At 33.6% G+C, this 288,358-nt stretch overlaps 19 protein-coding genes across 31 annotated transcripts in view; 9 read left to right on the forward strand and 10 right to left on the reverse strand.

Annotated features, from left to right (window-relative positions):
• Window positions 1-8,557: 8,557 nt before the first annotated feature.
• Window positions 8,558-56,060, forward strand: LOC105343747 (protein mono-ADP-ribosyltransferase PARP14). Its single transcript, XM_066068959.1, has 26 exons — window positions 8,558-8,812; window positions 11,939-12,163; window positions 15,026-15,170; window positions 15,316-16,593; window positions 16,713-16,783; window positions 21,974-22,139; window positions 22,262-22,495; window positions 23,227-24,849; window positions 25,047-25,180; window positions 25,356-25,580; window positions 26,412-26,633; window positions 26,983-27,043; window positions 27,520-27,596; window positions 28,088-28,321; window positions 28,576-28,797; window positions 29,310-29,367; window positions 29,687-29,754; window positions 29,924-30,157; window positions 30,356-30,577; window positions 34,383-34,470; window positions 34,723-34,904; window positions 35,113-35,373; window positions 36,198-36,405; window positions 36,535-36,743; window positions 49,528-49,705; window positions 54,204-56,060. The coding sequence occupies exons 2-26, from the start codon at window positions 11,957-11,959 to the stop codon at window positions 54,488-54,490; spliced, it is 6,894 nt and encodes a 2,297-aa protein (XP_065925031.1). The 5' UTR covers window positions 8,558-8,812; window positions 11,939-11,956; the 3' UTR covers window positions 54,491-56,060.
• A 7,371-nt stretch (window positions 56,061-63,431) lies between these two features.
• LOC105343750 (regulator of G-protein signaling 12) lies at window positions 63,432-110,574 on the reverse strand. 5 transcript variants are annotated; one of them, XM_066068270.1, is made up of 14 exons: window positions 110,416-110,574; window positions 103,909-106,238; window positions 82,257-82,310; window positions 78,568-78,675; window positions 71,082-71,273; window positions 70,419-70,652; window positions 69,645-69,876; window positions 69,267-69,466; window positions 68,880-69,065; window positions 68,504-68,701; window positions 67,875-67,971; window positions 66,522-66,724; window positions 65,016-65,190; window positions 63,432-64,913 (listed from the first exon to the last, which is right to left on the reverse strand). In XM_066068270.1, the coding sequence occupies exons 2-14, from the start codon at window positions 106,228-106,230 to the stop codon at window positions 63,919-63,921; spliced, it is 5,196 nt and encodes a 1,731-aa protein (XP_065924342.1). In that variant the 5' UTR covers window positions 106,231-106,238; window positions 110,416-110,574; the 3' UTR covers window positions 63,432-63,918. The 5 variants fall into 5 exon arrangements, with proteins under 5 accessions (XP_065924342.1, XP_065924345.1, XP_065924344.1 ...); XM_066068273.1 differs by lacking the exons at window positions 66,522-66,724; window positions 110,416-110,574 and adding exons at window positions 65,693-65,712; window positions 106,607-106,640; XM_066068272.1 differs by lacking the exon at window positions 110,416-110,574 and adding an exon at window positions 106,607-106,640 and having other exon boundaries at window positions 66,522-66,541.
• A 2,898-nt stretch (window positions 110,575-113,472) lies between these two features.
• LOC105343751 (metal cation symporter ZIP14) lies at window positions 113,473-118,378 on the reverse strand. The gene is made up of 7 exons (XM_011451221.4): window positions 118,071-118,378; window positions 117,637-117,811; window positions 115,413-115,582; window positions 115,167-115,295; window positions 114,728-115,016; window positions 114,162-114,349; window positions 113,473-113,850 (listed from the first exon to the last, which is right to left on the reverse strand). Exons 1-7 carry the CDS (start codon window positions 118,329-118,331, stop codon window positions 113,701-113,703), a joined length of 1,362 nt encoding a protein of 453 aa, XP_011449523.3. The 5' UTR covers window positions 118,332-118,378; the 3' UTR covers window positions 113,473-113,700.
• A 7,451-nt stretch (window positions 118,379-125,829) lies between these two features.
• Window positions 125,830-128,541, forward strand: LOC105343752 (ribonuclease H2 subunit A). Its single transcript, XM_011451222.4, has 7 exons — window positions 125,830-126,053; window positions 126,174-126,245; window positions 126,523-126,649; window positions 126,848-127,073; window positions 127,817-127,904; window positions 128,052-128,175; window positions 128,373-128,541. The coding sequence occupies exons 1-7, from the start codon at window positions 125,927-125,929 to the stop codon at window positions 128,506-128,508; spliced, it is 900 nt and encodes a 299-aa protein (XP_011449524.3). The 5' UTR covers window positions 125,830-125,926; the 3' UTR covers window positions 128,509-128,541.
• Window positions 128,542-131,856: 3,315 nt separating this feature from the next.
• LOC136270502 (ribonuclease H2 subunit A-like) lies at window positions 131,857-134,578 on the forward strand. The gene is made up of 7 exons (XM_066068076.1): window positions 131,857-132,076; window positions 132,197-132,268; window positions 132,546-132,672; window positions 132,871-133,096; window positions 133,854-133,941; window positions 134,089-134,212; window positions 134,410-134,578. Exons 1-7 carry the CDS (start codon window positions 131,950-131,952, stop codon window positions 134,543-134,545), a joined length of 900 nt encoding a protein of 299 aa, XP_065924148.1. The 5' UTR covers window positions 131,857-131,949; the 3' UTR covers window positions 134,546-134,578.
• A 2,314-nt stretch (window positions 134,579-136,892) lies between these two features.
• LOC105343753 (leucine-rich repeat protein soc-2 homolog) lies at window positions 136,893-138,500 on the reverse strand. Its single transcript, XM_011451223.4, has 3 exons — window positions 138,381-138,500; window positions 137,398-138,147; window positions 136,893-137,248 (listed from the first exon to the last, which is right to left on the reverse strand). Exons 2-3 carry the CDS (start codon window positions 138,127-138,129, stop codon window positions 137,111-137,113), a joined length of 870 nt encoding a protein of 289 aa, XP_011449525.2. The 5' UTR covers window positions 138,130-138,147; window positions 138,381-138,500; the 3' UTR covers window positions 136,893-137,110.
• Window positions 138,501-138,626: 126 nt separating this feature from the next.
• Window positions 138,627-145,260, forward strand: LOC105343754 (uncharacterized). Of its 2 annotated transcripts, XM_034462258.2 has the most exons (12): window positions 138,651-138,781; window positions 139,747-139,818; window positions 140,562-140,644; window positions 140,986-141,072; window positions 141,375-141,821; window positions 141,924-142,046; window positions 142,584-142,702; window positions 142,894-142,969; window positions 143,797-143,942; window positions 144,298-144,424; window positions 144,765-144,844; window positions 145,030-145,260. In XM_034462258.2, exons 1-12 carry the CDS (start codon window positions 138,709-138,711, stop codon window positions 145,076-145,078), a joined length of 1,482 nt encoding a protein of 493 aa, XP_034318149.2. In that variant the 5' UTR covers window positions 138,651-138,708; the 3' UTR covers window positions 145,079-145,260. The 2 variants fall into 2 exon arrangements, with proteins under 2 accessions (XP_034318150.2, XP_034318149.2); XM_034462259.2 differs by lacking the exon at window positions 139,747-139,818 and having other exon boundaries at window positions 138,627-138,781.
• Window positions 145,261-146,850: 1,590 nt separating this feature from the next.
• LOC105343755 (uncharacterized) lies at window positions 146,851-161,291 on the reverse strand. 2 transcript variants are annotated; one of them, XM_066068077.1, is made up of 5 exons: window positions 160,827-161,291; window positions 148,991-149,941; window positions 147,867-148,627; window positions 147,492-147,709; window positions 146,851-147,264 (listed from the first exon to the last, which is right to left on the reverse strand). In XM_066068077.1, the coding sequence occupies exons 1-5, from the start codon at window positions 161,242-161,244 to the stop codon at window positions 147,189-147,191; spliced, it is 2,424 nt and encodes an 807-aa protein (XP_065924149.1). In that variant the 5' UTR covers window positions 161,245-161,291; the 3' UTR covers window positions 146,851-147,188. The 2 variants fall into 2 exon arrangements, with proteins under 2 accessions (XP_065924149.1, XP_034318147.2); XM_034462256.2 differs by lacking the exon at window positions 160,827-161,291 and adding an exon at window positions 151,143-151,615 and having other exon boundaries at window positions 146,854-147,264.
• A 3,496-nt stretch (window positions 161,292-164,787) lies between these two features.
• On the reverse strand, window positions 164,788-174,918 carry LOC105337511 (uncharacterized). 2 transcript variants are annotated; one of them, XM_066068941.1, is made up of 8 exons: window positions 174,761-174,918; window positions 174,475-174,606; window positions 170,442-170,479; window positions 168,825-169,782; window positions 167,934-168,722; window positions 167,051-167,844; window positions 166,755-166,972; window positions 164,788-165,404 (listed from the first exon to the last, which is right to left on the reverse strand). In XM_066068941.1, exons 2-8 carry the CDS (start codon window positions 174,590-174,592, stop codon window positions 165,329-165,331), a joined length of 2,991 nt encoding a protein of 996 aa, XP_065925013.1. In that variant the 5' UTR covers window positions 174,593-174,606; window positions 174,761-174,918; the 3' UTR covers window positions 164,788-165,328. The 2 variants fall into 2 exon arrangements, with proteins under 2 accessions (XP_065925013.1, XP_065925014.1); XM_066068942.1 differs by lacking the exon at window positions 170,442-170,479.
• Window positions 174,919-184,691: 9,773 nt separating this feature from the next.
• On the reverse strand, window positions 184,692-185,983 carry LOC136270650 (probable E3 ubiquitin-protein ligase DTX3). The gene is made up of 3 exons (XM_066068960.1): window positions 185,819-185,983; window positions 185,500-185,717; window positions 184,692-184,767 (listed from the first exon to the last, which is right to left on the reverse strand). The coding sequence occupies exons 1-3, from the start codon at window positions 185,981-185,983 to the stop codon at window positions 184,692-184,694; spliced, it is 459 nt and encodes a 152-aa protein (XP_065925032.1).
• A 1,092-nt stretch (window positions 185,984-187,075) lies between these two features.
• LOC105318157 (uncharacterized) lies at window positions 187,076-192,329 on the reverse strand. The gene is made up of 4 exons (XM_066068961.1): window positions 192,083-192,329; window positions 189,564-189,823; window positions 187,393-188,538; window positions 187,076-187,206 (listed from the first exon to the last, which is right to left on the reverse strand). Exons 3-4 carry the CDS (start codon window positions 188,504-188,506, stop codon window positions 187,076-187,078), a joined length of 1,245 nt encoding a protein of 414 aa, XP_065925033.1. The 5' UTR covers window positions 188,507-188,538; window positions 189,564-189,823; window positions 192,083-192,329.
• A 3,765-nt stretch (window positions 192,330-196,094) lies between these two features.
• Window positions 196,095-202,457, reverse strand: LOC105318158 (protein mono-ADP-ribosyltransferase PARP14). 4 transcript variants are annotated; one of them, XM_066068310.1, is made up of 7 exons: window positions 202,379-202,457; window positions 200,720-200,815; window positions 199,459-200,479; window positions 198,528-199,262; window positions 197,204-197,814; window positions 196,904-197,121; window positions 196,095-196,826 (listed from the first exon to the last, which is right to left on the reverse strand). In XM_066068310.1, exons 1-7 carry the CDS (start codon window positions 202,379-202,381, stop codon window positions 196,718-196,720), a joined length of 2,793 nt encoding a protein of 930 aa, XP_065924382.1. In that variant the 5' UTR covers window positions 202,382-202,457; the 3' UTR covers window positions 196,095-196,717. The 4 variants fall into 4 exon arrangements, with proteins under 4 accessions (XP_065924382.1, XP_065924381.1, XP_065924384.1 ...); XM_066068309.1 differs by having other exon boundaries at window positions 199,459-200,482; XM_066068312.1 differs by having other exon boundaries at window positions 202,317-202,457.
• LOC105325172 (uncharacterized) lies at window positions 202,430-230,798 on the forward strand. Its single transcript, XM_066068962.1, has 10 exons — window positions 202,430-202,523; window positions 204,302-204,406; window positions 204,754-204,770; window positions 205,110-206,100; window positions 207,599-207,864; window positions 212,094-212,523; window positions 213,571-214,401; window positions 217,607-218,562; window positions 218,849-219,066; window positions 225,058-230,798. The coding sequence occupies exons 2-10, from the start codon at window positions 204,334-204,336 to the stop codon at window positions 225,128-225,130; spliced, it is 3,855 nt and encodes a 1,284-aa protein (XP_065925034.1). The 5' UTR covers window positions 202,430-202,523; window positions 204,302-204,333; the 3' UTR covers window positions 225,131-230,798.
• Window positions 230,799-233,953: 3,155 nt separating this feature from the next.
• Window positions 233,954-243,855, reverse strand: LOC105325170 (uncharacterized). 3 transcript variants are annotated; one of them, XM_066070341.1, is made up of 5 exons: window positions 243,677-243,855; window positions 238,916-239,462; window positions 236,654-238,360; window positions 236,139-236,366; window positions 233,954-236,078 (listed from the first exon to the last, which is right to left on the reverse strand). In XM_066070341.1, the coding sequence occupies exons 1-4, from the start codon at window positions 243,767-243,769 to the stop codon at window positions 236,170-236,172; spliced, it is 2,544 nt and encodes an 847-aa protein (XP_065926413.1). In that variant the 5' UTR covers window positions 243,770-243,855; the 3' UTR covers window positions 233,954-236,078; window positions 236,139-236,169. The 3 variants fall into 3 exon arrangements, with proteins under 3 accessions (XP_065926413.1, XP_011422899.3, XP_034318139.2); XM_011424597.4 differs by having other exon boundaries at window positions 233,954-236,366; XM_034462248.2 differs by lacking the exon at window positions 243,677-243,855 and adding an exon at window positions 239,598-239,990 and having other exon boundaries at window positions 233,954-236,366.
• A 1,220-nt stretch (window positions 243,856-245,075) lies between these two features.
• On the reverse strand, window positions 245,076-265,648 carry LOC105325169 (glycerol-3-phosphate acyltransferase 3). Its single transcript, XM_011424596.4, has 15 exons — window positions 265,230-265,648; window positions 263,810-263,924; window positions 261,691-261,836; window positions 260,755-260,797; window positions 259,786-259,840; window positions 258,222-258,284; window positions 257,174-257,248; window positions 256,573-256,662; window positions 255,967-256,057; window positions 253,653-253,768; window positions 253,212-253,267; window positions 252,548-252,633; window positions 248,720-248,848; window positions 248,388-248,467; window positions 245,076-247,756 (listed from the first exon to the last, which is right to left on the reverse strand). Exons 1-15 carry the CDS (start codon window positions 265,374-265,376, stop codon window positions 247,669-247,671), a joined length of 1,380 nt encoding a protein of 459 aa, XP_011422898.3. The 5' UTR covers window positions 265,377-265,648; the 3' UTR covers window positions 245,076-247,668.
• Window positions 265,649-268,455: 2,807 nt separating this feature from the next.
• On the forward strand, window positions 268,456-273,364 carry LOC105317248 (uncharacterized). The gene is made up of 4 exons (XM_034462239.2): window positions 268,456-268,616; window positions 271,822-271,876; window positions 272,662-272,763; window positions 273,198-273,364. Exons 1-4 carry the CDS (start codon window positions 268,566-268,568, stop codon window positions 273,293-273,295), a joined length of 306 nt encoding a protein of 101 aa, XP_034318130.2. The 5' UTR covers window positions 268,456-268,565; the 3' UTR covers window positions 273,296-273,364.
• A 1,422-nt stretch (window positions 273,365-274,786) lies between these two features.
• LOC136269534 (XK-related protein 6-like) lies at window positions 274,787-279,697 on the forward strand. Its single transcript, XM_066067990.1, has 3 exons — window positions 274,787-275,708; window positions 276,546-276,763; window positions 277,239-279,697. The coding sequence occupies exons 1-3, from the start codon at window positions 275,146-275,148 to the stop codon at window positions 277,382-277,384; spliced, it is 927 nt and encodes a 308-aa protein (XP_065924062.1). The 5' UTR covers window positions 274,787-275,145; the 3' UTR covers window positions 277,385-279,697.
• Window positions 279,698-280,213: 516 nt separating this feature from the next.
• LOC105317239 (XK-related protein 9) lies at window positions 280,214-283,603 on the forward strand. Its single transcript, XM_066067989.1, has 3 exons — window positions 280,214-281,234; window positions 281,359-281,561; window positions 282,106-283,603. Exons 1-3 carry the CDS (start codon window positions 280,693-280,695, stop codon window positions 282,720-282,722), a joined length of 1,362 nt encoding a protein of 453 aa, XP_065924061.1. The 5' UTR covers window positions 280,214-280,692; the 3' UTR covers window positions 282,723-283,603.
• Window positions 283,604-285,847: 2,244 nt separating this feature from the next.
• Window positions 285,848-288,358, forward strand: part of LOC117686702 (XK-related protein 6) — a 3,112-nt gene continuing 601 nt past the window's right edge. The window contains exons 1-2 of the mRNA XM_066067991.1: window positions 285,848-286,858; window positions 287,677-287,894. Coding sequence (XP_065924063.1) covers window positions 286,218-286,858; window positions 287,677-287,894 — 859 coding nt within the window. The 5' untranslated portion in view covers window positions 285,848-286,217. The remainder of the gene's footprint in view (window positions 286,859-287,676; window positions 287,895-288,358) is intronic.

The raw sequence follows: 288,358 nt of genomic DNA on the forward strand, positions 1-288,358 counted from the left end.
TGTTCCCAGTTCTACAACATCATAGCCAGATCTTAAACGCTATATTCTGTAGTTTGGTCCGATTAAGTGAAAAAAAAAACGTCTAACGGCAAATAATTACATGTATTATTTGGTCCAGCATGGTTTTTAACCTAATTTGGGTATGCTAATTCCGAAAAAATATGCTGGCCATCTTGAAAATGGCGTTAAATAGGTCAAAATGGCGATTCATTTGACAGCTAGAATTATGTGAATAATTCCTTCTTAAAGTTTCTTTGATGGGTACAAATTAATCATAACTAATTATTATTTGGTCCAGCATTAATATTTGTCATTATTGGAGTGTTCTGCGTCCGAAAAAATGTACTGTCTCTCATAAAAAAGGCGTTAATAAGGTCAAAATGGCGATTCAAAATGGGAGACAGCCAGATTACATGACTCTTTCATTAAATATCTTTGAAAAATAAAAAAATAACGATTAACAATCATTATTCGATCAAACATAGTTTTTTGTCATAATTGGAGTGTAATGAGTCTAAAAATATATGCTGAACCTAACAAAATGGTCGTACAATTAGGTCAAAATGGCAATCAAAAATGGCGGACAGTCAGATTTTTATTATTTTTTCTTTAAGTAATTTTGATTGGTAAAATAAATAAAGACAAACATTCATTATCTGATGAAGGATAGTATTTTGTCATAATTGGAGTGAGCTAAGTCCGAAGACACATGCTGGACCTGATACAAATGGCGTTAAGTAGGTCAAAATGGCGGATAGCCAGATTTGTCCTAATTAAGGTATCTTTGATGGAAAAAATGCTTGGGTATCAGTTACAACAAATTAAACACTGTAAAAATTAAAACAATACCACTCCTACCCACCGCATAAATACATGTACGAATTATCTTTGTTCTGTTTTTAACTATATGTATTATTTCTACATTCATCTCTGTTCATGGTTTTGCATTTGCAAAGGTCCATACACTGTATTTGGGCACGTTTGCATCCACACCTTAAAGTTCTACAACCTGTGACGCAGTTACAAGCTATCAAATCCAAGCAAGCTTCCGGGATTACTCAATTTCCACCCCATCTCTGTTGGGCATGGTAATGTTGGCCTACATATATTTGCCTGTCTCCATATCAGTGCCTGGTAGTGTGCTCTCTTTATATGCAAAAGTAAGGCATCGCTTGTCGGGGGCATATTTTCGGGGCTCTTTGATTTTCCAAATAAAGCAGACCGAACTGTGTCAGTAGATATTAAGGTGTCATGGTTATATAACTTACAGACAAACTTTTCACAGTCTTTTATCATCTGATCAGTTAAATCTCCCTCACCCAAACCTTCGAAAAGCTCATGGTTGTCTCTGTACACTTTGAGGGCCGATTTCTTTGATATGCCATAGAAAAAAGGTGTTGTGTCACACCCTGTCAGTGCGTGAAAGGCAACCAAATGCTTTCGAAGGTCTAGAGAGGGAAAATTTTTCTCCCTAACAGCATGGTCAGGGATGTTTTTCGGCTTTGAAGAGGTTCCAGCAACCATCCACAAGCGTCTGTTTATTTCTGAGTAGAATGAAACAAGTAGCAGTAAGACGGCGGTATCAGAAGCTGATATGACAATAGAGGTACAAGCGGATACTTGGGAACAGTGTATGGCATGCAGGACTATTCTAGTGTCTGCCTCTTCATGTGACGCCTTTAGACCAGATAAATCTATCTTATCATTATTGCATTTAACACCATCTTCATCTGCAACCCCCCAGCGGTAACAATGGTTTTCCCAGTAGGTGCTTGAAGAACTATTTCCTCAGATAACAAGGCAGCAAGATCATTTTTGTTTTCGTTCAAAGACAAAAAAGCAGACAAGTTAGTTGGTAGAGGCACTTCTTTATTTTCTATAACCCTTCTTACTGGCTGTTTGCCTTTTGACCTACGAGTACGAGTTCCTGATTTTATTGACAGGTCCCTGTAACGATCAAACAAGACATCAATTCTAGAATAAGCGTTACCTTTTCTGAAAACAGTTGAATCGAACTCGTCTGCAAAGTCACCAAATGTTTTCATACCATGTGTTTTAAAGCTCTGAACCAAAGCCTGTCCATCTATAATCAAGCACATCATCCAATATAACAGCTTTGTTTCCAGATTTCAATGAACCGCTTGTGTCAGCTTTTTCTATAGGCACTGGGAGAAGCTCATGTTTTAAAATTCTCCCCAAATCAACATCCCATCCAGATTTATATGCAATCACAAGTCTTTGCAATATGTTTCTATCAGCCTTGAGAATTTTGCTTTTTTTAACAGCTTTAATGGCAGTTTTAACCTTGTATGAAGAATCAAATTTCAATGGACAATTCTTTTTTAGAACATGTTGCAACGGAACATTAAAGGCACCTGGGTCTTTGTTTTGGATTAATCGATCTTTTGCAAAGTTCTTTAAATGTGCTTGGCCCAGATGTGCTGAGGAAAGTAAAGAATCTTTGATTAGTTAGATGATCTCTTTCGTAAGAAGGGTAAAAAATTCTAAACTTTTTCAGAACACCAGCAAGTGAATCCTCAAACTGTGCATCAAGGGCTTGCCGACTCTTTGATGCATCCTTATGGATGAGTATATCATCTGGATTCACATCATACATATTTCTGGTAAGATGACTAATGTGCGATCTTAAATTGAAGGAAAGAGACCACCTACTGAGGGCGGAAGGAGTCCTTGTGATTCCTACTATGCCGCCACCTTTCTTACCCGTAGCATTTAGCCATTCTTGACTCTGGTCTGGATCAACTTGATTGAAGGTCCCACCACTTCTCTTAACTTGCTGAAACTCTGCAAGAACTTCAGGAGGTAACTGATGACAATCAGCAAGATACACACTACCCCACCCGGCATAGTTTGTATGATCGTATCGAAAGAACCATGGGAGCATTGAACGGAATTTAGATATAGATCCCACAGTCCATTTCTTTCCGATTTTGTAAATGACAAAAGAATGGATACCAAGTCTAAATATGACCACCAAAATAGTATACTTGGATTCTCAGTTTCCTTTCTAAAACTTGACAAATATTCCTTGAAAACGGGATTCTGCAGATCCTCTTTACTTGACTGAATGTCTATTCGTTCGTTCATAATATCATTCAATGTTTGCGAATGATCCACATTTTTGTTGGCTTCGAATGTTAAAAAGTTGGGAAGCAAAATCTTCCAAATAGCTTGGGCACTGATTTTATGGGCTCTTATACCACGACTATAATGCTTTCCTCCTAAAACATTTTGAGCAGCAATTGGTCCTAGCAACTCGCATTCCATCCAAAGTTCGTACAAACTGGAACCACTCATATGATCTCCTATACATTTCATAAAGTTCATAGCTATATGTAGGCCACCCATTCGTGGCACAAGTATGTCTCTTTACTCTGGAACTGGCCATTTTAAATCCATCAGCTTGAAGAACAGAGCTTGGTCGACTGTTATAACAGTATGACGTTGTCCAAGACGGTTTTAAATGTACATGCATTTCTGGACAACTGTGTTAAGCGTATCTATTTCATGAGCAGGAGCCTGTACGATAGGCATGTAACCAACGACAGTGAGATCAGGGTTTATGCTGCTAATCGACTGATTAAACGCGGACCAGGTTACTGGGACTTCTTGTTTGTGTCTTTTCAAATGAAACGCCAGCTTCTCAGCAAATCCATTATAGCTGGAGAGGTTTCCTATTTCATCAGAAGGTTTAAAAATATCTAAGGTAACTGCTTTTGGAAATAACGGCTGTGATTTTCCTTCCATAATTGTGGTTTCAACAATCCTGTCCCTCTGAGGAGGTACCTTCAAAGTCTCATTCGTCGATGAGAATATGTGTTGAAGGTCAACGTCATTTCCTCCTCCACGTGGCCAACAAGCTATTTGAGTTGCATGAAATGTTTCTTTGCCGTCCAGTGTCTAATCACTAATGTCTATAGTATCAGCAGTGAAATGTTTGAAAACATCCGGTTTTAAATTCAGTGGAAGAAAATAACCACTTACCTCATCCATAGACTGGAGGCTTTTTTCTGCTAGACCAGTGTCGATACGCAGCACGTCTTTATAACTGAGCGTATGACCGGCACTATTGAATAAGTTTAAAAGCTGTTTTGATATTGTCATTTGGTGTAAGGTACAAGCAAGGCCGATGTGTTCTGGAATCCATTTCTTTCCATCGCTTACTCCATACACAATATCTTGAGCAACGCTCATTACTTTCTTTTGTCTAGAGCCTCCCGGACGTTCTGCATCAACGGCACTTTCAAAAACCTCTTGCCCACCGTAAAGAAGACTCAGAAACATGAGAACACTATCTGGAACACAGTTTATGGCATTCTCCTCACTTACATTTAAACCTTTACGTCCACTTTTCTCTTGCAGATCTGACCTTAGTCTCAATGCAACATGTACAAGTTCGTGGAAAGAGTTGTGTAGAGGTTTATAACATGGCATAGTTAGAAATTCGTCATCTACAATATCTTGCCCTTCATGTAGTATTTCTCCAAAGTGAGATTCAGACCAAATATGTGGCACTAAAAGTGTTTCACGTTCAGACACTGTTCTGTTGAGGGGACGAAGAAACTGAAAGATATTTTGCAGTTTTAATTGTAGATTTTCTTTGAATGTGGATCTTCGAGTAATGTAAGACTTGGGCATCTCAGATTCTATTTCTTCAACCAATCCACAATATCTGTTCCAAATATCAGAGAGCTGTACAATTTGGTGCTTTTTTGCTGCATAATCTAGTTCAGGAACAAGAAATAGCATGGCTAGATCTTCACATTTGGACGCTTTCTCTGTTTTCTGCGTTTCCTATTTGAAGGTATTTATGCACTTTAGATGGTACTTACCTTCTGCAGCAATCAAGTCGCATACATTTCCTAATTTAACACGAAGTGTATTATCATATTTTGCATTCTTTAGGATCAGGTCACTAACAGAAAATGTTGTTATATTAAAAAGTTTCTGTCGATTCTGTTCTTGACAAAATAAATATAAATCCCAATCTACAGGTTTAAATAAATTCCGTGAACATCGGGTTGTTGACGATGTAACGTTGGAGGCTGTAGAAGAGGATGGCATTTCATGTTTATTTACATTTGAGTTGTGTTCAAGAAAATAGGCTTTCTTTTCCATTACTCTTATAGATTTTGGATATATAAAATCACTGTGACATTTCCTGTGACACAGAACTCTATCTGATGTATTCAATTGCTCTATTCTATCAATAGCCTCATAGTATTTTGCATCTTTAATTTTTTTACGACGAGATGCCCTATCCAATAATGTCCTTATTGAATGTTCGCTTTTAAGCTCTAAAATGTCCGACTTTTTGTCCTGGCATATTATACACATATCAATATTGTGCTCATGTTTTCTTTTTCGTGTTAATGATTTATCATTCATAGTGAACTCTTATCAATGACTTGCTCATATGACGTACTGAACATCTATACTGAACTGATTTTTTTTTCACCGTAATCAGAATTTGTTAACTCGAACCACGATATTGTCGTTTGCGCTTTTTTATGTATTATGGTGCATTATAATAATCATCATTCATTTTTATAGAGTTAACATTAAAATATATAATTATAGCTCGCATAATTAGAAACAAGGTCATAGAAAGTAATTGTTTAAGGCCCTCGAATCATTTTGTCAAAAGCGGCCCTAATTAAGAAACTTGTGTAATTTAATTGATTATTCAGTTATCTAAACATTAACCATCGAACAACAAAACAAAACGTTATTCATTTTTGCATATTCAGTTTCTTTATTTGATTTATTTACCGCAATTCGACTCAGAATTTAGCAGCATGACAAATTTGCGAAAATTCGAGTCCGCCATTTTGAATCGCCATTTTGACCTATTTAACGTCATTTTCAAGATGACCAGCATATTTTTTCGGTATCAGCATACCCAAATTATGTTAAAAAACCATGCTGGACCAAATAATAATTATTTGCCGTTAAAACGTATTTCTAGAGCTTTTTTTAAAAATCGGGACCAGACTATGAGGATTGTACAATATCTGACATTTTGAGGCTTAAAACTTACTTTGAATAAATATTGTGTCTTTCATTGCTTATAAACACTTTTTACGATCGATCTGCTTTATTTCATACACATGGCACATTCAGTTGACAATTAGGCCAAAATAAATCATCATTTTAATTTGGGCTTGGATATATGATGGTAAGAGTTAAAATACTTTCCAATATGAAAAAGAATGTAAGAAAAACTATAGCATTTAGACATACAACTGAGAGAAAAGTCAGAAAAGAGTTATTTCCCCTTTGCATAGATAAAATATATAAAAATTTGGAAATTTAGTATAAAATTAAGTGCAAAAATATCTTTAACCTACCAATAATTCTAATTACATCCATATGATTATATTCACATAAAATAAATAAAACTATCTTGCACAATTTTCAAAGAATTCAAAGTTTTACAAAAAAGTGTGACGTCACAGAACACTGGATCTACTTTAAATAAACAAAACGTTTTGTTTTGGTCCTATCAATCCGCAATGCGTCATAAAATAAGCATTACAAAGGTGAAATAGGTTCAATTTTAGGTAAAGAATGGCGTGATTTTGTAATTTGATATCATCCTGACCCAAGTCCTTCTACATCACATCATCCTACATATAAGTACATTCCATCCTGAACCCAGTCCTAAAAAATAAAACCATTCTGTCACAAGTCCTTCAACATCATTTAATCCTGTGCCTAGTCCTACGACCTAACATCATCCTGAACCTGCACTTCATTAGATATTTACTACATCACCCTATACCAAGTCCTTTAACTAAAGCCCATCCTGTCCCAAAACCTTCTACATCCTTTCATCCCGCCCCCTGTCCTACAACATCTTCAGGGGCGGATCCAGAATTTGAAGTTAAAGGGGCGCCAGTTTTAGGCAAAGGGTCTGGGCAGCCAAGGGGACGATTTTTTAATTTTTGAACGTTTGTAAATAAAAGACCTGAAAAATCCCAGCAAAACACTCCGCCATGCAAGAATATATAAGAAACATTTCTGTTTACGTTTATCTTATAAATGGATGTAAATTAATCAGTTAAAAAAATCAAGTTCAATGCGGCGATGTTTACGAAAATGAAATAAAAAATAAAAAAAAAGATAACCATGCCAGCTTGTATTGTAAAATAAACATTAAAGAGTCGTTTTAAACCCTACCTTGTATATCAAATTACTTAAAGTCGAATGACTGGTCACATTTGAACCCAAGGAGATTGTAATTAAAATGGGCTTTCTATGTACGTTACACACGGGTATTTATATTTTATACTTCACCGTTGAAATCAGTCTAATGTAGAGAAATCCCATGAGTTTCCAAAAAGTTCATGTTTAAGACTCGCAAGTTGTACATTTTCTTTGATCGAAGGAGTTATAAGTTAACTTTATTTTGACAATTTTAGAGGGGCGCACGCCGGGTGCGCCCCCCTCTGAATCCGTCACTGATCTTATCATCTTGTCCCAAGTCTACAACATCACATCATCTTGTCCCCAGTCCTACAATATCTTATCATCTTGTCCCCAGTCCTACAACATCACATCATCTTGTCCCCAGTCCTACAACATCACATCATCTTGTCCCCAGTCCTACAACAACACATCATCTTGTCCCCAGTCCTACAACATCACATCATCTTGTCCCCAGTCCTACAACATCACATCATCTTGTCCCCAGTCCTACAACAACACATCATCTTGTCCCCAGTCCTACGACATCTTATCATCTTGTCCCCAGTCCTACAACATCACATTATCGTGTCCCCAGTCTACAACATCACATCATCTTGTCCCCAGTCTTACAACATCACATCATCTTGTCCCCAGTCTTACATCTTATCATCCTGTCCCCAGTCCTTCAGCATAACATCATCCTATACACAATCATTCAACTACTCTCCATGCTATCCCTAATCATTCAACATAATATCACCGTTTCGCATTGTCCCAAGTCCATTGACATTATATTATTCTGCCCCTACAACATAACATCTTCCTATACCCAATCCTAAAACCCAGTCCTCCAGCATAATACCATCCTGTCCCCAGTTCTATAATCATCAAGCCATCTGATCCTAAATCCCCAAACTCAATATTATTCCGTCTTCAGTCTTACACCATATCATCCTATCCAAAGTGTTGAGACCGCATAACCTACACAATAATCATACCGTCCATTTAGCCCTGTACAACGTTCATTAAAATGAATATTTCCCAAGCAAACACCTTAAAATCTCGAAAGTATACATCATAGTTTATTCAGCAATTCTATATCATTATCAACTCTAATATATTCTTATAGTTAACCCTAATTGCTAACACTACTCGATATACATTGAATTTCCTATATGGAACAGCTTCCCTAGGGCTGAAAGTACATGTATTTCACAGGAACAAAAGCTACATAAATATAGTGATATGCTGAAGTGGCCAAAAGAAGGGGAAGAAGTTAAATTAACACTAACTAAGGAATTTATCAATTGACTTTGTGAAGTTGTTACACAGGCCACATCGTTGGGTTTTCCCGCCGTAGTTCACTCGCAAAACGAAAGTGCAAAACACGCATGTAACGTTATATATGGACCTGGGGATTTCTGTTGCGTGATTGATCGTTTACAAGGTGTATATTTTTCCTTATTCTAATATGATATCGATATCAAGACGCACAGTTCAAGCAGAATAACCCGAAAATAATTTTGGCCCAGCAGTACAACAGTGTATCGAACTGACGAAGGAAAGTTAAGAGAGTTGGGTGAAGTTTCTTTCAGTTCAGGTATACGTAAATTTTGTACATTTTACTCAGTTATGAAAACGAAATGTGTATTTATAGATAGAATACACCAGTATTAAACGACAGGGCATATAAATTTAAGTATTGAAATGCTATAAAGATGAATATTAGTTAAAAAATATTTCTACTTTCGGTTTCGTTTTTTTCGCTGAATTGAGATGTCATATGACGCAGATAAAGAGAAGGTGTTGCAAAAAAGAGGAGCACGATGTTGACATTTCATTAATGGGTAAAGATGGATTCACGGAAGAAATTTAGGCATCTGTAGATAACTTTATTAGATAAAATTGGTGGACGTATGCATTGTCAACGAAATAGGAGCCCTTCAAATTCTTGTATTCGTTAATTTCCTAGAAATCCTGGGGTGGAATGTTATCAAAATTTTTACATGTAACTGAGTAATGGGTTTGTATTATAGGAAACATGATTTTTATGCCCCCCCCCCCCCCCTTCAAAGAAGGGAGGGCATATTGCTTTGCTGCTGTCTGTCAGTCGGTCTGTCGGTCGGTCGGTCAGTCCACAAATAGTTTCCATTCATTTTCTTCGCAGAGGATAAACATATTGAAATGAAATTTGGTATACAGGTTTGTCATGATAATATCTAGGTCAAATTCGATAATGGGTATGATCGAGCAATTTTCGACAGAGTTATGGCCCTTGGACGTAGAAAAATTCCAGTTATTTGCAGTTTCTGCTCATTTTCTTCGCAGAGGATGAACACATTGGAATGAAATTTGGTATACAGGTTTATCATGAAAATATCTAGGTCAAGTTCGATATTGGGTATGATCGAGCAATTTTCGACAGAATTATAGCCCTTGGACATAAAAATTCCAGTTATCTGGGGTTCAGCTCATTTTCTTCGCAGAGTATGAACATATTTGAAATGAAATTTGGTATACAGGTTTATCTTGATAATATCTAGGTCAAGTTTGATAATGGGTATGATCGAGCAATGTTCGACAGAGTTATGGCCCTTGGACATAGAAAAATTCCAGTTATTTGCAGTTTCTGCTCATTTTCTTTACAGAGGGAGCACATATTGATATGAAATTTCGTATACAGGTTTACCTAAAAAATATCTAGGTCAAGTTTGATTTTGGGTATGATAGAGCAATTTTCGACAGCGTTATACCCCTTGGACTTAGAAAAATTCCAGTTATTTGCAGTTAATGTTCATTTTCTCTGTGGATGTTTCCAAGGGAGGGGGGCATTAGTGTTTCACAAACATCTCTTGTTTTTTATTAAATTGATTGCAAAAATACAGATCGAGTTTTAAAGGATCACCTTGGTTTCAATTGGTTTGATTTGTCCAGGTGGAATCTTAGATTATGATGAGAAAACTTAAATTGCAGGTGTAGGAAATTTCTGAAGACAATGATGCTATGTATATACAAGGAAAAAATGGTCAATGGCTCAATATGCCAGTGTATTTTTAGTTTCTTCCTTGAAAAAAAGTTATATATAATATATGAAGTACTTTCCCTTTTAGTTGTTAAAATCTGTCCAAGGTAATGGTTTCCATCATTTTTCAATACTTTTAATGAAAAAACACATACATATCCTTGTCAAAGATGTACAATTCAAAATGATACATATATAATATATATAAATATATAAAGGCGATATAATTCAAGTTTTTTTTCATTGACATCTCATCAATTAATTTTTATCCAAGCCAGATAAGTCCACACCAAACAAACTTACATGAAAAGAGATTTATATTGAGAAAACATGACATTTCTTATAATTCTGAAGTTACTCGGAACACCTCATACAATTTTTTAACATTATTATCTGGGTATTCATGTTGCTTGCAATGCAAAATCCCCAGAGACTTTAATATCTTCAGCTGTGTTTTGAAATTGGACACACTGGGGGGTGGGGGTTTAAAGGAGAATTCTTGGGATTTTTTTGTAGCATTGAATAAACATTGTATGAACCCTAAGGAATTTAATTATGAATATTGAATAATTTAAAAAATATGCTGCATAAATATCTTGGAACAGAAAATAACTGATCCACAATTATTCTTTTCCAAATATTAAATTATTGATCAACTTGTACATTATAGTGCTTAAAGAAGATGTGTCAATCTATTAGCAGCTAGATTTAGTTTAAGGTTTTACATTTTCAATTATCAACTGGTCAACAATTTAAAGCTTTCAACTTTTTTAAAATTTGGTAAATCTGGAAACCTAATATAGCTTTCTGGAAACATAAAAATTGTAAATGAATTATTGTAAATAAAGCATGCAGATCAATCAATGTCTGATGTGGATTTTTTAATTAATTTTTTTCCATTATTTATAATTGTTTTGATCAATTTGGACCATTGGCATCCTGTTAAGTCCAACACCCAACTTTTACACAAAGATCATTAGTTAGTTGGTCATGGTGTGTGACTAAATTAAGTTTGTTGAAAATTTAGATACATGTAGTTGATTTATTGTAAATTAATGCATAGAAGTGCTGCTATTCTTTGAGAGAGAGAGAGAGAGAGGGGGAGAGAGAGAGAGTGTGTGTATATTATTAAGTGTCTATATATTTAAAGATTATGATCGATCTTTAAGAAAGTAATTTATATAGTAGTAATTAAATGTTTAGGGTCTATACTTATTGTTAAATAAATAAACTTTTGCAAAACTTTCTAAGAAAGGATTTCAAATTGATGATTTAAGAAAAGCTTTATGAATTATGAGCAAGAATTATGACCAACTATTGTCAATGCACTTTTTTTTTTTTTTTTTTTACAAATTATAAGTCATGATATCTATTTATAAAATAAGAAGTGTTTGTTAAAATTTTTCCACTTCTGTAAGCTTGAAGTTATACTCCAAAGATCAATTAATGCATAAACCATTGCCTTCTCTTAGATTGCTATTTTATTTTAACTTCTTACAGTATCAAAACTATGATCAAAGAAATCATTTTGAAAATTTTCTTTATATATAAATTGAAATTGAGTCATAGGGAAGCTAATAATTGTAATTTTAATATCAATATTACAGCATCATAACTAGAATAGACTAGCTTTTCTTTATATTAAATCATTTAGATTAGATGATTTTTACCTGATTAAAGCGTTGACAATCACCTGGTTAACAGATATCTAGACAAGAGAACATGTCTGAAAACCAAGGACAGAAGCCACCAGAGGCTTTAAGTATCCAGGAAAAAATTAAGGCCTTTGAGACAAAAATACCAACCCACTCTAAACCTCCCCCAGAAGTACCACCTAAACTTCCCCCTAGACCCGCGCCGAAAGTTCCCCCTCGGCCTGCACCCAGGGTAATGGCTACCCACACAACTACGTCATTGGTCCAGAAGCAGGTATTGTGTGTTCTCTGGAACTCAATATATCTATATGTATCCGAGGTTCAAATATAGCTTGAATTATGTTTATATATATTAGGCCTGGGTAAATGAATAGTGTGTTCCCTACTCCAGCCTGAAAAATAGGGTTGGTTTAATATGTCGAGTCAGATGACCTCTTCATCTCATGAAACATAATTATCTATATTTACATGGATTACTGATTTTTTGAATCCGACTAAAATGATGTGAGCTGTTTCTTAAATGCGCGCAGATCCAGTCCAACGAATTTAGAATTGGCTCCTATATATTCGTCTGAGAGTCAAAAACACTGTATTCATATATCTAGGCCTAACCCTAAGCACCACAGCAGATATTATGGGTTCTCTGGAATTTAATTTAATCTACCTGAGTGTATACTGTACTCAAATAGCTTTAATAAACTGTCAGAGTATATATATATATATATATATGTATATGATAAATATATCTCTTTCTCTGACCTAAATAAGTCAAAAAAATTTGAACAGCCATTGACTGCTGCACCGCTCTGTTCTCTTTTTATCAGCTGCAGCCTTTTAGTTTCTTCCAGTTATTATATGTGTGGGTCTTGCTTTGGTTTACAAACATTAACCGCTGATAACATATCACTGGAGTGGACTTTACACTTCACTTGCAAATACTTTTATTTTCAGGGAAGTTGAATTGTAAATGAAAAATTTGACTGGTTCTGCATATTCACTGCATTGGTATTGAAATCAAACCATTGTAGTTGGCTATTAGAATGAATGGACAATATTTAAAACTATAATTTCCATAGTTTTAATGCTCTCCTGTGCCCCCCCTTCCCAAAAAGACCCCTCGCCAACCAACCCTTAAAAAAAAGACCAAAAAACGGTTAACCTCTCAGTCCATATAATTTACATGTACTTTAAAAAAGTCTGCTTCAATAGCTTAGTCCTTGTATGTATGGGCAGTATAGGTATTTATTTTTTTTTAGTACCATTACCTTTATGCTAGATCACAATGTTATTTTTTTTCATAAATAGGTTTGTTCAGTGTGTTTGCCATATAAAAAGACTACATCATTGTACTGACACATAGAACACGGTCTTATTGACTAACTAGATTGAGCCTTATAAAAATCAGGATCGAATTCATTAGCGAAGTCTAGGTGAAATGTAGCTTATTTCCTAATAAATTCTATGGAGGTACTTTATATAAACTAAACAATCAACTTGTGGAATACTGTATGCAGGTTATTTTCACCCATTTTCACTTGCTAATAGTTTTGCCCAGACACTGTTATGTTTATAGAAAAATAATTTGAGAATTGGAATTTGCCCAGTCGTCTTAAATTTGCTTGTTGACAATGAGGGGTAAAGGAGTAAAAATAAAACAGGCACATATTTTCTTGTATGCAGTATTACTTAAAGCAGTTTAGCTCACTGTATTGATAACATAGCGCAGCTTCATAATGTATCACATATTTTCAGTATACACAGTTAAGTGATTGTGATGTCATACAAGTAGTTTACTTAAAGGACTGTCATTGTTCTCTAAAATAAATAAAAATTTGTGTTTCCAGTATGTTGATGGATTACATTTTTTTTTGGTTACAGATATAGTCAAGTTAATATAAATAGTGCCTGTTTGGGAGGGTAACAGTTGAAATTGACACCCTGAGCACACCATTGTCAACCGACGCAAAGCGGAGGTTGACAATGGTTTTCGAGGGGTGTCAAATTTAACTGTTACCCTCTCAAACAGGCACTATTTATTTTATTATACTGAATGTCTTAATTCTAGAGAAAATTTTACTGCTTTATTTAGAAATAATGTGAATTTTACGGCGAACCGTACGCGCATAATTTACGCACATGTAACAATTCGTTGTGTTACCCGTTGCCAAGTGTGTTGCTAACGCTAAGGGTAATAGAACGAATTATCAACTGCATCTTGACCAACCATTTTACCAAACATTAGCATTTAGATTCTGAGAATGGCATTAAAAATTACAATACAGTAGAAAATAACAATCAGTATCTAAGAAATATAAAATTATTAAAACAAAACTTAGATATTCATTTGGATATACTTCATCTATGATAAACTACTTGTCACAAAAGCATGGTTTATACAGTAGTTATCAAAATTAAATAATAGGCCTACTGAATTCTATACTATCTTTATATTTCTTTATTATACTCTTCATTTGTTCAGTTTTGAAACAGATTGTAAGGAAACTCGGTGAAACAAAGGTTTTTAAAGTTCTATTCATTAAATTTTACGTAACTTTAGAATAGATCTATAATCTACTGAACTGAAAAAAGAAAATAAAGTAAAACCAAAAATTACTGAACCAACCAAATCTTGAAAATTTTTTGGAATCATGACTGTCCTACAGACAAATGATAATCAGCTTTTTATATTCAAATATTTTATATATAGTATGTAATCATTATCATATTTTTTATTGTGACGTATAGCAAGATATACACAGTTTCTTTTGAACTTAATAAAAAAAATTAGTGAGCATTTCTTACATGTTTTAATGGTAGCAATAGGTGAGTGATTTCTATGCACCTGCAGTAGATAGAAAATGTACATTACAATGTAGCTTCCATTCCACTGTCGTCTTTTGATTATTACATACTAATAATTCTTAATAACGTCAGTGTACAAATTTTTTTTTTATCATTTATTGAACTTTTATTAATGTTGATTCACAGGAAAAATTGCTTTTTGTTTAATTATATCTGATTCAGTTAGTACCCCGAAAATTTACACAAAGTTAACAGTGATCCAGCTAAATGCGTTTTAGTACTTTGATTCTAAATGAAAATCGGTATAGAATTTGTGTTGTGAAATTTTTTATAGGATCAGGAAGAAGGAACTTCAGTTGATCCTAAAATGTCAGGGAGTCAAGGGGCAGTAAATATCCTGCAGGATTCAAGCTCAGAGGAAGAAGAGGAGGGGCCATTTGAGGATGCTCACTCACCAGAGGAAATGAGCGAATACAAAGGTAAGGTGTTATATAGATATGATAGATATATTTTGAATACATTCTCACAACAGCATCTTGATATGCCGAGATTGTAGAATGGTGAGTCTTACTTTTGCTATAAATTATTCAAGATAACCCCCAAATCTTTTTTCTTTATCACCAGAACATGAAAAATTAACCCTGAATATAGAAGCTACAGAGCAAGCAGATGAACAAGAATCGGATGAATATGAGAGTCCAGACAGCCCGGAACCTATATGGAGTCCACCAGCAATCAATCCACCCATACCAAACAGCCCCCCACAATCCGAGCAAATTACCTCCCAAACTCCCGGGGAAACGTTTGAAGGAACAGTGTATCAGAATGTTAATCCTGGTGGCGTGCCAACAGTTGGTCCTGATAATCAGTGTCTGTCTGGTGTAAAGGACAAGGTATCCATAGATAGAACACTGTATCAGAATTGGGATCCAGACGATGCTAGAACAGAAGATCCTGGTAATGTGTGCCAAGCCAGTGCTGAAGGTCAGACATTGACAAGTCAAACAGTGTATCAGAATGTTGGCTCTGATGGCATGCAAACAGAAGGCCTAATAGAAGACAATGAGGGCCAAGCAGGTGTAAAAGGCCAGGCATTAAGAAGCGAGATGGTGAATCAGAATTCTGATGATTCCAAGACAGGCGGCCCTGATAATCAATGCCAGGCCAAAGCAGAAGAATCAGAGGAGCAAATTTGGGACCCTGAGCAGGTTAAAAATTCCCAAGCATTTGATACACAAAGTCAACCTGATCAGCATGACCAATGGTCAAGTGGTTCGAAAGAAGATCAAACCCCCGAGGATGCCCCTCCCCCTGTTCCAGCAAGAACATATGTTAAACCCCAGCTACCCCCTAGGGTCTCTAAAAACCTGCATCCTAGCAGTGATTCAACCAATATGGGAAGTGACTATGTTGATCCTAGAAGCTCTGCTCAAAGGGAAGCAACCAAGCCTGTGAAGTCTTCAGATTTTCCACCTAGTTATACACCACAACAAAATATTCCACATAGCAACCCGCAGAATTACCCCCCTAGTTCTTCAGCCCAACCAAATGTAAGCAATCCTAATGTACCCAACCCTGATATGATGTATGGAAACCCATATACTAGCATGCCATTTCCTAGTTTTTCAAACATGGCACCAGGACAGTTTTCTTTCCCTGGGGGTGAAAATGAGTTTGCCCAGCAGATGATGCAGTTACAGTATTATTATAGCCTACTGGAACAAAATAAAAAAACCCAAACTCAAACATCTCAAAATGCTAACAATTCCAATAAAGGGAATGAGACTTTGGCTTCTAATCTAGATGAATCAATATCTAAGTCTTCAGATCAAGATACATCTTTGCCGACAAATAATCCCAACTCGGATCAAAAGCATCCAAAGAAAAAGAAAGCCAAAAAAGGTACGATCTGTTTAATTTATTAAACGTAATACATGTATACCAAAGTTTATACTCTCAAAGGTTTTAAGGGAAAAGTGTTTTCATCATACATGTATATTAATTTCTTTTTCTATGATCAGAACCAAAACACCATAGCAAGCCACAGCACGAAAAAGACCAGTCTGAAGCTACAGCCAAGGCAACAGAAGAGGTAAACGAGTGTTGAATTAACCACAGTATATACTGTGTACAGGGAAGTATTCAACCTCATTTTATTTTCGCCCCTTTCACCCTCGTTGTCAGCGGGCGAATTTAAGACTGGGCAAATTATAATGTTCCAAGCTATTTCTTAAGTACACAAGCGAGTCAGGGCGAATTTAAGACAGGGCAAAACCATTTGCAAGTGTAGAATGGCAAAAATAACATGGGGCAAAAATAACCCTACATACAGTATATTTCATTTACAGATGTAGGATATATTTCCAGCAGCAAAAACAACAAACCCAACTCTGCCACCCCCCCCCCCCCACCCCAATGAATAAAAGCAAAATAAAAGAATAATCATGTGATTTATAAAAATTTACTTTTAAGGGAAAAAATATAGGGCTTGATTTCATGGTGTGCCTTTGGGAATAAGTTAGGGGAATGAACATTATGCAGTGCCAGATACTTTGTATGCCATCCCAATGGCCTTGTTCAAGGAGTGGGACAAAACAAATCATTATACCCGCACTTTCTAAAGAAAGTTCGGGTATATTGTTGTTACCCTGTTCCGTCCGCCCGTCTGTCCGTCCGTCTGTCATGTTTTACTTTCTCAAACTGCTATTACATCTAACAAACCAGCAATCTGAACTCTTAGAGTTTGATTTGGGGTGTCATGTGTTTTGTAAAAAGGTTTCAAAAATTCTCTGGTTGTCCTGGGGGTCAAATAATTGGTAAAAAATGATGTTTTTTTCACAGAAAACCTTCTTCCTCGAACTCCTCCTACATTTTCAACAGTAGACAAATCATCTCTTGGAATATATTTTGGGGTATCCTATAGATGCGCTATAAGGTTTCGGAATTTTCAATTTTGTCCTGGGGGTCAATTAATTGCTAAAAAATGTCGTATTTTTACAAAAAAACTGGTTTCAAAAACGTCATTTTCTTTTTGCAGTAGCCAAATGATCTTCTAGAATATGATTGGGGGTGTCATATTGAAGTGTGATCAGGTTCCAGAATTTTTTTTTTTATTAAGGGGATCAGTGGGCAACAAAAAATGACGTTTTTTTGCAAAAAAAGTATGGTTCCCAGAACTCCTCTTACAACTTTTGGGGTAGCTACGTCATCTCTTGGGATATAATTGGGGCTGTCCTATAGATGTGCAATAAGATTTTAAAAATCTAAATTTCATCCAGGGAGTCAAATAGTAGCAGAAAATTGACGTTTATCACTAAAAAAAAAAACCCATAGATCCCAGCTAGAACTCCTCTTATGATTTAATGGATAGACACATCATATCTTGGGATATGATAGGGACTGTTCTATAGATGTGCAGTAAGGTTTTAAAAATTTAAATTTCATCCAGGGAGTCAAAAAGTAGCAGAAAATTGACGTTTATCACTTAAAAAAAACATAGATCCTAGAACTCCTTTTATGATTTAATGGATAGACACATCATATCTTGGGATATGATAGGAACTGTTCCATAGATCAATGTAGATGTGCATTACGGTTTTGAAAAATTAAATTTAACCCTGAGGCCCATTACCTACATATCTTTTGATGCCCTTTAAGGATCAAGAATATATATGGTTAAGGGGTGGGGATCTCAACCGTTTTCGAGATATTCGTGTACTTCCTGTTCGAGGGGGGGTCATGACCACCCCCGGGGCCAATGACCTACATACCTTTTGATGCCCCTTGACACAAGGAACAAGAATATATATGGTTTTAGGGTGGGGATCTCAACTGTTTTGAAGATATTAAGGGACTTGCTGTTTGAGGGGGTCAGGACCACCCACAGGGCCCATGACCTACATAATATTTGATGCCCCTTGACATCAGAAACATGAATATATATGGTTTAGGGGTCATGATTATAACAGTTGCTGAGATATATGGTAATTTCAAATTCCTGGGGGGTGGGGATGACCCCAGGGGTCAGATCTAATAAACCCTATATATTGCCAGTAACAGTCAATATATGATTATGAAAACCCTCTATTATTATCTTTGTCCGTTTTCAAGTTACCATTTAAAATAGAGTCTACGATTCTTCCTACAAGGTTCAATGTTAGACCCCACACCCTTTTGACACCCGTAAGGGTCATGACTTACATGCCATAATGATCTGATGCACCATGACCTAAGGAGGAATAATATCTTTGGATTAAGGTGGGGATCTCAATGGTTTTTATGATATTTGATAATTTCAGGAAGAGCACTTGGGATCATGACCTACATACCATCTGAAATGCCTTGAACAAAGAAACAATAATAAAATATGTACATGATATATGATTCAATTTAAGAACTCAGATATAGATCAATCATCTATGTTTTGTAATACTTCCTATGTATATATACATGTATTAGTTGTGTTTTGTTCTATACTATTCATGTTCATGACTGTAGTATGGCGTAGTCTTACATGTACATTAAAAAATTGTCAAATATATGACTTGGAACCCCCACCCCCAAACAAGCTCAAATATAAACCGGCCCTCCCCCCCCCCCTTTATTGTCGAATGATCTATTAAATCAAAATATAATTTGGGTGTCTAAAAACTTTTATAAACTGGTAAAAAATGTTTTTCTTAACAAAAATTACATTACACCTTGCATAATTGACAAATGATCTATTGAGATATGATCAGAGGTCATATTTCTACTTTGGGATCAATAACTAGTATTCATTGACAAGTTAAAATTAATAACAATAAATGATTCAAATTATAAATGTTTATACTCCACATTCACCCCCCCCCCCCCCCCCAATCTAACCTGGTTCTTAAGATTCAGTCTTCTTAATACATTCTTACATGTGTGCAGTAGCAAATTTTAAATCATTTCTTGATTGCTTTTTCTCTCCTGATGCACATTAACATTTTTAAATTGCTTAATTCAATTTTTAAGATTTATAAACAAAATGTTATATGCATGTGTATTTGCCTATTTGGGGCAATTGTAAAGTCTCCTAAACATAGCAGTGACATCATTAGGCTAGGAATTACCCACATGGATCAAACACTACTGTAACATATGAATAAGATAAAATACTTTATTGGGAGTTGATTTTAATCAACTCTCCTATGCACTTACTCGGGCAAAGCGAGTTAAAGACAACACCTTGGGGTCATTAATGTACTTTACACCATTTGATGCATCATAATGACATTAGAAGATATTTTGTATTTTCCTGTTTCGTGGGGTCATAACAGCTAGTCCCATAAGGTCATGACCTACATTGTATTTGATGCATTATAATACATTAAGAAAGAAATACTCCTTCCTTCCTATTATAAGTTTATAACTCATATAAAAATGATAATTAAGGTTTAGTACTCGTACTTACATGTAATACACAAATTTAATAAAAAATTGTTTATACAGGGTCAAGATGGGGTCAACTCAATAGTGCAAGTCTGACAAATGAAAAAAAATAACTTTTGCAACTAAAATGACAGAAACTTTACAAATGCGATAGGATAGGTAACGATGATAAGCTTATTTGAATATTAAAAGATGATGATACAGTATGCTGTCAAAGGGGGATCACATTTAGAAAGTGAAAGTAGAACTTAATATGTATGCTGGCATCTCATTATATTGTGCTACTGCTACTACATGTATTATGCTTACCTATATTGGTCAGCATCATAATGATAATCCAATTAAAACACAATAATGAATTCCTTTAGCTGATCTTAACTTATCCTTTTCTGCATATGGAAAACACAGACATGTATGTATACACGCGAACCCATCTAATCGAAGAGCTGGGTAAAACTAGTACCAGCTAATGAGACCTGAAGACCTGTGTTGTGCATGTATTTTTATGACCTATTCTTCAAATCCACCTGCACCACTTTATTAGGTAAATAACAGCTTTAAGGTGGTGCAGGACACCTGCATATTGTAATGTATACTTCCTATTGAGATAAACAATAAAGTATATTAAATATTAATCAAATATTTACCCCCCAAATAATGTTACCTAACATTGAAGCGCAGTTGGTTAGAGCGTTTACATGTCTTTAAGAGCATTGGGGTCTAAGGTGTATTTTTGGTAATTTTACAATTGATATAAATGAATTTTCATGGGGGGGGGGGGGGGGTCTGGACCCCTCACTCCCACCCCTTCTCTAAATCTGTGCACAATATGATGTACATATGTATGCACACAGAAGCAAATCTAAAACCGGCAACCGCCACAGGGAGGGGGCATAATTTAATTTTTGATTTTGTTTGTAATAATTATATAGACTGTTATACTTTCTATGACATGAAATGTTAAGATAATTGATTAACTGAAAATTCACTGCAAACAGTTCAACCCCAAATTGCACATAAAGTGCTACTCATGTGTATTATCATATGGGAAGGGATCTCATCCATCAGTTATGAAAATTATAATTTTTAAATGTATTACCGCAGCTTGCATGTGGCCTTCTTTTTTAATTAAACTGGTCCAAAACAGTGTTATTTAGGGGCAAACACTTGGTGCGGGTTTTACTGTCTAATGACAGCATCTAGTTTCAATTTACTAACCATGAATATTTGTAATTGTATTTACTCACATTGAAATCCTCATCAAATGTTAATACATGTACATGTATCTTGCGTAAGCTTAATCACCAAATTTATTGGAGCAGTTTATGTAATGGATGTATGTTGAAACAGTTCTGTTAAAAAAAATATCAGAGTTTCAAGGCACGCTACAGCCAAGAAATGTCTGATATTTTTTCATATAGAAGTGTTGAGGCATATATCATACTTAAAACACTGCCTTTGAATTTCATTGTTGATTTACCTGAGACAGTCCGATTTTGAAGGATATCAGTACTCAAACCACTGGTAACTGTCTGATATTAAGATCACTTATGTCGGACTGTCACAGGCACAATTTTAGACTGCTGGAACAAAGAAATAACATCACAGCAGTGTTTTGATTTTAAATACAACATGATTTTGTTCATGCATTGTTGAACTGTCACACATTTCTTTCCCCAACTTTAGTAACCAATATTCAATCTACTAAATACGTATTTAACGTTGACTTATGTACCAAGAAAATAAGTAAATCATTGAACGCTGTCAATAACCCAAAAATGACAATCCCAAGCAGCTATATGAAGAACTACATGTACATTGATCTTGCAGCCGTTCTTGTTTTGATGTGCAACATTTTTCACTTCAGACTGCTAAAGATTTGTTTGTGTGCGTGAACAACATAAATCCTGAGACTGATGAGGAGACCTTTTCAAACTTCTTGGAGGGGAGAGCAGGCGGAGACGCAGAAGTTATTTGTGTGGTGTACACTGAGGACAAGAGCACCGCCGTGGTGGAGTTTAGTACTCCTGTCGGTAAGTTATCTTACTGACCAATCAAATCAAAGCTGACAATTTAATCTTAGTGTTAGAGTAACACAGTATGGCAGATTTTGTTAATTTCAGACCAAATATGCACATTGCTGTTTTCTTTGCAGATATCACAGAAATTCAAAACAAGTGCAAAAAGAAGCCTTTGAAAGGGAAATATTTAGAAGTGGGTTCCGTAGATCCATTGAGGTATATTGTTGTCTCGGCTGAGGGAGATGATGTGTCAGGAGACGATCTGAAAAAATATTTTGAGAACAAAGCTCAAAGCGACGGAGGAAATGTACATAGGGTGTCTTCTAAAGGCGATGGATGTTTCACCGTCAAATTTAAGCAGGAGGAGGGTGAGTCTTAGAGAGATAAATACTCAGGATATATTTATTGCCCCTTATTTTCAATGAGTGTGTCTGTAGGCATCTGTTTAGCATTTTTGGTGAACCTTTTTCAAACCAATTACAAATTAATGGTCCTCCACACACTTGGGGAGAGTTCTGCTTACAAGCCCATTCTTCTAAATTACTCAAAGATATAAATTTATAGCATGTGCATGATGTGCTCGACTTAAAAATGACCCCAAAAATTTCACTTTTGGGGGAAAAAATCAACTTTTTAAATTTAACCGCTGTTCATGAAAATAAAAATCCCTGCAGTATTTGAACTCAGGACCTGTGGGTTGGTAGACTGAGGCAACACTCACTGCGCTACAGAGATAGACAATAAAGTTTGGTGGTATAAACGCTTAAATCGCTATGTTGTGATGTACTGTCATAAAAAGTAGAAGTAACGAGGTGTAGAGGATCCTTAATAAATCTTGTACCATTCTAAGTATGCTTCGGATAGTTCCTCTTGTGTGCATCCAATGCCTAAAATATACTTGATGATATAAAATTCTCCATGGACTTATGAAAAAAGAACTGTTCTTTTCTCGACATGCGTAATAGATTTAAAAAATGCCACAATTAAGAATGTTAAATTTTAGTATGATTATTATAAAATTGATAGTGAAATCTAATATTGCAGTGTGTAAACATAAAGCTTTGTTACTGTACTAGCGTCTCTCTTTCTCTTTGTTTAGATGCCTTGAGAGTTTGTAGGAAGTCCTGCCATGTGGTATCTGACACGACCCTTATTGTGACGCCCTTGTTTTTTCCTGAACTAGGAGATAATTGTAATGGTATTTATGATGTCTCAAAACACACTGTGCCTCTTCCCAGTGTGCTTATTATAGAAAATGTGGATGTTCAAATCGAAGAATTCTTAAAGCAATCCAACCCTGTTGTTGAGCAGCTTAACTTGGAACTTAAAAAAAAACATGCAAAGGTCGTATGCCATGAAAAGACACAAGTGGAGTGTCTTCTGGATCAGAAAACGCCCGATGTAAGAGAGCTGGTCAAATCTTGGGAAACCGAGGCCAGAGAAAGCTTTTTTGAGACTGTAAATGAGATGATTCATAAGGCGGAGATAGAGGTGATGAAGGAAGCTTGGAGTGAGGTACAGTGCTCTGCCACCAAAATAACAGAGATTCACAGCTCGGATCACCTTCTGGCTGTCTATGAGGAAAATACCAGCAAAATTTTATTTGTTGGGAAAAAAATGATAGTTCACAATGTGCACACAGAAATCAGTAAGCAGCATAGAGAAATAGAGAAGAAGATTCAAAGAAAGAAACAAATTATATCTGAAGAAAAGTCTTTCCCTGTCCCAAACATCAGGCTAATGAAAAGAAGTGGCATTTTTGAGGAGTTGGAAATGATAAGTGAAGATTTTAAGGTAGAAGTAGATTATCAAAATGGAAAAATCATTTTCACAGGGGTCAAAGATGATATTATGAAAGCAACAGTCCAGATTTTTGAGCACATTTCTGATTTTGAGAATTGGATAATATCCGTCTCAGAAAAATTGTCTAAACATCAGCTTGAATTACTGGCAGGAGAGCCAGCCAAATCTTTGGTGGAGGAAAAGTTTCAAGAAAATGGACTGACAGTTGAGATTGAATTTCATGATGATGCTGTAAAAGTTTACACAATTAACAGCAATGAAAGAAGTCCAGCTGAGTCTATCATCCTTAACATGACAAAAGAATCGGAGATTCCTCTGGATGAAACATCCAGAAATGTTCTGTTAACACGTGAGTGGAGGATGGAAATTGAGGCTCTGTGCTCTGAGCATGAAAATAAAGTTAAAGTTTTCCCTGAAGGTCAAGCCAAAATCCTAATTACCACAACAAGGGATCTTCATGATTATGTTAAACAAAGACTAGAAAACTTTATCAGAGAAAATTCCATATTCGAAGATTCTGTAGTAATAGAAGATGCCGGGATCATGAAATTTATTTCAAAGTATTGTGGTACGCAGGTAAAAGAAATTGAAGAGAAATATAGAGATTATTTTGTGAAACTTGCCCTCGAGGAAAAAAGGATAATTATGTCGGGTAACAAAGAAGGACTGTCGATGGCCAAGCCAGAAATTCAGGCAATGATCAAGAAAATCCGCTATGAGGAGAAGACGTACAGCCAGCCAGGGATGAGCAAAATCCTGACCCAGGACAAGCTTCCAGTGACGGACATAGAGGACGGTTGTCGCTCAGTGATAATGTTCACGGGTCCTAGGAACGCTGGGGCCAGCCCTGGGAGTGATGATGTCCGGCCCAAACAGAGATTTATACCAGTACCTAGCCATAGAATGCTACGGGAAGAAGGCAAGTATTTATTGTAAACACATACATAACACAAATCTTTGAAGAATTTTTATAATGATTTGATAAATTAATGACAGTGTTAGCTTGGGTAGTAATAGGGAAGATACATATAGAAGCAGCAAGTTAATGCAAATTTAATTCCTTTCTCTTTCATCATTTCTTCTGTCAGTATATGACCACATATCTCAATTAAGCAGTACACATTACAGAGCTGCTGTGTGGATCCACTCTCTCAATGTCCCCACCCCCACAGGTCAAGACGGGGCCCTACATCTGTGCGGAGAACAACATTAAGATAGAACTGATCCGAGGAGATCTTGCCAGTGAAAAGGTGTGTAAGAAATAAGTGTAAACATTGTCACTGTGTGTGCAGGGTTATCCCATTCTATGTTAAATTCGCTCCAACAAAGTTACTGTTTACTGTTGCAGGGAGAAGTTTTGGGTTACTTTTGTAGGGGATGTTATCAATAACTGTTGTAGGAAGATGTAATTATTTACTATTCTAGGGAGATGTTATTGTATGCTCTGTGGCACAGGATTTGCATCTCAACAGAGGAAAGTCCAGCAAGACTCTGCTGGACAAGGGAGGTCAAGGACTTATGGCTGAAATTGAGACAAAGTATCCAAGTGGGAGCCAAGCAGGAGAGTTAGCCACCATCAGTGGAGGGAGTCTGGGCTGTCAGGAGCTGTACCTCGGATATCTACCAGACTGGAAAAGCAGCAAGGGCAAGGTTAGCTGAAAGAATGAGAAGGGATACAATTTTTTTCTGTAAAAGCAGTTATTTTCATGTAGAATTTAGTCAATAATGTATATTAGTTAAGTTAGGATGAGCTAATGCAAACTTTTTTGGTGGATTCTCTCTCAGGTTACAATGAACCAACTTTTATTTGCGTCCAGTTTATTGTACGATTTACTATTAAGGATACATAGTTATGTATTAGGAAAATCGTCAAAAGTGAGAGAAATAAAATCAGGGAAAGAGTAAAATATGATTTCCTTGTACATACTGTATAATATAGTCTAAACAAAGCAGGAGTAATTAATATATGCAATTGAAATAGAGAGCCTCTGTATACAAAGTAAAAAGTCCTTGTTATTTGTATTGTTTATTTATTGCAGTAGCATTAAATAAGGAAAAGACTAAAAAATTTCAAACATGATTTAAGATTTTTTATAGGAAATAATTTGAAGGTGAAAAGAGCTTAAGTTAAACAAAATGCATCATAAATATTGTAATGAACTTAGACTTGCTTTCAAAGACAAAACTCATTCAGTCAGTAGTTTACATTGCATTTCAAACTTACCGCTGCAGCTTTTGCAGTCTCTTAATTTGGATAATTACTCAGCAGGGTAAAAAAAAAAAACCTGCCTCTTTAAGAGTTGTTGGTAAGCAGGTAATGACATATGAAATTTTACAAATGTATAATTTTATATTAAAGTGCTCTGCAGTTGGTATTATTTTGATTTGTTAAGTATCCTATTAACAGTCTTCAATCAGAATAATTTAAATATGATACTGACAATAAAAAATATGTTGTTGATCAATCTGAATTTCCAATAGGTTCTAACTGAGTTTATGAGAAAATGTTTGGAAGCGGCCAATGATTCGTCATATACAACCCTGGTGTTCCCAGCCATGGGGACGGGACAGCTAGGATACCCCAGGGACCAGGTGGCTGAAATGATGTACCAGGCCGTCATTGACTTTGACCGCAAATCTGCTGGACCAAACTTGAAGCACATTAAATTTATCTGTTTCCCTGGTGATTTGGAAACCTGTGAGGTAAAATGAAATCCTATAATTTTGTTGTACGGTTTTTCATAGCAGAAGATTATCTGCTCTTTCTTACCTGTATAAATTGAGCACATTTATTCACACACAAACACTCACAAGATTCCTGTCAATGGTTGTGTTTAGGAATTACCAGTATGACAAAAAGATAAATTCCTTGATACCACATAAAACTTTCAAATCAGTATAAATGTATTTCATTAAAAAATCTTTGAATTAACTAAATGTGCATGTAGCTCTGTTGTGATAATACACTTTATTATATTAATGGGAGGAGTTAATTACCTAGTAATATGTTTATTGCTGCAAAGTTCATTTGGGTTCCCTGATTTCTTTTCAGGCTTTTGAGGCGGAGGAGAAACATCGCCTCAATCCTCACCTCCCAAAACAGCAGGTCAGAGGTAAGAGGCTTCAACTATAAAATAGTACATGTGCCTTGTTAAAATCAAAGCTTTTCTGTGAGCTGACTCTAGACTAAGGTTTTCAGCTAAATAGTAAAAAGTCATTGGGGAAAAACAACATCAACAAGACCAAAGTTATTGTAATTAAAATTGCAAAAACTATTGTAAGACCCCCTACTGATAGACTGAATAATTCAAGTTTAACAAAAATACACACCACTGATAAAGCTTAAACTGTAAAAATAATTGACATATACACACTTTAAAAGTAAGAGGCCTTAACAACAATAAAATGAGAAATCTTGCTATCCACAAGTAGAAATGGAAAACAAAAACCCAACATGGAAAAATACAATTTCTTTAGTCTGATATTGAAAAATTTAAATGCCATGCAGTTGATTTAAAAATTCAATATACGACATGTATGTGTATCAGTGATATGCAGACTAGAAGATGACAATTTTTTCAATTTATAGATTCCAGAAAAGGACCATATATCACAAGAAATAAAGTGACAATTTCCATTGAAAAGGCTGAAATTAGTAAATTCTCTGTAAGTAATTCTGTACTTTCACAGATCAACAGGTTACTGGTAACTTGTGTCTAATTCCTCATTGATTAAGGATTTCTTAATTTACATGTGTTATCATACTTCAATGATAACTCATTGTATGTGCATATTATACAAAAATGATAACCAAAACAGTGTTTGGGGTTATCTGTATATGTAATGAAAATTATTTACTAGTACTATAAACTTTATTATGAATGATATATTATTTAATTGATATTTTCTTCTTTATAATAGGGATATCAAATGCAGTATCAGCAATCTAAGAATATTTTGCATATATGATATCTTTTACACAACAGAAGTGTATATTTATTTACAACCAAATTAAATGATACTATTTGTTCTCCTTAACATTAAAAAGACTAAAAAAAAAATATATATAAATTGTTGTAAATATATATACGATTAGTACCTTCCAATGTATTTATCTGAGAGAATTAATGACTTTAACTGAATTTTGTATCTGTTAGGCTGATGTGCTGGTAGTTGCCTGTGATAAATCCCTGATTTTGACCAAATCAGGAAAAGCTGCCCAGTCTTTGTATGATGCAGGAGGAGATCTTTTTCAAAAAGGGGCAAAGGTTAAGTACCCTAACGGTATTGCCAATTTTGGGGACTTTGCATGCATTCCAGGAAATGTACTTAAAAACTGCACGGAAGTATATCTAACCTCCATTCCTGAGTCAGAACAGAAATCCCAAACAGTGAGTTAATCGTTATTCAGTTGTGTCTGAGGTTGTGCTCAGATTTTATCATATCGCCACCCATTTTAGATCTAAACTGAATCACTTGACTGGTAGTCATTTTAAGAAATAATGACTTATAGCAAAGAAGATAAAATTAATGAAATTCATTAGAAGATAAAATTAATGAAATTCATTAGATATGTCAGTGAATTTTACAATATAATATCTGATGAAGTATGAAATGTTTACACGTAAAGAAATATGAATTGTAGGTGCTGTGTAAATTTGTCGCGGAATGCATGGAACATGCCGACCAATCAGGATACAAGTCTATAGCCTTTGCTGCCATGGGAACTGGAGGCATGAAATATCCTGCTCCTATGGTCGCCAAAAACATGTACAGTGAAGTGCGGAAGTATTCCAGAGGACACCCCAACTGTAGCGTCAGGAACGTGCACTTTGTTCTTTATCCGAAGGACAAGGAAACCATCAAGGTACACTGTGATTTTAATTAAATTGCAATTTAGATTCATTTAAATTTAAAATGAAAACAATTTCAGGTACCAGGTAATTATAAAAGAAATAAAAAACCTGTGATATAATCATTAAAATTTATTAGAAGAAAGGTTTTTTAAGATGTTGTGATTATTTGTTACGGTCAGTGGTCTGACCATGTGTTATGATATATGAATGGTTGAAATATTATCATGAATGCATGCATATAAAAAATTTGAATGGGCAAGTCCTTATTTTAGTTAAAATATTCATCATGTTAACATGATTTAATTGAGTAAAGTACAGTATTATTTTCCCTCTAAAAAAAATCAGATGAATTTTTATAAAGTAAGATTAAATCCAAATTCAAATATCTAGAGGATAAACAGAAAGTTGATGTAAATGTATCATATAATTACACATATCTTTTCAGTCTCAGAAGGCTATTTTAGAGGACAACAATGTATTTCATTTATTATACATTAACATCAATTTTTTTTTTAATTTTAAGGCCTTTGAAGACTGTGAAAAGGAGCTACTGAATGAAAGGAAATACTCCAGTGGTAAATGTATAAGAATTGTATGATACTTTGCATGCAGGATAATTTATTCACTAGTAGATCAATAGATCAATAATGAAATCCCTCTAACTGCATGGTCATTGTTATGCTACCCACGAATATCACGAAAATTGAGCCATCATGAATTCTTAGATTACACAGTAAATATATCTTTTTATTAAAGGTTAATTACAAAAAGAGTAGGAAAATGAAATGTTGCTTCATGGAGATTTGTTTTAAGAATCACATTGTATTCATAGATGCATACACTGTTATAATTGGGAAATCAATCTTTATTTATGGATATATTTTGTGTGTGTAAATTTAGATGCCTATAAAACGCCCAACCAAGGAATAGTGGTAACTGTGAAGACAGCCTCCATTACCAAGCTAAAGGTCAGATAGAAATGACTTTGTATAATGATCAAAAGGTTTACAAGTTTCTCTATTTTTTACAAAGTTTCACCTTTAATTATTTAGTTCTAACAGATTTTTAACATTTTGAAAGTTGATTGTAGCCCAATTGGTTTATTAAAGCCAAAATGTGATTTATTTACTTGTGTAGGATGATGTCATTGTGGTGACGGCTAAGAATGACCTTGACCTTGGCCAGACAGCAGTAACTAAGGCAATAATGAAGGAAGGAGGAGACAGCATCCAGGCAGAAATCAGGACTAACTATCCTAATGGAATCACCGCCGGAAACCTCGCCATTGTTGGTTCAGGAAAACTAGATTGTAAAGAGATATACATAGGCACATTGCCAATATACAAGGAGGATGCAAATGCTGCAGCAAAAGTATGTTTGACATTTAATCAATGGTATCAACTTAGAAAATGTTTGTTCTTGTAAAAAGATTTTAAAAATGCAGATTTTGAATTGTCATATGTTTGCAAATCAAATTTAATTGAACACTCCTTAGAAGAGAGTAATATATGACTAGGTATTTTTTATCCTGTTTTATGGATTACAGCTGTATATATTACATATTTTTAGATTCTTAAAGATATGGTTGTGAAGTGTTTGACTATAGCAAACCAGAAGGGACACAACTCCATTTCCTTCCCCTGCCTTGGGAGTGGGTATAATGGGTACCCACACATTGAGGTAGCTGCCCTGATGTTTGAAGCGGTCACTGAGTACGACAAGTCAGTGTCCTCTACCAATGTCCAGAAGGTCAACTTTGTGGCCTTGAGCAATGACAGGAAATCTATGGGGGTGGGTAGGATTTTAGTTCGTGATGATAACAAACATTTGCCAGTTTTAGGGGATCTGTTTTTAGCTCACCTGAACCGAAGGTTCAAGTGAGCTTTTCTGATCACCCGTTGTCCGTCGTCCGTCCGTCCGTCTGTCTGTCCGTCCGTCTGTAAACTTTTCACATTTTCAACTTCTTCTCAAAAACCACTGGGCCAAATTTAACCAAATTTGGTACAAAGCATCCTTATGGAAAGGGGGTTAAAAATTGTTAAAAGAAAGGGCACAGCCCTTTTCAAAAGGGAGATAATTGCGAAACAGTAAGTATAGGGTGCATGTCTTTAAAAATCTTCTTCTCAAGAACCACTGCACCAGAAATGCCAATATTTACACAAAAGCTTGTATATATAGTGAAGATTCTAAATTGTAAAAATCCTGACCCTCGGACCAAAACTGGGGCCCCAGGCGGGGTTCAAAGTTAAACATAGAAATACATAGGAAAATGTTTAAAAAATCTTCTTCTCAAGAACCACTGCACCAGAAATGCCAATATTTACACAAAAGCTTGTATATATAGTGAAGATTCTAAATTGTAAAAATCGTGACCCTTGGACCAAAACTGGGGCCCCAGGCGGGGTTGAAAGTTTAACATAGAAATACATAGGAAAATTTTTAAAAAATCTTCTTCTCAAGAAACACTGCACTAGAAATGCCAATATTTACACAAAAACTTGTATATATAGTGAAGATTCTAAATTGTAAAAATCGTGACCCTCGGACCAAAACTGGGGCCCTAGGCGGGGTTGAAAGTTTAACATAGAAATACATAGGAAAATTTTTTAAAAATCTTCTTCTCAAGAAACACTGCACTAGAAATGCCAATATTTACACAAAAACTTGTATATATAGTGAAGATTCTAAATTGTAAAAATCGTGACCCTCGGACCAAAACTGGGGCCCCAGGCGGGGTTGAAAGTTTAACATAGAAATACATAGGAAAATTTTTAAAAAATCTTCTTCTCAAGAACCACTGCACCAGAAATGCCAATATTTACACAAAAGCTTGTATACATAGTGAAGATTCTAAATTGTAAAAATCGTGACCCTCGGACCGAAACTGGGGCCCCAGGCGGGGTTCAAGGTTTAACATAGAAATACATAGGGAAATGTTTAAAAAATCTTCTCAAGAACCACTGCACCAGAAATGCCAATATTTACACAAAAGCTTTAATATATACTGGCACTGTACCAGTTATCGGCTAAATTTTAACGTTTTCTTTTCGTAATTCCTTATTTCTCGATATTTTTGGATAAAACTTGACATACTTTAAAAAGTGAACTCCTTATTTATCAATCTGTTAGTTTATATCATTATTTAGAACCCAAAACATCTTTTTTTGTGCTTTTTAGCACGCCCCGAATTTGCCGAGTTTTCACGATTTACTGTACCAGTTATCGGCTTCGTGATAATAACATAGTAAAATCCATGTTCATGTCGATTTTAAACTCTGCTAAATGTAGTTTGAATTATGCCCCTTGTGGGGTCAGACGAAAGTAGTCGGGGTCATGATATTATAAACAAATCTCTAAAATTAGTCGTTTATTATCAGACGGTAATACACCAAATCGTAGACTATTCAAAGCATAATTATGCAATCAGGCGTTCAATTGCGCTACGAATCTGTCGAAAATTTGTGAATTCCTTTTGTTTATACATGTTAAATGTATTGATTTTAATTGTGAAATCAAAGAAGGGATATAATAACGTATCACAAAGAGGTAATATTCTATTTTTAACTTATTACGTCACTTTCCCCACTGCTGAAAGAGCAAAGATGTAAACTCAGCGGTAAACAATGATCGTTTAAGCTCATGTATAAAACATATTCAAGAAAATTTTCAAGCAAACTTACTTTTCTTTATTCGAAAAAGACGACTGAATTAAAAAATCTTGGATTGTTGCGTGCTTTAAACCCGAACTCTCAGTTTAGCCGATAACTGGTCTTAGCCGATAACTGGTACAGTACCAGTAGTGAAGATTCTAAATTGTAAAAATCGTGACCCTCGGACCAAAACTGGGGCCCCAGGCGAGGTTCAAAGTTTAACAAAGAAATACATAGGAAAATGTTTAAAAAATCTTCTTCTCAAGAACCACTGCACCAGAAATGCCAAAATTTACACAAAAGCTTTAATATATAGTGAAGATTCTAAATTGTAAAAATCGTGACCCTCGGACCAAAACTGGGGCCCCAGGCGGGGTTCAAAGTTTAACATAGAACTACATATGAAAAATGTTTAAAAATTTTCTTCTCAAGAACCACTTCACCAAAAATGCCAATACATACACAAAAGGTTGTATATATAGTGAAGATTGTAAAAATTGTGACCCCCCGAACAAAAAGTGGGGCCCCAGTAGGGGTTTAGATTTTAACATATATAGGAAAATGTTTTAAAATCTTCTTCTCAAGAACTATAGTGCAACTGTTTGGGATATTACTATGCATACATGTACATCCTTAAATAATGTAGATTCAAAAAATTGTAACTCCCGGACAATTGATGGGCACCAAGAGGAGTTCAAAATTTAAACATTTTAAAAGACATAAAGGAAAAGTTTAAAAATTTTCTTCTCAAGAAATACAATGTTTTAGTTTGTGGAATTTCTATGCATGCATCCTTCGCTTATGTAGATTCCTAATTGGTAAAATCGTGACCCCCGGACCAATACTGGGGCCCCAAGATGGGGTCAAAGTTTATTATAGAAATATAAAGGTAACATGTTAAAAAATCTTCTTCTCGAGAACTACAATGCTTCAATTTGTGAGATTACTATCATGCATACAACCTTGGATAATGAAGGTTCGACAGTTTTAAAATAGTGACCCCTGGACTAATACTAGGGACCCAAGATGGGTTTAAAGTTAAATGTAGAAGTACCGGTATATATGGAAAATGTTTAAAAATCTTCTTTTCGAGAACTACAATGCATCAATTTGTCAGATAACTACGTAAGCACCCTCAAATAGTGTAGATTTGAAATTATAAAAGCCGTGACCTCAATCTAATACTGGGGCCCCAAGAGGTGTTCAAAGTTTAGCATAGAAATATAGAGGGAAAATGTTGAAATAACTTTTTCTAGGGAACTAAAATGCTTCAGCTTGTGAGATAACTATGCAAGCATCCTTAAATAATGTAGATTCCAAATAATTAAAACTTTAGCACTGGACTAATACTGTAGCCCCAAGAGGGGTTCAAAGTTTAACATAGAAAGATATATTGAAAATGTTTTTAAAAAGTTTTTCTCGAGAACTATAATGCTACAGTTTGTGAGATTACTATGCAAGGATCCTCAAATTGTGTAAACTCTAATGTAGTGGAACCAAGAGTTATCTTTCTTGATGTTCTGTACAGTCTGAGAGTTATTCCTTTTGAAGTGGAACTCTTCTACGTTCAGTTTTTCAGGTTGTGTACGTGCGGTCCCACCGCAGTGCTACACATTTTCATTCCTATGTTACTATTTATGTTGTTCAAGCCAACCATAAACCTAGGACCATAACTTGGTCCCCAGAAAGGGGTTCAATGTTTAAAATAGAAAAAGCATATGCTACGAAATGTAATGTTACAAGGAACTGCTGTTCAGGTGAGCGATGTGGCCCATGGGCCTCTTGTTTTATGCTTATACCAAATGATAATGCAGATATGCCTTCAATAAGATGTTACATTGATATATAAGTTTACTTGTTATGATTCAAGAATGATTTATATACTTAGCATTGTCATTTGATAATTATAAAGATTTAAACAATATTGAGTGTGAGTTTGTATTTAGGCTTTTGAGAGTGAAGAGAAAAAGTACATTCCTAAACAAGCTGGGCTTTCTGTGACCCAGCCTTCTTTTCTGATGACCTCAAGACCAGGTACAGAATCCATTCCTATAGTAATTTAAACCCAACCACATACAGCATCAATAAAAATAATTTATAGAAAACAAAACTTTAAGCACAACAAATGGTGCTTTAATGATAAAATTAAAAATGAGATCCATCATGTAGCTCATGTTTATGAAATTTTAATAACTATTTTAAAAGATTTTGTTTGATGATTTATCAATTTCAAAAAATGATTCATGGTGTATTTAAAATATGTTTCTGTATGATGAAATTTTGCAGAACCAGTCAGTGTGGTACATCCCAGGACAAGGCGGTCTTTCCCGGCGGTGACTCTGTGGGTCTATGCAGACAAACAGGATGATATTAAAGACACATTTCGGGAAATATCCAAAATTATCCAGTCCAAGGCTCCAAAGCAAGAAGTAACAGACTCACAGATACCAAACCTGACCCCTAATGAGGCAAGAAAATATCAAAGATCATAATCCCAGTTTATTTGTGATATATGTTGTGATTTGGTGATTTGTATAAATTTTATTTCTAGTTTTTATTTTATGATGATCATTATGATCATCTGTACATGTATTATGTTTCTTATATATGATACCAGATGTCTAGGTCTTTTTTAATTTTTACTGATATATGTATTTTTACTTGTACATTCTGGAGATGAGAATTGAATTTCAAAGGATTCAACAGTGTTTATTTTTTTATCTTACACAGTTTAACCAGTTTCATGATATACCTGAGCAGTGTGAAATTGAAATGACCATCGACAAACAGAGTGGAAAAATTACCATGGAGGGTCTTAAAGAGGAATTGGACAAAGCCAAGGACAAGATCTTTGATCTACTGAGAAAGTTCCAGAAAGAGAGATGGCTGGATGAGGAGGCAAAGCTTGTAGCTGATACAGTGCAGTGGAGCATGATGGTGTGTAAATACTGTCATTGTCCAAAACCTTTCATCTTAAATTCTAGTCTGGCCCAATTTTTCCTATATCATTACAGTAAATTCCTTATTTTACGTGAGTACTTTATTCAGCGATTCGGCTGTTTGTATCAAATTGTGATATTATAAAATCGCAATCACCAAGTTTTTGTTATAATATCCTATAGTTCAAAATTGTTTAAAAAATAAAAGTGAGATTTTGAATTTGCAAGGATTGCTTCTCACGATTTTACGCAGAAATTAATTCCTTGCATTTAATTAGGTATCTACAGTATACATGTATCGTAAATGCTCTCATGTGTCTCTTGTTGTACATCACACATCAATCATTGGTAGGAATATTTAACTTTTAAATTTATTTTTATTTTGTTTTATATTTGTTGTTTTTATTGACAATATGACAAATCCTATGTAATGGGGAAAGATATTGAATGTTTGATCAAGAACATGTAAAAAATGTGCTGACCAGTATTTCTTTAATGCCTTCAAATATCTTCAGAAATATTTATTGCTTTTCAACTTTTGACAACAGTATTGGGCAGTTTTGGGCAGAAACAAGCCAGTTCAAGAAATGTTTACATTTTTATTCTCAATTGTACAAGATGGCCGCACATCCCCCTAAAGTGAGACCTTTTGAGGTGGTCACCATCTCAACAATGCCTAGTTAAAATGAAAAAGAGATAAAAAATTGTCAGGAAATTTGAAGATATTAAATATAAAAAATGTTAACATTTCATGATACAGAAAGAATGACAGTGGAGATATTTTCATATAAGTACCGGTATTTATGATATTATTTATTACAGAGTGATGATCCAATGGTTCCTGCTATCAAAAAACTACAAGATTTTCCGCAGCGCGAAAACATGTATATTGAGAATGCCTATAGAAAGAATGAAAGTGAAGTCAGGTTAAGAGATACTGGTATGGTTGTTGATCTAACAACCATGAAGATATACCCAGAAAATCAACCAACCAAACAGGAGAATGTTGTCAGGAAGGAAAAGTTCAAAGGTCAGTCTGCTATACTTGATGATATAGCAATGGTTTATACATTACAAATAGACTGTAAAGTCTATATATGTTTGCACTAGCATTTAATTACTTGAGTTTTCTTTCATATTGAATACTATTTCCATGCAGGAAGTAAAATAGAGTTACCAGCCAACTGGGTTCCTATGAAGGATGGAGAAACTATTAAGGTTGTAACACTGGACAAGGCTTCTGCAGAATATAAAGATCTCGAAAACAAGTTTCTGTTATCTGTAAAGAATGGCATTTATAACACAGGCAAAGCTCCCAATCCAGCAAATAATCCAGTCGGACAATTCAACAATATCCAAGTCAACAAGGTAAACTCATTTTAATACAAATGTCATTACAGTGCTATTGATTTTATCTTTCATTAGATATAAACACAACAGGCTAAATGTAATGGTAATGCATTGCAATGCATTTCAAGGTAATGCTAGTAAAGTGTAATGCCACAATTTTAGCATCACAAGTAATGGTAATGTAATGCATTACTTCCAAAAATCTAGTGTAATGCTGGCATGACATGGCATTACTCTGCATTACTATGCTTTTGTATGCACGTTCATTTGTAAAATCGTAATGAATTGAATAACAAAAATTGTATTTGATTAAAAATTGTTTTAAAGAAGAAAAATAATTCTTGAGATAAAAATTTTTAGTTGTATGATTAAGCATGTTAAATAAAAATTTAAAATCCATTCTTAAATTGTCAATATAACTGGCTATATCAACACAATTTCATAACATTTTAAAAGTGTTGTTATTAAGAATTTCAAATCATTTGAAAAATGTACTCCAATTAGTTGTGCATTCAATGAATTCTTTACTGTGAAGAATGTGTCAACAACACACACTGCCCCCAGGATAATCAAAGTATCAAAACAATTTATTGTTTTAAGAGGTGCTAAACACCCCAATCCCCACCCTTCTATTGGCTGTGTTCCATTAGAATAGAGAACAGACATACACTCAAAAAAGCAAAAATGAATGCACTAAAAAGAATGCACTATCCAACCATGATCTCTTGAAGCTAAAAAATAACTTCCAGTATTATAACCCATTTGAAAATAATTTTACACACACACTCTCTCTCTTTGTTGTATACATGTATTAAGTACAATAGTTTGGACTGATAGAAAATACAAGATTCATGTATTTTTTCTATTATTACCTGAACACTTATATATCTTAGATTTTCACACCCCGACAGGATGCAGTTAAAAGATAAAACCTATGAAACTTTGATGATCATAAAGTGCAACAGCAATCTTGTATACGTCATTAAATTTGTACCTGGTAGTGAACATGAACCTGTAAATATGTTTAAGCATGTTTTATTTATGAAAAATTGATAAAAACTCTTTATTTAGCTTTTAAATTACTTTTTTAAAACTTATTGACTTTTCACAAAGTAATGGTAATGGTAATGCATTACTTTACTCATGTTATGGTAATGTAATGCATTACTTAAAAAAAAATTAAGTAATGGTAATTTAATGCCCAAATTCATGAAGTAATGGTAATGTAATTGTGCATTTTTATAACAAAGATATACCATATGTTTGAAATGGTTTTGAGCGAATAAATGAACTTGAACTTGAATGCATTACTTTACAATGTAATTCGCCCCAAGCCTGAAACACAATGATTTCATAATTTGTGGTCACAAAGAAGTGTAAAATCGTAATTAAAAATATCTAAAATTCAGTTTTTAAATATCAAAGGGATAAAAGTTTATTGGGCAGAAAACATTGGATTGAAACTGTAGTTATAGGAAGTGTATTTTCGATCCACATCAGCATTTCTAACTTGCTATATAAGTTAAATCAATCGGAAAAGCTTTAATTTAGTATCAGCAAAGCGATTGATAAAGATTTTTTATCATCAATAAGTACCCGGGTATATATATATAATCAGAAGATATAGGAAGATCCAAATTTGGGGATATTATACACAAAGCAAAGCTGTGTCCGATGACTTCAAAGAATCAATCGTAATAAGTATGAAATCAAGTGGGGCCATTGTTGAAACGGGTTTTATTCCCAAAGGAGAATTTAATTTCAGATTGAATAAATTAAAATTATACCCAATTAAAAATTGTCTTTTTTAAGGTCTTCCGTTTCCAACGGAAGACCTTTCTATTATTGTGCTGGTTAAGATTATTCTTATTTTTCTTTTTTTCTTCCTAGCTCTTTTCCCCTTAGAGGTTTATATCCTTTAACTTTTAATGACACGTTTTGACGACCCTGGCCATATCCTTAATGACGACTTTTGATGCACCCTTTATACAGCTCTTAGACCCCTCAACACCTGTTGTTTATTATAAACATTGACTGGTATACACCTGGCCATGTATACGAATGGTTGTTCACTTATTCTAAATAAAGGTATCACGTGATTTACCTGTGTCTGGTGGCGTGATGCATTACTACAATAAACAAAGATGGCGGACTACGATGTAGACATCGCACATGTTTTCAATTTTTGTTTATAATCAAGTTTAGAGGCAGAATTTTCTAGATTTATTTGTAGTGAGATTGAATCATGAAAGCCAGATGCCAAATTCATGCAAAGTTTTGTGGAAAAATCTGTGTAGTTACAGAAAACGGAACACAAGGTGTGCATAACCTGCAACCCTTAAATACACGTATACCAGTAAATTTATATTTTTTCAAAAAGTTGACACACTTATTTTGTTAACATGTTAGATTTATCAAATCCTCTTACACATTTATTGAAAAAAAATCGTAAATATAAGTCTGAAAACGATAGACATGAATGGAAAAGTCAGCCACAGGTACATTTAATTATTTACGATCAAAAAACGAATTCCAGGATGATAATGAAATCTTTCCATAAAAATTATTAAATAATTATTCGTAATACATACAGTTTTAAATATGTTTATCAAGTATCTGTTGTGAAATTGCTCTTAATAAAGATTTAATGTAGAACACTCAATTTTATTTTCATATACCTGTTAGCACCTGTACTGTATTGTTTTATTAGTGACTTAAATAAATATTTTTTCAATGAATATTGAAATTTTAATTCAATACAAATCCATTGATATATAATATTCTATGTGTTTAATTTGCTAAGACCTGTAATAAGTCTATTTAAAAACCCACACCAGTTGTTTTCAGTTCATCTGAAAACAGTCTAAGGGTAGCCCAGGGTAGAGTGTTAAGGATATGGCCTATGCGTCAAAAGGTTGCATTAAGGGGTAAAGAGCTAGATGCGAACTTTGAGGCTTCATATCTTGCTCATTTGTGAACGGTTTTTGCTCAAATTTTCAGGGCTAATGGACTTTACAAAACACTATCTTCATCAATTCATAAAAATTAGAATTCCCTTTCCGTTAAAGAGTTATTCTCCTTTTAAAATTTTTTAGGGCCTTTGGTTTCCAGACAAAGGCTCCGAGACCGTAATAGCAGGGAATGGGAATCTTGAACGAATTTGAATTACAGCAACATTGTAGTTGTGCACATCGGTTTTTGTTTTTAGATTACGCTTTTTATTTAGAAAAAGGTAGGGAGTCAAAAAACAGGATTCCAAAAAGTGTGAAAATTTTGACACATTTTCCTTTATATCTTTTAAATGCAAAATATTTTGTTGAGACATGTAGAATAAAAGTTGTGTAGAATATCAAGGGCTTTCATTTGACACCAATTGGCCAAAAAGGGCTGGCCCCTTTAATAAAGGGCCAATAGCCCCGAAAAGTTTTTGCTTAATAACTCAAAAACGGTTAGGATTTTGATATGGCTGTCGCTGGAAAAGTTGTTTGTTGGGATCTCATAAAGGTCGTTACAATGGTATTTTGTAACTGATTTGTGTAGTATGAGTGTAAAAAGCATTACATGTTAACGTGTACCTGTTTTCATTTGACAAGTTAACGAAAGACTTTGTGAATTCAACTGGCATAAAGTTACCGCAGAAAGTATGCTGGTTTATACAGGAGGCATTAATTCATAAGAATTTTTTTTTTGGATACATGCTTTTTTTTTTAAGAGTTTGTTAAGTTCTTATAGTGCACAATCCTTATTAATTTCTTATCTATCAGGATACCATAGCAGTATAAACAATAAAAGACCAGTTTGGGCAAATAACAATGATTTATTAGGCACATATGGTAAATGAAGAAAAGCATTAGAATCATGGTAAATCTCATTTCTAACTACATTGACAATAGACAAACAAAAGTACACAAAAGAACACACACACACACACACACACAAAATACATATCGTCACAAAATCACAATAACAATGGCAAACTGAAGTTAAAAGCCTTGAAAGCAGTAGAATAAATTGGTGTGGCTTTGCCTTTGGCAAACTGAAGTTAAAAGCCTTGAAAGCAGTAGAATAAATTGGCGTGGCTTTGCTTTTAGCGTAAATTTTGAAAGTGATGCTCAACAAAGATACAAGAAAGTAAAAGGGGGCCCTGACAAATTTCATTGGCTGATAGAAGTTGTTATCTTATAATAAGAGAAATGATTGGATAATTGAAATTGTTATTATTTAAAATTATAAATTAGCAAATTTTTATTGACTGAGGGATACCCCCGCTAGGTGGCGTTAGCAATAGGGACCTAGGGGGATATCCCTATTGCTGGTCGAAGGTCAAAACAATGGGCTAATTTAATTGGTCAATTACTAAGAATTATTAAATAACTTATGCCAGGTACGGGGCCACAAAACAAAACCCAAAGAGAAGATGAGGGGCCACAATAAAAATCCAAGATGCATATGAACGTGTTTGAGTTAATATAGCCATAAATACAAGAACTGTTCTAATTTTATGTTATAAAAGTTTGTCCATCTTGTATTTATTAAATTAAACATTTGAGTGTAAATGAATCTTAATGAACGATAACTCCAAATCGGAAACATCGTCAGACATAAATTAATGGTTGGTTTGTTTACCTATAATATTTAAAAAAACTGTACAAATAATGTTCGAAATCACCCCCCCCCCCCCAAAAAAAAAATATTACAGATCATCCCTTGCACATGGCTGAGGAGATCCGGCGCGAGTGGACAAGTGATCCGCGGTCGGTTAGTGTTCTTCTACATGAACCTTATCACGCGTTCATGTTTCATATTTTGCATGGACACAACTATATTTTATAATGTTTTGAACTATTATATTGGTGTAAGATGAAAAGATAAATTTATTTTACATGTACAGTTAATTAAGCATTGATTTATACGATAACGTACAAGGAAGTTTAAAAATCAAATCAAATTATAATCAAAGTTCCGTGTGCTAGGTGCTAGCACGATAAAAGAATGTCCTGAATTGAGGCATTCAATGATTATTTTGAAGAATATTCACATGAGTTTAAACAACCTTAGATTAGATTCAATTGGTCACATATTAATCACTTCTGTAGTTTTTCTACATGGTCGTTCGTTTCAGTGTGGAAGCGAACTCATTGCTGCGTCCCCCTCCCTCCTCTCGCCCCGCTGACAGGTGCTCACGCTTGTTTTTTTTTTAATTGGCAAAAAGATATCCAGATCTGGTAATCATTTTTTTGGTGACTTCTTCTTATGTGTAACATTTTGTTTCACTTTCCCACCTGTTTGTTTATTCGGTCAGTCTGTGTTAAATTCAATCGCCACGTGCGACCGAGAACCTTGTGTCGCTTCAGCGCACACAGCTCAGAACATATATCGCCCCAGGTCATCAATTGTTATGTAATTGAATAACAGTTGGAAGGGTGCTTTTACTACGTAAAATAATAAAATCATCCAGAAAAAAAGTTACCGTAACTCAAAAGTCGATACCAAAAATAAAATCCATATGATGACAAACTGAAATCGGTTTTTCAGTATTCGGCGGGATTTGATTATTTTTATTCGTTTCAGAGAATACAATGTAAAAATACAAACAGTAAATAAACCTGATATTATTTACATTGATATTATTGAAAAATATTAAAAATTAAATTAGTCACATTTGTTAGAAAAAAATGTTATACAAACAACTGATTATTTTTTTTCATATGTCGTATCATTCGCGTAAATAAATATGTTCTGTACATATTCATGTAAGTCAGAAAAAAAATCAAATGATTAAACAAAAAAAGAAAATTGTAATTACTATTTCGGATTTTTTTTTCTCAAAGTTATTTAACATTGAATGAAAAGAAAAAGAAATAAAAATGATTTTAATTTTTGACTCATTATTCGTATATATTACCGGTGCTCCGTATAACGGCGTTCAGTGTATAGATTATCATAATCTATTTGAAATAAGTACCATGCGTATAGATTCCCATGATAATTAATTGCATGACTGTGTACATTGTAGACAAATCACTGTGTGTTAATTACTTCTAAGACTTCTTGTTTTCCGTTAACAGTGATTTAAATAATTAAAATAATTACTTGTAAAAATATCTATAATCAGAATTCCAAAGAACTTACTTCCCGCAATTCATAGAAATGAACAGTATATTTTCTTTCTATGTTAACATTTAATTTTGTTCAAATAATTAATAAATTTTCTATCATTTAAAGTGTGTGCTTCATCAAATACTGATTCTGATTACCTTAATTCATTAATTTTCCATTGGCTATTGACAATAAAAGAGACGCTTGACCATCCAATGAAAATAAATACACAGAGCTTGATTGACAGGTTCAGCCAGGTGCAGATCTCACCCGATGTCCGAGGTTATGTGTGCTGCTTGTACACAGCCGAATGGTCTCAGTTAGAGTTATCAATGTAAATAATTAGATAAAAAAAAATACATGCTTATCAAAACATGATCGTGTAAGTAAAAGTTGATTTAGGTTTGTTCCAATAGAAATCATGTTTTGCTAACTGTATTTAATATTTTTTATGTATAGCGAATTTTAATATTGTACCAGTACGGAAACATCGTATAAAAACGTTACATATACATGTACTTTGTAACTAGTCAAATTTTTTATACATATACCTTTCTTTTGTTTGTTAAAAATTAATTCAATTTCGTAAAAAGATAAGTATATCATTTCTTCTAGATTTTTTTCATGAAAATACCTACAAAAGAGTTTTGCCAATCACAAACAGTTTAAAGTAATGTAAAACATGGACGCCATTTTGAAACAATTGAAGACCGAGAAAATAAGCACCGCCTTCAAATTTACCTGGTCCGTGTGCCCCTGTCAATCAATTGAATTGAGGCCCAAGATTGGATGTTAGAAAATGATTGACGTTCGTTTACTCATCCTGTGTATACCATATCTAGCGCTCGCTAGATACCGTAACAATGAAACGCCATGTCTTTATAATCAAAAGAAACTACTGTTGACAGTGATTAAATTAAATTTTCTGCTCTTGAAAAATGTGAAAGATATGAATTAAAAATTTACTTGTACTTGGTTTATGTACCAAACGCGCTAATCACCTGCAGTCTGTCAAAATCATGTGGCGCCGATCATCTATGAGAACTTTCTTTATTGTTTGTGAATAATTAAGAATACAGAATCAAATTAAATCAAATATTGCGTCCACGGTTTATAAATTTAGTTATCATATTTTTTTGAGAATTTTCACGAGCAGAAACTGGAAAAGAAATAAGTACAGAAAACTCTGGAACATGTGTAGCAGATAGAATCATGAGCACTTTAGCAGCTGATTGGAGAAGTAATACAAACATGCGTATATTGTATAAATGTTGCATTAGTATTTGAGTACCGTACGATGATAACATATTAATATTGCATAAAACATTGTGATAAACTCTCACTAGATCCCGTCAGAAACTTGTTTAAACAAACAAAAGATGTTGGCCATGTCGCACGAGGTTATTTCATGCTTTTATATTCATCTCAACGATCGACAATCTGCTTTTCCAAGTTCATATATAATTACGATAATTTTCTAGATCATCGAAAAAACTCTGTTTTTTCGTGTATATTGACATGTACACACAAGAAAGTGTGTTTCCCTCGAGGCTTCACACCTTTATCGATATAGGCTCCACCCCCACCTGAACTTACCTCAGGTAAACCACCCGGTTAAAAACCCTGGCCTTTAAATCATCAGAGTTCTGAATAAAATCTGATGAACGTTTCACACGGTTCTTGCACGCTTTGCTCGAAACAATTTACACGCTTTGCCCGAAACTCTGCACGCTTTGCCCGAAACGCTAAACGGTTTACACGAAACGCTTCACGATTCACATGAAACGCTAAACGGTTTACATGAAACATTTCTCGCACGTAAGTCGCACGCTTTTTAGCTCACCTGAGCTGAAATCTCAAAATTCTGAAAATTCTGATCACATTTTGTCTGTCGTCCATCTGTCCGTCTGTCTGTCCGTAAACTTTTCACATTAGGCAAAGAGGATTCAAAGTTGTGAAAATTAAGGGCAACACCCATTTTCAAGGGGAGATAATTAGAAATTAATGAAAAATTTCAAGAAATTTTCAAAAATCTTTTTCTCAAGAACTATAGAGCCAGGAAAGCTTAAACTTGTGTGGAAGCATCCTCAGGTAGTGTAGATTCAAAGTTGTGAAATTCATGACCCCCAGGTTTAGGGTGGGGCCACAATGGGGGTCCAAGTTTTACATAGGAATATATAGAGTAAATCTTTAAAAATCTTCTTCTCAGAAACTAATCAGCCAGGAAAGCTGAAACTTGTGTGGGAGTATCCTCAGGTAGTGTAGATTCAAAGTTGTGAAAATCATGATCCCTGGGGATAGGGTGGGGCCACATTGGGGGGGGGGGGTGTTAAAGTTTTACATAGGAATATATAGAGTAAATCTTTTAAAATCTTCTCAGAAACTAATCAGCCAGATGATTCTTTATAATTGTTAAGACTTTGGCTCCAGGACAACTTCGGCCTCACAAGAAGGTTCAGAGTTTGATGTAGCTTTATATCCCATATGTAAACAATTATTAAGGATCTTTTTGAGAACTGCAATACTCATAATGTGATATGACTGTTAGAAAAGGGACTAATGATTATAAACATAAGAATATCCAGGGGGAAAAATGGATTTTATTTATACAGGATCTACATATATTATTGTGCATTGTCCAGATAGTTTGTATCATGACTCCATTAAGCTGATTTTATCATACCTATTGTTCCTCAGGTGATTGATGTGGCCCATGGGCCTCTTGTTTGGTGTAGTAGTACGTTTCAGGGTCTGTAAATATTGTCAGCACGCAACAATTCTAAACTTGCTCATAGTCTTCAAAAATTTAGAAAGATTTTAATATAGAAATTATCTTAGAGAAAAGGTTACGTGTTTTGTAGGCGGGTATTGTTTTGAAAAAAAATTACAATTCCTGACATGAATCATGAGTACATACTGTTTATAACAAAATAAAATTTAACTGGCCATTAAACATCACATTTTTTAAAGAATTTTTTAAATGATTACCTAAACTGTGTCCGACAAATAGTTTTCCTAAAACATTTTCTTCCTTTTTTTTTCACGACACGTTTTATATACAGGCTTTCAATCACAACATGTTTTTATAACAGAAGCAGAACTGAAAGTTTAGTCATTATAATCGTTTGACAACATATCACATATATTTTCAACTCGCAGCAACAACGGAAGACCTACTCGTGGCTTTGCCACGAGCTCTGCTCTAGTTGCTAAGTAAATTTGTACAAATAGATATGTGCGTTAATTGTTTATCTAACTATACATAAACTTGTGACGACTTATATTCTGATGTCATCGGACAATGCTTTGCCTCGCGTGTAATCTCTCCCAAATTGGCATTTTCTCACGCTTGCTGAATATTAACTTATTGATGATACTTATTGATGATAAAGAAAGTTTATAAATCTTTTTGCTAATACTAATAAAATGTTTTCGATCGCTTCAATTCATATAGCCAAGCAAGTTAAAATGCTATTAGAAATTAATGAAAAATTTCAAGAAATTTTCAAAAATCTTTTTCTCAAGAACTATAAAGCCAGGAAAGCTTAAACTTGTGTGGAAGCATCCTCAGGTAGTGTAGATTCAAAGTTGTGAAATTCATGACCCCCAGGTTTAGGGTGGGGCCACAATGGGGGTCCAAGTTTTACATTGGAATATATAGAGTAAATCTTTAAAAATCTTCTTCTCAGAAACTAATCAGCCAGGAAAGCTGAAACTTGTGTGGGAGTATCCTCAGGTAGTGTAGATTCAAAGTTGTGAAAATCATGATCCCTGGGGATAGGGTGGGGCCACATTGGGGGGGAGGGGGTGTTAAAGTTTTACATAGGAATATATAGAGTAAATCTTTTAAAATCTTCTCAGAAACTAATCAGCCAGATGATTCTTTATGATTGGTAAGACTTTGGCTCCAGGACAACTTCGGCCTCACAAGAAGGTTCAGAGTTTGATGTAGCTTTATATCCCATATATAAACAATTATTAAGGATCTTTTTGAGAACTGCAATACTCATAATGTGATATGACTATAAAATCAGCCTGTTAGAAAAGGGACTAATGATTATAAACATAAGAATATCCAGGGGGAAAAATGGATTTATTTATACAGGATCTACATGTATTATTGTGCATTGTCCAGATAGTTTGTATCATGACTCCATTAAGCTGATTTTATCATACCTATTGTTCCTCAGGTGAGTGATGTGGCCCATGGGCCTCTTGTTTGGTGTAGTAGTACGTTTCAGGGTCTGTAAATATTGTTAGCACGCAACAATTCTAAACTTGCTCATAGTCTTCAAAAATTTAGAAAGATTTTAATATAGAAATTATCTTAGAGAAAAGGTAACGTGTTTTGTTGGCGGGTTCTGTTTTGAAAAAAAATTACAATTCCTGACATGAATCATGAGTACATACTGTTTATAACAAAATAAAATTTAACTGGCCATTAAACATCTCATTTTTTAAAGAATTTTTTAAATGATTACCTAAACTGTGTCCGACAAATAGTTTTCCTATAACATTTTCTTCCTTTTTTTTTCACGACACGTTTTATATACAGGCTTTCAATCACAACACGTTTTTATAACAAAAGCAGAACTGAAAGTTTAGTCATTATAATCGTTTGACAACATATCACATATATTTTCAACTCGCAGCAACAACGGAAGACCTACTCGTGGCTTTGCCATGAGCTCTGCTCTAGTTGCTAAGTAAATTTGTACAAATAGATATGTGCGTTAATTGTTTATCTAACTATGCATAAACTTGTGACGACTTATATTCTGATGTCATCGGACAATGCTTTGCCTCGCGTGTAATCTCTCCCAAATTGGCATTTTCTCACGCTTGCTGAATATTAACTTATTGATGATACTTATTGATGATAAAGAAAGTTTATAAATCTTTTTGCTAATACTAATAAAATGTTTTCGATCGCTTCAATTCATATAGCCAAGCAAGTTAAAATGCTATTAGAAATTAATGAAAAATTTCAAGAAATTTTCAAAAATCTTTTTCTCAAGAACTATAAAGCCAGGAAAGCTTAAACTTGTGTGGAAGCATCCTCAGGTAGTGTAGATTCAAAGTTGTGAAATTCATGACCCCCAGGTTTAGGGTGGGGCCACAATGGGGGTCCAAGTTTTACATTGGAATATATAGAGTAAATCTTTAAAAATCTTCTTCTCAGAAACTAATCAGCCAGGAAAGCTGAAACTTGTGTGGGAGTATCCTCAGGTAGTGTAGATTCAAAGTTGTGAAAATCATGATCCCTGGGGATAGGGTGGGGCCACATTGGGGGGGAGGGGGTGTTAAAGTTTTACATAGGAATATATAGAGTAAATCTTTTAAAATCTTCTCAGAAACTAATCAGCCAGATGATTCTTTATAATTGTTAAGACTTTGGCTCCAGGACAACTTCGGCCTCACAAGAAGGTTCAGAGTTTGATGTAGCTTTATATCCCATATATAAACAATTATTAAGGATCTTTTTGAGAACTGCAATACTCATAATGTGATATGACTATAAAATCAGCCTGTTAGAAAAGGGACTAATGATTATAAACATAAGAATATCCAGGGGGAAAAATGGATTTATTTATACAGGATCTACATGTATTATTGTGCATTGTCCAGATAGTTTGTATCATGACTCCATTAAGCTGATTTTATCATACCTATTGTTCCTCAGGTGAGTGATGTGGCCCATGGGCCTCTTGTTTGGTGTAGTAGTACGTTTCAGGGTCTGTAAATATTGTCAGCACGCAACAATTCTAAACTTGCTCATAGTCTTCAAAAATTTAGAAAGATTTTAATATAGAAATTATCTTAGAGAAAAGGTTACGTGTTTTGTAGGCGGGTATTGTTTTGAAAAAAAATTACAATTCCTGACATGAATCATGAGTACATACTGTTTATAACAAAATAAAATTTAACTGGCCATTAAACATCTCATTTTTTAAAGAATTTTTTAAATGATTACCTAAACTGTGTCCGACAAATAGTTTTCCTAAAACATTTTCTTCCTTTTTTTTTCACGACACGTTTTATATACAGGCTTTCAATCACAACACGTTTTTATAACAGAAGCAGAACTGAAAGTTTAGTCATTATAATCGTTTGACAACATATCACATATATTTTCAACTCGCAGCAACAACGGAAGACCTACTCGTAGCTTTGCCACGAGCTCTGCTCTAGTTGCTAAGTAAATTTGTACAAATAGATATGTGCGTTAATTGTTTATCTAACTATACATAAACTTGTGACGACTTATATTCTGATGTCATCGGACAATGCTTTGCCTCGCGTGTAATCTCTCCCAAATTGGCATTTTCTCACGCTTGCTGAATATTAACTTATTGATGATACTTATTGATGATAAAGAAAGTTTATAAATCTTTTTGCTAATACTAATAAAATGTTTTCGATCGCTTCAATTCATATAGCCAAGCAAGTTAAAATGCTGGGGTGGGTTGAAAATACAACTGTAGTTTCAATCCAATGTTTTCTTTAACATCCGCGTTAATTTGTTCCCGCCCATTTAAAATGTTTTGACTGTAACGGGTAAAATTGACTTAAACTAAATCTAGCCAGTTAATGTTTCGCGGGCTTTATGAATTTTTATGTTAATTCTTGTTTTGTAATGGAAAGATTGGTTGTTCCCAAATCTGTTGGTAAGACAGAAGACTACAATGTTTTCAATTTACAGATTGAAAGAATTCAGAACCCATCTCTGTACCAGCAATATGCAGCCAAGAAAGCTCATATAGAGAAGCATGTAGACCAAAACACAACCTTAGAGATGGAACTGTGGCATGGTGCCGGACCTGCGGCCATTGTTAGCATTAATTATTATGGGTTTAACAGAAGTTACTGTGGGAATAATGGTAAGGACTTTTGATATTCTTTATATATAAATATGAAAGATATATTGAAAATTATAAAAAAAAAATTATGCTATAATTTAATGAAAAATGAAGGTACCATATTCTGTTGGTTACTCAGGTGACCTATTGAAGATGGTCTTAGTCCTTCGTCGTGCGTCGTGTCATCTATTAACAATTTTACATTTTCTACTTCTTCTTGAAAATTACCAGGCCAATTGTTACCATTTTTATTATGAAGCATCTCTATCATAAGAGGAATATAAATTGTAATATTCTTGGATCGGCCACCCCTGGGGTGTCATAGTTGGGGCCAAATATGCCCCCCAAAACGCCAAATTTTCTTTTGAGTCCCGCACATGTGGGGGAAAACTGAATGCATGGTTTTTATATCCATGAAGCTCTTACCAAAATTGTTAAATCCATGGCTCCTGGGTCAGGGATTTAAAGCCTTGGGTGGGGCCAAAATGGCCATATAGTAAAAATGTATCGAACCTCAAAAAATCTTCTTTTCTACTATTATAGATATTTGTGTGAATTTTAATGCATCATTATGATGTTCATGAATCCTCTGCATAAATTATGAAATTCATGACCCCTGGTACAGGGGTTCATACCCTAAGGTGGAGCCAAAATAACCATTCAGTGAAAATGAATTACATCTTCTGTGGGGAAAAAACTGAATGCATGGCGATGATGTCCACTAACTCGTCAACTTCATGGCCTCAGGGGTTAAGGCGGTATGGCGGCCCAATATGGCCATATAGTGTTAATGCATTTAATGTTTAAAAATCTTCTTTTTTACTCTCATGCATCTGTAAGGAAAACTGAATTCATAACTTTGTAGACCAGGAAGCCCTCAACAAAAATTTCATGTTTCCCAATTGAGGGAATTTGAATCTAGAGCGGGGCCAAAACAGTCATATAGTTTATAGGGTAGTCACGTTCTACTACAGGAATTGGCCAAAGCGGCCATGTAGTGTTAATGTTTATAATGTTAAAAAATGTCAACTAACACAAAATAGAAACTGACTTTATATATATTAAGAAGAATTACTAAGCTGTCATCTTTATTAAATTTCATGACACCTGAATTTGAGGCAAGGGTTATGGCTGTTATGGTTGGGGAGGGGGAGAGTGTATATTAGTCATTATTATTAGTTCACCTGAGCTGAAAGCTCAAGTGAGCTTTTCTGACCACTTTTTGTCTGGCGTCCGTCCATCAGTCTGTAAACTTTTTACATTTTCGACTTCTTCTGCAGAACCACTTGACCAATTTTAATGAAACTTGGCACAAAGCATCATTGGGTGAAGGGGATTCAAGTTTGTAAAAATAAAGGGCCACACCTTCTTTCAAGGGGAGATAATAAGAATTTATTGAAAATTTGTTGATATTTTTCAAAAATCTTTTTCTTAGAATTCATTTGGCCATAAAAGCTGAAACTTGTGTGGAAGCATCCTCAGAGGGTCCCCAGAGGTAGGGTGGGGCCACAATGGGGGGGGGGGGGTGAAGTTTTACATAGAATATATAGAGTAAATCTTTAAAAATCTTCTTTTCAGAAACCAATCAGCCAGGAAAGCTGAAATTTGTGTGGAAGCATCCTTATGTAGTGTAGATTTAAAGAATTATATATATGATACAAGTTAAATTTGGCCCCCATAATTCGCCATTTTTTAAGTGTTTCAGGTACAATAAAATGTTAACTAATTTTTTAGAAGAGTTGATATAAAATATTTTTTTCATCTATTTATTTGATTTATTTGCACTCACTGGCAGTATATGATGTCAGAAGTGACACCATTTCTATAATTCAATCAAAATCAGCCAAATATAGAGCGCATGCTTGAACAAGGAAAATTCTTTTGTCACTTATTAGTCTTGGCTAGATACATCTCTAATTAAAGTATTCTGTTTGTTCAAGAATGCGCTCTATGTTTTCGGAAGGAAAAACTGCTTGAAAACAAGCTGTTTTACGCTAAAAATGCAAAAATGGCGGGAAAAGGTTGTCTTTACAATGTCATATTTCTAAATTGTGGGCACTTGAACCAAAATGAATATTATGTAAACACATCACATACATATCTGTACTAAGAAAACAAAGAATGATAGTAAAATGATGATGTTCATTTTATGGGGCCATTTTAGGCCCTTATCATAGATAGTCCTTTGTGAAAATCATAACCCAATGGGGTAGGTTGGGTAGGTTGGGGCCACAATGGGGGGGGGGGGTGTCATACTTTTACATAGTGTAAATCTTTTAAAATTTTCTTCTCAAAAAACCATTTGGCCAGAAAAGCTGAAACTTGTGTGGAAGCATCCTCAAAGGGTGTAAATTCAAGTTTGTTCAAATCATGGTCCCCGGGGGAAAAGATGTGGCCACAATGGGGGGGGGGGGGGGGGGGGTCAAAGTTTTACATAGAATATATAGAGTAAATCTTTTCAGAAACCAATCAGCCAGGAAAGATAAAACTTTTGTGGAAGCTTCCTCATGTAGTGTAGATTTAAAATTGTGAAAATCATGACCCCCCATGGGTAGGGTGGGGCCACAATGGGGGTCAAAGTTTTACATTGGAATATATAGAGTAAATCTTTTTCTCTCAGAACTAATCAGCCAGGAAAGCTGAAACTTGCATCCTTATGTAGTGTAAATACAAATTTGTGAAGAACCGGGGGTAGGGTGGAGTTACAATGGTGGGTTGAACTTTTACATAGGAATATATAGAGTAAATCTTTTAAAATCCTCTCAGAAATTAATCAGCCAGGAAAGCTGAAACTTGTGTGAAATCATCCTCAGGTAGGGTAGATTCAAGTTTTTTCAAATTATGGTCCCCATTTGGGGGGGGGGGCAAAAATGTACATTAAGGAATATAAATATAGCTCTAAAATATCTTTTCTAAAAAGTAGTACCCTAGAAAAGCTGTAATTTTACTGAAAGCAACCTAAGATAATGTAGATTTAAATTCTATCAAATCAAAATCTTGTTTAGTAGGGTGGGGCCACATTGGGATTCCAATTCTACAAAGGAAAATATTTTAATTATTCACAAACAATGATATGTTTTGATAAAGTAAAACTTGTAATAAGCATTCACCTGCAGGAGGCACCCAAAGTGACCTTTTAACAGAGGTGTCCTTTGAATAAAGACTTGTGAATTTGCCAACATCAAATACCTTATTAAAACAATTATCACAATAAAACAATAATGTATTAAAGTAATAGATAAAGTAATTGAATTAATGTTTTTTATAGTATCTATTATATTTACAAATAAGTACAAATATATAACAATGCGTTGTGCATGCGATTTTTGTATTTTTTTAAATTCCTGAAAAAAATCATTATGTGGTAAAACCCTTATAACACTAATTATTTTCATGAGTACCATATATATAGAAAACAAACACTTTTAATACAAATCAACAATAAAGATTTTAACCGACTTTATCTGAACTCAAAATCATATTATTAAATCACTCATTTTTCTCTTGCCTCGCCGCAGACATTTTTGACACCTATTTCATTCATGTTTATAAAACAAACATTGTTAATATGTTTAAACAATTCACTTGATTCCAATTAATACATCGATTAATTTGGTCTCTCTCGCCTCAAGCATATAATTATTGACAATGTTTACATTTATTACCCGACATTCGGAAGCCATGTTTAAAATCCCCGGGTGTAAATCATGTGACCAACCAAAATGGCCGCCTAATGCATGTCAACTGTACAGTTTTGGATCAAAATAGGATGACGGCTGACCGCGTTAGACAGGTAACCGCTCTTTAGAGGGCAATTATATAGGATTTTTTTATCGGGAGGAAATAAAATGACCGCATACGAAAGGTGACTGCTTAATAGGGGTGGCCGCTGCGGCAGTTTTGACTGTATATGGTTTTACTTAAATGCAAGCATTTTGACATATTGCTGATTCTTTCAAATTGTTTAGACTTTGGCCCCTGGACTACCCTTGGTCCTCACAAGGGGTTCAGAGTTTGAGATAGGTGTATATCCCATATATAAAAAAATGTTTAGAATCTTTTTGAGAACTACAATGCTCAACAGGTGATATGACTATAAAATCACCCTTTTAGAAAAGGGACTTGATTATAGATATAAGAATATGCAGGGTAAAAAATGGACTTTAATTTATACAGGGTCTACATGTATTTAATTTATACTACATTGTCCAGATTGTTTGAATTATGACTCTGTTAAGCTGATATCATTATACCTATTGTTGCTTAGGTGAGCGATGTGGCCCATGGGCCTCTTGTTCTATATAGTATATACATGTATTATTATATATTAGTCAATTTTATTCTGTTTAGGAATTTTAATTAAAGGAATGAGTAAATGCACATTCTTCAAAAGGGGAGTTTATAACAGTTAATGGACTTATCTTTTCTTGCTTTTTCATATTTAGTGATTAATCATTGAAATTAATGTAATCAATGCAATACATTTTTTTATTTACATAATCTCTTTGATATTATTTAGCTGGAGAGCCATGGTTTGGCCGTGGAGTTTATTTTGCTACAGACGCATCCTATTCAGCTAGAGATTGGGTATCTGCTCCAGACGTTAGTAAAAGAAAAAAGATGTATCAGGCCAAAGTCATCACAGGACATTTCTGTCTTGGCAAACCAGGCATGAGATACCTAGAAGAGAGGTTGACAGGTATCAACTACGACTGTGCTGTCAACAACATGACTAATCCCACAGAGTTTGTCATATTTAATGACACACAGGCCTACCCAGAGTATTGCATCGAGTTTACAATTTGATGAGAAACTTGGACTTAATGAAAACAATCAGTGATTTAATTTTTGATACAAATAATATTTGTACACACAGCATTAATGGTGGATTGTGAAACAACAATATTTTTTGTTGATGCATGGAAACTTTATGTTAGTAGGTGTTTAAATGGATACTTGAACTAGTAGTAGCTTTAGATTAACAATGATATTTGAAATATATAACACTTAAAATGATGGAAGTCAGTGCTCCCATGTCTGCAGGTGTTTGCAAAGCAGTCTCTTAATTCCAATCTTCAATGTCTCAATGAACTCTAAATCACAGTACACCTTGAATCTGTTTCAAAGATTTAAAAACATTGTAATGCAGATTAGATTTATTCATAGTTCACAAATGTGCCATATTTAGATTGGTGGATTATTATTAGGAGAACTGAGGTCAGTTTACATCAAAAGATTATTATAATGCGTGCCGATGCCCAATAAATTTTCATATTTATACATGTAGAACCATTTTATCAAGACCTTGGACTTTCATTAGGACTTAGCTATCTATTTCTTGCATCAAAACAAGTTAAAAATGACGCAGTTTCAAGCGAAATATACACCGATTGCGTAGTCTTAGCTTAAAAGCCTGACAAATCTCGTTGATTTCAAAGAGCCATGGCTGAGTGGCCAACAGTGAAATAGACAGGCCTACGTCACATTGCTGTTTGACACAACTACCGAAAGTCCAAGCTCTTGTTAAAATGGTTCTAATACAGTGAATGACAAGTGTGAACCATCCAAGTGCACCTGGTTTGTTAAGTTTAACAAAATGTTCTATTCTGGGGCATTGATAAATTTTTACAAAGAAATATTGTTCTATCAATCTTAAAATATATGTATTTTCTTTTGTGGAGTGTGAACTTTTGAGATAAGAATATATTTGATGAAAGTACACATAGGATTATAAGGACTATCAAAATAAATAATCTATTGCCATAAAATAATTAATAGGGTGGTAAAAATGCAAAACCTGTTTCTGTGATATGGCTGTTTTTACTGCTTAATTGAGATTTCAAGATCTTTATTTATATAACATTGTGATTCATAAAAATTTCAATATTATCAAATCAAGTAAATTTTAGCAACTAAGAATCGGCGCTTTCATTTGCTTCCTCTGCATCATTGTCATGGCTAAAATTTTACTTATAATTTGTAATACATGTACATGTATGATCAAAACTAAAATTAGCTCACCTTGAGAAATCCAGTGTTGGTCATTTTAAAGCATTTGATACTTTGAACAATATTGAATTGAAATCATTCTATCCCTTTTATTCAAGTGTATCCACAATTCATAATGTGATATGTAACAATGAAGGTATCTTCATACCATTAGGATAATGCTAGTCTCTAGCGCTAGAGCAGTCTCTTGTTTGCTCTTTTTACACATGCATTTTGTACATTCTTCGTTAATAATTTTACAATCTTTGTCAATAATGCATAGAGTTTGGTGGGATGTGTTGTAACTTTGCTATTCTGTGGACCATTGATGTTTATAATGAAAGTCTTTCATAGCTCTCATCCTGAATATTAAAGCTTTTTGTTTTGATTGAGACTTGTTGTGACAAATGAACGATAATTAAATTGTGTAAATGAAATTAAAAGGGGCATTTCCAAAAAAATAAATGATGACAAATAATGGTATATGAAATTCCTGAAGTAGTACCTCTAGAGTTAGGGGCATAGAGTAAAGAAGTACTTCTCACTATATTACCTGACGCCAACGGACAATTCGAAGCTTTTCTTGCATCTATCTGTAAATGACATAGATATTGCCTTGGCTGGGATTTGAACCTGGTCTCTGAAGCTTACAAATCAAGCTCTCTCCCAGTCAAGCAGAAGGAAAACCATGCAGCAGCAACATGCAACGGAAAACAAAATAAGATGCTATATGATTTGAAATATAGGATTATATAAAACTTATTTAGTTTTATGTATTTTATCTTTTAAACACTGAAAAGATACTGCAGGACTAATAAAACCAACTTTTATTCGCGTGCAAGAAATTTTTGCAAGGTTAGCAAGAGCCTCATTGTCGCGAATATTTCTCGCCGCAAACCAGCCCTTTTCGTGTGGTTGTTATAACAACATGAGTCTAGGTAAGGATTGGTCATGAAAATTAGTTATAATCAACCAGTTTATAGGCGAAATTAAGTCGCCGCAAATAAAAGTAGGCTTAAAGTATGTGCTAAATTGGAAGTACCGTTTTCTGTAAACCCTGTTTTTATTTCATCGTGTAATTTTTACACTATACGTGCAAGTGAGGTATCAGTTCTGTGACTGCTGAGCTATTTGCTTTCACAGGGAATCTGACTGGAACAATTAAAAAGTCTTCATTAAGGTGGTATGGGACACCTAAATATTGTGACGCACTTCCGATCGAAATAAACAATAAAACCAAGATATTATGTATGATTTTATGTACTTTTTACTTGAAACTATTAATTAATTAAAATTTTTACCTTTCCAAAAATGTAATGGATATTATGGTAAAATATGGTAAAATTTTAAAATTTTAAAACTGAAAGTATTTTAATTATAATGTACTAGTATTTTTATCCAAAATATTATCGACAGGTGTCCTATACCACCTTAATGAATTTAGAATTGATGTTGATATTTACTGTGATACAATTACAGTCGTTTTACCGGTAACGAATCGGTATGCGGTTTAGTTGTGGATGTGATATGATATTCTAGCATGTTTACAATTTTAAGAAAATCAGAAACTAAATTGTAGCCATTTGGGGAAAACATGATTAAAAAAAATGTTATTCACTGGTAGCCACGTAGTAGATAAAAAAATAATCATCCAATGCAATAGGCATACTCTAAAACCTTGCCTGGCTCCATTGGCCTGGCCTGGCCTCAAAGTTGTCCTGGCCTCACTTTTGGCCTCAAAATTGGCCAGGCCCCTAATTTGGCCTCTTCAAAAAATTTTGGCCTCTAAATTTAAAATTTTTCTTTTTCTTATATTTAGATTGAATTTTTATTGATTTCTTTAAGAAATTGAAAATTCAGTGCTTTTTTATGTTTAAAGAATAATCATATGAAAAAATATATACGAAAAGTGACCGATTTTTCAAGATTGATTAATTTATTCCATGTTTAAACACACAGACAATTCCTAAGACATGCATGTATAGCACTGCTATTACTATTGTTAAGGAATAGATTATGCCATTACCAAAGCGATTTACTTAAAAACTAAGAGTCGCCACCCCCCTCCCCCTCCCATTTAAAAGTCAAACATCATTTTAAGAGACAGACCTGATTGATATCCAAAACATTTGTAAACTGGTTCATAGCATTATATTGTTGTCACTGTGTAATGCACTTTAAAATTTGCAGTTTGTTTACATTACCTGTCAACACCGATCAAGCTCAAACCCCCCCCCCCCCCCCCCCCCAGCAGAAATTCAATATCAATATTTTCTGTCGATAATCTGCTACATTGAGGTCAGATTCATTGCCTATCCTGTCATTTAACATTTCACACGGTCTAATTTAATTAATGGCATTTGTGAACAACTGCAACATTGCATCCTCCGATACCTTGACTCAGCAATGGTCATTAATCATCACCTCCAGGTTAGAGTAGAGTTTCATGCATGTGTTGCTTGTATATTTAGGAAACAATGGGGAATTGTCATTATCAGAATTTGAACAAAGCAAAACATTTTGTGACCTTTGGTGTTGGTTAAAACAAATATTGGCCTCTTCCAATATTTTTTTCTCAAACAAGTCTTTGGTTAAAGATGAGTTACATAGATATTGTCCAGTCCTGAGAGCAGTTTGATCTAAATACATAGCAAAAACATGCCATGGTTATACAATGGCAGGGCAAAAATCACATTCTTAAGTTCTTTAGAATTTCAAACAGGCTGATTGCTGCTGAATAAAAATCAATTAGAATGGATTACTCGCCATACCTTTGGTCATAAATATACATTATAAGTACTATATTTTCAATTGTACTTATTGTTTTTAAAAGACTATCACAATAAGACACTAAAGCCACCAAGTAAGATGTTTAATATGGATTAAAAATAAATCCAAAAAAAATCAATAAAAATCATCAAATATGTAAAGAAAATAGAAAAATAAATTTGAGTCCAAACATGTTTGCAGAAGTCAAATTTGAGGCCATGCCAATTTTTGAGGCCAGGCCAAAATTTGGGGCCAAGTCATTTTTTGAGGCCAAAAGTGAGGCCAAACCAGACCAGGCCAGGTTTTAGAGTATGCCAATGCAATATCGCCATGTTGTGATTTAGTTGTTATTAAAAGTGTGAGTGACGGTGATGGAGGAAACTTAATTCAATGATGCATTAACATTTAAGACAATTAAGGGATATGAAGCATGATTAACCCTTTTCTCTGTTTCTTGTAGGGGGCGTGTTCTATACGAATCTCTGAGTCATGAGTTGGAACCCTGCTTGGTGTTTAGAAGTTTTTTAAATTTTACAGTTCCAATTTTTTTTAAAAACATATCTTTTTGGTCAAATACTTTGGAAAATTCTAACCGGTGGGGAAATTTTGATTATTGTTTACTTTTATCCACATTAGTATCGATAGTTTTCAAGCACATGATTCCCCGTTTTCTCAAGTAAATTGATTGTAATTCATATAGTTCTGAAGGAACTGACAGGACTGAAATCTACACGCCCCATTTATCGATTGGTTAAAACCTTCAGCAGCCTAAGAAAATCACGGACTGCACGAAATAATTATTGTGATGTCAGACTCAAATTCTAATGATATAAACAATAGAATGGTTTTTTTTATGATTCATGCGGGTTATGAAGGTAGCAGTCATCGCAGAAAAAATATATATAACCGGCTAACGCGGGTTATGAATTTTTTTCTGCAATGTCGCCACATTCATATCCCGCATGAATCACCAACGAAAGCATTTTATTGTTTAAATCATTCAAATGATGATGGGAATCAAAATCCCATTTTTCATTCTCAATAGAATTTGTGCATCATTACACCACACCTGCTTTTCACAGATGCATAAGAAACATGCAGTTGGGTGATAGTGTGTTGTCCCAAAGAATTAAAAAGTCCATAAATATAAGATTCTTCTTGTATTCCGAATAGGATCCTGTGTATGGAACAAGGATTAAGACGATATGATATCTGAATAGGGTACTCCCTAATATATCAGTTTGGGGGTAAAAATTGAATAATCTAAGATATTTATTCATGAAGTAACAACAAAGGCCCCTGCGGGATTCGAACTCGGGATGAACGGATCACAAGTCCGACACTTTATCCACTCGTCTATGGAGTAAGTTACATATTTCAGTCCATAAAATCTTGTTAATAAAACAAAATGTCGTTTCGATCAGCGGTCAGCCATTTTGTGATGATGTGTTATTCCACCTTAATTGCTTATTGTTGAAAATAAGTCACTCTCGTAAAAAGCTGATTCTTGGTCTGTCACAAAGGCAACTCAGTTAAGGTAGCTCACTACACCGTAAAATTATTTTCTCAAATCAGCAGAAATTTACTTGATTATGATAGATATCATAATGGATAAGAAGTATTTAAGTCTAATATGCAAAAATTGGATGAAAAATTACATTTTCAAAAATTGAATTAAGTTAACATGAACAAAAACTCCAGGTGGATTCGAAGTCATGATCTGCGGTTCAGAATCCCAATACTTTAACCAACGAGTGGGAAAAGGTGACACCCCTCGAAAACCATTGTCAACCTCCGCTTCACGTCGGTTGACAATGGTTGTCTCGGGGTGTCAATTTCAACAGTTACCCTCCCAAACAGGCACTATTTATATAGTGCAACACCTCTTGTCGCATAGACAATAGCATCTGTCTTATCAATTGCAAGGTTTGCTCTGACGTCGCGCACGGTGTTGGTGTTAATTTCGGTAACGTAAGAAAACGTCAAAAACGTCATTTTCACTCGTCATTATCATAACGTAATGATACATTTCATTAACCAACACAAACAAATAAATTAAAAAATAAGACCTTTAAATTGATTGTTTTTCCACATGCAAGAGATTTTATATTTCAAAACTGTTATATAAATAAATATTTGTAAGAAATATCAATGTTCAAAAGCATGTGATTCGCTCACAGCTTTCAATTCTTATTCCTAAATTCTTAAATGAACTTCCTCTGAAATTAGTCATATATTATAAAGAATAGCTCTTGATTAAAAAATGATATACAAAACTCCTTCATTCCCGAGTCTGTTCTACCCTTCTATGTTTCCTTTTTTCTTCATTAATGTTAATTCGTAGTGTAGCAGTAAAAGATCCCGTTGAATTAATCAAAATACATGTTCATCGTCACATTACGTTTAACGTCATTGCGTCATTTTACATGTACCAATGTCGCCTATATCTTTTTCGTAAAAATAAATTGATTCGACCCGTTAAGTTCAGATATTTATCATCAATTTTGTCTTCAAGTTATTATTCCTATATTTTATTATTATTATTTTTATACTTTCGTACCTTCTCCACAAAATAATTTGTAGTTATTTATAATTTTCTCTAGAACTGTTTTTATGAAGGAAAAAACCCCGCACACATACTGCATGCCGTAACGTTTAAGTCCTTGCGTCATTTTACGTACGACGTGACATATAATGTTGACATCATTTTTTTCTAAAAATCAATTATTTTTATTCGCAATGCTTGTATATTTGGCATCAAATTGTTTGGGAGAAAAAGCACATTTCTAACTGCGATTCATTTTTGTGAATTTTCTGCGCGACTTTTTAAAAGAAGTGTCTAAGTTACTTTCTCTTTCATTGCTTATGTAGTTTAATGTGTTTTTATGAAAGTGTGACATTTCATGTTGACATTCTAAAATGTTTCTATTAAGAAATTTTGCGGACACATTTGCTTCTTTTTAATGGCTATACAACCTATGAAAATGCACATTCTAAAATGATTTCTATTATTATGAAATATAGCCAACATTTTTTTTAATGGGCATGATACTTGTGATCGCCATGCTACGCATAACGTTCGACTGTGAAATGTATCTCTTGTGACACGTGTCTTGAATAAACTCCAGCATAACGATTTTTTTTTATCATTGAAAATTAAATTATTATAAAATATATATTACGAAAATTTTACACAGAAACAATTTCTCTTTATTAAAAAAGTCATATATTTTAAAAAAAACTTCAATAGATCATTGCAAGTTCCTGAATCACAATTTATAATTTGGCAATTAACTCATCTTGCCCTGGCCATTTTCGAGGATTTTTTACGCATCTACAACTCCATTCTGGGAATTCTTTGATCCGGCGTCGATTCCTGGCATTGATTACGTCAAAAACGTTATGACGTATATCTGTTACATTATCTAAATAATTAGTCCACCAAAAATTTCCCTCCCAAAATGAAAGTTCATCGAGATAATGTAGTTTATTTGAGATATGTACCCAAAAAGTGTTACCTATCTACATGCCATTTCTAGAAAAATTTTCAGGTTTTAACACCGATTTATGAAATATAAAAAAAAATCCTACATTTTATTACATGTTTTGTTGAAGTCTGTATACATTCGAACAGATCGGTATATAAAATTACATATGTCCAAATTTTTGTTTTTAAAAATACTCAAATACTGTGCGCGCACCCGGAAAGGACATTTTAACACCAACACCGTGCGCGACGTCTCTATGCTATACATTGGGGAAACAGGTGACCTCCGCAGAAGAATCAACAACCAACGTTCTACCATAAAGACAAAAAAATCAAGGACCCGTCCGGCCGTCAGGAAACATAGCAATCTCAGTGGTCAAAAATGGGAAGACATGACAGTAAAGGTTATTGTTCTTAATCCGCATTGGACGAATATTGTACTCTAAGTTAGTTAAATCGTCGTATTGACTTTAAAAACGGCAATAATTGTATATTAGTCTGGAAAACATTTGGGAAAACTATTATTTGTAAGGCACGTATTTCTACCTATGTCTTGGTGAGGTCTAGTCAATCTCCAGAATAATGGATGCTGTGACAGAGTATGACAACACAACTTTGTTTTGTAAATGATTCTGTACGTCGTTGAAATTTAATATAATCCATATAGATACACTTATATGCATAAGTATCCAATACATGTAAGTATATCCCGAACTTGAAATGTACAATAGACCCCCCTCCCCCAATTCTCATTTGATTTCCTCGTGATTTACAAAATAACCTTACCCAAACATTTTCTACAGTAAAGTTAGAGTATTTTCTCATATTAATTTTAAAAGGCAATTTCAAAAGTAATTGTGCACACGTATTTTGAATTCTTTGCATTTTATTTCTTTGCTCATTTCTCCTTGTGCTGTTCCAGATAAAATGACGTTGCAATAATGCAAATGAGAAATGGCTAAGGATAAGGAAAGACTAAAATTTCAGTTGTTTCTTCTGTTAAATACTTTCGATTACATTTGATCCTCTGATGTTTTAGCATAGGTGTGCGGCATTTTTTTTGTTGATATGTTCTTTGAAATATGTTTTCATCTAAAATCGCACATAAATATCGTGTGCATTTTTCAGATTTCATTTCATTTTTCATAATGTTTAATGTCTTCGTAATACATTTTTCTAATTGCCTTTTACCTCCAAAAAGAGTGAATTCTGTTTTATCATGAATTCATTTTAAGCGTGTTTGTGTTCATCAAGTTGTTAATAATTACTACATAGTCCTCAAGCTTGCAAAAAGCAATGGTTTCACCGTATATTGATGATGGATTGAATAGGTTGTATGCAGTATGGTCATCTGCAAATCTGTAAACTGATTTACAGGCAAAGGCAAACAAGGCAGATAACTCCAACTGTAATAGAAGGATAATGTTTCAACTGTTCGTACTACTTTTTACAAGGAAACCGACTGACTGGGTGTATAGTATTTGAAACACTTAAAACAACACATTTTATTGGTCAAGTATATTTTAATACTTTGAAAGTTTTTTTTCATTTTATAAATGAATATTTGTGTCTTTTTGCTGTTAGTTATTAAAAGAAGACAAAACACAAAACATGTACAGACTCTGCCAGACTCCAATATGTACACACACTTACACAAATATACATGTAGTTACAAAATGACAGTGTAGCACCATAATACACATACACAGAAATGGCAGTTGTCTAAAACCTTTCACAGACTTGTTTCATTTATACATCCAGATATTTAAACCTGTCTTCTTTTTCATCACAAATTTCACACATGGTAAGTTTCTCAGATACAGAGAAATTTCACTTAAAATTCATATTAACATTTTTTACTCTGTTAAATTGTTTAAAAATAAATCAGTAAAAAAGTACTTCATAAGTAACAGCACATTGAAAAATAAGTAGCACTAACTCAGAAAAGTAAGTACCTGAAATGAAAAGCAATAAATCTCATTGAGAGCATCTACACAAAAGTGACATTTTCATCCGAACTTCCCATGTCTATAATCATAGCTTTCTGAGACTCGTTGAGATCACCTGACATGTCTGCTGCTACTGGTGACTCCACCGTCCCCGCCCCGGGGGCACGGAACGCTGACTTGTGATTAGAATAACGGGAGGTAGCGGGGTCTGTCTTTGGAGTTGAATGACTAACAGAATTTTCACCCACAGAGTTCCTCATGTAAATTCCAAATGGACGCGAAGACATGACTGGCGAAAAAGACGTCCTTGGTGAGTTCCGGTCCAGAGCTGGAGGGAGGGAAGCAGGTCTCCCTTCCAAGGGAGATCTCACTAACGTTTTGTCCATGTCTTTACTACTGTCCATCATGGAAGTCTCATCAAAGGAAAACCTGTCAACTGTGGCCATTGGAGGTTTATTTGGAGTACCCTTGCTTTGATGTCTAGGAGAGGAAAGCCCTGTCGGTCGATGACGGGAGTAGCCCCAGGCCTTGGCCTGATACATATTGTAACTGTAGTCAAAACCAAGGTCGCGTAATCCTTTCTCCGCAAGCCGAGGATCGTCAAAGTCGGCACTGTCTGGATCAGTAGTCTGGAAGTACACTTCCGCTTCACTAGACGAAGGAATAACACCATCGGCACTGAAGCTCTGATCCTCGTGAGATATCTGACTTTCATCGACAGAATCAAATCCCCGTGATGAAGAATGATCCAGAAAAGAATCTGCTGGAACTGATGATGGCCTTGTTGCTACCTGACCTCTAGTATACGAAGCAAAATACTTGTTATCGTTTTGCACATAATTTTCAGGTGTTCCTATCACTCCTTCTCGTTTTGAAGAGTCCTGTTTTAAAATTGGAGGAGCACTTTCTCGTCCAGATGGGTATTCCATTTTGCTCCGTAAAAACTCTGGAATCTCCGATGTTGAGGTTCCTAGTCCCCGTTGATCGTCCATGCGGCTACTCTGAGCACGAGATAACAGCTCCAGGAATTTCTCTTCTGCAAAAAATAGGGGAATTATAAATTGCAACCAGTTTTTAAGTAGGTCTTTTCCGCCCACTGAGGAATGCTTAAGCGAGACAAACAGCCTGACTGACTTACCATCTTGGTCCTTTGAGGCCTTGCGTGTTTGATTCTTCTGTAGGTTAAATGTAACTTTGAGCTTGGTCTTCGACTTTGCTTGCTCCGACACCTGTTTTCCGTACGCTGAGTCTTTTCTCAGCAGACCAAACAAACCCAAAGATGGACGATCTTCTGCTGTTCCTTTCAAGGCTTCCTATTAATTAAAAGAATTGTACATTACACATACTGAAACAAAACTATGCAAAAACAATTCTATTTACATCAAAAAATTACCTGCAGATTTTTTTTTTCCACTAAATATAAATATATTTTTTATATCAATTATTTAAAAAATGACTCTTACTCTTTCTATTAGAAATTATCAAATGAAATTACTGATTTGTCCACATATAAATGTATAGGTATCATTAATTGAAGGAAAAAAAGAAGAGTAGTAAAAAATATTTAGAAAAAAAAAGCTATAAGCCAATCAGAAATCCTGAAAATTTACAAATGCGCAGAAAGTTTTCTGAGTGTTAATGAAACATTAGCCCTGTATGCAAGATTTGGTGGTTTACATTACAGTGTATCTACACACATCAGAAGGTTTCCTCAAAAGCTTGGTACAGACAGTGTTAGAGTGTGGCTACACTATACACGTAATACAAGGTAAATAGTCTACAAACAGACAGACACACATAAAGCCATATACTTACAGTATGCCACAATAGTTCATCTTTTTTACACACAAAAAAAGCAAATTAATATTCAAAGGAGTAAGCACACATTCTTTTGCGTTTTTATTAGAATTTGCAAAAAAAAAAATGAAAATCATGATGACACCACTTTGCATTAAACTTTGAGATATTGAGGGAGATGGTCACTTTAACTGGTACAAGACATACATGTGCACTGTGTTAGCCATTTTAAGTTCCTAAGTCAGATTCACACCATTCCTGCATGCTTACTTAATTGTCTAGATCTCCAAGAACAGAATAAAGATTGCTTCTGTAAGCTTAACAGGGAAGCCAGGATCGAGAGAGGGACAAGATACACAGGACGGTATCACAGAAAATAACCACAACTTACGCTGATCTCTCACAGGCCCACAGCTCAAGGCGCCGTCACCGAGTGCCCATCACCGAACATTACCCAAATACCAAGGACTTGAAATGGCTCTTCACATGCTTTTCATACATGTATTTTAAATAAAAATCAGGTCAGAACTACTTTGATCACAGATTTAGTGTCGTATCTCCAGATGTTTTGTCAAAATAGAACTGAAACGGTTCTCAAAGTTTAATGCAGTCTTTGTGATGTTCCTCCAAGCGTCCGAGAAAGAGTATGAGCATAACAAACAGCACAAAAAAAGTTATAAAAAAATAAATTTAAAAAATCACAACACAAGTGATAGCTAAATGCACACACGCGTTCTTCAAAACTCAGGTCTACACAGATGTGAAGGTGTTAGTGTTATATCTAGGCAGACAAGCTAGACGATTCACTGTCCGAATCACTGCACGAAACGGAAGCCTGTCTAGTTACCTTCTCCCGAGATTCCAAATCTAAAATTCCAAGTTCGTCAAAATTATGAGCCATCTTGGATTTTCCTTTCATTAAATCCTCAAAGATACGATTGGTGATTGCATCGAGCGAGATAGAGCTGCTCTGAGAGTTGATGTGGAAATCGGGGGGATATTTTACGGCCATTGGCGAGAGACTAGATGTGGAGCCCTCACTAGTACTAGCTGTTAGCAAAATGAATAAATGCATGCCCAGGTGAGTAGTGATTAGTGGATTAGATTATTGGATTAGCTACTCAATGTTATATTGAGATTTGTTCTCTGAAAACTCTTGTTTTTTTTTTTTTAATCAAAACATTAACTGTTTTCTATTTTCAGAGAACAAACTCAATGCATTATAATGAAAGTAAAACAATATGAGTAAATATAAACTCACGTGTATCAATTACATGTATTAATATAAACAAAATTTTTTCAATTATATTTCTTTGTTAAATAAAATGTGCTGTAACATAATCTGTGCTCAGGTTATTAATCTTTTTTATAATATCATTATTTAAAAGTGTTCATTTACTGTAGTTATAATTAAATTTGAACAGCTGTGCTCTACAAATTATGTGAAGTTGCATTAAAATTGGCGATATAATACATGTTTATATAAATAGTCCACTTCTAACTAATTACATACATTTGTGAATGTTTCTAACTAGTGCCCAGGAAATGGAACAGAGAGCCTCTCTTGTTCCGATTCCTCATTCTCCTGACATTAAATACAGAATGGCAGGAAGTGCTTCCACATCAAACCACACAACGCCTTCATTATTATTAATAAATCAATTAACATTTCAAAACCCCACCCTTTTAATTTTTGATGGCGAGTTGTTGTGGCTTGATGAGGTAAAATGCAAGGTGATGAAAAACATGCAGGTTACAATCTCCCTCCACCAGCTGCCCTAAACAATGCTGCTTCACCCCACATCTCTAAAGTCAGTCCCAATGTTCGCCCACAATTTTCTCAGGGTTATCTCCCTTACATCATAAAACTCTTACTGCGTACAACTTATATTTTCATTTTGAATGACAGTAATGTTCAATGATAAATGAAGATGAACGATGAATAGGAAGGAGCATGAAATTAAAAAAATATTCAAGCTTCCTGTCTGAAATTTGCTTTTTGATGTCTTTAAAAGAAAAAGTTTTCATTTATAATCTTTCCGATTTTGATGAATTTCTCACTGATGTTAGTAGCTTATATGCAAGAGTAATGGGGGGGAGTAAATGGATACATTCAACAATGAATACATGAACAAAATGAACTATGCTAACATGACATGGCAGAGTGACTGATGATGAATACAACAGAGACGGCTCGTACCTTGAGATCCAGAGTTTTCAATGGTGGAGATCACAACCCGCTGATTATCTATGGTGGACACCTGCTCGTCAATGTCCACGTACCCCGTCTGTCCCGACTGTGGCGAAATAAAAAGAATCACTTAGCCATGCATTCTGAGCTCTGACAATTTCTAAGATGAAAAAAAATTCTTAGAAAGTTATTTAAGAGATCGGTTTTTCCTTTAATGAAGATTAAAAAAGGAATGTACAAATGTACCTGTGCCGGGTGGGGTTTGTACTTTGTCTGTGGGAGGATTCTTTTGGTTTAATACTGGATTTCTTTTGCAACAAATTCCTCTTTCATAGAGTCAGTTGTCGCAAGACAAATCTGTACATTTGTGTATTAGCTCTAGATGTCTGCTCTCATGAGACATTTTGGTAATTATATTTACAGAATGTGGTTCAGAAACTGTACATAGGGGAGGGAAGGGGTTCACTAGGTTCTACAATACAGTTCTTTTTCTCTCTTTTTTTCTAAGTTTTCCTCTCTGTTTACACAAATCGCAACATCAAAGTCGCAAACATTTTGTCCAATAAACTGGTTTCTCCTCACAACTGTCACATCCCCCACTTTCACTTTCTCTTTGCACCCACTTCTGTTCAACCTACCAATTGCACAGTAATGTTATCCAGTTTAAAGCCATATTTATTGAGGATTGGTTTGAACACATCGCGGACTGTACGATTAGGCTTGGCTTTCACTCCTATTGACTTCCTGTGAGGTAGATCCATCCTAAACAGGACGCGCCTCTCTATCATCACCTCTTTTGACCCCAGAGATGAAATGTCTTCCCCCATATCAAGAGGCTAAAAAATAATTCAAACCATAAGATATTCTTTCTAAAATTAAGAGGCAAAAAAATATCTTTTACAATTCGTTAAAAATTCATAACATTACACAAAATTTTTCTCTAGAAGAACAAAATTTGGATAAATGTATTCAATCTATGCTTAATTTGGGATTTGGGTTTTTTCTATTTCGAACCTTGTCTGAACCAAGCAAGAAGACGTCCACTGCTGCTATGGAGAGACCTCTTTTCTCACAGAGTCGCCCGAGCACAGTGCGGATATTCTGTCCCGGTTTCGTGCAGACTACTGTGGTGGAACCATCAGGGAGGATGACCCGACAAAACTTCATGTTTTTCTCCTCTGTCCCATCCTTATCTTTTGTCTGAGCAATAAAGTGAAAGAAAATTCTTAACTCATTTATAAACATATTGTCCAAATCCTAACAAAATTTACAGATACAAATGAAAATTGAAGCAAACAGATATAAAAATCAATGGGAAACATCTCTGATATATAGAGACTATAGGTTTTCTGGAGACGGCTACAATCAATATGAGGGAGCACTCCTAGCTTGGCCACTGACCTCTTTGGTGTTCGCCTGGACTTCTTTCCTCATGGTGCTCAGGTCTATACCTGGACCTGAAGCAGGCTTTCGCTGTGACGTGGTGTTGTTGTTCACTTCCTTTGTAATGGAAGAGGAGGACACTGACATCTTCTCCTTTTCCTTGCTCTGTTTTTTCAGGTCTGTTTCTGACGATGCTTTGAGGCTCTGTTTACTGGTTTCTAAACATGATAAAAAGAAACAAATCAATACATGTACTTTGTATCACCTTTTTGTACTAGTCCTTTTTTCCGCAATTTTTCTTTAACTGTTATGCATGAAATTGCACTAAGAGGGTACACTTGTAATCAGATTTCAAGGATGATAATACAAGTGAATTTGATGCGAGAGTGGGCCTACTTTTGTTCCAGGGGAGGGGCAGCAGTGACCTGCGCCTCTTCTCCTTGTCTTTCTCCTCTGCCTCCCTGTCTTTCGACTTCTTCTTGTCTTTCTTTCCTTTGCCCGTCTGCTCTTCCTCCTCTGACTTGGGCAGCTGTAATGGCTTGCCCTCCATCTCCCTCATCAGGTACACCTTGTACAGCTCCGATTTAATGAACCGCGGGTAGCTGTCTTGTTTCATGAGCTTAAAAATCTATGGGCAGAAACAGAAACCAGTGTTAAAATGATGATTAATCATTGCCATATATTTTGTACATGTTTCCTCAGTGTAAAATTCTTTAATTCGATATTTTATGTCAATGCACTTTGCAGTGAACTTCCTGATGTCAACAAATGATTACAAATTAGGAGTGATATTGATATTGACTTTAGTAAAACAAGCTTCCTCCTCACCCCGAGACCAAACTGACAGCACAGAAATAGCCGTTGTAAACGATATTTCACAGCATTCTGAAATGTTCTGAACCATAAACTCATCTTTACTTCCAATTGCACAGTTTCTGCACCGAGTATCATGTATAAGTCTAACTGCAATAATGCTACCCTCTTTTTAAATATTTTTTAGGGATAGAAAACTTCAGATGAAAAAAAAATCAGCAAAGGGTACATAACGGCAGCTACTGTAAGCTTGGTTTGGGATTTAAGAATGAGGTAGTGATGTGAGAGAGATGATGAGGATGCTGTTATGTGGGAATTTCTCCAGGCAGTTCTTGAACCGTGTTTCTGCAATGTTACCTCTTGCTGTGGCCTTTCAAAAGTACTGATGCTTGGGCTGTCCAGTTGTTTCTCCACTTGCTGCCTTGCATTCTGTTCAATGTTAATTGGATCTGTCGCTTTAACAGACACATGCTTCATAAATATTTCTTTGGCTTTAGCTTTGCGTTTGTCAGCTTCTATTATCTTCTTGTACTGTTCAACGGCCTTCCAGAAAATAATGTTCTCCTGACTGAATTCTTTCTTTAAAAACTCCTGATAAAAAAAAAAATCGACAGATCAATGAGTGGGTATTTCTATCAACACTTGCTATTTACAAACTACATTGAGGAAGAAATTAAATTTGAAAAATCATTTCAACATTCTCTATATTAATCAATTTATTTTATTTCATCCTCTATGAATTTGATTTTGCAAATTAATAGATCTTTGAATATAAAAGTGGTTGCTGACAACTAAACTGTAACTTGGTATAATCACATTTCTCATTTAAAAATCACCATTTAAAATTGCTTTTAAAAAAAATCAAAGGTGAAAGTATTTCAAAATTTTCAATACTTATTCCATAATACACTTAATGTGGTTAAATACATCTGATAGAATAAAAACATTAAATGAATGATTTATGTATGTCATTGATTTTTAAAACGTAATTATGTTTCCCTGAAAGTTTAACAATCTTACAGTGAACACAACTAGGCCCGATCCGTCCTTCAGCAGTTTCTCAAAATTTACGGCCCAGCCTGCGACCCTGCCGATTTCTTCTTCCTTCTGGTCTTCATCATCGTCGTCGCTGTTCCGAGCGTTGATGTTGTTGACGCTTCCTGCCAGCGACATTCGCTGACCTTGGTGGTCATGTTCCAAGGCAATCAGTGACTGAAACAGAAGGTCAACATTGTGAGAATGTCATCAACAGTGCAGGATGCTTGCTCTTTAACAATGTGAGGCACTGTTGACAGACAAGCTAGATCTCCTTAGTACTCACCATTACATTCATGTTTAGAATATCCTCCTCGCTAGAAAATTCTAACCCCAGATCAAACAGGAGGCCTGATTTAACCTCCAAGAAATGCATTTTCCCCTATTAAAGCTAGGCAAATAAGGTTCTTAAAAAGCAATTTTGGTACACGTTGAATTGATAGCTTCCGATTAAAATCGTTTTTTACCGCTAATCAATTCAGAAATAACATTACATACATAACCAGAAAAACACTTTCTACATCCTTTCACAGGCTCAGTCAGCCAATGTTATATAAACTTGGCTGGTTCTAAGTGTTTTTAATGCAGAGTTCTACATATATAATCATCAAGTTTAAACAAGCATAAATGTAATTCATCACTGCTACAATTAGGCATGCTGATCAAGTAGTCTCCCCTACAGACATATTACAGTCTTGTCTTTGTACAACTTTTACATGTATACACCTCTATTTTTCTCAGCTGTGATTTCCAAATCTTATCATTAGCAATTTGAAGTGTTATATCCCCCCAGGGCTGTACTTTCTCGTTCTTTTCTCACCCCCATCTGAACTGGAGAATCGTGTACAATCCACAGCCACACAGTTAATCATCTGATTGGAAACAAAGGTTTTATCACCCCAAATATCAAACAAAAATCAAAGTCAACCACAACTGAATTAGAGTGGAACAAAGACCCCAGCAGCTATTGTCAGATCACAGTTCTTAGCCTGAATGAGTGGAGTATAAAATTATGGAGTTTTACATGCACCCGTCACATAGGTTATTGTACAACTATCTCTGGGGCTATTGTTGTATTCTGTAGGGTCATCAAATTATCAATCAATGAATTAATTGAAACAAATGATTGATAACTGGGCTATTTCAAAGCCTTAAATAAAATGCTAACAGGCAAACTAAAAATGCCTTTTAAACATATCAAGTAAACAATTCAGGAATGATTGTTGGGTCCATCAATCAATACACCTTACCCTTCTCCTCAAGTATCTCCCATGTGTTCCAATAGAAATGTCATCCTGTGGCAGAAAAAAGCTCTCCGATTTCCCCATAAACATCTTCAGACAATTTTTGTTTCACATACTCCTCACACAATAAGCATGATAAGTGTTGCTTTATCCTTAGTCACACCATCAGCCACATATTTAATTCAAAGCACATTGTTTTTTAATTTTAGCTTGTTATCTTCTTCTATATCTGACTTAGGTGCTAGAGAGGCCAGAAAATATAACTTTCTTTATCGTTTTACTTCCTCCTAATAAAAAAATCCAACTTCCTGTAAGCTCAGTTTCACGATAGAAAAAACAAAAATAAACAAAAAGACGAGCTCTGTTACAGGAGTTTGCTATACCACTGTGTACTATGTGAGTGGATGTCCTTAATTTCTGATGCACAAAAAAAGGTCTCCAGATGTGTGAAATAGAATTCCATCAACGGATCACTGCATTATCTCCAAACAAACTATGCAAATTTATACAATCTTTTTCCCATGTAAACTAAAACGGAATCAACATAAAATTCTGATTTGTCATTATATAATCACTTTGTAATGTATATATATATTCATTGTTAGATGGGAAGGGTAGTACACCTGTTTCAACAAGTTTCTAAAGAATTAAAACTATCAATACTTGTCATAGTGTCTTAATAGTTTACCTAAGAAGATCAATCCTAATCATAGGTAATGGCACTAAACCTAATTATTCCCAATTCAATGGATATTTAACTTTTGGTTAATACTGAAGAAAATATCATCTCTTCTTTGGAGTTATGGCTATTTTAAACAGAAATTTCCAGAATTTAAATAGACATATATGTTTATTTTTTTTTACATGAGCAATTACATACATATACATGTATTTACATACACACATATTACTTAGAAATAATCTTTTCCTACAAATATGATAAACCTCAAATTAAGTGTTTTGAAATTAACAAATTCAATAAAACTTACAGCATTGAGTTTTCCTATAACACAAGATCTATTCAGTCTCTTTGACAGTCTCCTGATGCTAAAGGACTTGTCCAAGTTCTCTCCCTTTTGTTTCCTCCTTCTAGTGCTTTTATACAATTTCTCATATTGCTGCTGTTTTTCAACACTAGCTCTTTTGATAGTTATGTCCAAATACATATTTTTTTTTATACCTATGTTTTTTTTTTTTTTTACAATAGATGTTAACTGGCAGAGAAATTTCACACTAATACTTAGTTTCAAACTCTGGCCCAACCTTTTATCAAATTCTAAGAAGGCAGTGTTCAATTAAAATGTGACATAGAGATTCTTATCAAAACAAATTGATTGATTAGATTATGCTCCTGTTCAATATGTAATTCCATGTTTTCACACCTTAATTAGCTTGACCAGTGAAGTAGAAATAAGTGTTTGCCACTCTGACCAATCAGGCAACACCTTGTCCACTAGACAGTTGTAATTGACCAATCAGAGCTGAGATTGCAGTGATAGGTGACAATTATTCTGAGTAGTTTACCAGTCAGACCAGATTGGGCTCCCTGCAGTCTGAGATTAGTCAGGGACTCTGACACTCTGACCTTAAGTTGTACAATGGTGTCAAAAATATGTTCAATTAATTAAACCTTGAATAAACAAAAATCAACCACTACTTATGGATTATTGTGCAGACCCCATCTGAAGCTTATAGACTTAGGGTCTGGACTGACTGCTATCTTCTTTGTTACATGTAACTGTACACATGTGGGCTTAGTAAACAACATGAAAGCTCATTACAAAAACTTCCTATCCTCTTAAGTCTTTCCCTACCTATACATGGTTAAATATGTTGACATAACTGATGATGCAAGGTTGTGTACAGCACTTCAGATTATCACATAACAGTATCCTATCCCAACTTTAATTATATTACATGACAGAGCTTCCTCCCTTATAATTACTGCCTCCCAAGTCTTTATTAACTAGCTTCAGATTTCTGTGTTTTATGTAGGTGGACATATAGTGAAAAATAATTATTGATGATTTACTGCTCACATAATGGAAATGCATGATGCTTGGGAAATTCATCATATCTCCTGTATTTATCAAAATTTCTTTTGAAATATGATAAAATATCAGTCAAATCTGTATATATCAAAATATTTTTTGATATGTGATAAAATTTCGGATCAAAACATATTATAGTAACTGGCAATTTTGCAAAGTATATTTTTTTGTCCAACTTGAAACATGCTAATATAATGCTTTAAAATTCATGTACAGAATTATACACAACATTAGAAAAATGAAGTGTTCAACTTCAACATAGAGACTTAATTTGAGACCTCAATTATCAGTTTGTTGATACTTCCGCAAGAGCAGGCCAATATCATAAGACATCCTAATTTACAAGACTTCAAAATACCAGCAGAATGTCACCTTCTTCATCATTAGTCATATCTTGAAGATTCATGCTTATTTTCAATATGTTAATTGTTTAATTGGCTTTCTTAAGTTCACCAAGATCATGACCTTTAAGCTTTAGCTGTACTTTTTTGTCGCTACAGAGTTTACTTCAAGATAAAATACAACATTCCTTACAATTATTCAGGATTTTCACCTGAAGCATCCTTTCTAATTATTGAAATTTAAGGTCTATATTTACTGCTCAAATAATTCAATTTTCAATATCTTTCACTCATATATCCTGTTTTTCTCTTAGAAACTCTCTAGGCTGTTTTTCTCTTAGAAATTTTCTAGGATAGTGACTAAGCAATGTGACAACCAATGAAAACTTGACTTCAAAACATTTTAATTAATTAGATTTATTCTCTATCTATTTGCTGTCAATAAGTGGTAAATGTTTATAGATTAGAAATGTTTTCAATAATGAGAAATCTAAGCAGTCACTTGAAATACATGTATGTCCATTATGACAGACCACAGGCATAGATCCAGAGAGCAAATTGAACATAAAATACAAATTTGAGTTGAAATACACTTGAATGTCTGCACTGCTATCATTTCTACTCATTAATTAATGAAAAATTCAATCCATAAATAATGGAAAACAGTTTCTTAGTACTAATAAATATGTACAATTCTGATACAAAGTTGATAATTTCAAAGAATACATTTTCTATACTTTTTTTAATTAAGCACATTTCTTCATAAATGACCAGCTTCAAAACAGTTTTCAAAACAGAAATATTTATAGATTCTCAAAGGATGTTGTGTCAAGTGTTTAAAAATATCTCTAGTTGTGTTTTAATAATGTTCAAGCTGAAAATAGTATCTGTATGCATGTTTTTCCTGTACACTTAAAACTTCACTGATCTACCAATGCAGTATAGTTCAATATAAATCAGAGCGGCAAGACACCTCCGTCAAATATAGAGTGCCATCAAACCCAATGACTCGACTTCCCATTCAGATACCAGTGCTTTGATGGTGTGAGTAAGTACAGGACCTCCATTATAAGAGGAATACAATTGAGTTGTCTAAAATAGCTGGGATAGGTTGAGCAACACACTGCTTCTCAAATGACTGTGTGGAAATCTATATGTCCCTTTTCTTCACTTTATTTTGGAAATGGAATAACTTCATTTACCGTAAGATGCTGACTAATGGCTAATAGCACTAGAGCAGTGGATAGGTTTTAAAAATGGACATAGAATCAGAAAACATTTTTTCTGGTATAGAACATTTATTCGTTAATTTAACACTGACCTAAATTGGTTGAACTTTTAAAATATTCAGACATTCATTTGATTATCTGAATGCCAGAAACATACATACTCCATTAATGGATATGTAATAATCTCTCATGATTTACATGTATACGAACAGGAGAAAATAAGTGGTTTTCCTCTCAAGTATGTCTTTTCAAATCTGTCCAGAAATAAAAGCTAATGGTACCCTAAGAATAACACCATAAATCCAGACACATAATGGAAGTGACATTTTCAAAAGACCAGTCTATTTTTCTGGTAATTTTTTGGTAAATACAGAAATGGTATCCAATCGATAATTAAAGGCAGCCAAGAGCAGAAAAGCATTCATCAATTTGCAAATCATAAAGCCTAACTTTCTGAAATTGAAACCTCTTCATATAAATCTACTGAACATTTAAAAAATCCTTGAAGTTCTTATCTGTGGAAGTGCCTTGAGAGTCACGCACATTCTTTATCTGTATGATATTTTCCTTGGTCAGATCATGCAAAGTTAATACCAATTCTAAGTAAACAGGGATTGCTATAAGGGTGGATAATGAATACTTGGTCTCCTTTTCTTGGTGTGGGTGCACATGTAAATCTGCAGCGTGACAGCCCCTGTACAAGAATGACCATAATACTGTGTTAGATTATTATCCTATCTACACTATACCCCTGGTATCCTGACCCTGTATTACGCACACTTAACGGCCCGCTTCAAATTGTTCCAAGTCAAAATCCTCTTACCCTGTTTCTTTTAAAGCTCTCTCCTACATAATGGGGCAATGATTTGCTTTTTGTGGGTGGAAATAGATTTAGACGTTTTACTTCAGTTTTAAATTATGGCAAAAGTGGACCATGCATGCGGAATTACAACTGCAAAGAAATGCCCAAACCACATACTCCGCCATATGAAATGGTGAACAACTCCACTTGGTACTCATACTCTGAGGAACATCACAGAACTTTTACGGAGGTAATATGGTCCAAATATCTTGAGGACAGAAACAAAGTCATTCCATAGAATGGAAATGTTTGATCAAGCCCTAAACCCTGTTTACTTTTTGTTATCAATAGATATTTGTTTATTGAACAACTATCTCATAGTTTTGATTTCAGCCAGTTATATACATAATAGCAAATAGGAGTTTAAATGCCGTTCACTCTTAAATCACAATTTCTTTGACTATTTTAGTTCTCTCTCATTACCACGATCTAACCAGTGTTTTATATCTGACATCTTAATTCAAACATTCAATTTACATGAAATTGAAATTAAATTTACATAAAAAATCAAGTCATCTTCCGAATTTTCAAAAATCAATAACCTAATTGGGGGAGGGGGAATTTGGCCAAGCACATAGCTGTAGCATTAAATATGATAAATGAATCTCTTACCAACACAAAATCCCGAGCTATTTTCCTGTAAACTGGTACAACTGCTGGCACCAGACCTCCTTTGGTACAAAATACACCAAAGATATCCAGCATGACTTAACAGATTAACGGACAAACTAAACCTTTAATAAAATGTAGTTGACTCAATCCCCCATAATAACTGGTCTGCTTTGACTTCTTCCTATTGCATTTATATATATATATATACTTATTTCCAGTGTGAACCAACCTCGGTACAAAGTGTTTCCCACACTGCAACACTGACCACAAGCCATGCACGAGCCTTGAGAATGTGTAGGCTGACAACATACCTTCAACATTTTAGTCAAGAAATGCAAACTATTTTGTTGCCCTCACGTCAATTTTTCTCACACCATCCTTGCACAGAAACTCATTTCATTCTTGATCACACAAAATAAAACCATGTGACATCCTCCCTACCTCTCCGTACTAGTTTCCCAAGCCACCAGACCAAAGTACTAACATTACCAGCTTATCTGCTTATTTCTCCGTAATGTTGACTTTTTCCATTAAAACAAAAATTGATATCTATAGTTTTAAATAATGCAAGTCAATGATTTATCTCACCTGTTTTACTTTTAAAACAAGAAAAAAAAACCCACAAAAATCAGATAACATTTGCAATTTCTGAGAATCACTTCCTTTTCAGCTAAAATCAATTGCGTTTGATATGTGTTAAAGTAAAATAAAAGATATTAATATATAAAGATTTTCAATTAATTTTTCTGCATTTGTTGTGCTGCATATTATATTTCCCCCATATCATTAAATGGACCAACCGCTAAAATAATATGCAAATACTGAAACTGTTTTTGTAGAATTTTGGAAATCTTTTGCAAAAGCCATAGTAAGCAAACTCATAAAATAAGCAAACTCCTAAAATAAAGCAAACTCCTCAAAGTACATAGGGAAACAAAAAGCATTTTTCACTTGTTGCAATGTCTTATCTGAAATCTATTTACACTACAGCCATAAATGACCATTCAGCTCCTTGCCTTATCAATATTGGGACCCCATCCACAAGAACAACAAGTGCTTGGTTTTTTGTCACAGGACCAACATTTTATGGCCAGTACTTGGGTACAGCAGGTAACCTGTATTTGTGACCTACCTCGTGAGAATGACTGAGGGGCGCCTGAAGCCGAGATGCTCGTCGATGTCGCACTGTGTTTGGCTTTAGCCATTTGTCTCCATCTTCTGGAGTTCTGTCTTTATCTCTCTGGAAAAAATAAAACATCTTTAAGAGCAGAAGTCCATTATTGGCTCATATATACAAGTGTGCACGATTATTGATCACTGCAGAAAAGTCATTCAATGACAAAAATATTTCAAGTAATTGTTGTTTTATGAGCGTTAAGAGATTTGTATTTTGAAATGATAAAAGCACAGTCTTATTGTACATTTACTACAATTCAAATCACCTGAAAATGTAATAAAATGTCAGGCATCAAAATACCTTGCAAAAAAAAAATCAATAAGAAAAGCACTCTTGCACTTCAAGAAATCAAAACATTTAACGTTTTTTTTAATATAATGTCCTAAGAGTTTAAATGAGACACGTATCATAAAGTCAATAAAGACATATATTAAATGCACTACAAAATTAAATACAAACCCATTTAAACTTTAGAAAGATGGCCATCTCAAAGTGTATGAAATAAGACAGAGCTGCGACTGATTCGTAGAACACAACATTTAGGGGTCACTATCGCGGTGCACTTACCCTAAAGAAGTCAGTAAAATCCCTATAGGAAAAAGTTAAAGCCAGTTTGCGCATATCCTTTTTTCGCTTTGGTCGAAAGCTGAGATTATCTGGAGTTAAAGCTCTTAAATACATATTGTTTTTCCCCAATTCCATGATTGTGTGGTAAGTTAAATGCTCCCGTTACAACATTTTAATATTCACTGATCCAGTTACATGCTAGCTATGACAACGTCTTTTTACCCTGAGTAAATATCTGTCAGTCACAGAATCCTGGACAAAGTCGCTAGACAAATCCCAAGAAATTACTGCTCTATCACCAATATTGTGGCATTTATAATCAGTCAATTGAAGCTGTACTCAACACCTACAAGATTTCCCGTAGTAAGTCCAATAATGAACATTGGTATCGTAAGTACATATATGGTTGTCTTGAACACACAACTGATAGTCTGCCTGAAGACGACTATAACAAGCCTATTTTACCTCCAATCAGGATTCAGTTTTTAATTAGTTTTAACGTCTTGTGATCAACAGGTCTTGATGCTATATTATGGTTGCATGTCTTATGTTATTTTTAAAGATATTCACTAAAGATAATCCCAAGACATTTATCATTGGGAACATTCCATTATTTTCTACACTCACTGATAAGAAAACAACCCCAAAGAAATTTTGGCAATCTAATAAACCTTCAATATCATAACTCCAAAAGAATCAAAAAACTTCTAAAGGAATTCAATAAAACAAAAACTGGCATTAATATCGCAGGTCTTCAAAGACAAAGGCTGAGATATAAAGTAGCAGGGGTCAGGAAAATGGCCGATGTGTTTCAGACACGGAGAGATGCCATTCTGAATGGATAAGATCCAACGAAATGTTAGATGACTTTTACTCACACACGGCTGTTTATGACACATAGAGGTTTGAATCCTTATTTTGATGCCTTCCTAGCCTAAGACTAAGCCATACTTTCATTAAAAAATCTCGCACCAACAGTGAAAAATATATATCGCAGATATGAATCAACCAAAAATGGCATAAGGGTGCCCCTTCTCTGTAATGAGTTGAGTTAGTATTTCACAGAACAATCCAGTCTAATTTTCTGCATTATGAACAGGGGACATTTTAATGGTCATACAAGTTTGTCACCACAAGAAATGGCTGCTTGTCGGTAGCAGATATAACCTTCAGGTCCACTGAGCCACCACTGGTCCGACAGATCAATAGATCTCTGTGTATCCTGTTGAATCCTCATTAATTTCCATTCAACACAGAATTTCCATCTAGTAGCTCACAAATGTACATCAACCTCCCCGAACCTTCTTTATCATATTTAAAAACCACCACAAATCAAATTAAGCTTCTGACTTGTTTTCTTAAACTCCTCTAACTCGAGTTATCTCCGAGCTCTTCTGTATAACTGTCTCAACTATCCCCTATCAAAAGTTGGTTGATAGGAACTAAAGTCTAAATAAAGTAGTTATGTTTCCCAGGTAAATATACTTAAAGAGCAATCACAAATTCAAAAAAGCGAAATCTTCCGACAGTCAGGGTATGTTTAAAGGGACACCAGTCTGGGACGTGTAGATACATTTTCTATGATTTAGAGCTTTATATCCCTCTTCCAAACACACCATTGCATGACATTCTTCACAGATAAATGTCTTCTCGGTGACCATTTAAAGGTATTCTCCCAAAATTAACACATTGGAACCAAGCCACAGGCTAAATATTTAGAAGGTCAGGTTTCTAAAGAGTCAATATTTTTTGTTGAATCAATTACTAAGGTATATTTTTTCATGGCTTTTACGGTAAATATATTATTGCAAAATGGACACCATGAAAGCAATGATCACCAAGTACTTAGAGTAGAAGATTTTAGAAAAATTGTTTTTGAACTTTTATTTAATTGTTTACCACCACCAAAATTGAAAACTACCAATAATACATGAACAGGAAAACTGCATTTATTATTTTCCCTAGAAAATATTTGTTAGATATAATTTACAATGTTGATCATAAATGGCTTTGTAAACTGTAAACAATTACTACAAAAGGTTTCTCCCAATCAAAAGCACTTTGTAACAGCCAATACTTTGCTATGTCATCTCAATGATATGATTTTGTTTCATTTGTTGTAATATTGATATATAATGTTTAAATATTGTAAAGGCTGGCCAGAAAAAAGTAAATACACTACGCTATCTGCATATAACATGTGGGGATTAAGAAGGTGTGGAAAATTCAAACTTATTTTCTTAGTACGGTATTTGATTTAATATAGAACAGTTACAAAAAATTGGCCTTTTTAAGTGAATATGTATTAATAGAAGAAATGAACTCTAACCAAATTCATACATTATATCCTTTAACATTCCAAGCTTTAAGAAAAATGACAAGTGAAAAATGTCACTTAAATGCAAGCATTCAATTTTGATCCAAAAATATATATGCAGTACGTATGATAAAAATCCCTTTACATAGTATGGAGGCTATATAAGATCATCTTACTGATTAGGGCAATTTTTTCAATGGTTTGCTTTGAGTAATATGGTAATTTTTTTCATTATCTGATCCTACATCTGCAGTATCGGGATCATTATGTATGCTCTATAACATTCAATACTGAAGACATCCATACACAGCCATCAAACCTTTGAGACAAAAATTTACATTTGAAAAATGAAAAGATTTAATTTTGAGTCTTACTGATAAACTAGTGAATTCCAACACCTGTTTGAATGACATTATCTGCCTGATAATCTAAAAACAAAACTTCTACATTGATGTGTACTGCTGTTTCTTTTAAGTATTTTATTTTACTCTACCAACATTCTACATATTTCTATCATGTCAGCTAAGGCATAGTTATCAGTTCATATATAGAATGAACAATCAAGGAAGACCGTTTTTATTTGAATATAAATATATAAGTAATAAGATTTAGGTCAGAAACACTTATTCTCATCCGTAAATACTAAAAGTTTGAATAAAATACACTGTTGTTCAAAAAATTTCTACAAACTGAAGATGCATGTGAACAAAAGATTCAAGAATCATGCAAAATTTGGCTGTAAAAATGCTGAAATACTCACCCAGTACAATACTTTATTCCCCTTTTGCATATCGGAATTACAGTTCTGCATGATCTAAAATGTTATGAATTATCTTTAAAGGTGATCAAAGCACCCATTTTACATGATGTTTTTTTTTTATACAAAGCTCTGCGGCTACTTTAATTATTGTTTAATAACAAGAATTCTTTTTAACAATCCAATCACACATTAAGTGACATGACTGAGTGTACAATTCAACTTGTTAGATCCTATGAAGTATCACCTGATTATTAAGTGGATTGTTTATTGACATTATTTGACTTTTTATTGACCTTTATTAGTTATAATAATAATTCTCAAGTGCAAATGTAAAATAAATTAAAAAAAAAAATTAAAAGGACACCCTAAATATTTGACATGAGGATCAGATCAGGAAATGTCATTTCAAAATTGAGGGGTATTTTTGATTTTGAGTGCAATTTGAACGATTAAACTAAATGTACAAATTGCAACACCATAATTCTGGGGCCTAGCTAGTACACAAAATTAGTGACAAAAACCCACCAGGTTATCATAATTTCATAGCTACTCAAACATTTCTGTACATAAAGAGTTTTTATCAGTAAAATTTTTTGTTTCACAAATTTCCCCAATAACAAAGCCTAGTAACTGTTAGTACCGATAACATTGTGTGTGATTGGGAGGAAACTTTACAGGAATAATGTCGAGGAAGCAGTAAACCTGAACAATCCCAGGGAAACAATCGGTTGTGGGACCAAATTAATAACACCAAGAAGGAAAGAAATCAAATCAAAAAACATGCAGCTTGCAATGCACAGAATGTTGGAGCCAGTCAAACTCTGACACAATTCCAACACACTAAAATTGTCTAAATTCAAAATGTTCAAACTCATTCCTTTACTTCAGAAATAAAAAATATTGTCTGTAATGATTTCTGCTATTACAGATTTATAACAGAAAATTACAATTTTAAAATATTTCAGCATCAAAGGTCTTGCATATTTAGAGGCTAAGGTTGTTTTTTTTTAAATCACAATCAGAATTTTAATAGTATTTCCAATTCATCTTACCAGAAATTATTGTAATTATCAAAATAAATAAGAAAACTCAAAAGACTAAAAATAAATTCCCCCAACTTTTCCATGTTATATTTTGAAAAAATAGTATAAAAAGTAAACAGTGTTTAAAATGCCAAGTACACATTTTGAATGACAAGACCAGAAGTCCAATAACACTAAGACGTCAACTCAGAATCTACAAGCTTACCTTCCTAAGGTCACGATACGATGACGACAGAACGCCACGGGGAAAATTCATTGCAACAAAATGATATTCTTCGAACAGATAAATGATCCACCACAAGATAATGTTTACAAATCCAACAGAGCTCTGGAATAACCTTGGACAGAGCTGGTTGTGGGCACCCCTAACTCTGTAGCTATTCGCTAGTGTCCATGTACTGGTGCTGGCAGGAGAAGAAAATCAGCATCATGGATCAATAGCAATAATACAATCTCTCAAGTTTAACAGGAAATTAATCTTCCCGTCAGTGAAACCCAAACGCAGCGATAAAGGGGAAGGAATTCATGATGGTATAATTTGATTGACTTCTTCACTGTGGAGGTCAGGACTGCATGTCTTTGTATCCAGTGTTCCTCATCTTTACCTTCATACACCTATAACTGACCAAACAGATGCTTGCTGCATGAGGCACACAGGAGAATTCTGAGGACCTGAGAAATGACAGGCATTGCGATTACCTGGTCAAACCTGCGACTTCCCACACAGGTAACACCCTTGATCAGTGGATGGGATGGACAGGTAAGGTCAAGTCGAACCAGGAAGTCAAGCCGTGTCTCACTGTGGTCCAGCGTTATGTCAGACTTACACCATTAAACACGACAACAGATGAAATGGGCTCAAACCTGTATGGCTATATTTTCAATATTAGCCTTCCATTACAAAAAAATATGAATGTTTGGTGAGTGCCTACAAGAGTGAAGACAGAATATACCGATAGAAGACCTGAAACAAAATCTCTAGACTTTATCAAATAATTTATAAAAGTGATATGTATCATAATCAATAATCCCTTCTTTACATTACATGTGTGAACTACTTATTGGATGTAAGTGATAGACACATAAAAATCTTGTAGATATTGAATCTATGTAACCCTTTTCATCAATGGCAAATGATCAGAGGGCAGGAAAAATCAGGAAGAGATTATAGTACACAAAATGTAAAGGGAAAAGGGAGGCAACTCCTATTAAACCACAATAATCACAGATACACAGAAATTATAAAATCAAAACAACAACCAAATTCCTTGTCAGTTATATGTTGTGTTTGCAAGTAACAGACACTGGCAGATTGAAAATTATATTGGAAATTCATATAGACTGTTCATAACCTTTTTTAAATCAATTTACACTACATATATAAAAATAAATGAACCAGTACATGTATTTACCTGCAGTACATGAGATTTGGGGTATTTTTAATGAAAACTCGTACCTTTTTTATGAATTTGGAGACATAATCAAATGCAGCAGTGACCGGTATCACTGGGGTGAAAGGTCGAAAATGTGTAGCGTGTATGGTGGCATACGGATCAAATACTTCAGTGACAGGGGTAAAACTCCGCTGTCGTCCATTAAAAGTAGAAAATTTGATTTTAGATTTCCAACCAATTAGTTCAGCCATCCCCAGTCGAATACATCAAATCAGTTTGACATAAAATATCACACAGATGTCTTTCCCAACACTCACTCAATTTGCATGAAAACATTAAATAATCATTTTATACGGGCTGTTTTTTCCCTTTTAATTCAGTTCTCTGTTAAATGAAGTAGCACTCCATTGAATTTCCTCTTTTTTATCCTCTTCATATGTCATTATAATTCTTGGCTACACTCTCAGAAGACACCACAATAGGCATGTCAAAAACATCAAAGCAAACATAAAATCAATATCCAATTCAAACATGCATCTTCAATTTACCAGCACAGGAGAAAAAAATCTGTTTGCACATTCTCAGTGTTCATTAAATGAATAACTTCCATATACACTCTAGATAATTCCTCTTTCATAGCAGCCTTGAATGTGGAGGCATCTTAGGTTGCTAGATGAGCTAGTACATGAAGTTTTTCTGCCTTTCAGTGAATAAATCATATCTACATTCACATCATCAGTTTTACTGTGATTTGGGTATTAAAATCCATCCCACGGCGAAACATTATCAGCTTTTTTATTCCCCTTTACAGCCTGCTGTGTCACAAATAGAGGCACAATCACACAATTTCAAAGCCATAAAAGTTACTCATTTGTATTAATGACCTTCTCTGTAGTAGTGTCCCTGGGTTAAAACTTGGGCGATTCCGACAACATAGACTTATTCTGCTGCACTAATCCTCGGCTATACACAGACTTTAAGTAAATCCAATTTACAAAGCATTGGTGTACATATTAGACCACAGATTAGCCTAATGACATTCAACTGGTCACATGGTGCAATGACATTTACATTTAACTTTGATACTCGTGTTTGTTCCTTGATTTGAAAGCTCTTCAACTATCGCCAATATTTCACTTCGCAAACATCAAAATTGGAAAACCTTCAAGCACACATTATCGCTTCTTCTAATATAAACTTTAGGTAAGTTTAAGTTATTTGGCAAAACAAAATCCTTAAAAGTACCATTCTAGCAATAAGTTGTGTCTGAGGCAATGAACTGTGCCCAGGTAAATAGAACCCTGTCGTGAAAAGTTCGACAACTGTACATTTAAAAGACAAAAGCCATGCTCGGATGGTATGACACTTCTATTCTTCAAGCCCGATTGATCTCGGGTTAATAAGATATCGTAAATTAATTTGTGTCTACATGATATTTTATTGGACACAGTATCTATGTGTACCTTACACATTATCCAATCAGCATTACCATGATGATATAAACAATATGTAATATCTGGACACAACAAAGATTTGCATTTTTTGTTAAATGGCATGCCTTGAGTTATTTGCAATTAGCAGTAACCGTATTGATATAGAGAAATATGTGGTGCCGTACCATGATTTTGAATGTATTAATATATAGACTGCAATTTTGTTTTCATTATATATATATATATTCAATATACATAAAGTGTCATGTATCTGTTGAAAATATTCATAAAGCATGAAATGCAAGTAAATGTTCTGAAGATAGAAATGATTTGAATAATGCAACGACAAAAAATACTGAGTCTTCTCCAGATTCAATATTGGATATTCATGAAAACTGCCAGATAGCATACTGTTATTCAAATCCTTCTCAAGCACACAGTGAAATTCAATATTCCTTTTCCTTTATATATCAATTGACTTACATTAGCGATAGCTTTCAGGGGGGGTTTATGTTTGATATATAAATTCTCTAGTTTCCATGTTCTGTCTTCATACCAGGGAAAATATCATTTTCACCTGTCAAGATTTGATTTGTATTGAGAGTACTGGCTATAGATCACTTCTGTAAAATCACAGATATGAATCCTTTAGAAAAGAATTTTTAATTCTATTCTAGAATATATCTGAATTTGGATTTGAATTTGTTTTTTTTAGTCCACACCATTGTGCCTCTTATTTACATTAGATTATTGTAATTCTATGTTCCAAAGTTTACTTAATCTTCATAAAAAATACATAAAAGACACTCTATTACTTAGAATGCAAAATTAAATTCCCTTACAAATTCTACCATTGTATGATTGTGACAATTTTTTTTCAGTGTAGTTCTGATGTGCCTTACTGAAGTATTGAACCAAGTCAGAGAGACTTGTACCAAAGATTTTGAAAATACCAATTCTGACCTGATGACCATATATATATATATTAATAATATAGTACAGTTTAATGTTTCCTTAATTTTTCTAACATGAAGTATTATGGAACATTAAATGAAAAATTGTATGTTTGCAGTAATGAAAGTACATATACTTATGAAGAGGTCCCTGTTGATTTTGATGAAATTGATTTTCACTTAAAAATGTGTTTAAACCCTATTTAATTTTTCATTTTAAACCTTCATTATTTATCACTGTCAGTATTTTTCACTATCAATGTTTGCTCTCCTAATTTCAAAACTACCGGTAATGTCTTCCTCATCACAAAAATGTTACATCCTGAAAGAGCAGCTGTCTTTTTATGAAACTAAAACATGCTTATACAGACCTGTCAAAGGGGATGAAGTCCGAAATCAAAGGCTTCAGAAAAATTTACATCATGATAATACATGTACACTTTATACATGAATACAAATCATATAAATGGTTAAAGACTTTTCAGTTTGCAAAGAGCCATTGACCAATGAACATCAAAAGATCTTGAAGTGAATGGAAACCTTAGCAAGTGGGCCAAGTGGCAAATGGCTACTTGCTTGAAAACTCTAGGACATACCGTAAGTATTAGCCTCATCTCTGTTCTGTGATTGTTTAATAGAGGAAAAAGATTTCTTCTCATAGAAATACTTCACAATTCATTTGCTACTAAATAATTTTTAAATTTAGGACAATACTTCTAGAGCCTACAAAAGAAACAGGACTGCCGCAATATATGTATTACAGTAATATTGACGATAAGATAGCATACCTGCTGAGAGGAGCTGCGACGATAGTGACGATACCTGCGAATAAGTCTTGACATATCTAAGTGTTCTCCTTGCTATCATTTCCTGTCACTTACTCCCTAAGATTTTTTTTCGTGCTCCACAAACTTATACACGAATACTCCCTTTGCTTCCACCAACATTTGCAGTTTCATTGCTTTAGACATACCGACAGTTCTTTCTTCATTACACATGCAACGGTGTTCAGTTTCTCACTAAGCATCTAATTAAAAATTAAATCACCAAATTTCAAAATGAGGGTCTTCTGAATTATCAAACACCAAGAGCATACAACCAAGAACTAAGACGGGCTCCCTCAAGGAATGGCTATAGTCCCGCGGTGTCTTAATACACACGGAATACAGAACCAACATAGGTTTGCCGAGTTTGGTTTGCCGATTAGACCAGCAGCCTGTCTTTCACAACAATTTGAATCTTATCAAGATAACAATCATAAGGTAAGCATAAGCCTGCTAACGCAGAGTCTAAAATTACATCACCAAGATTCTTTCACACCGTGCCATATAATTCCAGAACATGTAAATGTATTGGAAAATTGAGTCCTATTTTATCAGTAACTTTAATAGCATCTTTGGTTAAACTATTTTAAAAGGCAGTTATGTCAATGATAAAAAAAAATTCAATGAAGAAGAAAAAAATCAATTAAATTCTTATAGTAAACATTACACTCCACATGAATCAATACCGAAAAAACAAATTAGCACCCCTGATGATGTGATCAAGAGATTTAACTGGTTTTTGGTTTAAACCCAAGGGAAATCTTTATATTGAAAGGGGCAAAGGCATAACAGTGGTAGGTACAGGGGTATCATTGTTAGAGAACACTGGAGTTATGCAATGAAATATACATATTTGATTTACGAATTTTGAGATGGTATAGATTTCAGATCATATTTCTGATTATCAGACAATTCCTTTTCCAAAACTGTGCAAACCAAACTGTATTTTGAAAATTAAATCCATCAATGCAATTCAACGTAATTTTTAAATCTAAAAAATTACATAACTTCCAAGGACACAACTGCTAATGTCCAAATCAAAATCAATGTTATATAACTCCGTACTATTAGCAACAGTTGTATCTGTAACATGAAACCTATAATTCAGCCTTTTAACAATCAATACTTAATTACACATAATACCGTACCTTTTTCTTTAAAAAAAAAAATAGTAAAATAACTGATTACCACCCCAAATTTCTTTCTCTGAAAAAGATTTACACTCAATTCAGATCACAATAAGAAAAAAAAAAATGCCCAGCTTTTAGGGAAACCTGATGATACAAAAAAGAAGAAATATTAACGTCAATCAATTCATATTAACGTACCAGGTTCGTTGACAAGACGATGCGAGCACACTGGAGAGAGCCCTGTCTTCTCCTGACGCGGGCCGACTTCGCCCGCTGCAAGATGGCTGCCTTGTTAGGATTGAAGGCCATATTGTCACATTGAAAATGATATCATGAACGATGAAATAAAAGCTTTCCTTACAGTCACCACCACTAAGATCTTCACCACACCTCTGTGCATTGAGTACACGATAGATCCGATTACACGAGAGGATCCTGAACTGTTACATTCATTCATCTTTATCAACGTATGAAGCTATTTCTGTTGTGTCCTGTATCCACAACAAGGGATGATATTTATAAATATGTTGTAACGAGTTATACACAGTTTGAAAGCCTCCTCACAAATTACGTGACAAAATATCAAACTGTTTGTAAAAGTACAACGAGTCAACATGGGGCTACATTCCCTTGCATGTTCAGCAAACCCTTAAACTTCTTCACTTAAGACAATTGCTTCTTGCTTATAAATAAACAAAACATTTCACTAGGATTTATGCGAAATATGGATATGATATCTGAACCTTTATATAAGTGACTTCACTGTAAGCTAACTCACAAATTTCTCCTCACTCTACAAAAAATGAGCAAGCTCACATATCCAACTCTCCCACATCAGGGGGTTTCCTGGCTGATATCTGGGTCCATTTTTCAGATCCATTTCAAACCAACAAAATGATCAAATCATCAATATCTTCCTATTTCAAGATCCTTTTTTTCCCAATCCAGGGTCCATAGTTTAACAATGCTACACGTAATGAATAGCAAAGTACTAGCTGGTACATGCATAAATGGAAAAAAAGAGACATAACTCTAAAAAAAATTTATTTCAGAATTCCCAGCCAACATGCAAGAAAAATGACTGAATATTTACATGATCATTAGTGTCATCCACAGGTGCTTGAGGACAGGATCGACCCCCCTCCCCAGATTATACACCCCCGGGACTTAATTTTTTTTTTATCAAATTATCTTTTTATGATATATTACTAATCTAATTTATACATTCATCGCCCAAAATTACATAAAACAAACATTTTTGAAAAAAAATCAGACCCTCTGTACATATAATACAAGAAGGTTGCTAACTTCGTCCATCTAGAACCAACGGAAGTAAAGGTTTATCGCAAGGAAGATAACTCGTAACAGAATTAATTTTTTTTCTCTTTTATGTCTTCCATTGTAATACACTCAGTATGAGTGCCTTCTTTTTGATTTTCCAGTTCCCAAGACGATAAAAAAGTTTTCTCGGCTTGATTAGAATTCATATTTCTTATGAATTGTACTTTTTTCGAGTTTGCCATGCAATTTCATAAATCTCTCGGAGTTGTCTTCCTTGCGATAAAACCTCACTTCCGTTGGTTCTAGATGAATCGGTTCAAAACTTCCAAATTGTCGGTGAAAATTGTCCTAATTACCTAATAAATGTATTTACACGGGCATGGCATGCAGATATTCAGTGAAGGGAATTATCAGGCTACGACATGAGGTCACCTTTTTTACTGGTAGATGATCTAGTTTGATAGTACATTTTAACAAATATTCATCGGCAGTGCCTCTCGGCTCGCAGACGAAGTTAGCAACCTTCTTGTATTATATGTCTGATTTTTTTTTAAAAATGTTTGTTTTATGTAATTTTGGGCTATAGATGAATAAATTTGATTAGAAATATGTCATAAATGGATAATTTTAAAAAAAGAAAAATAAAGTCCCGGGGGTCTATATATTGGGGTGGGGGGTGGGGGGGGGGGGGGGGGGGGGGTGGAAGGTCGATTCTGTCCTCAAGCACCTGTGGTGTCATCTATTAATAATATCCAAATCAACTAAATAGTTTCAAGAGGTTCTATTCAGAAGTTTAAGATGAGTTGTGCTGACAAACTGTTTCAGTAGAATCAGGGTTGGCATGGAAATGCCAGTGCTGGGAATTACCGGTGGTAAATACCAGTATTTCCCGTCCCGGTATTTACATGTACTACTGATTTTCACTAAACTGGGCAATACTGGGAAATACAAATTTTTAATCTTAATTTCTTTAATTTGTTCAAAGTAAAACGTATGTTTAGGATATAAGATATTAACAAAAAGCATCAAAACTCAATTTAGCATACTTTGCCATTTCACTGTCAGTTTATGAATCTTAAATTCACCAGATCACCTATTCCCAAAGACTTCTATAGCTGCTAGTGTACAAATTTTAGTCCAGCTTTTTGAACCCCAAGTTTTGTGTTTTACAGATTTATAATTCAAAGCACAAAATAAACTGTTATAATTACTGTAGGTATTACAAGTAACAATTAAATAATCATACATTTTGTTAAATGAATAATGACTCCTGACAGTTTTGTGCTCCTGTTTTGGGGAGATATATACTATTATTGTGATTAATTGGCTTTTTCTTCGGTGTGTTGCATACTGAGGTAGTGACACAGTCACACTTTAATTTTCATAATTTTCTTCACCCATTTTCACATACATCAAATAACTAGAAAACAGAACTTTTGATATCATGTATATGATAACTTATAGATGCACCTATACATGTACCTGACTTACGTACCTTAAAAACAAATAACAATGGTGTATGAATGAACCATGTTTGGAGTATTCATGTAAGAAGATAACCAATGCATTACTGGCTATTTAAAACTTGTTAAAATCAAAGACAATTATAAAATGTCATTGCTGACAAAGTGTACTGTTGTCTACATCCCTAAAGATTTGATTTAGACTGAGTATGAAGTACTTTAATATGTAGTTGTACTTTATTTCCCAGTATTTCCCGGGTATAAATAATTACCAGTATTTCCCACCGTCCTGGGAAATATGAGTATTTCCCGCTTTTTTGCCAACCCTAAACTGTAGAATTGAAAAATCAGGGAAAAAGAATTTCCTGCTAATTTGTACAACTATACATTATGTTTTAATTAATTACAAAGTTTAATGAAATTCTTTCCATCCTTTTAAGAAGAGTTGTGCTGATAAAAAAAAGGATCGATGGACAGACTTTCTGACAAAAATGGTTAAAAACATTATACCTCTTGTAATTTGTTGTGTCTGATATGACTCTTTTTCACAATCCTACCAGAAAGTGTCAAAATGTGCATTTTTCTTAAAATTTCCTCTTGGGAATATAAAGAACAAGCTTTAAAAAAGTCAATTTTTCATAATGAAATAGGTTTGGACAGTTGCATCTTTATTCTTTAAAGAAAAAGTAACGGTTGTATACATAAGCCTATTTTCTATGTTTCCTTGTGAAAAGCTTAAAAATAAAACAATTCTTAAAAATGCTTAATTGGCAGGAAAAGGTTAATTAGACTAAAACAGCTGTGATCTATTATAAAACAGAACCAACAAGGAAGGTCCATAGTTTGCGTGAATGTTTGCGAAGGCATTCTCAAACTATTAGCGTTAATCCTGCGATTATGAAAAGACCACCATACTGTTGATTCCTTACTTTACACGAGTACTTAATTCTGCGATTCAACAATTTTGCATCAAATCGCGAGAATATAAAATCGTGAACACCGAATTTTCATCATAATTTCAAATAGATTTTACCTGTCCATAAAATAAAAGCGAGATTTTAAAATCCGCGAGGTGTGCTTCTCGCAGTTTTACGCTGATAAGAATTCCTCGAGTATATAATTAGGAATTTACAGTAAGTATTTTCTATCCATGGATGTGTAGGCTTGGCAATAACAATTTCTTTGCCAATAAAACAACATAAAAATTGTGATAAAAGAAGCATCCTACTCAAGTTATAATTTCTGCAGATATCTGCACTGATTAGTTTCTCTCATAACACCAAACAAACATGGATGCCTGCATTTACTTCCATGCATTAATAAACATAAAAAAACAAACTTCAAACATTTCCTCAATCTCTTACAAAAATGACATCTAAATACTGAAACTTGAATAAAAAATATTGGAAGACCAAGCAAAAAAAAGCGCAGTAATAATTAATTAATCCAAAAAAACTTACTCCGTCTCTATAGATGGATAAAAGCAACACATCAGCGGACTGCCGGCTGTCCATTTTTCTGTCTGTGACGGGGTAGAAGTCCCCACTAACTCGGAACCTAGTCATCACCACTTAACAGAATCTCACATCATTAACGTGCTTGAGATATTCTCGGGCTCGTAACCCACTGAGGACTAGGGGTGCTGGTACAGAGAAACTCACAGGCGAGCGTGCAATACAGGAAAACCACTTCCCTACTGCTCAAGTGCTACAAACATTACCCCTCTGTCTGTCAAATGTTTTCCCACTAAGTGTATCTTGTACATAAAATAATTCATTATACTTAGACTTACATATTTTACTTGACTTTGAAACAAATGTTTATGTGTAAATCTACATATAGTGAAGTAATAGTTGTGTGCAGAAAATCTTCTAATATATTTTATTTCTGTAACTTCCCGTAGAAAACCCATCATTTTGGTTTGGCAGATGTTTGCCACATAAAAAGCAAATTTCCTACATTTTTTATGACTTTATACTAGCTAGCCATGTAAAGAAAGATAACTCCTTTAATGAAATCAGTCAGATTTTTTGTGAATAAGTTATTTAAGATTTATATAATATTGATAGTTAAAAAGCTAATATATTATCATATAAGATCATATAACACATACCATCTTTTAAATATCTTAAAATCCAGATATATAAAACATACCGATATTGAATTAAAAAGGTGTTAATTCTATTATCAATGCAGCTTCTTTCCTCTTGATATCAGTATAATAATGTCAGATTTCATTAACACTAATATATAATTATCAGATAATTATACCCGCACTTTCTAAAGAAAGTTCGGGTATATTGTTGTTACCCTGTTCCGTCCGTCTGTCCGTCTGTCCGTCCGTCCGTCCGTCTGTCACGTTTTACTTTCTCAAACTGCTCTTACATCTTATAAACCAGCAAACTGAACTCTTGGAGTTTGATTTGGGGTATCATGTTGTTTTGTAAAAAGGTTTCAAAAATTCTCTGTTAGTCCTGGGGGTCAAATAATTGGTAAAAAATGACGTTTTTTCACAAAAAACCTTCTTCCTCGAACTCCTCCTACATTTTCAAAAGTAGACAAATCATCTTTTGGAATATGTTTTAGGGTATCCTATAGATGCGCAATAAGGTTTCGGAATTTTCAATTTTGTCCTGGGGGTCATTTAATGGCTAAAAAATGACGTTTTTTTACAAAAAAACTGGTTTAAAAAACGTCATTTTTTTAAAGCAGTAGCCAAATGATCTTCTAGAATATGATTGGGGGTGTTATATTGAGGCATGATCAGGTTCCAGAATTTTTTTTTTAATTAAGGGGATCAGTGGGCAACAAAAAATGACGTTTTTTGGCAATAAAAAAATGGTTCCCAGAACTCCTCTTACAACTTTTGGAGTAGCTACGTCATCTCTTGGGATATAATGGGGGCTGTCCTATAGATGTGCAATAAGGTTTTAAAAATTTAAATTTCATCCTGGGAGTCAAATAGTAGCAGAAAATTGACGTTTATCACTAAAAAAACAAACATTGATCCAAGAGCTCCTCTTATGATTTAATGGATAGACAATCATATCTTGGGATATGATAGGGACTGCTCTATAGATGTGCAGTAAGGTTTTCAAAATTTAAATTTCATCCAGGGAGTCAAAATGTACTAATTAATTAATTAGCAGAATATTGACGTTTATCACTTAAAAAAAAACATAGATCCTAGAACTCCTTTTATGATTTAATGGATAGACATATCATATCTTGGGATATGAAAGGAACTGTTCCATAGATGTGCATTACGGTTTTGAAAAATTAAATTTAACCCTGAGGCCCATTACCTACCGGTACATACCTTTTGATGCCCTTTAAGGATCAAGAATATATATGGTTAAGGGGTGGGGATCTCAACCGTTTTCGAGATATTCGTGCACTTCCTGTTCAAGGGGGGTCATGACCACCCCCGGGGCCCATGACCTACATACCGTTTGATGCCCCTTGACACAAGGAACAAGAATATATAAGGTTTAAGGGTGGGGATCTCAACTGTTTTGAAGATATTAAGGGACTTGCTGTTTGAGGGCGTCAGGACCACCCACAGGGCCCATGACCTACATAACATTTGATGCCCCTTGACATCAGAAACATGAATATATATGGTTTAGGGGTCATGATTATAACAGTTTCTGAGATATATGGTAATTTCAAATTCCTGGGGGGTGGGGATGACCCCAGGGGTCAGATCTAACTAGAACTGTCCTAATGGGACTAATACCCCCGCTAGGCTAATTTCAAATGGGACAAATAATTGAATTGAATAATAAAGGTTTGGAACACATACAAAAAAAAATTTCTAGAATTGTAAAAAAAAAAAAAAAAATTAGTTAACAAAGAAAAATTAGAATCAAAATTGTCAGAATTTCACTGTAAATACATATCTATAACAGTAATACATTTACAAATGTATGTATTTGATGATATATTTTTTTTATTTAATTGATTTAAAGAAAAACCAACAAAATGACAATAACCCCTCCCTTTGCAGTGAATAGAAATACCGGTAGCCAAGCAATGCTCTTCTGTTGATAAAACTTTCAATATCTTTCTAATAAGAGTCTTGACAGATGCAATTAGTTGTTTCAAATTTTCCTCACTTTCTCCTATGACACAATGGAACTCCATATCAGAAAATTGATCCCATAGGACTATGATTTTCTTTGATGAACTTGTTAAATTTAATAAACTCCCAAAACATTACCATAATTACCATACTATGTAAAAATATGTAATAAAAAAAAGAAAATTTAATATTACAAACAATTTTAAAATTGCCAAAACACTACAATCATATCAGTAATTTTAAATTTCATTTAAATTAATGCCCAATAGGGTCTCTTCATCAATTTACTTGACAAATAAATTTAAACAACCACTAAAAATAGTTTAACTTCTTTATTAATAATTATATTATTTGTTTCCTTCTAATGATAGACCTTTAGGTTTACAAGAAACAGTTTTAAAATAGCCCCAAAACCATCACCCATTTTACAGATTATCAATTTCCCCTAAACACATGCTCCATCTGAACCATGGCTCAGATAATGGCTCCCTTGGGACAAATGAATTCAGCCACACTTGTCTTTGATGTTCTTATTAGCTCCTAAGAATTTACCATTGATAAACAAAAACTTTGCATTGTCAGTTGATAGAATACTAAAAAAAATAATTTTTTTTTTAATTAATTAAGACATAAAGACAAAAAACTCCATCTGGATGTATTTATATAAATATATTTTAGAGTGTTTTCTATTAATTAATTAATAAAATCTGTAAGGATTACCTCCCTTACTTTTCAACATTAGTGTTCAATATATAGAATAAGGAAAATAAAAACTGTCATAAAATCATTAAATCCTGTCTGATCTTAAAAAAAATTGCAGGTGCACATCTTCAGATGGTGTTCAACATATGTACAAATTTTCAAACTGTTCCATGCAGTAATAAAAAATTCTATAGGGGGGACAAAGTTGCGTCTACAGACAGACGGACAGACGGACAGACGGACAGACGGACGGACAGACAGACGGACAGGGTGAAACCAATATACCCCCCTAAACTTCGTTTGCGGGGGTATAATAAACCCTATATATTGCCAGTAATAGCCAATATATGATTATGAAAACCCTATATTATTATCTTTGTCCGTTTTCAAGTTACCATTTACAATAGAGTCTATGATTCTTCCTACAAGGTTCAATGTTAGACCCCACACCCTTTTGACCCCCCCCCCTCCTCCCCCGAAAAGTGGTTGTCTAACCCAAAATGAGAAAAATCAAACCAGGGTGCACAACTAGATTTGCAGGCCTATCATATCCTAGAGTTTTGTACAATTATGTTCAGCCATCTCTGAGAAACAAGTTCAGAGCTGGAAAGAAGAAAAAGAAGATGAAGAATATATACATGTATTAAGAACCGTACAAAAACAATAAGTCTCCAAACTTCATTCAGGAGACTTAATAATTAATAAAGATTAAATAGAGATAGGATCATCAAACATCAATAATTTAAAGATAATTGACAATTTCTGATTCTAAGGGGGTCAGGATGACCCCTTAGGGTCATGACTTACATGCCATAATGATCTGATGCGCCTGCATGACCTAAGGAGGAATAATATCTTTGGATTAAGGTGGGGATCTCAATGGTTTTTATGATATTTGATAATTTCAGGAAGAGCACTTGGGATCATGACCTACATACCATCTTAAATGCCTTGAACAAAGAAACAATAATATAATATGTACATGATATATGATTCAATTTAAGGTGGAATGTCCCTCTGATAAGAGAGATAACTTCTATAGAAAATAAAATCACTTTGTTTCTGTTAACTCACAATTATTAATGCATGTAACAACAAGGGAAGTGGTGCATGGTCCCAATTTATGTTGGAAGGCGATACACTTATTTGAATTCAAGGATAGAAAAAGAAAATTAGAAATGAACCCCATGGCTCTTTTGAAGCAGGGGGGCAAAAAAGTAAAGAAAACTTTTACAAAATATTACAAGAAATGTATCATAATGATAAAGTATTTATGAGGCAATATCTACATGACTATGTTTGATGTTTTAGGCCGGAAAATATTTCGATTGAATATTTTTATTTCTCTATCTAAAGCTCGTTCACAGAGCTGAAAGAATTATAATTGGGAAAATGTGACCAAGACAATTACAAATTCTAGACTTAGTTGAAATCGTTTAATTAAAACTTATAACATTTCAAATGTTTAAAATTGAATAAAGCTTTTCTATTCTGAGGGAGCAGATATGGGAAAACAAATTGAAAAAAAAAACCTAATATCTCAGCTCATTTGATTCAAGACAGTATATCCCTGTATTGATATCATATCAATTACTGGAAGATTATTCACTTGATCCCCGTTTTGTGTTACATAACAAAATGCTCTGGTTTACATTTTTAGGAGTTCTTAAATATATATATCCATTTACTATTATCTTATCCAAATTTAAAAAAGATAACCTTTTCTGAAATTTAAGAAACTGTGGCAATTTTACTTGCACTGTATGTAAAACATGTATGTAAAACCTTCAATAGTCTATGATAAAGAAAGATAACTCTTGCTGATTGAAGCAATTTTTGTTGCAAACCTATACACCAAAGTGCTATATTCTGAACTAAAACGCAGCGCTTCATTATGTTTTCTAATATGAATTGAAGATGTATATAACTATACATTATTTTCATATACATTTTGGATTTTTAATTTTATGCTGCGATGGTAAAATTTGGTTTTTTCTAATCCCTATGTCTAGTTTTCTTCATATCATGATTAGACATTTTATCAATTTTTGAAAAATCTAGCAGCGCTTCATCACGTAAAATTTGTTTCATGTGAATCGATTGATATTGACTTTGATGAAAATCAATATGAAATATTTTTAAAAATTTATGGCAAAATTAATAGCAGAGGGATATTACACCTTAAGAACCAAGATATAGATCAATCATCTGTTTTGTAATACTTCCTATGTATATATACATGTACATGTATTAGTTTGTGTTTTGTTCTATACTATTCATGTTCATGACTGTAGTATGGCTTAGTCTTATTTTAAATTACATTAAAAAATTGTCAAATATATGACTTGGAACCCCCACTCCCAAACAAACTCAAATATAAACTGTTCTCTCCCCCCCCCCCCCTCCCTATGTCTAGTTTTAATTTTTTAATAGCAGAGGGATATTACACCTTAAGAACCAAGATATAGATCAATCATCTGTTTTGTAATACTTCCTATGTATATATACATGTACATGTATTAGTTTGTGTTTTGTTCTATACTATTCATGTTCATGACTGTAGTATGGCTTAGTCTTATTTTAAATTACATTAAAAAATTGTCAAATATATGACTTGGAACCCCCACTCCCAAACAAACTCAAATATAAACTGTTCTCTCCCCCCCCCCCCCTCCCCCCCCCCCACCCCCCTCCTTGTCGAATAATCTATTAAAATCAAAATATAATTTGGGTGTCTAAAAACTTTTATAAACTGGTAAAAAATGTTATTCTTAAAAAAAATTACATTACACCTTGCATAATTGACAAATGATCTATTGAGATACGATCAGAGGTCATATTTCTACCTTGGGATCAATAAGTAGTATTCATTGACAAGTTAAAATTAATTAATAACAATAAATGATTCAAATTATAAATGTTTATACTCCACATTCATCCCCCCTCCCCCCCCCCCCCCAATCTAACCTGCTTATAAAGATTCAGTCTTCTTAATACATTCTTACATGTGTACAGTAGCAAATTTTAAATCATTTCTTGATTGCTTTTTCTCTCGTGATTCACATTAACATTTTGGAAATTGCTTAATTCAATTTTTAAGATTTATAAACAAAATGTTATATGCATCACTGCCATGTGCATTCACCTATTTGGGGCAATTGTAAAGTCTCCTAAACAAAGCAGTGACATCATTAGGCTAGGAATTACCCACATGGATCAAACACTACTGTATAACATATGAATAAGATAAAATACATTATTATTTCTAGTTCTAAAATGTCAGGGTGTCTCCAAGGGGGCATAATCTTACAATACAATTTTACGCGCAATGACACAAAGAGCAAAAATAAATTAAACGGTTTAGGGATGAGGATCTCAGATCTCAGAAGTTAACAAAATATACAGTGTATCATATCATTTCCTATTTCATAAAGGCGGGGGGGGATGGGGGGGGGGGGGGGTTTAAAGACAACACCTGGGGGTCATTAATGTACTTTACACCAGTTGATGCATCATAATGACTTTAGAAGATATTTTGTATTTTCCTGTTTCGTGGGGTCAGAACAGTCCCATAAGGTCATGACCTACATCGTATTTGATGCATTATAATACATTAAGAAAGAAATACTCCTTCCTTCCTATTATTACTCATATAAAAAATATAAGTGTCTACACTTACTTACATATGTAATACACAAATTTAATAAGAAATTGTTTATACAGGGTCAATATGGGGTCAACTCAACAGTGCATGCAGTCTGACAAATGAAAAAATAACTTTTGCAACTAAAATGACAGAAACTTTACAAATGCGATAGGATAGGTAACGATGATAAGCTTATTTAAATATTAAAAGATGATGATACAGTATGCTGTCAAAGGGAGATTACATTTAGAAAGTGAAAGTAGAACTTATATATATACATGTGTATGTATGCTGGCAGGAATCCCATGCTGGCATCTTATTAGATTGTGCTACTGCTACTACATGTATTATGCTTACCTAAATTGGTCAACATCATAATGATAATCCAATTAAAACACAATAATGAATTCCTTTAGCTGATCTTAACTACCGTAATCCTTTTCTGCATACGGAAAACACAGACATGTATGGATGGGTGTTGCTAAAACGCGGAACGGAAAACGGAATGGAATGGAAAATATCATCACGTTTATCGCTTAAAAAGGGTATAGACTGGCCAGAAACGATTTACTTTGCCCTGTGTATCTTTTATTTATATCTAATGAATGATTATCAACATGTTGCTATCTTATTAATATTCATATGAATGTCTATCAATTATAGCATTGTATTCATTCTGCTTTAGTTGAGTACGAAACGGAAAAATCAAATGTATACGAATTGTGAAACATTAACATGATTAAACGAGCAAATTAGCTATAACTTTTTACTTATTTCTCTTATATGGTATTGCTGGCATATTAGCGTAACGTACGCAGTTAGTGAAAGCGTTTTATGCGTGTTTTGAGTATTTTTATATTATTTTCAAATATGATGTACATGTATATACTTACATCAAAATTGAATTTTCGGTGTTCTAGACGATCTTTTATCATACAGACGATACAGTATCATTGAGATGGAAGAAAAAAACTGTAGGACTGACGACATTAAAAAATTAAAATACAGTAAACATTAAAATACCCGGTAATTTGTGAAACTAGTCATTTGTGAAACTAGTATTTTTAGCAATGCAATTTTGTTTACGTTTGCATTACAAAGCATGCAGTTGTTTATTCCAGCAGCTATATACATATGATCCGAATAGAGAGCTCTAGACGTTGCCTGGTTTGATTTTCCGATTATATATTGGGACTATAGTCTGTCGATCCCAAAATATTCATGCAGCACATTTGGACGATTTATAATGGAAAATGTTGACATCTTTTCTCCATTTGGAAGTCACTCAGAAGACCTTGCACAATTTTTCAACACTATCATCCGGGTCTGTTAAAATGCAAAACCCCGTAGACTTCTTTATTTTTTGCCGTGTATTTATACCAGCTGATAAGCTAGAGAGGACTTTTTAAAGAAAGAATAATGAGAATGTTTAATGCTTCTAAAAGAGAATCGCTTGAACCCTGGGGTATATATAAATATACAGCAAAAAGTGAATCGAGGATATTTTGGGACAGAATATAGTGGTCAATGCATGTACTGTTAATTTTGAGGAAATAAATATTCTTGAATAAATAATCTAATATTGCTAATCTTTCAAACAAAATTAAAAAGGTACATAAAGTATATCGTTTTAGCATACTTAACAAATCTATGAGGAAAATAACATTAGATAAGATTTTCCGTTTTCCTTCCGTTCCGTTTTCCGTTCCGCGTTTTAGCAACACCCATGTATGTATAGATGTGAACCCATCTAATCGAAGAGCTGGGTAAAACTAGTACCCGCTAATGAGACATGCAAACCTGTGTTGTGTACGTAACTTCAGACAAAGATCAGTCATTTGTAACATGCATGTATTTTTATGACCTATTCTTCAAATCCACTTGCACTATTTTATTAGGTAAATAACAGCTTTAAGGTGGTGCAGGACACCTGCATATTGTGATGTACATGTATACTTCCTATTGAGATAAACAATAAAGTATGTTGAATATTGATTAAACATTTACCCCCCAAATAATCTTACCTAACATTGAAGCGCAATGGGTTAGAGCGTTTACATGTCTGTAAGAGCATTGGGGTCCAAGGTGTATTTTTGGTAATTTACGAATTTTCATGGGGAGGGGGGGTCTGGACCCCTCACTCCCACCCCTTCTCTAAATCTGTGCACACGATGATGTTCATGTAGGCACACAGAAGCAAATCTAAAACCGGCAACCGCCACGGGGAGGGGGCATACTTTAATTTTTAATTTTGTTTTAAATAATTATATAGACCATTATACTTCCTATGACATAAAATGTTAAGATTATTGATTAACTGAAAATTCACTGCAAACAGTTCTACCCCAAATTGCACATAAAGTGCTGCTCATGTCACGATGTGTATTATCATATGGGCAGGGATCTCATCCTTCAGTTATGAAAATTATAATTTTTAAATGTATTACCGGAGTTTGCATGTAGCCTTCATTTTTAATTAAACTGGTACAAAACAGTGTTGTTTAGGGGCAAACACATGGTGCGGGTATTACTGTCTAATGACAGCATCTAGTTATATTTTAGTGTAAATAATATCCAACAAAATACTATCTTTGTTAATGTACCATAGTTGAATTTCCTTGGAAGTGAAATAAACATTACATTAAAAATCCAAAACCATACTCCTTTAATCATTTTTGTACTTCTCTACATCTAAATCATATTTCATTTTTGCTACATCTGAATCATAATATTTCATTTACATTTAACATTTCATTCTCTATATCTAAGGAAAACTGTTTGAAATCCCTATAGAAATTGACAAGATTGACAAGGCTGAAATCATTTTGAAATGATTCAGTTCCTACACATTTTAAGTCAACTTTTCTGCAGATGAAAATACACTTTCCTTAATCTAACTGTTTTCAAATGTACAGTTTAGCTAATAAAACATCAATTTTAAATCAAAAAGCTATAAAAAAGAATAATGTTAACTTTGTTCCTTGATCATACCTTTTTTGTTCTTTTTCTTCTCATGGGTTATTTCTTAATGAATCAAAACATAAGCATTATTGAGAGTACTGAGTCCACTGACTAGCAAGGGCTGACCTCAGACTTACAATTAGTTGTAGTCACCAGGGCTACCTTCACATATATGGAAGAATTGGCTGTTCTGTCGGTGTAGCAAACTCAGTTATCTTGCTGATGAAGTTCAGAACCTCAAAGCTCACTATTTACCACCAAACTAAGCTAAATTCATCACCATTGATCATGCTAATGCACAAAACTAACTCCCTGGTTTACCATCGAACTAACTCCTTGATTTACCACCAAACAAACTCTCTGAACCACAAAACTAACTTGCAGATTCAACCATCATACTAGCTAGCAGAAACAATTGGCAAAAAACAAGCTTTAGACCTGATTCAGTTTCTGACATTATAAATACTGATGGAAATCATGGATCATTGAGATGTTTGCACGCTGAGTATATTATTATATATAATAAATTGATACTCTGTACATGTGAATATTGATGAAGTATTCAAATTCCATAAAACTGTCATCCTGAAGAAATCTTCTACAACTTACCTTGAAATGCACTTACCTTACAACACTGTAAATTGGAGGATGCACCAGGATTCTTGTTTAACAACAACTGAATTTCATTCTGCTGTTAAGCATAAGAGTGTTTCTGAAATAAAGATAAATTTCCCTCACCTTTGCAAGCAGAGAGTATCCCTCAGAGTAGCGTCTGGTCACATCAGCTGGAGAGGATATCCGCAGGGCATGGTCCTGTTCAAACCTCTCGATCAATCCTCCCATTCCACTGGTATTATGAGGAAAATCGAAGTCATCCGCATCAGACTCTGGATGATGGTTCACTACAGGTGGAGCTGATGGAGAGCGCAGAAGGTGGAAAGGTGGAAGATGAGCTCTGGGGCTCAGTTTCTTGTCATTCAGTTCGACTTTCTCCACTTTGCTGCTGTTGAATGGGGTTGTAAAACTATCTTCTGATGTTCTTGGCGGAACAGACACTGGTCTCTGTAGATCTGAATGGGAGAAAGATCGATACATTTCACTGTCTCTGGAAGTGTTGGATTCATGATCACTGTCATTGGTATGAAGAGAGTTGTTTCCTCGATTCAAGTGACCAGAATAAGATCTTGAGGTGTTCAATGGATCTGGCATGGCTCTGATGTTGAATTTATCCTTCCTCTTGTTTAAAGTGGAGCAATCATCACTACTGTTAGATCTATTCAATCTTCTGAACACACTAGAGGGAGCTGGCATCAGTTGAGAGTCACGCAGTGGTGTTGGCATGGTCTGCACCCCTGGAGAACAATGTTGGACTGGTCCCTCTTTCAGGGGGTAGCTCTGATTCTGCCATGCTGGCTGGGGAGGGGTGGGTGCTGGGTTATCTGGGGGTCTGGGAGGGGCAGCTGCTGCCTCTGCTCCATATACATGACCAGGGTCGTCCTTGCCGAAACCAAGACCACTATCACTATTGCTGCTGTTGCTGGCACTCCTTCTTGGTGCCCTCGAAGGATCTGCAAAGGCCTGAGATAAGGCCACTTCATTATCATTGGAGGTGCCACCTGGGCGGTCCTTGTAAAGATTGGTGATAGAGACAATAATAGGTGTGGCCGATCTTGGAAACTCCGAGCAATGGCTCCTCTCCTGGTGATGGCGGTCTGGAGCAGAGGTGCAGGTGATTCCAAAAGTCTTAGCTTTTTCAGCATGAATGTTGTGAGATTTCATCTCGGGGTTCACCATGAACACATGACATGACCCACTAGATGCGGGTTCATCTTCTTGACTAGCTGTTTCCTCATCACTCATCTCATCATCGTTCACACTATGAAGAGTCACGATTCCAAAGAACCTTTTATCATCAGGAGAGACCCCACTGAAGGACAATCTGTCTACAGGGTAATGGGCCACAGTGGTTCCCATGGCGTTAGTCAGCTTTACCCCTTCCTGCGAGACTTCCATCAAAACCAGTGTATGGATCTTCTGTTCCACCCTCAACCTCCTGACCGCATTGCGAATAGTCTGCAGGCGGATGTGTGGTTTGTTGGCATCCCTGGGCATTTCCAAGGAACCAACATATCCGACCACCACCCTCATGTCATGGAAGCTACAATTCAGCAAACTTTCCTCATCATCACCATCATCTTCATCATCGTCCATGGCAATAAATGCATTGTTCGCAGAGTTGGCTTGATGAGCTGAGGTTTTGAGGAAGGATGAGATCCCTGGTGCTATGAATGAGCCATGAAGTGCACCACTTGACTGAGATTTCATGTGTTTGTTATGTTGACTGCTCTTATGGTGAGAAGATTTAGCACTCTGGGAGGTGCTTTTCACTACTGCTTGCTTAGTTCTGGGCAGCTGTAAAGAAAGAGGATCATGGGTCTTGAATCCATGCTTTTCAACAGAACCTGAATATTTTGGTGTGCTAAGACTAGAACTTGATGAACTGGAATAAACATTTTCAGCTCCGACTGGCTCATGTAATCTCATCCGTGATTGGCCTGATTGAAATTTCAAGTCACTTTTTGACCAATGAGGGTCCTTGTGTTTGTATTCATTGTGCGTATGCTTGTCCTTTTGATTACACTCTGCCAGAACTTTCTCTCCATGACGATTGGACGCGTGGCGAGGGCGGACTCTGTTAGGATACCTGGCTTTGTTCCTGTGGTGATACTCGTCGTCCGATGACTCGGAACTGTTGTAGTTTTCTGCCACTTGGAGGGTGAGGGTTCCGGTGGACATCCCCACCATCCTAACCACGTCATCATGCGGGTACTTAGTAACATTCTGATTATTGACAGACACTACGTAATCTCCAGTCTTCAGTCCAGCCACATCAGCGGGACTTCCTGGAACAATCACACTTAACACACAGGGATGTTGTCCAGAAATGGTGAATCCATACCCTGACTTCCCGCGAGTGACATCCACTGTCTTTATGCCGTGAATTGGTCTCTTCTTCCGCCTTTTAGGGTGGCTGGCCTGAGGCCCAGAATGCGGGTACATTGTCAGATCTAACAAAGAGAATAATGCATTTGTTAAGATTGCATGTGATAGAATGGCATGTTACACTGTAGACTGTCTTTAAACTGTTTGTATTACATGTCCACTTACAGATAATATTTGAAGCAGTATTTATAAATAAACAGTGATGTGCATTATTCTAACACAATATTCTGTTTTCTTGTTCATGTTGTTTGCATGCAAATTTCTATGGCAGTTTATGACACCCCTAATATAAATGTTGTTCAGTTATCTCTTCAGTGAAACGTTCTATTATCAGGCACAGTAGTCATTCCTGAAATCAGTAACAACATGCTAAAAAAAGTAATTCATACATCCATAATTATATTTCAAATTATCACCATTAACAATGTCATACCTTTCAAAGAGAATAACATCCCTCCTAATTCTTAAAATTCCAACAACAAAATGAACAATGTTGAACAAGTGCAGACATTTAATGAAATTAAAGGAAATGTTCATGAAGGGTTTTACAACAAAGACAGATGTAAGGTTGTGCAAGAGAACAATGGGGCCTATACCTATGGAATTAAAATTTCAGCAGGTATACCGAAGTCCAAGGGACACTAATGAACAAATCTAATAATTCCGTACTCTCTCTGGCTGTCATCAGCACGTTTACCTGGATTATATATACCTTTAATAAATTACCTGTGTACCTTACCACCCACATGTATGATATTAAAGTAAACTGTTTTGGGAGGGGGGTTTCTTGGTCAATGTATGGAAAAATTGCTGTCAAGCTACACTAATATAATCTCAAAAAAATACACACTGGGTTTTTATATAAATCTCATTTTTTATATTTTTATACAGATCATTAGCTTTAATATGCATTTTAGCATTTAAATAAAATGATAGTGAAATATTTGTTTGAAAATTGGATTGCCTGCTTGGATTGATATTAACCTAAATGCTGTAGTTTTTTTATGATGGGTCTGTGGGACTCCTGTGTAGACCTGTAAGATGATCATTACAAGATGTGTACAAGAACTCTACATGTCAAACAAAGAACCCCACTCAATACACGGCTCATCTGTGTACATTAATGTTCTTAATCAACACAGACATTCCAATCAACCAGACCAAATATCATTTCAACAATCTCTGTTCAACCTATATTAATAGTCATCCTACAATTAACTGAATTTATAACAATAAAAAATTTTAAAAAGTTGTTTACTCGTATTAATACATAGTGATTTTAGTAACATCAATATGTATCTCAGTAAAGTGTATTTTTCTATCATCCATTGCATTCATACATATTTAATATTAAAGGTGTAGTTGCAAGTAAACATATGAATTCATGATATTGCTACTGATAGTTCTAGAATAAATGCATCCTTACTGCAAATGGGGGTAGTGGATCTTAAAATTTACAGTTGTGTTTGGGTAACATGTAAAACTGAAAGTTAAATATCCACAACCCAGAATAATGTATAAATTCAACAAGTCAGAAGAAAACAGGGACCAGCTAAAGTTAGGAATTAACTGCATTAAGTAGTTAATCCCATTTACCAACATGATCAATGTTATCACAATCTGATCCAGCAAGACTTGGGTAATGACCAGATCTGACATAACGTCTAGCTGTCCCACCGATGTAGTCAGGCCTGACAGACATGTACACTCAATCAGAGCAGGAAGAAACCTGTTATCTGTACATCCATCTTGTAGGAAAATGTCACATTTACATAAAGAATCGAATGAAAAGACAAATAACTGGTACGTTGAACCCAGTGATGTATACAAGATACATTAAATGCAGACATGCAATGTAAAATAAAATCAATGCACTTTCTCCTCACAAACTGTCTATGTAAATACTAACAAGTATCTATCAGAAATTTACTTTAAAACATATAACAAAATCATTCAGTAGCAATAAAGTTGTAGTCTGTCTAAAGCCATCCTCTAGGGCCTGAAGAAAGAAGTAAAATAGTAGGGGATAGCTTTATATATATCCAGATGAATTAAGTTGTTTTAACATGAATTGATAAAATAGAGCACTTTCAGCTAGTTGGCACTTTTCAGAGGATATGATGATTATAGTGTTGTATATTATTTAGTAATATTTACTAGATGTCGCATTGACTCTTTTATTAATCATATAAAGTTTCATTTCAATTCCAAAATTTGGGTGCTTGTGCCTCTCTTTTAATATAATATGGACTTTTATGGAGTATGCTCCATGTACTAAGAGGTCCATGTACTAATACTATATTAAGATACCAAGCATCAGAGTAGACTAAATTTGGATTAGATTCATTCAAGATCCTGGGCCATCTGTCACACAGACTTTTTTTTTATATTTACTTGAACAAACATAAGTCCTAGCATCCCTGTCCTTCAATATTGAGATATCACATTGACGTCCATTGTATATCATCACATTGACATTCATTGTGTATCATCCTCTTTTATCATACTGGTGCATTCAAATGCAGAAGATGAGAAGTGAGACTACCTTATTAAACCCTTTTGCTCATACCATGTAAACATATACCAACCATATTTTAACATGACAATGTTGAAGTTCAAGCAGCTCTTTACATTGTTTCACGAAAACACATAAAATAATCTATTTTTTTTCTCTTTTTCATCTATGGGAACAAGGACTTGTCCTTATGATATATCTAGTATGTATTATGTCTCAAAGTTAAACCTCTATGCATGACCATACTTGCCAACTCACCCGATTTCGTCGGGTCACACCCGATTTTTCAACCCTTCACCCGATTATCTTTTATGTCCCGGCGGGTCATGCTTTTCACCCGATTTTTGTTGAACAACCCGAAAATCTCCCGATTTCCGGGTTTGGTTCGTAAATTACGTTGCGCGTTTGACTTCCAGTTAGGAACCCAAGCTGAGCTTTATGTACATGTAAACAATGCCGATGGCTGTAACAGACACATTAAGTGTAATTATTATCGTGAGTTGTTTTGACTAAGCGAAGGTTTAAATCACTAAGTGTGATGGCTTCCAATAAGAAAATTAAGGTCTTCATCAGGGCCAGCGGAATCAAAACCAACAAAAAGAAAACGATATTTTTGTACCTATATCAACATATCTGGGAAAATGAATTCCGTTAGGTAAAACAAAGTAATCGAGTACAAAACCAGGCTTTTGTGTTCTATGTAACGCACATTTGAATATTGGATTTTGTGCCCAAAATGATCTGCCTAAACATTCAAAAACGCTAAGTCGTGTATAGAATGCTTTTTAATACACAAAAGTCTTCCAAGTCACTTACAACTTTCATGCCATCATTTACAGAGTTCAAAAGCAAGGTTATTGTAGCAGACACTCTTTTTGCATTTTTTTTTGCGGAACACAACCTACCTTTTTCTGTGTCAGTTCACTTTTCAAAATTCAAAATCAGCAACTGTTAGTTAAAAACTTCTTTGCAATAAAGTATTACACATAAGTTTTAACACATATTTCTATTGTATGTACCTATGAAACGCATGGTAAATATGTCGTGAATGTCGTTAGGCGCGATGACCAGATTTTTTACTTTCCAAATCTGGTCATGACCAGATTTTCACATGTTGGAGGTTGGCAAGTATGTGCATGACCAAGGCCAATATGCATGTTCATTCCCCTTCCATCTGGAGAAAGCAATGTGGACTTTATACCGTGGCTTGAAACAATGAATCCTAATAGGATAAATATCACTTCATTGTTGTATAATGAATATGAATGTACACACAGATATTTTTGACAGGACAGAGAATCATAGGTGGTTCTATAATTATATGGTGTACAATACATTTAACATTATAGATCTGATTCTACATGTAAATACACATATAATTGTGCTACTGGCTATTTTCCAAATACTATCTAACATTAGGTTTAAAAATACAATGATGGAATTATAGCACAGAAGATGGGATTCATTTCAACAGCAGAGAAAATTCCAACTGTGGTTATGTGATCATGTTGGCCAGATTGTATCAAGAATAAATAAACATGTGAGAGGGTTCTTTCTTCTTCACATTCTATTCAACGAATATAACCAACAATTTTCAATTAAAATTGTCATACATAATTTGCTACTGACAGTCTAATTTCAAAAAGTAAACAATATTTTTAAACCGATCCACGCACCTGTTGGCGACTGTAACACAATAAATATGCTGATTGCTGTGTTATACTTACAGAGTTAAGCCTTCAATCCTGTCTTATAAACTTTTTCATAATCAATGCCGTAGGTAAATGATTAAGAAATAGTAAACATAAGAAATTTAACACTCTCACAGTTCCGATTTGATGTTATTTTGGTTCAATATGGACGATGGCTTTGTCACGTGACAAAATTTTCATGCTTTCATTGGCTGCGACAGAACAATCAACTTACACGCGCGTATTTTAATTTTTTCCCTTCTGAGTTTCTCATTTTCTCATTTGACAGAGTAGTTTATTTCTTAAATTCATTTGAAGATGTGGTTTCAAAGGAAATGTATACATGTATGTAAATAGTCTTATTTTTAGTTTTTTAGTATTGCTGAGTCAACTTTCGAGGCATGTGGAGGAATACTTGCATGTATTTTTTATAAACAAGACTCAACATGAACTGATGAAAGCTTTTACAGGCGTACAAGTAATACTGTCTCTACATCAATCATGAAATATTCAGATTTAACCATGTTCCGATTTTAAAATGTTTGATTAACCCCTACTTTCCCTTGCAGATGCAAAGTACGTGCAAGATCATTCTACGTACGCTAGGTGTTGCATGTTGATTGAACACACACATATATATATATCAAATGGATTAGACACAGGTTTCTAAAGTAACTTAGATAGTCTTCTCCTAATAATGACTTTTATAAATATTGCCAGCAATATATATGAATACATATAAACACACATGAATAAACACTCTACTACATACATATGATATTCGACATTATAAACAGTGATAAATTTAGATATTTTTAAGAAACGACCACATTCACTCAAGAAAATTTGTACAGTCTTGAAATTTTCAGAATTTTTTGTATTTGTCAAAGAATCATCCCCAATGATAGCAAATGTGCATTTATAATGTGTACATAACGTAATGTCAATGGCTTATTCATTAAAGAATTCCGTAAAGCACTGTTCCAACCTGGGCACTTCAGTGATTTATAATTTGTAAATTATAATATTTAGGGAAACGGATTAATATAAGTGCTTACTTGTTTCCGAATCCTTGCCTAAATATTGTGTATCATTGTATATATATGTTGTACGTTGTATTCATAATGAACTATGGTTTACACTAATTCCGTGCTATCAATATCGTATACTTTTTACAGACCAAAAACTATAGGCATTTAATAATATGCATCCTCTATATTTTAGAAAGCCACATGAACAATTTGGACTGTCTGTTAAATTACAGCGGAATAAATCAGAATTTAAAATACAGTTGTGTCTTAATCGTATGTGAGTTAACAATCTTTTTCCAAATGAAAGATTTCAAGATTTCCGAGGATTTAATCATTGTATAAAAATTTTGAAAATATTTTAATAGAGGTTGCCTCCCTTGTATTAAGACCTGGGGCATTCCATCTTCTGACAGTATCAGAAATAAATGATTTTATTAAATAGTTCTAACCTAAAATTTGGAAAAGGCTATAATTAAGAGAGTTCCTATTTGTGTAACTTGAAACACTTGCCTCTTGTATCAGGCAGAATGTTTTGTACAGTGTCTGTGTATATAAGTATATAGGTACTAAGTTATTGTGCATTTTGTACATAGTTACTAATTAGTTATCAATTTAGCTATATTTCTGCTATGTTTCAAAGGTTCTCAAACTGTTTCAAAATAAATTAATTTTCTTGAAGCACTGATTATAGTTGTAAGGCCTCTTACTATTCTTGCAGCATGCAATTGAACCCTTTCCAGTTTTTGTGTGTCCATCTTTGTGCAACCAGCCCAAAGTTCAGCAGCATATTCTAATTGTGGTCTAATAAAATATACATGCATTTGTGATAGAATATCCATTAAAGATTTAAACTTTTTTAATAACCCCAATTTTTTTGTAAGCTTTTTAAGCAATGTTATCAATACATTCTGACCAACGTAAGTTTGAGGATAACTGAATAAGATGTTTGTGTTCAGTAACATATTCTAACTGACAATTTTCAAAAAATAGATTAGGAAAATGATATAAATTTTTCAAAAATGGAAAATTACAGCTTCGGTTTTCTGTGGATTAAATTTTAACAACCATTTTTTGACCATTCATCTATATAATAATTTGAGATCATGATTAAAATTTTCCTCGATAAGATTAATATATATTATCTGAACATTGTTGTAAAAAGTTGTCATTAGGATATAATCTACATACCGATATCAAACGTGGCGACTAGATCTTTTGATTTTTAATACGAAGATGTATTTGCCACGTTTAAATCCAGCGGTTTTTAAAAAAAATATTATTTAGATTTTAGTCTAAGTGGGGCTTTATTTGTAGCTGTTTTTATCCTTTCAGATGTTGTTTTTATTTTGTTGTCCTGAAGAAAGGACAGGTCGACCCGAAAATTTTGACAATATATAATTTACTTTATAGTTCGTGTCGTTGGTTATTTCCTTATTCGCTACAGTGCATTTATTTTTGAAAGTAAATGGTGATACACACCAAATAGTAACTACATGTATGCGTCTAGAGTTCTTTTGAATCAAGTAAATAACGTAAACGAGTCAATGTTATTCCCTATAAAAATTAATAACCAACACATCAATCCTCCAGAGAAGAATTCCTTGTTTAGTACAAAGCATATCAGTAAGACATGAACGGATTGAAATAAAATACAGGATAGGATATACATAGGTCATGTCTGTTGTCCAATCCTATTGAATTTATTCAGTCTGTTGTCCAATCCTTTTGAATTTATTCAATAAAATAAGTTTAAGTTAAATAAATTACAGCATTCAGGAAACAGAAGGAGACATTTAAGTGTAGGTAAAGGAACAAGAGTATATAGGATATGTATCAAACATGTACTAAACACACATTTATAAATTATCATATTTCATTTAAACACGGCATGCATTGATCGATTCTTCTTCCCTGTGATGCTTCCGCAAAACGTTCGTTTTTGGACGAGCCAGAACAAAGAAAGTGAAGGTTTGTCAAAAAAAGTACACTAACATTGTATGTGATGAACTGCACATATTTCCCCATCTCCTTAAATTGCAAGTAAAACTGAGAAACACGAACCTCCGATTGACATTTATTTTTATAAAATATGTACTGTAATGTTATATATTACATGTATATTCAAATAACAAAAATGCTGGTAATACTTTGAAAACACAATAAGTACAAAATACAGCGTACAAGTATATGATTGTCAAAATAAATGAAAATTATGAGCATATCTATACAGGCTCTCTCTCTCTCTCTCTCTCTCTCTCTCTCTCTCTCTCTCTCTCTCTCTCTCCACCATTCAGACTTGAATTTCTCCCCCATACTGGACAAGACATAGGATGATTAAGAAACCAATCACTATTCCCGAATTCTGTATAACGAACACTAGCAACATATTTTCTGATCCGCTCCTCTCCGCCTCAGCTAATTGTTCTTTCATTTCAGGAATCTGTAGAATAAAGAGACGAGACTCATTAAATTCATCTCACGAAAACGTGATAATGTAAAACGTGAATTTTTATTATTATCTACCTTTGAAATAAAATAAGAAATACCCCCCCCCCCCCCCAAAAAAAAATGAGACATCCTGGTTTGTCTAAATCAAAGTTTCCAATATGCATTTAGTTATCTTTGGTTTTTCAAGTTTAACGGATCCGCTGTCTCTATCCGTGTGAAGCCGATAGTCAAGCACCATTCGCTATCTTAGATACTGTACTGATGTACGTATTAATTTACATACTTTCTAATCATTGAACTAACCATGTCTGCTAATGCAATGTATACGAATATTCCGCCCGCCAGTCCAAATATCCACTGGTTGGCACTGGTGGCCTCCCCTACTATGATTCCTATAACGAGGCCGATGTAACAGATAACTGCCGCGATAAAGTTATAAAACAGCGCCCTCTTCATAGACAGTCCGGCGTGTAGGAGGATGGCTATGTCTCCTATAGTAAAACAAAACATATAGCATGTTATTATTTATGAGATTAAGTTCCATTGATGTGTTTATTTGTTATCATGAACGAACCTTAACCTATCACTTCATTACAGAGTGTTCGAAACACGAGCATAGAACGCTGTGTCCTGTTTTTTTTTTCAAACCACGAACTACGTTTGAAGTGTAAAAGAAACATTTGGTGAAATAAGGTGAACTTTCATGTATTAAGCTTGGGCTATAGATAAACTCCAAAAGATGCTTATTTTGGCAATTTAAAAAGGACATCTTCGCTGACCAAGTGATTCTATTTACCTCACCTTAAGAGAAGTTGTACGCAACAGAATCACTTGGCTATAGCAAAGATGAACTAAAGCAGAACTCTAACCTAATTCATGAGGAAGTTCTTCGCACAGCACAGCCAGGGACACACTAATCCCTAGAAAGGTGTTTTCTGTGAACGCTGCTCCGATGGACAACCCGTCTACAAAGTTATGAATGGCGTCCCCAATGAGCAAGATCCATGCCACGGGGGCCACGTCTCCATTGCTGCCCTTCCCCTGGCCGACAGGCAGGTGCGAGTGAGTATGGCCGTGGGTGTTGTTTGAATTCACTGCCAGAAGTTCTTTGCTGTTTTCTTCGCTCACTTCCACGGAATCATTGTCGGATTTCTTTTTCTGTTTACATAAAAATTATAAGATTATAAAAATAAAATTATAAGATACATAATCATTTAAAAGATGGCGGTATAAAATAACGCGTTTAACAAAAAAAAAAAAAATGAACGAAATCGTGTTTGGATGCTTTAGAAGCTGCCGGGTATCAACCTTGTGGTTATCAAGGACAAACTTCAGAAGGCGCTCAGCCACGAATACGAAGTACGCCCCACCAATGACTGTGGCCATTTTCCAGCTATAATCAGGAATCGGTCCGTCTTTTCCTGTAAGATGCATAGACTGAAATGAATTATTGGCTTGTTCAATGTTCATGAAAGGTTTGGGAGTTTCTTTTAAACAAGAAACGAATAAGTCATTTGTTAAAACAAGATGTTAATGTGTTCACGTGGTGTGTACCTCTGGAATGAGTACTAAAAACCCGGTAGATCCGAGTGTTCCAACTGCTAAAGCGACACAGAACATGAGGATTCTTCGGAAGGCCTTTGTATTCATACACGGCCCCAAGAAGACTCCGATGTTTGAGATCAGTACAACCAAAGTGACAAATCCAATACCATAGCCCCATGCTGAAAATAAAGCCGAGAAATATGTTAGTTAACCGAGCGCCATCATCGCAATAAACGACTAGTAGGTACTATACTAGCTAGGCGGACTCCAGGCAGTGGCTTGAGACGATGACCGAAAGAGTGTTCGAATATTATACATACATACAATGATACAAAGATTTACAGTAAATAGTGACACGTGTTGCTGTGCAGTGCAAATGTTTTTGAGATGATAACGAAGCAGAAGTAATAATCCTGTGTAGTAACCTCTGTTCACATATTTTGTAACATAGATAAAAAAGGTTGTTTTTCTGTTTTCAATTAGCATCCCCACATTGTTACTCTAAAAAAAGGTGAAAAATGAAAAGCAACTTTTAAATTTTTTTTTTAATTTCTAATTTAATGTTCGTATCGAAATTCGTTTCCAATGTCAACAAACAATATTTTGAAGACATGGAAGAATATGTAATTTATGGTAGAAAGAATAAAATATAGTGAATATAAAACCTCAAATATGTCCAAAAAAATTTGAAAAGTCAGTTTTCAAGATGTTTATATAAATCTAAACATCAAACTCAAGAGTCTTGATAAAAACACAGTACTTTAATTTTCAAATAGTGTCTTTTCAAGGTTCCCAAACACTCCAGACTCAAGTACGTATATCAAATCAGCACGAACTGTTTTCTTCTACAATCTTATTATTACAAAGTGAGATTTCTTCCATGTTTATATATATTCATGTATATATATCAGTTAGTTTTTAGAGATATTTTGATTCTCAAACATTTATTGCAATCAACTGAGCTAGGAAATTATTAGCTGCAGGTCTGTAGCTCCCTGTCTGAAAAAACATTTCAGACATGTCCAAACATGTCCATCCCATTTTTCAGACCGGGGGATACAAACCCGCAGCTTAGAAATTATAAACTATTTTTACCACACTGATGAAAAAATTATATATTAAGTTACATGCAGGGTGTAGAGACTCCAATATATTTTTTTTCTTTATTATGTATGCGTCCTCGTTTTTAATTTTTTCAAGAAAATGTGATTAAAATTAATTCACGGATTTTAATAAGCACCATTTTGGGTTGGTATAGTGATTAGAATTCTGTTTGTAACATTACATCAGAAGTCAGTATACATACACTAAATTCAGACTTGAGAAACTTTATACTCAGGTGGTTTGAGCCTTGGATACAGAAGTTGTAAAGATTTGCTTTCAATCAAACAAACATTTCCCTTTAAATTTTTTTTTCTAACAGCATGCTGCAGATTTGCACGTTATCATATAAATTAAGCGGTCAAGAGAAGGCTTTAAAATTTGATGCAGTATTGAATTTTCTTAGTTAGCTAGATCTGTGTCGCTGAATATGTCTTTACTACACCGTATATAACGACACAGAGCAGGTAGAGTTCTATGTAGTGTTTTCTAATCAATTCCTGAGGGTTTTACTACGTCTTTACTGAGTTAAGGACACTGGGTTCTGTATGTGTACAACAGTACTTCAGATTTCTACGTCTCTAATGTTCTTTATCACATGACACCTGTAAACTTTTTGGACTAAAATTTGCAGAACGTTGATCTGTGTTTATATAAGCCAGAGATTTTAAATTGATCTTAGAGCCATTTTAACAAGACCTTGGACTTTCAGTAGAACGTAACTATCTATTTCTTGCGTCAAAACAAGTTAAAAATGACGCTGGTTTCAAGCGAAATATACACCCGTGACCGATTGCGTAGTCTTAGCTCAAAAGCCAGACAAATCTTGTTTCAAAGAGCAATGGCTGAGTGGCCTTCGATGAAATACACAGACCTACGTCACATTGCTGTCTGACACCAACTACCCAAAGTCCAAGCTCCTATATTTAGGGATAAGAGTTGTACATATGCATATTGTACACGTATCATCGCCATGTTCTGTTACGCACGCTATATATTTAAATGCCTTTTCACTTATTTATTAAAAACGGCCTAAGACCCTATATATAGTCATATGAAAACAAGTTTTTGACCTACATTGCACCCAAAATATTTCTTTGATCGTATTACATATATTTTTTACGCGCTTTACCTTGGCCAATGGGCGGTTTCTCAGCGTGTTCTTGGACTATGGTGTTGCCTTGGCAACAGTCCTCTGAGTGAATTTTCAGCAGCAGCTGGGGACAGACCGCGGACAGTGTGGACGCGTTAATCTGGCCCCCTCCCGTCGACGCCTCCTCAAAAATCTGAGAGTACGTTTGGCATGGCTGAAAATAAACACAATGCACGTGTTCTGATAAATACTGACATCAGCACCTAGTCTAATGACTTCATATAATTACATCGTATTAAATCCATTAATCCAAGGATAAAAACTGACAGGAATTATCTAGGTTTATATCATGAACACCCTGAAGCTAAGTTACCCTTGAAATCAAGATCAACATCAGTCGATCACAGACTGTACAGTTATATTCACATGCAAAAGGAAACAATTTTTTTTACGCATAATGCTGAAGTACTCACACACGAGCCATTCTTCCCTGCAAGGAGGTCACCGTTCGTTGTGACAGCCTGTCCCGACTGTACGCCTCTCCCCAGGCTGATAAACTCCTCCTGGGAGAGGGATCCCCCGCTACCATGCCACTCTATCAGTTTCTCCAGGGCACCCTGAGACGCAGACACTGGGTTCTCGCCAGAGAGACACAGCAGAACGAGGACAAAAACAATTCCCCCATCCATGCTTCGCCTGCCCCGTGTGTTATTCACATATGCAGAAGGAAGCATTTAACCGCGTGCACAGTCGTACACTACTCTTTGCTTATAAAGCCGTTGACCTCCTTTTTTAAAGTTGAACGATGACATAAGTGTATGAATGTAGTCTGATCTTGTTTATTTGTATTTCTTATCCATTCAGGTCAGCACTGATTCAAACAATATCTTTTTCTGATACGACACTGTCTTGGTTTCTATTTGCGAATCTTTGGAACACCTGATAAAAAAAATCTGTTTACGTACATTGATATTTTACTTATGATCCGTCTTAGACGACTTTTAAAGACATTACCCCGGCTCTCTTGAATTAATGTACCGGTATATGTGCTACTCTAATGAAAACAATTGTGAAACGATGATAAATCTTTATTTACATGCAGTTTGCAAAAAAAAAAAAAGAAGAAGAAAAGAAAAAAAGATGACATTATTACCAGATTAAATAAAATAATTAAGTTTTAGTTTAAAAAATATGTATTTTCGTCGTAAAAATCCCTGAATCAACCATCAGTCGACTGAACAATGACCGATCAATTTATCAGGTTTGGGTTTTCTCAAATTGTTACTGAATTTAGACAGTGTTTGCACCGTGATTTTTCCAATGAAGTTAATTGAAGCATTAATAGTTTCTAATATACTACTTCTGCGATTCACTTTATTTTGTTTTGAATCTATACTGACTAAAAGAATCAGCTACCTCTTTATGAATGTGTATCATACGAGTATCGCATTATTAAAGTTCATGCAAGAGCACGCATACTTAAATTTTTTCAGAACATTTTTCAGAGTGCAATACATGCTTCAGTAGTGTGATCATAATATACATTGTACGCACTGTGTACATGGAAATATTCGCCCCTATCTTTTTATTTTCGCCCCTTTTGGCTTTGTTATTATAGTGGGTGGATTTAAGACTGGCCGAATTCTTATGTCTCAGATTATCTCTCTGTAATCAGAACTGTGTCGGGGCGAATTCAAGACGGGGCGAAACTGCTTGTAGTAGGGCAAAAATTACACAGAGCGAAAATAACCCTGCGTACAGTTAATATGCATCGTGATCATTAGATCGACACCCCTCTCTCTCTCTCTCTCTCTCTCTCTCTCTCTCTCTCTCTCTCAATGGGATTTTGTACACACCTGTGCGTGAATTTTATTGGTACAGGTACATGTATAACGTGGAATTTAACTGCCTATAACCAGAGAAAAGGTTAAAATTAAACGGAACACATGGGTTCTGATATTTATACTTAGAAGTACCGAATTTAAATGCACTTGTACCTAATCTAGTGCAGTTTGACGATGATGGATACGGTCTAGTCGCACTTGGTTTAAGCGGTTTAGAGGTCATAAAAGGTTTCCCATTATCTGTATTCCGATTTTGTGTATAAATGACGTGATCACGACAGAATAGTGTAAATATGCTTGTTTTTATGTCAGTACAAGAAGTTCAACAGTTGAACAAGGTGAGCCTTCTCTGGTGATGCCTGAAGGTGAGTACTCGTGCACTGACAAGTGGACCAGTCTGATTACGACACTTGACAGGAGTTGTTCAGACAAATTTCTGGAGAGGCTACTCAGTCCATGGCGTTGATCAGTCAGTGCGGATAATCATGTTTGAGCCTGTCCTCAGAATTAACCTCAAAGCGCACTCCTATTAAACATACACCCCCCAACCCCCTAAACCCCCCCCCCCCCCCCCCAAAAAAAAAAAAAAACAAAAAACAAAACTAACCACACTCAAAAAACTTTAACAAAGGAATTGTTTGAATGCGCAATTGTGGAACACAATTAAATGGAACGTTTATTTGATGTTCAAAATATGAATCTAGGTATAATCATCTTTTATGTAAATCTTTGATAAATCGGATGCATTATGGTCATTTTTTTCTCCTGCCTATCTTTTCAACCAACCGATTCTTACAATTAAAGGACAGATAAAATTAACTGATATTATAAAAAGATTTCTTTATGCGAGTACATACATCTCTATACATACTTGTATGTATCTAAATATAAAGAATGAATAATGATCTTGTCAACGCAAAATAACTAGCTTGCACACATATATTGTAACAGTAATGAATAAATATCTCATTTCTCAGTAAGCTTATCTTATTACACCAATATAACGATTTTGCTATTATAATAGTAAGACAATATTTCATTGTATTACAGTATAGTTTAACTACTAGTTACTAAATAATGGGTATTGGAGAGAAATCGTATGGTGTCTGTACACTTGTGAACACGAAATTTTTCAGAACACCGACGATCTGATCTTCATGTGTATAAAAAGAGAACAGGGATATCTAGCCTAGTACCTACATGCGTGGTGTAAAGTGGCCGATTCTCCCCCCCCCCTTTCAGGAAAATTCAAATTTTCTAAATTTACAAAGTAACTGCCCCCCCCCCCCCTGCAACTTCCCTTGGATCCCCTCCCAAAAAATCTGGATCCGCGCTTGAGCCATAAAGAGTGCTTAATTATTGTTGACCTTGTATCAAAGTTCAAGAGCCTGATAGTCACCAGCCTTACGGACATTAACCGTATACACAAGAAATATCACAGAATCCGCCCCTTCCGCCGGAACAAACAAATACCTACAAATATTAATTGTGTATACTACATGTACAATATTAATGTTTTGTTTTCATATTTCATACAAAATTAACGTTGTAACGTAATGTTATAATATTTATGTGTTATTTCTGTCTCCGCTCTGATATACACGCAACACTACAACATGTCATACCTGTTAACCCTCCCGCATTGCGCGGGAGACTCCCGCAAAACGGCCTAAAAATCTAAGATCTCCCGCATCCAACCTATCTCCTATCGAGATCTCCTATCTCGAGACAAATTTCTCCCGCAATCGTATTTGTCTTCCCCGAAATGCAAATTTCAACAACCACTGCGGGGTTTTCTCTGATTTTGAGCTCAAAAAGCTGCTGTGTAGCTTGAATATATCAAAATCCATCCAAGTACTGTCTACCGTGATCATAGTTATACATGTTATAGTCCAGTTTACTTTTTAAGTTTACTTCCGGTTTTGAGTTAAATCAGTTACGTATTTAGTTATGCATAGGCCTTATAAAAAAAATAATTGAAAGCTTAAAGCATCTTGATTTTACTCTGTAACACCAAAGAAAACAATACACAGCCAGTGGTGTCACTTAACAGGTGCACAGGTAAAGCACCAAAGCCACGTGCAGTGAGTCGTGACAAATTCTGTCTGGCCAGCACAGTCGGTAAAAATCAAAGTGAGTTTGGAACACACTGTTTATACAACCTACCGATAAAAAAGCAGTTCACAAGAGTTTTTAAAGTTTATAGTACCGGTGTTGTATAGCAGTTTTTCCCCCATAGTAGCTTTTCCCCCCGGAAAACCTACTATATAGTAAACTTTCCCCCCGGGGGGAAAACCTACTATATAGTAGCTTTTCCCCCATAGTAGGGTTTCTCCCTCACGTTTTTGGTTCAGATTTTATAAAAAAATATTTATGGAAATCCAGTAAGGATTAAAATCAATGTTTCTACACTCCCAGGTTACATACATGTATATCTGCATTCATCTGAAAAGGTTAAGTTTCGTTTTGCCGATTTATTATTTTTATAGACAATGCTGAAAGTTGAACATGTGTGTAATGGAATTACACATAGAACTTAATTCAGGTAATTTATTGAAAAAGGTTTTACAAGTTATACACTTGAAATGTATTAATGAAATTGTATTAAACGAGAATGTTTTAAGAATTTCTTGATAAATTTATCAGACTGTTTATCTGTTTGTGAAAATTTCATCCAGGCTAAACCTCTGTTTCAGAGAAATTTTGTTTCCGATGTTTCAGAGCCCGATTTTTAAAATCCTATTATAATAATTACAGTGCATATTCTTTAGGGTCCAATGTCTCATAAACCAGAGATGACCATATCACCATATTTTTATAGTGGCAGTGGTTTACCACTTGAAGATGACTCTAAAAATTTCAGCTCTCAGTGTAGGCCTGGGACCCTTGATGTTTCAGGGCCCGATGATTAAAATCCCATTATAATGATTAAATAGTGTTCTATGAGTGGGAACCCGAATCTTAAATTCTAGAGATGACCAATTAACCATATTTTCACAGTCATAGTGGTATACCACTAGTAGATGACACCGAAAATTTAAGCCCCCCTGCAGGGTAGGAGCCTTTGTTGTTTTCGAGCCCGATGTTTGAAATCCAATTACATCTATAAAGAATATGTATTTTTAGGGCCCCATATCTCAAAAACTATAGATGACCACATGAACATATTTTTACGGTCATTTAAAAGTAAAAACATCATTTAAAAATACACAATCACTCATATATTTCTTTATCAAAATGATTGAAAATTACGTTTAATTCTGCTGCTTTTTTTTTTAATTTACGAACAAAATTTAAAAAAAAGCTCATCACAATATATGTGTTAGTTGTTTTTTTTTGTTTTTGCTTTTTTAATTACCCTTGTTTAATTGTTCGAAGAAATAATATGGTACACAAGTCTTTATTGCAAAAATATGAAACAAATAGTATAAATTGTTTAGGTAATTGAATCGTATATCTTGATTTATATAGCATCGTTTTCAAAATTGTATATTTATAAATCACGTTGCAAACTTAAAAGTTAAAAAAAATTAGCAAATAGTGAGTGACAATATAAACATAAAGTTAGTTCAGGCTCCATTTCACATTTTCCAAAGTAACCAGCAAAGATACCGACATTGTTCTGGTTGTGAAGACATTTCATTGTTTTTTAAAATGTTAACATCATAATATCTCGTGTTTCGTAGAAATGTGCTTAAAATTATGAATATGCGTAACTTTAAAACGAAATGGTAAACACTAACTTTACACATGCTTTTAATACATAATTATAATACCCCTTAACCATGATTTAGAACCCCATCAATCCACGGGCCCTGGAAGTTATTGTAAATATATTGCATGTGCATGTATAAAAAAGTAAGGGTAGGACACTCTTTTTGGGGCGAAATCGGGTTTGACAAAGTCTGGGCGTTCCTCAAACGAAATTTCGCGATAAATCGTTCAAGTATACTTTACTTACGACATATGTATACATTCGTTCCGCTCCAATGCTGTTACGTCGAAGAAAAGGGTGTTTTTATACATCCAAGTGCGTAAGAATTTCGCTAGACTGGTTTACATCCGGTTTAATCGCAGTGAATCAAAAGATAAGTTTTGATTGGTTAATAATAAAATAAATCTGCTCGCCAATAAGGTGGCGAAACTGATAACAATTTATGGTGAGTATGTATCAGATGTTTGAAAGGAGTTATGTATATAGATACTGGGTAGTTTGGCCTTTCAACAATGAAATGCGAGAATAATGAAGAAGATTGACAAATATCGATAAGAAATTAAAGAATTTTTTTCATTATTGACCAATCAGAACTTACCTTTCAATTTACCTTTCGATTCACTGCGATTAAACCGGATGTAAACCAGTCTAGCGAAATTCTTACGCACTTGGATGTATAAAAACACCTTTTTCTTCGACGTAACAGCATTGGAGCGGATCGAATGTATACATATGTCGTAAGTAAAGTATATTTGAACGATTTATCGCGAAATTTCGTTTGAGGAACGCCCAGACTTTGTCAAACCCGATTTCGCCCCAAAAAGAGTGTCCTACCCTTACTTTTTTATACATGCACATGCAATATATTTACAATAACTTCCAGGGCCCGTGCATCAATCAAAGTAAAACTAAAACATTTCAGTTTCTCGTCACATCAATGCATCCTGTCTCCCGTTTGATATTTAGAAAAAGAAATATATAATTGTTTTTAGGATCGTCAATTCTAACGGTATTAATTTAAAATTGATAGCCTTTTGGACGAAGGGAGTAATACATTTCCACTTTTTATTCCATTCCTCTACAAAATTAAGTCAAGATTGGTCAGTTAGTTCCCTGTGAGAAGCTTATACATTGATGGTAATACATTGGAAAATTAAATTTCCAAACCGGCGTATTTTCACTCAAATGTGTTCTCACGTGTTCATAACGTCGAAGTCAAAACTGTAGATAAGCATCGATTAGATGAAAAAGATTCGAGGTATTCCGAAATCCGTGTAAAAGGTGTTCCAAAAAGGGGTGAGAACAGAGGCGTGTTCAACAGAGGAAGCGCTCGCGAGCGCTCGCCAAAATTTGTGTTGCGGGTATAGGGAATTTTGGTGAGCGCTCGCGAGCGCTTGCTCTGTTGAACTCGCCTCAGGTGAAATAAACGATATTTACACATGCATGTTATGGAGGCGCATGCCTTAATTCATATTTGGGGTTGAAAAAACCATGTATTTTATTCTATCCATTAATAAATGCCATAATTATCCTTTTTTGTGAGAAATTAATATCATATCAGTTATTGCAAATTATTGTCACGAATGGTCCGCAATAAACATGGCCAGAAAGTAAAAAAGGGGGAAAATCCACTATATAGTAGGCTTTCCGTGGGGGTAATCTGGCTATAAAAAGGGGGAAAGCCCACTATATAGTCAGCTTTCCGTGGGGGAAAAACTGCTATATAGCCATTTTTCCGGGGGGAAGAACTGCTATATAGCCATTTTTCCGGGGGGAAAGATGGCTAGGGGGAAACGGCACTATATAACACCGGTACTATTAATTACAGGGATGCTATAGATATTACAACAGAGATCATTTTTAAATGGTACTAGAGAAATACATGTTGTTTTGTGAATTAAAAATCTACCTTATATTAGGACAAAAAATAATTTTAATGAATATTGTTTACAGGTATTTTCTTAACTCGGTTTCACTCATCGTCGGAACCCACGGGTTTTCTATCCGTTACACTGCTTACACTGTTGAAAGCAGTGTAACGGATAGAAAACCCGTGGGTTCCGACGATGGGTTTCACTGCAAATTAAAATACGCAAAATAAATTTTCTGTGTTTACCCTAGATGTCAGCATGCAGTGATGGTTCAATACTGAACAATAAGAAGACTTAATATAAAAAGTGGCACTATTGACTTGTTGTATTGTACCATGCAAACAAAATAATAGTTTTCTGAACATGTACAGCAACACAAGTTGTAATTGCACACTGGTAGTCATAGAAATAATAAAATTTAAAATGATTGCAAATGCATTAATTACAATGGAAAAATAAGGTATCTAACAGTATCTTTAATATATATTTGAATTTCACGAGAAAAAACGTCGTTTACGCAAAATCTCCCCCTTAGCCAAGTTGGTAAGGGGGAGATTCTCCCACATAGCAGCGTTGAAAGGTTAACAGGTATGCATCATGTACAACAAATAAAAGTAAAATTTTCTTTCTGTAGATATATTTTTAACCGATTATACAGATTTCATTTAAAAATCAAAATATGAAAATCACTAGCATTTGACATCTAGTATTTGAATGAATGGTCTGTTTGTTCTTTGAGAGAGAGAGAGAGAGAGAGAGAGAGAGAGAGAGAGAGAGAGAGAGAGAGAGAGAGAGAGTTATCTTTCCTACCTTAGACTCTCCAATAAGAAAATTGCGGGAAAATTTAGAGTCGCGAAGTCAGTCAGATAAACTATCATATCTGATATCAACAAGTCAAGATGGAAATGTCGGAGTTTCAATCCGACAACATGAAGAATAGTATTATAGAATCAACAATACCCGACTGTATAAAAACAGAACCGTGCTGGCTGGGAATCGACGAGGCGGGCAGGGGACCGGTTCTAGGTCAGTCAGTGCTCGTGTCTCGAATTTCCTCTTTCTGAGATTCTCAAAATACCCAAGACGATGTACAATATGACTATGTAGTACCATGATTTGAGTGTATTGATTGTGATATTTTGACAGGTCCTATGGTCTATGGAATTTGTTTTAGTCCACTGTCACTTCGTGAAAAATTTGGAGAAATGGGATTTGCTGGTATGTGTACCTAATACATGTAAAATGGTGTAATAATATAACAGCTGTATTAAGATATGCATCCACTGCAAACATTTTAACCATAAAATATTGGTTTTTAAAAATTAAAATTAATGACTTTTAATTATCATTTCATTAACAGTGATTGAGAAGGACCTTAATAAGTTTATAAGTTATAATAAATTTTATTATTGAATTTAATTGACAGATGTTCCATTAGTTTGCTCATGTTGCAATATTTTGGGAATTGCTATCATTTGTCATTCTTTTTTGTCAGATTCAAAAACATTGACTGAAGAAGAGAGAGAAGGCATATTTGAAAGAATATGTGCAGCTTCGGACATGATGGCTTGGATTGTGGAATTATTATCCCCAACTTTTATCTCTAATGGAATGTTAAGCAGGTACAAGATATCTGAACTTCTTATGTTAATGCTTTTGTCCATGACAGTATAGTACAATATTTGTGTAGCAGTTGAATATTTTACGTAATATTAAATTTTACATACTCATGTCAAAAATAAAGTGACAATCTATTTACCATAAATTTTATGGAAGCTTGGTATGTGTTCGTAAGTTTAGAATAAATAATTTTGATTCAGATCAAAATATAACCTGAATGCAATATCACATGACTGTGCAATACGTCTGGTGCAGCGGGCCTTGGAGCTTGGTGCCAACATAGCAGAGGTTTATGTTGATACAGTAGGAGACCCAGACAAATACCAAGCCAAACTAAGGAACCTTTTTCCCAATATCCAGATCACTGTAGCCAAGAAAGCTGATTCCCTGTATCCCATTGTTAGTGCTGCCAGTATATGTGCAAAGGTATGTGTACTGTGTACATACACAAAGATTTCTCTTAAATAGTACTAAGAGGTCTTATATTATTTGTGGCAGATGGTATTTGAATAGATGCTTGTATTGAGGTCATTGTGAATTATTTGTCCAATTAATGCCATGCAATCTGAAATGGTTGATGCATTTAGTTGATGTTATATTAAATTTACTTATCAGTTATTGTAGAGTATTAATTTAATGTTCATATTTGAGTCACAACACAAAATACATTATGTGTATTTCCTTCTCTAACAGGCTTTTGTAAATACTGCTGACATATGGCATTCGTGTTATATTATTATGTAACCAGAAATAAATTCCATTGTGATGTACTTTATACTACAATACAATGGCAAGAACAGATCTACTTCTCTACACATCCATGGAGGAAGAGGGTAGTCTTAAATTCTTTGCTAGCAAAGATGATCAACTAGTGGAAATAATAACCATTTTGGAACTATTTTAACAAGAGCTTGGACTCTGGATAGTTGTGTCAAACAGCAATGTGACATAGGTCTGTCTATTTCACTGAAGGCCACAACACAGATTTGTCCGGCTTTTGAGCTAAGACTATGCAATTAGTGTATGTTTTACTTAAACCCAGCATCATTTTTATGTTGTTTTGATGCAAGAAAAAGATACCATAAGTCCAAGGTCTTGATAAAATGGTTTTATTTACACTTATGCAAATTGAAGCACAGTACTGGGTAGATTTATTGTCTTCTTCACAGGTTTGTAGGGACAGGGCTCTGTCAAAATGGCAGTTTCAGGAGAAGATAACTGTGCATGAGGATGGATATGGAAGTGGATACCCTGGAGGTTAGCTTGAACAAACAGCCTTCACGTAGAATACAATGGAGATTCATTTTTGTAAAGGAAGAAAAAGAAATACTGATAATGAGGCATTAACAATTTTCTCTATCACCAAAGATTTTAAACTTCAGAAAATGTTTTTTTTCCTATTAGACCCCAAGACAAAGAGGTTTTTGTCAGACAGTATGGACAAGGTGTTTGGTTTCCCTCAGTTTGTCAGGTTTGGTTGGTCCACAGCGTCGGTGATGCTACAGAAAAGTGCTGTTGATGTTCAATGGTAAGTGTGATTACATGACATGTAAAAATTGTCGTTTGTTTTTTACTCCAAGACAATGAAAGCTTGTGTTAAAACTCGTGTTATATACGGTATTTAAATAAATGTTGAAACTCATGTAATATATCAAAATTGCTGTTGATACTCATTATACATCGAAATTAACTGTGTTTAAATTCTTCTAAAAATTTATCTTTTAGGGATGATGATGAAGAAGAAGAGGACAAAGATGCTGTCAAGTTGACCTCTTTTTTTCAGAAGAAAGGACATGATCCAATGCTAGATAGACATTCCTATTTCAAAGACAGATGTCTGACTTCTTGTGAATCTTTTTAATCTTTCAATGTCATTAAAGTTATTTAACCATAATCATCGTCTTTAAGAATTTTCATTTATGTTATCATTTTTAGCTCAAGTGAGCTTTTCTGATCACTTTTTGTCCAGCGTCCATCTGTACGTCCGTCTATCTGTAAACTTTTTACATTTTTGACTTCTTCTCCTGAGTCACTTTAAAAATACACAATCACTCATATATTTCTTTATCAAAATGATTGAAAATTACGTTTAATTCTGCTGCTTTTTTTTTTAATTTACGAACAAAATTTAAAAAAAAGCTCATCACAATATATGTGTTAGTTGTTTTTTTTTGTTTTTGCTTTTTTAATTACCCTTGTTTAATTGTTCGAAGAAATAATATGGTACACAAGTCTTTATTGCAAAAATATGAAACAAATAGTATAAATTGTTTAGGTAATTGAATCGTATATCTTGATTTATATAGCATCGTTTTCAAAATTGTATATTTATAAATCACGTTGCAAACTTAAAAGTTAAAAAAAATTAGCAAATAGTGAGTGACAATATAAACATAAAGTTAGTTCAGGCTCCATTTCACATTTTCCAAAGTAACCAGCAAAGATACCGACATTGTTCTGGTTGTGAAGACATTTCATTGTTTTTTAAAATGTTAACATCATAATATCTCGTGTTTCGTAGAAATGTGCTTAAAATTATGAATATGCGTAACTTTAAAACGAAATGGTAAACACTAACTTTACACATGCTTTTAATACATAATTATAATACCCCTTAACCATGATTTAGAACCCCATCAATCCACGGGCCCTGGAAGTTATTGTAAATATATTGCATGTGCATGTATAAAAAAGTAAGGGTAGGACACTCTTTTTGGGGCGAAATCGGGTTTGACAAAGTCTGGGCGTTCCTCAAACGAAATTTCGCGATAAATCGTTCAAGTATACTTTACTTACGACATATGTATACATTCGTTCCGCTCCAATGCTGTTACGTCGAAGAAAAGGGTGTTTTTATACATCCAAGTGCGTAAGAATTTCGCTAGACTGGTTTACATCCGGTTTAATCGCAGTGAATCAAAAGATAAGTTTTGATTGGTTAATAATAAAATAAATCTGCTCGCCAATAAGGTGGCGAAACTGATAACAATTTATGGTGAGTATGTATCAGATGTTTGAAAGGAGTTATGTATATAGATACTGGGTAGTTTGGCCTTTCAACAATGAAATGCGAGAATAATGAAGAAGATTGACAAATATCGATAAGAAATTAAAGAATTTATTTCATTATTGACCAATCAGAACTTACCTTTCAATTTACCTTTCGATTCACTGCGATTAAACCGGATGTAAACCAGTCTAGCGAAATTCTTAGGCACTTGGATGTATAAAAACACCTTTTTCTTCGACGTAACAGCATTGGAGCGGATCGAATGTATACATATGTCGTAAGTAAAGTATATTTGAACGATTTATCGCGAAATTTCGTTTGAGGAACGCCCAGACTTTGTCAAACCCGATTTCGCCCCAAAAAGAGTGTCCTACCCTTACTTTTTTATACATGCACATGCAATATATTTACAATAACTTCCAGGGCCCGTGCATCAATCAAAGTAAAACTAAAACATTTCAGTTTCTCGTCACATCAATGCATCCTGTCTCCCGTTTGATATTTAGAAAAAGAAATATATAATTGTTTTTAGGATCGTCAATTCTAACGGTATTAATTTAAAATTGATAGCCTTTTGGACGAAGGGAGTAATACATTTCCACTTTTTATTCCATTCCTCTACAAAATTAAGTCAAGATTGGTCAGTTAGTTCCCTGTGAGAAGCTTATACATTGATGGTAATACATTGGAAAATTAAATTTCCAAACCGGCGTATTTTCACTCAAATGTGTTCTCACGTGTTCATAACGTCGAAGTCAAAACTGTAGATAAGCATCGATTAGATGAAAAAGATTCGAGGTATTCCGAAATCCGTGTAAAAGGTGTTCCAAAAAGGGGTGAGAACAGAGGCGTGTTCAACAGAGGAAGCGCTCGCGAGCGCTCGCCAAAATTTGTGTTGCGGGTATAGGGAATTTTGGTGAGCGCTCGCGAGCGCTTGCTCTGTTGAACTCGCCTCAGGTGAAATAAACGATATTTACACATGCATGTTATGGAGGCGCATGCCTTAATTCATATTTGGGGTTGAAAAAACCATGTATTTTATTCTATCCATTAATAAATGCCATAATTATCCTTTTTTGTGAGAAATTAATATCATATCAGTTATTGCAAATTATTGTCACGAATGGTCCGCAATAAACATGGCCAGAAAGTAAAAAAGGGGGAAAATCCACTATATAGTAGGCTTTCCGTGGGGGTAATCTGGCTATAAAAAGGGGGAAAGCCCACTATATAGTCAGCTTTCCGTGGGGGAAAAACTGCTATATAGCCATTTTTCCGGGGGGAAGAACTGCTATATAGCCATTTTTCCGGGGGGAAAGATGGCTAGGGGGAAACGGCACTATATAACACCGGTACTATTAATTACAGGGATGCTATAGATATTACAACAGAGATCATTTTTAAATGGTACTAGAGAAATACATGTTGTTTTGTGAATTAAAAATCTACCTTATATTAGGACAAAAAATAATTTTAATGAATATTGTTTACAGGTATTTTCTTAACTCGGTTTCACTCATCGTCGGAACCCACGGGTTTTCTATCCGTTACACTGCTTACACTGTTGAAAGCAGTGTAACGGATAGAAAACCCGTGGGTTCCGACGATGGGTTTCACTGCAAATTAAAATACGCAAAATAAATTTTCTGTGTTTACCCTAGATGTCAGCATGCAGTGATGGTTCAATACTGAACAATAAGAAGACTTAATATAAAAAGTGGCACTATTGACTTGTTGTATTGTACCATGCAAACAAAATAATAGTTTTCTGAACATGTACAGCAACACAAGTTGTAATTGCACACTGGTAGTCATAGAAATAATAAAATTTAAAATGATTGCAAATGCATTAATTACAATGGAAAAATAAGGTATCTAACAGTATCTTTAATATATATTTGAATTTCACGAGAAAAAACGTCGTTTACGCAAAATCTCCCCCTTAGCCAAGTTGGTAAGGGGGAGATTCTCCCACATAGCAGCGTTGAAAGGTTAACAGGTATGCATCATGTACAACAAATAAAAGTAAAATTTTCTTTCTGTAGATATATTTTTAACCGATTATACAGATTTCATTTAAAAATCAAAATATGAAAATCACTAGCATTTGACATCTAGTATTTGAATGAATGGTCTGTTTGTTCTTTGAGAGAGAGAGAGAGAGAGAGAGAGAGAGAGAGAGAGAGAGAGTTATCTTTCCTACCTTAGACTCTCCAATAAGAAAATTGCGGGAAAATTTAGAGTCGCGAAGTCAGTCAGATAAACTATCATATCTGATATCAACAAGTCAAGATGGAAATGTCGGAGTTTCAATCCGACAACATGAAGAATAGTATTATAGAATCAACAATACCCGACTGTATAAAAACAGAACCGTGCTGGCTGGGAATCGACGAGGCGGGCAGGGGACCGGTTCTAGGTCAGTCAGTGCTCGTGTCTCGAATTTCCTCTTTCTGAGATTCTCAAAATACCCAAGACGATGTACATTATGACTATGTAGTACCATGATTTGAGTGTATTGATTGTGATATTTTGACAGGTCCTATGGTCTATGGAATTTGTTTTAGTCCACTGTCACTTCGTGAAAAATTTGGAGAAATGGGATTTGCTGGTATGTGTACCTAATACATGTAAAATGGTGTAATAATATAACAGCTGTATTAAGATATGCATCCACTGCAAACATTATAATCATAAAATATTGGTTTTTAAAAATTAAAATTAATGACTTTTAATTATCATTTCATTAACAGTGATTGAGAAGGACCTTAATAAGTTTATAAGTTATAATAAATTTTATTATTGAATTTAATTGACAGATGTTCCATTAGTTTGCTCATGTTGCAATATTTTGGGAATTGCTATCATTTGTCATTCTTTTTTGTCAGATTCAAAAACATTGACTGAAGAAGAGAGAGAAGGCATATTTGAAAGAATATGTGCAGCTTCGGACATGATGGCTTGGATTGTGGAATTATTATCCCCAACTTTTATCTCTAATGGAATGTTAAGCAGGTACAAGATATCTGAACTTCTTATGTTAATGCTTTTGTCCATGACAGTATAGTACAATATTTGTGTAGCAGTTGAATATTTTACGTAATATTAAATTTTACATACTCATGTCAAAAATAAAGTGACAATCTATTTACCATAAATTTTATGTAAGCTTGGTATGTGTTCGTAAGTTTAGAATAAATAATTTTGATTCAGATCAAAATACAACCTGAATGCAATATCACATGACTGTGCAATACGTCTGGTGCAGCGGGCCTTGGAGCTTGGTGCCAACATAGCAGAGGTTTATGTTGATACAGTAGGAGACCCAGAGAAATACCAAGCCAAACTAAGGAACCTTTTTCCCAATATCCAGATCACTGTAGCCAAGAAAGCTGATTCCCTGTATCCCATTGTTAGTGCTGCCAGTATATGTGCAAAGGTATGTGTACTGTGTACATACACAAAGACTTCTCTTAAATAGTACTAATAGGTCTTATATTATTTGTGGCAGATGGTATTTGTATAGATGCTTGTATTGAGGTCATTGTGAATTATTTGTCCAATTAATGCCATGCAATCTGAAATGGTTGATGCATTTAGTTGATGTTATATTAAATTTACTTATCAGTTATTGTAGAGTATTAATTTAATGTACATATTTGAGTCACAACACATTATGTGTATTTCATTCTCTAACAGGCTTTTGTAACTACTGCTGACACATGTCATTCGTGTTATATTATTATGTAACCAGAAATAAATTCCATTGTGATGTACTTTATACTACAATACAATGGCAAGAACAGATCTACTTCTCTACACATCCATGGAGGAAGAGGGTAGTCTTAAATTCTTTGCTAGCAAAGATGATCAACTAGTGGAAATAATAACCATTTTGGAACTATTTTAACAAGAGCTTGGACTCTGGATAGTTGTGTCAAACAGCAATGGGACATAGGTCTGTCTATTTCACTGAAGGCCACTTAACCATGGCTCTTTGAAATCAACAAGATTTGTCCGGCTTTTGAGCTAAGACTATGCAATTAGTGTATGTTTTACTTAAAACCAGCATCATTTTTATGTTGTTTTGATGCAAGAAAAAGATACCATAAGTCCAAGGTCTTGATAAAATGGTTTTATTTACACTGATGCAAATTGAAGCACAGTACTGGGTAGATTTATTGTCTTCTTCACAGGTTTGTAGGGACAGGGCTCTGTCAAAATGGCAGTTTCAGGAGAAGATAACTGTGCATGAGGATGGATATGGAAGTGGATACCCTGGAGGTTAGCTTGAACAAACAGCCTTCACTTCGAACACAATGTAGATTCATTGTTGTAAAGGAAGAAAAAGAAATACTGATAATGAGGCATTAACAATTTTCTCTATCACCAAAGATTTTAAACTTCAGAAAATGTTTTTTTTCCTATTAGACCCCAAGACAAAGAGGTTTTTGTCAGACAGTATGGACAAGGTGTTTGGTTTCCCTCAGTTTGTCAGGTTTGGTTGGTCCACAGCGTCCGTGATGCTACAGAAAAGTGCTGTTGATGTTCAATGGTAAGTGTGATTACATGACATGTAAAAATTGTCGTTTGTTTTTTACTCCAAGACAATGAAAGCTTGTGTTAAAACTCGTGTTATATACGGTATTTAAATAAATGTTAAAACTCATGTAATATATCAAAATTACTGTTGATACTCATTATACATCGAAATTAACTGTGTTTAAATTCTTCTGAAAATTTATCTTTTAGGGATGATGATGAAGAAGAAGAAGACAAAGATGCTGTTAAGTTGACATCTTTTTTTCAGAAGAAAGGACATGATCCAATGCTAGATAGACATTCCTATTTCAAAGACAGATGTCTGACTTCTTGTGAATCTTTTTAATCTTTCATTGTCATTAAAGTTATTTAACCATAATCATCGTCTTTAAGAATTTTCATTTATGTTATCATTTTTAGCTCAAGTGAGCTTTTCTGATCACTTTTTGTGCGGCGGTGTCTGTCCGTCCGTCTATCTGTAAACTTTTTACATTTTTGACTTCTTCTCCTGAGCCACTTGGCCAATTTCAACTACACTTGGCACAAATTATCATTGAGTAAAGGGGATTTAAGTTTGTTGAAATTAAGGGACTCACCCTATTTTAAGGGGAAGTACCGTAATTAGGATTTATTGAAAATTTGGTGATATTTTTCAAAAATCTTCTTCTCAAAAACCTTTTGGCCAGAAAAGCTGTAACTTGTGTGGAAGCATTCTTAGATAGTGTAGATTCAATTTTGTTCAAATCATGGTCCCCTGGGGTAAGGTGGGGCCACAAAATGGGGGGGGGGGGGTCGAAGTTTTTTCATGGGAGTAAACCGAGATAAGGTATTCAATGTATAATGAAGGGATGTTGAACAATTTTGAATCATTTTAAACCAGTTAAATATGTATTGCTAGATAACAATGAAAGTGAAATGAACCAAATTCACATGCATACTGACAACATACATAAGAAGCCAGTCATTTTGCACCTTAAAATTTTATAAAGAGTTATCTCCCTTGTTGAAAAATGAAAATTTTAAATTCATCAAAATATTTGCAGTAAATGATTCATTTTATTTCAGATTTTAATAAAGAGAAAGTTTATGCATGTATTAACCAAGAGAGTTTTTCAAATTTTAAGTTACTTTTTACAATATCTTATTAAAACATACCTTGCCCATAGACTTCAATGCAAAATTGAAGGTGTAATTAGTTGGACGACAATTAATATTTTGAAAATTCCTTTGGTGGAGTGATTTTATTTGATAACACCTTTAAAATGATATCATGATGAAGAATATCGGACCATTCATTTATTAGGTACAAAATGTGGTCGTTATACATCGAATACCTTAAGGTCAGAAAAGCTGAAACTTGTGTGGAAGCATCCTCAGATAGTGTAGATTCAAATTTGCTCAAATCATGGTCCCGTGAGGTAAGGTGGGCCCACAATCGGGGGGGGGGGGGGGGGGGGGGGGGGTCGAAATTTTACATAGGAGTATATAGAGTTAATCTTTAAAAATCTTCTTCTCAAAAACCAATAGGCCAGAAAAGCTGAAACTTGTGTGGAAGCATCCTCAGATAGTGTAGATTCAAGTTTGCTCAAATCATGGTCCCTGGGGGTAAGGTGGGGCCACAATGGGGGGTCAATTTTTTACATAGGAATATAAAGAGAAATTTTATTTTAAATCTTCCACTCAGAGCACGACTGGTCAGAAAAGCTTCTGTGAAGTATCATCAGGTAGGGTAGATTCAAGTTTGGTCAAATTATGATCCCTGGGTAGGGTAGGGGCACAATTGGGGACAAAGGAATATATTGAGAAAAATCTTTTTCTATAAAAAAACATTTTCTTAGAAAAGGTGCGACATTAGTGAAAGCAACCTTTAATAGTGTAGATTCAAATTTGTCAAAATCATATTTTTCAGAAGTAGGATGGAGCCACATGGGGTGGGGGTCCAATTTTACAAAAGAAAACAGTTTAAATTCACCAAAATTCAAATGTTATAATATATGGTTTAACTTATATGCAATCATTTTGACATATTTTTGATTCTTTAAATTTGTTTAGACTTTGGCCTCTGGACAATTTCTTAGGCTTCACAAGTTTGATGTAGGGTTATATTCCATTTGATTTAGATCTTCTTGAGAACTGTAATGCTCAATATGTGAAATGACTATACTGTGACAAAAAGGGATCAATGATAAACAGAATATCCTGGGAAAAAATTAATTTTTTTTATATACAGGATCTGTTAGAATACATGGCCATATTTTTTTGGGGTATATTACTCCGTAAAGCTGATTTTATAATGGATATTGTTTCTCAGGTGAGCAATGTGGCCCATGGGCCTCTTGTTGTATTATTTGAGTTAGAAACAGCTTTTCTGATGACCTTGTTAATGTATATTGATTATCTCTGTTTGTGAAGTTTCCTCATGAATAAGCCAGTTTAAAAAAAATGGTACCAAGGTCTTTGTGTTACTTTTGAAAAGATTTAAATAAAATAGGTTTAGCAGCATAATGCCATGAAATGATCAAACTGTTAATGACATGATTTGAAATGAATAGATTTCTACATGTCTGTTTACTATAAACTATGGGTACTAAGATTTTACCACATCATCAAGTTGGATATTGCTTTTTGATCAACTGTATGTCACTTGACTCCTGTCCAGCTCAGTTTGTTATTTTGTATAAATGAAGACTTAAAATGTTTTTAAAAATAAATTCTGTATTCAGAAGAAATAATCTTGTTATATAGAACCATGCTTATAATTTGTAGCCACAGTCCATACATTAATTAATAGGTATGCATATTAATACAAAGCAGGAGCCACTATCACAAATACACATTTTCAAATGTGTCCATTGAGAAATATTACCAGAAAACAATCCATGCACTTCACAAAACTATCAATGATAGATTTCTAAGAGTCGTCAATTTCTTCAGTTTCCTCTTCTTCATCTGAACACTCATTTTCAATTTCATCTTGACCACTTGTAAGGTCATCATTGCTCTGAATACCATTCAACCCACTGTGCCCAATCATAATATAATCCAGGCCCTGTCAATCATATAGTTCATAGAGATTAATTTACAAGGAGTTAATGCAGATGAGAAAAAAGTCTCAACATCATAAAGGTGATTGCTTTTTATAGTACAAATTTATACACGTCATTCCTTAATTTAAGAAAGTAAAATGATAAAAATTACCTTCCAATGTGATGGTTTTTCCTGGATTTCATTGTCTCTGAGATCAAATTTTGTGAGTTTTGATAATGCCAGTATTGTGTCATCTTTAACTTCCTTAATAAAGTTACTCTTCATCAGCAGACATGTCAGGTGGGGGAGTTCAGACACTGAGTCTGGTACTTCACTTATCTGATTCTGATTTAAATTTAAATGAGTCAAACTGGTCAATTTGTAGAACTTTTTTGGTAAGTTTCTAATTGTATTTTCGGATAAGCACAGCCAAGATAAATTTTCTAGTTCCACGAAGCTGGGTGGGAGCGACTCCAGATAGTTTTCCCGCACACTCAATTTCCTCAGATATTTTAAGTTCCCAATATTTGGTGGCAAATTTACTATTTGGCAATCCACAAGCCATAGCTGATGTAGACTACTTAACTGACAAATTTCATCTGACAGAACACTCAGTGGATTATGAGACACATTTAGGTAAGTCAGATTAGTAAGTTTGCACAGTCCTGTTGGTAGCAATGTCAATTTATTGTTGTCAAGAACAAGTTCCTCCAGTTTGACTAGATCTGTTAACTCAGATGGGGGCATCATTATCTGGTTATCATTAAGTAACAAACGTTTGACATTTTTAAGCTTTTGGAAGCTATTGGACAAGACACCAATGTTTCTGTGGCTTAGATTGATTGTTTCGTGGTTATTTTGAATTGCTCTTTGTAAAATTTCTTCTACCACAAGCAAGTCCATTCTCTGCTGTCGGCATTTCTAAAATATAATTCAAATCATCTGAATTAACATATTACAAAATAATCATTCGAACATATGGAGGAATTGTAACATCTCACCTTTGGTCATTCTAAACTGAGACAATTCGAAAGTTTAAAAATATAAGATTTTTGCAAATTCATTGAAAATTTGTGAAAAATCAGAGAAAACTTGTCTGAATTACATCTAAAACCACATGTGTCAATATCTGGTATGAACGTTATGGCACTAACCTGCACTAAGAGAAACCACAAAACTGAAGCGTCGTAAATTCCATGAGAACCAAGCAGGTGTGTGCTTTTCCTGTTTTCTTTTTAATAAGAGTTCCAGTCCCTTATACCCATAAGGTAAAATAGAATACATGGGTTAGGGTTACAATGATTGCTGAGATTGGTTTTATTTTCTATTTATTTTTGTCTATACAAATATATATAAAAATGTTGACTAAATTAAAAAATTAAATCGAGCGGATTATATTTCATTTATCAATGTTGTTTGGGGCCTACTTTCATTTTGTTAGATTGCTGTAGACACTCTACTCTTTATACTGCTAAATGCTACATGTTACGGATTTTTGTTGCTGCTACGATTATTTTAAGTTTCAGTAAAGCTATAACCATAGTTGGAGAACCAGGTAGACGCAACAGTTTATTTGATCTGGTCTGTCGTGTTTTTATAACTTTTCTTCTTCCCGTATCGCATAGTCCCCTAACTCCGTCACTTTTGGGAAACTCCTCGCCGTGTGAAATCAAGTACGATTATGACGTCATTTTTTACTTGTCAAAAATCTTTAATCAAATGTCAGCAATTTGCAACGGTTAAATTTAAGAATGTGTAAAAAAAAAAATAACAGAATTAAACCTTGTTCATTTTATACACCATTAATTGTGTGAAATCAGCTAAAACTTTTTCACGGGTGCACTAAAATATCGATATTTTCTGACATGCGGACCCATTCGACCATTTACGGTGGTCAGCCATTTTTATAGAGGTCAAGATGAAACATTTCACATGTAATACATTGTAATTAATACATTTTTTCAGTCCGCAATAGCCTTTATGCACTTCTCCTGATGATAATGTCATACAGGGTATAGATATCTCCGGTATATCGCTATTTAGAATATGCTACATTTCTAAAAATGTAATAAATAAATAATATTAGTAATATATTAATTTATGATATAAAATATTTGAAATATGTAAGGACATAAATCAAACGGCATCCATACATTCTGAAAAGACCTTTGTGATTGTTGTTACATGGACCCATTTTTTATTCTGGCGAGCATTTTATTTCGATGAAATTAAATACAATTTAAATTGTATGCATCATTTTTACATATTATAACTTGGCCTAGATACAAATGGAGTTTTAACTAAATTGTTAATGTGTCTTCATTCCCTGCCATATCATATAGCATGTGGGTGACGGAGTTAGGTTCATAAGATATAATAAGCACGCGTGATAAACGTCGTATTCAGAGAGCTTATTTGAATAAAAATAAAAATATTTTTGTTAATAATTTTATAAATTATATTGTTTCAGATTATATTCAGTGATTGCAAATGATAAAAACCACCAAAAATAATTTACAGAGAAATGCAGGAGGTTTTCTGCTTATGGTGACGGAGTTTGGGTACTCGGGGATATAGTTCAGTCCATCTGGGGTATTAATATCCAACTTTTATTATAGCTGTTTGATTGATTTTTTTTCCTGTAGTGAATATCCATTCTAATGCCTTAATTAATTCTCATTTCTGAATTCACTGTTACTAAAGCCAGAATTGTTACACAGATCAAAGATTAATCTCAGCAAGATTCGTTTAACAGGTTGGGACCAATCGCCCAAATGGGATATAATAGCCCGTTTTGGATATAATAGCCCAAATGGGATATAAATTTAAAACGCAAAAAATGAATAAATTTTATTTTGAAATTTTTTATATAAACCCGCATTAGAATAGATAAAATCCAACAACTTTTGGTAAACAACTTTTTCTGTAACCATACCATTCAGGGGATTGATCCCTCACTATATCCAAAACTTCTTGGGGATCAATCTTACAAACTATAGACATAAAGAAAAACTTCTTAACCAAAAGTTGTTACATTTGATACACATTAATGCAGATTTATATAAAAAATTTCAAAATCAAACATTTTCATTTCATTTTTGCACTTTAAATTTATATCCCATTTGGGCTAATATATCCCAAACGGGCTATTATATCCCATTTGAGTGATTGTTCCCAACCTGTTTAATTTCGGCAAGATTCGTCGAAACTGAAAATTTTGACAGGCATCTCTTTGGAGACTGGAAAATTTTGACTGACGAATCTCACTGAGATTAATTCAAGATATAAACACATAAATAATAATAGTTTTAGAAAAAACCTCCTATTAATTACAGATTATACAAAGATACTGTATGGTGGAGTTTTACCTCTAGATGAATCAGAAGACTCAGCTGATGAGAACAAACATATAATTCAAGTGAGTTAAACTCTTAGATTTGAAACTTTCCATATATATGAATTAAATTCAACAAAAAGTAGTTTTTAAGATATCAACTTTAAAGCTTGTAAAATTTTCAGGTAATGGTATCAATCAAGTGAAATATCATTTGCCTGTTTATAACCTCCCTATGTTTACCTACATTCATTATGAGCGCAGGAGCTGCTGCAATTAAAAGTTAGTTTGATAATGTTTTTTATTAATACCGTAGGTACAGCTCACAAAGTTTGTAGTGGAACAGAAAATCTAGAAATTGTTTTATTTTGTATGTTTTTCTTTTAGATATGCTTTTATACCAGTATAAATTTGTTCCTTTGTAGTTTGCAGTGTCCTTTGCGAGAAGAAGATATAACTTATGTGAAATATCAGAGAAAGAATTTAAAAGAGTTTCCACAATAAGAAAACTGGCAAGTAATTTAATATGTATTTGATCCACAATTTATAGGAAATGATCATAACAGATTTTTGATTAACAAACTAGACAAGTTGGATAAGCATTTTAAGATTGAAATTAATATAATTGAATATCTTTTTTGGAGGAGTTTCCAAGTTTTGAAAAAAAAATCCTATATTTTGTTTTACATAGATCCTTGACAAAAAAATATAGACGAGATACAAGGTATATGGTACAAATGTATGTTGTTAATAAATTCTCTGTTTACCTGGTAATATTGATTATTGATTGATTGATTTTATAATTGTCTTACAGACTCTGTATTTCACATACAATGAGGAGGTTCCTTACATAGTCAATAACTCTGGCACACTGCAAGCTTTCAACTTTGGAAAACTCCACACATTTTCTTTTCAATGGAGCTGTGGAGGAAATGCCAGCATTCACAATTTTACCATAGCGACATATCCTATGGGTACATATCATGTATATTCCCATACTTATGTGAGAGTCATGAAGATTGACAGCTTTAATGTCTCCCTGGATTCTAAATATGCTGACAGTGAAACTAAACAACAGATAGAAGAACCTTGGTGCAGAAAGACATGGATTCCATCAGATATGTTGTTGTCCCTACACAGCAAGTCCTGCAGAGTGAACTGTACAAGTTCAATCAGTGTCATGACATACAATATTTGGAATACAAACACCTTTACAAAAGATGATAAACAATATCCTGATAGATTTAAACTTCTTGAAAAGGTAAATTAAAAATAACACATTGCTAATAGTTCATGATCAGTTGACAGTCACTTTGCATAAAGCTCAATCTGGTTTTTTTCCTAAATGAAATCATTGTTGTAGGTCTTGTTGGATGAACTTCCAGATATCATCACATTTCAAGAAGTACGATATGAGCATTTCAAGGGAGGTAATTTAGGACCAAGCCAGATGAAACACCTCTCAGACATATTGAAAAGTTACCAGGTAAAGATTTCTGTTTATGAGAGGTGGAAGAGATTCATTAAAGTGACTGAATTGAACCCTGATGTGTTAAATGTGTTTGGCTCTTCAAAGTACATGTAATTTCAAACCTGTTCCTTTAAGTACAGTAAAGTATGTAGTTGTAAAAGTTGGCAGAATACCTTTTCTTAAGAGTTTATGAGAAATTAGATTGATGAAAAGTCCTTGGTGGCAGTGGAAGGACTTGAATCCTAGTATATCTAGTGTTAAGGCCAAAATGATTAAGAATGTTTTGAATTCCTCAATCAGCCCTAAATTGTAATCTAACTCTTAAGAACCTATTGACATACTTTTCTGGAAATAATAATTTCACTTTTATAAATTTTCTGTGCTTAAGAAAATGCTTATTCCGCCTGTAAGAAACAATGTGCATTCATTGTATATTTGAGAAGCTTTACGAAGGACTGTTTGACTTGTCTTGATTTGATTTGTAATTGTTATGTCAGTTTAAGTACAAAATCATGAGTTGTCGGGGTCTAACTAATGTTGACCATATGGTAGTTTGTGTATGTACCAGCTCAACTAGATATCAACAGTGTGTACAATGGGAAAACAGAGGAAGGAGTTGCAGTGTTCTCCAGATTCCCCGTCATCAAATACAACAGCTTTCTTTTGTTCAGGTAACAATATAAAATATTTTATTTACTTTATCTTGGAATAATTTTAGTACTTTGAGTCCTTTATTCCAAAAAAGTAAATTACAGCATTATTTATAAGATTTAATTTAATTGTTAAACTGTCTAGAACCCTCATCGAATAACATGAAGTATATTCATGCACGTCTGTATAATATCTTTGTTATTGGTTTTAGAAACCGCAGTAACAGTGCTGATGTTAATCAAAGAGTTTGTCTCCATGTCCAGATCCTGCACCCTGAACATGGACTGGTGAGTGAATTTCTTATTAGTCCACTTAACAAATTCAACTGTATTGCTATGGAATTTCTTTCTACTTTTATTCACTTTAGTGTGAGGTTTATATTTTTTATACTGTAAACTAACTTTTATTTGTGATGACTTTATTTTTTGTGAGTATAACCTTTGAAAAACTTGTTCGCGGTGACTAATTTTCACAATCAAGATGTTTATTACCATTAGAAAATACCAGAAACATTTCAGAATGAAACATGTATCAGAGGCGTTACAAACCTTGCGAAAAAATCTTGCACACAAATAAAAGTTTTTTTCAGTACCCAATGTTTGTCCAACCATAGATTTTTGGTGTCTGTTTTAAGGGGGATGTGTGGCCATCTTGATCATTTGAGGACCAAATTTAAACATAAATATTTCTTGAACTGGCTGATTTCGGCCAAAATCTTTTGTCCAAAAATAAAAAAGCAATAAATAATAGGTTTTACATGTTGTTTTGTATGCTTATTACACATACAATGTGCAAGATTCAACAGATGGTTGTGGATTGGACACCAATGAACCCCTTTAATATTTTATCAGATTTTTTTTATTTTTTGACAACAGTTTTAGTCAGTTTTTGGTATAAATAAGTAATTTCAAGAAATGTTTACATTTTGGTCCACATGTGTACAAGATTGCCATACATTCTCCTTAAAGCAATGCCTAAGTTAGAAGCATTTTCACATTAATTGGTCTATATAACCTTGCTTTTCAACACACATATAAAACTACATGTAATTTGATCTTTAACCTTCACTTCAACTGATCAGGTATTTGATTTGATTTTGTTACACATTAATCAGGTTCACATTTTGACCACCCATCTGTCACTGAGTCATGAAGCGAGGGAGGAGTCTGTGGTCCAGATCTGGAGGTACATCAAGGGGTTGCGGGGCCCAGTCCTCCTGACGGGGGACTTTAATGCAGAACCCCAAGAAAAAGCAATGAGGTATTACTGCTGAAGATGGTCAGAGAAATTGTGAATGTAAGGGTGCATAGCTGTTTATGTTAATTTATGTATAAAAATATCTGGAGTTGTGTATCAGTATATTTTTTTGTGATATTTCAGTCATTCACATTCTGTTAATTAAGTGCTTTGACATGAACAAGTTAAAGTACCATTTCCCACATCATTATTTACCATTATCACTTCAGGGCATTACTTCTTTTTAGCTGAATCATTTGTCTTAAATCAATTAAAAGCTAAATTATACTTCCCACAATTTGCAAGTCCATAAAGTAAGAAACAATTAGAATTAAAGTGAAATAGATATTTTCTTTATCATCACAATTTATACTTACAGATTTTTGCGGGGTGAGGTTCCCCTGAAAGGAGAAAGAACCTGTGGTGTATCTGACCTCTGGACCAATGTTTATCCCCTGTCCCCTGGCTTCACATTTGACTGTGTCTCAGGAGACTTGGTCAAAAGGGTATGATAGAATCGATAACTCTTTTTCAGTCAGAAATCTCTATCAATTGCTTTTTCTGATCACATAGTCTTAGTTTTATACTTACTACAGTACAAGTGCATGTGTCTATTTGGTGTGCACGCATTGTTTTCTTTTGCTCAAGATCAGTTCTTTTTCATCAAAATATGACAATGAATTTGAGTAAGATTATATTTGATTTCTCAACAAAATTATTGCTTGTGAGAGCTGTTCTTTAGGGTTTTTACTTTTTAAACGGGAATATTTGTTATACATATGTACTGGCTTTGTATAGTATAAACAGTAATAAATGAACGGTATAACAAAAACTTTTCTTTTATAGATTGACTTTATCTTTTGGCGGAATTTTCCTGGTAATCTGCAAATCAAAGACATAAGAATTATCCAGTCAAAAGGAAAAGGGTACTGGGACTATATTATTTTGTATAAAACATTTAATACCATATCTATAAACACTGTCAAACATCATGATTTTGAACTTTGAAATTTTTGATAAATTTTATTATGCTGTAAAACTTGTACTTTGATACAAAATAACAAAACATTGTATTGATGGGTTGTTGATGGACTTTAATTTTTTTCTTCAGGTCGAAGGCAGCATCTGATCACCTTCCTGTTGTTGCCATGTTTTGTTAATTATTACCATAAGATTATAGTTTTGTAATTGCAAATACACTTTTGACCTACATGAATATCAGTGTGTGTAGTGTGTAAGTTTTCAGTATTATGTAATATTTTAAATATGTAATTTTTTATGCAGAAAAATCTAGTCAAACCTGGAATTTTTTCCAAATTTATTTATTAAATGAATTACCATTTTTGTCTGTTACTTTCTTTTTTACAGCCCAATGAAATTTAATGTATCATACACAAATATTTATAGCATAATGACATTCAGAATATCAAACAGACACTTATATTACAATGACATTTAAAAAGAGTGTATTTACATTTTGCAGTGTCTTTGACTGTGATAACACTATGAATTAATTTTGTTAGTGCAATACGGCTCATCAATGACGCGGTTGGAGCGCATACTCGGTAATTATTCGAAATGAAAATAACGTAAAAAAATGTCAGTATAATATTTTAAATTAAACATTATCTGAAAATTAATATAAGTAATAAGGAATATTTTTAAAAATATTATCAGGTGATCATATAGGGTTGGGCGTGATTAAATCTATCAGAAAGCCAAATCTATCAGAAATGCTTTTCTGAATTTGATCACTAAAACCCTATGTAAGATCACCCTATAATACTCAAAGATGGATTCCTTATTCCATAAATCAGACATATGTTAAACAACGTCATTTTTGATACATCAAATACGGCACACACGTATAGCACAAAAATGAAAAATAGTAACATATCGTCAGACCCTTCAAACATAAATAATTATTGCTAATCTTGCATCTTTTTAATGCTTTAGTCACTTTTACAAGGTGAAGGTTGAATTCACCATGTTATGTATGTCTGATGTCTGACGTATTTTGTCTTCGTGCTTGATCAAATTTCTCGTTCTTAAATAATATTGGCCACCTATAAATTTATATTTAGGTGTTAACACAAATTCTAATAGCATTGGGCTCTCCAGTATACCATATTAAAACATCAAATACAATTTCTCTAATAAGTAAATAACATTTTAACAAAAAACGAAAGTGGCTGCAGATGAGTACATTGTTAAACAATGTATTTGCAAAAGTTATAACGACCGTTTGATTAACCCATATTCCACAATTTAGTTCAAACAATATTTAGTAATTAGCATCATACATATTACAGCAACAGTGCATAGCCGACCGAGAAACAAGCCAAAAGGCTTATGTTAATCTCGCTCTCGTCAGTTTACAAATGAGAGGTGAGTACAATTTTCAATTACAATAACATTACACATAAAAATTGACTAGGAAAAATGTAGGGGAAAGGAAAAAGAAAATTAAGGGGAGAGAAGAATAGCTCGAATTGAGTATTGAGACAATTGTATTAAGCCAATATGTAATGTCTATACTAATCGACTAAAGTTACTTGATATTGAAACACAATGTTGCTAAGTAAGTAAGTGAGTGTATTCCACAATTTATCTAAACTTTGCAGTTGGAGTAACACATTCTACTTGATAAGTTGTAAGAACTTGTGTTCAAACGATTTATATACATTTATAGGATAAAATATGTTCAGACCAAACCAACATTCTGGACACTGCATTGTACATGTATGTATCGATAAATTGAAAAAGTGTTGGATTGTCTAGCTGCCACACGCGTTTGAGTTAAACAATGTATGAATTATAAATATACATGTACGTAATATTAGCTACTGTGGAAATATATATATATATATATATATATATATATATATATATATATATATATATATATATATATATATATATATATATATATACACACACACACACACACACACACACACACCGGTATATATATTATTACGAAAAAAATATACATTTTATAACGTCAGGTGCTTGTGATGCAATCAAATTCTAAGCTGTATAGGGTTTTTAAAACTACATTCAATGATGCTAGCTTCTTAAATATTAAAAAAAATACAGATAAGAATTTTATATTATACCAGTTTCTGAAAAGTATCATGTAAGCAATTGATGATGTCCTTTACTTTATATACATGTATGTGCACAAAATGATTGCCCTCATTGAGTTTATGAAACAAACAATTGATTCTTCCCATTAGGCAAAGAATGTCACCGCTTCTCCTCTGTTCATCAGTCTTCTGAAATTCCTTTAGCACCCAGCTCATCTTTAACTCGTGCTAGATATTCCGGATCTGGATAACCATATCTACAATTATAAAATATTTCGATGGAAGCTATATTTTTCAATCTTATCTATGTTAGGATCAGTATCAGATTTTAAATCTGTTTTTATTTGAGAAATGGTTAGTGTTGCAATGATTTTAATACTAGAGTCAGATTGTGAATCTGTTTTTAATTGAGAAATAATTAGTTTAATGCAGCATAAACCATCCATAATTTTACAAAAAGGAATCATAAGGATGTTCTAATTACTGTTCAGGTCCACCAACTCTCCTTGTTTTATGGTGGATGTCATTCCACGTGACAACATTGTCTCTACCGGAAGTACGAGAAAACCCAACTGTGAAAACCAATCGATGTTCAAAAGCGCGCTTCAGCATTCGGAGAATTTGACGCCCTTCTTTGTTGTCTGGTAAATAACCTTGTCTGGATAATCCCCGATAGGGCTCTTCGGGGTTAGGATGATCTTTCTATTCAAAGAAATTGTTACCATGTTTACATTTGTATATGAAACACATGTTGAAAGAATTAGGAATAATACAATATTTTTAAAAGAGACATTTCATGCCATGAATGTATATACCCTTTTTCTTGTACATGAGACTTTACGTAAAAAAAATTGCATACCGTTTGACGTCCATGTGGAAATTCATAATGGATGATGAGCGTTCCACACGTGTATCCAGGGAGAGGATCTTCATCCTTGTAAATCTTGGCGACTCCATCCACAGGCTGGTCGCCATACATTTCTCCATACACCATGTTGCAAACAGGACACGCGGGCTTCTGTGATAAGTATTCCGTTATGCATTCACGACAGAACTCATGTTTACATAATTTCATCCGTACAGGTTCGGTTAACTCGTCATCCATACATATAATACAAGTCGAGTGATTGTTCGAGGCAGCAGATGCGCCTTCATCGGGTTCGTACACATCAGGAGTTTCATCTTCAGAATCCGAGTCAATCATTACCAAATTGCCATTACCAGTAACTGATTCCTCTTTCTGCAGAGTCCCTTGTGTTGGAGTAGGGATGGCTTCGAAAAATGAATCGATCTTTTGTTTGCTTTGGCGGAGTGCTTTCCACGACTCAATGAATTTGGAATCCGAAGGAGTAAACTTTGGCGTTTTTCTGGTAGTATGAGTCTTTTCTTCGTTTGGTTTTTTATCCCTTCGACCTCTATGAGAATCCTGTCGACGTCTTTGAGAGTTCGGCGTCGAACAGAATGACTGGCAAACCTCTACTAGCAATTTTGTTGTTTCCGGTTTGAGGCTGACAATATGGACTGCCCACAATTTTACCTTAGATGCAGAAGAAAAAGACGCGATTCCTTGTAATAAAACGGAGGCATATTCTTTCTGATGGCGTGGATCTGATACTGCTCCTGGAAAAAAAGATTTTCATATATCATCCAGCAATTGATACATGTATATCAGTTTGTAGTTATCAACCAATAAAAGGAGTTTTTTAAGATAAATGATCGTTACAGGATACCGTACATCCGGTTTCTTTCGCGTGTCACAAAATGTGTGAAAATTGGAAAGATGTATAGCATTTTTAATTTGCGTCAGTCATTTTTTGCGAATTAAAATGTTTCTTTTAGAAATTAAAACAAAATAAAAATTCTGCGTATTCAATAATTTGCGATATGAGAGATATCGCGAAAAGGCGAAAATTAGAGAATAGCGAAAATTAGCATATACACGGTAATTCATTTTCTATAACTTTTCTTTAAAAAGGCACTTGCCTGCTCCTAGTAAAGGTAACGCAATGGTTAACAACTGCTTCTTTTTTACTTTTTTGTTGGCGGTGTCTAGCAAATTAAGAGTTGTTTGATATAACTCATTGAGGTGGTATGGAGTTGGAGAGGCATTGGGAAACTTGTCAATGATGGCATGTAGTACAACTTTAAAGTGAAGCAGTCCTGCGCCGGTTTGCAGTATCTCACCATTGTTTATCTTTTTCTTCCCCGAAAACAATTTTGCGTGTTCCTTTTGGTATTCCTTGCCTGCTTTTTGAAAAATAGCTTTTGCCAATTTACCGTTTCCTGGTACCCGTGAATTTTCTGTCGACACAAGGATATCTACGTTGTTAAGTTCCGGAAGTTCGCCTGTATAGATCAAAACCTGTATTTGGTTAATATTAAATGTATCCGCTCCACCAACATTACCTATGTAAGTCCAATTTGATGGTACACATGGAGGGGCCGCCGCGGGTATGTTCGATTGTGGCCAAGAATTTGAAGACGTTGGATATTTCAATGGCGTTGGTTGTACACACGAAGGGGCCGCCGCAGGTATGTTCGATTGTGACCAAGAATTTGAAGACGATGGATACATTAATGATGGTAGTTGATTGTCACCTGCTTGGCCATACGGTGTTTGAAAGTGCTGTACATGTTGTCCATGGTTAAAGCTTGGATTCGTCGAATGTGATCCATTATGATGACTTCTCTGTGTTGTAGAAGCTGGGGATTGGCAAGCTCGCATCAGTACCGACTCATGTGACAGATATCTTTCCCCTGCACCGTTTGTCATCTGATAAGTATTGTAAACTAGCTGTGTCATTTCAGAAGATTTATCAAAAAACTGAATTTCTTTTAACTTGCTTTTCATTCCCGGAAGGAACTCAACAAATTCTTTGATGGCTTTTACATACATTGCAGAACATGCAATTTTGGGGATTCCAAATGGGTTTCCTAAAAGTGGTAAAAAGTTCGTTGCTGTAAGTATTATCTTTTTGTAGAGGAAAAAAAAATGTTTATTACAAATAATGTTCGATATGTTTTACATGTATTTCACGAATTTAGATAATATTAATTGAACCAATTAATGTGGAAAAAATTCAATGTCGTTAATATGACATTATTCATGACCTAACTGCAATACTAAATCCGGTTAATCGATCCTACTCAAACTAAAAAATAAAATTAAAAAAAAACACAACAGATTACACAAGGAACGATAAAAGACGCCCCCTTAAAGTAAATCCACCCTCCTGTGACGTCATACATTTTACATAAACCATGAATTCATTAAAATTCTTGCAAGTAGATTTGTAATTTCTAAGTTATTAAAGGTGCACATCATAAACTCAAATCAGTGTTTACTTGGAGATATTTTATAAGCGTTTTTCATTCTTATATTCGACATAATTCAATAATGACAAAGAAAAAAACTCTTTTCTATTTTTCTCTAAGTGATATATCTAAATGCTATAATTTTTCTAATGTAAACAATTTTTTCTTCTTTTTTTTAATTAATTTTAGTTTTCTGGCATAGTAAGCAATAAAATTTAAATATATAAACAAGTATCCATCCACTTTTATTTAATTTTTAAACAAGAATAAGTGTGATTTTCAGATGATAATTTCAGCCTTTGGTTTTTATTACCTTACATCTTAAATAGTATGGATACATATATATTTTATTTATTTTTGATGAAATTCAAGTCCAATAAGTTAAAAAAAGTTAAGTTTTTTAACTTTGAACCCATAATTTTATAGTTACGGAGTTACCTTAAATTAACGTTTCGATCCAAGACCCCGTTCACAACTTATTTATTGGGTGCCAATCTAATAACATTCTAAAGTACCTGTTCTTAAAAGAAGTGTCATTAATGTTAAGCCTCCTAATTAAACTCCGTAAATTCAATTTTGCATTCGACGAATAACTTTAGTTTTTATTGCCATTGCGAACATTCTGAATTTACTGAGTGGATGTAAATACAGCACATGCATTTTACATGTATTTACACTATCTAGTAGATTCAACACTATAAGACCCATGCTCCTAACCAATTAAAATTAACTAGGCCTATGCTTGACTCATTTTTTAACCAGAAACTTTTTTATATTAAAGAAACCTACAAGACTTACAACATTAACGCCACAAACCTACCTAACCCTATTGGAGGCAAAGCGAGGGATTTCAGTCCCTTGTCACAAGCTGCCACTAGTGCCTTCTTGACCGTAATGTAAAGATCATCTAGGCATATTCTCTTGCTTCCACCGTCATAATCATTCCATTTTGGACAATTACAGTGAATTATATATTTACACTTTAAATTTCCTGCCTTTGTTACAATGTTTTCGGTTAGTTTTCTGGTTTTGTTAGCAACAATTTCATCACAGACTGCACTTCCGGCTGCCTTAATGATTGATCCTGATAAACCTCCGGTATTTCCGCCGCCAAGGACAGAGATTATCGCCTCTGCATTTGTCTGAATTACAGAACCTTCATATATAGAGAAAGTCAGTGTTCCTTTTCCTCTTGTACCATTTGTATAGTCCAAACTGAAACTACGAACGAGCTTTGCCGAAGCCATTTTACCAAAAGCACTTACTGTTTCGAGGAATGTAAAACGAAAGTACAAGGTGTATTATATGTTACCTATTCAACATACATAACCCAACAGTTCATCTCATATCACACGATTCGGGATCAGCGTTGCCTGTATTGTATGTTGATGTATCAGCATTAGCATAGACTATGCACAATTTTAAAAGTCGATCAAAAGTAAAGCAACATCGATATCAATGTGACTGTTTTGGTCACCAAATTAGCGACGTCAGGTAATCTACATCTATTTTAATTTGAAAGTAGGGATAATAAAACTCTTTTGTTTTAGGAATATCTAAAAATAAATCTAAAATAAATTTGCTAAAAATGTATATTTTTTTTTATTTAAATAAAATTGAAGAAGATTATGAAATTGACAAAACTCATAAATCGGCTTCAATTTACCTTTTCAACTTTTTAAAAATATACTAGTATTGCCTAATGTAAAGCTGTTATAAAAATATTACAATAAAGCGTATGCTGATATGAGATATTTGAAGGGAAAAAAACAAACCCAACACCGAACACTCGAGCTAATAACTTATGCTAAATTGCAAATATAGAACAATATATTTGTACCCTTCCTAAATGATCCTTTTACTCGATTTCAGACACTGAGCCAATTAAGGAATAAGAAACCATCCAATAAGTATTACTATTATATGAGGTTAAAATTTCCGTCGGGGCGTGGTCAAATCCAATAAAGCCCCCAGGGCTTTATGATAGATTTGACCACGCTCCGACCAAACCGTAAAAATTAAAATTTTCATTCAAGCTGCGATTCATCCTCTATGACACAGAACATATGCCGTATAGTAGGGAAACAACTTTTAAGGCAATTTCTGAAATCTTGTTTTGAATTCATAATTTAATTTTTAAAAAATAAGGGTTTCTCAGATCTTAATCAAAACATTATTTAAGATGATATTCTAATTTTGCAATATAATTTAAAAATCAAATTCAGAATAAAAAAAGGGCAAAGTTTTGTCTGCTGAATTTTTGGAGATGAGGCATATGGTATGTCCATCATCAATACTACTATATTAAAATAATAGACTCGAATTTGTGGGTTTTAATACCGATAAATCGAAAGAGTACTGTCTTTTGTTTTATATATATATATATATATATATATATATATATATATATATATATATATATATATATATATATATATATATATATATATATATATATATATATTTTTTTTTTAAACATCATTGGTACTTGAAGATTACCATTTTTTTTTTCTCAATCAAGCTTCCCTAATTTCCTTTTAAAAATCCGGATCTGAATCTTTTGGATTTTACAATCTTGCGTGCGTTAAATTTACGCTAAATCACAGGAGGCTCTTAAGTTTATGTTTCCACAATATCACATTTGCACGGATAAACTCAGAAACAATAATCAAATTACTTGTAAAGTTTCATTGAGTCAATAGCATTATTGTAGGCTAAAAAACAAGGTTATATAAATGTCAAAAATACGGTGCGTCAATGTATCAATTTCGTTAATGTCCGATATCATATTCAATGTTAATGCGGGTCAAAGTCTAGTAATGACTCAACTAAACAGCAACAAACAATGTGGTTATAGTTCGTCAGAATGCCGCATACATATAACATAGTTTCTATAAGGAATCAAAAGTTTTATACTTTTATATATAGTTTTTTAACTTAAAACATGCCATTGTGTATCAAAAAAGAAGCATTTTTTTTAAACGAATGAAACAAGCAACGTTTAATTGAACCTTTGTACGATTTGTACGAAACTACACAAAAGCAATATTGAACCTCACAAAGTTCGAGAGGTGATGCTAATAAAAAAAAAAAGCCCAACAAACCAAAAACGGTCGAAAAGGCAGACGAACACTCTGATGTCTTATACACAGTCAGTTCTTGGAATTGATTGTTTTCTTCAAATCCTTTTTATCTATGCTTAAACATTGTGAGACTCACTAGTTGTTTTAATGGCATATGAAAACCTGCTGCCTTAAAATTTATTTTGGAATTCATCTAAAATCACAAGGATTTGCATTTCTACAAGAAAATGCTAGCAAAAAATATAATCAATGCGAGAAAAAAAACATTAGTCAGTGCGTATGGTGGGTCACCTGAAGAGGGTATAGAAATTCCGAGGTGTAGATAGCTTACGACAAAAACAGTTTGAGGCATGATGTGGTCCAAGTGTAGTCACTTCTACCGACATTTGATGCTGCCATGTGTACATTCAGTGAACTCATACTCACAGTCTCACTACTGGGGAAGCACATCAGTTGCAGATCTCGCTCTAACGGAATGGATGGATTCTGAAACTTGCAAACCTTCTTACTGAAATGTCTAAACAACCTCATTTTTGTTAAAAAATCAACCACAAACTTACTACGACAAAAAGAAATGTAGCTGTCAGAAGAGTGACACATTCAGGTGGATATGGAGAAATCAACTGATGTAATTCAAATAATACACTAAAATCTGATGATGACATTGAAAACAACACGTAGATTTGAAAATGTGTAATGCCCCATAATTCAATATCTATTACCTGTTGATCATGCTTTTGTATTCAATGACACTATTATATATTAATACTTAATATATTTATTGCAAATTGAAAATATCAAGGTTCAAAATATCGACTGTTTTATACACCAATTCTATATACATGTATTCAATCTTGATGTAGATATCCAGAATATATGGCAAATCAGTGGTTATAGACACCATTATAAAATTAGTACCTATGTTTCGAAATCATATTGTGGCAGGTACCAGTATCCGTTTAAACACAGGTGAAGTCACATTCATTGAAAGGCGCTATAGATAATATTTCTTTGCATTTATAATATGGACGTGTACTTCGGTTTTTTTGCAAGATGTTGACGGATTAAACAGGTCGGGTACACTACCTTATATGGATAGCATTATTTAGCACGTGGCAATATTTACGTCAAACAGGTTCTCCAATCCATTGAATGAGTCGCAAAGCATGACGGTCTACAACGTGTTAACTTTTCAACACATACACATGGTTTGTGGCTGTTTTATACACAATATTTAATTGCTTGTCGGAAAATTCGTACAACATAATTTTTACTTTAGAAGGTAAAAAATGAAAGATTACGTACCGTAGACTTTGTTCCATGCTCACATTGAAATTACTGTTGTTTTAATTTATCAATTATTGCTTCAAACATCGATCAGTATCAATAGACTGGCATACATACGCATACAAGAACAAGCAAATTTTGATAAGGAAAAACTGCATAATTGTTTATTGTTGTCTTAATACTGTACATAATTGATAAATGCAGGTAATTGTACATTTTAACATAGTACGTAAATAGCCACGATAGTAGAAATGCAAAATAAACAAATACAGAAGTACAATTGCAAGTTATGGATCATGTAGTATTTTGTACACTAAACATTCTTGTGAGTGTTTCTGAAGAAAATTTCGAAATTCTACTAACTAAATGTTGTCCCAAACCTGGAATATCACGTGAAAAACATACTCACTGCTTCTAATATAAAAGGACGTACCTCTCTTCTGAACTTTGACAATGGGGGTATTTAAATAGGTTGATATAAGGCCTCATAGGCAATATTTTTCAAATGTGAGCTTAGAAATGAAAGATCAGACATAATTTGCCGTATTTATTTCATTAATTCTGAAAAATAATTGAAAATTAGTTTCCAAAGAACAATTCAAAATGGTATATATTTTCAATACGCTTTGTATAAACTGAAACTTGTAGTAGCCCACAATGCCTTGCAACTCATTCTCCTGATTGGTTTGTCAATAAAAGTAAACTGATAGCTAATTTTGTATGCAAATTTATGCCGACGTCACAAAATCTAGTGGTCTCGACCTGTTAAAGTAAACACAGAGTACGCATGCATGTTTTGGTTTATGTATAAACTAAAACACCGAAAATCTTATGAGTAACCCGTATATAGTCTCGCTGAAACCAGTAGGGGTCCATGTGTCTTCCATTTCATGTTATAAAAATGTTAAGATGAGTTGAAAAAGAATTTTATTCAAAATATACAAAAAAGTATTTAAATTAATGAGAAAAGATTAAAAAACAGACAAAAATAGCACTCACACATAGTTAAAATAAAATGCAAATTAAAAGAAATAAAAATAAAACAGCTATAATAGACTCAATAAGTCATATACATGTACATGTAAAGTAGCACACTGTTGCTTTTTGTTAATTTACAATCTAAATTTCTGCCCCCCCCCCCTTTTTATGAAAAAAAAACTTTTAAAATTAAATTAATAAATTAGTAAAAAAAATGACTTACTTTATGAGAAAAAAACCCAATAATAACCAGGTAGTGTACTGTTAATATCTTTTGGTATGTTACGACCATTCATAGATCTATTCAGATGAATTCAGAAAGGACTATGATATAGACACCAAAAGAAAAAATGAACTGAATACTCATAGGAATACTTACATCCTAAACATTAAGATGATTCAAACTAAATTGTGATTGGAAAAATCAGCATTAAGATTACTTGAAAAATTACTTAGTTGACAAAAGAGTGTACATTCTTTGGTCATAGTTGTATAATTAAGCCTTTTTCACCAACAGAATTTTGTTTAGCATACTTTGCTCTAATTTACGAACATATTTGAGACAATATTTTGTTTATATTTTACTATGTGTGTCAAATTATACTTTCCTTGTACTAAACAAGTGTTTTACTTTAATATCTATTTTCCCGTACAATGCTTTAGAAAAATTCTAGAATAATATTTAGCGTTTTATAATTTTTCGAAATATTGATCAGTGTTATTGAGTTTCAGATCTATTCTTTAAGGGTTATAATCTATTGGAAAGAACAATTAAGCACTTTAGATTAAGTATTGAAGGTTTGTATATTTCATACGATTTACAATATTTGGAACTTCAAAACTGAGTCGTAATAAGTACCTTAATAATATGAAAAGGAACAAAATAACTTAAATTTATGATAATCAAACCATGAATTCTTTAAAGGAATAAAACCATTTTTAATTTTAATTTATTTAAAATATACCAATACACAGAGAGTAAATTTGCAAGGCTATACATCAAATTATTTCTATTTAAGGAGGTTGGCACATGAAATACTAGTAATGACAGTAATGTAGTAGTCATCTGAAATTCCATTTGCGCTCAGTCCATTTTTAACCTTTTCGAGATATTCAGGATCTGGATATCCATTTCTACAATTATATATTATATTTTATTTAAATAGGAATAGTTCGATATTTTCCATTCATTGCAAAATATTTTGGCATGAACATGTTTAATGTTTTTTTTTTTTTTACATTTTTTATGCAAAAGACAGTTTATATCAAAAGACACTTTTATGCAAAAGACAGTTAATATCAAAAGACATGCCATTGAATGTTAAAAGAAATAAATCAAAGGAATGTTCTTACTGTTCAGGCCCACCGCATCTTTTTGTTTTGTGGTGGAATTCATTCCGCATGACAACATTTTCTTTACCAGAAGTTTGGGACAAACCAACTGTAAAAATTAGTCGTTGTTCAAAGGCGCGCCTCAGCATTTGGAGAATTTGACACCCTTCTTTGTTGTCTGGTAGATAACATTGGCTGGAAATCCCACAATAGGGCTCTCCTGGGTTGGGATGATCTTCCTGTTAAAAGTAACCATTACAATGGTAATATTTATCTGTGAAAAATATAATTTATACAGGTAAATTATTTTTACCGTTTTCAAACAGTAAATTGCTTGCATTTATAATGAACTGCTAATAACAACCATTTGACGTCCATCTGGAAATTCATAATGGATGATGAGTGTTCCACACGTATATCCTGGGAGAGACACGTCATCCTTGTAAATCCTGGCAATTCCATCTAGTGGTTGATCTCCATACCTTTCTTCGTAGACTGTATTACAAACAGGACAGGCAGACTTCTGTTTTAAGAATCTCGTTATGCATTCACGACAAAACTCATGTTTACATAATTTCATGCGCACGGGTTTACTTAAGATATGCATGCAAATTTCACAAATATAGTGATTATTCAAGACAGCACACTGAGCACCTATCATGGGCTCTTGTACACTATGCATCGCATCTTTAGAATCCGGGTTGATTATAAACAAATTACCCTCTTCAGCAGTTAATTCCTCTTCATGCAGAGTCATTTGTGATAGTGTAGGAAATGTTTCCAAAAATGAATCGGCTTTCTGTTTTCTGTGGTTAAAAGGTGTCCATGACTCAATAAATTTGTAATCAGTAGGATTAAATTCGAGACTTTTCTTCATTGGACTTTTCATTTTTTCAACTCGATTATTATCCCATTGACCTCGTTGAGAGCACGGCCTCAGACAGAATGACCGGCATTCCTCTGCTAGCAATTTTGTTGTTTCTGGTTTGAGGCTGACAATATGGACTGCCCACAATTTTACCTTTGATGCAGAAGAAAAAGACGCGATTCCTTGTAATAAAGCGGAGGCATATTCTTTCTGATGACGTGGATCTGATACTGCTCCTGGAAAAAAGATTTTCATATATCACCCAGCAATTGATACATGTATATCAGTTTGTAGTTATCAACCAATAAAAGGAATTTTATAAGATAAACGATCGTTACATGATACATGTACCGTATATCCGGGTTTTTTTCGCGTGTCACAAAATGTGTAAAAATTGGAAATATGTGTAGCATTTTTAATTTGCGTCATTCATTTTTTGCAAATTAAAATGTTTCTTTTAGAAATTAAAACAAAACAAAAATTCTGCGTATTCAATAATTTGCGATATAAGAGATATCGCCAAAAGGCGAAAATTAGAGAATGGCGAAAATTAGCAGATACACGGTAATTCATTTTCTATAACTTTTCTTTAAAAGGCACTTGCCTGCTCCTAGTAAAGGTAACGCAATGGTTAACAACTGCTTCTTTTTTACTTTTTTGTTGGCGGTGTCTAGCAAATTAAGAGTTGTTTGATATAACTCATTGAGGTGGTATTGAGTTGGAGAGGCATTGGAAAAGTTGTCAATGATGGCATGTAGTACAACTTTAAAGTGAAGCCTTCCTGCTCCGGTTTGCAGTATCTCACCATTGTTTATCTTTTTCTTCCCCGAAAACAATTTTGCGTGTTCCTTTTGGTATTCCTTGCCTGCTTTTTGAAAAATAGCTTTTGCCAAATTACCGTTTCCTGGTACCCGGGAATTTTCTGTCGACACAAGGATATCTACGTTGTTAAGTTTCGGAAGTTCGCCTGTATAGATCAAAACCTGTATTTGGTTAATATTAAATGTATCCGCTCCACCAACATTACCGATGTAAGTCCAATTTGATGGTACACATGAAGGGGCCGCCGCGGGTATGTTCGATTGTGGCCAAGCAATTGAAGACGATGGATACATTAATGATGGTAGTTGATTGTCACCTGCTTGGCCATACGGATTTTGAAAGTGCTGTACATGTTGTCCAGAGTTAAAGCTTGTATTCGTCGAATGTGATCCATTATGATGACTTGTCTGTGTTGTAGATGCTGGTGATTTGCAAGCTTGCATTAGTACCGACTCAGGTGACAAATATCTTTCCCCTGCATAGTTTGTCATCTGATATGTGTTGTGCACTATCTGTGTCATTTCAGGAGATTTATCAAAAAACTGAATTTCTTTTAACCTGCTTTTCATTCCCGGAAGGAACTCAACAAATTCTTTGATGGCTTTTACATACATTGCAGAACATGCAAATCTGGGGATTCCAAATGGGTTTCCTTAAAGTGGTAAAAAGATAGCCGTGTTAATTAGGCGTCGTGTAATAGGGTGCATTTTATGATAATTACATTCATGCATATTATTCATATTTCATCTTCAACATCATCATCATCATCCTATATTTCATATTTTACATGTACATATTTAGAAACAGACTACTATCCCTGTAACTCCCTGTCTTTTATGCATCTATCAAGTAATCATTACTTAATTACCTTTTCTAGTGGTTTCTAATATTTTATAGCCTTAATTCATTTCACCTGTATGGTCACTTACATACATGTGGACAAGATCAGGTGGTTTACTTAGCCAATAGTATGTTTTTATGATTTTTTCCCGCTTTAACTGAGTAGCCTTTGTGACAGACCAAGGCTAGTATTCCTCGGAGTAAGACCTAATTTCTTCAAGAGACGATTTCACTTATTTATTTATTTCATTAACATATTTGAAGCAGTCATTTATAGTAAGTGTTCTATTTTTTGGTATTCTTGAACTTTAATAAATAATTTAATAGATGATAATGATATTTTCTATTAATTGGTACATTTGGCTAATTCTACTTGTTTGAGGTTATAATACCTTATTTATGAAAGAATGTATTTTATAAATTATCCCAGTAATTCATAGTTCTGATATCTAAGCTATAGTATCTCATTTCTAATATATGTGAAAGGTTAGTTATTGTTACAATATTTAATACTTGTAGTTAAAGAGTACCATTCTCAGAGTAATCAGGATTGTGCATGAAACCTTGTTCCATAAACAGGTGATCGTTGCAAAGTTATATTTTTATATTTATTTTATGTATCTTGATAAAATGTAATCTACAAAGGAGTTACATTGAAAGTATATGTTTTTATTTAATTAAATATTGATATTGATAAAGATGTAGAGCATATTTCTATATTTTTGTAAATTGTGTTCAAGGGCAGTAACTCTTCTTGACACTGAAATTATGATCAGAGTTATCCTTCTTTACAAATAGTTTGATTAGTGAACTCTGAGCATTAATGTATTTCATGAATATGTATTTGAATATGGTTGTATATTTTTATGCTGAAACTTATGTAAACATTGATCCTTTTTATGCTGATATCTATGAATTATATTACAGGGTTTAAATCCTTTATCCGAATAAATGAAGAACCCTTAAAGTGGATTTGTTTGTTTCTTTGGGACAACCCACTATCACACGTCGCAAGTTCGTTGCTGTTAGTATTACATAAACTCCGTAAATGCAATTTACCATCCGACGAATAACTCTAGATCTCATTGCCATTGTGAACATTTTGAAATTACTGTGTGGGTGTAAATACAGTACATGTATTGTAAATGCATTTACACTCGTCTAGGAAATTTAATACTATAAGACTCTGCTCCTGATCTAATTAAAAGTAATTTTGGTTGACATTATTTTATGACCAACAAAATTTTTTATATCGAAAACTACAAGACTAACAACATTAACACAACACACCTACCTAACCCTATTGGAGGCAAAGCGACGGATTTCAGTCCCTTGTCACAAGCTGCCACTAGGGCCTTCTTGACCGTAATGTTGAGATCATCTAGGCACACTTTCTTGCTGCCATTGTCATAATCATTCCATTTTGGGCACTTACAGTGAATTATGTATTTACACTGTAAATTTCCTGCCTTTATCACAACATTCTCGGTTAGTTTTCTGGTTTTGTTGGCAACAATGTCATCACAGACAGTGTTTCCGGCTGCTTTGATAATCGCTTCCGAGAGACCTCCGCCGCCATCGACAGAGATTATCGCCTCTGCATTTGTCTGAATCACAGAACCTTCATATATAGAGAAAGTCAGTCTTCCTTTTCCTCCTGTATCATTTGTATAGTCCAAACTGAAACTATTCACGAGTTTTGACGAAGCCATTTTACTATTATGATTATAACCCCTACTGTTTCGAGGAATGTATAACGAAAGTGCAAGGTGTAATTTATTACCTATTTTGCACAAATAATACAACACATCACATGATATGTTGATGTATAAGCATTACAATAAACAGTGTAACACATATGTAACGTTGAAATTCGATTAGAAGTAAAACAGAATTAAGCTGACTTATAGGAGGCAGGTATATTATAATCTACTTCATAAGTAGATTATCAAGAGGCGCATGGGCCACATCGCTCACTTGATAAAATCAGAATCATGGAGTTGTATACAAAATATCTTCACAATGTAATAGAATAGATCCTGTATAAATAAAAACAAATTATCAAGGTATTCTTATGTTAAACCTTAGACCCCTTTTGTAATTGGAAGATTTCATAGTCATATCACATATTGAGTATTGCAGTTATCAAAAGGATCTTAAACATCCATATACCTGCATCAAACATTGAGCGCCTGGCAGGGCCCAATTTTTAAAAACAAATCGTAGTTGAGCGTAAACTGTAAATACCACGTAGTTCAAATTAACTGATTTTATATCCGATATATGAAAATTCCCAAACGAACCACAGAGCTGTACCCTTTGCTAGAACATATGGAGAAATGGTGTACATTTTACTAATTTGCATAGCGGCCATATTGTTATCACAATGGCGATTTTCATTACAATAGAATATATAGAAAGGAATGAGAAAAATCACAAATTATAAAAAATAAGTATTTCGGAAATATTTTCTCCTCATTTGGTTCTGTCATTTACATCATCCGGGATTGGAATGTGCTTGTTTTGTTTACATTAGATATTGAGATGGCGGTTCCTTTTGAATCTGAAATATCGAAGCGGGGCGTTGTAGGAATGAAGTGTGTTTTAGTGTTGAAAGGTGTTATGAAGGGATTTTGGAATTATTTTTAAAATACTTGCCATTCATAGTTCCTCATATATTTACAAAGTTTACATTGCAAACTAGTTGTGTCAGAAATTTAAACTCAAATTAAAAAAGTCTTGTCGGTTCCTTTTTACTTCCAATTTAGCATTTTCAAGACTTTCTCAGTAAGCCATCGGACTTGCAACTAGGCATTTATACAGTCTTTATATTGAATCATTAGGCATATTGCATATTTTTGATTAAGAATTATCGTTATAAATTGAATGAAATTTTTCATTTTATAATTTTATTCGGTTTCAAGCTGATATTTTTGGCTGTTTATTTATTTATTTACTCATTTTAGCCGGTAAAGTCATATTTTTAGATTATCTATGGTTGGATAGAGAGGTATTCAAAGTGAATTTTAAGTGTGAATCACTGATTGTGGTGACAAAAACATACACAGATAATCTATGCATTGCCTAAACACATGTTCTCATTCAAAAAATGAAAGTTTTGACGTAATAACACAAATTTCATACATAAAAGGTATGTAATTTTCATTCGTAAGGGAGACAATTTGAAGACATAAATATTAATGAGAACAGTGTCACGTGACATTTAGCTCATGAATAAAGTGTACGTGATTTCTCCATATGAATCTTGACCAATAGGTAATACATTACAAAAGTTTGGTATCTTAACTATAGTTTATCCCAAGTTATTGCTTCCGTCATCTCTTGATGATTTTTATTTAAATAAACATATCTGCGAAAGAAATACAATTAATATTGATAAAAGAAAAAAATATCCAAAATATCTTCATTGACACTATATCATTTTTCAGTCATAAAAGTTCACAGGAACGAAAACATTTTCTTAAGGAGATTTGTAATGGAAAATGTTTACATCTTTTCACCATTCAGAACTCACTCGGAATACCTTGCACAATTTTTCAACGTTATCGTTGGGGCTGTTTCATGGCTGATGCAATGCAAAATCCCCGTAGACTTTCTATTCTGAGATGTGTATTGAAACCTGAAGCGGTAGAGGGGGCGTTTCAAAACAGATCCTGGACATTTTTCATATTAGTGGATGAACGAAGTTTGAACACAAAGGTATTTATGATTATTGAAATATTAAGCAAAAGTGGTGGAAGCAAAAACTCGGGACAGAGTATATATAACCACTGGGCCTCTGTCATCAAAATGCATGATCATCCTAACTATTATTACGTTTGCAAAATGTTCATAAATTGAAAATATCTATTTTTTTAATAGACTTACCTGTCCTGCTCACCATTAATAAATACTTCGTTTGTCTTGTAGATGCAATATTCTTTTCAACAATTTATAATATTCATTACAGCTTTTTACACTGGTCCCGCACTAAACAATAGGAGTAAAAGAGTATATTCTTTATCAAATATGAATGGCATTTAGCAACGCATGTGACTAAGGGAAAGCGGTTTTCCGACAAAAGATCATTAAAAGAGAATACATAGCCGTTTACAGTCTACCGGTATAACTCGTCGGTAGAAACAGTCATGTGAATCAAAATCCGACACGAACTTCCCACATCAGAGAAAAATGTTCCCAAGACAACGGCAAAGGATGTACATGCTCAAGTGGATGGACAATTAAAGAAGCGAAGACTCCAAATAAAGGCATCAACAAACGATACGGAATACAACAATTGCAATCATAGCAGAAAACATCAATTGCAAAATAATTTAGTAAATACTTAAATTATGTCAAGACAACTTGTAAATAAAAGATGAAATGAATGGAACGGTTTATAATATGAATCGCTCTCTTTTCATCAATTGGCAATCGAAAATTAAAGGCAAACAAACCATTTCGCTTTATAGGGCTAATGATGAAAACTATTTATTGAAATCTGAATAGTAACCAAACAGGATTTGCTGTCAATGTAAGCAAAGCCGAACTTCCTCAATTACAGTGAGTAACCCTGCATGTATCAGATTACTAGTACGCTGTTTGTGTTCGTGTATAGATAACCTTTTTTTAATGTATTTATTTTTTTAAATTGATTTTATTTTTCTAAACATTAAATACAACGTATAAACAATACCTTATCTATCGAATTATATTAGTAACAATGGCAATAATAATGATTTTATTTGCAATAGCATATAGCAATGACAGTAATAATCATAGTACATGTACTGGTAATAATAGATAAAACTTAACTATATATACTGTGTTATCTGAAATGTGTTATATGCATATATCTTTATAAAATGTTGAACAGAATTCTACTATCTTTAGTTACATTTTGTTAAATGGTTTATTATGTAACAAGAGTTTACAAAATGTTCAACTCAATACCAATGACATTGATTCATTATAAAAATTGTCCATTTGTTAAAAAAATACCGGGTATTAGCTCGATTTATTTAACTCTGTACTCTTCCTAACTTGACTCTGCATTTCTACATTTGTAAATATTTTAGTTTTTTGTACCTCATGTACCATTGATATGGTTTGAGAGAAATAAACATTCATTCAGTCAACTCATATATGTATATCCAAATACATAAAAAGGAATTCTTTCAAAACATATACATGTAAGATAGATACTCACGTGTATCGAAAATATAACAACCAATAAACAAGAAATAACCAAAAGGTTTGATCATCGGTCGATTTTATATGTACAATACAATGTATAAATATCATTCTAGAACACTTAATTATTACAACACCAACCTTTTCGTCTTTGTGGCAAGTAATCACTTTTGAATTAAAAAAAATACTAAGACCAATACCATTTTTTTCATAATTCAACATAACAAAAACTTTATCTTTGTTTATTTGAACCCTTTTTTTCTCGTACATCTTTCCAATACCAAAACAAATGATACGAAGTCTATCAAAGCTTCAAGCTTCAAATGTATATTCGTCGTTACTCTCTAAATCATATAATTATATAATGATAATATATAATTCATATAAAATAAACTAGATTCTTGAACAAAAAAGTATGAACAAAAACTATATTGAATATAAGACTAAACTGCTTTTAAACTATTCAAGAATTTGTGTTTCTGGTATGTAACTATATGAATTGACCAAAATGAAACATTATGAAACTGCTATCATCTATAGCGGAGTTGTTGGGTTTTTTTTAAATAATTTATTCCTGTCTCCTAAAGAGATGGGAACACTTTTTCAATTTTCTGTTATTCCCTTCGCTGCCAACTCCTCTTTAACCCGTTCAATATATTCTCGATCAGGGTATCCAAATCTAAATGAAAAAAGAAGAATTTAAAAAAAAAGATTTTTCTTGTATGACTTAATGTTCTGGTAAACTTTTATTCTGATTAAGACAATAATAAAATAGCTGCGATAACCATCTATGATTAAATCTATTGGTTAAAATTATTTGAATTTTTCTAATTTCTTTTAAGACCACATTAAACAAAATTGATTTTTTATTACTTTCAAGGCACACAAGTCAAATCGTTCAACCGATTGAATATTATCAAATGCAAAACAAAAGCTACTTAAATACAATTCAATTTCGTTTCAGAAAAGCGCATGATCATTATTTCAATTGATATTTTTTAGTCACTTTTATTAATTTTTAAAAAAAACCCAAAATATCATACTTTGTTTTTGGGTTTATAAACCTTACATATATTCTTTAAAAAATCTTGTAATCTGCTTTTGATTTTTAATAGTGCATATGTATTACATATAGAAATTATCACATTACTATATTAAGAACAAAATGAACATTAGAAACAGTCTAATTGATATCACAACTGCAAATTAAAAAGGTTAGATTTAACCAAAACTGAAATCAAAACATGTATTTTATCTACGACCCTCCGCACTCTATAATTGTTTACAAAGTGGATAACGGTGGTTTTACATCTTGCTTGTAGCTTAATACTGGACATTTATATTCTAGTCAAGTATTAGCCATATCATTAGAGGCTGTCAACAATACATATGAAAATTATGACCATGGCTCTTTAAAAGAGCTATATAAGTTTTAAGTCTCAAATTTTTGCCTCTGGTATATGAAGTTAACTATTTTGCTATGGATATAAATTTAAAATCAGATACCCAAGTTGCCTCTCAATGACATCGTCCCCATTTTCAAAAAATCTCATTAAACCAAAATATATGTATAAAACTATCACGCTTATATATTAAAAAATTCAAAATTGGAAAATCATTACAATTTTCCACAAGAATGTAGCCCATTTCTGATCGATTGGGATAACAAACTTGAAACGTCAATACACTTACTAGTACCTTCGTTCGACAATTACTTCCAAGATATGCAGTGAAGTTTTGATACTGCTTGTATTTGGTTCTTAAGAATATTCTTTAAACAAAATACACCCTTACTTTACATAATCTTATTCATATTTTCTTAGACGGGGACCTTACTTTTTATTAAAACATACATATCCTTTACCAAGGGACTTTTTATCTCCAGTTGATTGAAATACATGTACTGTTAAGCTAAGTGAGTTGCGAAGGTTGAAAATTTTAAACGTTACTAGACAGCCATACAAAAAACTCAACAGGCGGACAACAGTTTATGAGTATAACAGTATCTTAGTTAAATTCTTCCACATACTTCTCAGGTCCTCCTTCTCGTCTTGTCTTGTGATGAATATCATTCCATGTGACCATATTATCTTTTCCGGAAGTACGAGAAAATCCAATCGTGAAAATCAGGCGATGCTTGAAAGCTTTCTCGAGCATGCCGAGAACCTTATTTCCTTCTTCATTATCAGGAAGATAAGCTTGGCGGGAAACACCCGTGAATGGCTGACTCGGATTCGGATGCTCTTCCTGAAAAAAGTCTGAATGTCAAATTATAACTGAAATTTAACATACCTGTTTATGTATAAAGAATAATATTTTATATACCGTTTGTTTTCCATCTGGGATATTGTAATCTATGATGAGAGTAGAACAAGAAAATCCTGGTAATGATGCATAATCCTTATATACAGTGGCTGTTCCGGGTGGCTGGTTTCCAAATAATTCACCATATATCGTGTTGCAAACTGGACAAACTGGTTTGTTTGAGAAATAATCTTCAATGCAATCTCGACAAAATTGATGATGGCATGTCCTCAATATAACAGGATCTTCCATTTCTGTGTCCATACAAATTACACAAGTCAATGATGAGTCTTCCGACACAAAATCATCATTATCAGGGCCAACACTTTTGTTAACCTCTGTTTTTCCTACATCTGAGCAAGCGACTTCCGTGGACTGTTCCGTCTCACTCTCTTCATCTGATTCAATGACTACCAAATTACCCGTTGCACCATTACCATTATCCTGAGCATTTTCTTGCAATGTTTTCTTCTGTCTTTCAACCCCTTTAATAAAGCTATTAAAATCGTACTTGAGTTTTTCTATTGCTCTCCACTCTTCCTTCAACTTGTATTTTGTACGATCAAACTGTGATCGTTTAGGATTTGGATTAGATGCACCCATGGGGGAGAAGTTAAAAGTATTTTGTTTTACTGTCTGTGATGACAAACGAGATTTAAAGGCCTGAACTAGTGCTTTTGTTGCGGATTCGTCGAAGTTTACTAAATGTATGGTTCGAAGCCTTGTTTTGTCCTCTATGTGTTTTCTGAAGCCTACAATACTATCACACATTACATTAGCGTAGTCTTGTAAATATCCTGTGTTTTTTGTAGAGCCTATAATAAAAAAAAACATCATATACATTCACCTCTAACAGTTTTTGCTAAAATATTAATTTATTTATTCTAGATATACACAACCCTACCTGTGCCGAGAAGGGGTACTGCAATTGACAATTGTGCGTTCTTTCTCCCTGATTTCTTTTTCTTATTTGCTTTTTCTAGCACAATGCTCGTTGTGTTTTCCAACAACTTTAAGTCTTCATGTCGTGGTTTACCATCTCCAAATCGTCTAACAATAGCAAAGAATATCATATTGTAACCACCTACACCAAAGTTAGTCTGTAATACGTCCGAATAATGCTGTGTGCCAGAAATAATTTTTTGTATATGTTTTTTCTCCTTTGTAGTAACTTTCTCGAGAATCGTTTTAGCGATCCTCCCGGAAATATTTTTGTCCTTTCCTTCGGCACATACAAGAATATCAACATTTTTCAATTGAAGGATATTTTCCGTAAAAACGACAACCTTCAATATATCATCTATACTAAATTCACCCGGTGAGATTTCCTTCACTGTATATTTTTGAAAACTTTGACCACGCTGTGCTGTTTTCGGAAGGGTGTTATTACTACTATCATCACTTCTTGTATTTGTTCTAAGGTTATTGCTTGGATTCAAATTATTGCTTTTCGACCAGCCAGATGTATTATAAGAACGTATTTGTAATCTTTCAAGAACTGTTCTTGGTTCAAGATATTTTCTTCCTTTTTTGTAACATTCTTCATATTCTTCGCATATCAAATCCAGCATGTCTGATTTGTTGTCAATAATGTGAAATTCTTTCACCTTTGCTTTCTGATATTCTTCCGAAAAATCAAGCAACGCCTTTATGTACATTGCAGCACATGCCTGTTTTGGAACTCCAAAAATCCCTGAAATTGAAGAAATATTGTAGAAATATTTATATTTCATAAAACTTTTTATCTAATTAACATGTTATATCATCAAACGTGAGAGAGTAAGAATAAACTGACCAGAACTGATAGGCGGCATGACTACCGACTTCATTTGACGTTCACTCGCTGTTGAAAGGATATTGACGACTGTTTTGTACAAACTCTGCAGAGCTTCTTCTTTGTCCTTGTAGTTACTCCAGCGAGGCCCCACTGCATGGATTATCCACTGACAAGGTAAATTACCCGCACGAGTAACGATGTTTTCTGTCACTTTAATTTTTGTCCATCTTCTCATTTTGTCTTTGCATTCCCTATCAACTTCTCCACCGGCAGCCTTTGAAATGACCTCAGCAACACCACCACAATTGTCAAGATATTCATTTGCAGCGTTTACTATGGCCTCTACCTTAGCTTTGATGATCGATCCTTTATATATTTTTGTGCATATTCCATTTTGTCTGATTTCTTTTCTGACCTGGACATTTTCTCCTAAAAATGTGGTGGAAGAACTATTGTCCTCTTCCCTTAAAACTTCATGAATGTCATCTTCGTTTTTTGATTGCCACTTTAATCCACTTTCATACTCATCATTGTCTTTATTAGCTGATGCCGAAGAAAAACTGGCGTTTTCAGAAGACTCAAATGTTCTGTTTCGTCTTCTCGTAGAAGAACTCGGTTTCATTGAAGACTTCAGATTTTCATATTCTAATGGGTCCTTGAAGTATAAAACAAACTGTCCATTTTCATCTTTACTCAGTAGAATCTTTAAGTTTTGCGATTCTATGATGCTGTCAATTTCATTCTGTGGCTTACAGGTAGACATCATCTTTTGACATTTGATACTATCTAATAGATTCCCTAGCCTCTGCTTCTCAGTGACTAATAAGGTGGGATTACGGGAAGACAATGTAACCGATTCCTTTCCTTCTTCTTTCGAAATAGACATTTCAACTTTGCTTTTATGCAATTCATCGTTGTAAAACATCAACAGCTTTCGAGCTTCCAGTTCATTGAATATTTTTTTCGTCAGTTCACGCTAAAATATAAAATTTTGACGTTTTATTTTTTTCCTTTAAAAATTGAATTACTTTATTAACTGGAATTCTTGACTGTGATTTTAACGTCAGAAAATATTTTATTAGACAAGTTCAATTCAAATCACGTTTGTATTTATTAAAATACAAATATCTTACTATTTTATTTTTCTAACAACAAAAATTTACATACTTTTAATTTCATTTAGTGTATTTAAGGCTTTAAAATTTCTATATTAAAATTTTTAGGGAAACAGTTTACGACGAGCACAATGCCTGTTAACTCACATATAATATTTATCAATATTTCAGCATGACAAACAAGGTATTTCTGTGTGATATAAGTGTTTACATTTGTGACTGTTTCTGATTTTTTTTATCAATATACTTAAAAATTATAAATGTATGTTTTTGTTACGAGACGATAAAAAAGAAACATCCCGTATGCACAATGATAAAAAGATGATCGCGGCGAAAAATGTTCATATGAAAGCGAAAGCGGCTATAAATGAGAGTTTCCTATTTTTTTGGTTAAATAAATAAGCTTAAGCTTAAAAATATCAAAATGTTACGGATTCGGAATGTCATATGGAGGATGAGTATAAACATTTATAGATCCATCCCTACACCCCATGACCAAGGAAGTTAAATTTTATCTTACCGATGGTATCCCACTGTTTTCAAGCTTGGATTCTTGTTCTATATGAAAAAGGTAAAACAAAACAAACAAATGACTAAGATATAATCAATATACAAGTGGGGACAATATTTCAGTAAAAACGATTTTATGTGTATGTTTTCTTATCCATTCCTTTTTTTAAAAATCTGTCACGGGACTAACTAAGACAAGTGTTTTTATGCTCTTGGGGCCTTTATAACATAAAAAAATACATTGCATGATGCATTCAAACATTGTTATCACCACTTCATTAAAAAATGAATTGTGTAACATAGCATGGAGAATTTTCCAAACTTTCTTGTAAAATGAAGGCGTTATTTTGTTATTTTACTTGAACAATTAATTCTCTAGCCTGATTGAAAAAAAGTAAAATAACACATGCAACTAATTATGACTTGACCAAATGTATTCATGCTAGTGAAATGATTTCTGTCCGACCATACAGAATAATTCATAATAGAACATAGAGAGGAAAGATACACTTAATTTTTTTAAAGATATAAGTATATTATGTCAAAAATCTATTATTTCCTCAACTCTATAAATTAAAAAAAATGTTGTCCTTCCTGATATACTTTATTTTCAATTTTGTAACTAAAATATATCCTCTTATTCTCTATATCTCCTTTTCACTCTCAGTGCATATGAATCAATTATCAAATAAAATATACACATGTACAACTTGGTCATGTTGTATATTTTGTTTGATAAAATATAGTATAGTAGAAAGGACAATTTTCTAGCTTTTGTGAAAAGGCTATCAATGACTTTCTGACCAGAAAAAAAAATCAATTTCATCAGATATGTCGTCAAATAATTGGTAGCGAGGTCTAAAACAGGCACGCTCATGCAGATTAATTTCTGATCTTCTGATTTGATGTATTTTGGAAACTAGAATAGAATGTGTTTATTTATGTGTCAACCTTGGCCGATCAAAATAACAAAGATCAAGGTCCTTCAAAACTCTGTGTATCAATGGGTTTTTATATCCCTTTGGTTACGGTGGTATAAAGAAAAACTTACCCATGAATGTAGTAGGACTTTTTATGACATTTCAAAATGTAGCCCTTTAGCTCCTACCTTGAAATAGTTACATAGTTATTGCCCTTTGAGTAGGAAATGCTTGTTATTGATATCCCTCTGAAACCATAATAGACAGGGACTTGAAACTTCTACCAATGTCTTCAGTTCACTCAGAGGCTTCTTAAATCTATCATACTAAAAGGATCCTACGTCCCCTTCTAGCAGTAATTCCCCTTTGAATTTTTATTAATTTCACAAACACATACGAAATAACATCGATTTTTTGGTGTTTGTGACCTTTCCCGTTATTTGACCTTGGCATTTTAAAATATGAAATCTAATTAGTATATGCAATAGACAATATATTTTTATGTATGTATTGAGGCCACGTCTCCTTTATTCGGTGGTGGGAGGTTCAATGTGTCCTTGACCCTTGATATTAACCTTACGACCTTTGAGAACTTATCTGCTAAAAAATTATGCTACATATACCTTCTTATTGCACCATTAAACTTTAGTTTATCTAGGATTTTATTTAATATTCATTGGATTTTAATCTTGCGATTTTTCCTGTGTTGTATGTCATGTGAATAAAAACTTTGATTTTTGAGATGGAGTTGTCTCTATTGGTTGGGAGAGAAAGAAAGAGAGAGAGAAAAAAAAATTTAAATTGGAGTTGTCTTTCTTTTTTTCCCGGTAAATCGAAGTGAGACGAGCACATGGTGTACATCAATGGTGATACCAAGATTAATACACAGGCGTCAGAACCACTTTTTTGCAAAGTTAGACCTAACCATTAGGCGCTTAGCATAATATTTAGCCCCCCCCCCCACTTTTTCTCGCAGTAAACATAATTGATCTGAAATTGACCTTGAAAACATATTGAAATATTGAAAAGTTGGAGTTACAGGTATACTAGCCCCCCCCCCCCCCCCATTTTCATGATTTTTGGATTTTGGTTTTGCCAAGATTTCTTAGGATTAGTCTAGTCCCCCCTCCCCACTTTTAATTTGCTTCCGACGCCACTGTAATAGGAATAAGGAAAGTGTATATCACATATGAAATAAAGGTAAATGAATAAACACAATCATAATAATTAGGGACTCGTTAACAGAAAAACGATTTTCTGATTTGTATGTGTGTTAAGTGTAACAAAGTCACAGTGAAAACTTTCCCCTTTTACCACAGATTATTTTAATTTTCTACGGATATGTCCAATTCGTAAAAAAAATTACGCGTAAAAATTCAAAACGCCCTATTTTAAGACAAATTCGTAAAAATCAGAGCAGTAAAAATTATTACCCGTTATACGGTATTAATTTTGCTGTAGTCATACTGTACGTAAGAAGCCCCCTTCCCTTTTATTTTTACAATGATCCCTATTTGACCTCGACCTTTGATGGTTGACCTTGAATTTCATTATTTCCTCCAGCAAATTGTTACAATGGTTTATCAAAATTCTACAAAGGTTGAAACTCTGATTGCTTCGTCACTCAAGACCGCTAAAATTTGAAATTGAACTATCAAATGCATTTGTAAACAATGAAGTGATTACAAAAACTTTATGTACATTTACTTTGAAAACCATTTCCGATACAAACAAGAATGTTATGGTTGTACCTTTGGAATAAGACGAATGTTTTTTTTGGGTCATACAATAGCAGATAAATAAATCTTGATCTAGATTGAAAAAAAATCTTTCGCTATTTCAATCCACTGACAGTCAGATTTTGTGTTCTTCAAATCTTAATATTGGTTAAGTTTGAATTCACATAGCATAACAAGGTCTCCAAATGTTCTTTTTTGTACTTAAATGCAGATCTAAAAAATGAAAACAGTAATTTACAATCTTATGAATACACTGGTCATGTCCTACATGTGTTTCTGCAAAAAAAGTTATATCAAAACTATCAATTTGTTTGAGGAAAAAATGCATCGTTTAATTTGTTGTATGACTTGTTCATACGGCCCCTTACATTCTAGCTTATTAATTATTTATAGATCAATAATTTATATTACTTTTTCTAAAAGGTGTCTAAAATTGGCGTAAAACATTAAAATGATAAAATAAAACGAAGAGTACGCGTATTATATATAATAATGTATGTATCAAAACGACATTTTATTAACGGAGATGCTCATATAGGCCCACATTTTGAAAAGACATGTAGATATTTAAGAAATAAAGTACGAGTTTTCGTGAATGTTGCAGAATAACCTCCGAGGTCGAGAAATGTTGTTTTGAAATATAAAAGCCGAGGCGTGAGCCGAGGCTTTTATATTTCAAACAACATTTCGAGACCGAGGAGGCTATCCTGCAATATTCACAAAAACAAGAACTTTATTCCTATTCTACTAACAGCCAAGTATTTCTACAGATCGTTTCTCCTATAGAGAGACGATCTAGGTCATTTTGACGGCCGTTCCGTGTAACCCCAACGGTTTTGTTAGTAATGTTAACATGTGTATCGATCAAAGGAATCATATGCAGACGACAGACTTTTTCTTAGGATTATACGGTAATACTCTTCACTTATTTATAAAATATCTTTGAATCACATTCCTAATATTCTAAGGGCAATTTAATACGATTATTACTACTACACGTTATATATTTTATGTAAAAACATGCAGTGAAAATGTGCTAGGGAGGTCCTAGGAACAGCCGCATTGATCTCTTAAAAATAAAGATTTGAGGCAATACACATTGTTTTGACTGGAACTAACACGTGAAATGACATGGTTTTAAAACTTTTTACGGTTTGAAGTTGTACTTCCATGATCAGTGCGAGACAAATAGGTATTTCTGATCTGATAATTTACTGATGACGTTCGTGGTATATTGGAGAATAATGTCCGCGGCATCTCTTTGATCTCGGCAATAACTGTAGTAGAATTGATCATATTGGTCGCCAAAATAGCAATTCACACTTATACCCATTCCTATATAGTCTAAGTACTCTGAAATTTGACCCCTTATCATTTTACACACCTTTTTTTGTGTCGGCATGTGTGACCCCTGGCTTGACTTCCGAGGCAGTCTTTCCGTCATCTAATTCGTCGTCGGAATCGATGACCGAAAGGTTTCCAGAGTTATCCGCAGAAGCCATGAATGTATTTATGCCTATTGTAAATCGAAAGTAGAAAATAAATACCAGGAAATTGTTACAGAATGTTCTTTCTCTTTCAAAATATTATTCAGGTCATAATTTATATGAAATGTTTACTATGACATAATGTTCATAAATATACATTTAATTATGAAGACACACACGTACCTTTTGTATTGATCGAGACACGTTGGAGGTAAACAGGTTAATAAGTTTAGATCTCGAGTCCTCGTCAATAAACATATCGAAGGAGTTGTTCTCGGGTGTTTGTACTAGGAAAACAAACCGAAAGTTAAATATAACATAGTTTACGCACATGCAGTGATACACGTACAGATACGGCTCTAATGGCAGAAGCAGGGGCGGATCAATGAACTGAAGGGGTTTATGAGATAGGTCAAAGGTTTTAGATTCTAGAGATGTAGGGCAAAACAGGGAACAATAGGCCAATGCCTATATCTGTTTTGGGAATGTACATGTTTCTTACATTTTCAAAAGAAAAATCAATACTTTAAAAGAGAATTAGTTCCTTCATTATTTGTTCGTCCTTTTTATTTTTACTTTTAGACAATTTAATGATTTCTTGGATATTCGAGAGAAAAAAACTACGAAAACATACTAAAACTCTGTTTTTAATATAAGAAAACTATAATACGTCTGCCTTGAACATTTAGAAGATGTTTAGTTTTTTCAACTTCTACAATCGACGGAGTAATTTTAACTCGGAAAGAAATGTAATTAGAATCCTTTTTATAAATTTTAATGAAAGGCAACTATAGATATTTGGTCTCTGATTATTATTAGTTTAGCATTGACTAATATTGGATTAGCAATGACAAGATTTATATACACAACATATATTCCTTTTTAACATGTATTATGTATACTACGTATATTATTATAACAAACAGGGGAAAAAATACATAATTTGTAAGTATTAAATGGACAATGTGAAATAAGCCAAAAATATACATGAAACAAAATAACTTAGCTAGCAAATGTTCATTTATGGTAATTTTCAAGAACAAGTTTAAAAGAAGAAGGGATTGCCTTGATGATTTTGAATAAGGTTCTTCTGTTATAGTCAATAACATATTTGTTAACATTTTTTCACCTGCATGGAAACTAAGCTAGTATCTTTGTTCTCATCATGTAATTGAACTCTCATGTCCAACTTGAAATAACGCACGGTGATCAAAACTGGAATGTTCTTCTTTGTGCTTTAAGACATAGCGAGGTTTTTTTTTTCACTGTTACATTATTCTAAAGAAATACTTCTAAATCAACATCAATGCTGTAAACTTATAAAAAAAATAGTTATCATGCAGTGATTGAATAGACACCAGCATCATCTTTCGTTTTCAAAGAATTATTTTTTTGTTGCGGATTCTTAAATTTCAAAAACTTTTTAACCACTGTGACTCTTCATGCAAATACATTCGTGGCAACTAAGTGTATGTTAATAAAATTATATAATACATAACGAAGTTCAATGTGCGAAAAGTAAAAGTAAATTAAGTGCTGAGCATGGAAGTATAATACTTCGTATATAGTGAAAAAACTAATATGGGATTTGAAAAAGACATATATACACAAAACCCACTTTCGTTTAGTTATATAACAAGAGGCCCAGGGGCCACATCGCTCACCTGAGCAACAATTGCCTTAATTCTGATCAAATTAGCATTACAGTACCAAAATATCTTGACAACTAAGTACAGTAGATCTTGCTAAAAAAAAAAATAGAAAATCTGTCAATTTTTATCCACCTCTTTTTGCGGTAAATACCAAGCCCCTTTTGTTGTTGTACCTGTAAGAAGATTTTTCTCTATTCCAATTTACCCCCCCCCCCTCCATTTCGTGGCCCCCCTTTTCTCTAGGGAATCATGGTTTCATCAAACTTAAATCTGCATAACCTGTGCTTTCACACTAAGTACTGAGTTTTGGACCGAAAACTTTCCCAGAATATTTTTAAAGATTTTCTCTATATATTCCTATGTAAAAATTCAAACTGCCGTCACGGCCCAGCCCTATCACTAGGGACTGTGATTTTGCAAACTTGAATTTACACTATCCAAGGATGCCTCTAAACAAGTTTAGGCTTTTCTGGCCAAATAGTCTTTAAAAAGAAGATATTAAAGATTTTCTCTATATATTCCTATGTAAAAATTCATCCCCCATTGTGGCCTCACCATACCCCATGACTATTATTTAAACAAACTTGAATCTTTACGATCTTGGGATGCTTCCACTTAAATTTGGGCTTTCCTGGCCTTATAGTTTTGAGAAGAAGATTTTTAAAGATTTTCTCTATATATAAAAATTTATCCCCCATTGTGGCCCCGCCCTACCCCCAGGGACCATGATTTGAACAAACTTGAATCTACATTATCTGAGGATGGTTACAATTTGAGCTTTCTTGGCCATAAAGTTTTGAAAAGAATTTTTTTTAAAGATTTTCTCTATATATTCCTATATAAAAATTTATCCCCTAATTGTGGCCCCACCCTACCCCTGGGGACCATGATTTGAACAAACTTGAATCTACACTATCTGAGGATGCTTCCACTCAAATTTAAGCTTTTCTGGCCTTATAGTTTTTGAGAAGAAGATTTTTAACAATATTTTCGATATATTCCTATGTAAAACATGACCCCCCTCTTGTGGCCCCACCCTACCCCCGGGGACCATAATTTGAACAAACTTGAATCTACACTACCTGAGGATGCTTCCATTTTAATTTGAGCTTTTCTGGCCTGATAGTTTTTTAGAAGAAGATTTTTAAAGATTTTGTCTATATATTTCTATGTAAAACTTGATCCCCTAATTGTGGCCCCACCCTACCCCTGGGGACCATGATTTGAACAAACTTGAATCTACACTATCTGAGGATGCTTCCACTCAAATCTAAGCTTTTCTGACCTTATAGTTTTTGAGAAGAAGATTTTTAAAAAAAAATTCTGTATATTCCTATGTAAAACATGACCCCCCTCTTGTGGCCCCACCCTACCCCCGGGGTCCATAATTTGAACAAACTTGAATCTACACTACCTGAGGATGCTTCCATTTTAATTTGAGCTTTTCTGGCCTGATAGTTTTTTAGAAGAAGATTTTTAAAGATTTTGTCTATATATTTCTATGTAAAACTTGATCCCCTAATTGTGGCCCCACCCTACCCCCGGAGACCATGATTTGAACAAACTTGAATCTACACTACCTGAGGAAGCTTCCACTTTTATTTGAGCTTTTCTGGCCTAATAATTTTTTAGAAGAAGATTTTTAAAGATTTTCTCTATATATTCCTATGTAAAACTTGATCCCCCCCCATTGTGGCCCCACCCTACCCCTGGGGACCATGATTTGAACAAACTTGAATCTACACTACCTGAGGAAGCTTCCACTTTGATTTGAGCTTCTCTGGCCTAATAATGTTTTAGAAGAAGATTTTTAAAGATTTTCTCTATATATTCCTATGTAAAACTTGATCCCCCCATTGAGGCCCCACCCTACCCCCGGGGACCATGATTTGAACAAACTTGAATCTACACTATCTGAGGAGGCTCCCATTTTAATTTGAGCTTTTCTGGCCTGATAGTTTTTTAGAAGAAGATTTTTAAGGATTTTGTCTATATATTTCTATGTAAAACTTGATCCCCCCATTGTGGCCCCTCCCTACCCCTGGGGACCATAATTTGAACAAACTTGAATCTACACTACCTGAGGATGCCGCCACACAAGTTTGAGCTTTTCAGGCCGAATAGTTTTTGAGAAGAAGATTTTGAAAAATACCAACAAATTTTCAATAATTCTCAATTATCTCCCCTTTAAAGAGGGCGTGGCCCTTCATTTGAACAAACTTGAATCCCCTTCACCTAGTGGTGCTTTGTGCCAAATTTGGTTGAAATCTGCCCAGTGGTTCTTGAGAAGAAGATGAAAATGTGAAAAGTTTACAACGCCAACGCCGACAACGACGACAACGACGACAGACAACGGACAAATTGTGATCAGAAAAGCTCACTTGAGCCTTTGGCTCAGGTGAGCTAAAAAGGGTACATCTAAATACACCACAAAATCCACAACAAATAAAAACAAATAACAAGAGGCCCATGGGCCACATCGCTCACCTAAGCAACAATAGGCATGATAAAATCAGCTAAATGGAGTCATATAACAAAATATTTGGACAAGTGGTAAAATACATGTTGATTCTGTATTAATAGAAATTCATCCCCCCCCCCCTAAAACTTCTTATGTTTAGATTCAAGCGCTTTTCTAACATGATGATTTTATAGTCATATCACATATTGAGCATTGCAGTTCTAAAAAAGATCCTAAACAATTGTTTATATTTGGGATTTAGGCCTACATCAAACTCTGAACCCCTTCTGGGGCACAAGAATCGTCCAGGGACCAGAGTTTAAACAATTCGAAATAATTAGTAATATGTAAAAATGCTTGCACATTATTAAAACGATAAGTGATAACATTTCAGTTTTTGCTAAAAATTAAAATATTTTCCTTTGTACAATTGGATCCCCAATGTGGCCCCATCCTACTCCTTAAGATTTTGATTTTTAAATTTTAACGAATTTGAATCTACACTATCTGAAGTTGCTTCCACTAAAATTACAGCTTAAGTAAGCAAATAGTTTTTTAAAAGAAGATTTTATATAATTAAAAGACTTTTCTCTATATTTACCTATGTAAAAATTTAACCCCCATGATCCCATCCCTCCCCCTGGATCATGATTTGAACACATGAAATTACCCTACCTGAGGATGCTTCCACAAAAGTCTCTGCATTCTTGGCCTATTGGTTTCTGAGAAGAAGATTACTAAAGACTGTTATCTATATATTCCTATGTAAAAATCAAATCCCCCACTGTAGCCCCACCCAACCCCGGTGGTCAAGATTTTCACAGCTTTGAATCTACACTACCTCAGGATGCTTCCCACAGGTTTCATCTTTCCTGGCGGATTGGTTTCGGAGAAGAAGATTTTTAAAGATTTACTCTATACTCAGGTAAAAATTCACCCCCCCCCCAATTGCGGCCCCATCCTACCCTCGTGGGTCATAATTTTTACAACTTTAAATCTACACTACCTGAGAATGCTCCGACATAAGTTTCAGCTTACGTAGCTGATTGATTTCTGAGAAGAATATTTTTAAAGATTTACTCTATATATTCCTATGTAAAAATTCGATCCCCAGTTTTGCCCCATCCTACCCCTTAAGGTCATGATTTTCACAACTTTTAAAGAGTATTACCTGAAGATTCTTCCACATGAGTTTAAGTCTTCCTGGCTGCTTGGTATATAAGAAGAAGATTTTAAAAGATTTTTCTCTACATGGTCCTATGTAAAAATTCGACCCCCCCCCCCATTGTGGTGCCCACCCTACCCACGGGGGCCATGATTTTCATTACTTTGAATCTCAACCACCTGAGGATGCTTATACATAGGTTTCAGCTTTCCTGGCTAAATGGTTCTTGTGTAGAAGATTTTTGAAAATTTCACGAAAATTTTCAATAATTTCTAATCATCTCCCCTTGTAAAAGTGCGTGGTCCTTCATTTTCAAACTTTGAATTCCCTTTTCCTAAGGGTGCTTTGTTTTAAGTTTGGTCGAAATTGGCACAGTGGTTCTGGAGAAGATGTTGAAAATGTGAAAAGTTTACAGACGGACAGACTGACGGACGACAGATAAATTATGTGATCAGAAAAGCTCACTTGAGCTTATAGCTCAGGTGAGCTAAAAAACGAGACCAACAGGCCTCATCAGTCACCTATGTACCATAGTCCATAAACAGATCTGTAGAGGAATGTCATAATAAACCTTTTTTTCTGGAGTACAAAACAATCTAAAATATTGTATTGACAACCCCTCCCCTACCTGAAATCTTGCACCAAAGACAATGGAATCTACAATTTAAATGAGTGCATGACCGGATATTGAAAAAGTGCAAGACTCTTTTAATAGGGAATAATTTTCACAGAATTCGTTTACTGACAAGACAGCTTTTACAGGTATATGTTATCATTAATAAACTAAAGATAGCTATTATACATGTTTTACCTAAATACCCCCCCCCCACACACACACACAACCCCATTAACCATGCAGAAATTCTTCCCCCATGGCATTTTGATGAGGAAAATATGTTGGAAGACTGCCTTTTTCTAACTTAATTTGCATATTTATTAAGTCAGCATATCTAAAGAGAAGATTTAATCCCTTGCTTAGAATATTTAAAAACCAATCCTAAACCCCCTATACTGAACTCTTGCTCCATCGGGAAATGCTCTCATGATATCATATAGCATTGACATACAGCTTCTTCGTTCTCTCTTTAAAATATATATTCATTTCTTTCATTAAAATTTAACAGTTGAAAAGAAAAATAAGAGTTTTAAACATAATTTATTCCCACATCGGGGCAGAATCCCTGCATTAGTTGTAATGAAATTTAATCTAAGAAAACAGCTGTATGGCCTTCTTCTATGTGTATTCAGGTTCTATTCAGTGTTAGTGGAAGTAAAGAAGATTTTAAACATTATATACATTAACACTATATAACTATTTTAGCCAAACAGTAATAAACCCCCCTACTCTTAATATATATATTAATTATATGATTCAGATATGTATCCAATGTAATACTGTAGATCGTTTTAATTCCACGGTGTTAAAATTTCACGATTTCTATTAAAGTATACCAATCGCGATGGTTTTAATTTCACACTGCTTAAAAATCAATTGATCAAGAATATTAGCATTGAAACGTTTTTGAAATCTAATGATAGTATTCAAGATGGGTTTAATATCGCGGGAAAATATTAAATCGCGAACATAGTGAAATTAAAACCATCGTGATTATTTGCCAATCTACAGTACCAGTATAACAGCATTTATGTTGTAGACATATAACAAATGTCCATAGTGCAGGGATGGGGTAATGGTAATTTGTAATGGTAATTGAGTGTAATTTTGATGTAATTGAAAGTAATGTGTAATTGGTCAAATTTTCAAGTACATGTAATGGTAATTTAATTAATTGCTGTCAAAAAGAGGCATGTAATTCCAATTACTTTTCAATTACTTTCAATTACACAATGATGTACATATAAATATGAAGCTGTTCACTACCCATTGTTCCCATTGTTCTATCGTTGGTATCAATAGTACCAAGTCAAGGTAGTAGGAGAAGTTAAAAAGCATTGAACTATTATTATATTTACCATATTTAATACTTTTCAAAATAAACTTTTTTTCAGTGATCCAATATCTACTATAAAGTTTTCCAAATTTAATAAGTACATGTATTTATGATTTGCTTGATCTCTTTTTCTTAAAAAATACTTATTTCCATTCTTATTGGAATAGTTAATGTGTCATTTAACTCAATTATCATTGAATTAGTTAAAACAATCACTTTTTAATTTACAAATAAAATCAAAGTTATATAAATTATATAAACTATTAAGTCATACTTTGTAATTGATAGCTTAAAATACATAGAGCTAAAATGTATGGCTTCAAATTGGTTTTAAGTTTTTGATGCCAAACATGTCCACAGGGTGTGTTCCTTCATTGAAAACATTAGATAACTAGGTACAGAACAGTGAGAACAGGTGTGAATTGTGTTTTGATAACAATTATTATAATAATCTGCCCCTCTGCCTGAGATTAACCTGTATTTTTGCATTGTGTTTATAAAGAAAAAATAGTGGATATAAATGCAAAGGAGAAAATTTTCAGATAATAGATTTCCATGCAGGAAGTACTTAAGTTAAGACATGATAGGTGTAGGTTAGGATAAGATTTTCAAATGTTTATTGAATATCAAGGTGGTATGGGACACTTCCATATTATGACTACCTTCGTTTTAAAATAAACAATAAAACCAAATTTATATTTTTTTTCTTTACCAAAATTTTACCTATTAGAGTAGTTGGTTAGCAAATTCTAATACGGTGAAAGTATTTTGATTATGACAAACTTTTACTCCCATCATAGACATACCTCCTCAAATGCTTATGTGTTGTAGCTAAATCATGGTTTTAGTAAATTTTGATGACAAATGTAATGTGTAATTTAATTAATTACATCTACAAAGTAATTGTAATTTAATTAATTACATTTGAAAACTCTTGTAATGGTAATGGTAATTTAATTGAAGGATTTAAGCATGCAATTGTAATTTAATTAATTACTTTCCATTGTAATTGACCCAATCCCTGCCATAGTGTCATGTATGAATTATAGCAAAAATCATTTTAAATTCTTTTTCAACGTTTTTTTAGCTACAGTAATTAAAGTTCATTTTTACATCAATGAACATGTTCTGATATAAAATCATGGAACTAGAGGCATTTTGGGTACTTCACATCATCCTGCGTTTCGCCTTTCTCTGAATTTAAAGTATCGCTATGCCATGTACGAAACAGCAACAAATAAAACCACTGAAGACTCATCTTTAACAATGTAAAAACTATCTATGTACAAAATTTCAACAGGAAATATGTAACAATAACAAATAAAGGTTTAGTTCTTGTACGCGCTATCCTTTATGGAGAAAATTGTAATGCTAAAAATGTTGTTTAATCATTCTCATTAATTTTTAAACCTTAATAATCGATAACACATGACAAACTGTATATTGATAAATCAGATATAATTTAAGTTTTCAAGCAGCGTACAAATATTTCACAACATCTTTAAAACATTAACCAAGTAGCTGAATTTCAACCCCATCTATATCATTGTTTATTTCAAATCACGTGTGTACACAATAACCTCAATTATAAGCTTAGAACACATTAAATATTGAATATTTTTTCTTTTTTTTTTTGTAAAATGCAATGGTATTCCAATTTTAGGTCTTTTAAATTCGGAGTCTGTATGTGTTGGTGGATTATTAATAGTCTGTTTTGGTTTCATACTTGTTTTTACAAGTAGCATGCGCAAAGGAGTGTTCTTATATTTGAAATATATGTAGTTCTAGACGCATCTAATTATTTGAAAATTTCTTTATTTTTTAGATCGTAAGGATATGCCATAAACTAATTTGTATTCAGTATTATTTAAGTCGTCGGAATGTTTTTATCAGTTTAGCTTTTGATTCGGAATATCCAAAAATGACATGAATACACCCCTGTCGAAGCCACTATTTTAAAGTTAAATATTTTGACATAAATCTAGCTATTTTCTGATCAAATCTTCTTTTTGTTGATAATAAAGAGCTAAATTTTAACATTGTTATTTACATCTTGTACAACCAAGTTGTGAAAAGTGATTCGGAATATCCCAATCGACTGTATTTGTATTAAAAGTTTTGTGGCAAAATCACATTTTATACACATATACATTCTAACGGCGTAAAATATTATGCATACACGTTTAAAATCCATGAATAAAATCACCTGATATATGGAGGTATATCATTTTGATTGAGCCTACATATAAAGTTTATATTCACTTTAGAAAAATCATTTGTTAATTGGAAAAAAAACTAAGTAATGTCAATAAAAAATATTAGCTAATTTTCAGGCCACTATATAGTACGTCAAAATAGCACATTGAAATAAAATATATATCACAAACATTATGTAGCAAAATTATTGACAAACTGCTATAATAAAATAATGACAATATCCTTCATGGCGACGTTTAATGTACATACACTACAACTGAATATTCAGTAACAGAATTCTATTTTACGCATTTAGATATGTTGTTACATGGAGTTGCCTCCAAAATAAACAGGTTACAACCGATAAATGAACTAAACAATTAAATAGGCTTGAACAAAGGTGTAATAAAGAATGACGTCAAGCTTCAATTGGCCTACAAACAGTACAGTCTTATATTCTTCTTAACCAACATTTGAGTCGTTTTGCGTTAGTTTGGATTAGTACATAATAAATGCTCATGCAACTCACAAATACGTTCGAAGTTGATTATTAAACTATTTAGCGGAATCTACTTTCAAAACAAGTACGTTTTAAATCCGCTTGGTACAAATTCTTTAAAAAAATATGCCCAGTTTCTTGCTAGGAAGACCTTTCAATATGGCAATAAGAAAGGGCAATGGTTTTTAATCAAGCATTCACGATTCCTTTTGCTTTCAGTTCTTCTTTTACACGAGAAAGGTAGTCCTCATCTGGATATCCAAATCTATTATAAATTAAAACCATTTAAAAAATCTATTTAATGTATAGGGCATAAAACTTTGATCTTTTTAATGTAAATATTATGATGCAAATGTATGGTGTATCATTTTATCCAAGTCAACGCCTGTTTTTGCTTTGCTCATAAGTGCAAAATAATATAACACTAATTATGCAAACAAATGTAACTCTTAAACAAAAGAATGCACTTCAATGAACATTCAGCCCCCCCCCCCAAAAAAAACACCCTGAAATAAAAACAATTGACTGATGTTTTCTCTATGCATTGATACCCTTTAGTTCAACAGTAAATGACATGTGGATAATAATCACACTATATTAAACATTTGTTATAGCCCCTTTATTTTTTTCTATAGCAGTTACTATTTTTGTTTTTCACTGTCCTCAGTCAAGTTTCATTTCACATAAAACAAATCATAATCGCCAGGAAAAACAAATAGAAGACGCGTTAAGACAAAATATACCACCTATATTACGTAACCCACATATTCTACATTTAATGAAACATTCCGTACATAGTGTGTCCTTTGATAATACCAATTTCAGAGAGTGGTCATTCAAATCCAAAGGCTTCACCTATTATTTAACTCACTATTGACCAAATACACTATTGGAAACGAAATGAAAATAAAAAAAAGCATTAATAAAAGGAAATATCTTAAAAGACACCACAAAACAGTGGATGTTTTTTGGCACGAAACACGCCTGCCCAGTTTACCTTTCTGGCCCCCCATCACGTCTGGTCTTATGGTGGATATCGTTCCAAGTTACAACACCCTCTTTTCCTGTGGTCCTTGATACACCAATAGTAAACACCAGCCTTTGTTTAAAGGCTTGTTCCAGTAAGTGGAGAACTTCTTGGCCTTCACTGTTGTCGGGTAGGTATGCCTGTCGCTCTATCCCAGTAAACGGCTCACCTGGATTTGGATGACACTCCTATAAAGAAAGCACTCATTCAATCTCTATGTTTTTATAGTTGTGATGTTACAGAAAAGGTGGCTCTATATTTGCTTGAAATCAGGAATTTGCATACATACTTCTTGGTATCCATTTGGAAACACGTAGTTGATAATAAATGTCTCTGTTCTGGGATAACCTGGAAGAGATCTTTTATCTTTAAAAATATGAGCTTCTCCGTTCAAAGGTTGGCTGCCGTACAGTTCCCCATATACAGTATTGCAAACAGGGCAAGCTGGTTTCATCGTGAAATATTCGAAGATGCATTCCTCACAAAAACAATGGTGACATTTCGTAAATGCAACAGGCTTAGTCATTTCATCAAGACATATAATGCAGACACCTTTGTTGTGTTCAGCAACTGGTTTTATTATATCCTTCAATTTAACCGTCTGCTCCCTTGGCAGTACTCTCCAATTGTAGATATATTTGAAAGGCCTGGAATCAAACTTTGTTAGTTTTGTATTTGCATCACCACTTTTAAACAACGAGTGCTTGGAATCCATCGGACGTATATTTGTTATAAGCATTTGGGTAAACTCATCTCGCATGTTGACAAGGTGGATTTGTGTGATTTGTTTAGGACAGTGTATGGCAAATTTCGCAATCGCCTTCAGCATCAGAGTACAAAGATTCTGAATGGAATGTTGGTCCTGAAGTGTACCTTTAATGTAACAAATATATATCAACAAAGAAAACAACTAAACGTTTGTCAAATGAAAATGGTGAATGAATATGTATGTTACCTGCTCCAAGAAGTGGCAAAACGATTTAACAAAATCCCTTTGTTTTCTTGGTCCGTACTAATTGTTCAGAACGTGCATCTATTTCTCTTAAGATTGAGTATATACAACTATTGTATTGCATCTTGCATGCTTGAGATAATGGACGCGTTCTCGAAAAGGCAGCAATAATAGCATGACAGATTGTTTTAAAGTTTGTGTTGTATCCTGGTGATATAATGGTCGTAAATTGTGGATAAGGCGCATTTTTTCGGAGGTTAGTGTGCTCATTTGCATATGTCGTCCCTCCTTTGGATAAAAGAGTGGCTGCTATCCCACCCTTTCCAGTGAAATGGGGATTCTCGCAAGAAACTGCAACATCTATGCCCTCTAATGATCCCAGATCTTGTGTGTAAATAAATACACGAATGTTTTTGATATCTTTTGTGAAATGGTCGGGGTTAACATTTCCCTCAGAGTTCGCATTGACTGATTTTGCATTAGATATTTTTTCTATGTTTTGTTTTTTTTCAGTCGGTTTCGAAGAATTTGAATTTTGTGCATCGGTTAATCTCTCTTTTTCTGTGTCTGATTCCTGCTTTTCGTGACTTGAAACTAACCAATATGGATCGATGACCCTGTCCATGGTGAGATATTGGTTATACGTTTCATGAACTGCAACCAGGACATCTGGTGATAGGTCAACAATGTGTAACTCTTGGAGAGAGCCAAACGTATTGTGCATACTGAAATCAAACGCACCTTTTAAATACATGGCTGCGCACAGAGATTGTGGAACTTTGAAAATACCTATAAAAAATGGTTAAATTATTATGACATATATAATTATAACATTTATCTTGTTTATCTTTTTATTAAAGATTTATAACTACGTCTCATAAAAATAAAGCAAAACGTTAGAATCGGTATACCTGAACTTATGGTAGGCATGGCAACTGTTCTGACTCTACATTCTTTAGCTTTTTCCAAAAGATTTGTAATTGTTTTTGCCAAATCGTTCAAACACTTTACTTTATCCTTGTAATCCCACCAAGCTGGTCCGACAACATGAATAATTTTCTTAAACTTTAGCTTTCCGGAACTAGATGCAAAGGCTTTTGATACAGTCAATGATTTATTTTTCTTTATATAATCTTTGCATTCTCTTGTCATATCTGGACCTGCTCTTTTTGCAATGGCCTCGGCTACACCCGCTCCATGTGACAGTTTGTCGTTTGCAGCATTGACGATAGCGTCAACATTAGTTTCTAATAGATCATGTTGGTATATTTTTATTTTAAATCCCTCGGGAGAAACTATCTCTACCTTATCCGGAAATGAAAACGCCTTCGATACCGTTTCTTTCACAACTGAAGATGCATCATCTTTGATGTTACAAACATCACATTTTACACTGATCTCTTTGTCTTCTAATTGTCTATCTTTCATTTTGTTTGCCGACTCTGTGTCATCATTAGACATTGTGTGATTTAATTTCTTTCTTCCTATCGTACTTTCTTTCTTTGATTTTGAGTCAGACTTTACTATAGACTTGGCTTGTACACCCTCTTCTAAATTCTGTCTTTTTTCATCCTCGTGTTTAGCAACGCTGCTATTCTTTAGTTCCTCCGAGTTTCCTTCTTTGATTTTATGATCATGCTGACGGAGGGTCCCCGATCCGTTTACTTGATCATGCTTTGCTTCGGCTTGAGTTTGATCAACTTTTTCATTTTTATCTTCATTCTTGGGCAATTTACTTTGGTCTGCAATTTCAGTGGTTGTACTTCCCAACTGAACAGGAACATTAATTTCTGTTCCTTCCGTTATTTCACTGCGTTCACTTGCCATTGTGTTATATTTTTCTTCTGCATTTTTCAATGCCTCTGGTGTGGGTGCACAGAGAACGCGGCTTGTTTGATCTTCAGATAGTTCAGACGTGACATCACCATTGCTGCATATCGTCTTCAAGGCTTTGTCAGCCTTATCTTTTTCTTTAGAATCCTTGCCAGAATAGAGCTCTGTTTCTTGATTTTTTTTCTGAGACATTTCTGATGAATGGTTTGCTTTCTTTTTGTTGTCTGCAATTTAAAACATTTAAAAGCATTTCTCGAAACTTCATATGTCTTTTGTTAATTTACTAGACTTATCAAATTAACAAACGCAAAACCAATTTTGTTTTCCATAACTAATATCTAGATCAAAATATTTTAAAATTTTGTTAATTTTTTACATATTTGCTGTAGCATTTACAGAAATGCTACAGCAAATAATCTTGGTGCATTTTTTTCTTTGATAATTATTTCCGTTTCAAAGAATTACATGTTGTAACCCAAAGTTCATCGTCGGTGACCCACGTGTGATTCACATCGATTCTCTCCATTATCACTTGAGGGAACTTGTGGACTCAAAACCGTAGTTTGCGACGATGCCCAAAGTTATTTACATGGATTTCAATATGCAAGTGAAATAAAAAGCAAATCAACTATAATCTTATCAAGGCATTATACATCTTTGGGAAACGAACTATTTTATTTTAAAAATGTCACCCTACATTTGATCTTTTGAATATTTTTATGCTAAACTGGTCGTCTTATTGTATATAAAGGATATGTTATTATCATTATCAAAGAACTTATTGTTTTATGCGCAGAGGATCTAGAGGGAAGTCCGGGGGTCCGGACATCCCTTCCTCTTTGAAAATTTTCAAAATTATTAAAATCTCAGTAAAATTACGGAAAATAGGCATCAGATCCGGAACATTTTCTGGATCTGCGCAAGGATTTAAATCACTGATGGATCTCATCAACACACAGAAATCAAGTGCTATACATATAAGTAAGGCAACAGAAATAGTTCGTAGGCAATTGTTTTAATTAACACGATTTCTCTACTCCCCACAACCCGGGTTGCAAAGCAGTGTGACACTTGTTACATGTGTGTGTGTGTGTGTGTGTGTGTGTGTGATAAATAGTTAACAAAATAATGTATATTTGCATGAGAAGTCCAATTTCAATCTGCAAATATATTCATAAATTTATAAATTACAAGAATACATCATACAAAAAAGTTTATTTTCGATTAAACCTCAAAATTCAGTAAATACCTTTTTATCCTTGGCATAAAGGCTCTCTTTGTATTGATCTTGTATTCGATGATTTAGAGTAAATTTATTCTTAATTATTCTACTTTCTGTTTGAATCTTGTTTAGTGGGAAGTCCCAGTTATTTTAAAATCCCTTCTCATTCTCAAAGCGGAAGTCTTTTTAGTATTTTTGCCAACTCTGATACTAGAATAGAATAATCGTCGTCGTAGATGTATTTATTAGGTACAAGTTCTTGAGAAGTTAAAGTTTGGGTGAGATGTCTATACATACAAAACAAATTTCAAACATAATATTAATAACGAAGATTAGTTTCTTAACAGTTTCATCATTTTAAAGTAAAACACGCTTATAACAAAGTGCCAGAGACGGGCGATTTTACTTCGTTAACAGTGTAATTCGTTATATCCGTCAAGATTACAAATACAACATGTAATAAAGTCATCGGACAATGATATTACTTCGCTGCAAGCGTAAGTTCATTGTAAGTGTGTTCGCTATAACCGAGTTTTACTGTGGTTTATACGAAATATATGGAGTACATGGGTAACATGGGTAATAATATCCAACAAAGTTGTTTACATATAGTTTAGAGACTAAAAAATTATATGTCTGAACTCAAATTAAAAAATATATTAATTTGATAGATTTCTTGTATTTATCTCTTGATTTGAAAAATTACGTTTTCTGAATATTTTTCCTAGCGTGTTTTCTCGTCAAATTTAAAAAAGGGACTGAGGAAAACTTTGTTTCATTGTTTCATACAATGAATAATGGGCTTGATTCTCTTCTTTTTTCGTATCTTTCTCTGCTTTGTGTATCTAAATATAGCAATAGCTTGTTTCTAAATTGATTTCTCTTTAGATTATTTTGTCAATTATCCCAGCACACCTGCGAATTTTATCGTTTTTAATTTAGACCACGTGGTTGTATTTGACCCTTTCAGTTTAGTAGTAAAAATAGTGTCTCGTGTTTATAGTCTATTTTCTAGAATCTAGATACTTGTAGTCAAATATTAAATCTAGAGGTTTATTGATTTTAACATTTTTTTTGTTTTAACTTTATCTCCATTATTTCTGGATAAAATGAGTTCTAGAAATAAATGTGACAATAGAAAATATGTTTTTTATGCTCTTGCAACAATTAACATGCTTAGTAGCGATCCCCCATAAGGATTATGGATTTTGGATCCGCGCCTGACCTAGTAATAGCATCAATAGTGAAACAAACAGTAGGTGCGTTCAGAGTTCACCAGATTGTTACCAACGGCAAGTTCGGTCACCAATGTCTACAAATGGTTCCCAATGGTAGCAATTGGTTACCAATGTTGACCATTGGTGTACTTTCAATTTCAAATGAGGTCACCAAATCTACCTGCAGCCTAGAGCTTAGGCAAGTTTGGTAGGTGACGCCATTATGCTAATTCAACATGGCGGGTTATAAGATGCCTGAGCATAGGATATATGCATATCTTATTGAATGAATATTTTGAAGACAATCTAAGATAACTGAGGGCTTCTAAAACCCGCTTCTATATCCAGAAACATTACATTATTATAGAAAGTGTGTGATAGAGAACCGGCATTTTGATATTCGAGCTTGGACTTTCGGTAGGACGTTACTATTTCTTGCATCAAATCAAGTTAAAAGCATGTTGATATCGAGTGAAATATACACAGATTGCGTAGAAATTGCTTTATATTTAAGCCAGACAAATGTTGTTGATTTCAAAGACCCATGGCTGAGTGGCCAACAAAGAAATTATTGATAAGCCTATGTCACATTGCTGTTTGATACAACTACAGAAAGTCCGAGCTCTTGTTAAAATTGGTTCTTATTAATATATTTTTTTGCTGGCGTTAAATATTTATTATCAATTTTGCAATTAATCTTTACTTTCGTTGTATTAATGATATTTAGCATAATAAATCACTCAATGAAGCTGTTTTAAAGGAAAACAGTCACACTTTATAGAGGAAAGGTATTTTGTTTTGTTTTCAACTGTTTTATATGTTCAGATGGTTATAATTGGTAACCAATTGTAACCAAAGGCTACCATTTGTTTGAATTTGACAAAAAATCGTTCATGGTACTACCTATACAAATTGCTACAAATGGCAGCATTTGGTGACCACTGGCTACCATAGTTCATCGATGGCAACCAAATGCTGCAAGCGGTAAATCTCAATTTCACCAACGGTACAACCCTGAACGCACCTTATATTATTTCATGTAGAATGTTTCTAGAAATTTGTTCAAAAGAGACACCCATTCATTTTTAAAAAAAAGCATGGTAAAAGCTTCAAACATGACTAGCCTATGTTTTTATTAAGCAACCCAATGTTTATATTTTCAACCACATGTAGAGTGGTTGAACATGAACAATAACTATGCTCTGGGTATCATCGTTTAGTTTAAATAACCGCTAGATGACGAAATAAGACATATATCTTACTTTATTTTCATGTTTTAACTTAAATCAAAGTCTGTTGTGATATATAAAACGACCAGTTATTACGTACCTTGATAATATTATCCGAACACTTATACTTCCGCTCGAAATCTCACAGGAACTGAACAAATCTCGGAGATATCTCTTGAACTTTCATTCGAGCACCTCTGGATTCATTGCATACTTAGCAACGATAAAGAAAATATTCCGGACACATTCGCAGGGGTGCCCAGCAGAGTCTTTAAATCACTAGTAACTAGAATTATCTTAATTAATCAAAAACAATTCTTTATCTTAATACTTCGAGAATATAATTGGATTAGAACATTGTTCCACATTATTTTGAGTTTTATTCCCTGTTTAAAATTTTAAAAAACCCTCCCATCCAATAATGGTCTTCTCCGACTTTCATTGGTTAATGGATATAAAACTTTGATTGTCTTCTGACTTGGCCGATTACACGTTGATCTAAAGATATGCATAGCATTCACAAACAAGCATTCTGAGAGTATTGCATAAACAATACACGTCCCCTACCGGTTTGTAGAAATTTGTGAAAACAATGCATTGTTATGCAGAATATCATTTCTTATCGTCTGTTTACCGACCCGATAACGAACCCGATTGTAATAATACAAAAAACCCTGTCGATTAAATTTACAACACAATGCTTGACACTATTTAACAGAACTTATTTGTTTGTAAAAAACAATAAAAGGAATGGTCCAAGTAATGCACGATATTATTACTGACAACATACTTTCCTCGTTTGTTTGATACACACCGAGCCCGATAACGAACCCGAACATTAAAGAATTGGAATATAAACAACTAGTTTTCTCGAAAAATGTCAACCAGACGCTACAAAAGTGTAAACTTGATCTGAAGTTTAACATTTTGAAGCTGTTCAGCAAATTTCATATTATTCCTCAAACGCATAAAGAAAAAAAGTGTGGAAAACTGAAGTGGGACAGACAGACGGACGGACGGACTGACGGACGCAGAGGAAAGCTATAGTCTCCTCCGGTGAAAACCGGTAGGGGACTACATGTAATAACATTTATTCGGTGTATCACCTTGTAAAAGTTTCAACCCTCATTCCCAAATACTGGTAGCCTCCACTTACCCAAAGTTGGAAAATTATTATATTCTTTATACTGGTTAAAACACAATTGGTTGCATCGACCGCAATTTCAAACATCAATCTTTCAAAAGTATGTTTTATATTCGTTACAGGATAAACTTTTAAGTTTTAATGTATGACCTCGTCCTGTTCTCATTGAGTCATGGTTTGAACAAAACTTTGTATGTTTCATATCTCAGATATTAGATATCACATCTGTACTAACGGTTTATCAGGCTTAGAAAAAACATCAATTTTTTTTTATATTTTCCAAACTATTATTCTTTAAAAAAATAGAACCATTGACCTTTATTTGACCATTGAATTTTTCTAGGGATTTTCTCATGTTTTGTTGAAAAAGGGAACGACCGATGGACAACAGATAATAAGAAAAAGCTTAATTGGTCCTTTAATCAGGTAACAGAAATCCAACCAAAAAATGTATATTATATTTTTAATATAACGTGCACATATGTAAACATGCAAACACTTTGTGTGAAAATTTTAACTTGGAAAAATACCACATATAACAATAAAACAACAAAAAATCAAACAAAACATACTAGAAGAATTATAATTTTGAAAAAAAAACCTTCATACCACAAAAAATTTAAATGTCAACGACTAAGATTTAAAAAAAAAAAAACAAGAGGCCCATGGGCCACATCGCTCACCTGAGGAACAATAGGTATGATAAAATCAGCTTAATGGAGTCATAATACAAACTATCTGGACAATATACAATAATACATGTAGATCCTGTATAAATAAAATCCATTTTCCCCTGGATATTCTTATGTTTATAATCATTAGTCCCTTTTCTAACAGGATGATTTTATAGTCATATCATATGTTGAGTATTGCAGTTCTCAAAAAGATCCTTAACAATAGTTTATATATGGGATATAAACGTACATCAACCTCTGAACCTTCTCGTGAGGCCAAAGAATTGTCCTGGGGCCAAAGTCTTAACAATTATAAAGAATCGTTTCATTGATTAGTTTATGAGAAGATTTCTAAAGATTTACCCTATATATTCCTTTGTTAAGCTTAGATCCCCCATTGTGGCCCCACCCTACCCCTGGGGATCATGATTTTCACAGCTTTGAATCTACACTACCTGAGGATGCTTTCACACAAGTTTCAGCTTTACTGACTGATTGGTTTCTGAGAAAAAGATTTTTAAAGATTTACTCTGTTTATTCCTATGTAAAACATCGACCTCCCATTGTGGCCAAAACCTACCCCCAGGGTTATGATTTTCACAACTTTGAATCTACACTACCTGAGGATGCTTCCACACAAGTTTCAGCTTTCCTGGCTGATTAGTTTCTGAGAAGAAGATTTTTAAAGATTTACTCTATATAATCATATGTTAAACTTCGACCCCCCATTGTGGCCCCACCCTACCCCCAGGGGTTATTATTTTCACGACTTTAAAACAACTTTGCATATACACTACCTGAGGATGCTTCCACACAAGTTTCAGCTTTGCCGGCTAATTAGTTTCTGAGAAGAAGATTTTTTAAGATTTACTCTATATTCCTTTGTTAAACTTCGATTGTGGCCCCACCCTACCCCCGGGGGTCATGGTTTTCACAACTTTGAGTTTACACTACCTGAGGATGCATCCACACAAGTGTCAGCTTTCCTGGCCGATTAGTTTCTGAGAAGAAGATTTTTAAAGATTTACGCTATATATTCATTTGTTAAACTTCGACCCCCCATTGTGGTCCCACCCTCAGGTGAGCTAAAAAGGCTAAGTTTACAATACAATAAGTTGTTAAAGTTGGTTTCTGGAAGAACAGACTTTGAAAATTTTCTTAATAAATATTGACAAATTTTTTACTTTTTTAATCTTTAGTTTTTAAGATATGTGTACAAACATAGAATTGTGAGCAAATCTCTGTATCTTGCTTATAATTCGAAGCTTAACACTCAAATATGGTTAGTAAATAGAAATTGTAAACAATTAAACACAAGAAACATTCACTACATGTATAACAAATAAAGAACACAATTTATTTTTTCGAAAAGAATCATATATATACATGTATATACCTACAAATTTCCGTCAGCGATATCAAACTATTTAAACTGAATAAACTCGAGAAAATGCCGAGCATCTCAACAAAACCTATTGCATTAATCCATCATTACGCAAAAGATAATGCCGAATTACCGATAGAATGAATTGTATTTCAGTAGGCACCTACCCCATCATCAGATTTTGCTTACATGTAATTTGCGCACGTAAACAGTGAACTGCTTGATTTACCGAAGTCTCTGTTTGATTTAATACGTAAAAATCACGAAATACAGACGATAGTTTCCAGGTTACAAAGCATAAATAATGAAAACGAAACGAAAATCAGAACAAGCGAACACCAACGTCATGTGTGAAAACTGTCAACGCATTGAAATATTTAGCCTCAATTTACTTCACAAAATCGGCACCAATATATTTTGCATGTTTCAAAATTTCCCTTCATACGCGAACTGTTGCACAACAAGCAAATTCATCATAGTCAGATCGACCCTTTTTCGTATAATGGCATGGCTGCTTTAAACAAAGAACCTCGTTAAAGAAGTATGGAATACGAGTCTAGGTAAAATGGGTATGCAAACCCGGGCCGTGGCAAAATAAAAGCCGGGGCAGATCGGCAATCGTCAATTCCAAATACGCATTATTTTGCAGCAATATTTACAGCGAATACAAATATACTAGTCCATCAAATATCCTGAAATTTTAATGAGATTGGCAGATTAATAACTGCCAATCTTTTGTTTTGCCCTGGCCAAGTCTTGCCTACCCATTTTACCGGATGCCGAGCCTGAAGCTATTAAACTGATTGAAAGACGCCTTTCCTTTATTATTATTTTCGTAATAAGTCAGATTTGAAACAGAATTACCCCTTAATTTTTGCAATTTATATTTTCCTTCCCATTAGGATAATCTATACTAAACTACGTTGAATTTGCCTCGGTAGTTCTTGAGAAGAAGATTTTTAAAAATGCACCCCCCTTTTTCTACAATTTCAAGGTTTTCTCCGCTTTGAAAACAGATCGGACTTTTATTTCTGCAATTTATATTCGCCCTCCCATAAAGATGCTTTGTGTCAAATGTGGTTGAAATTGGATAAGCGGTTTCAGAGAAGAAGTTCAAAATGTAAAAAGTTTACAGACGGACAGACGGACAGACAGACGGACGACGGACAAAATGTGATCAGAATAGCTCACTTGAGCTTTCAGCTCAGGTGAGCTAAAAATAATGTACAAGTTAACTTGTCTAAAATGTAATCAAAGTAAAAAATCAAAACATTTATAATCTGTAATACATGTTTAACTATTTGTGCACTTTAAGAAACTAAACGATATGAATTCAATATATAACAAGTGAATATTGCATGTATATATAACAATACAAACTCTAATATTTGCCATGATTAAAATCCGGTGACTGAAAACAATATAATCTCAACTTTTAAAGGTTTCAAAAAACCAATCCATGATCCATTATTCAAAGTAAAATAATCCACATATGATATGCTCAAGGTTTGTATGGAGGTTAGTTTTTCTCCCCTACTTTTTATCTTTTGCAGGTTTTCTCTCTTCCACTTGAACCGTGATCCCCTTGGCTTCTAGCTCTTCTCGAACACGCTCAAGATAATCAGGGTCAGGGTAACCAAACCTACCAGGAAAATTAAATGAAAATAGACGTATACAAGACACATGATTTTAATGGACTTTGTTTTATATTTGATATACCTTTCCGGTCCGCCACTCGTCCTGGTTTTGTGATGAATATCATTCCACGTCACGACATTATTACGTCCCGTGGTTCTAGAGAAACCAATGGTGAAAGTCAGGCCCTGCTTAAAGGCTCTCTCCAGCATGTGTAGAACCGTGGTACCCTTCTCATTAACGGGTAAATAGGCCGTCCGCCGGGTCCCCTTGTAGGGATATCCCGGATTTGGGTGCCACTCCTGTGATAGATAAAGTAACATTTACATTACTTAAATAGTTTTTGTGCACGATATCTTGAAATAAAAAAATGTACTTTATTACCTCTTGATTCCCATCTGGAAAGTCATACATTATAACCCAGGTGTCCTTGCAATCTTCTCCAGGAAGTTGTATTTTCTCTTTGAAAATGGTGGCGGTCCCATTTTTAGGTTGATCGCCATATATTTTCCCGTACATTGTATTACAAACGGGACAAACCGGTTTTTGTGAAAAAAACTCGCCAATACATTCTTCACAGAAAATGTGATGGCAGCTCTTTAGTGACACCGGGTTTATGAATGATGTCAAACAGATAATGCAATCATCCTCCTCCGTATTTGGCATTGGAGATGTAAAATATTTTCTAAAATCTCGTGTATCTTGATTTGGTTCCTCGATTTTCCAGATGAAAATAGGGACACTTGTTTCTCGTCTTTCATCCGTTATTCTTAATGATGCAGACAACGGCCGTTTAGTTGGCGGGGGATCTCGAGATCTATGAAAGTCGTTGGCAGATTCATCCATAAAAACCTTTGTAAAAGCCCTGTGCGTTTCCTCATTGAAACTAACCAGATGAACTTCTTTTAATGCACTTGGATATCTGAAGAAATTTTGAATTCCTTGATATACATAGGAACACAGAATCTCTAAACATCGAGGGTTTCTTAGGGCACCTAAAAAAGAATCATGATATTATTTGTCAAAATCTTGTATTTACGTTCAGTGTATATTTCCCCTTATTTTTGCATTGGAATCTGCGACATTTAATTGTCTATGAATCACTATGCTAATTCATGCGCCATGATCACAGATCTATACACATGTTTTGAGTATATTTATTTTTGTAACATTAAATGAAACTTTCAATCTTACATAACCAATTTGATTTGTACTTTTGAAAAACAATCATTAATATAAATCTACTACTTAATTAAATAGATTTTTCTCCACAAAGTTTCTCGCACTATATTTTTTGTCGCGGAAGCTAACTAAATAACATGTTAATATGGTTGTCCAATGTATGTTTCATATTCCTGACTAAATGCGCATATAATGGTTTTATAGCGGCGATACACAATATTTCATACAAATAGACATAGTATGAAGATATAAATATAATAGCATTGAATGCTTATTTTTGGATGTCGTCGGTCCTATGACACACCAAGCGGTGCGTGCAGTATCTAATTTGTCTGCACCGTTTGGTGTGTCATTGGACCGACGACACCCAAAAATAAGCATTCAATGCATAAATGTAGTCTGATGTAAAACATAATAATTCAACACAATAAAAATCACATAATGCTTTTGTTCTCGTTATATATCGAGTAGTCTTCAGATAAAAGTGCAAAGAATAATAATAATAATAGCAATGAATTTTACATACCAGCTCCTAACAGTGGCATTGCTATTTTATCGAGATTTTTTGATTTTTTGTCTGTGGTACACAAATGATTTGCATGTTGAAGAATTTTCAACGTAGTTAATCTAAGATCAAGTAATTCATGTGTTTGAGGTTCAACTGATTCCAAAAACCGACCAACTACAGCGTGTATTACAAATCTGTAGTCTAGTTTTCCAGCATTCGAGACTCTAAAGGAACCATTTTCAAGACGCCGAATTCCTAATTCACGACGAATTTGATCATGTGTTTTTTCATAAGATGATCCAGCACTTCGTAATATACTTTGAGCTAATTTACCATTTCCTGTGAATGCACTATTTTCGGCGGATACAAGGGTTCCAATTCCTTTCAACTTTACCAGATCATCTCTGTATATCAAAATCTTCACTCCGCTTCCCATCTCAAAAATAGGTTTTTTACTGTCATGTTTTAGAAGTCTACAGAGATTTTGTGATGAGTCTTTTTCAGATGTTTTTGCTTGTTTTGAAGCATTTTCTCCGGTTACTTTTTCATTGTATTTCTTCAGAATGGCTTTCGGCATGATCAGTTTTGGGTCTTCTGTAAATGATTGGTATGCTTTGCAAGTGAGGTTTAATACTTCATCCGAGAGATCTACAACATGAACCTCTTGAGGAATTTTTTTCTTCATGAAATCGTAATCTACGATGGCTTGAACGTACATCGGGGCACATAGTTCTTTGGGAACTCCAAAAATACCTGCACAATAAATTCCACAAACAGTTAATATTTTCAATATATTAAAACAAAAGATTGTTATGAAAAGAAAAAATAAATATAAAGTTATGATTTAACCACTTGCATAAATTTTGGATCTAAAAGAAAAGTTGAGCATTGAAAGGTTGAAAGCATACTCAAAACGATGGAAGGTGTACAGTGCATAAAAATATCTTACCTGAGCTAACTGGAGGTATGGCAACAGATTTAATTTTCTCTTTTTCCGATGTATCCAAGACCTTTCTGATAGTGACATAGAGATCCTCCAGACATTTTATTTTGTGACTGTCATCATATGATGCCCACTGTGGTCCCACAGCGTTAATGATACATTTAAAAGGCAATATTCCCGGAACGGTTATTTCATTTTCTGTTTCTTTAATTCTTTTGTTTTTCTTTATGATTTTTTTGCAATCTGATTCAAACTTTGGTCCTGCTGCGGTTGATATGATATATGCGCATCCACCGGTGTTGGCTAAATCCTCGTTTGCTGGATTAACTATAGCTTCGACAGGCGCAGAGGTGATATCTTGAACATATACCATGAATCTCAAGCCATTTTTAAGCCGTACATCTAATTTGCTTTCTGTATGAGAAGGTTTATTGTGTACAAGAGTAGCCTTCTCTGTTCGCAAAGATCCAGCTTGGTTTTTTGAGCTTTCCTGTTTTTGTTTTGTTTGAACGTTTCTTTGATCTCGCTGCGAGATGTTTTGACGAGGAGAGCTTTTTACTTTTGCTTCTTCGTCCACATACTTTCCTTCTAATACTTTAATTTCTGTTGCTCCTACTAATTTTCCCTGTAGCGATTTTTCGAATTGTCGTCCAAGTAATTGATTAAGCTCCGACATGCAATTTTTCATTAACGATGGTGTTCTCGTCTTCATTCGAAACAGGCGGGCATTATTTACTTGAGATTCCGTGAAGTATACTGTATTACTCTCTAGATGTTTACGCACCTTTTCAATTTCATCTTCCCTATTATTATCTACTTTGAATACATCGTTTTGAACTTTACTACACATTTTGATGATTTGTTCTTTTTTGTTTTCCGCGTAAGAAGGACCTTTGTTGCTGGAGATTTTAACTTGCTGATTTGCTTTGTCGATTTTTATTGTAATGCAGTCATCTGCTGCATCAAAACGTTTCAGGTCTTCTTCGAAAAGTGCTATGAGTACTTTGGCATTTTCCTTTTCAATTGTCTGCTAGAAAGTTGAACAGATATAATAAATCCTTACTTTCTCCCTTAAAATCACTCCACAATTTAATACCTTCTCTTCCGTTTTGCTATGATATTCAGGGTGTCTAATAACTTTACTTAACATATAATTCATATTTTCAGATGAATGGGAAATGAAAAAGTTGTGAAAAACACCTATCCATTAAAACTCATTCACAAATATGATACAAAGATATGTAATATGTGTGCAACTTAAACTTACAATTCCTACATGACTCATGTGTGTCGAAGATTCTCCCTTTTTTGGCAGCGTTCTTGGTATTTTTTCTTTATTCATTATGCAAAATTTGTCTGATATCTGAAAGTAAAGAGAATGAAATGTACGTTTGAAATGTATTTACATCCATTGAGCATGTTCATCTCTATTTCTTACATGTATATAATATATAAACAATCCGATTGTGGTTCATGGCGCTTTATTGATACCGACAGTGGAAAAATCTACACAAACCAGTTCTAACCAGTTTATCGATCGATTATTCGATCGATCGAATTTTCAGTAACTTAGAGAAGAAAAAAAAGATCACGGAGTGCACGAAATAATCATGATGATATCGGACTCAAAGAAGAATTTGCTATTCTCTTTATCAAACGTATTGATGTACATTAAGTTACTTTTATCTACTCCAAATGGGATTTATTTAATAATTCATTAAGGTAATATGAGAATTTTATTATGCTGCAAAAACCTGCTAGTATGATACGACTGCATATAACTTAAACTTTTATGATAAATAAAATTTGAAAAAATCATTAATTTTTGTCAAGGTAAATATTTCTCTTCTAAGGAATATATAGCAAATCAATTATTGTACATGACGACAGAAACTCAATTTTGCTCCTATAATAAGGCTTCTTAACGGCCTTTTCCACAAAAATATGGCTATAACAGAAATTTAAAAACCACAATATTTTTGTCATTTTATCATTATACAATAAAATGTTATCTTTGATAATTAATGTGGGCTATGAAGATAGACACATTGCAGAAAAAATTACAAGACCCGCTAACACATTATGTTTTGAATAAGCATTTTATTGTTTAAATACTAGCAAATGTTAATAAAAGAAAGTGACGGAGTTTAAAGGGTGATAAAGGATTTAGAGGTATATTTTTGTTCGATGTTCTCCAAATCATATTTTTTCAATTTTAAAATGGTTAGGTATTTAGGTATTTTTAAACATTATATCTTATCCATTTTCTTTTAAATAATAAAATATCAGACTAAAATCGTACCACAAAAGGTAGAAAAAAAATAGACATTGCTATAAAACAATCAATTTAAATTTGCTTTAGAATTCTAAATTGTTGTCCAAAAATGACTGAAAATTTAAATATTCTAACTGGTAACTCAGAGTAGTTCGACGTTTCTATTTTTGTACAAAAACATCCACGGATCCTCAAATTTAACGAGTGGAATAAAGGTCTGACGCCAAGTTTTTTGGAATTTTACTGATCCGTGCACGGAAAATAACCACAAAATTTGCCCCCCCCCCCCAAAAAAAAAAAATATGAAAAAAGATTACAAGAACAATCTTCTCCCTCTCTCTCTCTCTATATATATATACATATTTACATATAGCCTAGTCATTAATTTTTTTTTATTTCTTTACTTTGTAAACGCTTTTTTAAATAGATGGTCGAAATGAAACCGTAACGTATAGCCTACATTATACGCTTTACATTGATTGTCCAAATCCCATGTACAATCAAATATCATGGTTTTTGAGTTGTGTCCCTTTAGCATACAACCCGTACCCGTAAAACAAAAATTACGTTCTTTTGTTGTTACTCTTACCTGTTGTTCATGATATATGAGATAAACAGTTTATTCAACACCCGCCTTACTGTAAATTTTACCATTCATATCCGTCAAAAATTATTCACGGAAGGTAACGTTAGATAACGTTAGCAAATGCACATCCTCAAATAGTTTGTGACAAACCGAAAGTGGAAATTCCAAGTAAACACAGAACGAAAGTAGGCATATTTGAAACATACGCAGGTAAATTTTGAAGACGTGAGAGATCTCAATCACGGTGTTTACATAATTTTAAAGATTATTATAGATGAAGTTGAAATAATTTAAGCAAATTCATCAAATAGTAAGCCAAATTGGCCAAAATGGCCTATATTGAAAAATGGAAGCGCCGAATCTTGCATGTTTTTGCATGTATTTTGAAATAGATCAAGACTTAGTGACCATGTCATTTGCTTTCTTGTTCATACGTAGGCTAATAAGTATACATGTATGAGATGCAAAATGTTGGGAGGGGGAGGGAGGGCATTTCTAAAAAATAATGTACAAACTGATAAATGAGTGGAATACGGAATCGTGAAATTCTTAAATAGCGCAAGATTATTGTACATTTGGCTTTGAATAATGTGCAAGTTATTGTGCATTACCACAAGAAAATTTAGTTTCCTTTATGGTGTCACCAGTTAACAGATGTGTGACTGTCCGTCAATATATCGGGTCACAACAGCTCAGTGGTTAGAGCGCTGGTACTGGTATTGTTCGCCAGAGGCCCTGGGTTAGAGTTCCGGTTAAGACTTGACTTTTCACCACCTGTCACATTTGTATTTTGGAACCTGAAATAGGCCAATGATCACATTAATATTCCTGCTTGACTTCATGCATATTTTGTTCTACAGATCAAGTCTAGCTGTCTGTCCTTCCATCTGTCCGTCTTTCTGTCTGTCTGTCAATTGTGTCTGGTCTATATCTTTGTTATGAGGAAACATTGGAAGTTCCTACTTTGCACAAAGATTGCTTATGACCTGAGAGTGTGTCATGATTTTGACCCAAGGTCACTTACAGGGGTTATGCATTTTTTCTGCAATGTCGCCACCTTCTGTTCATATCCCAAATGAATCACCAAAGAAAGCATTTTATTGTTTAAGTATTGCTATAGTTAGTTAACAGTTAGTGAAAGTGAAATGAACCAAATAATTCACATGGCTGCCTATATATCAGAAGACAGCCATTTTTCATCTTGAACTTTTTAAAGGTGTTATCAAATAAAAATACTCTTCCAAAGAAGTTTTCAAAATTTTAATTATGGTCCAACTAATTACACCTTGAATTTTGCATTGAAGTCAATAGGCAACGTATGTTTTATTAAGATATTGTTAAAAGTAACTTATGATTCGTAAAACTCTCTTGGTTAATACCTGCATTACCTTTAATATTATTAAAATATGAAATAAAATGATTCAATTACCGCATATGTTTTGACAAAATTAAAATTTTCCTTTTTCCATTAAGGGGAGATGACTCTTTAGAAAATTTTAAGGTGCAAAATGACCGGCTCCTTATATGTTGTCTGCATGTCTAACTTTGATAGTTATATAGCAATAAATATTTAACTATTTTAAAATGATTCAAAATTGTTCAATATCCCTTCATTATACATTGAGGTCCTTAAAACATGTGCAGTCCATAGACTTCAATGTAAAATTCAATGGGAAAATAATTGGAAAATAATAAAAATTTTGAACATTCCTTTCGTGGAGTATTTTTTAACATGATAATATTAATTGTCTTTAAGAATATTAGACCATTCATTTATTAGTTACAAGATGTGGTCATTATACATTAAATACCTTAAGTGCTTGTGGGTGGAGGATGTATAGTGACCTTGAACCAATTTTCTAGATCAAAAGTTTATGTTGAATAACCTCCTCGTAAAATCCTTATGTAAAACGTATCTCCTTTTGGCTAACTCAGACAAATAAATTACATACAGGTTAATATGACTATTAACGAATGAATGATTGTAGATGAAGATGTGAGTTCAGTGCCTTGATTCAAAATGGCAAGAGCTAGAACAGAAGAAGACATGGAGGTAGACATGGAGGTAGACGGTGTGTCATCAACTGTACCAGGTATTAATTATGAAGTTGTTAGTATGATATTAAAACTACCACACCTGATGCAGGACTAATCAATGATTAATCAGCATTTACAGTATACTCTTTTGAGAAGTGGATAGGCATAACCTACATCCATGTGGATGTAGGCTGATGCCTGTCCACTTCTGAAAAGAGAATGCATTTACAGGAGAAATACTGCCTACTTTACTGATTAAAATATGATCTAATGACTGCAAAATCCTTTATGCAGTCAATATCCACTCCAGTAATAAAACATACTTATCCTGTATGTTTTTTTTTCTCAACAAAATGAATTGACCAGGGGTCATATTTTACATCATCCGTTATTTATTTTTTAGGACCCACCTACAGTTGGGTAAGTATTTTATATCAAATTATACAGCAGTTTTAATTTTAATGTATATTTTATTATTCAAGTAAGATACAAGATGTAGATATTTAATATTTGTTATAGTCTAATCCTAGAAGCCTGACAAAGGGGCACACTGATATGTAGCATGTGTTATACATATCTAACTTCTGTCTTGTACGTCTGTCAGATAACCTCACAGTGAAACAGATAATTTTGACTTACCGGTACATTATTAGTATGAATGATATTATCTGCCAGATTATTTTTTTTGATATTGCACCAGGGAAGTTATGACTTTGATTTTGATTCTGTAAATTTTTATTTAAATATTTCTCATTTTAGTTAGACTGTGCCGTGAGTGGTCCCAAGTTTTTTGATTGTCATTTTGTTTATGAGAATATTGGCTATTTACATCAGTGGAAAATCACAGAAGTTCAGTATAACGTTATAGTACACTTTTGTTCTCAAGAAAAAGAGAAATTGAAAAACAGATCAACTGATATGTTTCCTTATTCATGTACTATTGAACACATCTCTGCTGTTTTGAGTGAGGAAATTAAATGCATAGTAAGAGACATTGAAAAAAAGCTATCACAACTATGGTATGTTGAGATAAATCAGACTGTCTCTGATGAGCTGAGATACTCTATTGATATGAAAAGACGTAACACTTCTGACTGTCTGGTGTGTGATCCAACATTTTTACCAGGAAGAGGATTCCTCATATTCAGTCCATCCTATGATTGTTTGTGTGAAGTTTATAAAGCTGTGTGCAGTGAATTTGAGAGAAAGAAAATGAGGGATGCTGGAACAAATTTTAACATGACAAGGAAGTCATCTGATCAGCCCACATCAGGTTCTTCAGTGTACAGAAGTATTCCAAGCTCGACTTTATCTTCCTCAACTTCATCAAGTGTATCAAACAAGCAAGAAAATGATGGAGTTCTAATTGGTTCATTGAAAGTTAAGGTATACAATGGATCTATACTGGATGCTAATGTGAGAGCCATTGTAAATGCTACTAACAAAAGCTTGACATTTGATGCTGGTGTTTCCAGAGTCATCCGCAAAGCTGCTGGGTCTGTATATGAGATACATTGTAAAACACTTCTCCAAAAAGAAAATTTACTTAGGACTTCAAAGTGTTACCGAAGTCTTCCTGGTGCTCTGAGAGACAAGTTTGAATATATACTGCATGCAGTTGGTCCCTATTGGAATGATTATGGAAAGAAAGAAGAATGTATGTACTTGCTAGCAGATACAGTGACAAATGTGCTGAAGATGGCAGATTCTTCATACATTGCCTCTGTGGCTATGCCTGCTATAAGTTCAGGTAAAGTTTGTAACATTTGTATTTTATTTTTATTTACTTGATATGAAATAAAAAGAAGCTACAAAAACAGACCATTGTAAGAAGCTGGCACATCTTTGCTTCAATTTATTTTTTAGAGAAAGTCCACTCATACTACTGATACTATAGCCTGTCCCAAGTTATTGCTTTCATAACTTTTTGATGATTTTTAATAAAAATACACATACCATGAAAAAAATTAATACAGTTGAAATTGATAAAAGGGAATATATCCAAGATATCTTCATTGAGCAGTTATCATTTTTCTCTCATAAAAGTTCACAGGAAGGAATACAAATTTCTTACGAAGATTTATAATGGGAAATGTGTACATCTTTTCTCTATTCGAAAGTACTCGGGATACCTACGTTAACATCCGGGCTTATAAATGGCTGATGCAATGCAAAATACCATAGACTTTCTATTTTTGGATGTGTATTTAAACTTGAAGCAATAGAGGGGGCGTTCAAAACAGATAATCTGGACATTTTTCATATTAGTGGATGAACGTAGTTTGAGCACAAGGTATTTATATGTATCGAAATATCAAGCAAAAAGTGGTGGAAGCAAAAACTCGTGACAGAGTATAGATATATTTAGACTGGTCATTCATTCAGATGAAATTAATAATTATGTTCAAAATTTGTACAGTAAAATAATTTTATATTGTTTATATAAGAAGAGTATCCCTGCAAAACTAAATATCTCTCTCTCTCTCTCTCTCTCTCTCTCTCTCTCTCTCAATATTTGGAAGTCCTTAGGGTTAATCATGTTTATTTCATAAACCCTTCTAAGTGATCAAAGTGATATCAAGAATCTTACTACATGTATTAACTTTACTTGATCACCTTTTGCAAGCAATGTTTGATTCATTGAGAAAATTTCTAAATGTATGATTCTGTGACAAGAAAAAAGTGTACACTTATGGTGTAATATCTCTCTGATATTAATTTTACCATATATTTTTTGAAAGATTTCATATTGATTTCATGAAAGTCAATATCACTAGATTCAAATGAAACAAAGTTGAAGTAATGAAGCGCTGCTAGATTTGTCAAAAATTGATAATGTACAAGTACATAAAATATAGTAATATTTTTTTAAAAATTAATCCATTGGGGGAAGGGGTATACATGTAGATATTGCCTTATTAAGATTTTGACAAATATGATTCGCTTCTTGCATTTAAAAAAAAAAGTTTTCTTTACTTATTTTCCCCTGCCAAAAGTTTTGGTTCAGTTCGTTTCGTTCAAATTTTCGTTTTTTTTTAATAATTGAATTTTAAATAAATGTCGTCTTCCAGCATAAATTGGGGCCCAGCACTGCCTCCCTTTGTTGCTTCATGCCTTAATAATTGTGAGTTAACAGAAACAAAGTGAGGTTATTTTCTATAGAAGTTATCTCTCTCATCAGAGGGATATTACACCTTAATGGAATACTATTTAACAATAACCTTTAAATCATTTTTGCCATTTTAAAGGATACTCTTTGGTTCCAATTGAATTATGTGCCTTAGCATACATCATTGGTATACAACAGTTTGGAACAGGCAGGACTTTGCAAGAGGTTCACTTTGTTGATACAGACCCATTAGTGGTAGATGAAATGAAGTCTGCATGTAGGAAATACATAAAGAATCCAACATCCATCACACTAGAAACCATGAAATCTTTGTATCCAGAGTATTTTAGGATTAGGGATGAAGACCCAGAAAACAGGAAATCATCATCCAATGGAAATTCACAGGTGAGTAAATTAAGGCTGTGTTTGTCAAATACTTTCATTAAAAACATGATGTTACAAAACATATTACATGTACATATACTATAAATTAAAAGGAAAAAGCAAACTTCAGAAAAATCAGTAGAAAATATGTACAAACCAAGGTATATTTTTGATTTGCCAAAACAATTTTGAAGTCCTATTCCCTTTATAGTGAATGTTAAATTCATTGCCTGACGTCATGACGTCAGGCATATCTAAGGTTTGAAAGTTGCAGCCCCGAAACAGTGGGAGCAAGTAATATCAAGATTTTTCATAAAAAGATAAACCAATGCATGTTTAATGTGTCAACATTTACAATTGATGAAAATGTTATATAGGATGTAATAAGCAACAGTGAGCAAGAATTTTCAAGTAAAACGGCTGTTCACCATGCACGTGTGTATGTGGTGTAATCCTGATTTAAATTAGGATTGCCATATTTAAGTGGTGAGAGGCAGGGGTGTCAACGGAACAAGTTGCTACACATTGCCAATTGTGGTACATGTACAATGCAAATAATAATTGATGTTGGATTATCATCACTAACAACGAATCATCAGTTCAAACTATATGCATTCATGTAGCTTGAATATTTACTGGAGGAACAAATTCGCGAAGCGGGTTGTGACCCAATTTTCGATCAATTGGGCGAGTTCATATATTTTGAAAAGGGTTTAACTCAAGTGTCGTACTAAATGTGCATTCAACAATTACAACTCACGTGTGCATATATGTTAATTCGATACTTTTCTTCTGAAACATCGATCCAAAGTATGATACATGTAAATGTAGTTGTTTCAAAACAAATGTCAAAAAATCAGTTGATCCCCTCCAAATGGATCTATGCCAGTGGACGAGTTCATTCAAACCATCGGAGATCTCAACTGCTGCGTGAATGGTAAAGCAGGGCTTCGCGCCATAATATGTCTCATTCATAATTTTTACTTGCTGATTAGTTGAATACTCCAGAGCACACCGTGTGTACACATCACAGGCACGCAGCATTGGGGGTGGGTGGGCTACCTCTCCCATCTCCCACTTTTTTCGAAGTAGACACTTTTCTTAACTTATTAAAAAAATTGAAATGGCATGGGTGCCCCCTACCCTCCACTTTTGTTGGAGCTTGAAATAATTATGACACTGATAACAAGCATTCTGAGAGTATTGCATAAGCAATACACGTCCCCTACCGGTTTGAGACAAATTGTGAAAACATTTGCACTGTTATGCAGTATATCGAACCCGAACATTAAAGGGACTTGGACACGATTTGGCTTAAAATTTTCAAATTTTATTTTTCCGTTTTCAATGTTTATACTGATAAAAATAAAAGTTTATAATGCTATGTCAAAATTTGAAAGTCATATGTCAAGTTATAAGCAAGTAACAGAGTTCGTAATTCTTTGTTTTGTAAACAAAGCTCGAATATTGTCATTTTTATATATGTGTTGTATTGGTGTAAGTTTCAATCAAATGTATCTGTATTTTGTTGATAATAGTATTTATGAAGATACTGAATAAGTTTGAATTGTTTTAACTTGTCATTTTGTCTAAGAAATGGTAATTCTCTACATTACATTTTTTTGTTAACAAATATAAGACTCGAGCTTTGTTTACATTACAACCAATTCCTACTTCTGCATCTCGCTCGTTACTTGGCTTTAACATTCAATATTTTGGTCAATCATTTAAAATGCACCAGTAAACCATTTTATACATAAAAAATATAAATAAATTTTTTGATCTCAAATCGTGTCCAAGTCCCTTTAAAAAATTGGAATATAAAAAATTAATTTTCTCGAAAATATGTCAACCAGACGCTACGAAAGTGTAAACTTGATCTGTAGTTTGACATTTTGAAGCTGTTCAGCAAATTTCATATTATTCCTCAATTGGAAAAATTGGAAATCTTAGAAAAACATAAACCCAATATATACCGGTATGTTCAATCTAAAATCAATTGATAATTTTGTTAATTAGATGAGATACCAACACATCTTATTGGTTGAAAAATTTCTTTGATATCTACATCAAGAAAACTTTTCTCTTTGTTCTAGTTAAGCGCTTTTTACAGCATGGGAATTTTTAAAATAAATACTGCCAACAAAGTGTAATAAGATGCCCTTTATATTGTATTCATCAAGCAAGTCTAATGTAACTATATAAGTGTAGAAAATTAAATATATACTTGAAGATAATAATTTCAAATTTCAAAGATGAGGTCAAGAACATTCTACATTTCATTTTTAGATAAACTGTACTGTTGGCATAATGAATATATTTCATTTGTCAAAAACAGAAAAAAAATTAAGATTTGTAGCTAGGTTCCTTCATACATGTACTGTAAACTAACTTTTATTCGCAACAACTTTATTTCGCGATTTACTCATGCAGAAGTGGTTCTTGACGACCAATGTTCGTGATGAAGCCAGATCCAGACCCGTTTTGTAATAACAACCACACGACATCGCCGCAAGAAATATTCGCGCCGATGAGGCCCTCGCGAACCTCACGAAAATATCTTGCACGCGATTAAAAGTTGGTTTACAGTATTTCATTGAAAATGACTGTTTCAAACACCACTTTTCACTGTGTTTATTTTAAAATTTAGCCCTGGTACACCTTACAAAGCAAAGCCATTGTTATGAAGCATAATCGAAAGAATATCTCAGTTTTCAGGAAACTGTAGGCTCCATTGATCTACTAGATCTTGACCTTAACATTAGATAAGTGCAAGGCGAAAATAAGTCTAAATTGACCAGGTAAAAGGTGAACTGGAACAAAAGAGACTAGCTAATTCTGGGTGGTTATGCTGTTTTAAATCCTTTTAGCAAAGCATCAAAAACTTAAGGTAGTCCTATACTCAGCACTAAATGGGCTCAATCATTAATAGCTTAGCTTTAAATGATACATATACATTCTAGCAATACATATACAAAAGAAAATATGTGTGTTTACATGCTAGTTTGTTTGTTATCACCTCTCAGAAGGTGTACCCCTTTGCGAAAATTATTGACAATTATGAAATTTGCTAGACGTCCGTTTTTCCTAAAAATAATTACCAATTTTGGGAAAATTAAAACTGAACATACAAAATAGAGTATAAATATTTATTTAAGCCATAACTCGTCAATAACTTTGCGCAAATTTTTGTAAGTAAGTACGCTTTATGTACCTGATGTATCAAAATAGAATACAAAAAATGCAATGCTAGTATCGCGTTTGGTAATTTTTTTTACTAATTTATGGACTCAAACTTAAATTCATGGTGTTTATTCTATAGATTGACATCTAAGAAAAAAGATTTGGTAAAATAAATTATATGTTGACGGATTACTTTTCACGCTATAAGCTTTAAACCAAGTAGATTCTGACGAAAAAATCCGTAAAAATCACAGTTTTCTGCCTAGATCTGTCAACAATGTTAGATATCATTTAAACATTAATTATTTGACAATTGATTAAATTCGAAATAGCTTTTGTCTCTAAATTTAAACCGGTTTTATAGTAAAAGAAAACGAAAAATTCAGGGGGGGAGGGGGGATCAAAACAAAGAAGATATAAGCATACCTGAGATTCTGGTTAATCAGAAACTTCATTTTTCATTTTACTTTAACAGAATCGAGTTTCTCAACATTAATCTTTTCTATCTCTCATAGATTCTGAATACATATATTACCGTTCTAATTGCCTATTATTGCCATTGTTTACAACAGCGATGTAGAGCAAAATCAATACCGGGTATCAAAAACGCTTTGTAAAAGTTGAACCAATATTGTAAAATCCGTATTATGACGTAGTGCGATACTCGGACTACTTTAAGTTCTGTTTTGATCTCTTTTTAAATGTGTATTCCTGTTGATGAAAAAAAGATTTCTATCAATGCACAATCTTTTTTTCTCCTGATAATCCTTTTCAGTACCTTAAGTCATCATTTTTTCATGATAACTGATTGGTTAAATCTTGTTAAGAATATTTTTATTTAAATTGCCAAGGAGGTAGGTCTTCTATTAAGCTACATTTTATCATTGTATAGTGATCTATGTTGTGAGCAGATTAAATTTAGGAACTGATTTAATTAAAAAGTTGACAGTATGAAGTTATTTGCTTCAAGATGGGATATCATATAGCCTAAGTAAATTTTTTAAAAAGGCAATAAAGACCCATGCAGTCAAAACATCTTTTTTTGCATTTTTTTGGAATTTCCACAGGTCACAACTCAGTCAGCTGCATCGAATACTTCACTTGAGTTCAAAGAAAGAAATATCCAAGTGAAAGTCTATGTGGAGTCTATATTGAATGTGAATGCAGACGCTCTTGTGAATGCAGCCAATGAAGCACTATCACATGGTGCTGGGGTTGCACTTGTCATAAGTAATGCAGCAGGAAGAGAATTTGATGACGAATGCCAAAGAAAACTTGGATTCGGAGGCTCCTTAAAGACCACTCAGGTTCTAGCAACCTCCTCTGCAAACCTGAAAAACCAGTTTAAACATATCTTGAATGCTGTTGGTCCGATGTGGAATCGGTATCCAGACAAAACACAATGCTTATCTGATTTACATGATACCATTGTGAATATCCTGAATGAAGCTGAAAACCTATGTGTTAGAAGTTTAGTCATGCCAGCAATTAGCTGTGGTTAGTATGAAATTCTCTTTCTAACAATGTTTTGTAAAGATTGGTCCAAAAACTATTTAAAAGTCATTTGTTTTTTTCAGCAATATACATGTAGCAAAATTGTTTTACTGAAAGGTGACACTTTTGGAGAAGTCTTTAATGTTTGATAAATATGTGACTCTCAAGTTACTATTTTGTTTCTTTTGGGATAAACTTTGACATACATGTATCATAGCAAAGGAAACTTTGACATACATGTATCATAGCAAAGAAAATTCTCATTTTACAATTAATTGATATAAAAATTGTAGAAACGATTTATTTGGTTAAATCTCAGTTTTAGCTTGGCCATTTGTATAGCTCTCTGTGTTTAACTACTGTAGATTTTATGCAGTTTCGTACCTAATTATTTGATCCTCTTGTTTTGTATCAAAAATTGCATTAAACAATCCCAAGTACTGAACTTTTTGTCCCCCGTCGCAACGCGGAGCGGGGACATAGAAATGCTGGGCGTCCATCCGTGGGTCCATGTGTCCTTGCGTCCGTGCTTCCGACTGTCACACTTTTTGTAAGCGCTCTCATGCCTACAAATTTTGACGGATTTTCATTAAATTTATACCAAATGTTTATACCACTAATACTTTGGTCAAATTCGAAAATCAGCATTGGTTGATACTTTTTTTGGAGTTATAGGACTTTGACCACAATAATGACTCCGTTTTATCCAAAAATTGACCTTGTAAGCGCTCTCATGCCTACAAATTTTGACGGATTTACATGAAATTTATACCATTAAATGTTTATACCACTAATACCTTGGTCAAGTTCCTAAATCAGCCTTGGTTGATACTAGTATACTGCTTGACAGGCGGGGGCCGTGGGGGACCCAGGAATTCTATTCTTGTTTAATGATTTAATATAGTATGAAGCTTATATTAAACAAGGTTTTAGAATCTGCAAGGGAGCTTCTTGCATTTTTACACAGAAATTAATCCCTCACATTAAATTAGGTATATATATATATACTGTAACAGTAAACCCAGTAAGGAAATTCATTAACTTTTGTAGGAATTTTTGGGGTTCCGTTAAAACTTTGTGCAGAGATGTACTTGCAAGGAATAATAAATTTCAGCAGACAGACAGCTTTGTATTTGAAGGAGATCCACATAGTGGACATAGATGTCAATGTCCTGAGAGAAATGACAGATGCTTACCATAACTACAAGAAACGCCCAGATTCCATATCCATCCATGGTGCAAAGACACGACATCCTGCCTTAATGAAAGCCTTGAGATCTTCATCAGCGTTTGACATGGATGATAAAAAACAAGTTACTGTCCATCATGTTGAAACAACACAACAAAGAAACAGTGTGAGAACTCCAAGATCCCCAGAGTCCAGAAGTTCTGAACAGAGGCACACTGAAAAACTCCCTCAAAGCAAAAAAGGATGTCTTTTCAAAATGAAGGATGAACAATTTGGACCACAGACTGCCAAGGTTTTCAGTTTTCAAAATAAAATGGTGATCAAAATTTACACTGGCAGTATTGTACGGTTTCGAGGGGATGCCCTGATATGCAGCAATGATGATGGAATGTCAGGAGGTGGTCCTTTAGCAAAGGCTGTTGCTGCAGCAGGGGGGTCAAAATACAATGAAAGTTATTCCAAACTCAGAAGCAAATCTTTACATGGTACATATAAATGGAAATTTGGGGATGTGGAAACATGCAGTGGAGGGGAATTGAAAGTCCGTTTTGTAGTCCATGCTGTTATCCAATCAATGTCAAGAACAGATCAAGAAAGCCTGAGATATTATACGACCACACTGAGGAAAATATTTAATACCATCAACAGCTACAACAATTCAACAAGATTTGCCATGCCTTTGATTGGTGCAGGTATATATTCATTTTGACAATGTGTATAATATAAGTTTAAAGCTAAATAAGATTTAAAAAAATAATTTGTTTTTGTCAGAAGAAAGATTTCTCTTCTAAGGAATATATAGCAGTTCAATTTTTGTACAGGACGACAATAATTCAATTTTGCTTCAATCAAGGCTTCTTAACAGCTTTTCCACAAAAATAAGGCTAACAGAAATTATAAACCATGATATTTTTGGTCATTTTAGTAGAAAATAACATTTTCGTGGAAAAAAAATTTCAGCATGAAAATTGCAGCTCATATTGCTTTAATGTAACAAATTATTGTTATGGGGTCATTCCAATTTGGAAATAATCTTATTGTCTACCACGCAAAGCATGAATACCGGTAGTTTCTCTGTATGTAATATTTCATGCATATGTTATGTGCAATGTACCATAATATCAAAACAACAGGTATGAAAATAAATGAATAAGATGTTTGTTCTTCTATGTTTTTCATAAAGAGTATCAGAGTTAATCAGATTTCGGTTCACCTTTTTAGCTCACCTGAGCTTTTCTGATCACTATTTGTCCGGCGTCCGTCTGTCCCTCTGCCTGTAAACTTTTTACATTTTCGACTTCTTTTCCGGAACCACTGGGCCGATTTCAGCAAAACTTGGCACAAAGCATCCTTAGGTAAAGGGAATTCACATTTTTTAAATGAAGGGCTATGCCCTTTTTTAAGGTGAGATAATTAAAAATCATTGAAAATTTGTTGGTAGTTTTCAGAAATCTTTTTCTCAAAAACCCAACTGGTTAGAAGAGCTGAAACTCTTAAGAAAGCATTCTCAGGTAGTGTAGGTTCAAGTTTTTTTCAAATCATGATTACCAGGGGTAAGGTAGGGCCACAATGGGGTGTCAAATTTTTACAAAGGAATATTTAGAGTAAATCTTTAAAAATGAGTTTCTCTGAAACTAATCAGCCAGAAAGCTGAAACTTGTATGGAAGCATTCTCATGTAGTGTAGATTCAATTTTTTCAATTCATAATCCCAAGGGGTAGGTTTGGGCCAAAAAGGGGTGTCAAATTTTTACATAGGAATATATAGAGTAAAACTTTAAAAATCTTCTTCTCTGAAACTGATTAGCCAGAAAAGCTGTAACTTGTGTGGAAGCATCCTCAGGTAGTGTAGATTCAGGGTTCTCGAAATCATGATCCCCAGGGGTAGGATGATGCCACAATGAGGGGTCTATTTTTACATAGCAATATAAAGAGATAAATTTTTAAAAATCTTCTTCTCAGAGACCAATCGGCCAGAAAAGCTGAAACTTGTAAGAAAGCATCCTCTGTTAGGGTAGATGCAAATTTGCAAAGGACATTTAAATTATTCACAAATGTTATTATACAGTCTAGACTGCGCGCCTCAGCGACTCTCTGTATTAAGCGACTCTCTGTCTTATCCGACCATACATAGACTGCCCAACGTAATTTCCTATATGAAAACTCTGCATTAAGCGACCTCTTGTCTTACGTGACAAGCGACCATCATTTTTTAAGTCCCAAAATGCTGTGTAGACTGTTTTAAGGGACTTTAAGCAAATTAAAATGGTGTCCCAAGTTGAGAAACAATTAGAAGTGTTTTGTTCTGATAAGCAATTAGAAGGTTTTTACCTTTCATGCTAACGGTAATACCATTAACCCCCACACGTGAGGTTTTTCAAGACTCCCACTATATCTCTTTTTTTGTACCCTGTATAAACAAACATGGCGGCACGATAGTAATTGAAATTTTATAAACATTGGTTTTTAAGCTGTTTATTGATATTGTTACTTGGTAAATGGATGTCTCGGCCAAACTCATCTGTGCATGTACCGGTACATGTTTAAGTTGAAACCACACATCGATATTTAAAAAGAAGTTGCATAATTAAGACATGTACAAAGAAGAAATTGGGAGGGTGCTTAGTCAAGTAAACAAACATGGCAGATAACGAGTCTGACATCATGCATGTAGAGTACATGTATTATAAACACAAGTTTAGGGTCAGATTAATAGATATGAAAACGTATGTAAAACTGGGCATGGTTAAGCTGTTTATCGTTACTTGGTAAACGAAAACATCATATAGATTGTTATGTTGCAGAAATGTAGTTAACATCGTTTTACTTGCCAGTCATTAAATAATACAAAACAATGAAATGAAACTGCCATAGTCTAATTGGGGGGAAACAAAAACATACTGAGATTACTTATACGCTCCCATTTGTTTTTACAACAAGTGATTCTGTACAAAATTAATTTTTTTTGAAGATGATGAAATTTTAATTTCAGTCTATCAAAAACTAGTTTATAGCTAAAAGATATATGAGTTAACTACATATGTATTTGGCATCAATTACTATGTATAGCCAAAAGGTACCTCAAAAGGTTTTGAAGTTAGTCTTGGTCTGCGATATGTGACTCCCTGTCTTATGTGACTTTTTTTATTGGTTCCTTGGATGGTCACATAAGACAGTCTAGACTGTATATGGTTTAACTTATATGCAAGCATTTTGACATATTGTTGATTCTTTAAACTGTTTAGACTCTGGCCCCTGGACAATTCTTGGACCTCACAAGGGGTTCAAAGTTTGATGTAGGTTTAAAATCCATATATAAACAGTTGTTTAATTCTGATCATCTTCTCGAGAACTGCAATGCTCAATATGTGATATGACTGTAAAATCACCCTGTTACAAAGGGGCTCAATGATAAACTAAAGAATATGCAGAGGAATTTTTGCAGGATCTATTAAACAACAATGTTCAGATATTTTGTATATGACTCCATAAAGCTGATTTTATTATGTCTATTGTTGCTCAGGTGAGCGATGTGGCTCATGGACCTCTTTTTTTTTTTTTTTTGCATGTCAATATGCAAAAAATGTTGCTGTAGGACCCCCACCCCCTCCCTCCACCTCCCCTTCTTTAAGTCATTTTAGGTCGATCATCATTATCATCATGGCGAAAGACATCCAAAAGAGTTCAAGTATATTTTTTGTGCTAATTTTGTGCTTGTTTGTGTAAGGAAACTTAAGTGACATCAGTAATATAATTCTGGCAGCAAATATTTCAACACTTTGAGAAATAATCTTATGGGTATGTGAAAGCTCATCTGTATTCTTTCAGTCCTGAATTTATTGAAAGCTACAGCTCTACAATTTTTTAATGTTAAATGCATAAAAAAATCTTATATTAGGTTTGTTAGCTGAGAAAGCCGAGGACCTTCAACAGTGCTGTCAAACTTTTTTCCAAGTACTTACTGAATTTTTTAATGATCATCAGTCAGACTTCCGCATAAGAGAGCTTCATCTGATTAACAGAAATCCAAATGTTACTCAAACATTGATTGATATCTTCAAGTGCAACTGCACTCAACCATCAGAATATGAAAAAAGTCCTGTGAAGAATGAACAAAAATCAGGACATTTAAGTTTTACTGCACCAAGTAATGATGAAAATACTTCCACCAAGTTTCCTGTTCAAAGACAGCACAGTTGGACTAATTCCACAGAAACCACAGAGGAACAAGCTGTAGGACCCAGAGGATTAGGTGCTCGTCCAAAAACATCTACAAGAAGGTCACAGTCAATGTATGTGAAAAATTCAAGTGCAAGAGCAACAAGGTTCGACAGAAAGTATTGTGAAAGTTACACAGGAGACAGTGGTCTTCTGACAGAAGCCAAATCTAGCATGGACAATCAATCAATGAAAAATAGAACTGAAGGAGAGAAAACAAAGGCAAAGGAAGGAAACTTGTTGATTATTAGTGATGATGATGATGATGATGATGATGAGAAAAGCCATGATAAAACTCATGATGATGATCAGAAAAGTCATGATGAAACTAGTCTACATGATGTTCCAAGTGTTGAGAGCAGTGATGATAAGACCGCTACCTGTGTTATATGTCTGGATAAAGTGAAGGATGGTATGAAACTGGACTGTAATCACGAGTTCTGTAAATCTTGTTTGACACAATCCTTCACAAAACACAAAAAAGCCTGTCCCGTATGTGGTAAAATATTCGGAGAAATTACCGGAAATCAGCCTCCGGGAGTAATATCTGTTGAAAAAGAGGGACGATCATTACCAGGATACGAGAATTGTGGAACGATTATAGTCAAATACAACTTTAAATCAGGAATACAAGGGGTATGGACAATCACATCTAACATTTTAATAAAATAAATTATGTGTAACTATATAAAAAATGTAATACATGTAATTGCAAGAAATAACTTTATATGTGTTTTGCACGTGTATGATTGATGTTTTAAATATTTATATAGTGAAATGTAAGTTTTAAGTTATCACTTGCTTCCAGATTGTCTATTTTGACAACTATAATTTTATCAATTTATAACGATATATTGCAATTAAAAAAAAAAAATAGCATTTTGAATCTATTAATTACTTAATTAAAAAAAATTAATCCCAGCTTGAGCACCCGAACCCTGGACAGCCATACGAAGGAACAGAGCGACGGGGATTTCTCCCTGACAACAAGGAAGGCCAAAAGGTCCAGAGACTATTGAAGAAGGCGTTTGACAGGCGGTTGGTTTTCACTATTGGTTACTCTAGAACCACAGGAAAAGATAACGTCGTCACTTGGAATGACATTCATCACAAAACCAAGAGAGACACTGGAGCTCAACGGTAAGGTTGCAAACCTGTAAAAACATCGCCTGTCAATGATAATTAAACCAGATTAGTATGGGTTTTTTTATGGTCATAATTAAGAATTACTAGGTAGGTGGAAATACAAAATAAATAATGATGTAAGTTTTGTATTTACACCAACCCAGATTTATTTGCATGATGTAAATTCTTTCAAATAGACGTATATATTTACGAGCCAAAAATAAACTTAATAAAATCATAGCCAAAAGACTTAAACAACTGTCAATTTTTTTAAATTCTAATGTAACGACCCTATTAACACTTGAAATATTCATTTCTCAATTGCTGACATCATTTTTTAGCTCACCTGATTCTGATCACATTTTGTCTGTCGTCCGTCTGTCCGTAAACTTTTCACATTTTTAACATCTTCTCGAGAACTACTGGGCCAATTTCAACCAAACTTGGCACAAATCATCAATTTTCAAAAACTTCTTCTCAAGAATCATAAAGCCAGGAAAACACCTGTGTGGAAGCATCCTCAGGTAGTGTAGATTCCAAGTTGTGAAAATCATGAACCCCGGGGGTAGGGTGGGGCCACAATGGGGGGTCAAAGTTTTACATAAGAATATATATAGAGTAAATCTTTTAAAATCTTCTTCTCAAAAACTAATCAGTCAGGAAAGCTAAAACTTGTGTGGAAGCATCCTCATGTAGTGTAGATTCAAACTTGTGAAAATCATGATCCCTGGGGGTAGGTTGGGGCACAATGGAGGGTCAAAGTTTTAGATAGAAATATATAGAGTAAATATTTAAAAGTCTTCTTCTCAGAAACTAATCAGCCAGGAAAGCTGAAACTTGTGTGGAAGTATCCTCAGGTAGTGTAGATTCCAAGTTGTGAAAATCATGATCCCTGGGGGTAGGGTGGGGCCACAATGGGGGGTCAAAGTTTTACATAGGAATAAATAGAGTAAATCTTTAGAAATCTTCTTCTCAGAAATTAATCAGCCAGGAAAGCTGAGACTTGTGTGGAAGCAACCTCAGGTAGTGTAGATTCCAAGTTGTGAAATTCATGACCCCCGGGGGTAGAGTGGGGCCACAATGGGGGCTTTAAGTTTTACATAGGAATATATAGAGTAAATTTTAAAAAAATTTCTTCTCAGAAACTAATCAGCCAGGAAAGCTGAAACTTGTGTGAAAGCATCCTCAGTAGTGTAGATTCAAACTTGTGAAATCATGACCCCCGAGGGTAGGGTGGGGCCACAATGGGGGTAGAAGATTTACGTAGGAATATATCTATAGAGTAAATTTTTAAAAATCCTCTTCTCATAAACTAATCAGCAAGGAAAGCTGAAACTTGTGTGGAAGCATCCTCAGGTAGTGTAGATTCAAAGTTGTAAAATCATGACCCCCGGGGGTAGGGTGGGGCACAATGGGGGCTCGAAGTTTTAGATAGTAATATATAGAGTAAATCTTTAAAAATCTTCTTCTCAGAAACTAATCAGGTAGTGTAGAATCAAAGTTGTGAAATCATGACCCCAAGGGTAGGGTGGGGCCACAAGGGGGGTCGAAGTTTTATGTAGGAATATATCTATAGAGTAAATTTTTAAAAATCCTCTTCTCAGAAACAAATCAGCCAGGAAAGCTGAAACTTGTGTGGAAGCATCCTCAGGTAGTGTAGATTCCAAGTTGTGAAAATCATGAAGCCCGGGGGTAGGGTGGGGCCACAATGGGGGGTCAAAGTTTTACATAGGAATATATATAGAGTAAATCTTTTAAAATCTTCTTCTCAAAAACTAATCTGTCAGGAAAGCTAAAACTTGTGTGGAAGCATCCTCATGTAGTGTAGATTCAAACTTGTGAAAATCATGATCCCTGGGGGTAGGTTGGGGCACAATGGAGGGTCGAAGTTTTAGATAGAAATATATAGAGTAAATATTTAAAAGTCTTCTTCTCAGAAACTAATCAGCCAGGAAAGCTGAAACTTGTGTGGAAGTATCCTCAGGTAGTGTAGATTCCAAGTTGTGAAAATCATGATCCCTGGGGGTAGGGTGGGGCCACATTGGGGGGGGGATGTTAAAGTTTTACACAGGAATATATAGAGTAAATCTTTTAAAATCTTCTCAGAAACTAATCAGCAAGATGATTCTTTATAATTGTTAAGACTTTGGCTCCAGGACAATTCTTCGGCCTCACAAGAAGGTTAAGAGTTTGATGTAGCTTTATATCCCATATATAAACAATTATTAAGGATCTTTTTGAGAACTGCAATACTCATAATGTGATATGACTATAAAATCAGCCTGTTAGAAAAGGGACTAATGATTATAAACATTAGAATATCCAGGGGGAAAAATGGATTTTATTTATACAGGATCTTCATGTATTATTGTACATTGTCCAGATAGTTTGTATTATGACTCCATTAAGCTGATTTTATCATACCTATTGTTCCTCAGGTGAGCAATGTGGCCCATGGGCCTCTTGTTATAAATTTTAGATTTTTTGCTCACCTGAGTGACTCAGGTGACCTAATGCAATTGGTCTTCGTCCGTCGTCGTGGGTGAACAATTTTACATTTTTAACTTCTTCTTGAAAACTTCAATGCCAATTGTTACCATTTTTGGTGTGAAGCATCTCTATGGTAAGAAGAATCTAAATTTTGAAATTCATGGCTCTACCACCCCCAGGGTGTGACGGGCGGGGCCAAATATGCAAAAAAAGGCAAATTTTCAAAATTCTTCTTCTCTACTCCCACACATGTGAGAAAAAACTGAATGTATGGTTATGATGTCCATGAAGCCCTCTACCAAAATTGTGAAATTCATGGCCCCTTGGTCAGGGGTTGGAATCTAGGGTGGGGCCAATATGGCCATTTACTAAAAATGTATTAGATCTTAGAAAATCTTTTCTACTCCCATATATATTTGATAAAAACTAAATGCATGGTTATGATGTCCATGAAGTCTTCTAACTTAATTTTGAAATTCATTACCCCTAGGTAAGGGTTTAGGCCCTATAGCGGGGTCAATGTAGCCATATGGTGAAAATGTATTAAATCTTAGAAAATCTTCTTCTTTACTCCCACACATGTGGGGAAAAACTGAATGCATGTTTATGATGTCCACGAACTCCTCTACCTAAATTGTGAAATTCATGGCCCCTGGGTCAGGGGTTCAGGCTGTAGGGGAAAGAAGGGGGAGGGGCAATATGGCCATATAGAGTTAATGTATATAATGTTTAAAAATCTTCTTCTCTTCTCTCACACATCTGTAAGAAAGACTTCATAAATATGTTAACCAGGAAGTCCTCTACTAAAATTGTAAATTTTATGTCCCATGGACAATGGGTGTTGACTCTAGGGCGGGGCTAAAATGGATGTATAGTGTTAATGCATATAATGTTAAAAATTATCCTCTCTACTCCCACACACCAGTAGGGAAAACTAAATTTATAATTTTGTAGACCAGGATGTCCTCTATCAAATTTTTTTAATTTCATATCCCCCGAGGTAGGGATTCTGAATCTAGGGCGGGGCCAAAACATTCATATAGTGTATAGGTGCCACAATTTGTGTTTAAAGGCCTGAAAATTCCCTCTTTTATACACTGAACTTTGATGAAATAAAAAAGCAGAACCATGAAAATAAGTTTACTTACAGTGTAATGAAAAATATAGCTACTGCATACAACACTCTTGACACACACACACAAACTCTCAAACACGCAATTCAAACACGCAAATAACTGAAAAATCATACAACAAACACATAAACAATATAAACAAAAAAATTAACTAACCCCCTAAATACCCCCAACATATATATAATCAGAATAAATAACCTGACATTGGCTGATGACACTTATAAAGTTCAGACAATGTTTTGCTTTTGATACGCTGTGTTCTAAATTATATGAAGAATAACACACGCAACAAGTACATGCATATTTGGAACCACCATTATGTCGATCATAGGCGATAAGGATGCGTTGCACATGTACATATATAAAGCATATTCGGGTACACTTGTGTTAACATGCTGCCCTGTAGTATGAACCTTTCACCACGGATGTAACTGGACCGTATCACCTGAGCATCACCATGTGTCTGTGCGTCCTTGTGCATCACTATCCCAGCATCAACTATGGGTCGTCTGTAGTTGTTCTGCACCCACGGATAATTCAGCCATAAAATTGTAGACTACACACACTCAGTCACCTAAAATTCATGGTCGGTACCTCAGTGAAAATCACAACACTACACTGTTCAAATAATACATTTTATTATATGAATGATTAATTCCTATCTGTCTGATTGGCTCATATCCAACTATCTCGAAAAAACAGAACATTATATTCACCTGCACGTGACCAAGGAGGTCAATATAACATTTGATTTTCTCTACATTGGACTACAAATAGATCCTCCAATGAAACGTCGCGTTTCTCAATTTGTTCGGCTATGGCTTCAAACTAAAACGTTGCTCGATAACACTCAATTTAATTTATGTCTGTATCAATTCGTCGCTGAATCATATAATAAAATAATTATTGCTGGGTTTTTTATCTATACGATGATTTAGCTACCTTTGAAGTACAATATTCACCGAGCCGGAGTTGTACTTCTCGGGTAGCTAAATCATCGAATTGACCTCAAAATCAGCAATTATTGTATAATATTCAACCGTCAGACTACCATACTTTATATTCTTATGCAAACAAACAAAAATATCATAAAACACTTATTAAGAAGACAAAAATATGTATATTAGTATGCTTATTCTAAATAGAAATGTTAATGAAAAATACTTCTCACTAATACTGCTGTTCTTTCGCAACATGATTTATTGTACTTTTACCACACAGGAATTCTTTTCAAACACTCCACACAGGATTTCATCTCACACAGACATAGACATAGGCCACAGGTCCTAAGACATTTTGTTAAACACCACGAAGGTTCTTACTGAAGGACAGACTTTCTCTCATGAACAACCTGGTCAGAAATAACTCGTGCATGAAAACCGGTTTAACAGTCAATGACTGGCTGATCGGAGCACTTTACGGAGCCCTGTTGCTCACAAAAATAAATAAAACCTAATAACACTTTAATTCAACATATATACAAATTGTGACAACAGGGTTGGGATTCTTAATGCAGGGTGTGGCTAAAAGCATGGTCATTTAGTGAAATGTATAGAGAATGTTTAAAAAAGGTCTACTGAAACAGAATAAAATCTGACTGCATATTTAGAAAAAACCCATTAAGCTGTTATCTTTTATAATATTTCATGCCACCTACATGTAAGGCAAGTGTTATGGCTGGGAAGGGGGGTATATTTGTCTTGTTATTTTATTCTGCTCAGGAATTGCAATGAAAGAAATGAGATAATTCACATACATTTGTATTTAGAAAAGAAACAGGATGAAGCTGTGTATCAAAGTTAAGATATTGTGAAAGTTAATTGAGTTATCTTCCCTTGCTTCTTCATAATTGAGGTTGTTTTAAACATGTCTACTAGCCACCTTGTTTTAGTTTATTTATGAAAAAATTATATACACATAAAACCTATTTTGAAAGTTAACAAGTATGGGAAAATTATTTTCATCTATTTTCTTTTACCTTTTTTTAATATCATGTCATGCACTCTAGTATGATCTTTGTAAGTTTTTCGCTAAAATTATATAGGTTTCAGGCAAGAAGGTGGTCGACATTACAATATTATAATTATTTTTACTCAAGAATGAAACTATATGAGACTCCTTGACAAGTTTGTGCATGGGCTATGGTACTCAGGTGACAGTTAATGCCTATTGGCCTCTTGTTCATTTTTTTTTTCATCTACAGCAAGTTACTATGGTAACAAAGTAACAATTACAACAATGAAAGGGCGTTTTGCTTTATCATTTATCAAAGTGTATCAAACTATGATATGTGCAAAAAAAAAAAAATAGGAGGCATATTGCCCTGCCTATGAATATTGGAATTTATAAAGAAGTGATCATTGTTTGTTTTGTTTTTTCATAGATTTGGTTACCCAGACCCCACCTATCTCCAGAGAGTACAGGAAGAACTAGCAGTGAAGGGAGTGACAGAGTGACACCAATGAAATCAGGAGACTCTTCCCTAGTTTCTTAACGTAGATACTGTTATGATTGACTCTTGCCAAGAGTATGTGATATATATATATAAGTATTCAACAATCAAATTATTGATTGGATTGTTAGTGAAATCGGTCAGTTTTACTAAACGTAGAGTGAATTTTACTATGCGTAGAGTGACTGCTGAAATTATCACCAGATAAACATTTTTTTATAGAGGCCTGGGGTATTGAACTATGCTATGAATAATATGTCCCATAAAATATGAATTTTTTACTTGTGCAAATTAACCCCTTAAAAGTCTTTATTTCATGTGGTCACTGAATTTTACCCTTACAAAAATGTCCACATTTACAGTCAGCTGCATTTTTGTGATGTCCTGACATGTTGACCTAGTATGTTTTATTTTCGTGTACATTATACACATTCTTAACTTCTAGCTACAGCCAGTGTACTGTCGATCATGGATATAATTTGGACTTTTCCAAAGGCACGATCATTGCATGTCATTGATATACAAAATAATTTGGATTTTCCCCTCATATGATGAAATTTATTGTTCTTTTCATCGTCTTAAAACCTCATGTAAAATCTCTTTGAATTCTGTTTGATTATATTGGTTTCAATTTCAATTCATCTGTAAAAAATTCATCACTGTTTGTCTACCATAACAGCCCGTTCAGAAAACTTAGTTTGAAACCAATCGCTGAACTAAATATGGTAAATTAATGTCAGTACTTGTATAATTTCTCTACAATTAACATTGATGTCTTATGTATAGCACGTTATTTGATTTTCTTGGAACTACTGTACAGAGAGTTACATCAGTCCTTTGTTATTTTCACCCTTCTTCAATTGCAAACGGTTTTGCCTCATCTTGACTTTGCCCTGACAAAGTTGTGTCTAAAAAGAGATAATTTGAGACATTAAAATTCTCCCAGTCTTGAATTTGCCAGTTGACAACAAGGATGAATATTTCCCTGTATATAGTATTCTGTTAGTTTAATACACAGATCACAATCAACTGTTACATATTATATCTACAAATCTTATTCGTTGTAAATACATGTATTCACCCTTAAACACTACCATTGTTTTAGGAGGAATCTAGCCTTTTACCGCAAGCGATTTTACAAATCACATTTTGTATCTACAGTAGCACTTAAAATGCTAGACTAAATCTATTTTAATTGGACCATTTTTAATCATTTACATGAATCGATGTGTGTCCTCTCTCAAATTTCTGTTCAAACTTTAGGTCAGAATTTATAAAAACCCATTTTTTTTCCAAAGGTGGGTGAAAAATCAGCCTATAAACCAATTGAAATAAAAAATTGATTGGATAATGGGCTTTTTAAAATAAAAGTGTGTGTGTGTGGGGGGGGGGGGGGATATGTACTGCAGAATGTAAAAAAAAATAATATCTTAATTGTTTAGGAGAGGGTTAAAGGGACTTGGACACGATTTAAGATCAAAAATTTTATTTTTATTTTTTATGTATAAAATGGTTTACTAGAGCATTTTAAATGATGGACCAAAATATTGAATGTTTAAGTCAAGTTACAAGCGAGATATAGAGGTAAGAATTGGTTGTTATGTAAACAAAGCTCGAGTCTTATAGTTGTTTACAAATAATGTAATGTAGAGAATTACCATTTCTTTGACAAAATGACATGTAAAAACAATTTAAACTCATTCAGTATCTTCCTAAATACTATTATCAACAAAAGAAAGATACATTTGATTGAAACTTGCACCGATACAACACATATGTAAAAATGACAACATTCGGGCTTTGTTTACAAAACAAAGAATTATGAACTCTGTATCTTGCTTATAACTTGATATTTGACATTCAAATTTTGACAAGCATTATAAACTTCTATATTTATCAGTATAAACATTGAAAATGGAGAAATAAAATTAAAAATTTTTAAGTCAAATCGTGTCCAAGTCCCTTTAATAACAACGGTTTTCTAAGCTGGCTGTTGTAAAGATATGTTTAGAAAGTACAATGTTTGTTTTATATTTTTTTGTATATTTCTTCTATTAAGCTATAGTTGTTTTGATTATGATAGACTGTAGAGATGGCAAGATATGTTTATAAAGTCATGATACCAGATCTTATTAAATGTTTCAACAGAGTCTATTGATTATGTCAGCAGATAAATGTAAATATTTCCGTCCCCAATACCTTGTAATCGTTGTATATATTTTCAAATTTTGAAAAGACATTTTCTTTTTTTTAATTTTTTAAAAGACGTTTTATATATATTATTCCCACCAAATTGATCTTTGTCAAAAAAATTTGTGTTGTTTGGCTCAGCTCGATCTAGAGTTTAAAAGCACTGCTTTTAGCTTTAACATGTTTGAAAATTTCCAAATTCTTTTAACAATTTGGAAGTAGAGTGCACATGCAAGTCAGTTTGTTTTCCTATATCACTGTAGGTCTGAGTCCCCTGTCATTTCTCTATTTGTCCATTGCATTGTGTCATCATCAAGTTATTTCCTTGAAAAGTTGAAAATATTACCAGCATGCTTTTTTCTGAGAAACAATTGCAAAATCCTCTAAGCTAATTAATTAATCAGTGTGCTTTTTTGTATTGTATATGAAAAGATAAGATACTGGTACTTATTATTTGAAAGTCATTTATCAGAAAAGTTTTTTTCTAGATGGGGGTGGGAGGTGATTAGAAAGTTGGAAACAAAATATTGGTTTTCTAATCATGAGTATTATGAGATTACTACTAAGATATATTTGCAGTTAGACGTATGATTGTTGTTATTGTTAATGAGAAATTTTAAACTAAAAATCTCCGTCATTGAAATCAAATGTTCAATGAAAGGAGAAAGGTCATCCAAATGAATATAAGTTCTGATAATATGCTCTCTCTACTCCCCCCCCCCCTCTCTCTCTCTCTCTCTCTCTCTCTCATTTTTTGTCCTAAATGAAATGTCAATTTCTTTTGAAAATTCAATTAGAACCTGAAATTGAAAACATATGATGTAGAAAAACATATATCTTAGTTACCCTATTGAATCAGATAGCCCTATATATTTATAATTTAGACAAAATGATGATATCATATTTATATTTACCAGTATGTGTATATGTTATATTATTACTAATTTGTTGCCGATTCCATACCATTTGTTATAATTTATCAGAATTGTCTGTGATGACCATCGTGTGTGTTCTTTTGATTGAAGCTTAATTTATCTATGGAAACATACCCAAACTTAAATTATTTTTTTATGTGTATATATACAAATGTATAATTAAAATAATTTTTTGTGTATTGGTATGTTAAATTATGTAATCATTTAAATCAGTGAAAAAAAAATCTGCATCCTTTAACTAAAGTTTGATCCATGACTTGATTCAAGTGATACATGTATATAACTTGCTTTCATTGACAAATTATACAGTAAAACTGATAACAACGAATTGCCAAGAACAGACTATTTTGCTTTAATTGCTATAAGCATAATTCATTATATCTGTTAAATTTACATAATGTTTTACTGGGAATGAAAATCACTTTACTGTAAGTTTTAATTTGTTTTAGGTATGTTCGCTATAAGTGCGTTTTACTGTATAGGTATTTTTGGATGAATAGTTACCTGACTACCTGTAATATAATGTGAAGAGATATGTTGATATGTAAAATCAAACTGACACAAACCAAACTGAAAGGGTAGAATTAAGTTTTTAGTTGGTTTAATAGGACATGCATTGTATGGATTAAGATATTTTAATGTACTGATTTAGATGGAGAACACCTATGACTGATACAATTGTAATATGATTGTGCTATATATAATGTATATGTATATTTATTAACTTTAGACATTTTAGGGAATTTAAATAGTACATGTTTACATAAGACATTTATAGTGGTAACTTATGTGAAGGGGTGAGATTAAGATTTGTATCAGATGTAACAAAACTAAACTCATGTAGTTTTGGTTATGGTGAAGGAGGCAGTAACAAGGTATCTCACTCATCATATTTAGAGTTCATTGCACACATAATCATTAAATACATTAATGTCTTCCTTGGAAAACTGTATAAAGAGTTGTAATTATTTACAGTCTCTGGGTTGTGCACCACCTCTCCTTTGTGATTGGTAGAAAATACATGAGGCGAAAATTTACATCTATTTCATTGGTTGACTGTTCGGCTCAAGGAGATAATTTTCTGATAATCTTTTTACATACATCTGAACAATTTTCGTAGATTTCAAATCGTAAATTTTATTATAGTGAAAAAAAAAAAAAAAAGCAATAAAAATTGCATTGAATGAATTTCAGGCTTTATAATTTTAAACAGAACAACTACCCGGTAGTTGAAAGCAATATTCTATATTCTATATTTTTTGAAATTTTTTGTTTTTATCTTTTTGTGATGTGTATGCAAACACAAAAATGTGTAAATTTGATACAGTATGTCTATTATATCAATAAACAAGTTTGAATATTAGATACGGTAAAACTTCTATCAGTAAAGCTTAAGACACATATTAAAAAGTTCCATACGCCATTACATGTAAAGGATGGCGACATTTATATAACAAATAATTAAATTTTCTTTGATAACTTTAAACAAACTGCATGGGATTTTTTTAAAAAAATTATATTTAGAAAGATTTTATTTCAAATCAAATGATTCGTATTAAAAAATAACCTAGTTTCATGTGCCAAAAGGTCATAAAATTTTTTATATGGCTTTAAACAGATTTATTTCTTCGTCACCGTATTCAATCTGATCAGTGCGCATAATTTGAAACAGTATTTTATGTACTAGCTGTGTAAATATTCTGCTTGGTTAGAAAAACTGGTAACAATCGATTATACAGGGAAAATTGCAATTTTACTTAAAAGGTAAAAAAAAATGCACCTTAACCCAGAGGGATGAACACTGAGTACCCCATTTCTTTGTATTTCTTAAGCACGTTTTATCAACAAACTTCAATGATATTCTTCTGAAGAAATTCTTGATACAAGGAGATTGAGGAGTGAGATACCTTAAGAGCCCACAAGTTAATGAGTATAATTACAGTTGAACTTCGATATCTTGAACACCGATATCTTAAATACTATGGATATGTCAAAGTGATTTTTAAGTCCCAAACACTTAAATTTTAAGTATTTTACCCTTGATATCTCGAATACCCGCGGATATCCCGAAGTTTTTAATCAGCTCCATCTAGTGCAAGATAACGAAGTTTGACTGTACATGTAGAAGTTGATCAGATATAAACTACATGTAGAAGTTAATCAGTAATTAGACTAGATCAGTAGGAGATCTTATTGCAGTTAATGGAATCTTCTTTGATTAAAATTACAAAAGATATGATTTGTTTATTAGTACTGTACCGTTATTAGTACAGTACACTTGTCTGACTTCCAGTTAATTTGAGAATTTTTAGGTACATGTCAAAGGGGAGGGGATACTGATGTAAACAATGCAAGTTCTTTTTCATGCCAGACTTGTACTTTTTTATCTGCATGTTTTTACTTATAATCTCAAGAGAAAAGCAAGGTTTGATTTAAACAAAAAAATCAACATCTTAACTATAGAGTAATTTGTCACATATTATAGAAGTACATGTAGTTTGTTTGTTTAATAAACACATAAGCTAATTTCAGTCAATTGAGACATTATCTTTGTAAGTTGTTGGTTGTTTTTTTTTTTCTGCATAAATTATTACTATTTGTACTATATTTACAAATAGTTTAATATTACAAAAAACTTGAGTACCTTGGCATTTACAGTAACCAGTATATAAATATACAGATACAAATAAGCGTTTGAATGGTACTGATTGTTATGTGCATTGATCAAGATCTTACATACCTATATTTTGCTTTGTCATGCGGGTTATGAAAGTAGCGATCATTGCAGGAAAAATTTACATAACCCGCGTTATACCCGCTAATGCGGGTTATGTATTTTTCCTGCAACGTCGCTACCTTCATATCCGGAATGAATCACCAAAGAAAGCATTTTTTATATATATATACTTATATACTCTGATGTTGAAAACAAAGGGAGATAATCCTTACATCTCAAAGGGCCCCACTTAAATATAAAAAGAATTTTAGATAATTTTGCTTTGATCTCGACCTATAACTTTTCCAGCTGGCAGTGAACTTCTAATTCAATCGCATTACCCCTTACATACAGGCATTTTTGTTCAGTCTGAGCAAGATTAAGCAAATGGGGAAATAATCTATGCCCTAAAACTGATTATAAAGAGATCCCCTATGATCTTCACATTGACTTGGTTCAAGGTCACTGCACACCATTAACCAAAAAGCTTTGTTTATGTAAAGTATTAGCCAAATAGGGCTAAGTGAAGAGTATATATATATGCTCTTAAAAAACCAAAAATATGTTATCTGATCAATAGACTTTAATACATGACTTACAAATATTATTAAAGGTCACTGCATACCCTTTGATCAAAGGCACCATGTAAATGAAGTATATGAGCCAGATTGGACCAAAGAGAGAAAAGATATGCTCTGAACAAGAGTTTTTCATATAATTCTGCTATGACCTACACATTTGACCTTGAAAATTGGGTCAACTTTTGGTTTAGATGGAGCCAATCTGATTAAAATCAGATCGCTGATCTGCTCCTTGTTTTTCTACCTCATGTATAGCAACAATAAAATAACAAGGAGCAGGTCGAAGATCTGATTTTAATCAGACTGAGATGGAGCATGAGTTTACTAGGGAAAATTGATAATTTGTAAATCAAGGGCAGTGGTTTGTGGGTTATTTTAAGGATCCTCGACACCCCATGACTTCCACTTTTTTTGACAGTACGTCACAACATGGCGATTTTAACGCATTGTGAAACAGTTTAAATTGCCATTCTGTGATGTCTATCTCTGTGGCGCAATGGATGTAGCTTAGACCTACCGACTCGCAGGTCCTGAGTTCGAATACCGCAGGGACTTTTATTTTCATGAGTAGCGGCTAGATTTTAAAAAGTTGATTTCCCCCGAAAAAATTGAAATTTTCCTGTCATTTTTAATTCGAACACAAGCTAGAAATCCATATCTTTAAGTGATTTAGAAGAATGAGCTTGTAAGTAGAACTTTTCCCAGGTGTGTGGAGGACCCTTAATACATCTATTTCATATTATAAACCAAAATTGTTATCATTATAAGGAAATCAATTCTTTCATTATTAACAAAGAACTGAATTTTTTTGCATGATCATACTGTATTAGCTAAATAAATTGATAAAGTGGCCCAATAGGGTATAATGTATTACAAATATGATATGATTGTAGTGTTTTGGCAATTTTAGAGTACTGTAATACTAATTTAAAATTCTCTTTTTACATTTAGATAATGGAAGTATATGCAAGTTATGATAAATGTTTTGCGAGATTTATCCAAAGTAATGCATAGGGAGGGGTTATTGTTGCTGTTGGGTTTTTCCTGATTACGAAATGAAAACATGTCAGATACAGAAATTTGTAATATGTTTTTACAGTGAAGTTCTGTTAAGAACAGTGTTACAACTCTAGATTTTTTATTTACGCTTCACAAACCTTTATGGTTCAATTACCGATAAATTACAGAAATTTCTTCACAACTTATTTCTTTTTGATCACTAGCTTGATCTTTTTCAAACATCATAATCCATGTGTCTCATATAAGAATGTAGGGCATCTTATCGTGTAAAAATTTCCTTTTGTTTCACTTTAAAATAAAATAATATCATCTCGGCCATTCTTCCTGTTTGATAGACAATCTCTCTTCCTTTGTCAATGAGCACTTAATTGTCTGTATGCTTTGTTTAAAATTAGCTTTGGGACCAGTATGCATATCATAAGATCTTCAAGTCATAAAAGGACTTTATTACCTTTTTTTTAACAAAATAGTTGTCACTCCTTAAAAATTACTTTGTTTTTTAAATGTTGAAAAAGGAAAACCTAATCAACAGTTGTTACAAGTTAGAGTGTCTAGTGAGTTATTCTATTTTGAATATATAACAGAAATATTTTCCATATTGTTTGATATTTTGCTTCTCAGAAAAAAAATTGCCTTGTGATTGCCAAATCTTAGTTTACCAGATGTTGATTCAACAGATATTTACATAATTCTTTGTGAAAACTGAAATGAATAAAAGTAAAGAATACCATAAATCATTGCATTATATAGTGCAATATTATAGATAACTCTATAAATTATTCTTTGCTGCAAATTTTCAGGTATCAATGTATAATTTTCAAACTTTTGTTGGATATTATCTGGGTACAAATGAGGAAAAAGTTGGTTTCACAAAAAAAAAGAAAAAAAAAGTAAGGCGTGGACCCCCCTCCCCCCCCCTTTTCATTGCCAAGTGCCAGCAATTTTTCTTAGTAGTTTTTTCTTTTTTCTTCAAGTTCAAAAATGTCTGTAATTTACGGGATTTTTATTACCATATTTGATGATGATGTAAACCTGTATTGGAGGAGCACCCTTTAAATCCGTGAAAAGTTGAGCCACCAGGTTCCCCGTCACCAACTTTCTTTAAGTCAATATATACTCAGCCTCATTTACGAGATTTGATCCCAAACTTATGCACTTTCCGTTACAGGATTTGAGTTGAGGAATGAGTTGAGGGATTTTAAAATGTTGATGATGGTGAAGCCAGGATTACATTTAAGAAAGTTATACAACTAAGCCCAGCTTTCATTACATTGATGTGGTATCGTCAGTATCTAAGTGCCCTTTAGCCAATGTTTCAAATTCTGTCACAAATATTACACCATGTGTAAATGCTGACATTGACATAACAGAAAAATCACAACAAGTTGTAAAGCTTTTAACATTATTATTCACAATTCTTGCATAAAAAAATACTGTACAAAACAAGGAACAAAAGTAAGTAGCATTACTTCTGGTCTATCTAAATTCTGGAGGAAAAAACGAACAATAAAGATATCAAAAATAAGTCTTGTGCGTCTTTCCTACAATTTGTACAATGGATGTATTATTAACAAACCGTACAATAGACAATGAACATTAAGTCTTTTGCAATTTGCATCCGAGTACACCGCATTATGTTGTTAACTCAATACATGTAGTTATTTTAGTATGTATAAAGCTGTTATTATTTACACTGTTCTCATAACATAATCTGTGCACAGAGACTTTAAATAAAAAATAAACAATAGAATTAACTGTTGCAAATCAAAGATGTTATAATTACCAAAAAAAAATTTCCACAAAAACAAATTCAGAAAATTGTACAGCAAGATACAGTTCCAAATGAATTAAATAATAAGGGCAAGAATTTCATTTGTGTGAAGATGACGGATGGATGGCCAATGGAAATGGGGTAGCTGGATCATTGTAAATATATTCGTAAAAAATGAGATGTAACAAAACAATGAAATGGAATGAACTATAATTTGATATAGCAAAAGTATGTATAATGGAAAAGGCTCGCATAAAGCTATGGAATGAGAGATTTCAATGCTGTAAAATGACAACATAAAAATGATATGAACTTCAACATTTATATTGGTGAAATTTAGTAATAGCTAACTTAAAAATTTTACACATCAAAAATGGACCATTTCACACAAACCTAACTATTCAAGTCTCCATAAATTTCTAAACTGTGGTGATTGTTTAAGATTGTCTAGGAATTAAGAATTTTTGTTCATAAAAAATCTTTATAACTTTTTTCTAAAAATTGAAACAACTCATGAGTAACAACCCCAATAATATGAATGCATAAACAAATGCCTTATACAGTTATATATTGTTAAGATAACAGCTTTATGGAGAAACAGAAATTTGACAGAGCTCTATTTGGAGCAACAACACAACCTAATTTGCTACAATTATCCAAAACCATGCTTATTAACATCACCTTTATTGGTTCAAAAGTAATTCAAAACACTGCAAAAAACCATGGCAAGGTATTGATTTCTAAGTCTATTCATCTGTAAAATCAAAATCAGTAAAATTCCCCATAAGCATTAAGCCTTAATCATCTAAAAAAATTTCAATAACATTTACAAACTACCAGTAGATTTATTGTAAAAAGCACAGATTCCAATATTTATATATATAGTAACCAAACAACTGTCAATAAGAAATTCTTGGGAACCATTCATTCTAAAGTTTGAATACAAATTTATCTGTAACCATGGTAACCTTTTATGAACAGTGAGACAGGTAGATGACAGGACGGTATTCATTGTTGAAATGCATACCTTTTTACTACAAAACTGACCGAAACTTTCCCTAACTAAGTCACAGCAATCTTGATTGATTGCCATTACCAGCAATTATAACGGCAATTTTTCTAAAAAAAAATATTACATCTGTTGAGTCAGGTTATCATAAGTAGTTTATAGTAAATATACCTGTATAAAGACATTTATATACAATGGACCACTGTCTGCATACATACAAGTTACTTCTAAATCTTATTGATCCATAAGTGCCGTAAGGCTTGATGACTGATGTTTAAGGATAAAAATTCTAAAAAATGTTTGTTAAGTTCTCAATAAATCAATAGACTCGAGTATAAATGCTAATGTAGTATGACATGAATATGCAAGATATAACTTCAGAAACTTAACAACTATGAAAAACTATGGGACTCTGCAACACAAACACAAACTTCTTGCTCTTATAACCCTGGTCATTCTACTGTACATGTAGAAGAGATTGTCATAATAAAAAGAGATCATTGGCATAACATAAATTAACAAAAGAACACTGAATTCCTGAAACTTTCTCACTCTGGAAACTGAGTAGCACTAAATAAATTGTCACAGAGAATGAACAATGCACATTCATACTTTTTTACTAAACTAAAAACTGTTAACTAGCTATTTCTAAACTACAAAATCTATAACTCGGACAGCTCTGATACAGAGTATGTTAGATATCAGAATAATCACACACCATGGGGTTCAGGTAATCATCTGCCCAATATGTATGTCAGATATCAGAATAATCACACACCATGGGGTTCAGGTAATCAACTGCCCAATATGTATGTCAGATATCAGGACAGACACATCATGAGGTTTAAGTAGAGATCCGTTGCCTCGGTCAGGTCACCGGTCAAGGTCAACAGGTGCCCCCTCAGCTCCTCCACGCGGGCAGGGAGTTGTCTCAGATCCCTCTCATCCTCTGAGGACAGGCTGTTCAGTTCCTCCTTTCTCATTATAGATTTCCTTCTAAGCACGTTATGTCCTTTCCCTGCAAAAAAAAAGATCCAAACCGTCATACTTAATCTATTAATTCATAAAAAGAAATGGAAATTGTCAAAAGCACTACCTATATTAAATATACATTGATTACTATAATGAAAAATGACAAATGTACTATAATCATAACATAAGATAAATATTGAACGGTGGAGAGTTTCCCAATATCCCTTGTGAAGTTATGAGCAAATGTGTTATATAACTCAAAGGTTTTTCCTTCTTGGAACCAAAGTTGTCAATGTAATCAGGGACAGTAGGAGGAAATATAAGGGTACTTACTTTTCTTACACTGTAGATAGCTCTGAGTCACATAATACAATATCATTGCTAGCTCCTCCACTTGGACGGGGGAGTAATGTTCCACTTGTGGCACAGTGCCTTCGTTTTCCTCATCAGATTGAGGTGTAGTGGGCGGAGTCAGGGGAAAGTACCTCGGGGGAGGTGCACAATAATAGCACTCGTAAATAGTCTGTAAATCCTGTGGAAAATCCACACCGAGGAAAGAGTCCTTCAACAGCACCAGTGAAATGAGGCGAAACCGTAACACATTTGAGCTGATGGTTTCAATAAGTAACCGCTTTTGCTTCACACTAGTGAGGTAAATGTATGTTTTTAGCAACTCTGAGCTGATGAGTTTGGCACATTCTAATGGCGATGAAGAAACAGAAATTCCCAACGACAACAGTCTCTGCAGTAGTGGTAAGATTTTGGGAATTTCTGATCTCTGTAAATGAGCATCTCCGAGATTAATGTCCGGTTCTAAGTGTCCTAAGTACACTGTGTCCTGGACCTCCGGGTATTCTCCACTAGTGATAGAGCATCGTATCCAGTTGACCAGTTCCTTCAGATTCAGGTAGCCACTGTCGTAAGAAATGGTTTTGTACACACTAGTTTGCCTTATTGCCTTTGGGTCCTTGAAATCTACTCTATAAAGTTCTTCCTCAAATGATCTAACGAAAACTTTCAAAAACAGGCCCACCATGTGAAGTATCAGGGGTTCCTGGTTCCAAAGCCCACGTCCAATAGAAAGTTCATCCATGAATAATTTCAGGAAGTCCCAGTCTAACTCGGAAAACACTTCGGGATGTTTCTCGTGAATCAGTAGAATGATTTTGTAGCTTTTGAGCATGAGCTGTGTGTCTCGACTCCCCAAGAGACCTCTCATCACAATATCCTTAAACATACTCTGAGGAATCCTGTGGCTCTCTAAATAATCGTGAATGAATTGAAGTCCCTGATCCAAAAAGTCAGTTCCCTCCTCGAAACAACTGTTGACTGTATTGACATGAAGGTTACTCATGGCTTGACACAAGGTTATGTCCACATCATCAGTCATGATGTTGATTCTCAAAGGTTTTAACACTTCCATCACAGAGAAACTGTTTGATGAGGAAGGTTTTTCTTCATATAATGTCTTGCTACTAGTGGTAGCCTCGTCAATTTTTCGTCTGACACGAATTTTTCTCCTGCGCTGTGGCTGTCCAAGCTTTACATCTGGCTTAATGATTTCGTCTTCCACTGCCACTGACTGTTTTCTATCATTCAAAGTTTCTGAACATGTCTCTTTCGTTCTGCTAACTCCGCTGTCCAAGACATCCAGAAAGTGTCTTTCACTCTGATTGACAGATGAACACAAAGAATTTGAGCTGTTAGTTCTACTGGGGGACGAGTTACAGCTGCTGTTATTGATATTGGTCAGAGACTTGGTTGAGCCAACACGCTTCAAGATGTTTGCCAACTTCCTCTTTGTGTCGCCGTTGAACAAGCTTTCCACCCCTGAAGATGAAGGCACGCTTGGGGAGGGTAGAGAGGAGAGACCTTCCTGCTTGACTGTCTGTTTGAATGGCGAGTCCTGGTGGTGGACAAATTTCTGTGGTGTTTTCTGGAGGCTTTGGTCGGAGCTGCTAATCACCACAGTCTGATTGTCCTCCTCCTCCTCCTCTGACAGTATAATCACACTGCTCTCATTCCCCTTGTTGTCTTCATCTGTCAACAATAACATCAAATCAACATCAGTTTTACATAACAATATATTGTGTATCTGAGAAAAAAAAAAAGGCTATAAAGTGTGTATTTCATCCTTACTGGTTGACCATATATACATTGTATTTGATAGGCAGTCTGTAAAAAGTATTTTTTTTTTAGGCAAAAACCAAAACCTTTATGGAAAAAAGATTATGACTTCCAAGTTGTCATTCATATAAAGCCCTCTAAAGATATTTACAGAGCAATTCACAGGGGACATGTCTTATAATGTTTTATAACTCCAATGAGTGACCATCAGATTTAGTTCAAGGTAAAACCATATCACTCAACATTATCTAAATCATACAGATACATGTACTGGTCAACACTTTACATGCTTTAGGTTTGAAATCTTATCGTTTATGGTACATGCAATACTTTTTTTTTCTTGTAGGTCAATGTTAATCTGAATGTAGATCAATATTAATCTGAATGAGAATCTGAATGTAGGTCAATGTTTATCTGAATCATCAATGGGAATCACACCAATACTGATTCATAAAAGGAGTTGCCTACCTTTACAGTAATCACTATCAGAGGATATGTCCTCAAACATTGGCTCATTGTCCTCCTCCGAGGAAACATCCTCATAGAGGGGCACTCGGATTGGCTCCACATTCAGCCCCAGAGGAGAGGAACACCACTGGCTCTCTGGGGTGGGGGATTCGGGGCTGAACAGCTCCAACTCTTTTTTTACTTCACCTCCTGGCCTTGTCTGTGTGGTCCTCGACGTGGTCCTCGACAAGGTCCCCCCAGGCTCTCCCTCCTCCAGGTCTGGGAGTTCATCATCAGAGATCAGTTCGTAGACGATTTCCTGGTCCACTCTAAACTCTGTCACTGGTTCCTGTCCCCCTCCCTCCAACTTCATCATTTTGCAAGGAGGTTGGTCCTCTATTGTCTCCTCTTTTACTATCTGGCTGCATGATGAACTGCAGTAGGACGAGGGATCAAATTTAATCTTTTTGAATCTTTTTACAAAACTTTTGATTTTGATGGCAGAATGGAGTTCTTGGGTAGGTTTTTCTTTGGTAGGCTTTGCTTTCTTTTGGACATGGTCCTGGTCCTTAAAAAAAATAAAGAAATGGTTAAAAATTTTAAAATAATCATGAATCTCTGAAAATGTATTATAAAATTTATATTGTGGAGAAATACATGTAAAAAGAAAAAATGAAATATTTAATGCAAGTATATTACTAACTTTCAAAACATCACAATGGTAATCCTCACGACTTAATATTTCAAAGATATTTGGCATAGCTGCCACATTAACATTCATCCTACATGTGCAAAGTTTTCTTATTTCAGCAAATGTTCCAACATATTAACAAATCCCTACATATCCAGACACGAGAAATTTCACTATTATCCAAAGTCCTTCTGAATGGATACTAATTAACCAATTAGCAATCACTCAAATTAAACTCATGATATGTTAATGAAAACAGCCCTGGGGGTAGAGAGGTACCAGGGTATAATAAGCAGGAAATTAGTCCAGTGTACACAGACTCTGTGTTCACACCTACAGTGAATGTCCAGTGACAATTTACACCTGGAGACTCACTTTGACCAGTCACTGAAGTGATTCTTGGTTATACAGTAAAACATGTGTATCAGGTAAGTAATCAGAGCGCAGGTATATATATATACACATACTCTGTAACCCCGGTTAGTTGACAAATAAACGTAGGACACGTCTGTGTATACTACTCTGTCTGCAATCAGGAGATGCCTGAAATCTGTCATGGATCATTGGCAAGGAGTTTCATACAAAATTTAATTTGGAATGTTTGTTCTTGCAATCATGTAATTCATAACAATATTGATTTGCTGCGAGGAACTATGTTCAATGTTTCAGAGAATGAATAATTAAGATTTTGCATGGCAACCTTGGTAAACGGTGCATTACTTAACTTAGCAATTTGGTATAACATGCAATAATATTAGTTATCCAGGTCCAACCCTTGTTTAGACCTGAGTAAATTCATTTCCTATGTAAACCAAAGAAATCTGTTTCCCATGTCCAATCAAGGGTGTATACACTTTCAAGATATACCATTTACGCATTTAATGTATTGTGACGTCATATCTAATGCATTGTGGCGTCATGTTATTTACCTCTGGCTCAAGCTAGGTGGACGAAAATTAACACCCTGCTTATTAGCCAATCAAAAATTATGTTACAAGCAACAACGGATTTAAAACTTTATCACATTGCACCACTTGAATATCATTAGCAAATACCGCTAAAAAATGCTGATGCAAAATTACTAATGAATTACCAAGTTATTACTGTCAACAATGAATTACCGAGTAATTATTGTCAACAATGAATTACCAAGTAATTATTGTCAACAATGAATTACCAAGTAATTATTGTCAACAATGAATTACCAAGTTATTAGTCAATAATGCCACCCCTGATGCAATGACTAACCAGTGATTGACAACCTATCAAATATAATTGATTGATGAGCCAGGAAAGAGTTAACGATTTCTTATTGGTCAGCCAAAATCCTACTTTATTAAATAAATAACCCGGATTTTTTTCCCTGATTTTTCATCCATGAAAATATGATAAATCACTTTCAGATATTGTTGAAAATGTAAAAGTGTTCTATAAATCAAATTGGCTGACATGCATTTAAATATACTACTTATCAAAGCTTGTTTATTCCATTTTGACCTTTTTAAATTTTACTTTTAAAACTTACTTCATCAAACTATTGAGCTTAATTCAAAATATTTCTTCTGCTTTGCTTATAATAGATGTAATTTTGATGTTACATATGATCAGTAAATAATAATTTTAAATAGATGGGATTTTTCATTTGAACATGTTGAAATTGATCTATTTACTGTCCCCTGTACAACTACATGTAATAATATGAACAAAATGCGTCAGAGAATTGGTTGCCATTGCTTGATGTGCTATCATCATGCCTCAGAGTTTAAGATATATATCTCTCATTGTTTTCTGAATTGTCAAACAATTATTCAGTCATTACATCTACTGGTACAATGAGAGGCTATAAGAACATTGATTACACCAAAGTCCTTCAGTGTTACTTATCATGCTATATTCCCATCCTCCTGTCCCGACTCCCACCAAACACTACATGGCATTCAGTTATTCAAACAATAGCCTCTCATGGCTCCACTCTAATATAATTAAAGCCTCTTGACCAGGCTACACATTGTTTCAATCGTAATTACCCTACGACATCTTCAATTGATATATTGCTGACATCATGAAGTCTCATCTCATCCTAAATATAGATCTATTATGTTTATTATTGTAATTACATGTATATTGTCAGTCTATATATTTTGTACAATTTATGTATTACCGATATGTATTTACATTTAACGGTACCTATGAACCATTTTACAGTTTTTTGGTAAATTCAAAAGCATTAAAAAACAATAAAGGTTTATAAATATTTATAACTATTTATTCAACATATTTTGGCATCCTTTCTAAGTTCAGTGCAAAATATCTTTAACCTGTATCAAAATACCAGTCAGTGGTAACATAACAAAACCATGAAGGTAATCACTTTAAATTTACAGTTTCACCTATTTTTACATGAGATGTTAACTTAGAGAAAATAAAAGTTTTTCTTTTACTTTACGTTTGTACAGTGTTCTATAATGTTCAGAATTCAGAATACTTTTTTTTTTAACTTTGTTAACTGTATATATAGCATTTTTTTTTCGCCCTATTAATTTACATCAAATGGAAGAACACTCTACAAAATACCCCAAAATGCCATGAGAGCAGTGGGCAGTGTAGCATGTAAGATATGGACATAGAGTCCTCAAATACATGTATTAATAATTTAAAGACACATGTGAACTTGCATGGTGACAGTTGTAAGATTAGGAGAGGATGAAGCCGATTATAAAGTGTTGCAGCACCTGTCAGCTGAAAGAGGAAGGAAATGATTTAAGACTGATCTTGGTGTAAGATTTATCACTGTTTATCCTTACCAACAGTCAGTATGAACTACAAACTAAAACTGAGATTTTATTTTTTCTTCAGATATGTCTGCCAGTGGGACAGACTTTAAGCTATTTTTACTGCTAAGGATGCAATGTAGTGGATAAATGTAGTTTAAGCACAAAGTTTACATTTAATCATGATAAGAGAGGTTTAGCAAACCAACGTGTATGCATATGTGTACGTGCAGAAAGGAAAATATGTACATTACATCATCAGTTTGTGTAATGACGAATTTCTACACGTATGTACCCGAATGAACATGCGTGTAAATTGCAAAGTACCCGTAAGGTCAAACTTGTAGCTTCTGTTTCTCTGTTGGCTATTTATTTTATTTTTCTTAAGCCTGAATATTTAATGCGAATACTGATATCAACAAACATAAATTTTCATTAAAATCTAATATGTTTTAATACACGTATCTCTTCCTCCAAAACATGCAATGACTGTTATTTTATTTATCTTCATCTGTGACTAAAAAAAATATACATATCTAAACAATGATAAATAATAAAATTAACACATGCAGAATTCTCAATTTTCAACTGTAACTAAAATTCTCAGCTTATTTTATAGTAGGAGATGATATCTAGAATTACAATAACACATTTACACGTACAGTTCTGCGTTACAACTGCTAAACAAGAAAAGTAATGTGAGCTGGTGCACGTAGTTCTAACTTAATTGTTACACGTACAAGTACGCGTACCAGTTGGTCTGCTAAACCTATTATCAAAATATTAACATGATTATAGGCAAGAATTGGTGGAAGCAAAAATTTTGATCAGAATATAGGTCGGACAAAGCCCATGGTACGGTATTTTAATTTAAAATGATTCGTCTTGTCTTGTTAAAAGGTCATCCTATTACCAGACCTATACCATAGACTATAGCTTACAATACTACAGTATCATATGGTATCATGACTCCAAAACCCCAAAATGACTGCAACTGGTTCCTGTTGCTTAAAAAGTACTTGAACACTGAAAGAACGTTTTTGTGTCACACTTGACAGTAGCATTGTAAGGTTTCGTTTCCCGGAATAGCTTTGGTTTTTGTTGGCCTATATATAGCACGTATTCTTTATACATAATGTACCTGTGAATAATGCCCAAAACTTGTATTGGGTATCAATATTTTTTGTGTTTATAACATTGCATTTTTGCTGGTCAACGCAAAACAAAAGTGTATTTGCGTTTTCTTGACTAGGCCCACTATTCTTACGCCATCTTAGTTTAGTGCAGAATCCTCGTTTTGTTTTATATCATACTTCTTACCTGCAAGCTTAGACGTTTAGCAAGAGCCAAATCAGCTTTGAATTTTTCTTCTTCGTTGTCTTCCTCATCACTTATTATAACAACGCATTCCATTGAATATATAACCGCGTGCTATCTTGCTGTTATCAACAAACGATCCGCCATCTTTTTTCAACGACCAATATTTCGTCATGCGGACTGGGAATTCCCGATTTTTCAACCAATGAAATTGCGCCAAATAACAGAATACTTTTTCTGACTTGGCGGATTGGCGGGAGATTTTTACAGTGAAAAAAATATCAAAGTACTGAAAGTATTGAAAACATTTAGCAAACCTGTTTTCAAAATGAGACTGGGAACACAAAGTTAACTCACCTCAACGTTGAGAGATTTATTTCCCCCTTCCCCCAAGAAACAAATGTAAATAAATTGATCGAAAAGAACATTATCCATTGACTGTCATTATTAATTTCAATAATTACACAGACTGAAACCTCATTTTTTGATATCAACAGAGTTCTATAATCTGATCTATTCAAAGTGTATAGGTCTACATGCACAAAATAAACAATTGTTTAATGTTACATGTGAAACTAAATGACATCGCTACAATAGTATATTAGCTACATCAATCTACTGTGACATATTTTCAGATTATTTTATCAGTATGAAAAAGCAAAAAAAAATCACACTTGCACTGAAGTGATAAATCATTTATATCTAGAAAGTAATACGTATTATGGGCGTTTGATTTCGAATAGCAATTTCATATTTTTCTTACTGGTTTAGAAAAAAAATGCTATGTATATGCCTTATTGGACAATTATTTACAGACGAATTAAGATCTCGATTCCAAATGGTAAAGGGGCATGGTCACGATTTTGGTCAAAAATTATTTTTACGATTTTAATAATCACAATGCTTCAGAAAGGCATTTTTAATAGGCAACCGAAATTTGAATGTCATTTGTTGAGTTATAAGCGAGTTACAGAGCTTGAAATTATTTGCTATGTAAACAAAGCATTTGTTTACATTTTGAACGTTGAAGTAAAAATTTCAGTTTTAAACCTAAAACCTTGTTTACATGACAAAGAGTTGTGAGCCCTGTATCTTGCTTATAACGCTACGAATGACTCTCAAATTTTATTTGATCATTAGAAATGCATTTCTAAAGCATTGTAAATAATTAAAACATAAAAATAGAATTTGATTAAAATTGTGACCATGCCCCTTTAAGAAAGATTAATGCTGATCAAATATACTTTCAGCTCTACTTTTCATCAAACTGAATATAAACATGGATTTCATTCTCCATACCCCCTCCCCCTATTACACATGTATCTATAAAAATAATTATATCACCAGTAATCTGTTCAAGTTTTTTTTCAGTGCTTGTTAGTTTATAAAACCAAAAACAGCATTCAATTCTTATGCTATATTGTGGCAAGAAATTTAATTCCAATTATCTGCACAAATTTACATACTTTAACACAGACTTTTAACAAGGTAACAAATCAGCTGTTTCTATATGGTCAAACAAAATTCACAAGTACATTTTACATGAATGCATGAATCTAATACATGATGTAATATTGAAGTATCAAAAGCTTGATATTTAAACATATATTTGACAATAAGATACACAAGTAAGTTTAATTGTTGACAAAAATATGTTTTAATTGCTGTATTAATTTGGCTTAGCTCTGTTTAACAAACTTCCATACCTTTCATGATACAGGGCTATGAACACTAAGACATATTTTACATCGAATACACATGTCTTGATCTATTGTAAAACTCATTACAATCCCCACCGTGGAAGCATAAAAAGGATGAAAGACAGAAATAAAGATTTAAATAAACTTGAATAATTTTAGTCTCATGTTCCAAATTAATTAATTTTATTGATGCACATATTTCTTTTCATTACTAAAATATGAACTTTAAGTAGACTGTAACTAAGGAAAACAAAATTATATTAGTGTTGTCAAATCAGACAATTTTTAGTACATGTACTCGTTTACACAGACAATTTTTGGTTACAATTTTCAAGTCTATTATTTATCCCATCTCCTTATCTATCAATAGAAATAAAATATTAATGTACTGGTAATAAATAATTAAAGATTATTTAACATATTTGTAGTCCTAACCATATTTTATTGTTCCATCTCACATAATTTACATTTCACACATTTTGAATCCCGTTTTGATGTGTTCCTCTGACTAGCAAAGTTCTAAATGAGACACCCCCACCACCACAACCAATGCTATCAATTAACAGTAAACAGCAAAAACTCATCAAAACTTTGATATATCTGTGAACCACAAGACCAGTCTAATGGTACATGTATTTAAAATTAAGAAAAGTGTTTGTATGCATTTAAATATTGCCATTTATCAATATTTTTTACAAATTTACTACCAATATGTTAAAATTTACCAAGTAACCAAATACGAGTTTTACTATCCGATATTTGCATCGTTCATTGTTTAACACTACAAAATACCGTAATAATGAAAGGAAAACATGCAATCCAATAAGATGGAAATATTAAACAAATACATGTTTAAATAATAGTACTTCTATATATGCAGTAAATCTGAAATACAGGGTCCTTTATCAACACTAGCTTGAATTGTAAACAACAATGAAAAGTACAAAAATATATAATTGAACAATGGTCATGCATGCGCAGATCCAGAAAAATTTTCCAGGGGAGGGGGGTCCGAGACTTATTTCAAATTTAAGAAACACAAATTTTCCAGGAGGGGCAGTATGGCTCTAAATCCACGCATGGTCATATCATCATACAAAATTTCAATACCATGACCCTAATGAATTGTTAGGGTCTACACCAACAAAGAATAAGTAAGAAGTAAATATAGCTTTGTACCTCAGTCACAGATAAGATTCATTAAGTTATGGAGATGCAATAATATTAAGATGAGGTATTGAACTCTTGTTGATCCAGATCGTTTTTAAAACTGCAACTTAAAGATGTCAAGTTTTTTATCTTTTTATATCAATTGATTTGATAAACATTAAACAATGTGGTATATAAAAAACCCACTAATAAATTCATTTGCTGATTTTCAAACTGTCCAAAAATATGTTCCAATTTTAGTTTGAATATAACATGTAATTCATATGTTCATATTAATGTTATAGTTATCAAAATGTTTAAACTAGTACAAATGTACAGGTATATAAGATATGAATTACAATGTGCAAATACCTGTGGCTTAACAGTGATATTATGAATCAAATGTACATATTTGAAGGGGCATAAATTGAGTTATTTAAGAAAAATGTTACTCCCAAGTTAGGAAATCTGTGAACAATAAACCCCAAGGTAGCACCAATTATTTCTTCACCAAGGATTTCAGTAAATACAAAGTTCATCAACAGTGTTACAAGATAAACTGACCAATATTACCGTATACACATATTTAAGAAAATAAATTTTTCCACTCATTGTGTTTCAAAAATGACACAGACTACAACCCTTTTTATTAGGCCCCAAGACCATTACCTGAGAAGAGACTTGTTACAGTAAAAAAATTATATTTCATTTGTTTGATTTACTCAAGAATTGAACTTCAAATATTGACTACATTTATCAACCAACAACAAAAGTTTTGTTTAAATCAATCTTTTGATGTATTTCAAAAGATATATTTTGACGTAATTTAACATTTTAACACAAGTCTATTCTCCTTAATGGTCATTTATAACATAGACACCATGGATTATTTCCCCATCTAAGAAACAAATTACAACTATAAATCATAATGCCTCTTATATTTGAAATATATACATAACATTAACATGTGCATTTAAAAAACAGCATTAAATGCAATATGGATACAAAGGAAAAAACAACTAAGTATAGGTTTTTTTTTACACTACTTGACAGCTTCATAGAATAAAACTATTGAAATCTACATCTAAACAGTCCATTTAGTTGTCAATCTGCACCAAACGACAAATTACAAAGCAGCATGTTGAATCAATCTACTTTCAGAATTTTGCTGAAGTCATCCTGTGTTTTGGTTTTCCAAGAGTCCTTCACCTTCATTCTCTTTAGTTGACCGTCCCTGTTTAAACAATAAATGATGAAAATAATGAGCCCCATGGTCATAGCTGCCATTGACTAATCCACACTTTATTTTTAAAGATACAGCAGTAAATTCCTAGTTAAAGTAGCCAATATTTTGGGAATGCATGTACAGGCATTTCCTTTGTTGTCATTAGTCATTCTTCAATCTTTGCAAGTAAAATTTCATGACTTAAACTACAATTTTTCTCAGCACTGAAGCAGTACAGCCAATTTTAAACAAAGGTATCTTACAGGTCAAATAACCATCTAAATTGGTACTGGATGCAAGCTTTAAAAAAATCTGATTTCCTGTACTTCTATATGTGTAAATGAATGGTAAGTTTATATACGGTGATAGACACTAATTCATAAGAAATTCATTTGGTTCATAAATTTCAGAGCAAACTAGAGTTAAAATTTCACATTTCATCCTATCCTCTTTACATTCCAATAGAAAAAAAATTGATGATAGTTTCAATACAAACTCATGCTAATGAGAAAATGTTGCTTGCAAACTAGAGAGTTTCCCTTCAAGATAAACAAGTATTTTAATGAAATACCTCTTTAATTCACTTTATGAAATTTGCCAATGTGAAAAATACCAATTTCATGTTCAATTGAACACTCACCATGATAAATCCACTAAACCTCCTTGTCTTGCTATTTCTTTTTTCACTCTGTTTGCAAAATCAACAGCACTTTCATTTTCCTGAAAAAGTGCATTGAGTGTGAGTGTCTATGTACACAAAGGCTAGAAATTTACTCTTTTTTCTCTGTTACTGACTGTATATAACTTAAAAAAAAATCTAAAAAAAATTTATAGCCAAAAAAATTCAAAACAGAATATCCATGCATTTTCATATCTATAAATTTCATGTAATTTTTTTTTTACTATTAAAAACAACAGTTATACCCTGACTGAGGCATGGGTTGCATATACATGTATTGTATACAGACTTACATTTCTGTGCATAGGGGGAAGATACCACACCTCTGCTACTAAAGCCCAGCTTGTCAGGAGATCAAATATATGTTGTACCATTCCCATTTTACTGCTGTTCCAAAAAGCATCTCCAAATCTTTTATCATACTGAAAAAGAAACCAAGAGTTCTGAAGGTTTATTTACCAGATAATAATTGGTTGGTTCTTTATACATGTACTACAAAAATCTATGAGTCTACTTAGATAAATGCTTTAAGCAGAAAAAAAACAGTTGCTTTTAGCAGAGAAAACAGTTCCAGGGACTATGAAGTATTGTACAAAATTGTCTTGCATGCTATAGCCTTTATGTTATGATATTCTTTTGTCTGTCATTTGATCCCAGTTTGATTGTATCCCAACATAGTGTTGTCAATAAACTGAATTGTATCGAATTTATTATGTAGTATTTTCAATCTACTGTATTTTGACCAACTAAATTTCCTTAAAAAGTTTGAGTGAGAGAGTTACTAAAGATTTGAGTGTCCTCAAATATCCACTTCAATAGTGAACACAATTTTGTGTGTTTTTTCTTACTTTTTTTTTAACCTGTGCCAATTTATAATATATCAAAAATTCTTTTTCATTGCAGCTTCTCTTTATTCCTTGTTTTGAAAATTATTTTGTTACTTCACTGAACAGTTTTCTCTGCGGTAAGCTTTGCTTGAAGTATGAACCACATTGGACAAAGGGGAGATAAGTGTACAAAATACATGTACAATGATAATAAATGACCTTAAACTTAATTAAAGGTCAATTAACACATTTTGCTCAAAGTTACTATATTTTTCATATATACTGTATCATTTTTTACATATAGCCTAACACAAATCAACAATTATAATTTCAAATGGGTTGAATGCATACAGAATATTTTGCATGAATGTGGTCTAAGCTATGCCTGGTTTATGCAAAATGTAGAAAATGAAAAATGGATTTTAAATGTTGTTAAGCAAACTTTGATTGACCAATTTCAACAAAAATAGGTCTCAGATTGTAACACATCTAGTAAAGGATTGATCTATAATTTATTTACCAATGATATGTTTGTACCTAGAAATTACATAAACTCTGGTGCTTATATGAACAAGATATCTGTGAGCCAATGCTCACTAGTGATACCCCCGCTCTGATGTGAATATGCAAGATAAGCAAAGTCGACATTTAACAGAAAGCTGGCATCCGATTGGTACAGAAATATATCCCACAATATGGCATGCCTAAACAAATAGTGTGTTAAAATTTCAAGCATCTGCGATAAATAGCTGCTGAGAAATCTTTGAGGAAAATTTGTTTGAAAATTTTGGCTAAAATAAACAAAGTACTCATTTAACAGGAAGTTGACGTCTGATTGGTACAAAAATATATCCCACGATATGGCATGCCTAAAAAAAATACTGTGTAAAAATTTTAAGCATCTTCGATAAATGGCTGCTGAGAAATCTTTGACGAAAATTTGTTTGAAAATTTTGGCAAAAAATAAACAAAGTCATTATTTAACAGGAAGTTGACGTCTGATTGATACAAAAATATATCCCACAATATGGCATGCCTAAACAAATAGTGTGTTAAAATTTCAAGCATCTGCGATAAATAGCTGCTGAGAAATCTTTGACGAAAATTTGTTTGAAAATTTTGGTTCAAAAATAAGCAAAGTCGTCATTTAACAGGAAGTTGACGTCCGATTGGTACAAAAATATATCCCACGATATGGCATGCCTTAACAAACACTGTGTTAAAATTTCAAGCATCTGCGATAAATAGTTGCTGAGAAATCTTTGACGAAAATTTGTTTGAAAATTTGGTTAAAAAACAAGCAAAGTTGTCATTTAACAGGAAGTTGACGTCCGATTGATACAAAAATATATCCCATAATATGGCATGCCTAAACAAATAGTGTGTTAAAATTTCAAGCATCTGCAATAAATAGTTGCTGAGAATTCTTTGACGGAAATTTGTTTGAAAATTTTGGCAAAAAATAAACAAAGTCGTCATTTAACAGGAAGTTGACGTCTGATTGGTACAAAAATATATCCCACGATAAAGCATGCCTATACAAATACTGTGTAAAAATCTCAAGCATCTGCGATAAACAGTTGCTGAGAATTTTTTGACGGAAATTTGTTTGAAAATTTTTGCTAAAAAAAAACAAAGTCGTCATTTAACAGGAAGTTGACGTCTGATTGGTACAAAAATATATCCCACGATATGGCATGCCTATACAAATACTGAGTAAAAATTTCAAGCATCTGCGATAAACAGTTGCTGAGAAATCTTTGACGAAAATTTGTTTGAAAATTTTGGTTAAAAAATAAGCAAAGTCGTCATTTAACAGGAAGTTGACGTCCGATTGGTACAAAAATATATCCCACGATATGGCATGCCTTAACAAACACTGTGTTAAAATTTCAAGCATCTGCGATAAATAGTTACTGAGATAAATGCGACAGAAATTTTTGTTACGGACGGACAGACAGACAGACGGACAGACAGACAGACGGACAGACGGACGGACAGACAGACACACAAGGGTAAAACAGTATACCCCCTCTCCTTCGGAGCGGGGGTATAATAACATTACTACATTACTTAGATTTAGATTTAGAACAAGCAATCATAAACTGCCAATTGAGACAGGAGATAGAACAATGTACCTAGAAATCAATGATTTTGTAATTTATGTAAAAATAACATTGGCGATGAATATCACTATATTATGATATGTCCAGATTTGCAAGAATATAGAAAAGCTTATTTACCATCAATGTATTTTAGACGACCAAATGCTTTCAAATTTTTTGAATTATTTGACTAGACAAGATCCGGAGTGAAAAACATTTATTAATCATGAATGATAAAGAAATGTTTATGTGATAACAATTTAACTGGTTTGGGAAATACACCTGCATGAATGCACAACATCAGAAATCAGCAAGATTTACTGTATAAATATTAAGAATGTGTTTTGGAGAAAAACATGCAAAATTGTAAGAAGGCGTCCAGGAGGGTACCTAGAATTTTTCATTTTACTTTGTATATTTAAGATCTTTGGTGTTGCAGGATCTAAAAAAAATGTGAGTTGTATTGACTTTATGTTTAAGAAGTATTAAACTGGTTTTTTTATGGCGTCGAGCGAAGCTCGAAAGCCATCTAGGGATCGTACGTCCGGAAGTTACATTTTTAGGAGCCAAACAACTCAAATAAGTGCAGAGTTTTCGTATGTGTTTGAAGAAAAATAGATGACATACTTCAATTTCGAGCAGAACTGTACGTCAACAAAACAAGTTTGCAGATTTGAAATGGTTGCCGTCTTTAAAAATGTTCACATTTTATTGAAAACAATATGTCTCGGTTTCAGCGGATGAATACACTAGCACCGAGACCATTGCGATAGCTGGGCTTACATACTCAATTTGGTTATGAAATGTACTATAGCCTGCAAAATAGATTATAAATAAGTGCCTATTTAATAAGACTGACATTGTTTTTTGGATATTTTATGCAAAATGTGAGTGCCACAGTCGATCAAAATTACTTAATCGGGAAAAGGAACATTGACTTACGCGGCTTACCTCCCTTGCTTATGACGTCAGTCAGACCCAATCGCCTTATAAAGCTCTTAGCTCTTATTAATAACTTATGTAAATTTATCAATATTATGAATAAGAGAGTCATTTCTCCAGGTTGATGTGTACAGCATACACTCTTGCTTTTTGCATAATATTGTCTGTGTTGTATATTTTCTCTATATTGTTTTATACAATATGAAAATAAATAAAATGAAATGGAAATGTTGACATGCATACCAACCTTTATGGCTACTGGGTAAATATCATCACTAACTTCAAAACTGCCTTTCTTAAACATCATTACAGATGTATTGTTTATACACGTGCCTGAAAATATCGCAATAAACAAGTTTTTGGAGAGGTCATATACTGTAAACCAACTTTTATTCGCGTGCAAGAAATTTTCGAGGGTATAGCGAGAGCCTTGTCGTCATGAATATTTCTCGCCGCGAACCAATCCTTTGTCTATATAGTTTTTATAACAATACAGGTCTGGATAAGGTTTGTTAGCGAACATTAGTCGTCACGAACCAGTTTATCGGTAGTTAATCACAAAATAAAGTCGCCGCAAATAAAAATTGGTTTAAAGTATTCTGAAAGTAAAGAATAATGATTCATATCAAGTTATAATTTTTTTCATCCAATTCCAAATAAACAAAACCCAGGGAATCTCAATAATGTAGATTTTTATTTTATCACGTCACACTCTATCTTTGAATCCAAATGGTTTAAAATTTAACAGTTGTTTTAATTTCACATTGGCTAATATGTATTTTTCAATGTGAAACCAAGGAAAAATTGTTCATGAGAAAATGAACACAGAAAAATAGAATTGGGTAAATATTTTTCACTTTACATGTAATTTAAATACGTTTACATGACATGCGCCATGTAAGTCCACCTACCTTCTGGGAATATTAAAATAGGTAATTTATTCTTATCTTCTACATGTTCTTTTAATCTGAAAGACAATGAAATTTTTTATAACATTTTCCAGTACATATTGTTAAAAATGCACATGTATAACTATATCTTTTAATCTGAAACACAATAAAGAGGTTCATTTCAAATATATTTTCTAGTATGTATTGTAAAAATAGTATTGCTACATGATCCAAAGTCAAAGTGATTGTATAAACAAGCTAGCACTGTCCAAACTTACAGTTTTACTATAACTTCTATTACCAGATTTTTTACAAACAAATCAACCTATTTATAATTGCCAATTAAAAACATAATCTATTCAGAAAAATATCATTTAAGTTCTTAATTCAATTACATAATTTTGTAGTGCACATGGGCTGACAATCATAAATCTTTCCACCACCCAAACTGATTTTTCTTACCTTTTGGCAACAATAAATCGGTCTTTTACTTCCGACCGCTCGAAGTAGATGTGATCAGCAGTCCTGGCCAGTAATTTCATGACCAGTCCCAGGAACCCCCCGTGTCTCTGTCCCACCTACAGGGATCAATGAGTTCGTTTTGTATTATATCAAATAGACCATGAAATACAGAATACAAAAAAAATCTCCCTAATTTACATTACCGTAAATGTTTTACATTGGCTGTGTATTATTTTTTTGCGTTTTTTGGCAAAAAGTTGCTTAATAGGGTACATCGTCGCTTATTGCCAATATAACAACAGGTGCATTCAGAAATATGCTTATTAAAATTCATGAATTTGTTAAAAAAATCATATTCCACCATGTACAAATAGGTCACTTATATACAGTTATTGACTGGGTATGTTCCCGTTTTGCACACATTTGAAAATTAGGTATCGAAAAAATGTGTGCGAAATGGGAATTTGACCAGGTGAGATAATTGCTTAATTGCTATACTCTATATCATAGTTCCTGTAAGGGCAATTGACATTGAAATGAAATAAATAAAACATCTACTCGCAACTGATATTTAAATTTATTTTATGTTACAATATAACTTGCATAAAAGCACATTTACATAATAGACATCCATGTTCTTGAATTTAATTTTAAACAGCGATTTGGTCATGAACAATTTCATTAATTTCTTTAAATAAAACTGATTATTGCAAAAATGTTGTGTATGTAGTGCTTTTTAATTTCCCGCCTTCAGGAAGTACATGTACATGCTACAAGTTTGGAGAGAAAATATCATATATTAATATTTATTTATTGCTTTTGCTTACATAAATGGAGGAAATGTGTCTAGTGAAAACGCTGCTAAATATTTTATATTTTTCATTTATGCTGTGGCTTGAATAATCGAAGAAAATAGACAAACTGTTTGATGGTATGATAATAATTAAAAAGGCAATTTTACATGCTTCAAAAACTGAAAATATTTTTTCACAAAACCTTTCAAATGTCGACCTAATTCATACATTTTCAACCTTCTTCAGTTTGAGGGATATCGAATCAATATTTGAATTATTATTTTGATTTGAAAAACCAGAAAAGTGACCCGCAATATACTAAAGCAGTGAAGTCAATCAAAAGATCTACTGGCTGCTTCTCCAAAGATTGAAATATTTTGTGATAAAGGTCTGTTTTGTTTCACAATAATCTTAATACCAAACAACCAATTATAAACATGCGTTTTACATATTTTGCAGCTACAATGTGAGTGGTAAAAAGAGACACACAGTATCCCATTTCACTGTCCGTGTAGTTTTCCCCTTTATCATATAATTATCCACTGAATCGGCTTCCATTTGGCTTATGACCAGCAATTTTTCCTCAATTCATTGAGTTTTATATGTAAAGTAAATGGGCATAAAAATGTAAAAGTCAAATCATCTCATCCTTGTATTATTTTTCTTATCAGTGAGCAGAAATTTAAGACTAAAAATATTAATATGATCTTTGAAAATGAAAAAATGGCGATAGTTATTACTTATTAAACTAAAACACAACAAAATATCTATATTCTTCTTGATTTGTGGCGTTGATGAATGAGTGATAAAACACAAGTAAAAATCCAGATAAAGTCCTTGACTGAAAGCAGACTATAATTGCTATCACAACACAAATCACACCTATTGTTCTATACCCAATTATCAAATGTGTGCAAAACGGGAAAACACCGAGGGCAACACATTATTTGTTGGACCTGAAGACACAAATGTTGCCCACCCAAGGCCAAAGGCAACATTTTTTTTTTGAAGGTCTAAACAAATCATGTTACCCCAAGCCCAGTCAACAACTGTTTTATAATTAAACCTTTGCTACAGATACAAGTATATTATTTCAAGTAGCAACCAGCCATTTATATGTTGCACAGCTAGGCGGCTTTTTCTTTTTTGCCAAGATCTAATGATAATAATTAGCAGTGATGTAGCAGTCCAACAACTTTTATGTTGGACTGGCAGACTGGACAACATCAAATTTGTTAGACCAGTGGAATTGATATTTGTTTTGTTAAACTTTTTTTGTTAGAAGAATATTTTTAAGGGTTTAACAAACTAAATGTACAATTTGTAAAATATTATTTTAATAATGAAAAGTTACTGACTGGGTACGAGGGCAACATATTATTTGTTGGACCTGAAGAAGGAAATAATGACTTGGTCAGAGGACACTGAACAGGAATAGTTTCTTTTACTATAGCTGCATTACAATATAAATCAAATCTGAGAATATGTTGTTCCTTAATTATCACTAGTCCTTTACTAACCAGGGAGTAGCAGTTATCACAGGACAGAATGATGACATCCAGAGGAGACGTGTGGTTGGCCACACAGATCCCATTCTTGACCATGTTTTCTCTGCAAACACAAAGAATGCAAGGTTAAGAAGTTTTGGCAGTAAGAAAGTCCTCACTCTTAAGTGAAATTTAGAGTATAGATATTTTAAAATATATATCATTTATAAATACAGGTACAGAAAAACATGTACATTTAATAAGCCAAGTGTCAAGGATACAAAAATTCATATCGTTATAAGGATAACTTTTCATATCCAATAAGTTAATAATCAATCTGTAGAACTAAGGAGAATGAAACTGAATTCAATGTGTGAATTTGTTAAAAGGATGCATGCATGCTGTAACCGTTTTTACTGTTTATTGTAAATCAATATATTTAAAATTCATGAAACAATATATCTTAATATTAATACATACAATATTAAGTTTTTAGCATGTAAGGATATGTAATTAAACTTAGAGTTAATAACAATTATCATAATGGTTTATTTAAATTAGACTCTCATTTCAATTTTAGTGTGCAATAAATAAAGTTCATGTATATGATTATGTTTAGCTTGACAATATTTGACCAACCTTCCATGGTATGTGACAACAGCAGAACAAGCTCTACACAGAATTCTATGGCAGATCAGGGAAGCATATCTATTCAATTGTCTTCTTAAACTGAAAAAAACCCCAACATTTCTTGACCATTAAACTTGGCAATATCCCAGTACTATACACTCTACAGGAACATGCACTAATAACACAGTGTACAATCATAAATAAAATCAAGATTCAAGCCACAGATACAAATCATAAAAAAATTCTATCCCTGGCAATTAAATAATTCTGACACAAATATTTATTTTTAAGAGGTCTGATCTTGCTGATCAAGTATCTGTTGTTCATATTCTATTAATACCATTTCTGATACAAATGGAATATGGCATAAAGGGAGACAAATAAACTACACCATTGATCATTTAATATATATATTTTTTCCTTTTTCATTCTCTAGATCTTAAACATTCTTTTTAACAATTAGATTATACCTACAGAAAACTACACTTAAAATAGATTACTTAAAGAAATTCAAAGTAACATCATATTTAAAAATTTCATGTTATTTCACAGGAGACCCCCACGAAATGCTGAAGGGTTAACAGGTATGAACATAATAAACCACACCCACCTTATATCAGGTAGTAAGCCTATAACTGCTGTTGATATTAATAGCCAACTCAGGCCTATGGATAACAATACCAACCTGGAAGAAATCATAAATACACATTAATTGACATGATTGAAATACAAAAGAGGCCACTTTTCTCACCTGAGCAACAAAAGCTTTAACTCTGATCAAATCAGCATTACAGTATCAAATTCAAAATTTCTTGACAAATAAGTACAGTAGATCTTGCACAAAAAGTGCTGATTTTTATCCACATATTTTACCATGCCCCTTTTCTAGTTTTAGTTTTTGTGAGAAATTTTTCTCTATTCCTTTATTAGTAGTGATTTAAAAATCCCCCCCTTTGTGGCCCCACTTTTCTCCAGAGGAGCATGGTTTGATCAAACTTTAATCTGCACAGCCTGTGCTATCACAGAATTTTAGCTTTTTTGGCTCATTACTTTTCCAGAAGATTTTAAAAGAATTTTCTCTAAATATCTCTTAATCTTCCTTAATAATAAAATTGACACCTCCTCCACCATAATGGCCCCACCCTACCATTTTGGATTATGACTTGAACAAACTTGAATCTACAATGCCTAAGGATGCTTCAACACAAAAGCCCTTCTGGAAAAATGGTTTTGAGAAGAGAATTTTAACAAGTTTAAATTTCTCTGCAACTATGTAACCCCCCCCCCCCCCCCCCCCCCACATAAATAAACTTGAACCTACTCTACATAAGGATGCTTCCGATTGATTGGTTTTTGAGAAGATATCAAAATATTTTCTTTATCATTATTATGTAAAACGTCAAATGGTTTTTTGATACAATATCTAATATATTGGTATTTAATATACTAGTATTTATATAAAAATTTCTATGTGAAGAGTACTGTAATAAAGAGTGCTGTAACATAGCAAGTCTGTCAGTATCAAATCACCCAAGTTGTTTCTTCAAAGCTGCTTTCTTGTTGTTTGTTGTTTGTGTTTTGGAGTGTCAACATTATTTTTTTTTAAATTGTCTTTATGCAGGATAGCGATGGAAGGGAAATTATACTTGCATACTTACCGGAATGGTAAAAGAAGATATCGCAACAAACATCCTAAACACCAAAGAACTGTAAGACGAACACTGAAACAGAAAAAGTTATATGTTGTACATGTATTAAACACTATAGCTGGCACATATGTACATATATCAACCAACATATCATTAGTATAGATGTATAGTAATGACAGTGATGTTCACAGCTTAGTTAAATATATCAGTCTTAATATCATTGCACAGTAGAAATTGCAACAAGTGTCAAACTACCAAACAACAAAATACCATACACTACAAAATCAGTCTCATCATCATGAACTGACAAGACAATAAAAAAGATAATACCAATTTTGTATGACATACAGTATAAAATAAGCATGTCTCCATAAAACAAGAGATGTTTGTGAAACACTTATGCACCCCCCCCCCCTTCCCCTCTTAAGGAACATCCACAAAGAAAATAAACAGATCGAAACTGCAAATAATTTGATGTTTTCTAAGTCAAAGGGGCATAACTCTGTCAAAAATTGCTCGATCGAACCCAAAATTAAACTTGACCTAGATATTATTTTCTGATAAATCTGTATACCGAATTTCATTTGAATATGTGCATCCTCTGTGAAGAAAATGAACATAAACTGTTGGTGGACCAACAAACCGACCGACAGACAGACAGCAGCAAAGCAATATGCCCTCCCTTCTATTAAGGGGACATAATTAATTAACACTGCACTTGATATTTGCAATCTAAAGCACTGAAGCTGAAATTATGTAGTTCATCCCAAAAACTAATTCGTCTATTTCATATTGGATATCAAAAAATATTTTTTGATGAAAAATTTTCCTCCTTGAAAATTTTCAAAAGTGCAAGACTAACAACTGTAAATTCATTTCTGAAACTCAATATAAATATGTACTGGTATGTCCATAGATTTACAAATATCTATTCCAGGACAAATTCTTGCTGTTGTTAATTTACTAGACGAATTGAGTTTGTGAAACTATAGTTGTATGTCCCCACAAACACCATTGAGTTTCATTGATGTAAATCTGACCTTTGACCTCTATCAATGGCCTTAACTCTTTAGTTGACAGACCTCCAAACTTGTTTTCCACTTGACCAGTATCTTTTATACAAATTACTATGTATTGATATATTTGGGAGACAAAGAAATCTTCTATTTTTAATAGTGAGGAAAAAAAACTTCTACCAAAAAATATGCCCAAAATATATCAATTAATGGTAAACTGTTCCAGAACTTTATATCATTTTATCTTTGCTTGCCGAAAGTTTATGATCCAATTCGATCCTATACAGCTCTAACAAAGATGATACAATTGATGATAGATCCGCTAAATCTTTATGTAGACGAAATAAGCTGTAAAGATAACGCTCACAGCTGCCATAAATTTAAACAGTGCTGTACAATTTATAAGTGTATTGATTGCCAGTAAAAAAGCACCAATAAAGATGTCTAGCGTTCAGCATACCATTCACAGATCATCAATTTATGGTTGTATAAATTCATGAAACCATCAATGAAATGCTTTTAATCATACTCATTCATGCAATAGTTCACTAACTTACCTAACATACTGGTGGCCATGCGTAGTTCTAGTGAGGAAATTCCATGTGCGTAACTCTGAAAATCATAAAAAAATGTAATATGACATGTAAATGTAACATAATTTGAATGATGTTTCCTGGTATTGCCCTAATGAATTATTCTTTATCATAAAAAATGGAATTACTGAATTGATATAATTTCAAAATGTAACAATGGTTATTATAATGCACTTTTACTATATACTTATAGAAAATACCGATATATGCTTCGCCCTGTACATTGGTAAAAATTTACGAATCAGAAATACATCTCATCCCAATGAGCTTATGTTTCTATATAATAATATTTTACAAAGACTTTACTGTCATGTCATTTTAGATAATGTTCATATTATATATGATGCATGATCTTTTTAGTTGAAAAATGGTCAAGGTCATATGTAATACTATGCAACAAGGAACTAACATTTGATCATAAATACAAACAAGATGTTTGTGAAACTCTTATGCCCCCCCTCCTTTGGAGACCTCTGCGAAGAAAACGAATAGAAACTGAAAATAATTGGAATTGACCTAGATATTATTATGATAAATATGTATACCAAACTTTATTTCAGTATAGGCAATCTCTGCAAAGAAAATGAATGGAAACTGTAGGAGGACCAACAAACCGACCGACAGACAGACAGACGGCAAAGCAATATGCCCTCTCTTCTTCAAAAGGGGGCATAAATATCTAAATGTACTTATGGCATATCCGTAATCAGATTCGATTAGCATCAAATTCTGTCTAGTTCCTAACTCCTAAATACTGCTAATCAGTTATGCCAATTAAGATGCACCATATAGATGCAAGTTTGGTGAAGCTAAGACCATTAACAACTAAGAAATGGGATGTGCTCAAACAACTTAAACCAGTTTTGCCATGTTGCAATAATTACGACCCCACCCCCCTCATACGACGGTAAAGTAAGCATTTGATAGTCATACCTTCAGCTGTGAAACACTTCGTTACTTCATCTTCAATAATTGTCTGAAATTTAAAAGATATAGCGAAGTGCAATAATGATTCAAAATAAGAACAAAAATACGTGCCTCAATAATTGTAATACACATGCCTGCATAGAACATTCTTTCATAAGCATTCATATTTTTACTAGATATTTAATGAAATATTAATGCAATACAAATTACACATTTTTTTGTTATTTCGTAAGAAGTACATGTATATTCATACAGAATAAGGAATAAAATTACTGTAAACAAACTTAAATTAGATGTATAAACTTTATTGCATGATCTACCATCTAGCTAGTGGTAGACTGCTTGAATACCAAGCCTTAAAGAGGCATGGTCATGATTTTTGTCAAATTTTATTTTTGTGTTTTCATTATTTAAAATGCTTTATGAAGGCATTTCAAATGATCAAATAAAATTTGAGTGTCAGTCTTAGAGTTATAAGCAAGATATAGTGCTTACAATTCTTTGTCAAGTAAACAAGGCTCATCCCCTGTTTTTGTTTACATAGGTTCAATATAGCTTACAATTCTTTACAGGAAAACAAAGCTTCCGTTTACATTTTGAATGTTGATGTGAAAATTCCAGTTTTAGAATGTGTTAAATGTTAGGAAATGTTAATCTATAACTCATGATACTCAAATTTTGGTTGCCTATTAAAAATGCATCACTTAAGCATTGTAACCATCAAAATGGGAAAAAAAATAATTTTTTTTACCAAAATCGTGACCATGCCACTTTAAAATAATCTAAAACAATGCACCTAGAGCTAAGTTGTGGCAAGAAATATTTGTGATGACAAAGGTCTTCGGAAATTTTCTTGCACACCAATTAAAATTGGTTAACAATACTATTTTCATTCAATGGTTCTACTGAAAGAAAATAGATGGACATACGTCTGTACAGTACCTCTACTCCACATTTTGCAAAATACATGATATCTGACATGTGGAATTCTTTCTTAAGATTTGTTAGGTCATAATCGGCCCGATTGGACGGAATACGGATTCCTTGGTAAGCGTCTATGGCAATGTCTCTCTGTATTAGAGGGTCACCTACAGAAAAACAGTTAGTAAAAATGACAATTATAATCAGTTACTTTTTTAATATAATGGATTTCAGTTTCACCCCTGACTGTTTCAACACCACAAATTTTCAAAAGTTCATCTTTTCACATAATATATATATTATCGTAATATGTGGAAATTGTGTAAAAGTTTGATATTTAGTAAATCATTATAGTTTGTGGGTCACCATGCTTTTTGAATAATCAATGTTACATCTTGAGAATTGGTACCAAAATACCAAATCTATTTTTATGAGCTTGTTTCTATATACATCAAGGTAAATTTTTCAGGGGAAATGAAACCTTTTCAGTAATTGGATACATATCCAGGGTTTTAAGAAAATTCATTCAATTGCATGTGGTCAATTTCAATTTTAAACATAACTTTGCATTATGGATCAAAAACCTTTTCTTTGGAGGCATCTTATTGTTCAAATTATGTTGATATACAACATCATATACCTTACTGGATGGTTATAATGACCTACTACTGTTTAATACTTGTCAAAGTCCGGTGCCCTGATAGTTATGAACTATACACACACGTGGAGTTGATATGCTTATTACACAACTGTATGATAAAGCAATATGCGTATATAAGAATTGTTTTCTCAATGTACAGATTCATCAGACAGATTAGTGAAAATTATTTCTATGTAGATCTGTCCTAAGTACTACAAGTACTACAAAAATTCATTTATCTCTAGTTTAATGCAACACTATGTGTATCATATAAATGTAGGATAAAATTATAATATCTTATGATATCCTGGTATTTACAAATGTAGATATATATATATATTTATTTTTTCCATAGTCTTATATCTATATATAGTTATTGTAAGTATACATGTACTTGTAGTGAGGTATCATCTGGAAAATATATTCATTCAGCTTGATAGTTGTATTTAAGCTCGCAAGGCCCTTGGGTATACGTACATGTACCACTGTAATTGTTAAATACTTATACACATAGAACATTAAATATCAATTGACGATCTTTCTAAAGATAGTCATCTGTATACTTTTTGGGATTGTCAATTTTTATTATGGGTGTGTCAACAGCTGTTTAAAAATGTGTAATATTTAGCTAAATAGGGCTAATCATGGAATAGCCAGAATAAACCTTTCAAGGCAATCCAAACTAGAGTGAACTAGACGAATACAACCCGGACCTTTTCCTGATGCTAGCCTTGAAGTCTAGACTATGACATTGAGGAAAATTACCAGCCACATTATTTTTTTATACTATTTTACAGAATATTTACACTGACTAAAATAAGGGAATAATGGTGATATAAAGGCAAAACTAAAGTGAGCGTTTCAGGCTCCCACGAGCCGAGTGTTGGTCTACCCTATCGAACAATCACCCTCGAGTCTAAAGATGTTTGATTAAGGTTCATTCCACACAAAGTCCCTGTATGTGTTTGCGAGTATGTGCATATCAATCATAAAAATAGACACCTGTCAACAGAGAGCTACAGATAAGAGATAAACTGTTTGATACAATCCCAGTACCAATGTGTGTATCTAATTAATCTATGTATTATGAACTGTTTGTCAGTGGAAAATGAAAAAAAAAATTCCCACATTTAAACAAAAACATTTAAACTATGATATTTTTGTGTATGCTTCATTGAGGATACATCTTTTTTTGATATACAATGCAAAAAGGACAAAATATGTTCAAAGTTAGCATTTCATATATATATATATACACACAAGTAAGAAGTAAATCTAAAATGATTCAAAAATATAAAAACTTATCCAATATATTCTTCTTTTCATTCATATAAAGTATGAAAATTCAAGAGCATAGAGCAGAGAGATAGCATAAGCTAGGCTGTATCTGTAATGGTTATATTGGTAACATGACTGCATACAGCAATTTTCATTTAATTAGTGTATCATCTAATCAATACACACTAGGAAGGACAACTAGTTCCTTATATTGATACAAACCTCCATTTTCTGTTGTTTCTTTGTCCGACCTGTCCGAGTCATCGTGACTCTCCGAATCTTTTGGTTCTCTTTGATATCGCTGTTTTTCATACCTCTCTATCTTGGATTTGCCAAACTAAAATAAAAATAAAGAATATACACTTGCTGCTACAGATGTTATAGCTTTCACTATCACCACTGTAACACAATTTGTGGAGCACATTGCAAGTTATGGTTTGATAGATCTGATTCCAAAGATCATGGAAAAATCAAAATAATGTGATTGTCAGCTCAAACTTGCATTCGACACATTAAATCTTTGAGACCTGTATAAGTCATTGTTGAGCTGCTTATTGCTTCTTTTTTATTATGCCTCTTATTATCTGAATTTCACCAATGTTTTTAAAAGCATTCAATCTGAATCTTATCTCCCACAATAATGTTACATATATATTTAAATAAAAATGCAAAAAATTACTTTTCAAATAACCAATGGCATTGGCAATGGACAAGAGGCATCACTACTAAGATTGAGCATATGATCTTTTGCTAAAATCAAAGTCTTATTATTTTCCTGCATTTTCTATTAAATAGAAAATGCAGTAAAATAATAAGACTTTGATAATAGGGATTAGGGGAGAAAACAGCTTTTTTTAAAATTTAATTTATAATAAATTTGTTTGGCATGGAAATACATATATTTACATTCCACATATTTTTAGCTTGTAAAGTGTGTTGAAAGCTATAGCAGCTATAACACTGTAATACACACTGGGTACACAAAGGTTAAAATGAAGAGTTTTATTATGACGTCACAAACGTTGAACACTGTAAACTGCAACGTCACAGGCGAAAATCAAAGTTCATGTTCGTGGCTGTTACAGTGACTCTTCCATTAATATGAACTTACCCATAGGATAAAATAGGAATTCTAAGGTATAAATCCCATTTGCAGACAAGGCAAGAAGTTAAAAAAATATATATAAATATATAAGCATATATTACAAAAACTGTCCTATTATAATGATTAACAAACCATGCGCATGCACTTACATGTAGCCATAGAAAACTCTAGAATTCGATGAGTGATGACAGTTTAATTTCATATTTGACTGAACACATATAATGCCCTGTGTTGTATAGTTAAATATATTACTTACATATACAAATTCATTTCTGTGTATATGTATATAGATAATATTCTGAATACAGATATGAGATTAAAAATCTATAATATTTTTTAATGTAGTGTTTATTGAATGAAAAATGTTAACAATTCAAGCATGTGTAAGATACGTATATTCTGCACCTATGTAAAACTATAGTAACCGTATTGATAGTTCATTTAATTTGTGATGCAAGAATTATGGATTGTTGATAATTACAGAACCAGTTCAACGGCATGAATGAAAACAGAGGGTAAATAGATAGGGAACTTTACCTCAAATATACTGAGTAACACACTTGTGTATAGTTTTCTTATTCCAAGTGACTTTCCTATAGCTGCTAAAACCACTGTTAGGCCAATCACACAACACACAGTGGAACACAACAAATATAAAGTTAATTTTAAAAACTCTCCGTCCATCCTTATTTCGTCTGCATATAGGAAAACAACGGAAAGAAAATAAACGAGCGGGTCGATTTCGACCCAAAACAATTCGGTCCTGTTCTTTTTTGACAAGCTCTTAATTCATGACATGTTGTAAAATCAGCACAGTTGAATCATTCTTTGTATTGGGTGCAACCTAAAAGGGTTTCATCAGCAACAAACTAGACCTACATCACATCTTTTTGCTCAGTCTGATTTTTTGGTTCGCTCTGCGTTCACGAGCAATCAGTGTCACATAGAAGCTTTTCTTATCTAAGGTCAAGGACATTAAGCACGGTTGATAATTTTAACCTTGTGGAGTTTGCAAAATTTAGATAATTAATGTTAGAAATGATCATTTAGATATTTTTTTTAACCATCTCATAGTTCAATTATAGTGATGAGCAAGGAATATAAGAACTTTATATAATGAAATTGATTAATTTGTGTAATCATGGTAATGTTTTGTAATTAATAAATTTGCATGTAAAACGTTAACTTTGTGCATGCATTTAGCACGATAAAAAAATGGAATCCATCATCAGAACAAGATAGTTTTATATTAGTTTCCAACTAGACACTTCCGTTAAAAAATGTTGCAGAAAGTTGATATATGGAAAAAATAAGGAGGTGTTCGATATATATCTATATACACAAATATATTGACCATTTAAAATGGGATAAGAGCAAATGTAGCTACAATCTTTAAAGTTAATTAGACTTCAGCGAGATTCGTCAAGACTTACTTAAATTTTTGACAATGCTACACACATTATCAATACACGTATATTACCCACGCACGTACGTACATTGTAGCATTGTTTTTTTAAATCAGGGGGGGGGGGGGCAATTTCATCCAAAAATTCTTGACAAGCCAACCCCCCCCCCCCCAAAAAAAAAAAAAACCCCGGCAACTTCTCAAGATCATGAAAATACTAATCCGTATGTGTGTGTGTGGGGGGGGGGGTCGGGGGGGGGGGGGGGGGGGTCCGTCATTTACGGTAGTTAGTGGGAGCTAGAGGCCAATCCATGATAATTAATTCTTTATATGTAATTTTTAAAAAAATCTTCATGGGATCGTGTCTCCAATTTAAACACATATGAAGATTTTAATTGTGTTTTCGTCCTTTAATTCCATTTGCTTGCGGTGAATGGTGCCCTTTTTCTTTTTTTACAAACTACACACATGTAGATAATAACAAAATATCAAAATGCATGTACAATCAAAATTGTATATATGGCACGCCAAATTCACAAAAATGAGCTAAACATAGTTTCACAGTCGATAAACTAGGTTTATCGACTGTTAACTATAGTTTACGGATCGTAAACTATTGTTACCGACGTTAATCTATATTTCACATCTGTAAACTATAGTTAATGCGATAATCTATGTTTCACATCTGTAAACTATAGTTACAAATGTAACACTGAAAACAATCATTTGCGGTTGTTAAACATAGTTTATCTGATAAATAGGGTTTTATGATCAGTAAACTACGCTTTACAAATCTAAACCACACCAAATTCACATAAATTAGCAAAACATAGTTTCACAGTCGATAAACTAGGTTTATCGGCTGTTAACTATAGTTTATGGATCCTAAACTATAGTTACCGACGTTAATCTATATTTCACATCTGTAAACTATAGTGTACGAATGCAAATCTATGTTTTTCTGTCTGGAAATACATAGATAGTAATAGCTTTTGCTGATAAATATAGATTCACAACTGTAAACTATAGTTGACATTCGTAAACTATAGTTTAGAGTTGATAAATATAGTTTTACGATTGTGAAACTATATTTATCAGATACAATTTGCATTCGTGAACTAAAGTTTAGAGTTGTTAATCATAGTTTCACAATGGTAAAACTATATTAATCAGATAAACTATGTTTAACAATCGCAAATGATTGTTTTCCAGTGTTAACTATAGTTAACAGATGTGAAACATAGATTATCGTGTTAACTATATTTAACAGTCGATAAACCTAGTTTATCGACTGTAAAACAATGTTTAGCTCATTTTTGTGAATTTGTCTGATAAATGTAGTTTCACGATTTGTGAAACTATAATTAACAACTCATAACTATAGTTTACGATTGTAAATTATAATTAACAAATGTGAATCTATATTTATCAGCGAAATCTATTGTTAACGTTTTTTACAGATAGATAAACTATGATTATCACTCGTAAACTTTAGTTTACATTCGTGAAATATAGTTTCACTTCACAGATGTAAACTATAGTTAACGAATCGTTATAAATATGTTGCATGTCGACATAAATATGTTGCATGTCAACATATTTATCTTGCATGTTAATATAACTAAGTTGCATGTCGACATAAAAAAAGTTGCATGTTAACATAAATAAGTTGCATGTTGACATCAATAGGTAGCGTATCTTGCATCTTGGATGTCACATGTTGGCGATATTTGAGTTTTTTCATTACTCTTATTTGATCGCAGTTTTCTTGCATGTTAACATAGTTATGGTGGCTTGCATGTTGACATAACTATCGTGCATGTCAACATCTTTATCTTGCATGTCGACATAATCAATAGAAATATAACTTGCACACAAGGGGCAGAGATATGCCACCATACAAACTAATGTTATTTATGTCTCTGGTTGAACTGATTGCTATTATAATTATAAATTAAGGAGGCTGGGGGTCAAAATATAATATAGTATAAAACCATCAGATTTATTTGAAAATTTTATAGGCGATTTCTGAAGCTATCAACTACTACTTGATAAAGAAAATTTTCATATATTTTAATATAAAATTTTATCATTTTCCAGTATCTTTATATGGAGCTCTTCTTTTAAAGGAGATCAATATTGTCTAAAATGGCAGCCACCCCCAGCCCCCTTAATAATACCTTCCATGTTTACATTGCTTTTTTTGTCAACATATTATCTTGCATATCGACACATTTGGTAGTAAAATAATTTGTACAAAGGGGAATTCAAGCTATTCGAATCTCCAAGGATACACGGAGCATGCATTGTGTCCGATGCATGGGGAACTTGTTATCCACTTTTATCCGATTGTAACAATTTGGAACAGTTGTGAATATTCCGAACTTCTCGGGAGGTTACATGTCTATGCGTTGTTCAGCCAAATCCTCACTTGTGTTGACCTCCATCGAGTACAACGGCCAAAAACAATGTCGTTCAGGTATTGGAGGACCGTCCCAGTCAATAATCCTGCTTTAAGGGTAAGGGACTCAATAACAGAAGACGTTAAAGCATTCAAACACTTTTATTGACGCAGTTGCAAATAAATGCATTTCGAATTTCCTCGAAACATTTTAATCTGTGGTCGTCGCGTGGTAGTGTATGTATTCTTTAACTATATCATACTTATGTAGTCTGCGTTCTACCAATGTGTATTTTTGAAGTACACATACGGAGGAATTGAGGTCACTAAAAGACCAAGACCTGATGTTTAGATAGATTTTTGTCAAAGGCCGATCAATTTAGAATTACCATCTGATTACCCTAAATCTACCACAGGGGCTCGTCACGAAGTTTTTTCAACCTTTTACATCTACCACCTCTATACACAGTGTATTTTATTGTATAGAGGTGGTAGATATAAAAGGTTGAAAAAACTTCGTGAGGAGCCCCTGTGAATCTACTGTAGCATCTTAACTAAAGAAGGTGATAACCATTTTTTTTTTAAAATTATCATATATTATTTAATGTATTTGGAAACCCAACCCCAATGCTTCCAAATTATACAAAGGAAAAAGAAAAAATTATGGAGAAATGTGCAATGTATATATGTATTCCATGTCCCTCTACCGGTATTTATCATTATAATATAGTCTGTCATTATAAACTTGCATCTTTTGCTGTATTAGGCCCAGGGGTTTATGATTTGCACAAATAAATGTAATGGGATAGAAGAACACATGACAGACGGTGACTGCAGACCGGACTGGGATTTGATCCTAGGCCCCCTGAAACTTAAAGGTCATATGAAACGATTTTTAACACTATGATTTTCTTTCATGAATATAAAGCTTGGTATAAACAAATGTTAAAATACATGATGTAAGATTTTTTTGCCTTTGCACTACTGAGAAATAACCGTGAAAACTGAGCACCTGAAAAAATTCTTGCCCGCTTATCGTTCTTGATTTTGTGGATTTATGACGTCACAAAGACCCACCGATTTTAACAATGCATTAAAACTAGTGTAATTTTACAGTAGTTTATCGATTAAATTTTAGTAATTTTTGCATAAGTTTATCGATTAAATTTTAGTAATTTTTGCATATATGAACGTGTCTTTCTCTTCAAATGAGATCATTTGATTTCGTAGTAGCCTACAGATGACTTAGTTTTAATTGGTCGTTAATGAATAAATCTAATATCAGCTTCTCACAAAAGTAAAATCATGATGAAGATCCCATACTGGAGTGGAAATTTAACGAAAGAAATGCTCCAACATTTACAGCTGATTTTAATAATGAATTATCCTTATCCTTTTGAAATAGAAACATCCTTTTCTTCTTCGGTACGTATAATGATTGAGCTACATTTAAAGGGAATTAAAGCATTTAAATTGATTTGATTTATTTTGTCACATAAAAAAGTATATAAGGCAGGCCAATGAAAATGTTTGAGGCATTGCGTACATAGTTTGTATTTAAGAGCTGCTATAAAATGCCGCAAAATTATTCTTAAATTTTATTTCGAAATAATATAAATTTCTGACTTATTGATATACATGTAGCAATATCTTTAGAAAATACTTTGTGTACACGTGTATTAACGTTTTATTAAATTAGATCGTGGAAATATGGCATTTAAGGATTTAGAAATGTATCGGTAAAATAAATCGGTTGTTTGATAAAAATAGTTGTGAACGAATGTGAAGATAATCAACAGATTTTATTAAGAACAAGCATCAAGAATGATAAAAAAAACGAAAGAAAACATTGCGGAAGAAAGTGAGATAAAAGGGATCTGTGAGTAAACACTGCACATACATGTGCACGTTTTAAAATCAAAACACCGCACATTCAAGTACACGTTTCAAAAACAAAACATTTGAAGATATTTCTCTTTGACTAAAAATAATCAAATGGTAACATATTTGTGAATTTGAAAGTGAAACAAACAATATAATCGTGAAGCGAATGAGGCACAATGAGGCCTACAAGTTGTTTAGAAAAAAAATCTTAATGAATTGCATGAACGTGCAAATGGGAAAAAACGATCAGACTTATTTTTGAATTTGTCAATTTCATTAAAAAGATCAAAATAAAACATATAAATATGCTTATATTAAAATTATATTATACTTGCATGTGGATCTATGAAGAAAATCATTTATTCTCCCTGCAGTCTCGAAACTGAATATCATTATGTACACGCTATTACATGTAAATAAAAACGCACACGATTTCATTTCTTGAGAGAAAAAATACTGACGTGGTTGATTATTGTATAATTATACAAGTTTTTATATAAAATAGTATTCTTTTTCTTTTAAAATGCTGCAAAATGACATGGATATTTGTATTCACAACATAGCTTTATAAGGCGATTGGGTCTTACTGACGTCATAAGCAAGGGAGGTAAGCCGCGTAAGTCAATGTTCCTTTTCCCGATTAAGTAATTTTGATCGACTGTGGCGCTCACATTTTGCATAAAATATCCAAAAAACAACGTCAGTCTTATTAAATAGGCACTTATGAACTCATTCCCGTATATAACTCAATATGGTCAGGATATCGTTTCATATGACCTTTAAGTCTATAGACTCTACCAACAATATTTTGATAACCACTTGACCAACACTTGCATAATTATTCCAAAGATCTTAACACTTTGATGCTTATTGGTTAAGGAATTATTAAGGTCAAAATCTAGTAAATGAAAGGTGCCTACAAGTTATTGAAAATTAAGATATAAATTCTTTCAGTTTCACTTATGCATCATAATATATGCATCATAATAATGAAAGAGTTTACCGAGGCTTAAATTTTTATAATAACAATAAAAAATCAAGTTTCAAACTGTTATTTTCTATGAAATATGAAAGAAATAGGTAACAAATCTCAAAGTTTTTTTGTCCATTTTGATTATTGATTATAGATTATAGAATGCCTACAGTCTCACCAAAAACGACATTAAACAATCTCTTGACCTCCTTTTTAAAATGATGTCAAATTGAATATAGCCTTATAGGTATCGGGATTACTTTTCTCATGGTTTAACTAAGAAATTTAAAAAAATATATCAGGATCAACATAATCCCATAAAAGCCTTAAAGCACAGAAAAAAGATTCATCAAATCAATTATGACATCATAAAGGTTCTAGCACCAAAAAGACACTGTAGAGTCATTTAAAATAGATCTTGACCTGAATTACAGAAATTGTAACACTTTTAATTTCTCCTTTTCAGACTGCCAGGTATATTGCACTAGCCTGTGGATTAATTTATGGTGTGAAAAGGAACAGTAAGTAAAAACACAGAATATTTTCATTGTCAATGGCATACATATACGTATAGCCTTCATTGTTCTTACATGGAAATGTCCCACAGGAACAGTAATTTAGCATTAGCTAAAGGATTTTATGCAGCAAAAGAGAATTTTTTTTTCAGTGAAAGCTCCACATGGTCTCTAAATCTAGTTTAATAAACATATCGTTGTCATTTTTGTGGGGTCAGATCTACTTATCTATATTAACATGCAACTTCTTTATGTTGTCATGCAACTTAGTTATGTTAACATGCAAGATAAATATGTTGACATGCAACATATCTATGTGACTATGTCGACATGCAACTTAGTTATGTTGACATACAACTTATAAGTTGCATATCAAACATATTTATCTCGCATGTAAATAAAAACTAAGTTGCATGTTAACATATTTATCTTGCATAAGTAAGTTGCATGTTGTCATAAATAAGTTGCATGTCGACATAAATAAGTTGCATGTTGACATAAATAAGTTGCATGTCAGCATATTTATCTTGCATGTTAACATAAATAAGTTGATGTCGACATAAAAAGGTAGCATCTAGCATCTTTTCTGCAACCTCATATAGCCATTAGTCTTCAAAAGAATCTAACTGACAGTCCTGTGTCTGAAGCAAACACTAAAACTGATAAAAGGCTTGAAAGCTGTTTTGTTATATCCTCAAAACACAGCTTTTCATTAATTTCTTTATATTCTAAGTAGCTTTTTTCTTTGTACAGTGTGAATTTTTACAATCTTATTTTGTACTGTTTAACAGGAGAACTAACAGCTTATGAAGCTGTGTACCAGGAGGATCAAACTAGAATTAAGATGGCACTGAAAAAAATAAACAAAGATATTGCCTGGCTCAAATATTATGGTAAGTATCTTCACATACACATTATTTGAGTTTTCAACTTCATTCACATTTATACAGATAAAGTATTACAACAATTTAATGTTGAAAACATGAATTTTAAATAAAAATAATTTTGTTTGTGCCCATGGATATTTTAAGATTGAATTCTTAAGAAACAAGTGTCAAAGTTATAGTTGGATGTTAATTTTGTGAATTATTCCAACACTAGGGCAATACTGGTTATTTCTTAAACACTAAAACTAGTTATACATTACTACCATGTCTTACAAAAAAAAAAATTAATTTAAAAAGCAATAACACACATGAAGAAAATTTCAAAATTTACATTATTAAGAACATATCTTGCATAAAATGGAAAAAAGAATTAAGAGACTATTTATATAGTAAAATGGTCAACAAGGGTTGTTTATTACATGAGTCTTTTTTCCTTTCAGACGAGATGAATGAGTTGGCCTATGATTTAGGAGTACCTAACAGAGTGGTACAAGCTGACCGAGCTAAAGACCCCCAGTTTGCTCCGGAGGAGGATTAACATCGCATCATAGACTTTACACACTGTGTTATTGATTAGATTTTCAGTAAATTATGAAATTGTCCACAACTTATGTTTGTTTTTCGCTTTTAGTTTACTTCTATATATATATGTATATCAAATACTCAGTGGTTAAAATGATTTTCCGAAATTGCATTTAAATATTTAGAAAGGCCCAGGTATAGAAATCACACGATCTTTCTGATATATATACATGTGTATATGATTTTTTGATAATGCAAAATGCAGTGAAAATGACACAATCATGTGCAAGAAGTCATTGAATTCCCCAGTATATAAGACAATATATTTCACCCAGGCAAATCTGCATTTACATGTAGTATTACCCTTATGTATGATAATGTAAAGATAATTTACAAATGCTATTAGAAACTATAAAATGGGATAGTGTTTTAGTTTCGCACACACAGGTACTTAGTTTATCATACAATATACATATATGTACTGTGAATTATACAGGATGATCCTCATACACATATTCTGATAGTATTTTGAGCTACTACAATTCTAGTTTTAAACAGTGACATTTAATTCAGGGATACATATCATGTAAATATACAAGAAGTAGTTGTAAAGTTTCATACTATGCAGTTAAAGTGACGTTTGCATGACATACACAACAGAACAGAGAAGCTATACATGAATGTCAAAATTTCTCCATATTTTCAATTTCATGTCTTTAATTTTGCAATAATTGTTTAATCCCTGTCCACATTTCTTTGGAATAGCAGTTTTGATTGTTTCAAGATTGTTGTGACAGTAATTCTATTCAAGTTTGTTTTAATTTTTCAAAAACCTTCACCACAAACACCAGGGTCTTCATTTCAATGCCTATACACAGTTTTACCCATTGTCAGCCTGTGTCTTACCTCAAAATAAAGAGACTAATAAAAAGCTGAAAAATATGACAAAGCGTGCCCTATGTGCGCGAAATACATGTATACAAAAAAACTGCAATATAATTTAGTTCTAACATTTCTGCGGTATTTAGTTATCGGTATTGAAACTTGCATGCCAAAGTTTAAGAATCACAAAGATTTAACACAATAAGCTGTTGCACTAACACAATTTTGCATAACATGCAAAAATATACAACTTTTTAGGCGTCGGTTTGATATTTTTTTTGAGGTATTTTCAGATAGGAAAAAAAATCTTGTTTTCATAATATAATAACAAAAAAAAGAAGATTTTCTGTTACCATGCAGAAAATAATCATTTGTGATATAAGTTTACCCCTAGGTGCAAATTAACTATATATATGACTCGAAAGTATGTGTATACTTGACCCCCCCCCCCCCCCCCTAAATAAAAAGGTTTTTGGTTATGATTATGTATAACATGACAAAAAAAATATTTTTTTTTTTTTTTTGGGGGGGGGGGGGGGGCTAAGCACCTCCCAGTCCCCCTCCTTTCCTCTCGGTTCCGAAACCTATGCATGTAGACTGCAATACTGTACTGCAAATAATTGCCTTTCCCCTCTGCCACGCCCCCTTTTCTCCCTTATGTATGCCGACATGGTAATTGTCAATAAAAGGAATTGAATGTATGAACAAATTACGAACTTTATCAGTGTCAGTCATTGTGCGACTCAACAGGAATCTTGAATGAACTCCAATATCTACGATAAGAGTCCCCGTGTTATTTATAGATAGGAGGAATATACGCGTATGCTCTGGATGACTGACCATGTCCCGTGTTTCGGGAGCTAACGTTTATTTACATATTTGTTTACTCAAGGGATCGGACGAAGCCGAATTCACATTGCATTGATCCTCGGAACCTGTTGCTGTTTGAACATGTGAATATGGCAAACATTCCGTGTCTCAAAAATGAACACCGATAACCGGAAATTCAAAGTGATTTTAACAAGACGGTTAGCTCAACAGGTGGATGCCAGTGAAAGCGAAGCTACCCTCACCCCCTTGCCAAGGACAGCAAATGACCACACTGATGTACAGAACGGGGACACCTCCATCGAGTGCTGCACTCTCGTCCATCGGGAATTGTGTTCGGACGATGACGTCGACAACTCGTTCGGCCAACGTCTAAGAAATGGCGCGGATCACGACGAGGCGGTTGATACGTCAGTTGGTGGTCGTATCAACGACTCTGAACGTAAGGCGGTGAACCAGTTTTATCCCTTCTCTGTCATTGATTTCCTTGTCATCAATGTGTCTGTTGTGTTCTTCTGCATCGATTTTATGACGGACATTCTGCTGGCCAAAGATTACTATGACGATGGTATGATGTTAGAATTTGCGTTGACGTCATCATTCGTTGCTGGGTCTTTTCTGGTCACTGGGATACTGAGTTCCATCTGGCATGCTCAAGAGAAAAGCCGTCGAAATATATGTCTGATAATCCTGGCATTTCCATTTGCCACCATCGAGAGGTATAAGTCGATCTATGTTTATAATGCAGATAACCAAAGTGAAAGTACATAGACTACTCTAGTATTGCCGATTCAATATTGCAAGAATTTTTTGTTGGTTTACATACCGGTGTGTCACATTCCTGTTATCTGTGAATATATCAAGTTTAATCATATTTATGGGGGTAGCGAGTTTTCTGACATGTTTAAGAACCTCTAATGTACTGATACATTTTACCGAAAAGAGATGACACTTTCAAATAATTGACATATGTAGAGGAATTAACCAGAAACTGGTTAAAATTCTACGTAATTGTTTAGATACAATATTTACAGGAGAATGCAGCCGCCATTAATTAAGGCGAATCGTTTACTTAGGTGCTATGTTAATCGTGCTGTGTATCCAGGGCTTGTAACAAGAACAGTCGATATATCTGTACCTGGCCCAAAACTTGGTCAGCCACCAGTTCACCGACCATTGTCAGCTGTTGGTTTCTGTGTAAAGTAATCCCTCATCTTAAGGTCCAAATTTGTTTGTCTTGGACGGGAAAAACCACATAAGTGTGAAAGGTTCCAAGTTTTGATAGTTTCAGAAAAACGCCCCTACTATATATATAAGTGATTCGATGGGCTTATTTTGCGGAAGGGTTTATTAAGTAACATGATATAGAGCCATAATTTAAATAAAGGTACTCAGTATAATTAATTTTAAAAAATACATGTATTTGTATTCTAGTATTCTTAATATTGTCCCCTATATAATTTTTTTAAAACAAATATTTTGAAAAATTGCCGCTGTACACTTATTTGTTAAATGCATAATTATACACATATCAGAAATATTTTTTTTAATTCCAGAAATATAAAATACGCATTCCATGGCTGCAAAAGTAAGCTAAAGGGAAGCAATGAATACTATCACTACATTGAAATGATCTACACAGACCGAGACGCCAGTCTCCTGCGGATGTTTGACGCATTTATCGAGTCTGCCCCTCAACTAGTCCTACAAATCTATCTCATTCTAAGAGAACAGGAGAATCTCAAGAACTGCGAGGATGTTGAAGTACACAGTCGTAAGTTCTTATCATCACGCTTTCAAACAGTGAATAATGGTGGGATAAGTCAAATCATGAAATTACGAACTTCTTTATAGAGAGTTACAAAATATTTGATCACAGTATACATAGTAGCAGTATTTATGTCGTGTTGTAAGAGTAAAATACTGCCACTCGGCAAATTCAAAAATTAAAACATGACACATGACTTGCATGTTGTCTTTAGGGAAGTGCGGGGCAGGCAGAGCCTTTTTTCATCAGTTAATGGATGATGGCTGTGCCTTTCCACTTTTTTAAACTTTGAGAGAATGATTTGCCGTTTAAAAAAAACAAAAACAAAAACAGTAACATATATAAGATGTATCGAAAATAGCTTTATTTTATTCTGAGAGATTTTGACAAATTGAAACTCAAAACTATTTGTCCAGAATAAGCCTTAAATTACCGAACAACACATCAAGCGAATGTTTAAAACTGATGTGTACAATTGTAGATATCCTTCGGATGTTGACGGTCCTGTCCTCGTGGGTTTCCGTTTCCTGGTCCGTAACGGCGTACTACCGAGCCCTGCGCGTCAGCAACGCCATGCACAAGACCCAGCAGAAGACCGTACTAGCCGCCACCGGATACTTCTTGTGAAGATCTTTTGAAATCGGACCCAGGGTACTGGCCTTGGTACTGATGATTCTCATCAACCCCATCATATTTGCATTGATTGTCGTCTTTCATTGGTTCGCGGTTGTAACTTGGTCATTTGCAACGAAGGCTATGCCATATGAGAAACTCCACGATAACGCCATATTTATTGTATTAATTGGATTTGTACAGGTGTTCTCCTTTATGAACATCAGTCCCGGTAAATCTCGATACCACGCATTGTTATACTACACTTTCTTTTATATTGAAAATATTGTTATACTTATCTTATGGATTATTGCCAAGAAAGAATCTTATTGTCCGTGGATTTATTACGGCGCCATTGGCATTGTCTCCAGTGGTATTGTTTTTACTCTAGTTTTTAATGCATGTTTTTATAAATTGTGTCACCCTAAAACTGGGATTTTGTAATAATATAGTAAAACTTTGAGTTTTGAACTTCTTTAAGCGGAAAAATTAGTTACAAATATGATAAATTGCAATTATATGTACATGTATACGTAAAATGATCTTGGTTGCTAAAGTATGATTTCCAAGATTTAAACCTGCAACAAAATGTTAAAGATAATGTATGATTGTGGTTTGAAATGAACATACAGAATGTTCGGGGCTACCTGATATACTTGGATATAGAATTTTAATTTATGAATATTGAAATACATGTAACAGGATAAGCCTATTGTAGATAATTATATTTACTCGTTCAGGTTTCATCCTTTATCTACACAAGGTTGACGTAGACACATCTTAGCTAATTTTTTTATATCATACATTGACCAAGGAAGTACTTGAAAAGAACAGGAAAATTAACTAACAAACAAATATGATTATACACTATTTCAACGTTATTTTTAAAAATCATACTGTGGGTCAGTAGGAAAGTTATACAGAAGCCCTGAGTGATTTCATCAAAAGATTTTTAAGTTTTAAGAGTATGCATGTGTTGTTTGAGTAAAACAAACATAATCACAGCTATGTTTTGGTTTTATTTGATTTTTTCCGGCATTCCATGGCACAAGTAACATTTGGTTTTGATATTGCAAAATTATTTATGTCTTCCTTCTTTAGCCTTCTTAAATATATATTTATATCTCAATATGGCCAGCAATTTTTTATTTTTAGGTTTACAAACCCGCCGCTCGGTTTTGTGAGTTTTTAGAAAAAAAATAAAATTACAAAAAAGATCTTTTTTTTCTCCCCGACAGCAAATTTTTTCTAGTAGGAAAAGTGTATCGTCATTGTTATCACAGAGGCATAAAATCTGCTCTTTTTGTGTCATGATAGCCTAAAAATTTCTTACGCATCTTTTTCTCGTGCTACATTCTTCAGAGAAGCTTCTACAAACACTCTGCTGTAAGTTTCATACTTTGAAGTTTTACCGACAGTGTTGACCAGTGGCTAGACGAGATAGTCACACCTCACTGAACATGGCTTCGATAGTTACCTGTGCAGCTGTTTTCAAGTACATCACTGTAAAATGATTCCCTTTCTTTTTGTGTTGAATTGGCATATGTATTCATTGGCTTTTTAAAAAAAAAAATTTACAGAGAGAGAGAGAGAGAGAGAGAGAGAGAGAGATGTATTAGATATATTCTGCAGTAACTATTCTCATGAACACATTTTAAAGTGACCTGCCTAGTGAATTAAAAAAAAAAATCATATTATTGTTTGTGCATTTTCCGTTATTTTCAATTAAAATTTACCATTACATAATTAATTGCATAGTTGTACTTTGTACATGGAAATTCAACAGGATAAAATACATGCACACATATAGTTGCAGTGATTTTATAGAGTCTGTTCACATTCACAATGTTATGTTTGAGTTTTCTCACATATAAACACCCAAACCAATTTTGTAAAAAAAAAAGTGTGAGAGATCAATGAAGTTGAATATTTTTTAACTGCAGAAAACATGAAAGTAATAAATATTTTGTATATTAATAATTATATACTAGTATCATACAGGAGAAAACATTATTACTTCATGTACATAAAATTTAGGTTGTTTTTTTTAAAATGAAATGTTGACATGTCCGACAATAGTTTGACTGGTAACTTTGAATCTTGGGCTAGTAACTTTGTGGCCAAATTTTGTAATTGCACACCCCTGACATTGCTATATGTACATGTAATATCAAAGCTGTATGTCTAATATTCTATTGTACTATTTCAGAGATATGTTACACAGATGACATACTTTTCACATGCTACACTTGATGCAGTTACACACCACTATCATGAAGTTGTCATTCATTATATTAATATTAGAATAAAGATGATGTCATAAAAGTTTTTTTTTCTCCTACAGAACTTTACAATTTTGTGGTTCGTAAACCTAAAAGTAAAAAAATTGTAGGTCAAAAGAGATTTTTATTTTTTTTTTATTTCCTCCTCCTACGGAACTTTATCATTTTGTGGTTCGTAAACCTAAAAATAAAAAAATGCTGGCCTATTTGACAATTTATTACCAACGTGTATAAAAATGTATATTTGACTACTAGCTTTGTCACATGGTTTCACACAATTCTCCATCAATATGGCTGCTGCTTATTGCAATTACCTCAAGGGGCGCCATTGGGTTCTCTTAGGTAAATCTAGCCTGACCCAACAACATCAAAACAATACCTGTAACTAAAACTATTAAAAGTTGGTTTATTATCACCATTCTCTTAACGACGACAATGAAAGAAAATCTTTCGTACATACATGTATATATTAAATAAAATTGGTAAGTGGATTTTCCAAACACTAATACAACTAAATATAGAAAATGACGTCATTTGATTCGACTTGTGACTTTAAATTGACTTAGTAATGCCTTACGTGACCTGAAATATTATATTTAGACACATAAAGTTGTCGTAATGAATAACCTCTCGACATTCCTGTGACCTACTAGCAACTACAAGAACTTTCCAATCGTCAAAATTGCTGGAAAAAATAACAATCAGAAGTTTTGTTGCAATTCTTAAGATTGAAATAGATAAACATTTCATGATTTGTTGTTTCATCACTGACGTAAATATCTATACGATGAGCCTTGTTTAAGGGGAATTACGGAAATATACATACTATGAGAACAACTCAAGCACCTAGTAGCACACAATGAAATCACTTAAAACACTGATAGCGTAAAAAGGACTCGAGGTTTTAACTTGGATATGAAAATGTGAAAAAACTACTTTAAATTAAAATTAGATCCACTGAATGGAAAATTGCTAAACCGAAAGTAGAAGGAAGGTTAACCGAGAACAGCGTGTTTTACAATCATTTTACGTAGTTTAATCATGAAGGGAGAATCGTCAAAGCAACAGAAAATAGAAGATGAAGATGAAGTAGACAATATGGTTGGTTACCGTGGGAACCCTACCATAGTTATCATTCCAGGAAGTGAATCTAATTTGGATACGGTAGACGGCGCTGTCTCTTTTAGACATACTGACACGTATACAGAAGACGATGGACGGGTTTTGTTAGGAAACGCAATAGGAAGCCGAGATGAGAAAGCTATCGAGCTTACAGAATTCCAGGATGAAATCACGGACAACAGCCAAGAGTACCCATTTACCGCTCTGCAATGCATAGGCACACCTGTTTCTCTGATACTTTTCGTCGTTGATGTTGTTACCGATATCTTACTCGCTATGGAATACAGAGACCATGATAGAATCTTAGAATTCGCACTGACGTCATCAGTGATTATTGCGTCATTTCTAGTGACCGGTATTCTGAGTACTATCTGGTATATCCAAGATGTTGCTGGACCTAAAAGTCGAGTGAAGAAAATTCTGTTTTTGATCGCAGCCTTTCCTTTTTCAATCATAATAAGGTAAAATTACCCCCAAAAAATACAACTGTGTAATACCTATTTTTGTATAATTCCTTGCACGGTGGTCAACAAAAAAATTATTCGCTAAAGTGTATGTCACAGTTCTTTTTCATTTTCTCAACAGAAATCTGGTATTCATAAAACATGGGTGGTTAAGTCGTAAATCACGTTCAGAAGAAAAGTTCAAGCACTATCAACAGATGATGAAGGACGGCCGAGATGTGAGTCTTCTGAGGATGTTTGACTCCTTCGTTGAATCTGCACCCCAGTTAATCATCCAGATTTATATTGCAATGCACCATCCATCTCAAGAGTCTTTGCATTTAGGTATCTACATATATATAAAAAAAACAGTTGTTCGTGAATACACGATATGTATGTCCTTTTGGGCAATTGGTAACACTAAACGAAAAATTATTTATACAAATGCATAAAACATTTCTTACTAAAGAAGATATAAATGAATTTTAAAAGTTCTTTATATTATGTGTTCGTTGAGACAAACAAACATTTTAATCACAGATACATTTTTATGTATTAGTTTTGAATAACTTTTCTTGCATGCAAAGGCACAAGTAACATTTTATTCTACATGTAAAATTGCAAAATGTCTATGGCAGCTGTCTTTAACTTTCTTTATTTTTAATTTTACATCAACATATCACAATTCATTACCAAAGTAATTTACAAAAAATGTGTGTTTGTCTACTATCTTCAGGTTTTATTTTATACATCATGGAAATTTTAATTCCAACTACATAATTATAATATACGTTTCCAAAGCAATGATATCACACTATTCTCCATCAATATGGCTTATTGCAATAAACTCATGGGGTGTCTTTTGATAAAATGCAATATTTTATTTCAGAAATCCTGCGATCCTTCACAATTGCAACATCCCTTGCTGGTCTGTCTTGGTCTGTGACGTCATACTATAGAAACCTAAGAATATTTTCCGCAACTTCCGGTTTAAAGGCCAATTCCATATGTGGAGCTGTTGGGTATTTCTTGTGGCGAGTGTTTGAAATCGGACCAAGAATCATGGCCATTGTAATGCTTCTGTCCGTCGATAGCCACGGTCTCTACATCATTTTTGGATCGTTAGTTCATTGGTTCATCATGTTAACTATGGCGTTCTTAAGGCATGTAAAAGTTTATGACGAACCGATCCAAAATATTATGTTCATCGTGTTCATTAGCTTTGTACAGATCATCTCCTACATGAATCTGAGCCATGGAAAGTCCCGGCGTTTTGCCATTATTTATTACACCCTATTCTACGTAGAAAACGTTGTGATGGTTTTACTTTTTGTGTTATGGACTGATATCGACAAATCCAGCTGGATCTTCATAGTTACAGTTTGTGTGGCCTCCTCGGGAAGTTTATTTTGCACGCTGTTCATGGTTATGTACTATAAACTTTGTCATCCTAAGGTGTCGCACAAATCAACAGACATTGATGTGGAATTGAAAGTAGAGTCATAGTAATGTTGAATGGTTATTTTTTTTTTTATCCAAAACAATGTTCTACTTTTCATGTGGCCATTCATCATTGCTATGAAGACCATAATTAAGACTAAAAAGTCACCAAAGAATTATAATAATTATTGTTCGTTTTTAAATCACTTGGTTGAATTAATCCTTTTTTCCAAGGCATCACTTAAATAACCAACTCTATTTGATATAAGATCTTTACACAGAAGAGATGTAGCATTGGGAAAGTTTCATTATCTTGGTACATGTATATTATGCTTTTTTATCTACGCCATGAATTAGACACATGCCAGTTAAGATACCACCTATATCTCTATTTAATTGCGTACATGTAATTGCTAATACTATTTTTGACACTCATGCATCCGTTGAATGTTCTATTCAATTTCAATTCACATTATTATGTGTTTTAATTGTCTCATTGTATTGTGATATGCACATTTATATGTCCTATGGCAGCCTAGTTAACACATTTCGCCATTATTTGTTGTATTTTCATTATTTTGGTTTAATGTGGTATGAGGCACCTCCATATTGTGACATACATCCTATCGAAATAAACAAGATATATTGGTCAAATATTGCAAAATTTGAAAATTCGCAACCGGTGAAAGTGTTTTGATAAAAATTTGCTTTTATCCACATTAATTATGACTGGTATTTTGCATTACCTTAATAAATTCAATGAACTCCATCTGTATATTTCCACCTTAGATAGAGCTTTTGCACTACATGTATACAATCACATGTTATACAATTGAGTGGGTATTAGGGCAGCAAATGAATTGTGGGACCTGAAGGTGAAAATGTTGTCTGAGGCCTGCAGAGGTAAGGAGGAGTCTCTCCAAATGATATGTTTAATTCATTAAATCCTACTTCTTTTGAAAAAGCATGATGTATATGCAGACTAAACTACTCAATAAAGCTAAAGTGAAGGATGAGATAACATGTTCAATAGTTTCAACTTCATTATTACAAAAAGAAAATGTATCATTATCAACCGATTTATTCATCATTTTTTGACATATATTTACTTGGCAAATTCTACGTAGAGTTTTATAAAAAAAATTAAACATAAGATATTCAAGAGTGTGGCATATTGTTCGAAATATGTAAGAAAGTATATGTATTTATGATTTATGCCATTCAACCAATCGTGTGAACGTACTATTTGCAGAAGGTCTAGAATCACCTCGATTTATCACAATACGACTTTGCGCTAACACAACTTTGCACGACATGCGCGTCGTTACCGCCAACACACCACTATATGCTATGCTTGATTACAAACTATTTAAGGCGCCGTTTTAATATTCATTATTGTTGAGGTATATTCAGATATTAAAAAAATGAACTTTTGATGATAGAAATAAATGTATAAACATAAAATGCCTTCTTCCATGATTCATGCGGTTTTTATGGTGGCGATCACTGCAGAAAAAATTAATATAAAATGCATTTCTCTGCAATATCGCCTACTTCGTATCCCACATGAATCATCATTGGAAGCATTGTATTTTTTAGATATTGCATGCAAAGTGCTTTCATTAATAGGCGTGGAATCTCGGACTTATTACATACGAAGATCAAGAAGACAGTGGATCCGCCTCCTAATGGTGGAAGGCTCTATCGTCACAATATGTCTGACATCCGTTTGAAACGCCATTTTGTTCCGGATTGATAGCATTATGTCGTGGTACAAAATAGCTATACACCGTTCAATTGAACTCTTTTAACGAGGGAGATGAGATAAGAATGAAATCATCAAAACGCTTTAAAAAAATTCAATTCCTTTCGTGATTAAAGCTTTCAACTAACATTGATTATCAGCTGTTATGTACAGAAAACGTGAAATCGAAATAATATACTGTTTCCCTGCTGTTGGCAATACATATTTGTCATGTAATCTGCAACAGACGATCATAAATATGTGAAGGATTATCGATAAAGGTGAGCAGATTTAATATTTTCACTTGAACCATATATTATGATTAATATAAAACTAAAGTTCCGTAGTACCATCTCTTGTATTTATTGAACTTCCCAAACTTAAAACATTTGCAGTATAAGACTTGCATTGAAAGTTTGACACTTAACTAATGTATTTTAATTAAAATATATATACCTAGGTAGCAAGAGCAGTGGAAGCCCGGATTTGCAAGCCAAATGAGGGAACGACAGAATCTTGAAAAAGAACATGTTTTTAATTACCACACGTACATGTGTATCACTATGGACATCTAATGTATGTATAAATATGCATATGGTTGTTAATAATTTGTTTTGTATATAAAAAAAAAAGTAAAAGGCGATGAAACTACTAACATTTTGGTTTAAAGAGTTAAATATAAATATAATGCAGTCATCAAAAATATAATTTTTTTCAGATTCAAACATTATCATAAGCACTGCTAACCTTATTCCCACATTTTAGCATATTATACTCGTACCTTTTTAAAAATTTTCTTCGTGATTTTTTTTTAATTTAAAAATTGGTCCCAAGATATTTCAGACCAAGTAAAATCAAGAAAACCAAACCAAGATTTTTGCAATAATTCAGTATTTCTTTTCATTTTTCAATTTTATTCAATTTCTTTTTTTTTATCTCATTAACCAACGATTATTGTTTCTTTTTTCAAATTTTTGTGGGATTTCATCCAGCAGTTTGCCTTAAAAGAATTTTTAAATATTTAAGTTTCATATTTATGTGGATTCCAATAAAAATCATACAAACTTCATTCATGATTATATTGTTTTTCATTTTCAAACTTTATAACAATTCACTTTCATAAGTGTTTCAAAACAGAAATGTTTAAAAATTTGACTTATAAGGGGTTACCTGGAAGCAGACTAATATTTTAAAAAATCTCCAAAAAATAGAGTATTGTACTTTGAGGTCTATTATTGTTGAATACTTTGCCTATTATTAGTAACAAATGAATGCAGCAAAAATCTCCTACACTTATTTGGTGTAGACATCCCCCTTAAACAATGAATTTATCCATGTTTAAATTATTTATCATACTATGTATTAAACATTTGAAGTGTTTGTATAGGTTACCCCTCACCCCCCCCCCTCCCCCCCCCCCCCCCCCCCCCCGTTGACTGTGACCCGAATGTATTCACTGCAATGAATATAGACAGAATATAGAATGATAACCTTGCAATTTCTTTTTTTCCTCTGTCACGGGCTGTATGTAGGAATTACAAACTTTATTTGTGTCAATCATTATGCGACACAGCAGGAGGCCGTGAGTCTTTAAATGAACACTTCACAAAGAGCGCCCCGTGTTATTTATAGGCATGAGGAATATATGTCTGGGAATCCCAATATGTATACGCCTCTGCTCTGATGACCGACAGTGTCCCGTGTTTCATGATCTAACTTGTTTTAAGGTATCAAATGTAGCCGAATTCACTGAAGGCATTGTATTGATATAATACCTGTGAGTTCTCGGAACCCCATTGCTGTTAAAACCTGTAAATATGGCAGCGATTCCGTCCAAAATGAACACCAACAACCGGGATTTCAAAGTGATTTTTACGAGACGGTTAGCTGAAGAAGTGAATGCCGATGAATGCGACGCTACACGTAATCCCGAGGGCCTAACTCTAGTTTGTTCGAAAGAACATGAAGATGATACCGACAACCCGCGCAAAGAAAATGTGAAGGATCACGAAGAGTCACGTAAAGATGAAAATTACAAAGAGGCGTATTTTAAGTTAGTTGGTGGTCGTAACTACGACCTTGATGGTAGAGAAGTGGAACAGTTGTATCCTTTCTCTGTCATTCATTTCATTGCCATCTTTTTTTCCGTAATATTTTTCATCATAGATTTTATTACCGATATCATGCTGGCCAAAGATTACTATGACGATGGTATGATGTTAGAATTTGCGTTGACGTCATTATTCGTTGCTGGGTCTCTTCTGGTCACTGGGATACTGAGTTCGATCTGGCATGCTCAAGAGAAAAAAGAAGAAGGAGAAAAAAAAGAGAAAAAAGAAGAGGGAGAAAAAAAAGAGAAAAAAGAAGAGGGAGAAAAAAAACAGAAAGAGAAAAAAAGGAGAAACTATCGAAATATTTGTTTGACGATATTGAAATTTCCATTTGCCACCATAGAGAGGTAAATTGTAACGTTATGTTTGTTATACAGGTACATTTGTAACCACGTGCACAGGAAAGGTACCTGTATTACGGATTCGATATTACAAGTTTTTTTTTGTCTGGTGTATCACATTTATGTTATCTATGAATGCATAAATTTTATTCCTACATATTTCCTTAAATATAAGAAAGTATCAATATGATCTGCCAGGTTAAAGAACCTATATTATCTACTTACCAGTACATTTTTTGCTAAAAAAAAAAAAAAAACCCAGAAACTTTCAATACTTAACATATCATGTATGAAAATGCCTTCACGGATTAAAATTTTATAAATTAATTGCAAGGAGAATGCAACCGACACTTATTAACTTAAAGGCAAATCATTAACTAGGTGATAGGTATATGTGTTTGTGTGCTGTGTATCTAAGACTTGTTAATTGAACAGTCGATATATCTGTACCTAACCCCAAACTTGGTCAGCCACCAGTTCACTGACCATTGTCAGATGTCGGTTTCTGTGTAAAAGTAATCCCTCATCTTAAGGTCCAAATTGTTTGTCTTGGAGGATGAAAACCACACAACGTGTGAAAGGTTCCAAGCTCTGGAAGTAGCAGGCACACGTCTCTACTATCTTAGTGATTTGATGAGCATATATTGCAGAAGGGTTTAATCTCATTATTACAGAATCATTATTAAAATTAAGAGATTCGGAAATTGAATAAAATCACACGTATTCTAGTGTTTTAAGAATTTTCCCATTTAATAATTTTCAAAATAAGTACTTTTCAAAAATTTATTTGTTAATTTATATCCAAAACATTTTTTTAACGCCAGATATATAAATTACGCAATCCATGGCTACAAAAGTAAGCAGAAGGAAAACAATGAGTTCTACCACTACATTGAAATGATCTTCACCGACCTAGACGCCAGTCTCCTCAGGATGTTTGAGGCATTTATCGAGTCTGCCCCTCAACTGGTCCTACAAATCTGTCTCATTCTCAGAGAGCTGGAGAATCTCAAAAACTGCGAGGATATCGAAGTACACAGTGGTAAGTTCTAAACATCAAGCTTATTCAAACTGTATAGTGGAGGGCCAAGATGAGTGAAATCATGAAATTACGAACTTCTATACAGAGTTACAAAATATTTTAATCTCATTATTACATAGCAGTAGTATTTACATGTATGCCGTGTTGTAAGAGTAAAAAATTGCCACTCGGCAAATTAGAAAAGTACAAGAAGACATATGACTTGCCTGTTGTCTTTAGGGAAGTGCAGGACAGGCATAGCCTTTTTCCATCAGTTAATGGATGATGGATATGCCTGTCCACTTTTTTAAACTGTGAGAGAATGATTTGCTGTTTTGAAACAAAAAGTGAAAAATATAAGATGCATCGAAAACAGCTTAATTATTGACAAATTTGGATCCAAAAATATAATATTTGTCAAAAATAAACCTTATATCACCGACCAACACAACAAGCTAATGTTTAAAACTGATGTGTACAATTGT

Source organism: Magallana gigas, chromosome 8, assembly GCF_963853765.1.
Source record: "Magallana gigas chromosome 8, xbMagGiga1.1, whole genome shotgun sequence".
NCBI classification, from domain to species: Eukaryota; Metazoa; Mollusca; class Bivalvia; order Ostreida; family Ostreidae; genus Magallana; species Magallana gigas.

Coding starts and splice junctions, on each gene's coding strand:
- LOC105343754 (XM_034462258.2), top strand. CDS start 138,709: ATGTTACGGATTTTTGTTGCTGCTACGATTATTTTAAGTTTCAGTAAA. Junction 140,645..140,985: donor AGAACAAACATATAATTCAA/GTGAGTTAAACT, acceptor GTTCCTTTGTAG/TTTGCAGTGTCCTTTGCGAG. Junction 142,970..143,796: donor TGCACCCTGAACATGGACTG/GTGAGTGAATTT, acceptor CACATTAATCAG/GTTCACATTTTGACCACCCA.
- LOC105318158 (XM_066068309.1), bottom strand. Junction 197,122..197,203: donor TTCCAGATGGGAATCAAGAG/GTAATAAAGTAC, acceptor TATCTATCACAG/GAGTGGCACCCAAATCCGGG. Junction 196,827..196,903: donor ACGAGTGGCGGACCGGAAAG/GTATATCAAATA, acceptor TTTTCCTGGTAG/GTTTGGTTACCCTGACCCTG.
- LOC105343747 (XM_066068959.1), top strand. CDS start 11,957: ATGTCTGAAAACCAAGGACAGAAGCCACCAGAGGCTTTAAGTATCCAG. Junction 27,044..27,519: donor CCCAAAACAGCAGGTCAGAG/GTAAGAGGCTTC, acceptor TTCAATTTATAG/ATTCCAGAAAAGGACCATAT. Junction 34,471..34,722: donor TCTGATGACCTCAAGACCAG/GTACAGAATCCA, acceptor GAAATTTTGCAG/AACCAGTCAGTGTGGTACAT.
- LOC136269534 (XM_066067990.1), top strand. CDS start 275,146: ATGAACACCGATAACCGGAAATTCAAAGTGATTTTAACAAGACGGTTA. Junction 275,709..276,545: donor CCATTTGCCACCATCGAGAG/GTATAAGTCGAT, acceptor TTTTAATTCCAG/AAATATAAAATACGCATTCC. Junction 276,764..277,238: donor GGATGTTGAAGTACACAGTC/GTAAGTTCTTAT, acceptor GTACAATTGTAG/ATATCCTTCGGATGTTGACG.
- LOC105343755 (XM_034462256.2), bottom strand. CDS start 151,569: ATGGCTTCGGCAAAGCTCGTTCGTAGTTTCAGTTTGGACTATACAAAT. Junction 147,710..147,866: donor TTCCACATGGACGTCAAACG/GTATGCAATTTT, acceptor TTCTTTGAATAG/AAAGATCATCCTAACCCCGA. Junction 147,265..147,491: donor AGAGTTGGTGGACCTGAACA/GTAATTAGAACA, acceptor TTATAATTGTAG/ATATGGTTATCCAGATCCGG.
- LOC105317239 (XM_066067989.1), top strand. CDS start 280,693: ATGAAGGGAGAATCGTCAAAGCAACAGAAAATAGAAGATGAAGATGAA. Junction 281,235..281,358: donor CCTTTTTCAATCATAATAAG/GTAAAATTACCC, acceptor TTTTCTCAACAG/AAATCTGGTATTCATAAAAC. Junction 281,562..282,105: donor TCAAGAGTCTTTGCATTTAG/GTATCTACATAT, acceptor ATTTTATTTCAG/AAATCCTGCGATCCTTCACA.
- LOC105317248 (XM_034462239.2), top strand. CDS start 268,566: ATGTCGTTCAGGTATTGGAGGACCGTCCCAGTCAATAATCCTGCTTTA. Junction 271,877..272,661: donor TTATGGTGTGAAAAGGAACA/GTAAGTAAAAAC, acceptor ACTGTTTAACAG/GAGAACTAACAGCTTATGAA. Junction 272,764..273,197: donor TGCCTGGCTCAAATATTATG/GTAAGTATCTTC, acceptor TTTTCCTTTCAG/ACGAGATGAATGAGTTGGCC.
- LOC105343750 (XM_066068269.1), bottom strand. Junction 70,653..71,081: donor CGGGCCTAGTTGTGTTCACT/GTAAGATTGTTA, acceptor TTTTTTTATCAG/GAGTTTTTAAAGAAAGAATT. Junction 66,725..67,874: donor TGAAAACTCTGGATCTCAAG/GTACGAGCCGTC, acceptor TTTTGCTAACAG/CTAGTACTAGTGAGGGCTCC.
- LOC136270502 (XM_066068076.1), top strand. CDS start 131,950: ATGGAAATGTCGGAGTTTCAATCCGACAACATGAAGAATAGTATTATA. Junction 132,077..132,196: donor GGGCAGGGGACCGGTTCTAG/GTCAGTCAGTGC, acceptor ATATTTTGACAG/GTCCTATGGTCTATGGAATT. Junction 133,097..133,853: donor CTGCCAGTATATGTGCAAAG/GTATGTGTACTG, acceptor TCTTCTTCACAG/GTTTGTAGGGACAGGGCTCT.
- LOC105325170 (XM_066070341.1), bottom strand. CDS start 243,769: ATGGAATGCGTTGTTATAATAAGTGATGAGGAAGACAACGAAGAAGAA. Junction 239,463..243,676: donor CTAAACGTCTAAGCTTGCAG/GTAAGAAGTATG, acceptor ATTTTTTTTAAG/GACCAGGACCATGTCCAAAA. Junction 238,361..238,915: donor TGATAGTGATTACTGTAAAG/GTAGGCAACTCC, acceptor TATTGTTGACAG/ATGAAGACAACAAGGGGAAT.
- LOC105318157 (XM_066068961.1), bottom strand. CDS start 188,506: ATGTCTCAGAAAAAAAATCAAGAAACAGAGCTCTATTCTGGCAAGGAT. Junction 187,207..187,392: donor CATGCCTACCATAAGTTCAG/GTATACCGATTC, acceptor GTTTGATTTCAG/TATGCACAATACGTTTGGCT.
- LOC105325169 (XM_011424596.4), bottom strand. CDS start 265,376: ATGGACGGAGAGTTTTTAAAATTAACTTTATATTTGTTGTGTTCCACT. Junction 256,663..257,173: donor GGCTTACTACCTGATATAAG/GTGGGTGTGGTT, acceptor GGTTTTTTTCAG/TTTAAGAAGACAATTGAATA. Junction 256,058..256,572: donor GTTGTCACATACCATGGAAG/GTTGGTCAAATA, acceptor TTGTGTTTGCAG/AGAAAACATGGTCAAGAATG.
- LOC105343752 (XM_011451222.4), top strand. CDS start 125,927: ATGGAAATGTCGGAGTTTCAATCCGACAACATGAAGAATAGTATTATA. Junction 126,246..126,522: donor TGGAGAAATGGGATTTGCTG/GTATGTGTACCT, acceptor CTTTTTTGTCAG/ATTCAAAAACATTGACTGAA. Junction 126,650..126,847: donor TCTAATGGAATGTTAAGCAG/GTACAAGATATC, acceptor ATTTTGATTCAG/ATCAAAATATAACCTGAATG.
- LOC105343751 (XM_011451221.4), bottom strand. CDS start 118,331: ATGCTTCCTTCTGCATATGTGAATAACACACGGGGCAGGCGAAGCATG. Junction 115,296..115,412: donor TTTTAGTACTCATTCCAGAG/GTACACACCACG, acceptor AATTCATTTCAG/TCTATGCATCTTACAGGAAA. Junction 115,017..115,166: donor TTGTCCTTGATAACCACAAG/GTTGATACCCGG, acceptor TTATGTAAACAG/AAAAAGAAATCCGACAATGA.
- LOC105337511 (XM_066068941.1), bottom strand. CDS start 174,592: ATGGCTTCTGCGGATAACTCTGGAAACCTTTCGGTCATCGATTCCGAC. Junction 170,480..174,474: donor ACATGCCGACACAAAAAAAG/GTGTGTAAAATG, acceptor TTTTTCATATAG/AACAAGAATCCAAGCTTGAA. Junction 166,973..167,050: donor TCCCAGATGGAAAACAAACG/GTATATAAAATA, acceptor GACTTTTTTCAG/GAAGAGCATCCGAATCCGAG.
- LOC136270650 (XM_066068960.1), bottom strand. CDS start 185,983: ATGAAACCAGCTTGCCCTGTTTGCAATACTGTATATGGGGAACTGTAC. Junction 185,718..185,818: donor TTCCAAATGGATACCAAGAA/GTATGTATGCAA, acceptor CTTTCTTTATAG/GAGTGTCATCCAAATCCAGG. Junction 184,768..185,499: donor CGTGATGGGGGGCCAGAAAG/GTAAACTGGGCA, acceptor AATTTATAATAG/ATTTGGATATCCAGATGAGG.
- LOC105325172 (XM_066068962.1), top strand. CDS start 204,334: ATGGCAAGAGCTAGAACAGAAGAAGACATGGAGGTAGACATGGAGGTA. Junction 207,865..212,093: donor CATCCAATGGAAATTCACAG/GTGAGTAAATTA, acceptor GAATTTCCACAG/GTCACAACTCAGTCAGCTGC. Junction 212,524..213,570: donor CATGCCAGCAATTAGCTGTG/GTTAGTATGAAA, acceptor TAACTTTTGTAG/GAATTTTTGGGGTTCCGTTA.
- LOC105343753 (XM_011451223.4), bottom strand. CDS start 138,129: ATGGACTTGCTTGTGGTAGAAGAAATTTTACAAAGAGCAATTCAAAAT. Junction 137,249..137,397: donor AAAAACCATCACATTGGAAG/GTAATTTTTATC, acceptor TATGATTGACAG/GGCCTGGATTATATTATGAT.